Source organism: Hippopotamus amphibius, chromosome 4, assembly GCF_030028045.1.
Source record: "Hippopotamus amphibius kiboko isolate mHipAmp2 chromosome 4, mHipAmp2.hap2, whole genome shotgun sequence".
In the NCBI taxonomy this organism is placed as follows: domain Eukaryota; kingdom Metazoa; phylum Chordata; class Mammalia; order Artiodactyla; family Hippopotamidae; genus Hippopotamus; species Hippopotamus amphibius.
Genome location: NC_080189.1, coordinates 128,885,867 through 129,105,638, shown reverse-complemented (window position 1 = coordinate 129,105,638; position 219,772 = coordinate 128,885,867). Strand labels below are relative to the sequence as shown.

Here is a 219,772-nt window from a genome sequence, read left to right as displayed (position 1 = left end):
AAGAAGGAAACATCTATCTAGGTACAGGAAATACAGAGAGTCCCAAACAAGATGAACCCAAATAAACCCACACCAAGACATATGATAATTAAAACAGCAAAAGGTAAAGAATTCTAAAGGTAGCAAGAGAAAAAGAGTCATATACAAGGTAATCCCTATGAGGCTATCAGCTGATTTCTCTGTAGAAACTTTGCAGAAGGAAGCAGCATGATATATCAAGTGCTGAAAGGGAAAACTCTGCAACCTAGGATACTCTACCTAGCAAGATTATCATTTAGAATAAAAGGAGAGATAAATAACTTCTCAGACAAGCAAAAACTGAAAGAATTCATCAATACTAAACCTATCCTAAAAGAAATGTTGAAGGGTCTTCTCTAAATGCAAAAGAAGTAAGAATCTATAGGAAATGCAGCTATATATAGTAAAGACTGAAGATTACCTATATAAGCCAGTATGAAGATTAAAGGACAAAAATTGTAAAAACAACTATAACTACAATAAACAGTTAAGGAATAAGCATGAAGATGTAAAATATAACATCAAAAACACAAAGGGGAGGGAAGAAAAAATGTAGAACTTTCAGAATGTGTTAGAACTTAAATGACTACCAGTTTAAAATGAGTAGACATAATTATGGATCAACATATATGAACCCCACGGTAACCACAAATCAAAACCTAAAATAGACATACAACCCCTCGCCAAAAGGAACCCAAGAATACTTCTAAAGAAAATCATCAAACCACATGGTAGAAACAAACAAAATGAACAGAGAACAACTACAAAAACAACTGAAAATAAGTGATAAAGTGGCAATAAGTACATACCTATCAAGAATTATTTTAAATGTCAATGGACTAAAAGCTCCAATCAAAAGACACAGGGTAGCTGTTTGGATAAAAATCAAGACCCTTCAATATGCTGCCTATTAGAGATTCACTTCCAGGATAAAGGCATACAGACTAAAAGTGAGGGGGTGGAAAAAGATATTTCATGCAAACTAAACAAGAGAGCAGGGGTAACAAGATGCATATCAGACAAAATAGATTTTAAAACAAAATCTATAACAACAATAACAAAAAGGCATTATCTAATGGTAAAGGAATCAATACAAGAAGAGGATATTACACTCATTTACATATACACACCTAATACAGGAGCACCTAAAAATATAAAGCAAATACTAACAGACATAAAAGGAGAAATTAACAGTAATAAAATAGTAGTAGGGGACACATTTCCTACCTGCAAAGTTTACCTTTAGATTAAAAATATATATACATAACTTTTAAAAAAGGCAACTTATTACTGAGGCTTTTCTTTATTTCTGGTTAAGTAATCAAAATATTTTCTGCTGTTTTTGGCAGGAATCACAAAGATAATTAAAGAGTTGGTAAAAAAAAAAAAAGATGTATGATGAGAAGTTAAAAGGAACTGGAATTATTCAGGTGGAGAAGAGAAGACCAAGGGGCAACAATTGCTGGATTTCAAGTATATGAGGGGTTGGTACTGAGAGGATGGTGACCAGCTCTTCTCCATATACACTAAGAATAGAACAAGAGGAAACATGCTTAGACTGGAATGTGAGGGAGCATTTCCTGGCAGGGGCAGTTGTTAAATAAGAATCCTTTCCTGGCAGGGGCAATTGTTAAATTAGAATACTAAAAAAAAGGTGTGAAATTTTGAGGCTTTTAAAAAATTGAATAACATTTTTTCTATTCAAGATGGTTAAAGATGTCCTTACCTCAAGTTAGAGTGACAGATTACAGAACCTCCGCAAAGATGTTTTGATCCTATTACTATGTAATGAAAATTTCCAGAACTAAGTAACTCGGAGTAGGCTAAAGTCTAATTTAGACCTTATATTTCCCTCTTGGTCTCCTAATAGAAAGGAATCAAAAGGGGGGAAGCTACCAAATGTTGAGCTCATGAAAAGTCTCTCCCTTTATGACAAACCCAGCAGTATTAAAACAAGCAAATAAAAACAAAAACAAAAAAAGAAAAAAATTTAAAAACCTGTTTATTCCAAAAGAGTATGATGGGCAGGTATTTTAGTATCTCAATAATGTCCTAATGTGGTGATGTGGGTTTTTTTTTTTTTTTTTTTGGTAAAGCTATAACCCTTTTACTTGCTTAATGGATGATATTTCAGATTTTTAAAGAGAGCATAGCAAAGAACGAAGTTAAGAGAGATTTTAATCTGGTGCCTTCTCTCTGCAATGTATGTGATAACTTAACTTGGCTACAAGAGAAGAGTGCCATGCCAGGACCTTTCCTTCACCTAATGGTGTAAGATTCTCTTACCAATTGGAATCTCCCAAGTCCCACAAAATGGTATTGTTTTTGGAACAATAGATACAATAGAACATCTTTCATCATTTAACTTGGTGGAGGCAGAGCTGGAGGGGGAATATAAATCAGTAAGCCTTTGAGTAGAGGCCAGAAAATATCACTTTAGATCCATTTTTAATGATTCATTTCCTTTTTAGTTATATAACTGCACAACTGGAAATGAAAGGGGAAATAATAGAGAATTTCACTTTTAGATGCCAATAAGACATTGCACTACACTGATAGAAGAAGTTATCCAAAGTACTGTATAACATCTTGTTTATTATTTAATGCTTTCTAAAGTGAAAAATGTTAGTGGTTTTCCAAACAGCTAAATAAAAATAATTCTTTGTAAAAAAAAAAAATCACTGTTAATAATGAAAAAAATAATAATAGTAGGGGACCTTAATACCCTCTGACATCAATGGACAGATCATCCAGACAGAAAATCAGGCAACAGTAGTCTTAAATGACACAATAGACCAGTTGGGCTTACTGGACATTGCATTCAAAATCAGCAGAAAACATTCTTTTCAAGTGCACATGCCACAGTCTTTAGGATAGATCACATACTAGGCCACAAAACAAGCCTTAACAAATTTAAGAGGATAGAAATTATAGCAATCATTTTTTCCAACTACATGGTATTAAACTAGAAATCAACTACAAAAGAAAAAATGGGAAAAGAAAAAACATGTAGAGACTAAACAACATGCTACTAAAAAACCAATAAGTCAGTAATGAAATCAAAGAGGAAATCAGAAAATACCTCAAGACAAGTGAAAATGAAAACAACTTTTCAAACTCTATGGCATGCAGGAAAAGCAGTTCTAAGAGGGAAGTTTATAGTGATACAGGCCTTCCTCAAGAAACAAGAAAATTTCAAATAAACAACCTACCACCTAAAAGAATTAGAAGAACAAAGCCCAGAATCAGCAAAAGGAATGAAATAATAAAGATCATAGAGGAAATAAATAAAATGGAGATCAAAAAATAGAAAAGATCAATGAAACCAAAAGCTGGTTTTTTGAAAAGATAAAATTGATAAACCTTTAGCCAGGCTCACCAAGAAGAAGAGAGAGGACCTAAATGAAGAAAATAAGAAATGAAAGAGGATAAATAGCAACCAATACCACAGAAATACAAAAAATTATAAGAGAATACTATGAACAGTTATATGCCAACAAATTGGATAACCAAGAAGAAATGGACAAATTTCTAGAAACATACAGTATGCCAAGACCGAGTCAAGAAGAAACAGATGATTTGAACAGACTGATAACTAGAGGTGAAAATGAACTTTTAATTTAAAAAACTACCAGGAAACAAAAGTCCAGGACCAGACAGCTTCACAAGGGAATTTGACCAAACCTATAAAGAATAAGCAATACCAATCCTTCTCAAACTATTCCAAAAAGTTGAAGAGAAGGGAATATCCCCAAATTTATTTGAGGAGGCCATTATTACCCCGATACCAAAACCAGACAAAGACACTACAAAAAAGAAAATTATAGGCTGATATTTTTGATGAGTATAGATGCAAAAATCCTCAACAAAATGTTAGCAAACCAAATCCAACAATATGTTAAAAAGATCATACACCATGATCAAGTTGGATTTATTCCAGGGTAACCAAGTATTGTTCAACATTCCCAAACCAATCAATGTGATACACCACATTAGCAAAAGGAAGGATAAAAATCACATAATCATCTCAATAGATGCAGAAAAAGCAACTGACAAAATTCAACATCTATTTATGATAAAACTCTCACCAAAGTGGGTATAGAAGCAGCATATCCCATTTACAACAAACCCACAGCCAATATCATACTTGATGGTAAAAAGCTCAGTATTCCCCACTAAATTCAGGAATAAGACGAGGATGCCCACTCTTGCCACTTCTATTTAACATAGTATTATTAGGGCGTCGTAGTCATAGCAATCAGACAAGAAAAAGAGGTAAAATATATCCAAATTGGGAGGGAAGAGGTAAAACTGTCACTATCTGCGGATAACATGATACTTTATATAGAAAACCCTAAAGTCTCTACCCCAAAACTATTAGAACTAATAAATGAATTCAGCAGGGTTGCAGGATACAAGATTAACTTCCAGCTTTCCAGGCAACAGATGGGGCGTGTGGTGATGTCATCATTTCTTGAGGTAGGAAACAGGAGAAGCAGATTCAGGGGAAAGGTGGTGTGTTTAGTTTTGGATTGTTAAGGTTAAGGTATCTGTGAGGCATCCGTCCGGGGATTTGCAGAGAGTATTTGGCCGTAGGGATCTGGATCTCAGGGGAGCATCTGGGAGTAGGTTTGGAGATTGTCTGCATCAAGGGAGGGCATGAGAAGGCCTGGGAGAGAACAGAGAACAGTGGTCTCAACGGGGAGTGGGGAGGGGGAGGGGCCAGAGACTCCACCCCATATCAGACGTATACTGTGGACCCTCTTTCTAGAAGAAATGCCCATGCCTGTTTCTTGTATTGGTGCCTGGTGCCACTGGAGTGGGGATGAGGGTTGTGAGCCCCTCTCTTAAACCCACCCATAGATTCTTTTAAGGGTCAGCGGGTTTCAGGTTAAGAGTGACCAAAAAATGGATGAGGAGAGCGCCCTGGGATTCACTAGTATTGAAGTGGCAGGCAGACAAAGAGAAGCTTGGATAAGGCAGCCAGGAAAGGAGGAGGAAAAGTGAGCAAGAAGGCCCCTCAGAAAGAGGCCCCTTTGCAGCAGCCTGGGCCCCACACTCTGGATAGGGTGTGGATACAATCTCAGCAGGACAGTGTAAGCTGAGGGTCTCAAAAAACCACCTACGAGTGCAATTTTTAGGGAGATTTTTAAGACTCCAGCTTTTTTTTTTTTTTAATGAGCTGACCGTTTTTGCCAGGGTGCTGGGTGGTCATGCTACAGACACAAGAGATGGGCAAATTATCTGAGAACCTGCCCTTCAAAGCTACTACCACATGCCCTCTTAGTGACTTTTAGTACGTCCAGTGTTTTCTCTTGAAATCTCTCCAATATGAGTCAAGTTTCCAGAGGCTCCTACACCTGCTCTTTGCCCCAAGGGTTGGGGTGCACCTTTCCTGATCCACGCAAACCACAGGCCTGGCCTTTGGCTCTCTGCCTTGGCCACACAGAGGACAGCTCGGAGAAATCTTGTTCTCGGGCAAAGTTGCTGTCAAACTGAGTAAAGACCAGCACTTACAATGAACAGGCCGCTTCAATTCAGTGCCTCTCAAATGTAGAGACTTCAGGCCCAGGAGCTGTGGGCAGGCAGGATTCCTGGACCATTCCTTTGCCCCACTCAAACACTCCACTGGCCGCAGATAGCGGAGGAGAAATGGATTGTGTGTTTGCTGAAGAGGCCATGAGGGTATGAGGTCTGCCCGTGTAGACCCCCTGCCCAAACAATCACAATGATAGCTTGTAATGTGTCACTCTTTCTAATCATAATTCTTAGGAGATTTTACATCTCAGCTGTAACCATAATTCAATAGAAAGACAAGGATGTGACTTAAAGATACAGTTAATCAAAAGACACATGGAGTCGGAGGCCGTGGCGACTGCAGCCTTGGGCCTGGCAGAGCACCCTGCTGCAGCCTCAGGCCAGGGCTCCTGCGAGATTCCTCTGGGTCATCCCTGTGGAGTCCACCCTCCCGTGAGATCCCCCATAAACTCGTGGGGCCCGGGAAGAAGCTGCTTTGCAGATGCCGCAGCAGAGAAACCAGGAACCCCGTTCCTTGTAAGGAGCCTGTGAGTCACCCTCACCCGGAGCCCACCCTGCCTCAGGGCGTGTTTCAAGTGTGCATTCCAAACGGGGGACATCACCACGGGGGGGGGGGGGGGGGGGCGGTTCGGGACCCACTGAGAGCACTCTGAAATGGATTTCTATCAAAACGTACTCACCTGCCCTCCGTAAGCCCCCATTCTGCCTAGTAAGTGGAGCACAGTGGCGTTTTGGCTCCAGAAATTTGTTTCAGTTTAGAGCCAGTGTTCTGTAATCCCGGAAAAGTCTGATTATTTACCTTTCCTCAATACACAGTCACTCTGGTCAATGGCCACAGGGCCTTTTAGAGGAAGATTTACAGTATAAACGTTTGCTAGGTAGCACGATCCTTCCTCTGGGGGGCTTGGCCTCCCCTTCAGGCAAGGACCTCTATTGGTTGGGGCCAGGGGGAGGCAAGACAGGGGCTCCTGCAAAGTATTAGAGGAGGGGATGGCTCTCAGGTCCTGTGGGGCTGACCCTGCATTTGCATCACCTGGGAGGGAGCGCCTCCTCTGATTTTACACCCTAGGGGTCTTTCTTGTCTCCCTCGAGGCCCAGCCCTGGGCTGAACTTGAACGACTCAAGTCTGGGAACTAGATGAGAGGCTGTAACAGTCTATCATGGTGACTCAGCTCACACTTCTGTTCAGATGTAGAGCTTTTCCACTTACACGAATTAAGACTTTAGGAAGTTCCCAACTCTTTCACTTCTGGGGCACCATGACCAACACCAAAGACACTGCAGGTCAGACTATCCTAATTAGTGAATGGTCTGTGTTAAAACAAAAACCACAGGCCTCAAATAGAGCCACTTATGCCAGGCCGCACCTCCGAACCAGGGCTTAATACCGAACCTAATTGAAGCTTCAACCTCCCCCAGAAACATAGTCTCAACCAGACAGTCAGGAATTTTCTGGTCAGTACCAATGAGGTCATCTGTCACATGGGCCCTTTTTATCCCCCAGAGGAAGATGAGATAAGCCACCTAAAAGACCCTTTTGTCCCCATAGGGAAATGACTCAATCTGAAATAATCCTTTTTTTCTGGTTTGGACTTCCTTGCCCTGCCTTTAAAAACCTTTCCTTTTCTGTGGCCCCTGGAGCTCCCCTCTGCTTCCTAGATGCCATGCTGTCTCATTCATCAATCATTCAATAAAGCCAATTAGATCTTTGAAAAAAAAAAAAAAGATACAGTTAATCAGCCTGGTTTTAACTGTCCTTTTTTTTTGGCAGTACCTTGCAGCTTGTGGGATCTTAGTTCCCTGATAAGGGATCGCACCCACACCCTTGGCAGTAAAAACATGAAGTCCTAACCACTGAACCACTGGGGAATTCCTCTTGAGAGGTCCATCTGCAGCATTGCCTTGGTGGCCTCCTCTGCCACCCAGGCTGACACCACTGTGGTGAGCAGGAGGAGTCTGGGCTCTTCTACCATCTCTGCCACCCTGAGGCCGTGGGCAAAACCACACACCTCTGTGGGCCTGGATTTCCTCCACTGCCTTGCAGGGTGGGTGTGAGATCTGAGGACAGTGTGAACAAGGAAAGGATGGGGTGCTGGGCCACATGGTCTCTGAAGCTTGTTGAATTCTCGTGTTCTTTGATTTCATGACTTTCCAGGTTGGAAAATGGTATGTGCTGTGCCTGTGCTCCTTCCGCCCCATGGGGCCAGTTCTACCTCGGTACTTCCTCCTGGGGTCCCAATGCAGACCAACAAAAGAAAGAATGAGATGCTTTTGACGGGGAAGAAAAACAGAAGATGCTGTAGTTGGTGTCCTTCCCAGGATTTGGAATGTCATTACTTTAAAGGCCATGGTTTCTCTGGTCTGTGGCTTCCTTTGCTCTCCTGTCACCTCTCCACATTCCTAGAAGGCCTGGTGCCTTCCCCTGCTGCATTCTCTCCCAGCTCTTACTGAACTCCTACTTCCAACAAGTTCAGTGAAGGAGCCCAGCTTTTCAAGTCTCAGGGCTTCCCATTGGAAAACTGACTCTATAGTCTTAGACACCCTGTGATTTCAGCCACAGCCACAGCGGTACCCAGGGATGACTCCCCAGATGACAGCTCATCAGTCAATTGTCGAGAGTACACTTGGTACTCAAGATATCAGGGTTCTTGGCCCTCCCCAATCAATAAAGAATGACTAGAGACCAGACAAGAAATTCAGGAAGGGCTTTACTGGGGCCCCTGTGCTGGTTGCAGAAGGGAGCAAAAACAAGTAACAAGTTCCCTTGCTCATTGGCTGGTGGGGGGACTCGTCCCTCACATGGGGTGAGGGTAGAGGTGTGCCCAGGGCTCGGGGTTAGGTGGTTTGCTCACCCCTCTGTGGTGCTGAGTGCAAGGGACGTGTGCAGTACCCGGCTTTTGCTCCTGACACCCAGTTTTTGGTCCCAGCTCTTCAGAAATGTCAGTTGGGTTGGTTTGTTTGTTTTTGTCTCTTTGTATCTTTTGGGCCCAGAATTTGCCTCAACTGCACATGCACACAGTTATTTTTAGTCCCATATGGTTTCTTTGTATCTTGAAGCTCAGAGCTCAAGAAGAGGTGTGTCCAGGTGCAAGCATTGCAGCACTTGCAGCCAAGGGCCCCAGGTCCCAGGCCTGTCACCCACAAGACCAAGAGGGCAGGCCCGCAGGTTGCTTCCAGCCTCAGCACACTCCGCCATGGGCTAGTTTTGCTTCACCACCATTAGACCTCAGAATGGTCTTGACCTTCTCCCATCACTGCATCTTCTTTTGGAGTCCTTTGCCCATCAAAGGAGTTCTAACAATGTTGAACTTCAAAAAGGGTGGAGTCCGCCCTCTCCTAAAAGATTCCTTGGCTCCTACAAAAATTTCTTCACCTCTTTCTCTACTAGCAGTTCCGCATACTAAGAATTATTGGGAGAGGCAGCCTTCCTTGAGTTAGAAAAAGTATATACACTCCTTAGGGTCACAGGTGACTATCTGTCCCCAGCTGATTTAACTAATAGGAAGGGCCATTGATGGGCTTTGTCAAACAGCCAGCAGGCTCCCACCTCTGGCAGATTTCCCTAAATTTTCATGTCACCAGTCCCTATCTGTCTGTCTGTCTTTTTCCTTTACTATCTCCACACCTCTCTCCTCCCCCTCCCTTTTCTTCCTCCCTCTCTTCTTTCCTTCCTGATTCATTACCTCTTTATTTCTATGCATATCTTAATGATAAAGAAAGGAGTCAGTCATGCTTATATGCCTAGATTTTAACTCATGAAAGGATTTGACCTTTTTGGTTAACCATTATCTTGATTAAGTACGTCTAGAAATCTGAATTTATGACCCTAAAAAATTTAGGAACCACTGATTTCTAGACATTATTCTTGCTAATACAAACTCCAAAGTCAGTAAAATTGCTAAATGAGATCAATACTTTGCTTCCTTCTTAGGTATTAGAATGAAGAAAGCTTTTTTCACATGAGATAGAAAGGCAGAGTGGGATTTAGTTTCCACTAAATGAATTGAAGAACATGTTGACCTCCATGTCTTCTGAGAGCCATTTCAGAAATCCCTTCTTATGCCAGAAATGGCAGTAGTGAGAAGCCTAATGCATGTGGCACTTTGATCCTCAAGTCACAAAATTCTCTGTTGGGATAGTTTTCACTTGTAGGATTTATCTCTGTTCTTGTCAAGAAGAATCAGGCTAAGATTTCTGCAAAATGCCTATTACCTTCTGGGCAATAAGGCAATACAGTAAAGACGCTGGACAGTAAAGACGCTGGGCAGGGAGGACGCTGGGCAGGGAAGACGCTGGACAGTGAAGACGCTGGGCACTGAAGACGCTGGGCACAGAAGACGCTGGACAGTGAAGACGCTGGGCAGGGAAGACGCTGGGCAGGGAAGATGCTGGGCAGCACTGGATGGTGCTAGGGCAGTTTTCATTAAACAGTTTTAGTCCTTGTTTTATACATTATGTGCAATAACAAAAGGAACTTTGTAAACGACTGAAAATCATTCTGTAAAACACATAAGATAAATTAAGCAAAAGTAAAATACATTTTCCTCGATGCACAAAGTCTAGGTAGCTATAGTTTAGAATGAACAGAAACGTCTAGTGAGGGCCTTGAAGCCCATATGCCTGGTTCATCTCCTGACTCTACCATTTAACCAGTTCTGTGACCTGGGGCCAGTTACTGAATCTCTCTGTGCCATATGGGGTTACGGTGAGAATTTGTGAGTCTCAATGTTATCTGTAGTCCTTCTGGTTAGAAAGAAATACACCAACATTGTAATATATTTTGTATTTGAGCATGAAACTGTAGGTGACTTAATGTTTCCTACTCAGGATAATTTCCTAAATGTTCTTTAATGAACATGGTATCACTTTCAAATGAAAAAAAGAAAAAGGAATATATCCAAAGTTTCCATTTCGGAATCCACTTGGATTCCATTTTCCAATGGATCCAGTTTATTGCGGTAATAAATTATTCCTATCTTTATATCATAGAGCTCTGTGTGAGTTGTAACGATAGAATTCTATTTTGTGAGTTATTAGTCCTGAGTATCATACTTACTAGTTTGTTTAGTGTTAGTATCATTCGTTCATTCGTCTACCCGCCCATCCATACTAGAACTGAGTGCTAAGAGATACAAAGACAGATAAACACGGGCAGTTCTGCCTCCTTGACTTCACAGTCCTGTAGGGAGACAAGGGGCGTGAGAAAACAGACTTTTGCAACAGAGTGTGACAAGCACTGACATAGAAGGGCTCTGTCAGGGGAAGGAGCCCTAACCTGGACTGGAGGGGTGGAGATGGTGAGGAAAGGCTTCCTCTGAAAGCGGCCCAGTTGAGCAGAGAAGGACGAGTGGAAGCCAGCCAAATAAGCACGAGGCTTGCTTGTGGGGAGAGCTGCAGGCAGCCAGTGAGACTCCTTCACAGCCTGCCAAAAGGTCAATTAGGTGTGAAGTTGGAAGCTTTCAGAGAAGATGCCCCAGGAATAAATAATAACAGGGCCATGCAGAACATTGGGTGGCATCTACCCTTCATTTTTAGAATGATGGGGAACTTCCAAGAGTTTTACCAGTGCGGCAGCTTTCAGATTCGCAGTTTAGAAAGCTCACTCTGGCTGCGGTGAAGGTAATGGGTTGGAAGGGATGAAAGTGGAGGCTGGGAAGCCAGCGTGGACATTGGGCGAGGTCTGGGGAGGTTCCATGGTCAGGCACTTCTGTCCCTGTGGAGTGAGGCCTGACACCCAGTCCGTATGCATGTGTGCGCCCTGCACAGCTCTATGAACCCTCTGCTAGTGGGATTTTGTGGAGGCTTCCTCTCGAGGCCTGGTGGATCATTAGCTCCATTTCTAGTCCCTCTCCCTTCTCTGGAGGTTGTGATGGAGGGGCTGAAAATTCCTAGCTTGAGCTCCATCCAGGAGCGCACCCAGAGTCACCTCAGTAGAACAAAAGATGCTCCCAGTCCTCTTATAACTTAAAAATTTACAAGGATTTTCAGAGCCGTTTGTCAGAGACGGGGTCAGAGATGAGAACAAGAGATGCTTCTGGCGGGGGGGCCTCACACTTAGGGAGCTATAAAACTGTGCAACCCGGATTGGGACTTGAACCCATGTTCTTCTGAGATTATACACCTGGTCTCAGTACTTAATGAAGCTCAGGTTCTTGATGACTCATCGCAGAAAGAATTCAGTGAGAGACAAAGTGATAGGTAAGAAGTGGATTTATTTAGAGAGAAACACACTCCACAGAGTGTGGGCCATTTCAGAAGGTGAGAGGCACCAGGGTAGGGGGTTGTCAGTTTTTACAGGGGTGGGAAATTTCATGGGCTAAGTAGTGGAAGCGTTATTCCTGCTACTTTGGCGAAGACATAGGGATTTCTAGGAATTTGGCCACTGCCCACTTTTTGACCTGTATAGTAGGCCTTGGAACTGTCATGACGCCTGCAGGTGTGTCATTTAGTTTGCCTACGAGTTACAATGAGCGTATACTGAGGTTCAAGGTCTAGTGGAAGTTGACTTATCCACCATCTTGGACCTATTTGGTACTAATCAATTTATGTTGTGTCCTCAGGCTATGTCATTCTTGTAAAGGTTGGGCCCTACCCACTTCTCTCCTGTTTCAGTTACAAGGATTTCAGGAACTCTGTGCCAGCAACTGAGGATGTGTGTGTGTGTATACACACATACACACACACACACACACATATATATAAAATATATATATATACACTTTTTTCTATGATCTGACACCCAGAGATTATGGTTTAACTGGAATGGGTGAGGTCCAGGCATCAGTATTGCTTAAAGAATTCCTTGTGATATTCCAGTGTGCAAATAGGCTTGAGAAACACTGAATGTGGAAGAGTGCATGGTTCCTGAGTAATCAGCTGCTCTTGACAAGCATCACCAAGCACAATTTAATGGTAGAAACTAAGCAGGTTTCTGATCTCCTGGAGAGAGGGGTCCTCCCGCAGAGCTCGTTCATAATGGGGATGCCAGACCAAAGCTGCATAGCCTGGCCCTCTTGCTGCTTCGGTCTGAAACTGGCAACTGTGTGTTAGAACAGCTATCCTCCAGTGTCTGGTGTGGAACAGGACTGGGGTCCTCTTGCCATCATGGACCAAGACCTGTGGGCCGAATCCCAACACAGAAACAGACACCTCACTGTAAGTAACTGCTGACGCTGCTCTCCGCAGCACCATGCTGGTCAGCTGGCACAAGCAGTTATGAAAAGTGGCCAAAAAGGAGCTGAGAAGAAAGTGGCTTACCCCTTTTCTAAGAAAGATTGGTACCAGCTATGCTCACCATAAGGTACATTGGGAAAGCACTGGTCACACAGACTCAGTGAACAAAAACTGTATCCCGTGGTCCCCAGGGCCATGCTTCTGAAGTGAGTCTTGCTGCAGAGAGATACCGGGACATTTAGAACATTTGAGCTAATTACTGAGAACGTTCCAGACAAAAACTGCCTGACCAACTTCCTTGGATTGAATCTGAACCTGTAACAAAATGTCAAAAGTCGGGACTTCCCTGGTGGTGTGGTGGTTAAGAATCCACCTGCCAATGCAGGGAACATGGGTTCGATCCCTGGTTCGGGAAGATCCCACATGCCAAGGAGCAACTAAGCCAGTGTGCCACAACTACTGAGCCTGAGCTCTAGAGCCTGTGAGCCACAACTACTGGAGCCCACATGCCTAGAGCCTGAGCTGCTCAACAAGAGAATCCACTGCAATGAGAAGCCCACACACTGCAACGAAGAGTAGACCCCACTCAACACAAATAGAGAAAGCAACAAAGACCCAACACAGCAAAAAAAAAAAGTGACAGGCCATGTCTGACACTCATGCTGACTTTGAGACTATGGATGTTACTGGCTTCATCTATTCTGTTTCCGTGTCCGTTTCCTACTGCTGCTGTAACAAACCACCACAAACGGAGGAATGTAAAACAACGAGTTTATTCTCTTACAGTTCTGGAAGCCAGGAATCTGAAATGGGTTTTATTTGGTGAAACCAAGGGGCTGGCAGGGCCCTGTTCCTTTGGAGACTCTCGGGGCTTTATGCCTTCTTTGACTTTTGGCTCCTTCCTTGCATCTCTCAGGCTTCCGCTTCCTTCATCACATCTTCTCCGACTCTGACTTGCCTGCTCCTCTCTTTAAGGACCCGGGTGATTACATGGGGTCCACCTAGCTTTTCCAGGATAATGGCCACATATCAAGTTGTTAATCACATCTGTAGTGTTTCTTTAGCCATATAAGGTACCATATCCACAGGTTCCAGGGATAAGGATGTGACTGTCTTTGGGAACAATTATTCTACCATGGTAAATTTTTTAAAAAGTATTATCAGGTTCAACGACCTCCTATGCTCAGCACTGAGTGGTCTGCCAAACCTGGAAGACAATGACAGAAACCCTGACCAGAGAGATACAGATAAATGACTTGAAACAAGTAAATAAGATGACACCAGGCAGCACAGCATGGGAAAGGCATAAAGGAGGCTAGCCAATCTGTTTGTCCTTTCCACGATGTGTTTGTTCTGAAAAGGCACAATTTTGAATTGCGGAAAACTAGTGGAGATTCGTAGCGCAGGTAGTTCTGGAAAACAGGATCTGAAGTTGAATGAATCGAGAGATGTGAGCTCCTAACCCAAAATCTATTTAAAGATCAGAACTTATCAAAGGGAACAGATAAAGTCTTATCAGTGACAGAAAAGTTATAATGAAATGATACCTTTCATCTATTTAAATTTCAAAGCCCTCAAGACTCACTGATTTGGGGGGACTTCTTAAGTCTCCCAGGTTAATTGACTTCCTTGGATTTGGGCTGTTTCTGCAGTGATTCCAGGCAGCACTGGAACATGTTTTCTGAGTTGGTGGGGGTGGGGGGGTTACCCAGAAGCTGACCCCAGGACAAGGCTTCAAGTCCAAGGAGGTGATTCAGGAGGGAAAAGAACCCCTGGCAGGGGAGTAGGGGAAGGGGCAAGGAAGGGAGATAACCAATCGCCTATGTCATCCAGTGAGACACTGGTGCACATGACTGAAGTCTAACTTCAGGTTGATTCCTCCCCGGGGAAGCAGGTGGCTGGGCCTTTGATACCTCTACACCCCAGGTGCCATGGTTTCCTGGCATTTCCAGTCAACTCAGTGAGAGGCAAAGGCCTCCAGAGGCAAGAGAAAGCCCCTTGGGCCACAAAATGCAGATCTGGCAGTTCAAAGTGATGGTCTAGTAAAGTGGTAAAGGCTTGGTTGGGGAGGGGGTGGTGCTAACCTCTACATAACCTCTACACAACCGCTGGGATGATTTCAAGTAGGGCTCTTTCTTCCCCTGCATAGTACAGTGAGTCTCCTACATATGCACCTTCAAGTTGCGAACTTTCAATGATGCGAACGTGTGTTCCATCAGCGTTGGGCGTGAGTGAAATTGCAGCTTGTCCTCCATCTCCTAGTGCTGACAATCCTTCAGCTCTACCATCTCCCACCTCCCCTCCCTCCTCCAGTCAGTAACTCTTCTTGCCTGTTCACTCAGTGACAGCCCCTGTATGCCAGTGGTTGTACTGTAAGATTAAAAATGTTTATTTTTTGTTTTTTATATATTATTTGTGTGAAAAGTATTATATATCTATGACACTACAGTACTATACAGCCAATTGTGTTAGTTGGGCACCTAGGCTAACTTTGTTGGACTTACAAACAAATTGGACTTATGAATGCGCTCTCAGAACGGAACTCATTTGTACGCAGGGAACTTACTGTAGTTATGCTACCACGGTTAAAACAGGAAGAAGCAGACCAAGGTGGGCACCAACGGAATGCTACTGAAGTTATATTTTAGAACACAATGGGATGATTACCAGAGACCAAGTTTCATGGTCTGCATTTTGGAGTATTTTGTAAAATGACACTTACATGATGAAGAATGAAACAGTGGGTTTTTAAAAAGATAATGACAGGGTAATACCAAGAAGAAAGCTTAGTAAGCATAAATTTTCACTTTGTGGACTTCTTTGTCATCACATTCCCTCTGTTTGTTGTAGTAATAGAATGTATTGTCCCGTCTCTGAAGTTTCTTCACATATCCTGTCTCTGGCCAACGATCTACCTGTATATTGAAAACCAGAATACAAATGTTGTCGTGCTGGTGTTCTTTTTATATAATATTTCACTATTGGACAGTTAAAAGCACAAGTCACATCAAACAAAGCACAAAATTCGATTTAAAAATACTTGAGCTCTTAGTGATATCTTACACACACACACACCCACACCCCGCACTTAAGTTGCAACCTTACACTGTAAAACAACTAATGCAATGCTTCTCCCTAGATCTCAATTTCTAGTTTAAATTTCTACTCTGAAGCCAAGATTAAACATTCAAAATAATCTAAACTTTATCCTTCTTTTGTTTACAAACTATTTTAGGTATTATTACTTACTAACTTCTAAAAATAATACCCAAGGAGGAAATTAGGGTTATGCCTAGGCCACAGGGGTGACTAAAGGAAGCAGTTAGACTAGAGATACCTAAAGGTGCATGTGTATTTCCTGATGTCCATGTTTCAAGTTCACACCCTGAAACTCAATTTTTCATGGAAATTTGAGGTCATGAACGTAGTCCTCAGCAATCTTGTCTTACCTTCTCCCCACTAGTCTTTTTTGTCTGCCACATTGGTTTGGCTTGATCTAGTTTGGACATTTTTCTTTTTCTCCCCTTCCTTTCTGAATTCACGTTACACCTGCTTGCTCAGGTCATTGCATTTTTTGCTGTTGTTAGAGATGTTGCTTCTGGGTTGTGTGACATGTACTCCTTCACTGTCAGACCCTATTATTTGGATTTTCTGTTCGTGGCATAAAAACCAAGTCCTGTTCTTCAACATCATCTCTACAGGCAGCTACTCATTCTCCAATCCCCCACTTATAAATCACAGCTTCCGAACTGGAATACAAAAATGCCACAAATACAAAAGTACACACATCCTTTGTTTTCTAATAACATCTTTTCGCTTTCTTCTGTCATCTTGTTTATTTAGGAGTTAGTACAAATGGGTAGCAGCCTATCTGGTAAACCTTGGCAGGCTCTCTGACATGCACATCACAGAGAAAAGCAATGCTTAGGTCAAGCCTGCTTTTTGTTGCTTCCATTACCCTCAGCAGAGAAAGGAAGAAGTTCTCAAGACACCATTACTGCTCTTTTCCTCTTGAGGCCAAGAGCAGGCTCTCTTATTTACTAGGGTCCCCCAACCACTTCATTCAGTGAAGAAACAGTACACTGCTGCTTCTTCAGAACACCCACAGCACTTCATGTAGGAGTGAGGAAGGAGATATAGGCCCAGGCTGAGCAGCTACAACCAGTCTCCTGCTGACACCTTGAGATAAGAGACCAGCAGGAACAGAGTCCCGATTGGGTGGGAGACACTGCAACTACATTTTTCTCATTCTTGTGGCCAAGGGGATTTCCCAGCTGGACACATGCACAGAGAAGGGGTCCTCAGTCTCAGGAGGGGCCAAAGGAGGGAGGAGCCACCAGCCCATAATATGTCCCGCCAACCTCCCAGAAACCTTCGCGCTGGAATCCATCTTGGCTGAGAGATGTGTGCACACCCACTAGGAAGGACCCTGTCTGGCCAAATATGGGCACAAACAAGATGACTGGCCAGAGATAATGTGGAAGACTGCCCCCCACATAAGCAACCTAAGCCACCCCTGTTGGGCACAACTTACTCTGAGTCCACCCATGTGTTCTTCTACATGTACTTTGCTTCCAGTAACACTTTAGCTGCTTCACAATCTGTCTCTTTGCTGAACTCTTTCTTCAAAGAAGACAAGAACTGAGGTCCTGCTTCCAGCCACCTCACCCCAGGAAATCAGGAGGGGCCTCCAAACAGCTATATTGGTTCCATCTTATCAGCCTCTAGGATTCTTTCTTTCTATACCCCTTTGCTGCTTCATAATTTTTTCTTGGCTTTCTACCCATCACTCCCATTCAACCTAAGTAAACTTCATTCCTTAGAGAATGGTTGCAGGGGGTGATATGGTCCTTCAGCTCTCCTTGGGCAGGAGATTAGTAAGCATTAATAGTGTCCATAAGGACGTGTGCTTCTTCAGGTAAGGACAAGAACATCATGCAACCCCTTCAGACCACTGCCAATCAAGGCAAGCCTTCAGTTACCATCCTATCCATCCTTTAAGACCCACTGCAAATGCCTCGTGGCATGAAGCCATTTGGGAAGATTGTCCCTAAAGGAAGAAATTTTTATCTTCCTTTAATTTTAGGGGGCGTATATTTTAACTTGCATAAGTTTTTATTGTTTGTCATTCTTAATCTTCCACTCCAAGATATAAGAATAATAGAAGCTGTCATTCACTGAACACCATTCACTCAACAAATTACTGCTGAACACTACAATGTGAGGCACTTCCAACACATGATTTCATTTAATTCCTGAGATAATTTTCTAAAGCAGGCACTGGCATTGCCATTTACACCTGAGCTCAGTAAGGGTTATGAACCTTGTTCAGGGATACCTAGCCAAGGAGGGGAGCCAGGAGGCAAAGCATGGACAGGCTGTTTCCAAATCCTCTTCCCACTCTTCTCACTGGCCCAATAAATTTCTTGAAGTCAGGTACTTGCTTTTACATTTATCTTTTTAAAACACCTGACACAGAAATTTGCACATAGCAGACACCTGATAGATACACACTGAAATGAAATGTAAAACCTCTCTGTAATTGTCAAGTCCTACAGTGGATCGGGTTGTTCTTCCCTTCATCCCACACACACACCCCTCAGGTGTTTTGTGGGACTTCCCCTTTAAGGGTGTTCTTTGTGTTCCCTTAAATCTGCATTTATCTTAATCTCTTATCTCTAATCTCAATCACAGCAGTTTCTGAGATGGTGGTATAGGTGTATCAGTGCCTGTATGATCACCTTGCCTGTATGATCCTTGGTCTTATGCACCTTTGGGGGCACCCCAATCTTAAGGCAAGGTGTATGAAGCTTATTTTTGAACTGTACTAAAATGCTAATGCTTGTGCTTTATCTATTTAAAAGCCACAGATGCTAGCATAATGAAAACTCCCTGTTGGTAATGGGGACCAAAGAGTAAAATGCTAGTAGATATGAAAAAGTGGATATGTGAAAGTCATAGTCCTCAATCCAATACTCATTTGATCAGTATCATTAATTTCATCCCTCCCCACCCCTGATAATCGCTATTAAATTAACATCTGTTAAATGAAAGAGTCTATTGTTTTAACTCTATATTGCCTCCATCCTTTTTTCCATCTACTTTTTTAGGAAGTGTTAAGTAGAGATCAAAGAGCAGAAAGAAGGAAGAAAAAGAATATGGGGATCTGAAAAACCCACCTATAAATTAGTCTCTGAAAAACGGTGAGTTAATAATAAAAAATACAATTAAAAATAAACAAGTTAATAATAAACACTTTGTTGTAACCTCAACTCTAAAAATTAAAATATATTTATGAATACTGTCACATTCTATAATATTCTTTAAAACCCAGTCCCTAGTATTCAGTAGAATAAATGAATTTAAAAAATCACATTATAAACTGGGGCCTTATCTAGATTTTGGTCTCGTCTTTGAAAAACAAAACCATGTCTTTAATCTCTCAAGAAAGCCTGGAATACACAACCAAAGTCAGGAGATTTGTCACCTAAAGCAGAATTTAACCCCTTTATAATTTATGGTTAAAAGAAAAAAGAAACAGGAAAGAAACAGTAGTTCCACAGCAAACTAACTATCTGATAACAGAGTTGCTTTAGCGAGAGAAAAAGACTCTGCTTTGATGGTCTACCATAAAAGATTCATTTAGCACAGCACAGCTGCTCAGTAAAAGCTAGACAATTCTTAATGTTTCTGTGCTGAGGAAACACCTCTTGCCTCAGTCTCCCTGAAAATCATTCTCCTGGGCCTTAGTTCCCTATCAATAAAATGAGAGGGTTGCAAAGGCAAAAGTAATACTTGTCTAGCGAGCCTGTGGTCCAGTGCCCACTCCCAGCTGGCATCTGCTGGCCCCAGGAGAGCCACCGGGGACCCAGACAGGCTGCGTTCTGTTGGAGACCTTCACTGCATTTTCCACAACAGCATCAGAATTTTCCTAAGGCACTTTCACATCTGGAATTTTAAAGAAAGTTTGCCCTTCAATAAAATGGTAGTAAATCTTTAAAAAAACAAATTTAAAAAAATAAATAAAATGAGAGACTTGGAGTAGAATTCCCTTTTAGTATTCTCTGATTCTTTGTTGGTGGTGGGTTTTGTTTGTTTGTTTTTGTTTTTGTTTTTTTTAGAACTTTTCACCACCTAACACACCCATTTTGAGTTCAGGTTTGTAGAGGCATAAATCTTACCATAGAAACTTGCTTCACATGTTTATATTCAATTTCATCTCGATATCCTGCTTGTTGAAATCGGTACAGATTTTCTATCTCTTCTGACCATTTTTTGGCACGACTTATTGATTTTGGTTTCACGTCAGAACTAGCTATGGCTACAGAGGTCTTATTACCAATTTTTTCTGAAAGATGTTAAAACAACATTAATAGATAACATAAGAGTGACAGTTTGGGAAATCCCTTTAAGAATGAACAAAAGTAGCATTTTAAAAAATTTAGACAGTTAAGAATCCCATTAAATATATTAGATTTTTAAACATTCAATTCCAAGACTGAGAAGGATTCATGTTCTATTTTGGAAATAAAATAAAATCAACCCTGAAAGACACATAAAATTGCATTTGGAGTCATGGAGTGATATCCTAAATGCTGCAGGCTAATTCTGGTATTTCAGACAATAGTTTACACATTTTGGAAATAACACTCTTGTTTGTAACTGCTCTGGAGACTGTCAAAATATCCCACCACCATTTCATTTAATCATATTCAAAATTTTATCTCCTTTTTTTTTTGCCCTAAAAAGGAGAACGTAAGATCAGTCTTCTCACTCTGCTCCATTTCTTCTTACTGGGAAGCAATGATTTCCTCCTTTTTCCTTTCTTGACTGTTTGGAAACATGCCAGTCACTGAAGTCCATTAACTCAGGCCACTGTGTCCTGATGTGAGAAGGCAGACTATCAACGCAGTCAGTGAAAGCTGTACGGCTGTCCTGACACTGAGATCACTGATTTTAAAACATGTATTCTTTAAAATTAAATTTTCAGCTCTAGTTCATGTAACTGTCTAGTCACCAGACTTGCATAGACAGTTTTTCAAAGACATAATCTTGCACTTATTTTTTTGGCTACTTCTTATTTTATGACCAAAATATATGTCATTTAACATTTATTATTATATAATACCTATTACATACAATATATGTATATTATATTTTACTATTATATAATTATTATATATTAATATATATTACAGTCATTTATTATAATAAAGTATCCAGAATTTTCACCATGACTCCTTGAATTCATTCTTCTATTTAAGTATGTTTCTATTGGCTGATATACATTAAAATCAGACCTAATAAAGTAGGTTTCATCCTGTAAATGAATTCACACTTTTTGAATTTTTTCAGTTATAAAGACAAATGCTTATTATATTAAAGGAGTCAAGCAAAACATTAAAGTACAAAAATAAAAGCAAAATAACCATCACATCAGTTAGAAATATCCATCCTTAACATTAGGTGAATATCCTCCCAACCAAATGATGAGTTAGAAGGATGGACTTAAAAGGTTTTATGAAAAGAAATCTTGTAATAAATGTTTTCACAAGTGTAATAAATTTAGCTTTACCTGGATTTACCAGGAGGGAAAATAGGAAATGGACATAAAATTGACAGGAATTCCTGAATTTCAGATAAATATTTCTTCAATATTAAAGATGTGTAAAAGTTCTTTAAATGGTTAATAACAAAAGATAATGGAGACTGTTAGGAGACTGAGTTATTTGTTTGAAGTCCATGTATAAATCATATGCAAGTACTGACTGATTCATTTCTAGGAAAAATAAGGAAATTGGTCTTATACTTCTTCCTATCTCCTCTAGAATTTTGTTACATAAGTAACATTCTGAAAGTTATGGCATTGACATTCTATTCTTTCTTTTTTTTTTGATTAATTAATTAATTAATTGGCTGTGTTGGGTCTTCATTGCTGCACACAGGCTTTCTCTAGTTGTGGCAAGTGGGGGTTACCCTTCATTGTGGTATGCAGGCTCCTCATTGCAGTGGCTTCTCTTGCTGCTGAGCTTGGGCTCTAGGTGAACGGGCTTCAGTAATTGCAGCTCACGGGCTCAACAGTTGCACTCATGGGCTCTTAGAGTGCAGGCTCAATACTTGTGGCACACGGGCTTAGTTGCTCCACGGCATGTGGGATCTTCCCAGACCAAGGATGGAACCCATGTCCCCTGTGTTGGCAGGCAGATTCTTAACCACTGCACCACCTAGGAAGTCCCGGACATTCTATTCTGAAACCATAATTCCCACAGTTGTTTGGTCTTAGCTCCATAATTAAATGAAGTCATTTGAGTCACCCAGTTCTCACTCTGATGACAGTAGCAACCACTTTAGTGGCTATATCACTGGAATTATTGTTTGCATTTTTTCCCATGTGCACGCCAACACTTATATTGACGGGATTGAAGAAAATTAAGGTATTGTTACTATTTGACTTTTTAAAAACATTTGATGCTTATTTATTAATTTAGGTTCAGGTTCATGTTGCATTTTAAGGCAATACATTGTTATGTTATTGTATAAATTTATGTAAAATTTGGAAAACCTGACAAAACAAGACATAAGCCATATTTCAGTCAAACTTTGTCCTCCAAATGCATTCATTTTAATGGGAGGTTCGCTGCTTCGTTGCTGCACACTATGCTAATTATCACCATAAGTGAGTTGGACATATGTGGTAGAGTCTGATGATCAAACATATAATTATACATTTTATATATATATATATATATATATATATATATTCCACATGAAAATGACACAAAGAAACACGGAAGGAAAAAAAGGTGCAAATTCAGGATATTAAAATATACTTTAAAAATGAGTCATGTTTTTATATGAATTTAGTGGCTGTAGTACTTAACATTGGTTTCACAATTTTCTCAGAGCAGTGATACTATGGTAATCTTTGTTTTACCCAAGCCATTTCTGCTTGAGGCTTGGCTTTTTGATACATAATAAAATACTTTTATTTACTCACAGTCATTCAAAAAAGTATTTTCCTAAATGTTATCGATATAACTGTTTGTCACTTTCAAACATTTAATAGAGCAGAAAAATATTCTGCATTCAGTTGAACTAGTGGGAAAATCTCCATTTTTCTCAGTAGAAATATGCATCCCCTGAACATAGCAGACATTTGGGAGTTCCCTGGTGGTCCAGTGGTCAGGGCTCTGCTCTTCCATTGCAGGAGGCATGGGCTCAATCCCTGGTCAGGGGAACTAAGATCCTGCATGCCACTCGGCCAAATAAATAAACAACAAAACAAACATATCAGGCATTTCAATACTCTGCTTTCCCAAAATATCTAAAGGGAATATGAGTGCATATTCACTATAAGAGGAACCCTGATATGGTGGTGGTGCAAATTCTTTTTTTTTTTGGGGGGGGGGGTCCTCTCTTACAACTTACTACTTATTAAAAACAGAATTCAACTAAAAATAGGAAAGATCAACTTAAAATTCCTTAAAGATGTCAGTGATTCCCCGAAATTCTGTGGCAGCACTAATTCTGCTGATAACCTTCAGCACTTTTAAAGTTAGTGGTTTCTTTAATGACAGTTGTGGCAAAAAATAATTGATATAAAATACATTTGACCTCTGTAATACTTAGTTGTAGCTGGAGAAACAAGAAATGGCAATGCCTGACTGTCTAGTTTACAAAAAAATCTAATGTTATTAAACAGTATTAGAGTTTATATGGGTATTTAAAAATCCCACCAATATTAAGTCCATGACAATCTGAGGTTTTAATCTAACAGAAGCCTTTGATGTAATCTCAAACTCCCTTCTATGCAAAAATCCATCACTTTCTTCTCGCTCTGAAAAGTGCTTTTACTTTTATAGTCATATTAAAACCCAAGAGCTATCAGTAAGGCTACTCTTTCACTTCTTCCCCCATTTTTTTTTTTCTATCCCCAGACACAGCAGAATACGGCGGAGGGACCCTTTAACTAGTACGTAATCTGGACCAAGTAAATTCACTCCCCCAGCCTCTGCTTCATGGATTGAGAAAAGGACTCACTAGATCATCTCTAAAATTCTTACACTTCCCTTCCCAAAGTTTTTGGGTGTCCAGATGAACAACAAAAGTGGTTTCCGTAACAGTGGTGGTCCACGGTCCAGGTGTGCTGGTGTGCATCTGTGCTGCATAAAGCCCCTCTTTTCAGGGACCCCGCAAACTGACTAATGTGACTTCTCTGGTCGCTCAAACTTTTTTTTCTTCCAGAAATCAACAATCACATCTGTAAGGTAAAATCTGCCTAGAGAAGGCTGAGTTGGAGAAAGTATCCTAAACCCTGGGGATCAAATGATTGACCTGCAGGAGGAACTCAGAAAGGAGCCCCCAGAATCGCGACCCCTAAAGACAAAGGGAGCGCGGGGCCACCCGGAAACTAGAGAGACTCGAAATTAAAGACCCTTCCTAAAAAGAGGAAAACGAGAAAAAAGAGGAGCGAGGCGGACAGATCTCAGGTACCCTGAAGAAGCTATGAAGCCGAAGGGGCGGAGCCTGGGCTTCGGGGCGGGGCCTGGCAGGGGCGGGGCGGGCAGGGCCCGGCCCCTTGGCGAGGCGCCCACTCACCCGCAGGTCTCGCTCGCTGGGGTAACCCTCGCTCGGCCATCCTTGAGGGGCCGGAGCGCCCCGCTCGGGAGCTCGCAAGCGAGCCCGGCGGTGCTCGTGTTCTCCACTCCGGATCCGTGGGCTGGGCTGGGCCAGCCAGAGGCCAACTGTCGCGGCCTCGGCCACACTTGCTTCCCCAGGCAACGCCCAGCAGAGCTCGAGCCCGCCTCATTAAGGCCCCTTTGTGCTCGCTCAGGCCCCGCCCCCTGAGAACGGGTCTTTGTGCGCAAGCGCGTGAGGGGGCCCAGTTTGCAGAGTGAAAGTTGATCCCAGGCCGGATCCCTTCAGTATCTCCACCCCACTTAGAGGTGGAGGGAGAAATGTGTTACTTGCAGCTGCATCGTCACAGACAGAATTTCCTAAAAAAGCCAATTAGAGAACAGAGAGCATTGGCGCTTCTGGTCCCTGATGGTAGATACCTTCCATCTGTCCCACCTCTTCTTTTGTTGGAATTAAATGAACTAATCCATAGGGTGGAGCACGGGGCCTAACGATTAGTAAACCTATGATAAATGACATCTATAGCTTTGTCTTTTCCAACAGTACCTTCATTATTATATTTAAAAGACTGCTTGCTTATTTACAACTACCAAATTTATTTCCTTAGCCCAGATCTCTCTCTAAACTCTAAACTTGTATAACCAACGTGTATTCAACATCCATCTGGTTGTCCAAAACCACCACCCTCCACATACCCACCCTCAAACCTCCTCTTTCCACAGATTCCGCCTTTCCGTAGGTGGTCGCTAGAGTCCACTTTCTCTTGCCATCCATCAGCAAAATATCCATCCACCTGCAAAACCTGTTGGCTTTACTGCTCCCATTCAGCCCAAGCCACCATCACTTTTCCCCCTCTGGTTATTGCAATAGTTCTCAAAGGGCTTCTCTTGTTCCCTGTAGTCTATTCTCAAGAAAACAATAGGTTCCATCTTATTAAATCCTAAACAAGATGATGTCAGTTCTCTTCTCCCAATCCTGCTATGGCTTCCGGTTTTACAGACTAGAAACCGACAAAGCCCTACAAGATTTGCAGGCAATCCCCCCTCCCTTGCTCTGTAGCCCCGGGGTCACTCTGCTCCAGCCACACTGACCAGGCTGTTCTTCATCCTGCTCCCACATTAAGGATTTAGTTGTAGCTGCTTCCTCTGCCTAGAATGGTCTTCCTCCATTTACCTTCTTGGCTAACTTTCTTGTCTTCAAGTCTTTGTTGATATCTCAACTTGTCCATTCCAATCCCTCTAGTTCCCTTCTCCCATCATGTTCTCTATCCGTCTTACTATGTTCTAGTGTTTCCTCTTTCCATAAGACTTATCACCTTCTGATATACTATTTATATTGCTTGTTTTTTTCCTTTTCTTAGCATAATTTTTTATTGCTTTTCTTATTTTTTTTAATAAGTTCATTTATTTGTTTATTTATTGGCTGCCTTGGGTCTTCATTGCTACACACAGGCTTTCTCTAGTTGTGGCTAGCAGGGGCTACTCTTTGTTGCAGTGCATGGGCTTCTCATTGCGGTGGCTTCTCTTGTTGCGGAACACAGGCTCTAGACACGTGGTCTTCAGTAGTTGTGGCACACAGGCTCAGTAGTTGTGGCTTGCAGGATTAGTTGCTCTGTGGCATGTGGGAACGTCCTGGACCAGGGCTTGAACCCGTGTCCCCTGCATTGGCAGGCAGATTCTTAACCACTGCACCACCAGGGAAGTCCCCTCTTAATTTTATTATTTATTTTTCACTAGAATGTAGTTTCCATTGACGGAGATCTTAACTAAATTCCTAGAACAGTGCTTAGCACTCAGTAGATACTAAAACAATATATCTTCTTTATCCATTCATCTGTGGATGGACACTTAGGTTGATTCCTTATCTTGGCAATTGTAAATAATGCTTCTATGAACATTGGCGTGCATGTATGTTTTCAAATTAGTCTTTATTTTTTTGTTTTTGTTTTTTCCCAGATATATACCCAGGAGTAGAATTGCTGGATCATATGGTAGTTCTATTTTTAGTTTTTTGAGAAATTTCCATACTGTTCTCCACAGTTGCTGCACCAATTTACATCCCCACCAATGGTGTACAAGGGATCTTTTTTCTCCGCATCGTCACCAGTATTTGTTATTTGTGTTCTTTTGATGATAGTCATTCTGACAGGTGTAAGGTGATATCTCATTGTGGTATTAATTTGCATTTCTTTGTTGATTAATGATGATAAGCATCTTTTCATGTGCCTGTTGTCCATCTGTATGTTTTCTTTGGAAAAATGTCTATTCACCTCTTCTGCCAGATTTTAAATTGGATTGTTTGGTTTACAATATATTTTGGATATTAACCCCTAATAGGTTATATTGTTTGCACATATTTTCTCCCATTTAGTAGACTGTCTTTGGGTCTTGTCAATAGTTTCCTTTGCTGTGAAAAGGCTTTTAAGTTTAATTAAGTCTCATCTGTTTATTTTGTTTGCTCCAAAAAAATTGCAACAATTTATGTCAAAGTATTATGCCTGTGTTTTCTTCCAGGAGTTTTATGGTTTCTGATCTTACATTTAGTCTTTAATCTTTTTTTGAGTTATTCTTGTATATGATGTTAGAAAATGTTCTAATTTTATTCTTTTACATGTAGCTGTCCAGTCTCCCAAAACCACCATTTTGAAGAGACTGTCTTTTCTCCATTGTATATCCTTGCCTCCTTTGTTGTATCAATAGATTAAGTGACCATAAATGTGTGCTTTACTTCTGGGCTCTCTCTTCTGTTCCACTGATCTATGTCTGTTTTTGTGCCAGTATCATACTCCTTTGATTACTGTAGCTTTGTAGTCCAGTCTGAAGGCAGGGAATATGATTCCTCCAGCCTTGTTCTTCTTTCTCAAGATTGTTTTGGCTACCAGGGTCTTTGCGTTACCATACAAATTTTAAAATTATTTGTTATAGTTCTGTGGAAAATGCCCTTGGTATTTTGATAGGGATTACTTTGAATCTGTAGATTGCCTTGGGTAGTATGGTCATTTAAACAATATTAATTCTTCCAATCCATGAACACAGTGTATCTTTCCATCTATTTGTGTTGTCTTCAATTTCTTTCATCACTGTCTTGCAATTTTCCAAGTACAGTTTTTTTTTTTACTTTGTTCAATAGGTTTATTCCTAGGTATTCTATTCTTTTTGATGTGACTGCAAATGGGATTGATCCTTAATTTCTCTGTCCAATAGCTCATTGTTAGTGTATAGAAGTGCAACCCTGATTTCTGTATATTAATTTTATGTCCTGAAACTTTACCAAATTCATGATGAGCTCTAGTAGTTTTCTGGTGGCATCTTTAGAATTTTCTGTGTATAGGATCATGTCATATAAAAGCAGTGACAGTTTTACTTCTTCCTTTCCAATTTGGATTCCTTTTATTTCTTTTCCTTGTCTGATTTCTATAGCTAGGGCTCCCAATACCATGTTGAATAAAAGTGGTGAGACTGGGCATCCTCGTCTTGTTCCTGATCTTAGAGGAAATGCTTTCACCTTTTCACCACTGAGTATGATGTTAGCTGTGGGATCATCATACATGGCCTTTATTATGTTGAGGCATATTACCTTTATGCCCATTTTCTGAAACCTTTTTATCATAAATGGATGTTGAATTTTGTCAAAAGCTTTTTATTGAGACAATTGTATGATTTTTATTCTACAGTTTGTTACTGTGGTATATCACATTGATTTGTAGATATTGAAAAATATGTGCATCTCTGGGATAAATCCCACTTGATCATGCTATATGATGCTTTTAATGTAATGTTGGATTCAGTTTGCTAATTTTTTTTTTGTTCTCTGAAATATTTAATTATTTTTGTTTCTTTTTTGTTGGAATATAATTGCTTTACACTCTTGTACCAGTTTTTGAGGTACACCAAGGTCAATCATCTGTATTTATACACATATCCCTGTATTCCCTCCCTCCCTTGACTCACCCCCCCCACCCTCCCTGTCCCAGTCCTCTAAGGCATCATCCATCATCTAGTTGAACTCCCTTTGTTATACAGCAACGTCCCACTGGCTATCTATTTTACAGTTGGTAGTATATATATGTCTATGCTACTCTCTCACTTCGTCTCAGCTTCCCTTTTACCCCCCGTGCCCCCGAACCTCAAGTTCTCCAGTCCATTCTCTGCATCTGCGTCCTTATTCTTGTCTTCTCACTGAGTTCATCAGTACCATTTTTAGATTCCGTATATACGAGTTAGCATACAATATTTGTCTTTCTCTTTCTGGCTTACTTCACTTTGTATGACAGACTCTAGGTCTATCCACCTCATGACATATAGCTCCATCTCATTCCTTTTTATGGCTGAGTAATATTCCATTGTATATATATGCCACATCTTCTTTATCCATTCATTTGTTGATGGGCATTTAGGTTGCTTCCATGACCTGGCTATTGTAAATAGTGCTGCAATAAACATTATGGTACATGTTTCTTTTGGGATTATGGTTTTCTCTGGGTATATGCCCAGTAGTGGGATTACTGGATCATATGATAGTTCTACTTTTAGTTTTTTAAGGAACCTCCAAACTGTTTTCCATAGTGGCTGTACCAACTTACATTCCCACCAACAGTGCAGGAGAGTTCCCTTTTCTCCACACCCTCTCCAACATTTGTTGTTTCCAGATTTTGTGATGATGGCCATAATTATAAGTTTCAATAGCTACAAAGGATGCAATCTGTTATCTTGTATTTACATTTTAAAATAAACCATAACATTGTTGATTTAAATTCAATCAGTCAAATATAAAAACTATAGTGATTTTTTAAAGCTCTTTATTGGAATATAATTGCTTTACACTCTGGTACCAGTTTTTGAGGTACACCAAAGTGAATCAGCTGTATTTATACATATATCCCCAATTCACCTCCCTCCTGTGGCTCCCTCCCACCTTCCCTGTCCTGGCCCTCTAAGGCATCACCCATCATCGAGTTGATCTCCCTTTGTTATACAGCAACTTCCCACCAGCTACATATTTTATAGTTGGTAGCATATATATGTCTATGCTAGTCTCTCACTTCATCCCAGCTTCCCCTTCACCCCAACCCTGTGTCCTCCAGTCCATTCTCTGCATCTGCATCCTTATTCTTGCCCTGTCACTGGGTTCATCAGTACCATTTTCTTAGATTCCATACATACGCGTTAGCATACGGTATTTGTTTTTCTCTTTCTGGCTTACTTTGCTCTGTAAGACAGTCTCTGGGTCTATCCACCTCATTACATATAGCTCCATTTCATTCCTTTTTATGGCTGAATAATATTCCATTGTATATATGTACCACGTCTTCTTTATCCATTCATTTGTTGATGGGCATTTAGGTTGCTTCCATGTCCTGGCTATTGTAAATAGTGCTGCAATGAATATTATGGTACATGTTTCTTTTTGGATTATGGTTTTCTCTGGGTATATGCCTAGGAGTGGGATTACTGGGTCATAAGATAGTTCCACTTTTAGTTTTTTAAGGAACCTCCAAACTCTTTTCCATAGTGGCTGTACCAGCTTACTTTCCCACCAACAGTGCAGGAGCGTTCCCTTTTCTCCACACCCTCTCCAGCATTTATTGTTTCTAGATGTTTTGATGATGGCCATTCTGACTAGAGTGAGATGATACCTCATTGTGACTTTGACTTGCATTTCTCTACTGATTAGTGATGTTGAGCAGCTTTCATGTGTTTGTTAGCCATCTGTATGTCTTCTTTGGAGAAATGTCTATTTAGGTCTTCCACCCACTTGTGGACTGGGTTGTTTGCTTTCTTGGTATTAAGCTGCATGAGCTGCTTATATATCTGCTTATATATTTTGGAGATTAATCCTTTGTCCGTTGCTTCATTGGCAAGTATTTTCTCCCATTCTGAGGGTTGTCTTCTTGTCTTGTTTACAGTTTCTTTTGCTGTGCAAAAGCTTTTATTTGTTTATTCTTGATTTTATTTCCATTATTCTAGGAGATGGGTCAAAAAGGATCTTGCTTTGATTTACATCATAAAGTGTTCTGCCTATGTTTTCCTCGAGGAGTTTTATAATGTCTGGCCTTACATTTAGGTCTTTAATCCATTTTGAGTTTACTTTTGTGTGTGGTGTTAGGGAGTGTTCTAATTTCATGTTGCTGTCCAGTTTTCCCAGCACACTTATTGAAGAGGCTGTCTTTTTTCCATTGTATATTCTTGCCTCCTTTGTCAAAGATAAGCTGCCCATATGTGCTTGGGTTTACCTGTGGGTTCTCTAATCTGTTCCATTGATCTACCTTTCTAGTTTTGTGCCAGTACCATACTGTCTTGATCACTGTGGCCTTGTAGTATAGTTTGAAGTCAGGAAGCCTAATTCCACCAACTCCGTCTTTCCTTTTCAAGATTGCTTTGGCTATGTGGGGTCTTTTGCGTTTCCATACAAATCGTAAGATTTCTTGCTCTAGTTCTTTGGAAAATGCTGTTGGTAATTTGATTTGAATTTGTAAATTGCTTTGGGTAAGATAGTCATTTTCACAATGTTGATTCTTCCAATTCAAGAACATGATATATCTCTCCATCTGTTTGTATCATCTTTGATCTTGTTCATCAGTGTCTTATAGTTTTCTGCATTCATGTCTTTTGCCTCCTTAGGCAGGTTTATTCCTAGGTATTTTATTCTTTTTGTTGCCATGGTAAGTGGGAGAGTTTCCTTAATTTCTATTTCTGCTCTTTTGTTGTTAGTGTATAAGAATGCAAGAGATTTCTGTGCATTAATTTTGTATCCTGCTACTTTACTAAATTCATCAATTAGTGCTAGCAGTTTTCTGGTAGAGTCTTTAGGGTTTTCTATGTATAATATCATGTCATTTGCAAAGAGTGACAATTTTACTTCTTCTTTTCCAATTTGGATTCCTTTTATTTCTTTTTCTTCTCTGATTGCTGTGGCTAAAACTTCCAAAACTATGTTGAATAATAATGGTAAGAGTGGGCACCCTTGTCTTGTTCCTGTTCTTAGAGGGAATGCTTTCAGTTTTTCACCATTTAGAACGATGTTGGCAGTTGGTTTGTCATATATGGCTTTTATTATGTTGAGGTAATTTCCTTCTATGCTCATTTTCTGAAGAGTTTTTTTTTAAATCATAAATGGATGTTGAATTTTGTCAAACACCTTTTATTCATCTATTGAGATGGTCATATGTTTTTTATCCTTCAGTTTGTTAATATGATGTATCATATTGATTGATTTGCATATATTGAAGAATCCTTGCATTCCAGGGATAAACCCCACTTGATCGTGGTGTATGATCTTTTTAATGTGCTGTTGCAGTCTGTTAGCTAGTATTTTGTTGAGGATTTTTGTATCTATATTCATCAGTGATATTGGCCTGTAATTTTCTTTTCTTGTGACATCTTTGCCTGGTTTTGGTATCAGGGTGATGGTGGCCTCATAGAATGGGTTTGGGAGTGTTCCTCCTTATGCGATATTTTAGAAGAGTTTGAGAAGGATGGGTGTTAGCTCTTATATAAATGTTTGAGAGAATTCACCTGTGAAGCCATCTGGCCCTGGGCTTTTGTTTGTTGGGAGATTTTTAACCACAGTCTCAATTTCTGTACTTGTGATTGATCTGTTCATATTTTCTATTTCTTCCTGGTTCAGTCTTGGAAGATTGTACTTTTCTAAGAATTTATCCATTTCTTCCAGGTTATCCAATTTATTGGCATATACTTGCTTGTAGTAGTCTCTCATGATCTTTTGTATTTCTGCGGTATCTGTTGTGACTTCTCATTTTTCATTTCTAATTCTGTGGATTTGCGTCTTCTCCCTTTTCTTCCTGATGAGTCTGGCTAATGGTTTATCAATTTTGTTTATCTTCTCAAAGAACCAGGTTTTATTTTTATTGATCTTTGCTATTTTTTTCTTTCATTTAGTTTTCACCTATTTCTGATCTGATCTTTATGATTTCTTTCCTTCTGCTCACTTAGGGGTTTTTTTTGTTCTTCTTTCTCTAATTGTTTTAGGTGTAAGGTTAGGTTGTTTATTTGATATTTTTCTTGTTTCTTGCGGTAGGACTGTATTGCTGTAAACTTCCCTCTTAGAACTGCTTTTGCTGCGTCCCATAGGTTTTGGGTTGTTGTATTTTCATTGTCATTTGTTTCTAGATATTTTTTGATTTCCTCTTTGATTTCTTCAGTGATTTCTTGGTTAAATGCATATTGTTTAGTCTCCATGTGTTTGTATTTTTTAGTTTTTTTCCTGTAATTGATATCTAGTCTCATGGCATTGTGGTCAGAGAAGATGTGTGATACGATTTCAATTTTCTTGAATTTACTGAGGCTTGATTTGTGACCCAAGTTGTGATCTATCCTGGAGAATGTTCCATGTGCACTTGAAAAGAAAATGTATTCTGTAGTTTTTGGATGGACTGTCCTATTAATATCAATTAACTCTAGATGGTCTAATGTGTCATTTAAAGCTTGTGTGTGCTTATTTATTTTCTGTTTGGATGATCTGCCCATTGATGTAAGTGGGGTGTTCAAGTCTCCCACTATTATTGTGTTACTGTCGCTGTCCCCTTTTATAGCTGTTCGCATTTGCCTTATGTATTGAGGTGCTCCTATGTTGGGCGCATAGATATTTACCATAGTGATATGTTCTTCTTGAATGGATCCCTTGATCATTATGTAGTGTCCTTCCTTGTCTCTTTTAATAGTCTTTACTTTAAGGTCTAATTTGTCTGATATGAGTATTGCTACTCCAGCTTTCTTTTGACTTCCATTTGCATGGAATATCTTTTTCCATCCCTTTACTTTCAGTCTATACGTATCCCTTGGTCTGAAGTGGGTTTCTTGTAGACAGCTTATATAAGGGTCTTGTTTTTGTATCCATTCTGCCAATCTGTCTGTGTCTTTTGGTTGGAGCATTTAATCTATTTACATTTAAGGTGATTATTGACATGTATGTTCCTATTACCATTTTCTTAATTGTTTTGGGTTTGTTTTTGCAGGTCTTTTCCTTCTCTTGTGTTTCCTACTTAGAGAAGTTCCTTTAGCACTTGTTGTAAGGCTGGTTTGGTGGTGCTGAATTCTCTTCACTTTTGCTTGTCTGTAAAGCTTTTGATTTCTCCCTCAAATCTGAATGAGATTCTTGCTGGGTAGAGTATTCTTGGCTGTAGGTTTTTCTCTTTCAGGACTTTCAGTATATCCTGCCACTCCCTCTGGCCTGCAGAGTTTCTGCAGAAAGATCAGCTGTTTTCCTTATGGGTTTTCCCTTACATGTTATTTGTTGCTTTTCTCTTGCTGCTTTTAATATTTTTTCTTTGTGTTTAATTGTCGTTAGTTTGATTAATATGTGTCTCGGTGTATTTCTCCTTGGGTTTATTCTGTATGGGACTCTCTGTGCTTCTTGGACTTGACTAATTATTTCCTCTTCCATGTTGGGAAAGTTTTCCACTCTAACCTCTTCAAATATTTTCTCAGACCCTTTCTTGTTTTCTTCTTCTTCTGGGATGCGTATAATTCGAATGTTGGTGCGCTTAATGTTGTCACCAAGGTCTCTGAGACTGTCTTCCATTCTTTTTATTCTTTTTTCTCTTTCCTGCTCTGTGGCAGTTATTTCCCCCTTCTATTTTCCAACTCACTTATTCATTCTTCTGTCTCAGTTATTCTGCTGTTTATACCATCTAGAGTATTTTTAATTTCAGTTATTTTGTTGTCCATTACTGTTTGTTTCCCCTTACTTCTTCTGAGTCATTAACTGTTTCTTGTATTTTCTCTATTTTGTTATCGAGATTTTGGATCATCTTTACTATCATTACTCTGAATTCTTTTTCAGGCAACTTTCCTATTTCCTCTTCATTTATTTGGTCTTGTGGGTTTTTTTCCTGCTCCTTTGCCTGCATGGTGTTTCTTTGTTTTCTCATAGTAGTCCAAACTTCAGAGGTTGCTTGTCCTGGCAAAAAAGGGATTTAAAGAAGACTGTCCAAGCCCCAGACTAATGGCAGAGTGTTTAGTCAAACAAATACTAAGTCAAGGAAACACATATATGTATAAGACACACAAATACTGAATCCAATAGAACATAAGGCAGTAGAAAGACCTGACAGAAGAACCCCAGTATGGTATCAGACAATCAAAGAGAAAAGCAACAGAAATTCAATACCAAAACAGAACAGAACAAAAAAACAAAACAAAGAACGAAAACAAAGCAAAACAAAACAAAAAAACACCACACACACACAACCACAAATCCAGGGAGATTCTGAAAGCTAGGATCAAATATAATAAAGAGCAAGAGTATCACCAGACAGACTGAAGAGTCTCAGAATGAAATCAGACAATTCTATTTAGAACTAAGATAAAGACAAACCTAATAATAAATACCAAAGCAGTGTGTCATGTGGAGAATAAAGCAAGGAAATAGAAAAGACTGATAATATTGCTTGTAAGTATCTTAAAATAAAATAAACTAAAAAAGGATAGAAGACAGGACAACAGAAGAGCTTAGTGTGACTGGAAATATGAAAAGAGAAAGAAAAAGATAGAAATGTATAAAAGATAGAGAAGAAAAGAAGATAGGAGAGATAAAGTCAGCACTACAAAAAACTTAGCTAGAAATAGGAATATGTAAAAAGGCTAAAAATAAAAATAGAAGAAAAAATAGAAGAAAAAATGTTGTAAAACCTGTAGATCCCTTAGGACTAAGATTGTAATTAAAAAAAAAAAAAAAAAAGCTAGATCTGACCCCAGAATGGACCAGATCCATGGAATTAATAATAATATTTGTGTTGCCTTGGGTGTCTCAGCTCTTAGTGTCCTTTTACCTGCCGTGGGCTTTTTGTGTTACTCTGCGACCAGCAGAGCTTCCTTTATTGTTCGTGTATAAGCACCAGTGTGTGGGGCGAGCGAGGGTATAATAGTTGCTCCTTCCTTTGGGAGTGAATGAGCAGTAGAACCCTGCCTGGGTCACAGGAACCTGAGTGGTGGTGGCAGTGCCTATTGCAGAGGGAAGCCAGTGGCTCAGGTGTAAACAGAATGTCCCCAGAGCTGGGCCACTCTGTGAACTTCTGTCTGTCAGCTGCAGGCACTCCAGGCCAGCCCTGCCTGGGGGCCTTTGTTATCCCTTGTTGACTGTGATAGCCAGGCCCAGAGGGGGTCTCCCTTTGTTTGTTGCAGGCACAGAGAGAGAGAGAGAGAGAAAGACTACACCCGTGGCTCCTCCCCCCTGCTTGTGAGTGAGCAGTATCGAGCTGCTACCATGGTTGCCCAGCTTTCCACGGTAGGCATTCTCTGCTGTGGATTTCTTCCTTCCTGTCCCCTCAGTCAGTCTCCCCACTGCCAACAATGTTTTCTCACCCTGAACCATTTCTCCGGTTCCCACGTTCCAGTTTCCAGACCCCCTGTTGAACTGTGAACCCACATCTCAGTCTGGACATGCTGAGCTGTGGTGTGGACCTTCTGTGTGTTTCTCACTCTTTCCTGTCTGCCACATATCAGCTGCTTCACCATCTTTGAGCAGTCCCAAATGCCTCCCTTCTGACCCAATGAAATTCCCCATTGGAGAATGGGTTTCCCTGTCAGATGAGGGACGTTTCCCTGAATTCAGCAATCTCCCCTCTGTTTCAGCTCCTCCTGCTCCAGGGTGTGGGACCAGTCCCTTTCCTTTCTTCTCCTCCTCTTTCTCCTTTTTTCTCCCCCTCTGTCCTACCCAGTTTTTCAGGATCTTTGCAGTCCTTTCTGGTGTCCAAGGTCTTCTGCTAGTGTTCAGCTGGTTCTCTGTGGGAATTATTGCATCTTTTGATGTATTCCTGATGCATCTGTGGAAAGGGATGCATTCCACATCCTTCTACTTCACTGCCATCTTTCTCCTCTTGGTTTGCTAATATTTTATTGAGTATTTTTGTGTCTGTGTTCCTCTGTGATACTGGTCTGTAATTTTCTTTTCTGTGATTTCTTTGGTTTTGGCATCAGGGTGATGCTGGCCTTGTAGAATGAGTTTGGAAGCATTCCTTCCTCTGCAAGTTTCTGGAATAGGTTGAGAAGGTTAGGTGTTACCTCTTCTGTAAATGTTTGGTAGAATTCATCTGTGAAGCCATCTGGCCCTGGACTTTGGGGGAGTTTCCTTTTTATTATTACTGATTCAATTTCATTACTGGCAATTGGTCTGTTCATATTTGCTATTTCTTCCTGGTTCAGTCTTGGGAGATTGTGCATTTTTAGGAATTTTTCCCTTTCTTCTAGGTTGTTGTTTTGCTGAAAGCCTTACTTTCAGTTGCAAGGTTCATAGGACCTGCTGGCAAAATAACCACCCTACCCTCAGTTAAACAAGAATTTAGAGAGAATTTATTAAATTAACAAAGATCACAGTATACTAATTAAGAGAATAATTAACTAAGAAAAAATAGTAAAGAGAAAGGTTCACACATCACTGAATTGGGAAAGCACCTACATCCAGATCCAAGTAGCAGCAATCTGGAGTCCCAATGTTACAGCATAAGGACAAGCAACATGGAAAGAAGTAAAAGTAGATACATCACCAAATTGCGGAAACACCTACATCCAGATCCAAGCAGCGCTAGGAAGTCCCTGGAACAGCAATCTGGAGTCCCAATTGGGAAGGGTCCCAGGCAATGCATCTACTCCATGGGGGAGACATCAGATTGGAATTCTGGGTGCTCCTGCTTATAGCTCCAGGCTGCAAACTGATATCATCAGTTTGCATGTAAAAATGCAGCTTTGGATTTACTTTAACAATGTTGTTGGTTTCATCATGTGAGTCACAAGATTCTCCAGACCCTGGGGGACTGGCCAGGTCCCCAGGGCTCAAGAAATTCCAAGATCCACTCCCTTTCTTATTATAAGTGTGGTTTGACTTGCTAGCAGCAATTGTTAGGTGTGTAAGCAAGCGTGCAGTCCAGGCAAGGACACAGATTGGTCACAGGCCTGTTTCTGTCTCTGAGGGCTGAACAAGACTATATTACTAACTTCCCCAACAGTTGTCCCTCTTATTGGCATATAGTTGTTCATAGTAGTCTCTTATGATCATTGGTACTTCTGTGGTGTCAGTTGTAACTTCCTTTTCATTTCTGAGTTTATAGATTTGAGCCCTCTCTCTTTTCTTTTCTTGATGAGTCTGGCTAAAGATTTACCAATTTTGTTTATCTTTTCAAAGACTCAGATCACTGATCTTTTCTATTTTTCTTTCATATATCTCTATTTCATTTATTCCTCCTCTGATCTTTATAATTTCTTTCCTTCTGCTAACTTTGGGTTTTGTTTGTTCTTCTTTTTCTTAGTTCTTTTAGGTGTAAGGATAGGTGGTTTATTTGAGATTTATTCTGTGTTCTCATTGCCAAGGGCCCAGGTTTGATCCCTGGTCAGGTAACTAAAATCCCACGAGCTGTGCAACATGGCCAAAAAAAAAAAAAAAATACAGCTTCTGCCCTGGGTCCTGGTGTACATGAGATTTTTGTGTGTGCCTTTTAAGATCGAAGTCTCTATTTCCCCCAGTCCTCTGGCACTCCCAAAAATAAGCCCAGCTGGCCTTCAATGCCAAATGCTCTGGGAGCCTGACATGGGGCTGGGACCTCTCACTCCTTTGGGAGAATATCTGCAGTTTTAATTATTCTCTTGTTTATGGGTTTCCCACCCAGGGGGAGGGAACTTGACTATATCACAACCTGCCCCTCCTACTTGTCTTGTTGTGGTTCCCTCTTTATGTCTTTAGTTGTAAAAGATCTTTTCTGGTAGCTTCCAGTCTTTTTCACTGATGGTTGTTCTGCAAATAGTTGTGATTTTGCTGTGCCTGTGAGAGAAGGTGAGCTCAGAGTGTTTCTACTCTGCCATCTTGGCCACTCTCCTCAGTCTGGTCCTTTCTTAGCTGGTTTAGCCTTGACTTCCCCTGTTAAGCCCCTATTATTTCATCTCTTTTGAGTCCACTACTTTGATTAAGAGGAACTATTGATATTCACAGTGCCCAGACTGAATGAAAGCTCATTCCAGGAGCTTCAGCTGTTCTTGGCCCTGGAAGCTGAGCTCAAATTCACCTTCTCTGCTAAATTTTTCTGATGGCCTTTTTCTCCTTGCAGAAACAAGCTCTCTCCTTGGCCTCAACACTATACCCTGAGCACACATCCATTAACACACTGTAAAACCTCTTGTGTTTGTTTCCACGAGTTTCTACTCCTGCCAGACTGTAAGCTCTTGGTAGTCCATGGCTGATTCCTTTTTGCACATTCAGGTTCAAGCACAGTGCCTGGCACTTAATAAACACCCAGTAAATAGTAATAGCTAACAGTTATTGAGCACATACTATTTTCTGGGGCCTTGGGTAGCCTTTAAAAATTTTTTTTCCTAGTTGAATAAAAACACTTTTTAATCAATCAGAGGATTGTGGGTAGGAAGTGAGAAGAGGTAAAAGTGCTGGAGAGAAGCATGTAACTAATGCAAAATAACATACATTGTGACTTTAAAAAAAAAACAACCAAACACATATTATGTGAATTAGCTGGGTAGTGGGCTTTTTGTTGTTGTTTGGTTGGTTTTTGTTTGCTTGTTTTGCTTTTTTTTTTGGCCATGCCACACGGCACGTGGGACCCCAGTTCCCTGACCAGGGATCGAACCTGTGTCCCCCGCATTGGAAGCATGGAGTCTTAACCACTGGACCACCAGAGAAGTCCCATAGCTGGGTAGTGTCTTCTTAAGCAGTCAACTCTTACAGAGAAGGAATATCCTTGCCAATCTTGTTTACTTTGTTCACATGCTCCTATACACTCTCTAAGTTTTTTCAAATCTATTGAGCTGTAATTGAAATGTAATGAATAGTGCATATTTAACAGCATATGATTTGATAGGTTTTGGTATACGTATATACCTGTGAAACCATGAGCACAATCAAGTTAATGAACTTGTTTCCTTGTGTACCCAGTAGACTGCTGGTTTGCTTTCTGTCACTTTAGATCAGTGTACATTTCCTATAATTTTATATAAATGGCATCATGCATTATGTACTCTTGTCATAGCATGGCTTCTTTTGCTCAGCATAATTATTCTGAGGCTCATTCATGTTGTTTTGTTGTATTAACAGCTCATTCCCTTTTCCTTCAAATTTTATTGTGATATAATTGACACATAACCTTGCATAAGCTTAAGGTGTATAACATAATGTCTTGAAACATGTACACATTGCACCAGCATGATCACCACAAAAAGTATAGCTAACATCCATCACTTCATAGAGTTACAGTTCTTTTTCTTGTGATGAGAACTTTTAATATCCACTTCCTCAGCAACTTTCAAGTATACAATACAATATTGTCAGCTATAGTCACTAAGCTGTACATTACATTCGCATGACTTTTTCATCTTATAACTGGAAGTCTGTACCTTTTAACCACCTTCACTCATCTCTCCCACCCCCCGCCCCTACTTCTGGCAACCACCAATCTGTTGTTTCTGAATTCAATTTCTTTAGATTCCACATATCAGAGAGATTACATACTACTAGATGCCCCAATAAATAATGATAGCTGATATTCATTGAGCTATTACCATTTTCCAGGGCAATGTGTGGACTTTATTGTTAACTTTAGGATGGAAAAGCTGAGTTATAGACAGGTTACTTTAACCAAGATCACATAAGTAGTAGTTGCTCAGATGAAGCGCTAACCAGGGCCTGTATTTTTTCTAAAAGAGTAGCGTAGAATACAGGACATTTATTACGCAAGTTATTTATATTGTCAACTGAAAAAAAAGCACAACCAAACAGTTGAGACCTATGTTTTAGTTGGCAGACTGAGGACTTAATCCTGGGATATAGGCTCTCAGATAGCTCTGAGGGTCTGTTCCAAAGAGGTAAGGGAGGAGCCAGGATATATAGGAGTTTTTGTAAAAAACAAAAATAAAACAAAACAACAACAACAAAAAACTGGGTAGTCAAACATCAAAAGATCACTGCTAATTAAAGAAAAAACAGACATCTCAGGCTAATGAATTGACCACTTTTCTGTGCATGGAAAGATGCAAAAGTCTGGGCTCAGTGAAGTTATACCTTTGTTATACACCTTAACTACCTGGGGCTGGTATCCTATTTTTCTCCATCCTGAGTCCCCTCAGGGTACATTGCTGTGGGGGAGGGGGTGATGGCTGAAACCTCCCATGCTGACTGATATGGCAGGTGACATTCCTTGTCCACAATATTGACAACAATTTATAAGCACATAAAATTAAGAAAAAGATATTCTGCAGTGATTTCCTAACAAAACCTTATATCTACCTCAATAAGTAATTTTTAGGTATTTAACATAAACTTAATAGCAATTTTCTGTCCTTCTGAAACAGAATAAATTGTGGACTTGGAAGTCCAAAGAGCTTTGAGATCACAGAAGGATAGAAATTCTCAGCTGGGGAATGAGAACATACCAATGACTGATCACGTTTCACTCTTTTCTTTATGAACAAAGTCCTGAGGCATTTCTCCTGGGACTTAGTATCCAGGTAATTGGACTTCTTCTGAAAATCCATTTCATCTGTATCGTGAGGATGCCAAAGTCTAGTAAGTGACTGAATCTTCCTCTACAAGAGCCAGTATTACATGTCTCTGGGCTATGCTTACCCATCTTTACTATTTTATACCCTATCTTCTTATCCCAACTCTCTACTTGCCTTTATTCTCTTGAACTGTGTCCATTGTTTAAAGAGGAGGGAATAAATGTAGGGAAAAAAATAAGAATATGAGTCTTATCGTGACCTGCGTGGGCAGGTGCTTCCTTGTCAGAGGTAGACACACTGGACTCTGCAGATACCAGGCTCAGTGCAAGATTTGGTTTTAGGTATAGACAGTCAAGCCATATTAATACCCCTCTTTTATCCTATGACAAACCATCTTATACCAAATCAAAGGTGTTGGCAATGTAGAGTAGCAGGGTATTTTACTCAGATTAGTGACAGCGGTGTCTACACCTCTCCCTCCCCTCCACTTCCTCCTTTTCCTCTCCTCCTCCTCCTTCTTAACATTTCTGTATTTGAATAGAGCTAAGTGCCATGGCCGTATTCTCGGAGGGTGGCATTCTGATTCTTGATTTCCCTGGTTATAACTCATCGTTACTGGATTTATTCCTATACTACCTTGCGTCTCTGTGGAAGCATTTATTTACCATGTTCTGCAAAGATCTTGTCTCCAAATAGATTGAAAACGACTTGTAGGTGCATCGTAGTTATCTCTGTGATCAGGGCAGGGCTTGTTCGGTGCTATGCACAAAGTAGGACCTCACAAGCATTGGAGTCGTGATGAATAATACTGTGGTTTCTAAGGAGACTTGCTACAAAGGGGTGCCAGTAATGCCACTGTGAATATTTGGTGAATGTTAATAGTTTTGCAAACCTTTTCACAAAGTTGTTTCCGGGGTTAAAAAATTCCAGACATTTCGCCCATCACCCTACCATTTAAAAATTTTATTTTAAACATCTTTCTAACTTTCAAAAAAAAAAGAAAAGAAAAGAAGAAGAAGAAAAGAAAGAAAGAAAGAAAAAGGTCAAAAAGGGTTGGGGGTGGGGGGGTGGCAAGGCTAGCAGCTAAGCTCTCCTTGGGATCTTTATTTATCTTCCCCAAGATCACGCATCTGAGCAGTGATCATCAAGGATTGTGTATTTACTCAGTTCGTAGATTACGTGTAAATGGAAGCACGGGCTAATAATTTTCGAATCTACCACAGCCTGATACAGTTTTCTCACACAATGCTCACGATTATCCCATAAGATAGATACTGGGAAGGGACGAGAAAAGAAGAGAAGCAAAAGAAGGCTTTCAGGATCGCAGTGGACAAGCAGGAAATGGAATGGAGTCCGATTTCAAAGCCAAGCTCCCGCTTCGCATCCTAGGGTGCAGCTCTGGGGGTTGCCTCCCTTGACTTCCCTGTTCCCGCACAGACACGGGCAACTCTTCACCAGAGCGACACCGTGTTGTGCCGGGGTATCCGGGAGGAGCCTCACTCCTCGCGCTACACCCTAGATTCCTCCACCTGGCCTCCCAGCTCTGAGTGCAGCGCAGTCCAGAAGTCAGCTGCTTTCAAACCGCATGTCGCGGGCTGCCGCAACGAACCGGAAGCTCCGTGGCGCCACCCACCCCGGGCCGCGGGGCTGCTCTGATTGGACGTGGCTGCCCCCAGCCGGCCAGTGGGGAGCCGGCGCAGGTTCCCGGAAGTGGCGGCGCGGCTGGCGGCGGCCCGGGCTGCAGCAGCTGGCTTGGCAGGCGGCCAGTCCGCCGGGGTTGGCCGACGCTATGAGTTCCTTCGAGGGGCAGATGGCGGAGTATCCAACCATCTCCATAGACCGCTTCGATAGGGAGAACCTGAGGGCCCGCGCCTACTTCCTGTCCCACTGCCACAAAGGTGAGAGAGCGCAGCGCGCCGCCCCCTCCCGGGACCGGGCTGCGCGGGTGGGGGCCCCGCGGCGAGGTCGCCCAGGGGCTGGAGGAGGGAAGGCGGGGGTCGGGGTCCTGCAGGGGGGAGTTCAGGCTGTGGGAGGTCAGGGTAGAGGCTAGCGACTCACCTTGTCCCGGCGGGCTCTTCAGCTGTCTGAGGCTTTATTTCCTCATCGGTACCGCGGGACAGAACAGCGACCCCCAGTTGTCACTGACCCAGGCCACTTTGATCAGTCACAACTATTCGATTTTTTTTTGGATGCTCTCCCAAGGCCCAATAGTCAGAGGCTGGCAAGGATTACTTATCTCTTCCCGCATATCCTCGCGATAATCTCATAAAGACAAATTTAGATGAAATTCTGCCATAGCCCCAAACATTGATTAGCCAGCATGAACGCACTCAAAGTAAACATCCAGTCTGTGAGCTCGATGAAGTGCAAGCTCCTCCTCCTTATAGATGTTCTGTCCACATCCCATGTGAGAGGTTCGTTTTGGTCTAGAGGCAGGGTGCGGTTTACCTTACAGATGGCCAGGTCAGGCAACCAGAATGCTGAGGTTGCACAGGTGGGGGCAGTTAGGAATTAAGCCTGGAGCATCACCCCCTAACGATACGGTCCCGAGGCCTCTAAAACATTTTAGCCAGTTTCCAGAGTTGGAGTACCACTAATTTCACAACTACTGTCCATTTTTAACATCTGGTATTCAGACTGATACGTGGCTAACTTTACCTACGAAAACAGGCTTAGTATTCATTGTGCTAATTAGCACAGCCTTGGGCATTGACCAGAGATGAAACTTAACTGAAGCGTTCTAGAAGATGCCTCTTGAGTGTAGACTTCCAGAGTAGCTTAAGCAGGATGCCCCCCAGCCCCTCTTTTGAGGAGTGACTCAGATACATATTCACGTACATATCACCAGTGTGATTTTAAAGTGAATTACAGATATCAAGACATGCCCTTTGTCACACAGTTGCTGTGAAGACCAGCTGTTGTCTTGTGTGTGGAATCACTCACTTTAACCTGGTGTAAATCGTTGAAATGTCTGCTTTTGGGAAATCCCTCTGTGTTTGGGCTCTAAGCCCCTAATTAACTCTTTGATGAGGAAAACCTGGACCTCTGCTCTTGATTTGCTAAAAAGCACATGAGGCTCTGTGAGGGTCTTTCTGCTTCTTCTTTTTTTTTTTTTTCTGCTTCTTTTTGAGGATAATGTTTTTGTTTTCGTCTTGGTTTTCATTGAGAAGCCAGTGCTGGGTGAGGATATTTTCACCTTGTGTGTTACGTCTCCCGGCATTTCTGAACTCACATGTGGTGGCCTCAGTTAAAGAATGGATTTGAGGGTTGGCCTTCATGTTTTGGAGTAGTGAGTTTGGAGGAAGAGTTCATCTAGAGGAATTTGTTTGTTTGTTTTTGTATTTGTGTATTTATATTATTTATTGATTTTATTTTGTATATTGAAGTGTAGTTGTGAAATCATCATTAGTTTGTACATTAAACAAGATTCTGTCCTGTCCAGCAGTTCATAGTTACTTTTCCTGTTCTCTGATCCCATGTGGGTCTGTTTTCCCAATGAGGATGTAAACTGATCAAGGACAAGAACTCAACTTCTGCTTTCTGAGGTTTGCCACGTTACCTGTTGGTAGTTTTTAACCTTTTTGAGAACAAGTCTTCTTTGGATGTACTATGGACTGAAGAAATTGTGTCTCCCCCATTTCATATATTGAATCCCTAACCCCCAGTGTGCCTATATTTGGAGAGAGGCTTTTAGGAGGTGATTAAAGTTAAATGAGGTCTTAAGGGTGGGGTCCTAATTTGATAGGATTGTTGGCCTTAGAAGAAAAGGAAGAGAACTCTCTCTCCCACCATATACACAGTGAGGAAAGGCTATGTGAGCACACAGCAAAGAAGGTGGCTGCTTTTAAGGCAGGAGGAGAGGCCTTACCAGAAACCAGCCTTGGCACCTTGATCTTGGACTTTAGCTTTCAGAACTGTTAGAAATACATTTCTGTTTAAGCCACCCAGTCTGTGATATTTTGTTACTGCAGCCTGAGCTGACTCATACAGAATATCTGACGAGATCTATGGACGCTTGTTTAAAAAACAATGCACATGAACGTTGTTAACATCGCCTTTTGGTAAAAGTTGAGGTGGGCCATGGACCCGCTTGATGTCTGTTTCTGGCCCATCTGGAGTCCAGTGCTGTGCTCAGGGCAGACTTGACTAAGCACCAGTGAGGCCTGGAGGACAAGAGGGGACCCGTGGCCTGAGGTGGTGGCCCAGGGTGGGGGAGGACACCTTCTGGAGACAACTTGAGATGATTTATTCCGGTCAAGGAAAGAGAAAAAGGCCTTGGAAAGGAGATGCTGGGTGCAGTCCTAGCATCACAGAGTGAACTCACCCAGGTTCCTTTGACTGCCCATCAGGAACGGGCCTGAGGTGGTGGGCTGGGGTGTCTTGATGGGATGGGGGCTGCCCACTGAGTTAGCTTGGGAGCCTGGAGTAGAGTCCTGAGTGGGCCTTCTGTTTGCTGAGACTCAAACTCTCTGGAAACCTCCATAAGGGAGAGTCCTGCCCTCGGATGCACTCATTGGCCCTAAAAGCCTGGGCCAGGAGTGACCTAGGAGATACATCCTGTGAGGAGGCAGGTGGACTGTCCTGTGGAGGCACATGTTCCATCAGCGTTGGCCATGTGAGGTGCGGTGATGGCCTTGTCTTCCAGAGTTAAGGAGCCTCACGTATAAATTGAGGGCATGTGTGTTGGTGATAATTAGGATCATTCGATTCTTTTCTTGTGGGTTGTTAGGCTATTTCACATTGTCTCCCCAACAACCCAGCTTGACTACCTTTGCTGTTTGCCTTCATCAGGGGTGGTAATGGTCAGTGTTTACATAGATGAATCAAAATGCAATTGGAAGTCATTTTTGGTAAATGATTTGAGGAGCAAAGACTTTCAAAATAACCTACTTGGTTATAGCTTCCTTTTTTTTTTTTTAAAGTAAAATTAACTTTCCAGCAGCATTTATGTATTCTTTTTTATTTATTTATTTTTATTTAGTGGCTGTGTTGGGTCTTTGTTGCTGTTCACGGGCTTTTTTAGTTGAGAGTGGGGGCTACTCTTGGTTGCAGTGAGCAGGCTTCTCATTGCGATAGCTTCTCTTGTTGTGGAGCACAGGCTCTACGTGCGCGGGCTTCAGTAGTTGTGGCATATTGGATCAATAGTTGTGGCTCATGGGCTCTAGAGTGCAGGCTCAGTAGTTGTGGCGCATGGGCTTTGTTGCTCTTTGGCATGTGGGATCTTCCTGCACCAGGGCTTGAACCCACGTCCCCTGCATTTGGCAGGTGGATTCTCAACCACTGTGCTACCAGGGAAGCCCTCTGTATTAATCTTAAAAGAGCTGGAAAAAAGTTATATAGAGAGAATAATTTTGTTTTAATTAGCTTTATACTTAGTTTTTAGAAAACTTAAAATGAAGATAGTTAATTTGTGGTTAGACAGCAGTTTTTTATGGCTAAATAATATTCCATTGTGCATATATACCATGTTTTCTTTATCCATTCACTCATTGATGGACACTTAGGCTGTTTCCATGTCTTGGCTATTGTAAATGATGCTGCAGTGAACTTGGGGGTGCAGATATCTTTTTGAGTTAGTGTTTTTGTTTTCTTCAGATAAATACCAAGATGTGGAATTGCTAGATCATAGGATAGTTCTGTTTTTAATTTTTTGAGGAAGCTCCACACTGTTTTCCATAGTGGCTGTGCCAATTTACATTCCCACCAACAGTGCACAAGGGTTCCCATTTCTCCATATCCTTTTCAACATTTGCTATTTTTCTTTTTGATAATAGCCATTCTAATGGGTGTGAGGTGATTATCTCTTTGGTTTTAATTTGCATTTCCCTGATGATTATTGATGTGGAACATCTTTTCATTTGCCCATTGGCCATCTGTATGTCTTGGGAAAAATGTCTATTCGGATCTGCCCATTAAAAAAAATCACATTGTTTTTTCCCTGTTGAGTTGTATGAGTTCTTTATATATTGATATTTTGGATATTAGTCACTTACCAGATACATGATTTGCAAGTATTTTCTCCTATTTGGTAGGTTTTTTCATTTTGTTGATGCTTTGCTGTGCGAACACTTTTTAGTTTGATGTTAGTTTGTTTATTTTTGCTTTTGGTGTCAGATTAAAAACATTGCCACCATTACCTGTGTCAAGGAGTTTAGTGCCTATGTTTTCTTCTAGAAATTTTATGATTTCAGATCTTACACTGAAGTCTCTAATCTACTTTGAGTTAATTTTTGTGTATGGTGTAAATAGTGGCTAGGTTTCATTCTTTTGCATGTGGCTGTCCAGTTTTCCTGACACCACTTATTTAAGAGACTGTCCTTTCCCCATTGTATATTCTTGGTTTCTTTATCATAAATTATCAATAGTTAACACTATATGCATGGGTTTATTTCTGGGCTTGCTATTCTGTTCTGTTGATCTATGTTTTTTTATGCTGGTACCATACTGTTTTAGTTACTATAGCTTTGAAACAATACATTTGTCATTAGGGAACATGTCTCTAGTTTTGGTTTTTTTCAAGATTGCTTTGGCTTTTTGGGGTCTTTTGTGAGTATTGGTTCTATTTCTATGAAAAATGCCACTGGAATTTTGATATGGGTTGCACTGAACCTGTTGATTGCTTTGGGTAGTGTGGATAATTTAACGATATTGATTCTTTCAGACCATGAGCGTGGCATAGCTTTCCATTTATTTGTGTCATCTTCCATTGCTTTTATTAATGTTTTGTAGTTTATAATATACAAGTCTTTCACTTCCTTGGTGAAATATATTCCTAGGTATTTTATTCTTTTTGATGTAGGTGTGAATGGGATTTTCTTAATTTCTCTTTCTGATGGTTTGTTATTAGTGTGTAGAAATGCAACAGACTTTTGTGTGTTGATATCCTGCAACTTTACTGAATTCCTTTATTAGTTCTAACAGTTTTTTGATGGAGTCTTTAGGGTTTTCTATGTATGTATCATGTTATCTGTAAAGAGCATCAGTTTTACTTCTTCCTTTCCACTTTGGATGCCTTTTACTTCTTTTTCTTGCCTAAATTCTCTGGCTAGGATTTATAATACTGTGTCATTTAAAGGGCAAAAGTGGGCATTCTTGTTTTGTTCCTGATCTTAGAGAAATAGCTTTCAGCTTTCACCACTGATCATATGATGTTTGCCGAGAGCTTGTCACATATGGCCTTTATTATATTAAGGTGTGTTCCCCCTATACCTGATTTATTGAGAATTTTTAGCATAAATGGATGTTGAGTTTTGTCCAGTGCTTTTTATGCAGCTATTGAGATGATCATGTGATTTTTTCTTATCCTTCATTTTGTTAATGTGATTATCACATTGACTTGTGGATGTTGAACCAAGTTTGTGTCCCTGGAATAAATCCCACTTAATCCTGGTGTATGATCCTTTTAATGTATTGTTGAATTCTGTTTGCTAATATTTTGTTGAGGACTTTTTCGTCTATGTTCATCAGGGATATTGCCTATAATTTTCTTTTTTGTGTGTGGTGCCCTTGTCTGGTTTTGGTATCAGGGTAATGCTAGCCTCATGAGTTCCCTGAATGTTTGTAGAATTCACCAGCAAAGCCATCTGGTCCAGGACTTTTGTTTGTTGGATTTTTAAAAATTACTGGTATTAGTAAGGATACTTAATATCCTTCCTAGTAATCAGTCTGTTCAGATTTTCTGTTTCATCGTGATTCAGTCTTGGTTGGGTGTATATTTCTAAGAATTTATCCATTTCTTCTAGGTTGTCCAGTTTGTTGGTGTATAATTATTCATAGTAGTCTTTTACCCTTTCTTTTCTGTGGTAACAGTTGTAATAGCTCCTCTTTCATTTCTGATTTTTCTTTGGGTTCTCTCTCTCTCTCATTGGTGAGTCTAGCAAATGACTATTGATTACCTTTTCAGAGAATCAGCTCTTAGTTTCATCGATCTTCTGTGTTGTCTTTTTAGTCTGTATTTCGTTTACTTTTACTCTAATCTTTGTTATTTCCTTTCTACTAATTTGGGCTTTGTTTGTTCTTTTTCTAGTTTCTTGAGGTGTAAAATTAGGTCGGTTATTTGAGATTTTTCTTATTTCTTGAGGTAGGCATTTATCACTTTAACTTCCCCCTTAGAACTGCTTTTGCTGCATCCCACAAATTTTTGTATGTTTTATTTCCATTTTCATTTGTCTCAAGGTATTTTAAAATTTCTCTTTTGATTTCTTCTTTGACTCATTGATTGTTCAGTAGCATGTTGTTCAATCTCCACATATTTTTGAATTTTCCAGTTTTCTTCTTGTAATTAATTTCTAGTTTCATATCATTGTAGTTGGAAAAGATGCTTGATAGGATTTTAATCTTCTTAAATTCATTGAGACTCATTTTGTGGGCTAATATGTGGTCTGTCTTGGAAAGCGTTCCATGTGTACTGTGTGTTCTGTTGCTTTTGCATGGCGTGTTCTGCATATGTTTGTGAAGTTCATCTGATTTAATGTGTCATTTAGGTCCAATGTTTCGTTACTAATTTTCTGACTGAATGATCCATCTGTTGATGTAAGTAGGGTATTAAAGTTCCCTGCTCTTACTGTATTGCTGTCTATTTCTCCTTTTAAATCTGTTAGTATTTGCTTTTATATTTAGATGTTCCTCTGTTGGATGCAAAAATATTTACAAATGTTATGTCCTCTTGTTGGATGGACCCATTAGAGCCTTTGTTTTAAAGTCTATTTTGTCGAAGTATAGTTACTCAAGCTTTCTTTTGGTTTCCATTTGGAATTAGGATAATTAGAATTGGTTTGATTTAACTAAGCAATTTCAAAATGTTTGGTTTTGTTATTTGGGCTTTTGCATGCTAAAGATTCAAAATGTATTAATATTATGAGGTACTATATATTTAATGTACCATTTGGTTTAAATGTTATCTTTCTTTAAAAGTCACCTTTCTGTGTTTGTTAACTTGGAAAGCTGTAGAGCAAGCCTCTGTGGGTAGTAATAACCCACCTTTCAACCCAGGAGTCACAGTAGGCAGAGAAGTTAATGAAACTCTTCTTATTCTGGCCTAAGTGGATTCCATGGAAACAAACTTGAATTTTCAGGTGGACTAACTTTAGTGACTGGAATAGAAGGGGTCACAGAGAGCATGGTCTTAAGGGTGGTTGGATTGAAAAGAAAGAAGAGAGTAAAGGAAAGTGACGGAAGTAATTCTGAATGAGACCCTGGTCATGCATTCTTCTGTGGCTACTCTGAGTGATTTAGACTCTGCCCTACCCAGAGGATCATTCTTCTTCTAAGTGGCTTCTGTTGGCTCAGAGATGGTCAGCTTTTAGTGGTTCTTGTCCTATTTTCAGTGGATTCTTCACCTGCAGAAGCAAGAGCCAGTAGCTCATACAAATCAATGCTCCCATAAAAGTGAACCTCTCATTTATTTTCTCTTAAAAGGAAGCCTAAAAAGAATAGACAACTCAGTTTCCTTGGGCCAAGGAATCGTCTGAAAAAATAGTGTATTTATGATTTCTGATTCGTTTCTTTTCAGATCACATGAAAGGATTAAGAGCCCCTACCTTGAAAAGAAGGTTGGAGTGCAGGTAATTTCTTTCTTTTTTTAAAATTTATTTACTTATTTATTTATTTATTTATTTGGCTGCTCTGGGTCGTAGTTGTAGCACAGGGGATCTCCCTTGCCACGTGCAGGATCTTTGTTGTGGCATGCAGGATCTTTAGTGCAGCATGTGGGATCTTTAGTTTTGTGGCAAGCAAACTCTTAGTTGCGGCATGTGGGATCTAGTTTCCTGACCAGGGATTGAACCCAGGTCCCCTGCATTGGGAATGTGGAGCCTTAGCCACTGGACTACCAGGGAAGTCCCCAGGTAATTTCTTTTGCTATTTATTTTTGTGGGTTTTTTTTAAGTAAAAATTTTAATTGAGCTGTAACATCGACATAGAAATGTATTTACATCCATAAAGGAACAGTCTGATGAACTTTTACAAGTGAACACATGTGTAGCTTCTGCCTAGCCCGAGAAATAGAACAGCACCAATATCCTGGGACAGAACCCTGTCCCTCTGCTAGTCAGTCTTTCCCACCCACAGGTAACCTCTCTTCTGACTTTCATCATCATTGTTCAGCTTTGGTTGTTTTTGAACTTTATTTAAATAGAATCATACTGAATAGACTCTTCTACTTGTTTTCTTTTACTTACCATTATATATGAATGGTTCATCCATGCTGCTGGGTACAGTAATAGTTTGTTCATTTTTATTGCTGTATGAGTGTGTGTGTGTGTAAATGATTGTTCCTTTATAAAGAGTCATATAATATTGTTGGATTTTTTCTTAAAGGTGAGCCATAGCATTCTTTTCCTGCAGCCATTGCCTAAGTTGAATTCCAGATTCTCAAGATATATAGGTTGACCCTTGAACAACACAGGGGTTAGGGGCACAGACCTTCTATGAGGTTAAAAATACACATATAACTTTACAGTTGGCCCTCCCTATCCTGGTTCCGCAGCTGTGGGTTCAAACCAACCATGGGCTGTGTGGTACTATAGTTCTTAATTAGTGAAAAAAAAAAATCCGTGTGTAAGTAGACCCTTGCAGTTGAAACCCATGTTGTTCAAGGGTCGGCTGTGTATAGAAAGGACACTATTGTCTTTTTGATCTTTAACTTAGCAGGCCTCTTTGCTAAGTGATATCAGTAGTCTGTGTTTGTGATAATGGTAGCTAATACTTATTAAAAATATATATTTATACTAGATGTTAAAGTTATAATAGTGAGCAAAATAGACAAATATCCCTCTCTTCTTGGAGCTGACATTCTCATGAGAGCCTCTTGATAATCTTTTGAATAGATGCTACTATTATTTCTATTTTACAGATGAGGAAACTGAGGAACCAGAAGGGTTAAATTAGTTGCCCAAGGTCACACAGCCAGTAATTCACAGGACCAGGTTTCCCACCAGGCCTGTCTGATTTTAGAGCCTATGTATTAGTTATATATTGCTGTGTAACAAACTACCCCCAAACTCAGTGACTTAAAACTACACTAATCATGTATTCTCTCTGTCTGTTTCTGTGGGTCAGGAGTTCTGACAGGGAATAGTGAGAATGGCTGGTTTCTTCCTGACAGGGTATCATATGGGTCCTGACATTACCTGGAGGCTCATTCATTCAATGTCTGACACCTGGGCTGAGGAGACTCAAACAGTTGGGGCACTTTGGGCACGTCTGTCTTTAAAAAAACCTCTCTTCAGCATAGTGGTTTCAGAATAGCCAGACTTCTTAGGAAACTCAAAAAAAGAAAAAAGAAGTGTATGTCCCGAGAGAGCCAGCGGCAGCCCAGAGATCTAGCCTCGAAAGCTCTGCTATGTTATGTTATGTCTATCACATTCTGTTGGCTAAGGCAGTTACAAAGTTCTGTCCAGGTTCAAGGCAAGGTTAACACAGACCTGTCCTGTCAGTGGAGGAATTTCCATGTCCATTGTGTAAGAAGACCGTGTGTGGTTGGGGTGTATTATACATTAGTGTGGGCATCTCTGGAAAGTATGATCCCCCCTAGACTGTATCCCTAATCTCTAAACCAGAGTGTTGAATTTTTATAGTTTGTCATGAAATTGACTTCTGACCACTAAAAACATAAGCAGAATAGATTTATATGAAGTAAAATGCAGATGTCTTCTGTCCCCCTTTCCTTTCTGCAGAGGTAGTTTACCATTTGGTGGTATCTTTCCAGACATACCTGATGGTGTAGAACACGTGTCTTTAAGATGATAATGGTACGGAGCCTTTGAAGAGCTCAGAGGACACAGTATTTCCCCTCATCTGCTTCTTCCCCATCCCTTTACACTCTTTTTTTTCTTTAATTTTTTAATTTTTTTTGGGGGGGTACACCAGGTTCAATCATCTGTTTCCATACACACATCCCCGTACTCCCTCCCTTCCCCGACCCCCCCCCCAAGTCCCCCCCACCCTCCCTGCCCCAGTCCTCCAAGGCATCTTCCATCCTCGAGCTGGACTCCCTTTGTTATACAACAACTTCCCACTGACTATTTTACAGTTGGTAGTATATATATGTCTGTGCTACTCTCTCGCTTTGTCTCAGTTTCCCCTTCACCCCCCGCCCCCTCCCATACCTCGAGTTCTTCAGTCCATTCTCTGTATCTGCATCCTTATTCTTGTCACTGAGTTCATCAGTACCATTTTTAGATTCCGTATATGTGAGTTAGCATACAATATTTGTCCTTCTCTTTCTGACTTACTTCACTCTGTATGACAGATTGTAGTTCTATCCACCTCATTACATATAGCTCCATCTCATCCCTTTTTATAGCTGAGTAATATTCCATTGTATATATATGCCACATCTTCTGTATCCATTCATTTGTTGATGGGCATTTAGGTTGCTTCCATGTCCTGGCTATTGTAAAGAGTGCTGCAATAAACATTATGGTACACGTTTCTTTTGGGATTATGGTTTTCTTTGGGTATATGCCCAGGAGTGGGATGACTGGATCATATGGTAGTTCTATTTGTAGTTTTTTAAGGAACCTCCAAATTGTTTTCCATAGTGGCTGTACCAACTTACAGTCCCACCAACAGTGCAGGAGAGTTCCCTTTTCTCCACACCCTCTCCAACATTTGTGGTTTCCAGACTTTGTGATGATGGCCATTCTGATTGGTGTGAGGTGATACCTCATTGTGGCTTTGGCTTGCATTTCTCTGATGATTAGTGATGTTGAGCATCTTTTCATGTGTTTGTTGGCCATCTGTATGTCTTCTTTGGAGAAATGTCTATTTAGGTCTTCTGCCCATTTGTGGATTGGGTTATTTGCTTTTTTGGTATGAAGCTTCATGAGCTGCTTGTATATTTTGGAGGTTAATCCTTTGTCCGTTGTTTCATAGGCAATTATTTTTTCCCATTCTGAGGGTTGCCTTTAGTCTTGTTTATGGTTTCTTTTGCTGTGCAAAAGCTTTTAAGTTTCATGAGGTCCCATTCATTTATTCTTGGTTTTATTTCCCTGATTCTAGGAGGTGGGTCAAAAAGGATCTTGCTTTGATGTATGTCATAGAGTGTTCTGCCTAGGTTTTCCTCTAGGAGTTTTATAGTGTCTGGCCTTACATGTAGGTCTTTAATCCATTTGGAGTTTATTTTTGTGTATGGTGTTAGGAAGTGTTCTAATTTCATTCTTTGACATGTTGCTGTCCAATTTTCCCAGCACCACTTATTGAAGAGGCTGTCTTTTTTCCATTGTATACTCGTGCCTCCTTTGTCGAAGATAAGGTGCCCATATGTGTTTGGGCTTACTTCTGAGTTCTCTATTCTATTCCATTGATCGTCCTTTCTATTTTTGTGCCAGTACCATACTGTCTTGATCACTATGGCCTTGTAGTATAGTTTGAAGTCAGGAAGCCTGATTCCACCAACTCCATTTTTCCTTCTCAAGATGGCTTTGGCTATTCGGGGTCTTTTGCGTTTCCATACAAATCGTAAGATTTCTTGCTCTAGTTCTGTGAAAAATGCCATTGGTAATTTGATCGGGATTGCATTGAATCTGTAAATTGCTTTGGGTAGTACAGTCATTTTCACGATGTTGATTCTTCCAATCCAGGAACATGGTATGTCCCTCCTTCTGTTTGTGTCGTCTTTGATTTCTTTCAACAATGTCTTAAAGTTTTCTGCATACAGATCTTTTGCCTCCTTAGGCAGGTTTCTTCCTAGGTATTTTATTCTTTTGGTTGCAATGGTGAATGGGAGAGTTTCCTTAATTTCTCTTTCTGCTCTTCTGTTGTTAGTGTATAGGAATGCAAGAGATTTCTGTGCATTAATTTTGTATCCTGCTACTTTACTAAACTCATCAATTAGTGCTAGCAGTTTTCTGGTAGAGTCTTTAGGGTTTTCTATATATAATATCATGTCATCTGCAAAGAGTGACAATTTGACTTCTTCTTTTCCAATTTGGATTCCTTTGATTTCTTTTTCTTCTCTGATTGCTGTGGCTAAAACTTCCAAAACTATGTTGAATAATAGTGGTGAGAGTGGACACCCTTGTCTTGTTCCTGTTCTTAGAGGGAATTCTTCCAGTTTTTCCCCATTGAGAACGATGTTGGCTTTTGGTTTTTCATATATGGCTTTTATTATGTTGAGGTAATTTCCTTCTATGCCCATTTTCTGAAGAGTTTTTATCATAAATGGATGTTGAACTTTGTCAAAAGCTTTTTCTGCATCTATTGAAATGATCATATGGTTTTTATCCTTCAATTTGTTGATATGATGTATCACATGGATTGATTTGCGTATATTGAAGAATCCTTGCATCCCAGGGATAAACCCCACTTGATCATGGTGTATGATTTTTTTAATGTGCTGTTGCAGTCTATTAGCTAGTATTTTGTTGAGGATTTTTGCATCTATATTCAACAGTGATATTGGTCTGTAGCTTTCTTTTTTTGTGACATCTTTGCCTGGTTTTGGTATCAGGGTGATGGTGGCCTCGTAGAATGAGTTTGGGAGTGCTTCGCCTCCTGCAATATTTTGGAAGAGTTTGAGAAGGATAGGTGTTAACTCTTCTCGAAATGTTTGATAGAATTCGCCTGTGAACCCATCTGGTCCTGGGCTTTTGTGTGTTGGGAGATTTTTAATCACTGCCTCAATTTCCGTACTTGTGATTGGTCTGTTCATGGTTTCTATTTCTTCCTGGTTCAGTCTTGGAAGATTGTGTTTTTCTAAGAATGTATCCATTTCTTCCAGGTTATCCAATTGATTGGCATATAGTTGCTTGTAGTAGTCTCTCATGATCTTTTGTATTTCTGAGGTGTCCGTTGTGACTTCTCCTTTTTCATTTCTAATTCTGTTGATTTGCATCTTCTCCCTTTTTTTCTTGATGAGTCTGGCTAATGGTTTATCAATTTTGTTAATCTTCTCAAAGAACCAGCTTTTAGTTTCATTAATTTTTGCTATTGCTTCCTTCCTTTCTTTTTCATTTATTTCTGCTCTGATCTTTATGATTTCTTTCCTTCTGCTCACTTTGGGGTTTCTTTGTTCTTCTTTCTCTAGTTGTTTGAGGTGTAAGGTTAGGTTGTTTATTCGATCATTTTCTTGTTTCTTAAGGTAGGACTGTATTGCTATAAACTTCCCTCTTAGAACTGCTTTAGCTGCATCCCATAGGTTTTGGGTTGTTGTGTTTTCGTTGTCATTTGTTTCTAGATATTTTTTGATTTCCTCTTTGATTTCTTTAGTGATTCCTTGGTTGTTTAAGAGTGAATTGTTTAGCCTCCATGTGTTTGTATTTTTTGCAGTTTTTTTCCTGTACTTGATATCTAGTCTCATGGCGTTGTGGTCTGAGAAGATGCTTGATATGATTTCAATTTTCTTGAATTTGCTGAGGTTTGATTTGTGACCCAAGATGTGATCTATCCTGGAAAATGTTCCGTGTGCACTTGAGAAGAACGTGTAGTCTGTCGTTTTTGGATGGAATGTCCTATAAATATCAATTAAGTCGAGATGGTCTAATGTGTCATTTAAAGCTTGTGTGTCCTTATTTATTTTCTGTTTGGATGATCTGTCCATTGATGTAAGTGGGGTGTTCAAGTCTCCCACTATTATTGTGTTACTGTCCCTTTACACTCTTGATGGGACTGAGGTGGTCACTGGACTGTTGGCCTGCTGGGGACCATTCTAGCATGTCTTGTGCCAGCTCAGTTTCTGAATTATTCGAGACAGCTGACACGTGTTGAAACATATTTCCCAGGCAGCCAGATGGCTCATTATGGATTGTACTAAAACAGCTGTTTCTTCTTTTTTTGTGTGTCTTTTTTTTTCAGCTTGAAGGTTTGCTTATACTGTTCGCCTGTTACCAAAGAGTTATTGTTAACGAGCCCAAGGTACAGATTTTGGGAGAAACGAATTGTAAGTTTTATTTTTTGCATGACACTAATTCTTTTTTTCAAGAGGGGAGTATTTTTTGAGGTGTATTGAACAAAGCATTGGTATTATTCGAAGCCCAATTCCTCACACGCTATATTTATCCACAGTAACGACAGTGTTGCTGTAATTCATTAGTTTGGAAGAGGCTGACATTTTATCATTGTTGATTTTTCTCTCCTGTCCATCAACACATTGACCTAGGTTCTTGTTTTTGTCTAATCTCACAGAATCTCTTGCTGAGTTGCATTTTGTTACTTTAAAGTTTAAAACATTCATTAACTTAATTGCTAAATCCTTTTATTTAGATCATGGGATAGATTAGGAAAAATAAACATAATTTACAGATTATAATAAGAAAGGGATAACAACAAGAATAAAAATAGAATGGATAATTTTGAATCTGTCAGAATAAAATGGATCTATCCAATGGAAGGTAGATAGCAAAGGGGAGAAAATAAAAGCATGACACATTGAAAATGCAAAGATGGCAGAAAAATTTCTATTATAACAGTAATTGCTATAAATATGAATGGATTTGCTTCAACCCTTGATCAAAAGACAAATTCTTGGTTTAGGTTAAAAAAAAATGATCCACCAGTCTTGGTCTACAAGAGACATAAATTACTCTAAAGGAAAAATGCAGGTTGAAGTGGAAAAAGTAAAAAGGAAAAGATACAGAACAATTAGAAGCTGAAAATGCCAAAGTGGCAACTTTTATATCATACAAAAATTGAAGGCAAAAAAATATTATAAGTTTCAAAGAAGGTGTTATTTACTATTAAAAGGAGCAACCTTTTAATAGTATCAAGAAGATATGAATATAAACATAGCCTCAAACTGGATACAGTGGTACCTGATCACCCAGTGCTTGATCAGAGAAAAAACCACGCGTGGATAGAATTAGGGTTTGTTATATGGATTAATCCGTCAGCAACTGCGGGGCGCTGGCCGAGAAGTCTGAACAAATATCACCAGGAGCCTGTTTGGTGTCTGACTGCTGGCACTTTTCAGCTCCCACCTCCACTTGCCCCACATCTGGGCAAACTGATAAAAAAAAAAAAAAAAAGCCTACCCTTTCCTTGGCACGTACATGGAGTTGAAATGTGCACGCCCAGGCCCACCCCTTAACCACAATAAAAACCAGAGCCACCTGCTCCCATTTTCTCAGGCCACACAAGCCACTTCCTCCCAGCCTGGTTTCCACCCTTCTCTCCTCAGAAAGTCCCACGATGTGCATACCACAGTGTTTGCACACTCTTGGTTCATGTGTGGCATTTTCAGTCTTAGCCTCTGATCTGTCACTTGGGGTGGGATCTGTCCCCCCTCTGCAGAGGGATGCAACATCAAGGCTGTAACCTTGGCCTTGGTATTAGGCTTGAAGTTACTGTGGGTCAGTCTGGCCATCAGTTGGGAAGGAAAGCTGAAAAAGAAGGAGAGAAGAGCAGAGACAGGCAGGAATCCATAGGGACAAATGGGGACCCATGTCTGCCTCTCACTCCCCCCAACCTTGGTAACACTGCTGTCCCCTTGGCCATGGAGGCCCAGGCCTTCACACGTGTGGCCCAGGGCTCCAAGAAGCTTGGGAGGGTACCCAGCAGAAGATGGAGCTGCCGCCATCCTGCCCATGTCTGTGAGTTGAGCCAGCAGATAAGCAGCGTACCCGAGCTGTTATAATTTCTGGTGCCTTTCAGTGTATTGAGAAATGGCTGCTGGTTCTCTTCTGCCTCCCAGATCTCACATGGGGGTGTCTTGTGGCCACTGCTAACCTGGAAGGGGCTTGTAGGATAATTCCAGCTCAGCTGAGTCGATGTAGTTCGAGGCCACCTCACAATCTAAGGGAGAAGGGGGCAACTCAGCAGTGGTAGCTGGAGAGCTTACCAGACCACTCTCAGAAACTGAAAGATGAAGCAGGCAGGAGGTAGGTGAATATACAGAAGATTTAAATGACGTAAGTAATACACGTGAACTAATCGAAACACAGAGCTTTAAACCGAACAGAGGAAAGTTCTGGTAAACATGGAACGTTTGCCAAAATTGAGCGTGTACTATGTCACCAAAGAAGTTTCAAGAAATCCTAGTGATCAGTTCTTTGACCATAATGCATTGATGTTAGAAATCAGAAATAGAAGGAGAGCTAAAATCATCCTGTATGTATGGGGACTAAATGCATACCAGACAACTCTAGGTTAAAGACAAAATTGTAAAGGAAAACATACAATATTTAGCACTAATAGACAATGAAAATGTGACATGTCAAAGTGTGTGGAGCACAGCTAAATTAGTACTTGAAGGGAAATTGAGAGCATTAAAGGTATTTCTTAGAAAACAGACTGGAACTAAATGGAATAAGTCTTTGACTCAAGAAGAAGGAGAAGGAGCAGCAAAGGAAACCTAAGGATATGTGAAAGAAGGAAATAATAAAGAGAGAAGGACAGGTTAGTGATATAGAGACTAACTACCATAGAAAATAAAAGGGAAGATTAACAAAAGTAAAAGCTGGTTTCTAGAGAAATAGAGATAAATCTAGGGACTTCCCTGGCAGTCCAGCAGTTAAGACTCCATGCTTCCAATGCAGGGGACGTGGGTTTGATCCCTGGTTGGGGAACTAAGATCCTACCTGCTACATGGTGTGGCCAAAACAAACAAACAAACAAAAACAAAACAAAAGAAATAGGGATAATTTTTTTGCCAAGATCGATTAAAAAAAGCAGATGCATATAAAAATACAGAATGATAAAAAGAATAATTTAATAATAGCAATGCCTTGTTTTGAAAATTAATATGATAGTATATTCAATAATTTAGACACAGTGTATAAATACCTGGAAAAGTAGGAAAATGCCAAACTGAGGCAAGAAAAATAGAAAACTTGGATAAAAAAGTAGCCATCAAGGACATTGAAACAGTTTTCAAAGATCTCTTCTTCAAAAAAGCCCCATGCGGAGAAAGCGGGACGTTTGGCTTGCCAGCGGCCCCCACTTAGGCGTGCACCGGGAAAGAACGATTTGAAAATGGGTGGTGTTGAGAAGGGCAAGAAGATTTTTGTTCAGAAGTGTGCCCAGTGCCATATTGTGGAAAAGGGAGGCAAGCACAAGACTGGGCCAAATCTCCATGGTCTTTTTGGGCGAAAGACGGGTCAGTCTCCTGGATTCTCTTACACAGATGACAGCAAGAACAAAGGCATCACCTGGGGAGAGGAAACGCTGATGGAGTATTTGGAGAATCCCAAGAAGTACATCCCTGGAACAAAAATGATCTTCGCTGGCATTAAGAAGAAGGGAGAGAGGGCAGACTTGATAGCCTATCTCAAACAAGCTACTAATGAGTAATAGTTGGCCACTGCCTTATTTATTATGAAACAGATGTCTCATGACTTTTTATGTGTACCATATTTAAATTGATCTCATACATTAGACTTCAGATCATGAACGGCTGATGTAATATTTCTGTCCTGATTTAAATAAGATTGGCTTGTGGCTAAATGAATATGGTCAGCTTTTTGAATTTTGGTAGCAATTCCAATTCAATAAGTGCTATCACTGTTTTCCCCTTCTAAAGAGATGATTAAACTTGAATAAGAAATGTTAAACTTTTCAGGGAGATGGTGAATGCCTTCTCAAACCCTATAGGAGATTGGTTTTATATTTAGATTTCTATAACTGGTTATATTAATATATTTAAATATTGAGAAGATCCCTTCAGTGTCTTATAGAACAGAGCAAGATTCACCTGTGTTTCAAGTTGTATTCATTTGCCTTTTAAGGCAAGGGCTGAAGATACACTGACAATGTCCACTTTATCTTTTTGGTCTTAAGTATGCCAATTTAATTAAAATCCTCTAAAGTATTTCTTTAGAAATGCTTTAGTATATCTTCACTAAGTAAAAAAAAAAAAAAAAGCCCCATGCCCAGATGGTTTTACAGGTGCATTTTGTCACATGTTCAAAGGACAAATAATCCCTATTGTAGGAGAGAGTAAAAAGATAAGCTGCTCAACCTCACTATCAGAGTGGATAATGATAGTACATGGGGAAAAAAAAAGCCATTTCACACATGAATGTCCTAATTAAGGTAATAGCTAACTGAATCTAACAGTATTAACAAATAGTGCATCATGAATACAGTGTGTTTATTCCAGAAATGCAGATGATATTTTCACACCTGAACCTCAGTCACTGTAAATTATGACATCAGTGGACAAAAAAGGTGAAAAATCATGGTTGTTCATCAGCTACTTACTGAATTCTTCTCTGTGCCAGTTGCTCTTCTAGTAGATTATGCATGGACACTCGGACCTTTTTGTAGCAGCTTGAATCTGTGAATTAGGCCAACGTGCCATGGACTGAGGGCAGAGTGTTCTGCTGCAGAAAACCTAAACACATAGGACACGTGACTACATGTTGCACAAAGACTCAAGTTCAATGGGAGTGGGAGGGATGGGGAGGTGAAGGGGGGAGAATTGAATTCATAGAAGTAGAACTGGTGTGTCTGAGGACGTAACAGTTTATAAGGCAGCCAATCCATATCGCCACATCAACCTCAGGAAAGGTATTATTTTAGCTTTATCATGCTTTCGGGCTGTTAAATTGTTATTATAGTGAAATCAGAAATTGTTCCACAGAGAGTCTGTAACGTCTCTCAGTTCCCTTTCGGTGGTTAAGATGGCAAAGTCATATAAAGCCATGAAGAACCATGAAAATGTGTAATATGATGTATACATTACCTCTTATTTTATTTTAATAGGTATCAATTGAAATTGAAACTCCTACCCAGATATCTTTAGTCGACGAAGCATCAGGCGAGGTAATTAAATATTAGATACTGTGTTTTTAAAAATTATTATTATACTCAGCATTAAATGATTGTTTATCATTTCTCTTGATTTTGAATGCTCATTTAACCAGAAATAAAATTTATAGGAAATGAGTGAGTTTGTAGGGAAAAAACGTTTGTGATGTATTTATTTTCTACATCCGAAGGACTGGACCATGTCAGAAGTGCTTCTGTTTAGTATCATATGCTAATTATGGGAACTCCATAGTAATGATATTACTATGCCATGTGATCGTCACATTTATTAAGTTTATTACAATGTTTAGGATATAAAACAGTGCTTCATACTTTTGCAGCAAATTTATGTATATTGTGATTTTCTTTTTTTCTGAACCATTTCCTTATTCAAGAAAAAGGCATTGTCCAAGGGGATCCAGTTTATTTTTTTGTCCTTAAATTTAGAGGCAGGTACTTTTGTGTTGCGCATCTATCTTTTTTAATAGTAAGTAGGAGTACCAACCCACCTTTTCTGTATTTGTTTGTTTTTATCTCAAATTATACCTAGAGCTAGGAGGTATTTTCCTATTTTATGGCAAATCTAGTTAATATTTGTTCCGAAGCCCTATCTGTGGACACGTTTAACTCTGAAGTGTGTCCTTGGTGGTGTGACTGTGATGGGACGGGCTGACTTTTCACATGTCCTCCTGGAGGAGATCAGGCATTGAAGTACTTCTAGAGTTATTGTCCTGAGGGAGGGGGAAGGGATGGCCTGAACCTTCCTAAATGCCATCCTGAGCTTGGTTAGCTGACACTTTTGGGGAGATGCTCTCAGCACCTGGTGGCCTGTGACGTGTTGGGGAAAGGCTTTCTCAGAATTGGGCAGCAGGCGGCTCTTGGTGAGCAGAGTCCAGCTGCCCCACGCTGGTCCTTTCGGTTTCTTCTCTAACACTGAGGCTCCTGTGTGTGTCTCCAGCTCCAACCAGCGGGAAAGCCCATTTTAAAGGGGCCTTTAGAATGAACTATGTCAGACTACGTGAGGAGTTACCATGATGGAGTGGAGAGCTCTGCTCCAGCACGTACTGAGCCCTGAGAGGCCATAGTGCCTCTCAGGCTCCGCCTAGCAGGATAGTACAGCATGCTGTGTGGTGACTTGGGACCAGGCTGCATTAGATTTTTTTTGTTTTTTAAATAACAGCTTTATTGAGACATAATTCATATACCATATCATGCTCCCCATTTAAAGTACACAGTTCCATGGCTTTTAACGTATTCACAGAGTTGTGTATCCATCACCACAGTCAATTTCAGAATAGTTTCATCACCCGGAAAGAAACCCAGGACTCTGTTTCTCCCTCCCCCCAGCTCCTGGCCACTACTAGTCTAGTGGAAGTCTCTATGGATTTGCCCATTCTGGACATTTCATATAAATGGACTCATACAATATGTGGTCTTTTGTGACTGACTCCTTTCACTTTGCATAATGCTTTCAATATTTATCTGTTGTGTAGGATATATCAGTTCTTCATTTCTTTTTATGGCCAAAGAATATTCCACTATATGAATAGACCACATTTTGCTGATTCAATCTTGAGCTGATAGACATTTGAACTGCTTCTACTCTGACTAGTACGAATAATGCTGCAGTGAACATACATGGACAGGTTTTTGTGTGGACCTCAGTTTTCACATCTCTCACGTGTGTACCCAAGAGTGGAGTTCCTGGATCACATTGTAACTCTGTGTTTAAGCATTTGTTTTGTGGGTGAGGATTCCGCTTATTTCCAGGGTTTGGAGAGTGGGAAAATGAGAAAAGGCATACCACATGCTTGGGAAGTACTTGCATATGTTCTGTTCAGGAGGATTTTGTTTAGCTAGGTCCTAATGATAACTTCTATTATTATTTTCTTCTTTTATTTTCTTTTTAGAAGGAAGAGATTGTTGTGACTCTCTTACCAGCTGGTCATTGCCCAGGATCAGTTATGTAAGGGGGCTCATCTATTTTGCCCATTTATTTTGTGTAGATACGTATTATATCTGTAGAAATAAACTTGTAGGGTCTAGAAAATAATGTGTTCAGGGGGATTTGATTCTTATGATGGCAATTCCTTTAATCTTTGTTTTCCAAACTGAACTTGGGGGACTGAGGTGCAGGTCAAGTTCGATACATGGCTTTCTTACAATGGAAGTCTTCACCAGCCATCTTTCCACTGGCTTTGCATTTTCCCATCAGGTGGATTTTTCTCTCTGTGAGCAGGGATGATCTCAGTAAACAGTGGAAGGTGCTGTTGTGTTTCAGGGGACATCTCTTGCAAACTCAGCAATATCTCCATCATGTTATTTTTCCTTCCCTTGGGAAGAGGTGCAGCCAAGTGCCTGGTGTGGTTTAGCACTATGGAAATTTCATTATCACCATATCATAGCGGCTGTGTTTGGCAGGCAACATGGGCTATGGATTTAGTATATATTTGCTTTATTAGGATTTTGTATGAGACTTAGAAGTCACTGAGATCTATTTCGTTTTCAGGTTTTTATTTCAGGGCAACAATGGAACTGTCTTGTACACGGGAGACTTCAGATTGGCAAAAGGAGAAGCTGCCAGAATGGAGCTTCTGCACTCTGGGGGCAGGTACTGGGCTTTATGTAGTTCTGGAATGTTAAGACTGCATTGTTTTAAAGGTTTTATTGCTCTTTTCTACCCCCAAATATGAGTCTTTGTTTCTATTAGAAATCTAATTTGATTATAATAATGTTTGTAACAATAAGGTACATTTTTCCTCTTGAAATGAGGTGATGGTCACATTCTGTGTGTTAATTGGGGTAGTAATTACATGAATTGGTCAAAATTCACTAAACTACATCTGCAAAATCTGTGTTATTTTATCATACAGCAATCGTTTCCAGACAAAGTTGATGTAAGAAAAAATTCTAAATGAAACATCCTGTAAAATAACGGAGAGTTTAGACTTTATCCATATTTTATTTCCCATGAGATGAGTCACACCCCTTGTTTCATTTTTGTTTTCAGAGTGAGAGACATCCAGAGTGTGTACTTAGACACGACGTTCTGCGATCCGAAATATTATCAAATTCCTAGTCGGGTACGTCTCCTGGGAGCATGGCCCGTATTTCTTAGAGGGAAGTTTGTGGAATAACACATCAGACGGTAATTGTCCCAGTTGGTGTGAACATCTGGGAATGGAACAGAGTTAATTAACTGCCTTTGAACGTTCCCGCCCAGGAGGAGTGTCTGCGGGGCATCCTGGAGCTGGTTCGCAGCTGGATCTCTCGGAGTCCATACCACGTGGTGTGGCTGAACTGCAAGGCCGCCTACGGGTATGAGTATCTCTTCACCAACCTCAGCGAGGAGTTCGGAGTCCAGGTACCTGACTGCTCTTTCTTTCTTTTCTTTTCTTTTTAATTTTTATTTATTTATTATTTTTTATTTATTGGTTGTGTTGGGTCTTCGTGCTGCGTGTGGGCTTTCTGTAGTTGTGGAGAGTGGGGGCTACTCTTCACTGTGGTGTGCAGGTTTCTCATTGCAACGGCTTCTCTTGTTGCAGAGCACGGTCTCTAGGCACGCAGGCTTCAGTAGTTGTGGCTCACGGGCTCAGCAGTCATGGCTCGTGGGCTCTAGAGCACATGCTCAGTAGTTGTGGTCCACGGGCTTAGTTGCTCCGTGGCATGTGCAGTCTTCCCTGACCAGGGCTCAAACCGTGTCCTCTGCATTGGCAGGCGGATTCTTAATCACTGTGCCACCAGGGAAGCCTGTGACAGCTCTTTCTTTTCTCTTGCTCCTTTCCATCCTCCCAAGTCTACCTCTCCTCCCCTTTCCTGTACCCCCGAAAGTCCCCTGAAACTGGTAACTGTAACAGATGGACGCAGCCTTCCTCATCTTCACTTCCTCTTGGGAGAAATTGACAGTGGGAAGAGCCTTTGGTGAAAAGTCCCCTAAAGGAAGTATTTTTTCAAAACTGTGGGTCATGAAATACATTAAGCATTTGTGAGCAGCAATGAGAGTAAACCTGAACTAGGAAATATCTGAGTGTACTGCTTACAGTCACAGTAATCCTTGTCTGGTGAAAATTTACATGGGGAATCCGACATGGACATATCTAGGTTTTCCTCAACTTAACCACAGGGTTATGGCCCAAGTCCATCGTAAGCTGAAAATATCGTTCAGTCAAAAATGCTTTTCATACCCCTGACCTGAACATCAAGCTTAGCCTCCGCTACCTTAAACATGCTCAGAACACTTAGATTAGCTCACAGATGGGCAAAATCATGTAACGCAAAGACTATCTTACAATAGAGTGTTGAATATCTTGTGTCATTTATTGAATGCTGTCCTGAAAGTGAAAACCAGAATGGTCGTCTGTATCCAGGACGGTGGTTGGTGTGTGGGTTGTTCACCCTCCTGATGGTGTGGCTGACCAGGGGCTACAGCTCTGCCTCTGCCCAGCATCACAAGAGAGGACCATACCACCGCCAGCTCGGGAAAAGATCGTAATGCAAAATCCGAAGCCCGATTGCTATTGGATGCACATTGGTTTTGCATCATTGTAAAGGTGAATAATCCTAGGTCGAGCATCCTAAGTTGGGACCACGTGGCGTGGCTGTACATACACGCTGTGTCTGTGTCTTCAGTTGCCGTGGAAACACATTTCTTACCGGGGGTCACGGTCATCGTGTGTGAAGAACACTATCCGAGGACAGTGAGCCCCCTCCCTGTGGAGGATTCCTATCAGGTCAGGCTGGGAGCCAGTTTCACCCGTCCTTTCCAGGGGGTGCCGTGCTGGGCTCTCGGGACCCCCGGCAGCAGGGCGAGTGTGTGGAGTGCTTTTGGCAGCACCCATGTCCCCTGAGGGAAGGTGGATTTTTGGTGGCGACTTTGAACAAAATGAAGTGCTGAAACAAGTCGGACTTTTAAATTCTGCTTAATTTGGCACCGTTTGTTATTGATCCCCCAGTTAACAGACTTGTACCAAGAACTTAACACTTACGTACAACGTAATTTAGTATGCAGCATGTTGTGTGTGTCTTCACCAGCAAGTGATAACTTTTTTTTAATGTTTTACTTATTTATTTTTTGGCCGTGCCTTGGGGCTTGTTGGATCTTAGTTCCCCGACCAGGGATCAAACCCGGCGCTGGCACCAAAAACTGTGAGTCCTAACCACTGGACCACCAGGGAATTCCATGAGCAAGTCATTCTTGATTGTTTTTGTCTGCTGTGTTCACTGCCATACACCCAATATTTAGAATAAAGCTTGACATAGAGTAGGTGCACAATAAATATGAATCAAGTGACTCTTGATGGACTGAGCCCATGAAATCCACCAGCCGAGTCGCTGGACTTTTCATTGCCACCCACAATGGGCAGTAACGCTGGCTGCTGGGAATGGGATCTCAACATCCTGCCTTGAAAGAGCTGAAAACTAGGCTACGAGGAAGAAAGACTTAGTTCTAACTGGATGATTTGCCCTTGCCTAATTACCCTTGAACACTTTATTTACAGGAAATATAATTCCAATAATGTGCTTATTTGTGTTGTTTTCATCAGGTTCATGTGGATAAACTAGACATGTTTCGAAATATGCCTGACATTATTCACCATCTCACAACAGACCGTGACACTCAGATCCACGCGTGTCGGCATCCAAAGGTATGCGGTGAATTGTTTCTCTTATTGTTTGTGTGATCCACGAAAAACAGAATTTTATGTCCAGAAGGAACCTCAGAAATTCCATTTTGTAGGCTCTTCAATTTACAAATGTAAAAAACAAGGCTGAGATCCTGTTATTAGATCAAGGTCATGCAACTACACATCACTGTATTTCATTACTGTAAACTTCCTAACAGACACAGATACTTATAATTTTTGATGAAATGTATTTACACAATTGATACGTGTTTATTTATAATGAATTATGTAACGAACAATTTGTAAGGAAATTAGTAATATGTTAGAGCTTATTTTAAGACAGTGTAATCACAATCCATTGTGATTTACTTTTGAGAATTATGACACGTGCACATTTATAAACTTTCTTTTTCTTCTACTTATTTGAGATAAATATCTAGCTATTACTTTGCTTTGAATTTTGAAATAGTTACATGTATTGGTGGTCCAGTTTGAAATGAATGTTTTTAGTGTCTTTGAAACTTACCAGTAATTGGTTTTCTGATGCCACCGTAAAACTCCCTTCTCTTATTAACTGCCAGGTGTTAAACTTTGAATTTGCCTTTAACATTTCCATTTTAATGTATATAGTCATTCAATGTCACTGCTGCTAATTAGTGATCTTCAAATGCAGGGGTATGTGTGATTGTAATTTTTCTCTAAATTTTTAATCTTAGCATTCTAATGCTTAGTAACCTTTATTTTAGTAAACAGTGCATTTATACATTTAGATAATCATTGTAACAGTAATATTAGTTCCGTCAGCCAAAATACCAAAGTAAAGTTGCTCAGCCCTAAAGTAAAGCAGAATTCAAAAAAAAAAAAAAAGGATTCTTATCCACAGAATGGAATATTCTATTTCGGACCACTGCAGGAGAGCTACTGGGTAAGAGATTACTTTTGATGATTGGTAGGCTGCATATTGTAACTTATATCATGAATTTATTTTACTATTTTGTTAATGTACACACCACACACACACACACACACACACACACAGACACACAGTGAATTAATGGATGGGTAAAAATAATGTAGATACAGAGTGGAGTTTTGTCCTTTTCTGTCGGACTTGTAGTCTTTGTCCCCACCATGCCCCATAAGTATTTTAATTGGCAGATTTCTTTTTGCTCTGAATTTTCTCACAAACCACAAAATAGCTTAACTCTACCCCTGTTGTTTCCCACATGGCTACTCTCCTTGAAACACTACTTCTAGCAGCTTAAGGCACATCTCAGGTCACAGAGGCTTAAAAATCCTCAACAGGACAGCTGCACAGCCCTAGAGCGCTCTCATCCACAGCCACGTAAGAAGCAGTACCAAAGGCGCTCTGATTATACCTGACTTGGATGGAGTGGTAACGATTTTGAAGGATTACTGTCTAAACGTAATGTCTTTGGGAAAATAGTCCCATTGGTTTTCAACCTTTTAAAAACACTTGTTACTTTTCTCTCCAACTTTATTTTGATAAATTTTAAAGCAGTAAATTTGTTAGACTAGTACAAAGAACACCATGTACTCTTTTATTTCAAATTGAAGTGTAGTTGACTTACAATATTATATGTTATAGGTGTACAATATAGTGATTCAGAATTTTTAAAGGTGTATTCCATTTATAGTTAATATAAAATATTGGCTCTATTCCCTGTGTTGTACAATACATCCTTGTAGCTCATTTTAAACCTAATAGTTTGTACCTCTTATTCCCCTACCACTATATCACCCCTCCCCCTTTACCTCTTTCCGCTGGTAACCACTAGTTCTTTATATCTGTGAGTTTGCTTCTTTTTGGTTATGTTCACTAGTTAGCTGTATTTTTTTAGATTCTACATGACATCATACAGTATTTGTCTTTCTCTGACTTATTTCACTTAGCATGATATCCCACAAGTCCAGCCATGTTGTTGCAAATGGCAAAATTTCATTCCTTTTTATGACTGACTAGTATAGTCCATTGTATGTATGTACCACATCTTCTTTAGTCATTCATCTGCTGATGGACACTTAAGTTGATTCTATACCTTGGCAATTGTAAATAATGCTGTTATGAACATTGGGGTGCATGTGTCTTTTCGAATTAGTGTTTTTGGTTTTTTTCCGGATATATCTGGGAGTGGAATCGCTGGGTCACATGAATGCCACGTCCTCTTCATCTGGCTTCCCCACTGTGTTAACACCGCCACGTCTGCTCCCTGGTGCCCCCTGTGTCTGTCTGTCTCTCTGTGTGTAACCAGCACCCCACACCCCCAGTCTGCTTCAGAATTAGTTGCAGACGTCATGACACTCCACCCTAAACAAGGACGTTTTCCTGTATGACTACAGTACAATTCCCAACTCAGGAAGTTTAGCATTGATATGATACTACTGGATGTGATGGAGTCCATATGCAGATTTCTCCCATTGGCCCCATCGTGTCCTTTATAGCTTATGGAGGGAGGAGCAGGGCCATCCAGGATTTTATTATGAATCATGCATTGTGTTCACTCAGGCCTCTTTACTTTCTTTTGATGACGTCTCCAGCCTTTTGCTTTTCTTTCATCACATTGATATTTTTGAAGATTTCAGGCCAGTTGTTTTGTGGAATGTTCCTCAATTTGGATTTACCTGTTTCCTCATGTCTGTATATGTATATTTTCTTCATGTCTGAAAACTCATCTACATTTGTTTTTGAGACCCTGCCTACAAACAGATTTGTTGAAAATGTTAAACTGTTTTCCTGCATTTTTAAAATCTTTTTTAGGCAGAGGAATATTTTCAGTGGAATAAGTTACCCTGTGGCATTACCTCCAAAAATAGAATTCCACTCCATACAATCAGCATTAAGCCATCCACCATGTGGTTTGGAGAACGAACCAGAAAAAGCAATGTCATTGTGAGGTAAGCAAGCAGTCTCTTTCAAGAGAAACCTTGCTTTGACGTAAATCAATAGTTTCAACGCGATCTAACCTAAGCCCAAGAAGAGGGTATATTATAATTGTGGAAAATTACTTCTGAAATTTAAACTCTATTTAAACTAAAGAGATGTGGCTTCCAAAGCTATTTATTGGCTAATACCATTTGCAAGTATTTCCTGGGGTCTACTTAAGTTAGGTAAGAGGGTTAGAGACAGGGTGTCTTGCTTGGCAGGGAGTTAGGAATTGATGTCATAGGAAGTAGAAGCCTTTGGTGGGGTAGAGGAGTCCCATACTGATCATCACGTTTTAGCAAATTTCCTTAATGTCGGCCATTCAGAATGTCTACAGAAATCTATCTTTCTGGAAAGAGTTCCCTCCTGTCCCAGGAAGAAATTCTTGATGGCAGGGTAATTTCACACTGCAGTAGCCTAAATGAGAAGACTTGAAATTTAGAACTTAGTTTTGATAAGTGACCTTTAATTTTGTGTTTTCATCTCCCCCCCCCCCAGGACTGGAGAGAGTTCGTACAGAGCCTGCTTTTCTTTTCACTCCTCTTACAGTGAGGTAAGAGGATCCCATATACTTCGTGGCTTCTGGGGCATCTCTTTTTCCTACCGCTTAAGATTGGTTGTGGCTTTTCTTAAAGAAGTGCAGGGAAGACATCTCAGTGGAAGAGTTGTGTTACTAAGTCTAAAGGAAATTGCTATCATCACTTGTTTTCAGCCTAAATATTGAAGAAAACATATGCTTAAGGTTTTCTTTCCAACTTGCTTTCTAAATATATTTTAAATTCCCCACTTCAGTTCTGTTCATGTGTCATAAAAGAATCGTAAATCTGACTGTGTGGCACTTGGAACTGTATTCAGTGTCTTGTGAGGAACTATAATGGAAAAGAATCTGAAGCTGTACACCTGAAACTAACACGATATTGTAAATCAACTATAGTTTAATAAATAAAATTAAAAAGCAAACAAAACAAAAAAAGCTTTCCCAAGGAATAGTTAAGAAGATAAAGAAGATACTCCGATGTTATACAACACAGGGAATATGGCCAGTATTCTCTAATAACTTTAAGTGGAGTGTAACCTTTCAAAGTTGTGAGTCACTGCATTGTATACCTGTCACTTATATATAATATTGTACATCAGCTATACTTCAATTAAAAAAAAGAATATTGAAAAAAAGAATCCTAAATCTTATTTGAAGGAGTACTGCAGATAAAATCTCATTATAGGTACCCTTAGGGAACCAGATTATTGGCCTCTTCCAGAATTTGATTGTAGTGAAAAGCTGTTTAAAAAATAGTCCTGAAGATTCAGCAGTGTCGAAGAACAAAGGTGACTGAGGTGTAGACCCTGTCCTTAGGATTTAGTAGAGTAGAATTACTCAGTTGAAGAGGGCTTAAAATGGTTTTGTTGTGGTACTTTTTTTTTGGCTGCAGCACACGAAACTTGGGATCTTAGTTCCCCGACCAGGGATCGAATCTGTGCCCCCTACAGTGGAAGCCCGGTGTCCTAACCACTGGACAGCAAGGGAATTTCCCGTTATGGTACTTTTTATATAGGAAATTGACCTACTAGAAGGGGAACCTATGTAATTTATTTACAAAATCCTCATGCATTTCCAAAGTAAATGCTAGCATCTTACAAGTGCAAGGATTCAGTAATTTCATGTATTGGAGACAAAGCAAGGTAAAAGCTGGCTTTTTATGACACTTTAAGTCATATATAACTTTAGTTTTGCCCTTTCTGCACTTAATGCATTTCCCCAATAATGTTTATTTTTGTATTGGGGGTACAGGGATACAGCTCTGTGGCAGTAAGCGTGGGCATGGTAATGATTTGAACAGGTGGATGCTTCCAGAGCTCCAAGTAGCAGCATTCTTTTTTTAAAAAATTTTTTATTGAAGTATAGCTGGTTTACAGTATTGTTAGTTTCTAGTGTACAGTAAAGTGATTCAGTTATATATATATATATTCTTTTTCAGATTCTTTTCCCTTATACATTATTATAAAATAATATAGTTCCCTGTGCCATACAGTAGGTAATTGTTTATGTTGTATTTATTGTAGTGTGTATCTGTTAATCCCAAACTCCTAATTTATCTCTCCCCCACCCCCTTTCCCCTTTGGTAACCATAAGTTTGTTTTCTATGTCTGAGTAAGTTCATTTGTTATCATTTTTTAGATTTCACATATAAATGATATCATAATATTTGACTTTCTCTTCACATAGTATGATAATCTCTAGATCCATCCATGTTGCTGCAAATGGCTTTATTTCATTCCTTTTTATGGCTGAGTAGTATTCCATTGTATACATGTACCACATCTTCTTTATCCATTCATCTGTCGATGGACACTTAGGTTGCTTCCATGTCTCGGTTGTTGTAAATAGTGCTGCTATGATGTTGGGGTCAGGTAGCAGTATTCTTATCAAGGCAGCCAGAAAACTGTAAGTGATTATTATCAAAGTATCACAATGACATGTGTGCAATAACTGGCCTTAGCTTCCAGGTAAAAATGGGTTGAGAGTAGCTTGGAAGTAATTCATCTGGATGGTGTAATATAGTTAATGTTTTCTTCATCTGTTTGTCCTGAGTTTTAGGTTGTTGTCAAAGCCCCTTCCTAGTGATTTGTCCTTGGTTTGGCATCTGGCCCACCATCGCTGTTGGTCAGCCCTCCTCTTATACCTCAGCATCCTTTCTGTCTCAGCCACAGGGAGGGCTTCTAATCGGGGAAAAGTTTTTCAATCAAAACTACTCATTTCTCTTCTTCAATGTAGTTAGCAGCCAAGTTGGGAAGCATAAGCCTTCCTGCGATTCTACAAAGTTACCTCCTAATGAGGAGGCATCTCCCTGCTACCTGGGTAGAGAGGTGGAGCGGCTGACCTGCTTCCTCTCTTCCATCTCTCCTCAGATGAGGGCAGTTATCCTGCTTGTGGCGGGGTTACCCTGAGCTCTGCTTACTCATCTTCTCTCACTGTGTCTGGTGAGAAAGAGAGACGCTTTCCAGAAAATTGTTTTAATTAATACGCCTACATCCTGTATATATAGAACATGTTGAACTGTGTTTAAAGATGTAAATAGTAGGGGGAATTCCCTGGCGGTCCAGTGGTTAGAACTCTGCACTTCCACTGCAGGGGGCACAGGCTCTATCCCTGGAGGGGGAACGAAGATCCTGCCTGCTGTGTAGGGCAGCCAAAAAAAAAAAAAAAAAAAGGAAAAAAATGTGAATAGATTTAAATATCATTTCCTTTATTTTTTTTCCAAGTATGGTTGATCCTCATTATTTGCAGATTCCTTATTTACAAACTTGCCTGCTCACTGACATCTGTTTGAAACCCCACATCAGTGCAAGTGGCACACGGTGGCCTCCTGCCATCCTGCTTCACTCACAGACTGTAAAGTGTGTTTTTCGCTATTTACTGCTGCGTTTTTCATGTTCTTGTGCTTCTGGGGGTGATTTTGTTGTTTGAAACAGCCCCCAAGGTGTAGTGCTGGAGTGCTGTCTATTGTTCCTAAGCTCAAAGAGGCCAAGATGTGCCTTATCAAGGAGGCACCCGTGTTTGCTAAGTTTTGTTCAGGCGTGAGTTTAGTGCTGTTGGTCCTGAGTTCAGTGTTCATGGATCAACAGTATATATTTTGTAAAGTCTCTTTAAACAGAAACACACATAAAACAAGGTTGAGGAAGCCTGTGACTGGGGGTTCACGGCAACACTGTATTTATTTTTCCCAGGAGCAGTGGTCTACTGTTTGCAGTGACTTTATGGAGCAGAACGACGGCACATAACAAGAACAGTGTTAATGGGTAGTTTTAAGGCATCTGAAGAAAGGGCCTCAGCGTGGACAACTGGGAGAGGGTGCCCTCTACTGGGTGTCTCTGGTCTCCTTGTGGCCACTTCATCTGGGTAGACTGGTACCATTTCTGGTGTGGGTCTGACTTTACTCTCTTCATTCTTATTCCCTTCAAAAGCCTCAGCCTTCTACCAGCCTGGACTCTGGATTGATTATGCAAATCATATAGGTTGTGGGCAGGTAAATAATGGTTTCTCTTTGCATGCCTGCTCTGAAAGTGCAAAGGAAATTGTTTATGAAAAGTATCCAAAGAATGAATCTTCCTATCTTTCCCCTTTGTCTTAAGGTTTCTGTTTTATTTTAGTACAGAATTATTAATAATTCCTGGGTTCCCTACCTCTTTTGACTTGGTGCTTTATTTGAAAAAGTTGGGTACTCATAGTTACTTTGTGCCTCAGTCTCCCCATTTGCAGAAGGGAATAAAAATCTTTGTGTTGTCATTACCAACTCTGTAATAGAGGATTTTATTGCGTGTTTAACCGTGTGCTAGGTACTGGGCTAAGCACTTTACACGCATTATCTCATTTATACTTTTAGATGAAGAATCTAAGACTTAGAGACATTAGGTAACTTGACCAAGATCACAAGCTCACCAGCTCACCAAAATCTAGTAAGTGACAAAGCAGAAGCTCATCTGGGTTGTTAGAGACGTTTTGAGGAAGTGACAGAGTTCCTGTGTGTAGCATTCTGAGCTTTGCAGAAAAATCAAGGTATTCGTGACATTCTGGCATGTAACTGTCTTTGTTTAGATTAAATCCTGAGAACAAATCAAGCAACCGCAAAGATGTAGTTGCCCTTGGTATTGCTAACAGTTATATGTTGGAGGAAAGAAATGCAATTCTAAGACCTTCTTTCCTTGTGCATATTAAATACTCAGCTAAATTCTAACTTCCTTGAAGGGAACTGGTTAACTGTGGGTGTGACCACAGATAAAGAAACTAATGTCATATGAAGAAATACAGTCTCTGCATCCCATTCATCAATGATTCTCACTCCTGACTGGGGAACAGAATCACCTGAAAAACTTCTAAACTGCTGATCGCCAGGCCCCGTGGCAACTCCACAGGGGATCTTTGGGGCTGGAGCCTGTGCGTGGGTCTCTCTTCCCCTGGGAGGTGCCCAGGTGCTCCCCACGTGCAGCTGGCATTGGAACCACAGTCTTGAGAGACTTCTGCTTCTCTTTCCCCGGACTCCCTTTACCCGCTTCTCTAACAGGCAGGTTTTTCACTGTAGAGATAACTGATACATTTTGTTTTCCTCCTTCCAGATTAAAGATTTCTTGAGCTACATCTGTCCTGTGAATGTATATCCTAATGTCATTCCATTAGGCGCAACTATGGATAAAGTTAAAGAAATGTGAGTAGTTACTACTTGTGGGACTTGTGTTGTTGAACGGGATGGCTCCAGAGAATAGTTGTGGGCCTGAAATCAGGGGCAAGGATGTACAAAGGGCATGGTTGTAAATATGGCTCTGGTTGGAAGCATATGGGCTTTCTTCAAGGGACTGTTACATATAATCCTAAATGCTTCTGGGAATCTGGCGTTAGGAAGCCCTTGTGATACTGAATTCCCTGAATGCCAGAAGGTGTTTCTCTATTACTTAACAGGTTATTAGAATAGGTTATTAGGATAGGGACCTGGTTTTCTGCAGTGCAAGAGCAAAAATAAAAGTTTTGCTTTCCCCCAATCCTACAATTAGATGAATATCTACCAGGTTGTTTCAAGTGCTTATATTTACCACTTTATTATATTGAAGTAATTTTTAATTATTAAACATTGCTTTTCACTTTTGAAAAGTAGTGGTATGATTTCCCCATAGTCAAGTTTTTATAATGATGCTTACGTTCCAGCAATTTTCCCAACAGGAAAGATAAAATATCCGTATTCATTTCAGCTTAAAGCCTTTATGCCGATCTTCCCAAAGTACTGAGCCGAAGTATAAGCCACTTGGAAAACTGAAGAGAGCTAGAACAATCCACCTAGACTCAGGTAAGAAGAATGACCCTGGAGTCACAGGTGGGGGTTTCCCTGCAAGACCGCTTTTCAGGGCGCTCTGGTCTGTGAAAGCTCTTTTTGCTTTCTTCAGGATGTCTTTTGAAGTGTAAAGTTGTAAAGTTTGATGAAGTCCAATTTAATTTCTTTTATAGCTTGTGCTTTTGGTGTTATACCTAAGAAACTATTGCTTACTCCAAGATCGTGAGGATTTACTCTCATATTTTATCATTTCTGGGTCAGTTTTGACTTTTTTCTTATTATAGGTTGTATTTTCCCACCTTTCTACACGTCTGGTAATTTTTTATTGAATGCCATGACTATATTTAATGGTATATTTAATCTGTCATATATTTAGGTTATTTTGAACTTCTCAGTTTTATAAATATCGTAACAGACAACATTATGTGTCTGTTTCACAGCTTTCATTGTTACTGGGTTAAATTGTAGAAATCATGGTCCTTGATACACACTTATTGCCAAATGGTTTTCCAGTATGATTATACCAGTTTATACAGACATCAGCAGTACACAATGGTGGAAAGCACCTATGAATTATGACAGCTGTCCTTTTTTATTGGGTTTGTGTAAATGTTATTAAGGATTTCAGCACTTTTATAATTATTGTGATGTTTTCTGTGTTAGATGCCTTCCCATTTTCACAGAGAGAAATTTCAAATTTTTATATTGTCATAACACAGAAAGAATACATGTCAGAATAAACTTCTAATAGTACAGAAACTTTACTTTTTTTTTTCAGATACATGCAGGTGAGTTACTGTGAAAGTGTTTTGACAGATTAAAGTATTTTTACAGTTGACACATACCATGATACTGGTATAGTCTCTGATCCAGAAGAACATGAAACTGTCCAACTTAGAGGCGACACAAACATTCCATAGAAAGGTAACTTTGGCACATCAGTGGAGGAGCTATAACAAGTGTATTAATCTATGGCTTAAAATGAAGCCATAACTTGGAGGCTAAGATGACTCCAAATATAGTAACTAGACATCTTAGTCACCTTATATCTTTTAGAAAAGAAGCATAAGATAGTTGCTCATTTAAACAACTGTAAGTTGTGACACAGAACGCTGGACTTTGGTTTCCTGACCTGTGCACTGTCACACACCTCCTCCAGGCCTGTCTCCTCATTGGTAAATGGGAGCTGGATGATGCTTTCTATTCCCTCCCCTCCCCAAAGCAGTTTTTAAAAATGTAGTTTTAAGCTACTTCCTTTATCACTGGGAAAAGTTAACTTATAATACCTACTTCTTAACCAGTTCAGCACTAGCACGTAAGTTGCCCTATACAGTAAGTAAGTAGCCTCATGAGCATCTGAGTTCCTTCTTCGAGCTTAGGTGCCATTTAGAGCGCAGGAAAATATTTGTTTCCCCCCAATTCTGTGCCCTGTCATTTTAATTTACGTAGATTTCATCCTCCTCCTCAGGTTTCCTGTGTTCAGAATGTAAGTGGACGGCGCTCACTCCAGGCTAGCACAGCATGCTTAACGCACTCAGGTGCCACTAGATGTGGTTTATTCAGTATTGTGGTTAAAGTTGATCCCATCTATATGCTCCCCCCAGTGTCTCATGGCTTTGTGCACTTCGCATAGGCTGCATAACAGTGCCCAGAGACTGGGTGACTATTTCTCACAGGGCTGGAGGCTGCTGGGATGTCCAAGACCAGGGTGCTGGAAGATTTGGTTTTTGGTGGGGGCCCACTTCCTGGCTTTCAGCCACCTTCTTGCGGTGCCCTCAGGTGGCTTTTCCTTTGTGCATGGGCATGGAGAAAGTGAGAAGTTTGCTTCCTCTTCTTACAAGGACACTAATCCCATCACATGGGTACCTACCCCTGCCCCCCATGGGCTAATTATCTTCAAAAGGTCCCACCTCCAAATACCATCACATTGCAGTTAGAGCTTCAAATGATGAATTTTGGGAGGACACAGGCATTCAGCCTACACTGTGATAAAGTAGGTATCAAAACATGTTCATAGAAGGAAAACTTTAGAAAAAAATTGTCTTTCTGTTAAATCAGCCAACTCCTTGAGCATCTACTGTCTGCAGAGCACGTTCTCTCCTAGTCTGGGTGGTTCAGAAACCTAGCTGACATACAGAATTGGCTGTAGAACTTAAAAAATAAATTATTCAGTCCTACTTTCAGGGACTCCATAGATCTGAAATGAAATGTAAAAAGCTGTTTTATTTAAAAAGTTCTCCAGATGAGAACCACTGATTAAGGCTCTGTGACCTTATTTGGGGAGCACACATCTCTAGTCTCAACGCACAGCCTGGCTTTATGACAAGTTGAAGGCTGGTAGTTAAATTAAATTGTTCAGAATATCCCAAGAATAAGGGGCCTTTTAATTTCTCTTGGAAGAAGAGTGAACTCCCATTATTTGCAATTCCATGAATTAAAAAATATAGCTAAGAACTACAAATTGGATTTTTAGTTAAAAACACACATTGTATCCTGTGTCACCTGCACACCTGTTCTGTTTGTCCCACAGAGGACGATGATGATGATGGTCTCTTTGATGATCCTCTGCCAGTACCTCTAAGGCACAAGGTTCCAAACCAGCAAACTCTTCACCCTGAGGTAGTCCCCACGGCTGTGATATCACAAAACCGGCTTGAAAAACTGAGAGAAAGCACAGGATGCTTCAAAGCAGAGAGTATGCCAAAGTTTCTTTGGGCAAACTTTATAGACTGTGAGGAATCCAACAGTGAAAGTGAAGAATCAGAAATCCCAGCTTCCACTCAGGGAGACGTGGGTCCTGTCCCAGAGCTCCAGCAGAGGGCTGATGGGGAAGTACCACAGTGGGAAGTGTTCTTTAAAAGAAATGCTGAAATCACAGACGACTGTTTGGAAAACCTCCCGTCCTCCACAGAGGCAGGGGGCTCTCAGTCCCCGAAGCTTTTCAGTGACTCAGATGGGGAATCAACTCACATCTCTTCCCAGACTTCTTCTCAGTCAACACACATATCAGAACAAGGAAGTCAAGGCTGGGACAGCCAGTCAGACACTGTTTTGTTATCTTCTCAAGAGAGAAACAGTGGGGATATTACCTCCTTGAGCAAAGGTGTCTACAGGCCAGGAACCAAAGAGAATATTCCTGCCCCTCAGATGGAACAAAATGTACTTTGCCCAAAGGATGCTTACTCTGATTTGAAAAGCAGAGATCAAGATCTAAATACAGTTCCTAGTGTTGGAGAAACAACTACTCTAAGCAGTGGGAAACACATGCCTCAGGAGAAAAGGTCGCTAAATCTTAGCAGCAGTGCAGATTCACAAAGCTCCTCTGATTTTGAAATTCCCTCCACTCCAGAAGCTGAGCTACCTAAACGAGAGCATTTACAATACTTATATGAGAAGCTGGCAACAGGGGAGAGGATAGTAGTTGAAAAAAGAAAAGGCTCACTTCATTCTAGAGCAACCACTAAAAAACCTATACCAATAGATAATAGTCAAAATCCTAATAGATAAAATGGAATACTTAAAAATGTTCATATAATAACTGAAACAGTGGCAGTAAAGGGGAAATGGAGGACCAAAAATAGGGGGAAAACATAGAAAACAAGATATGGGAGAATTAAATCCAAACATATCGATAATTTTATGAAAATAGGGAAAAAAACAAAAACTATATACTGTCTATAGGAAACTGACTTCAAAAGACTTGGGTAGGTTTACCAGTGAAAGGATGGAAACCTTTACCATGTAAACATTACTTAAAGGAAAGACAGAGTGGCTATGTTACTGACGATAAAAGGTCCAGTTCACTGAGACAGAATCCTAAATAAGTGTGTACCTAACAACTTTGAAGTATACAAAGCAAAAACAACTGAAAGGAGAAAGACAAATCAACGCACAATTATAGCTGTAACAGAATTAGTCTACAGAAAATCAGCAAGGATAAGGAAGAACTGAACAGTGCCATCAGCTAACTGGATTTAACTTGCACTAAGAACACTTCATCCAACAGCAGAATACACGCTTTTCAAGTTCACACAGGACAATGTTCACCAAGACAAACCATATCCTGAGTTGTAAAAACACTTCAAATTTACAGAATAAACTTGGATCTACTGGTATAAACTGAAGGCTATAGAAGAAAGTCAGCCCCTTACCTATCTCAGGTGTTCTATCACTTAAGAGTGTTGGTGTGAATACAACGGTAAAATCAAAACCTAAAAGAAAATACTTATTTAAAAGGCATTCACTTCTTCAAAGTCCATCGTAGGCTATGTTTTTGCATAGTTATGTATGTGGACTTAATAAACATTAATATTTGTAAACATTTCAGTTTGCTGATATTTCATAGATTAAGAAAGCAAAAGCAGAGATTTCACTTACTTAGAACAAGTTTAAGTGGAGTCTCTAAAAAACAATTTGCAGATCAATTAAACTAACAAATGCATTAGCACCATGCTGCATTGTAATTAAATCAAAAATAAGTACTGGATCCACAAAACTAGTTAACGTTACAAGACTCAGGGTCAGTAGAAGACGAAAATAAACTGGGTGTTCAGGGGAACCAAGGCCAAGTGGATCCAGGAAACCAGCCCGCTCACTTGTCCAGAAGGAAATATTCCATTCCCAAATGTCGGGAGAAGGATAAATCCCTGGTCCATTTACATGGGAGAAAAACTGGACAGTGACACCTCCACTTCAAATTTCATTGAAGATACTGGCACCAGAGAGGGATGAGGGGAAGTAAGCGACATGATTATTAAGGGTCAGGGCTGAGAGTAAGGGGCCTCATGCAACTCCCTTCTGACTGCTCTTTGAGGAATATGTTGAATGACAATTTATAGCAAGTGCCTCTGCCCTAAATTACTCAGCAGTATGTTTTATTAATATGTACACCAACAGAGACTGGTCTGAGTGTAGTAAGGTGGCTGAGGGCAGAGGAGTATGAGGAAGAAGTGAAGTTTAAAGGGAACACTGACCCCTTTTTTCCTAGCTCCGATGCTACCCTGATGAAGTTTCTGATGAAATACACTCTACAGACTCAGTACGATTGGGGCAGGATTATGCATTATTCCGTTTTGCCCAGCTCCCCTATGAGTACCATCGCTTAAATTCAAGGTGAATATGAAGTCACTGGAGAGAACCAGTGGGGACTGCGAAAACGTTCAGTACTCATAACCACAGCAAGCCCGCTGCAGGGACCCAGAGACTTCGTGTTTCATTTTAGGCTCTAAAAGTTAGTTACACATCATTATTGTAACTACTATATACAGCAGTACACATTCACTGACATTTAAGACTTCATTTTAATAGTCTAGCGTATGATCCAAGCTGGGTATTTAAAACATACCTGTAAAACATTCTTCTGAATATATTCTTAGCATTAATTTAGTGTTCCACACTGCCACGTTTTCATTGTTTCATATGTGAGTCTGGCATAATAATTGCTGGCTGAATGAATCTAAGGGCTAAGAGCACTAGAACAGACTTTGATCAAAAAACTTGTAGTGATCACCAAATATTTTAGAGTATAAGTTTATAGTACAGAAGAGAATAATTACAGCCAATACTTACATACGGTGCTTACTCTGTGAAAAACAATGCTTAATTCTCTTACACACTCCTTACTCCTCACAGCCACCATCTGAGGTAGATACAGTACTGTCCCCATTCACAGATGGGGAGGCTAAGGCACAGAGAGGTTAGCTCGTGTAGTTAGTAAGGGGTGAAGCCTGGACTCAAGGCACTTCAGACCCCCAAGTCCATGCTCTTAACCACTATGTCACTAATGCCTGTCAAAAAGAGCACAAAAGTGGGCAGGGTTAATTACAGTGGCCACTTGATTTTTACTCCAAGAACTGTGACGTATAAAAGAAGTGAAGAGAAAAGTTTCAAAAGGCCAAGATACATCACCAAAGAAACCCAGTGGCTAGCCAAACAGAGGAATCCAGGACTTAGAAGTCTGTTTAACAGTAGAAACTGATTTTTTAAAAAATCTGCCTGAAGTTGGTCAAATATGTTAAAGGAGTCAAGTTTAGTTTATGATCTTGGGGATGTTAATGTTACCTAGCTGTCTACGCCTGTTTCATCAGTGTCCTATAGGGAAGACAGCAACAACCTCACAGACTCGTGAGAAGTACAGGAGTACAAATAAAGGGCCTAAGACGTGCTCAAAGGTTTCTAGCTCTAATTCTAAATTTCCTCTACTTTCCAGGCAATACTTAGCACAATATGTTTAAGTACCTAGCGACTAATAATAGTGCTGAAAATTTTAAAAAATGTATCCACCTATCGTACCGTAAGTGTAAAATTCTACTCTGGTATTCAGATGCATGAATCGTGACAATAATAAACTTTCTTAAAAGTAACATTTAAAGGAATGGTATATAAACCTTTGGTTAGTCTCAATAACAGGTAGTCAAGAATACATCAATATTTTTCTGCCCCTTTTGTACCTTACTGGACATGACAGTAAAATACTCAGAAATAAAGCTAAGCCATGATAAATAGAAAATCAAATGCAAAGTAAATTTATTTTGCTGAAGAGAAACTGCTGAATTATAAGAAAAATAAGTGCAGTCTAGATTTTGTGCATATATGAGAAAAAACCCTGAGATTACCAATTGTTTTCAGTATCTACAGAAGAGGATTGTGATACACAAACAATGGTATTACTACAACGTGAACGGTGGATTGACAGTTTAAACTTGATCTAAATATCAGCCTTGAATATTTGCTTTATATTGAGAGAACAAATTCTGACAACTTAGGAAACTAAAGAAGCTAAATGTTGACTTAAAATAGTTAAAGCTCCTAACAGCTTTGTTTAAATAGTTTCTATTATTTTACTGCTTAAGTTCAGCTTAACAACTTAAGGATAACACAGGTATTTAAAATTTCAAAGGCTCATTAAGTTTCTATTAATAAGGACAAGACAAAATGAGTTTACCAAAAATAGTCATTTTCCCTTTGTCCTCCAGCTTTACATTTCTTCAACAGAGAGTAGACAAGAGCAAATAACCAGACAGTAAAACACTGATTTTTTAAAAAGAACGTTACAATTACACCTTTGAACCTGTGAGAATTATAGTTCAAAGTAAGTTTGGTCACCGGGAGCAACCTGTAAATCTGTGACGCTTTTTTAACCACTGACACCATGTGACTATTTTTTCATAAAGAAAAACAAGAAATGGCACTAAAAAATATACTTTTCCTTGACACCTTTGGCAAATTTTGGTGAGCAGATATACTCAGAGGCTCCAAAAATGTAAACAATTTACCCTATATTATGAAAGAGCAAAATCCTGTGATAGCACTATAACAAAGTGTAGCTTCTCCCAAAACAGAGGTTAAGGATTAAGATGTGAAGTGCTGCATTCCTGAAGTCAGTTCAATTTTACCCAAGCTTACTGTAGGTCATTAAAGCCTTGGGCAGTGAGGTCTGGCAGAACATAATTAAGAATACCAAAAGTTAGACTTATCTGCTGCTCGCCTTCATGTTGGACACCATGATTAGAAGTCCCAGGATCAGAAAGAGATGAAAATATAGTTTTTCTCGACTGAGGTTTCACTATGTAGGAAAAAACAAAAAACAAACATCCCCCAAACAATGAATATAATCCATTTCAGTCTCTGTAGTTCAAGTAATAAATGGTCTCATAATTCAGACACACACATTGGCCAAGCCAAGTTTAGCTTTATCACATTAAAAAAATTCATGTATAAAATAAGTATCAGTTCAAAATATAGATCACTTCTTAAGAAGGGCCTGCAGACCCTTTATTTATTATAAAAATAATTAAATTTGGTGGAAAGTAAATGTTAAAACTACCTGAAATTCAGAAGATGTAATGTTAACTACTGTGTGGAACATTATCGTTACATATAGCTGCTGCCAGGGTGTATCTTGTTTTACTGTGGAGACCGGAGGTACTTAGCATGGATTGCCTAGTTCATGTTATCAAGAGGGGCCCTTAAAGTGCTCCATCTCCCCTGCTTAGCACTCCAAAAAACCCCCCTGGTCCCACCACCCCGTCCTCTCAAAGCATAACAGCCACCCATTCTAGAATTTTAGGGAGAACTTTTTGGATATTTTTCTTCTACAGGATTAAAAAATCTTTTAGAATTACTGGTTCAGACATCTGCCCGTCCTAGTGGTCTAGACTGCTTCAAAATATTAAATCAAGCTGTAATTAAATTTTTTTTACATTTAATTTTAGACCTTAAATTTCTATATCAAGATCCCAATGTTTTAATGAGTAGAAAATAGAGTATAATTCAGTATCACCTATTTGTCTCAAATACAAATACAATGAGTAGTAAGTAGGTAAACAGGAATGACAATAACAAAAATAGAACTTGCATATTTGTCCAATATGAATTAACTCTATTTCTCTAAATTTGAGGTGTATGGCAAGTTGAATGTTTGATCTTAGCGATTGTTACATCATCAGTTTAACACTTAAACACTGAAGGAGGCATTTCTCTATTCACACCGACTTCATAAGGTTACATATGTTGATCTGTAAGTAGTTTTCCTTTCATGTTTGGTATCTAACCACTGAATATGTATATTTCAAATTAGTCTGTGTGACCCTGTGTTCCTGTCTTCAGAAGCATCAGTAATGCATTTGGCCAGCAGTTTGAAACATGAATTGTAAATTGTAATTGTAAATTAACATAGTATATAATCTTGATAATATGAAAAGAGTCCCAAATACTTATTTTTTTTAAATGTTAACATTAGAAAAAAACTATAATCATCATCAGTTTTATTTCCTGAAAATTCAGTTGAGGTAACCTCTGCAAGTCACAGCTCCACATTTGCATACAGTTCTGGCCCTCTTTTTGGCTGGGCTGTGGTCAACAGAATCTGAAGATATATCTCCAGAACCTGAACACATAGAAAAAGAAATACAGGAGAAAGAGTTTAGACAATTCATAATGAGTTTCAAATTTTCTATCAGTTGTAAATAAGTGTGAATATTCAGAGACAAATCAATACGACTGTCTTGAAAGGATGGTGTGGGTCAGGAGAGGTAAAGTGTATGTTATTAGCCCATATTTATGAGAATGGATTTGTGAAATAATGAAACTTACTAGTAAAATCCAATATATAAGCATTCATGTCATGAATTTCTTAAGAGCCATAAAGCAAGGTCAAGTAGTAACAATATGTAAAAGGCATCATACTTAGAAAAACAAAAGAAAGAAAATAGAATTAAATGTTCTTTTTAAAAGCCAGATTCAAGTAGGAATGGAATAAGCTCATATATGATTTAAATCATATTTTCAATATTTTGATATATACATCTTTTAGTAAATATTCAGAAATGTAGGCTTAAAATTGTTTTAAATACAAGTAATACTGAGAAAAGGTGTTATAATAAATAAGTTTCTATATGGAAGTTCTGAAAAAAGCAGGCAGAAACATGATGTAGAAGAAAGAGCACTACTCAGCCCCAGGTCAGGAAGATGTGGATTCCAGTATTAGCTCTGTCAGATTAGCTTTATGCCCTTGAGCAAAAAGATAAACTCTTATAGCCTTGTTTTTTTAAAGCTTAATATTAGTTTGGTTCAGATGCTCTAAGCTCTTCTATTCTGATTAGATTCTTCACACTGAAACTCCACCAAAGAAACTATATTTGAAAACCATACCTTTCATTTGATAATCAAAAGTGAGCTCTTCTCCAGCGTTTATAGTTCTTGTGGAAAATAACGCTATTCGGGGAAGACGGGTATCGAGGTTATCAATGAAAACATTGAACACCTGAAGATTTGGGTCACACTAAAAAGGAACATGAGAACCCATTTAAGTAAAGGATGACATGAACGAGCTATTCTAATGTGCTATATAAAATCTTTAATTTCCTGGAGTATTAGTTTAAATTCTACTAGAAATTAAGTTGCTTCTGTTTAGAGGTCTTTGAGGCATGTACATTTAAAAATACTGTGTTCCCTTAATAGAAAATTTCAGACATACATAAAACTAGAGATAATAATATAGTAAGTCCACATATATCCAGTATGCAGCTTCAAAGATTATTAACATTTTTGTCAAACTTGTTTCATCTAGTTCCAACTTCTTAATTGTTTTTGGAGAATTTTAATGCAAATATTAGATAACATTATCATTTCACCTATAAATATTTTAGAAAGGCATATATATATTTTTTGCTTGAAATTTTTTATTTAATACTTTTGGAACATGTTTGACAGCTGGTACCTAAAACCACAGAAAGTGAAACTGCAGATAAGGAGGGACTACTGTATCAAAAGTTATTGAAAAACCTAGGAAAATTCAAAAAAGGCCCAAGTAGAACATCTAGAAACAGAATCATTGAAGTTAAAAGTAAAACATGGTCTAGTAAGGCATATTTAAAGAACTTGAGTAACTTTTTAAAAAAATCAAATCAACACCACAGAACTCAAATTTCATACTGCATGGGGTTTCATTTCTTAAACTTTTGTTTGGAATTATTCAGCATTTTGAGAACTCGACGCTAAATTCTAGCATACGCAAGAAAGATCCATGAATCATACTAAGAAATCAAAATAACTGTTTAATTGTCCTTGAACAGAATATATCTATTTTAAGAGTATCTCAATTTTATCAAGAAAAAATTAAACAGTTAAGTAAACCAGAAAACAAAGAAGTCAGAAGGTCTCTGATATTTCATTACTAATCATAAACTAGTTTCTTGGTATAAAATCCATCAAAAGATGAACATGGTCTACCTCCTTATATGGTCAGCTATAGAACTTAGTCTCCAAGACACATTTTCCTTTTAATCTATAAAATGGAGATAGTATCAATCTCACAAGCCTAATACTATGTTATCCATCTAGCATTTAGTAGGTGTCCAGTAACTCCTAACCCTCCTTTACTTCTGGAAATAGTTTTTATAAAGTATAAGATGTTGGAGTTAAGGTTCCAACTGTATTCTAAGTTCTTTTCAAACAAGCAGCCTTAAATACTACAATACTCTAGAAATTCTTAAATTTTATAAAAACGTTAACATGTTTACATTTTAAGAGAACACAGCAATCTACTTTTCTTTAGTTGTATATCCTAAATTTAACTGTGTTAACTTCTGTAACCCATATAGTTATGTGTTGATTCTTAAACTTTTTATCTCTCAACTCCTCTGCTCATTAACTTCCTCCTTTATATGAGGACAGGATAATACCTATCTTATAAAGTTGTTGAAAAGTTTAAAAGAAGTAAGATATGTAAAGATTCTTGCAAAATGGATGGTATTTGGTAGCTACCTTGATGAATTTTCCTAAAACAGCAATAATACCAGGAATTAACAGAAGAGGGCCTTGTTATTAAAATACTTTGGAAATGAAATGAAAGAGTATATAACTTAAAGATAATTATTCCTCAAGTATAGAAAATCTTTTAAAACAGTACTAATTAGTCCTCTCTATACTTTAATAAATATCTCTTACACTGTGATTGACAAAATGAGACACATTTCCATATCGAGCTGCATCCACTGTGAATTCATCAGATTCATAGTCCAGATCAAAGAGATATGTGATTCCTTTGTTGTCATATAACTGCCCCCGTCTCTCAGCTTCTTCACTTGTGATTACCTAAAAAAGAAAAAACTACAGTATATTATATAGCTATTGCTGAACTGAAGAAACATTCATCCATAAATTAATTATTAATGCCTTCAAGTGCATAAAAAGAAATTAAAGTGCTATCAAAATAAACATTCACATAAACTCTAGAAGAGCTAGATGAAAAGAGGTGGGAAATCAAAGAGGAGAAATGATGGTGCAAAAGAAGTACCATTGTTTAAATGAGAATTAGGACAACCCACCAATTAACAAGCTGAAACATACTACTTTGATTCTAATTTATTTATATGTTCAAAAAGCTACACAACTACAGCTCTCTGTAGGACATAATGAAATGTAAAGGACTAAATTTACAAGTATATGTGCTCTAAAAGCATATTTTTCCTATAACTAATCTATGTGCAGTTACAAATGGTAATTTGTTACAAATATGGAGAGAAGGTATGTTAAATTTGCAGTCACCTGTATGGAAAGTTTAGTTTTGTAGAATAGGTGGTTTTCATGAAATTCTATAGCTCACAACCGTCACCTATACAGTTCTGCTCTGAAGAACAGCCTGACCACATGCTCAGCTTAAGAAACCAAAAATGTCTCAAGTGATTCATGGTGTCAGCCAAATTTAGCTGCCACATTCATTAAACCAAAAAAGAGAACAGTTTGATTACATAAGATCTAGTATCCTAAGTAGTGATTTATAATAATCTGCCATTGTCTAAAAACATAAGGATCAAAATAGGAATGCTGTTTAACCTCAGAATTCTGGATGAATACAGATAATTAAAGGTGATCCAATTCCAAACAACTTTTAAAATATCTGATTTGACCACCCCAGATACACAGTCACACTCATATTTTTCTAGCCACAGCTTAACCCACCATTCAGTATGAGGAAGTGTGTGGTGCGGGGGTGAAGTGCATTGATTTTGGAGCCTTGGTTTTGAATCTTGGTTCTTTCTTTACTACTAAGTGACCTTGGACAAGTTGCTTAATTTCTCTGTTTCTTTTCTCAGTTTCCTCCTGTATAATAATGGAGAGAATACTACCACCTCATAGAGTTGAGAGAATTCATAAGTTATAACATCAAGTGCTTAGAATAGTATATGGTAAATACTATTTTTTGTATATGTACATTACATGTATAAAAATAAATTTGCTTAGTATTTGGTAATTTAGAGAATGTCTTTGTAGCTGAGTTACAAAGAGTCTGGATTTTTCTTATTGGTGGATGCAAAAAATGTTTTTATATATATTTTACAATACTTGCTACTCTACAATATCTTTCATGCTGATACAAAATTGAGTTTTGCCAACTACACTTAATCATATTTGGTCAAATGGATGAAGTAAATTACCATTTAAAAGTTTCCAAGTCAGGATGTATTTAGATCTGATTTTCTTCTTAGGACTTCTGTGTAAAAATAGTTGTCATATTTTCAGATTTACAAATACCAGTTTCAATGACGAGTGGGTGTTTGTTGAAAGATGACTACTTCATTTGTCATTATATGTAATTTTTTTGTTCATATTCAAGTTTATATTTCTAATGATGCCAGTGAATCCTTCTCTCAAATCTGAAATTTGTACATACTTGCAAATGATAATATCAAAACGTACCAAATGTTTATGTTACTGAGGTTAAAAGGTACCTTTTCAAAAGCATAAACCTTCCTTGAACATTATCTGCTATGAGATAAGGTGAACGTACCTCTCCAACATATTCCATGACAAAACTCATTCTTTTAATCTTCACAAGGGTTTTTACACCCCAGCCACAGCCATTGCTAGTTCGAAAGATGCAAAGTGAATACTGTGTGCCTTTTTGTACAATCCTGTTGGGACAATCGGGTCCACACTGACACCTTGAGTTGCATTCGTAAATGGGGGTACCAGGTGGGATTTTAATTTGTTGATTTTTATTATAAGCCAAAAGAACTCCAGCTTCAGCAGGACAACATTTCTCAAAGAAGCAATCTGTGCATGAACAACCAAAGGTAGCTTCGTTCACTAAGCTGATTCCAGGAGCTGGTTTGTATTCATTAATGTAGTAGAAGTCTGAAGGGGGGCCCTCTAAGTCCACTGTATTTTCAACAAAAATCTTTCCTTTGTGATTCTTCCTTCTGTTGAGTTCGTCCTGCCATCTCTGCAGAGCTATCCTTTGTTTAGCCTTTTTTACAATGTATTCAGCAATGGCAGGTTTCAAAGCTCTGTGATTTTCTTTTAGAGTTATTGCTTTGCCTTTCTTTACCTGAGATAAATAATTATGCTTGTCATTAGAGAACTGCTGAAGTAGTAATGGGCACTTGAGATTTTGCAAAGGTTCCCAAGTATTTGTAGAATCTGGCCATCCTTTCCATTTTACAAGATAATATTCCATATCCTTAAAATACAAAAGAAAATGCAAATCAGATTATGACAGACCCAATTACTGAAAATAGTATCTTAAAGGGTAAGGGATTCACTATCATTTTTCTTTATAAAGTTCAGAATACACAGTCACAGGTTACTAGCAGATGAAGTACAAATCATAAAAGTAAAACTGTTTTTCTTTATATTACATAAAATATGTGTATATAATTTAAATGTGGCATAATATTTGACCACAGGCAAAAGAGTTGCACTTGGAGAAAGATAAAAGTACTGAAATTCATAAATATGTTACCAAACAGTGATCAAGTTAAATAAAAAAGTATCTTGATCATGGAAATAGGTTGTGCCAAAGTGAATAATTTATGACCCAGGTCAGTGGCTTGCTTGGCCAGCACAGATGCAGGCATCCTCTAAGGTCTGTGATTTAATATTTTACATTGGATATGAGGGAAGTTCTTTTTCTCAGTGTCCTGGGCACACATCTCCTAGATTTTCTAGAGCATACTGTCCCATACAGTCGTGGCTGGCTGCATGCAGCTACTGAGCAACTGAAATGTGGCCAGTCGGAATTGAGATGTGCTCTGAGTGTAATACTGCACTTTTTCAAAGACTCAGCACAAAGAAGTAACTTAAAATATTTCTTAATTTTTAAAAAATATTGATTACATATTGAAATAATATTTGGGGTTAAATTACATGTATTATTGAGAGCAATTTCACCTGTTTCTTTCCATTTTGTTTGACATGGTTACAAGAAAATTTAAAATTATAGTTGTCCTTCAGTATCCACCAGAGGATTGGTTCCAGGATCCCTCTCAGATACCAAAATCCATGGATGTTCAAGTCCCATATGTGAAATGACATAGTATTTGCATATAACCTACTGGTATACTTTAAATCATCTCTACATTACTTATACTGTCTAATGTAATGTGAATGCTACATAAATAGTTGCCAGTACATGGCAAATTCAAGTTCTGCTTTGGAACTTTCTGGAATTTTTTTTTCTTTTTCAAATATTTCCTACCTGGGGTTAGCTGAATCCTGAGGTACAGAACCCAGGGGTACAGAGGGGCGACTGTATGAGATGTAGCTTGTATTATATTCCTATTGGACAGCACAATTCCAGAGAGTTCTTACCTTAGACCTGCCCAAGGTTGGATTAGGTGGCAGGCCCTCAAAGCACCAAATATCAAATACTTTGACTTAGCCCTCAGACTGCTGCTGGCCACCACGGTACCTGAAATCTTGCCTTCCACCCCAGTAATTGGCTGTTTTCTTCCCTTAAAGCCAGGCAATGCTATGTTAAGTTTCTCTTAAAAAAAGGTAGTCTAGTGTATATAATAAAAAAAATTTTTCAAGTAAAGACTTTCAATTTTGTCTTTGTTCTTTGGAATAGCAAACATATATCCATGAGAGCTAGGGTAAAATGCCTTCTGAGATATGAAAGTGGTTAAACTGCATTTTATGGTTTGTAGTTATTTTAGTTCATAGATATTGATAAAAACTTAACTGGGATACATGTGCTTTTTTCACTGAAATTTTTAATAAAGGTTTTTATTGTAAAGTAAGGATATTTTACTAGTCATAGTTTTTTAATGCCAAATTACCTGGAAGGTCTAGGAAAAGTGGTATAAGCCACACTGTGGAGGTACGACTGGGTAAGCAGCACTGAGGCAGCTTTGCAGGAGGTCACCTGGCTAGGGAGAGAGCTTATCTTCATCTCGATGTCTTATTATATTCTACTCAACACACAGTAATGCTTGTTAATTGAAAGACCTTTGCTTCTTTGTGAAAATGGTCAGAATATGTTTTGTTAAAAAAAAGTGTTTAAATTATGGTGTGAGCATATGCACAAAAACTCTACTTCTATGAACTACGTACTATGATTCCACAGGGGATAAAGAACCTCGACATACATTGAAGTGTTAGTCAGACGGGCTCACTAAAACATCACGTGGTTCCTCCCTCCTGTCAGGTGACTACTACAGTTTGGGACTGTTGTTAGCAGACACATGCTCAGTAATAACGAGATCCACCTGGCAGTATCTAACATTACCTAGTCCCCTTAATTTAAAAAGTTAAAAAATTTTCTGATTCCAAAATAAGGTAATTCAACCTTGGTCCTCTTTTTTTTTTTCCTGCTACAGTTTTTCCTACCATAGCCCTGGTTTTACCAGAAGTTACCAGCAAACAATGAAAGAAACAGAAATAGTGGCTTCAAGTCAAATGATTAAGCTAAATTATCATTCAGCGAAACTAAAAACACTATGCCACTGCAGTCTGCTTCCAAAATAATATATTGTTTAAGGATGAGTCACTTGCATTTTTAGTGATTAAGTTCTGTGTGTTAATCACATTGTACCTACTTAATTTATGGATGCTTCTAAAATATGAGTACTATATAAATATTAGTAACATTTTATTTCTACTTTCTAGACTTCTGCCTTTTATTTTATAAACCTTATTTTACTTTTAAAATCCAAAAAAGATATTTCCATTTTGAAAAATAAGATAATTTTATATAGAAAAATCAGTTTGACTTCAATTACCTCCATACCCTAAAATTTCAAATAAAAGCCAAAAATTTCTAAAGTCTTATAGGATATCATTACCTTATGCAGACATGCAATCAACTCTTGATTACCTATAGAAATGGAGTGCAATTGTAAAAATCATCCATTAATCACTCGCAATTGTAAAAATCCTCCATTAATCACTCCTGTATAATTTGCAATGCATCATATGAATTTTTCCTTCAAAACATTTTCCCCCACTATGTTTGGCTTAGGTTAAATTTATTCAAATATTTTATATCCATAATGAGCATATGAAAGTTCGGTCACTACGGGGTGTGATGAGATGTAAAGTAAAGGAGCAAAATCTCATTGGGAAAGGAAGGCAACAGTATGTAAAATAAGTAGCAGTGCAAGGGGGTGCAATTTTAAATGCCAAAACAAATAAGGCAATAAATACCACTAAAATATAAAGAGGGAAATCAATATAGGTCAATGAGAAAGGCACAGAGGAAGCAGAACAAACTACAATGTGAAAGATTGATAGCATTTGTTGGGTAGGGCACAGGGCAGGCAGGATGAAAAACGCAAGCAGAAGCCTGGAGCAAAGATTTGCATGAAGTATCCAGAAAACAGTGAAGAGATGGATTTAGCTAGCTTTAAAGTCTAGAACACTGAAGCAAGAGAGAAAACTGTAACAGCAAGGCAAGAGCAAATTTTGGACAGCCTTCAACACCTGACTTTACTGTAGGCCAATGTTTTTTTTTACAATTCTCAGAAACCATGCTGTTTCTGTGGGGCGCTTCACTCAATATCAATACATTTCATTCCACCTTGTCTACTAGGAACATTCTACCAATCTTCTAATTGCCAAGCCAACTCAGTCCTCATCTGACCATTCCTTAGGCTTTGATATCACAATTCTCTCTTCACTTTTGTTCTTTTTCTGCCTTCTTTGCTGAGACCTCTGCCCGTCACTTATACAATGCAGACACTCAGGGCTCTGTCCTTGGCCCCTTTTCACACTAAACAAGTGTCTCTCTCTTTTGAGAATCTGAAGAAAGTTATAGACCTTCCCCTATCAAAAGTCACATGTACGATACAATGGGTAATTTCAGGATATTTGGATTCCAGGCTAAGATTTCTTGCTCTAAATGTTCTCTCTGGGCAACCACATCTCCAATGGTTTTAACTGTATGCTGATACACCCAAAATTTTAGCTGCCACCCCATGTAGTCAGTAACCTACTGGATGTCCTACAGGTTCTTAATCAATCTATCCATATGGAACTCACCACTGTTGTTCCTAAATGGTTTCTCTCTGTATTCCCCATCAATGGCAGCCTCACCCCCATCTACCTGGTCACACAAGTCGCAAACCAGGAGGTCAGTCTCACATCTTTCTTCTTCTCAATCCAACCCATCACCAAGTTTCCTTAGATACCTCTTCCGGTCCATCTCTATTATCATAATGCTAGTTACTTCAAGCCTTCAATCTTGCCTGGATTATTACATTCATCTCCTACTGCCTCCAGACTGACAACACTCTACTCTGTCTCTACTAAAGTGTAGTTTTCTTATAAAAGCAAAAAAAATTCCACAGTACCAGCCATTCTGTTATTTTCTTGCTTAAAAATTTTAATGGCTCCCCCACTGCCTAAAGACTTAAACTCAAACTTCCTATTATAACAAAGATCATTCTTGACTGATGCCTCCCTGACTCAATGTTCCAAAATGGCTCCATTCACACACCACCCTCCAGCCACAATGAACTGCTGTTAGTAACTGAACATGCCTTTTCACACTTTTCTGCTGCTTTGTTCACACAGTTATTTCTATAGTTAGAATGTCTTCTTCCCTTTGTCTACTGAACACTTCTTTCAGTCTCATCTCTTATGTGTAGAAAAACCCACTGATCTTTGAAACTCAGCTCAACCGTCATCTCTCCTGTGAAGTCTTTCCTGCCTCTCTTGCCCAAGGACGACTGGTTATTGCCAACTAGTGTTCCCATTTCTAATCTGAACTATAAGCCATTTGTGGGAAGGAATCTTATTCTTTATAGCCCCAGAACCAAGCACAATTCCCTACTATATCCTAAGCTTTGACTAAATGTTTCTGAATATATAACAAAAAATATGACCACCAATATGTATGCAATATAAAAACCACACTAGTAACTATATGAATCCTTAAAAGAAATACAAGCTGTTCAGCTTAACCTGGAGATAGCAATTCATGGTTTTTCAATATTTGTTCTGTCATCTGTAGCCAGTAAGTGGTTGCAAGCACAATCACTTTAAAATACATATACATGGGAGCACAAAGAAGAACAACAAAAATCTACCTTCCCATTAGCTATTTTTCCCCTGCAAGTTTTGAAATAATCATCACATTCAGTATTAGTTGGGAGACTAGTCTGAATCTGACTATGAAAATCCCAGTGTTCCATGGGAACAGTTGGAGAACTGTTATGGTCAATGGAAAGTCACTGGATTTTCATACCAGTAACTGACAGAGTAGGGATTGTGAGGCCTGGATTAGAGGCCCAAACCTGACACAGATGAACAACATGACCTTGGAAAAGCCCTTTTTGGAGCTCTGCTTTGCTGATCTCTAAAATTCAGCTTTTAGTCTAATGATCTCTGTTATTCCAGTTCTTAACAAATCACTCTGAAGCGCAATCAGTCTTTTAGGAATATGACTCTTGTTAAATGTGGATATTTTGTTAGTACGTGCCATGCAGTATAGTGGTAGTCCTAGAGACACCAAATGACCTGGATACTTTAAGAAATCAAAGCTTTGGGTAATAGTTCTTTAGTGTTTGATTCCTGAGGGAGAAGCCCCGCCGATGTGCTGGGGGTTCTTCACTGGTGAGCTAAGGATGTTAATCAGGAGCACCCCCAGTTTTGTCAGAAATCCTTCTGTCTGAAGGGGTGACGTGGCAAGAACATGGCACAGGAAAAAACCACACAGCACCGAGATTACAGTTTACATCCTTGGGGTTCCACTGGACCCCGACATGAGCTCATCATGGTAACTGCCCTGTTGTTCCCCCAGCAAGCATTCTTTCCACTTCCTGAGTGGGCTATTTCAGACCTCTTCCACTTTCCTCGGGGTCTCTATCCCACCACCTCTCCCATTATTTTCAGGAGCACGTAACCCTGATTTCCACCCCTTCATGGAAGTGGAACTAGAGAAGAACGGGACCGCAGATAAAACAGGAGAGATGTCCTTCCACCATCAATTACTTCCCTCTCCTGTCTCTTCAGTTTCTTGCTCTCTCCTGATCCTCACTGGTATCTGAATCTCCCTTATTTTTTAAAAGCAAAATTAAACTAAACCTCCTTTGAAATATAAATGCTTGAATACGTAAGGGATCTCTAAAAGATCTGATAAGTTACTAAAAGTTCAGAGATCGGAGACTAAGGTCACAGGGTGGAAGAATTCTTTTCAGTATAAGACGCTTTATAACATTCAATTTTTAAAATCATGTGCATGTTATCTACTGGATTTTTTAAAAATAAAAAAATTAAAATTATAAACACCTTTAGACCCTACATAGCCTTTACTTCAAAGCCAGAGTTCTTAAAAGAGCTGCCCATACTACTTGACCCTACTGTCTCACCTCCAACTTATTAATTCACTCTGTTTTGGCTTCTTCTATTCATACCACAGAAATGCTCTAAGGGTGTCAGTGACCTCCATTGCTCAATGCAGAGGAAGCTTTACACTTCTTTGACCCAGTGGTCGCAACTCCATTTTGCTGACATTATCTCCTCCTCAGGCTGCCATGATTTACTCTCCTGATTTTCTTCCTACCTTTCCTGCCAATTTTTCTCAGTTGCTTTGACAGTTCTTCCTGTGAGTACCCCTTACTGTTCCTCAGTCCTGGCTCTTGGCCTGTTTTCTTTGCTTGGATTACTGCAGTGGCCTCTTTTCCTTTCAATCCACTCATGGCACAACAGCCAGAGTAACATTTTCAACACATCCCCTCCCCATGCCACGCCCGTGCTTAAAACTATAGAACATTTCCCTATTGCCCTTAAGATAAAGTCCCGAATTCCTCTCTTGGCATACAAGGAGCTGCACTTTCTGGGGCCTGACCCATCCTTTCAGCCTCATTTCAATCCCTCTGGCTGACTATGTTCCACTCATATTTCAAATTCCTTGAAGGAGCCAGGCTCTCTTCTGACTCAGGACTCTCCCCCATTATCTTTTTACCCTTTAGTACTAAGTTTAAACATCGGTTCCTCATGGACACCTGCCTACTCTCTCCAGGATGAGCTAGGGGCTTTTGTGATGTTAGCCTTACCTCAACTGTAATTAAGTCCTTTGCACAATGACATTTAAGGTTCTTCAACTCTCGATGAAAGATAAACCCCATGATATCAGGGACCTTAGCTTGGTGCATTCACTGCTGAGACTGCTAGTGCCCAGTGCGTAACACGGTAGATGGTAGAAGACTGGAGAAACAGCTGCAGAATTATTGAAGGGGTACTGTACCCAGTCCTGGGGCTTCAATTCCCATCTTTTTGACAATCACTTCAAGAGTGATGTTTCCAGTTAGTTCTCACTCTTGATTTAGAGCCACATTTCCAACTGCCTACTGGTCATCTCACATTTAAATGTTCTCAACCTTCTGCAACCTCCACCTAGTCCTCCCATCCTAATCCTCCTAATATTCCTGGGTCTCGGTGAATAGTACTACTCTCCACACACCACACGCTTTCCACTGCTGATCCTCAGCCAAGCCCCTGACCACTAAAGCACAGACTTGAATTTTATATCCTTGATAATGAAAAAATCACCTACTTCTTTTCATCTTTATTACTGCTACTTTAGTTCAAGCACCATCCCTTCTTGCCTAGATTACTCCAACAGCCTTTCAGAAAGTGTAAGTTGTACACGTGTCATTCCCCTTCCTGCCAATCCACGTTCCCCTCTGCAGAGAGAACACTCTCTGAACTATACATCTGATGGTGTCACTCTTTTTAGAGCCATTCAGATGCCTCCCCACTGCCGCAGAATGGCTGGAGTTCCTTCACACGTCTCTGTCTCCCACTCCCAGATCCTACCACCCCTTTCTCTATGTTAAAGCCTTAAGGAAAGACTCTACTTGTCTCATCAGGCCCCAGCTGGATGTTATCTTTTCTGGGAAGCCTTCTCTGACCCAGCCTAGGCATACCTCCCACAGATTGTGTCCTGATGTCTGTCTTAGTGCTTATTATGCTATACTGCATTGTGACTTACTTGTCAGTCTTTTTCACTGGGCTGTGAGTTCCTTAAGTTTAGGGACAGTTTCTCATTAATCTTTATTTTTCCACTGCCTAATGTAGTACCTAACACACAGAAAAAACTCAAATGTTTACTGAGTGAGACTACAGAAAGATGAAACAGGACATATCAACCAACAGATTGCTGCTACAGCTTAAGCATGAAGCTATGAAGGTCTAGTCTAATAGTGACTGTGAGGACTGGAGAAATCACTGACACAACCAATTCAATGCATCAACCATGAACTAAATACCCATTACGTACCAGAGGCTATAGTAAGACACAGTCCTGGCCCTCAAATGGTTGACAGTTCAGCAGGGAAGCAAAAAAAAGCTACAAAATGTGAACAGTTCTAGAATAATGACAAGAACAGTGCTTTATAAGTCCTGAATGTAAAGCAATTAATTTTGCTAGAGGTGGGGAAGGGAAGAAGGCTCTATGGTTGGTGGTAACCTTTCAGTTGAATTTTGTAGGCCATGCAGGATTTTGCCAAGGAGAGAAGGGAAACAATATTTCAAAGAGGGAACTGGATGAGAACAGCAAAAGGGCACAAAGGTGCCTGATATGTTCAAGAACTAGAATATAAGCTATGTCTGTTTTTAAGCTAAATTTTCAATGCTTGAAGAATGCTCAACTCATAGGAGATACTCAGCAAACCGTAGCTACATGGAAGAATTTATCAGTGTGGTTAGTAAGTAGGATATGTTACAAGAGATGGAGCTGGAAAGGGGGCTGGTGGCCAGATGATAAAGAACCTCAGTCCAAAGGGTTTCAGCTTGGACTGGCAGACACCAGGGAGCCATTAAAAGGGCTAAAGGAAGGTCCTAATGCCATCACAGCAGTGTTTCAGAAACAACTGCAATGGCTCTGAAGAATATGGTAGTGAGACAGTGTCTTTTTACCACCTAAATGGAGGGGAACATGCAAGAAAAGGACAGGGTCATAAGATCTTTCACCTGCCCTGAATATAAGAGACACAGACAGACGGACAGAAAAGGCAGAGGTATGTTGAAGTACTACTGGCTTACAGATTCAATAATCTGTATTAGGCAGGAGAAGAAATGGGGAATATAAGTGGGTCACTGAGGACCTAAGTGCGCTAAGGGTGCTTATTCCAAGGCAAGAAATCAGAAAGAGGATGAAGGAGAAACTAACTGGAAAAGTTACCCAAACTGAACTATAATGCTCAGAATTCTGTATAAGAAAGAAAAGCGGCAACAACAATGTAAGCACAGACTCCTTGGTAACTAACTCTGTCAAAGTATAACAGGAAAAGACAAATAGGTAGAGATCAGAAAGTCCAATGACCTATTAGATTTAGAGGGTAGGGAGGAAGAATTAAAAAAGTATGAACTTTTAATTTAGGTAACTGACAGTATTATGATTCTGTCAAGCTAGATAGGGAACACTAGATCAAGACGCAGATTTGAGGGAGGAAAACAGGCACAGTTCTGAATATGCTGAATGTGGGTACCTGTGGGATGTCCAGTTTGAAATGAAGCTCAGAAAGAAGTCAATGCCTCACAAAGATCTGAGGGTCATGAGCCTAACAGATGTAAGTAGAAACCACTGGGAAGCGGTCATCTACAGAGCAGCTTCCAGGTGAGAAGGGGGCCAAAGACAGAGCCTTGGAGATTACGTATCAACAGAGGAAGGACAGGTAAGAGACTGTAAAAGACATTCTGAAAGAACAGTAAGAACAACTGGTGGCAAGAAGGAGTGGAGAGAGAGGTGAGTAACAATGACGACAGCACACACTTCTGTGGAGTGACCACCGCAGGTCAGGGTGGCTAATAGTAACCCTATGAGATGGTAGTGTCACGATCCTCGTCACACAGGGGAAGAAACTGAAGGAAAGAGAACCTACATAATGTGCCAAAGGTCACACGACTAGTACATGGTAGAGCCAGAATCTGAACCCAGGCACTCTCTCCAAGACAAGAGCTTCAAAGAAGAAAGAGTAGCCAACAGTGTTAGATGTTGCAAAGTAGTAAGTAGAGTAGGAGTTAAGGTCCTCAAATTTGGCAATTAGGAGGTCACTGAGAGAGGCATAAATCAGAATAGAGTGGGTTAAAAAGTGAATAAGCGAAAAGGCAAGCTACAGGAGAAATTTTTTGGGGAACAGTTCATCTGATAAGGGACTATCTAGAATATACAAAGAACTATTATAACTCAATAATAAAAAGACAACCCAATTTAAGAAACTAGGTAAAGGATCTGAACATACAGTTCTCCAAAGAAACAGAGACGGCTACAAGCACTTGAGAATGTGCTCAGCATCATCCGCCATCAGAGAAATGCAAATCAGAACCATGAGATGCTCCACACCCATGAGAAACAGCAGGTAATAACAAGCACTGGGGAAGATGGAGAGAAATCAAAACCCTCATACACTGCTGGTGGGAATGTAAAATGGTGCTGTCGCTTTGGAAAACAGTTTGGCAGTTCCTCAGATGGTTAAACACAGAGGTACCCTATGACTCAGGAATTCAACTCCTAGGTATATATTCAAGAGAAATGAAAACAGGCCCACACGAAGACTTGCACATGAATGTTCGTAACAGCATTATTTATAATAGTCCCCAAACAGAAACAACCCAAATGTCCACCAAGTGACGAATGGATAAATTAAATGTGATATATCCATACAATGGAGTATCTGGCAATAAAAAAAGAAGTACTGATACATGCTACAGCATGAATGAACCTTGAAAATACTATGCTAAGGGCAAGCAGCCAATCATAAAGGATCACATATTGTACGAATCCATTTAATATGAAATGTCCAAATAGGCAAATCTACTGAGACAGAAAGCAGATTAGTGGTTGCCTGCGGTTAACAGGGAAAAAGAGACTGGGGAGGTTTGGGGGTGATGGCTAAGCAGCATGGGGTTTCTTTTTAGGGTAATGAAAATATGCAGCCATGTCCACAGCCAATTCTAGAATAATTCTGAGAGTGTACAAAAAGCTTTCAATTGTACAGTTTAAAATGGCGAATTGTAGGGTATGGGAATTTATATCAATAAAGCTGTTTTTAAAAAGTTAATGGGAAATGAAGTAGAAGGAAAAGACAGAAAATGCTTGAGTGGGGAGGCAAGATCAAAGAAAGATTTCTGAAGGTCAGGGATGATTTGAACAGGTTTATCAATTAAGATAATCCATGGAAAAACAGCACTCGATACAAAAAAAAAAAGACATCATAGATTAAGCAAAGTTCTAAAGGGGATGGGTAGGAAAAAAACAGAAAAGTGGTGACACCTCTGAAAGAATGAACAAAGATACAGATAGATAACTGGTGTGACAGTTGAGAGTTCATCCTTGAAGGATCCAATGAGGTAGAAGTCTGCAGCTGAACATGAGAGGATTAGGGAGAAAGAAGTCCAGAAGAGTAATAAAATTGGGGAAAGTGATGACAAGAATGGAAGAAGCAAGCAAAAGATAAAAAGCTTGTCAAGCAAAACTGAGCAGTGTGAGAAGAGAACTAATATGTAATGGAGCCAAGAAGTGTGATTATGTGACACCTGCCATTAGATTGGTCAGGCCAGAGTTTATAAACTGAGATAGCAGATGACTGGGCTGTTTGGGGATTGAAAGCTGCTGAGAGTGTAGGTGAAATTCTTTATCATAAAATCCCACCAAGTGAGGAAGTCAGTGATACCAAAAGAAGATGGATGTTTCAAAGGAAGAACTGGATTTAATGACTGAATCCACATGGAAGATGAGAGAGAAGGAAAACAATTAAACAGGATTCCTGATTCATTCATCTGGAAAAACTGACAAATAAATTAATTAAAACAGAGTTCTTGTAGAAGAGGTAGGCTACGGAGAGACGAATTACTCAAAAAACATATCGTAAGGTTTAGATTGAAAGAGCTTTTTGAAGAACAACCCTGTCATTTTTAAGAGGAACAGCAATAAGGTGAGGCCCAGAGAAGTTACATGACTTTGCTGAAGTCACGAGGTACTAAATGAAGGCCAGAGATGACTGAACTCCAGGCCACTCTACTGCACAACAGAACCTCACTACTATCTGGAGTTTGACAGGATGACAGCAAATACAAATGGGCGTGGTTCTTGAGGAGATTCAGTAACACTAAAATTGACTCAAATTTCTAGGTTCATCTCAGGTGATAGTGGGGAAATATGATTCAGAAACAAAATGATGACAGGAGAAGCCAATCTGAGATGATGCATTTGCTCTGGTAATCCACCTGGAGATAATCAAGAGTTGGATGTAGAATGATATTGATATAAGCACCTTGAAATATTCTAATGTAAGAACATTTTATGTTTCAAAAATCCTTTCAATGTTATTTGGCAAAACAGATGATAGGACATATAAATTTATTATGGCCAAGAATTTTAATCATTAAGAAGAGCTTTTAAGGTTCTTTTTATGTTACAGAAATATGAAATACTGAATTGAAGTCTGATTAGGTCTCTTTTAAGGGTCTAGATATTTGCCTTACCTTTACTACCTTGTAGTCACACAAGTATTCCACCTCATAATTGTTTAGATTCCTTTTGGTGATTCCAATCGATTTACATGTGAGCTTTTCTTTTCTACATAATTCCTGAAGAGTATCAAGTGAAACTAGGCAAGGCACACACCAAGCTACAATAAGAAAATAGAATTCTTTACTAATGAAATAGCTACTCAATTAAAACAAAAAAAAACAAACCAAAAAAAGGAAAAACTTAAGACCTCTATATCCCCACCCTTCAACTGGCAATTTATAAGACTAAAAATTCATATGACAAGAAACCATTTACATGTCTTTACAAGTTAACCATTAAAGAACTATTTTGGTAAATTGGTCTTCCTGGATTTCCTCATGGGTCTTCTACTCTACCTGTTTAACTGATGTCAATTTCTACTAGGCCACCTGAACAAAATGTTTCATGTCTATAAGCTTGCATAAGATTACATACAGATTAAAAGGTCAAGATAATATTTTTGACTTTTTCACTGTATTCTACACAGAATTGATGTTTTAATAAAATGTTGATGACATACTTATTGTTGGAAATACATCTTAAATATATTTTAAAATAATCTTATATTGTTAAAAAGTAACTTTTCCCCTTTCTTAGTTGAACAATAAGAACTGAAATTTAATTGAAATCTAATTGTATAGTTACATACTCATACATCATATGGCCTACTTTTCACGTTTTGGAAGCTTGCATAAAATTTTAACTCCAATTTTGCCCATGCTGCAATGTATTATTACCAAGGTAAATAAACCTGAGAGTTAAAATAATGGAGAGTATGCTGAGTTTTGTGATACTCATTTCCTGTATCGTTTTCAAAGCCAAGAATGACAATACAGAGAGAGTATTCAATTTACATAATCCATACACCAAGCTTGAAGAAAATCAGACATACTCATAACCAACCTTATAGTAGCCAGTAACTAACCCTGCTGAAGATTTTACCCTCAAATTCCTGTAAACAGTATGCTACCATACTGCATTAAAAATATGTTAACACAAACTGATGTTTAGAAATAGATAATAAACGTGGCTTTATGGCTAGTGCTATGAGAAGCACCAGAGACGATCAAGGGTCTTCTGCCCCAGCCTCCAAGAGGCCACCTAGCCACATGACGTTGGGGAGGTTTCCAACTTTCTGGGTTTCAGCTTCACTGAAAAAAAATGTGAGAGTTGGAGTAAACTGGGATTAGCAAACAAAATCTATCAGTGAACTCAAGCTTTACTTGGTAGCTCTCCAAGGTAGTTGTGATAATCTTTTGTGTTTGGAGGTAATTTCCAGGGAAGAGAGCACAGCTGTTCCTACTATACAGCCTTTCCTCGCCTTCCCCAACTCACACACGATTTCATCGTCAGAAACCGTGAAGTACGATTTCCACCCCCTCACCTCCTTCCTACAACGGACTCATAATTCTAGACCAAGAAAGTGAAAAGTATTTTCCCTCCAAAATCTGGGGGGAGAGTTTGCTTGTTTCGGAATGGTGGTTGGGTTTAGGGGAGTGGCCGAATAGAAGCGACCCCTTAAATCCCTTCCATTTAGAAAACTTCAGGATGTTTTGCGTAAAAGTTAAGCTCAGTATGCTGATCCCATGCAAAAGGAGGTTCCTCTGGACTATCTACCCAAGGTGGATTTGTCTGCCGTTCCTACCATTTTCACCTAGTCCAAGTAACATGAGGATCCAAGACGCAGCCCTCCATGGAAATGCTATTTTGGAGAATAAGAAAACTTGGAACATAAAAAACTGCAATCCCCTGGAAACAATTCCGATTGCCTCTAATAAGGCAGAAAAAGAATCCATTGGTGAGATTAAACATTTCACGACCACCACAAAAACTTTACGCTAGTTCACACTAACCCCTAGCGGAAGAAAAGTTGGGGGATAATGAATCCATAATCCATGCAGAGAGGCGCAGTGCTGGAAAACACCTTTCAATTCTAGAACGCAGTGAAAGTTCCAGTCTTTCAGCGCGCGCACAAACCCACGTTCAGCCCCGAATTCTTTGGTGTCCACATAAACACTACGCAAGTTCCCGGTGGGGATAACGATTCCCGTAAACCAGGGGCTGCCGCCTCCAGGACCAACGTGCTGGGATTTCCTCCCACCGGGAACCGAGCCTCCCAGTGCGGCCGAATCGGCGTGCACCCTCACCCATTTCCCTGCTTAGCCTTCACACCTCAGCCCCGACCCCTCTCGCTCCTCTGACACGGGTCTCACACGCACACCACCTGGGTCCTCCCGCTCCCCAGTTCTAGAGCCAGCGCGACCGCAGGCGTCCCGCTCAAACCACCACAAAGGAGTCGCGCCCCCCGCGTGCCCACGGACCTCGAGCCGCGCAGGGATTCGCGGGAGCCGCCCGGACGCCCCCACACGGCGGCCCGGCGGGGAGGGGCCTCGGGCCCGACAGGCGGCGGGGGCCGGGCGGCCGGGTCCGCGGGACCGCAGCGGGGCGCGCGGGCCGGGCCTCGCGGGGGCCGGGCGCGGGAAGAGACTGCGGGCAGCGCGCGGGCCGAGCCTCGAGGAGGGTCAGCGGCCGGGGGCAGGGAGGGGCCCGCGGCGCGCGTCTGGGGGCCGCTGTGTCAGCAGCGCGGGAGGCGGCGTCTCGCCGCGTCGCGCTCCGGCCGGCCCGCGCGTCCCGGTCCCGCTGCCCGGGCCTCGGGAGTTTACCCGGCGGACGGGGGACAGTGCGGGGTGCCGCTCTCCAGCCCTCACCTCCTCGCGCCTCGGGCCCGGCCGCCGCCATCTTGAGGAGCTTTCATTCAAACTGGCGCGGTCTGACGGGATAGCTCAGCTGGCCCGACGCCCCGCCCCCGCCCGGCCCGCTCGGAACTCGGGGGCCGGGGCGGGGGGACCGGCACCCGCGAGGCGTGCTGACGTCAGCGGAGGCCGACCCAGACGCGGCGGCGAGTGCGCCTGCGCCCCAAGTCGCCTCCCGGCGCGTGGAGGGGTGGGGCGCGGGCGGACCCCGGGAGCGCTCGCCTAGGTGAGCGGCCCGCTGCCCTGGCCTGGCCGGCTTAGCGCCTGGTTCAGGGTGCGGACATCAGGCCTTCCTACTCTTGTTAGTTCTTCTACATGGGCGCTCTGTGTACACTGCGCAAAATTCCAAACGCAGAGCGGAGCGATGCGGTGCGCAGCGCGTTTCCCTCTCATACCTGTTCCTCAGCCACCTGAGCCCAACAAGCCATTGTTAGGTTTCCTTCCAGGCTATGCCCCAGATCACAGGTTCTCAGAATTGGCTGCACGTTGGCAGGTTTTGTTTCTTTTTGTTTCACTCGCGGAGATTTAATAGGAATCGGGTGTAACCGGGATGTTGGAACTTGTAAAGCTCCCCAGGTGATTCTAAGTGTGCTACTTGAAACCACTGGTCTAGACCAGTGCTTTTCACACTTGAATGGGCAGAGGAATCGTCTGGGCATCTTGCTAACATGCAGATTCGAATTAGGTAGGTCTGGCCTGGGACCTGAGGTTCTGCGTTTCTGACGAGCTCCCAGGCTACGCCCCACGCCTGTGGGTCCGGAGTCACACCCCGGTACCGGGCCGCCCAGGTCCTCTCACCAGGACCACACCGGTCTCCACCCCCACCCAGCCCCTATCCGTGCGTCACACCGCATCCATGCTGATTGTTCTAAACAATCTGAAACGGAAATCTGCTAAGAGTACATTGCGAAAGTTTGGTAGACAGCCGTTTGACGTCTACCAAAGATTTTTAAAAGAAATTTATGTGAAATTCAAAAATATTTCAGCGCATCCTGTGTAAGTCTGACGTGTTGGTAATAAACACAGGACATTAAAGGAATTAATCTGTTTTGATTACGTTATGAAATACTGTCTAACCATTAAAGATGATGTTTATGAAGACTTTGGTGTCACGGAGAAATGTTTAACAAAACATATAAAACAAAAAAGGTGTAAAATATAGAGTTGCAGCTATGTAAGGGAATGTATAGAAAGATAGATAAATCTCTGGGAAGTGGTTTCCTTTTTGACTTCTTGTTTTTACATATTTTCTATAATAAGCATCTTATTACCTTGATAGTAAGGAGTAAAAGGTCCCACCCACCCCTATTGCATGGAGGGCCCTTTGTGATATGGTGGTTCCTGCCCATTTCTCAAGCCTCATTTCTCATCATTTCCTCCTGTTATAATTCGTAACTTCCTCGAATATTCATTCCCCTGCTCTCTGATTGCAGGACTTTGGTCAAACCTGTTCTGCCTAGAAAATGCCTGCTTTCCCCCTATCTGTGCTAGGATTACTCCTACAGACCGTTGAAAACTTGGATCTAGGGCCTCACCTCCTTCCTCTGGCTTCTCTTTCCACCCCCTCCCTGAGTGTACTCTGCCCCTCCTGTGTTCTTACAGTACCCCCAAGGGCATCCACCCTCACTCAACTGCCCTCTTGTCCCCCTGCCCTCATTGGGCACTCTTGACTCCCTTTTGGCTCCCTTTTCCTCTATCCAACCTAAATGCTGGGGTTCATCAAGGCTTGGCCTTGAGACCTTTTGCTTAGGCACTTTCCCTAAGTGCCTCAATTCCCATGGATTTAAATATCTTTACGGTTAAGAGTCCAAACTTTCTGTCTCCAGCGCTAACCTCTGCCCTGAATTCCAGACTTGAATATCCACAGGGCCTAGCTGACATATCCACCTAGGTGTTAAACATCTCAAATCGAACATATCCCCTTATTCATATTCTGTTATTCACCTGGGGTATGTTTCAAGACCCCCAGTGGATGCCTGAAACAGAGTACTGAAACCTATAAACACCATGGTTTTTCCTATACATACATAACTATGATAAATAATTTTAATTTACAAATTAGGCATAGTATTAACAACAATAATAATAGTAGAACAGTTATACTGTAATTAAAGTTATGAGAATGTGATCTCTCTCAAAACATCTTCTATGACCACTCACTGTGGTCGTAACTTTTTTTTTTTTTTTACCGGGACTACTCTTTGTTGTGGTGCGTGGGCTTTTCACTGCAGTGGCTTCTCCTGTTGCGAGCACCGGCTCTAGGTGCGCCCGCGGGCTCAGTAGTTGTGGCTCAGGGGCTCTAGAGCGCAGGCTCAGTAGTCGTGAAGCACGGACTCAGTTGCTACACGGCATCTGGGATCCTCCCCTACCAGGGCTCGAACCCGCGTCCCCTGTGCTGGCAGGCGGACTCCCAACCACTGCACCACCAGGGAAGCCCCTATGGTTGTAACTTTCGCAGTTTGAGGTGCAACAGCAAAACCAGCATACATTTTGTTTCCTTCTTCGCAACTTCACGTAACATTTATTTTTGCTGAAGATGGCGGCAACCTCAGCATGACTTTCCCCGTTTCCCAAGTCGAGAACTTTCACCCTTTTCACCCTTTCACTTAAAGGAAGTACTTTATGGCTTCCCTTTGGCATATCTGAATTGGCAGCATCGCTCCTCGTGTGCTTTGGGGTCATTGTTAAGTAAGATAAGGGTGACCTGAACATGAGCACTGTGATACCCCGATGGTTCATCAGATAACCCAGACGGCGACTAAGTGACTAAGGGGCGAGATACATTGGACAAAGGGCTGATTCATGTCCCAGGTCGGCCAAGATGTCACCATGCTACTCAGAACAGTGTGCAATTTAAAACATTGTCTATTTCTCGAATTTCCCAATTAGTATTTACAGACCAAGGTTGACGGTAGATGACTGAAACCTTGGAAAGCGAAACCCTTGGGTAAGAGGGGACTAACTACTTACAAAAGTACCCTCGCTTTTTGCCTCCTGACCTGATCTTCCCCACTGCAGGCCCTGTGAACTGTCCATCTCCATACACTGGCACCGCCTGCTCAGGTGTTCAAGAAGTAAATCTAGTCATCATTTCCTATCCTCATTCTCCAAATTACTTTCACTAGCAAGTCCTGTCAATGCTAGGCCCAAAATACACCTTGATTCTGCCCCCTTCTCCCTCACTACTGCTATTAGTACAGGCCATCATTTCTCAACTAGAGTCCTGCAAAACCTTACTTGGTGTCACTCCACTACTGCTCCCCTCCAGTCCATCTTCCATACAGCTGAAAAAATGGCCTTAAACCTAAGTGGAACATGTCCTCCTTCGGCTTTCAATACTTCCCAATGTGCCTCGAATACAATCCCAACTTTCTGATGGCCTACCTGGCCTTGTGGGACTGGAACCCTGCCTTCTGAATCTTACTTTGTGCCATTCTCCCTTTGCTTACTGTTCTCTAGGACTTGTTTCACTCATTCAGAAATCTGTCATTGTGCATCTCCTACGTGCCAGGTACTGTACCAGATCCTACGAATATAATAACAGACAAGAAAGAAAAAGACCCTGTCCTCATAGAGCTTATATCCTTGTGGGAGAAATATATAATAAACAAGGAAATAAATAACTTAAGGTAGCTCTAAATTACTTCCTAGTTCAGAGGACATGCTCATCCCTCTCTTCACATGGCTGGGTCTCAGCTTAAATGTCACTTCTTCAGAGGCCTCTCCTGGTCACTCTGTCTAAAGTAGGTGTCTTGGGTCTTCTATTCTCTCTCCTTTGAACTCTTAAGTGCACTTATCAAAACTTGCAGTTATATTCTTTGTTTTATGGGTCCTGATCAGTTTCAGTAAAAATTTACAGAATGAATGTATTAGACTCTTTTGTAAATCAACTGTTTCTTTTGTTTTTCTAGTCTTGGATCCCATTAATTCCAGGGGATAGATTAGGCCTGGTGTCTTCAACATGCACCACCATGTCTACTGTCTAGAGCAGCAACTCTCAAAGTATGGTACAGGGACCCCAAGACCCTTCCGGGGCTCAGAAGTTCAAAATTACTTCATAATAACACCAAGATGTTATCTGCCTTCTTCACTCTCCTCTCACGAGTATACAGTGAAGTTTTCCAGAGGTTACACGACTTGGATATTGCAACAGATTGAATGAAGAAGCAGATACCAGAACAGAGCTATCTTCTTAAGCCAGACATTAAAGAGATTTGAAGAATATAAAACAATACCACTCTTATGACTAAATTTTTTAAAAAATTATTTTCCATAAAAATGTTACTTATGTTAACATTAACTTTTTAATTTACAAATGAATGATTATCTTAAAAATATCTTGGCTTTAATTTCCATATGGTAAATAACAATATATATAACAAATATAAACAAAAGCTCTTTAGGTTCTCAATAATTTCTAAGTGTGTAAAGGAGTCGTGAGACTAAAGTTTGAGGATCTTGGTAAATCCTGGCTATAGATGAAGAGTGAAATAAAAAGGCACTAAGAAACATACACCAGTGTCCTCAAAAAAAAAAAAAACAGAATTATGCCTCCACCACCCAATTTTTTTTCCATAAAGGCCACTGAAAACATTTCTGAAGGTCCATGAAATGTCCCCTTTTCCATTTAAATAAATTTTCTTCAAGAGGCAGAGAATAGTAGAATGGACACCAGAAAATGTGAATTTAAATGGAAAAACAAAAAACAAAAAACAACGCACAAAATGTGCTTAGGATAGTACTCAATCAAGAAAAGTTAAGTTTACCAAAAAAACATGTGAATGTTAGTTCAAAACCCATTTATTTTCTGTGAGACTTTGGCAAATTATTTAACTTCTCTGAATCTATTTTCACATCTAGAACACAAAAATAATACATGCCACATTACTCTATATATATTGCAACTACTCGTGGTGAGATCACAATTTAAAAAGGAAATAATGAATTAAAGCAAATAAACAGTATTATTATAAATGTTATGTGGTCACTGTTATTTTAGAAATCCTGGCATTTTACTATAGGACTTGTTTTGTGCTCTGACACTTGTTTCTCAATCTTTAAAAACTGTTTGTGATGAAATATTTTGTGGCCTCCTAAGATATCATATAATATACAGGCATTTCTTTCTATAGTTATATTCAGCTCTGTCCTTTAGACCATGTCAGATATGTAAACAGGCAAAATTACTTGACATAACCTTCTGCTGGTAAAAGTGCTCAAGTGTTTTAACACATGAGATACTGCAAAGATAATTGGCAAGTGAATGAAAACATTATCAAGATGTTCACCAAAAATATCTTAACAGTTGTTACTCTGAATGGTAGAATAGAGGATGTTTTATATTTTCTTCTTTTTTAATTTCAATTTTATAATGCACATGTCATTTTATAGTCAGAAAAATGTTAAAGGTATTTTCACCTTAAAAAATTAAAAAAAATAAAACAAAACACTAAAAAATTTAATTGGCAAATCTTCCACAAATTCAGAAGAAAAAAAAAACAACTTGTCATTTGTGGATACAAGAAAATTTGGGAGTACAGTTGACTCTTGAGCAACACAGGTTGGAACTGTGCAAGTCCATGAACAGGCAGCTTGTTTGAATAAATAGGTACTACAAGACCCATGGTTGGTTAAATCTGTGGATGTGGAACCACAGATATGGAGGGCTGGCTATAAAGTTATGTGCATATTTCCAACTGCGTGGAGGGTCGGCACCCCAACCCCCAAGGTATTCAAGGATCAACTTTATATTTCATTGAGCAACAGAGCACTTTTGATGACAATTTCAAATTTGGTATGTTTAGCGGGGAAAAAAAAGCATGCAAAGCTGACCAATAAAGAAGGAGTGGTATTCCTTTACTGTATTTCTAAACAAACCATGAAATATGCAAAAGTTGTACTTACTGGCCATTGTCCTGTAGGATACAAAGATGACATTGTTATTTTTTCTTCCATGGAATTCACTTATTCAATAGACATTTACTGAACACCTATATTCAGGGACTATTCTAGGGACTGGGACATAATGGTGCCTAAGACTAAGAGTCTCTTGCTCCCACAATGCTTAATAATCCAGTGGAGAAAGCAGTCAAATAAGTAAATTATTACATGGCTATGGAAGCAAAGAGAACTCAAATACATCCTTATGATATTTTATTCTATAAGTTTCAATAACCTATTTCAGGGGTTGACAAACTTCTTCTGTAAAGGGCAAGACAGTAAATATTTAAAGCTTTGTGGGTCACACAGTCTCTGTTGCAACTACTCATCGCTGCCATTATAGTGGGAAACAACCACAAGCAATACATACATGATTGAGTGTGGCTATGTTCTAATAAAACTTTATTTACAAAAATAGGTATGGAGCAGGACAGACACACTGCCAATAGTTTGCCAACCCCTGGTCTAAAGAGCTAACAATAACTACAAAATAAATCCTACAGCACTTGTCGAAAGCATAAATGAAAGCATTTAGATGTAGCAGTTCAAATAGTTCAGCTGGTATTGTCCTATTTCCTGAAAACACTCAATGGCTTACATATAATTATTTTATTTCAAAGTTTTTATAACTTGGGAAAAGATCATAAAAGATAACTAAGTACTCAGCCTTAACCAAAGGATATTCCTTTGAGGCTGCCTCTTTGTGGACTTAGACTCATACCTGAATTTTCCTTGTGTATCTGACAATAATTTGATGCAGAACAATAACAGAATATTTAAGTTTGGTTTCTGCATCTTTAGAAATAGAAGATCACTGCCATTTATCTCCATAAAAAGCCACTATAATAATAAAGCACAACCCAAAGTTTGAACAGGTGAAAAATAGCAGTTTTTAAATTTTACTGAATAAAGATATTTCCTCTCCTCAAGTCTGCAGGGAACCAAGGAGAGAAATGAATGGAAAATTCTCTCTTGGTAATAAAACCTAGAGTCTGATATGCACAGCTCACTTTCAAGCTCTTCCCTCAATACAGGCAGATTAGTTGTCTTGTTTTACTAAGAGAACAAGCTTTTTCCTTAGTAATCCACTGAGTATTCGCAATGCACTAGTCAATGCACTGTTTTCTGGAGAACAGAATGTGGCTAGTCCTCTCTTCAAAATAAAAAAATCTTTCAATTTTAAATGAAAAACATGTTTGTTAGAGGGAAAAATCAAACAACATAACTGTAAAAAGAAAAAGTGCCTCCTCCTTATTTCCTTCCACAAAGAAAGCCACTGCTAAGAGCGTGGCGTTTAGTCTTCTATACTTTTCTCTACATGTGGCACATGCATATTTATAAACAACTGTTGAGTTTATGGGTTTTCTTTTTTTCTTTTAAGCAAAAATGGTATCTTACTCTGCACAAGGCTCTGAAATTTTTTTCACTTAATATCAAAGACTTTTAACTTAGTTGATTAGTAAGAATGAATAAACAATTTCTTAAAATTTGAAGTTATAAAAAGAGAAAAAATTTTAAATGCAACATTAAAGTTCCAATAAAGTTTCCTTCAATCCACTCAAACAATTTCATTCTAAATAGCTTCAAGACAGAAAAAGTTCCTTATACTTCCCACTAATAATGGAAATCTTAAGTGGAAAACAAAAAAAAGGTTGCAACACTTACTGATATACTGTAGTTTAAAAGAAACATAGATCAGTTCATTCAAAAAGTGTTTTAATATAAACATCATTTATAAACAAAACCAAATAATGTTGATAGTTTACTTCTAAAAAATTCATCGTTTCTCTAAAACACTAAGATGCCACCTCAATAGTGATTGCCTCACATTTTCCAGTCTCTTGATCCGTGCAGGTCACGTGTAAAGATCCATCCCTAAGCAAGCAAAAGATAAACAACCCTTCATAAGCTCAATTTATAAAAACAGAAAGTCCTTAAGAAATTACTTGAGGACTTTGAATAAACAAGAGATCATTTTACTTTTTGAAAGAAGAGAAACACAACTTCATGTCTTTACATTTAGAACCATATGCCATAATTGGGTAGTTTGTTCTTAAAAACTTCCTCCTAGATCACTGTGATGAAAGTTGTATTCCTTGAGAACCCATGATGATAAAGATCTTAGGTTGAAAACTTTATGCAAGCTCAAAAGGTATCAAGCTGTTTTCAAGACCAGGCCACGGTAGACCTACGCTAATGAATTCTACATTCTGGCTAAGTGTGGTTTGTGGAATGAATTGTCCTTAATGTTAATTTGGAAATGATTTACTTGTAAGACATAGTATTATGGATGGACTGTTGTTAAGGAAATGATAATAGCTGGATTTAATTAGTAATTTATTTCCTACATATTTCCTGTTGCAATATTGAAATAAACTTACCATTTTATACGACAAAATATCAATTATGTAAACCTTAAAAATTATATTTAAAGTTGATGAAAATTATATCTCAAACTTGCATGGATCAGTTTTTTAGGCTGACTATACCTATAATTATGAGAGTTCATAAAAAATTCAGACTGCAAATGACTTGAGATATACTTTTCTTTGTAAATACAGTAATTTTACAGAGCAAAAATTTAAGTCACTGATAAGATCTTTGTAAGTTTTCTTTTTTTTAATATTTATTTATTTATTTGGCTGCACTGGGTTTTAGTTGTGGCACGCAGAATCTTTAGTTGCAGCATGGGAACTCTTAGTTGTGGCATGTGGGATCTAGTTACCTGACCAGGGATCAAACTTGGGGCCCCTACATTGGGAGCATGGAGTCTTAGCCACTGGACCACCAGGGAAGTCCCTATAAGTTGTTTTTTTTAAAAAATTAGTTAATTAATTTTATTTATTGGCTATGTTGGGTCTCTGTTGTTGCACACAGGCTTTCTCTAGTTGCTGTGAGCAGGGGCTACTCTTCATTGTGGTGTGCAGGCTCCTCATCAGGGTGGCTTTTCTTGCTGCAGAGCACAGGCTCTAGGTGCATGGGCTTCAATAGTTGCGGCACACGGGCTCAATAGTTGTGGCTCACAGGCTCTAGAGCATAGGCTCAATAGTTGTGGCACACAGGCTTAGCTGCTTCATGGCATGTGGGATCTTACCGGAGCAGGGCTCGAACCTGTGTCCCCTGCATTGGCAGGTGGATTCTTAATCACAGCACCACCTAGGAAGTCCCCTATAAGTTTTTAATAAATGATTTTCCCAGACTGACAACAGGTAAAGAATCAATAATCTAATAAAAAAAAGGTCAAGTCTCAAAGTGAATTTTCTTAATATCAGGAGTAATTTAATTTTTTACCTTTTCATAGTAAGAACAGCTAATATATCACGTGACCCATTTTCTTTTTTATCTAAATCCTGGAGCACAACCTGTTTAGGCAAAAACAATGCAAAGATGATTCAGTAGTTTGACATATTAATAAACTGATGCATCAATTATGCCAGTGGACTCAGTCTTACTCATTACTGGAACAAACCTTGTAAAACAGAGCTGCTTTCATTTCTCCTACCATTTATAGTAATTCAGAAAACAGATTAAGCTTTCGTAACTGACATGTCTCCTCTAAAAGGAGGGCATGTAAGATAATATATTTGTCCCGCTTAAATATCATATCCTAGATTAAAATGATTGATTTCTAGAAAGTACTGTTTGTCTCAGAAAGTAAAGATTGCTTTCCCTTTTTGGTAATTACGCCATTACAGTAATATGTAAAGTACATTTTGAATATTTTAAAAGCACTTGGAAAACATTTTTAAAAGAAACACGTGTCAAATTCTTTGATACAAGTAAGATTACATTTGTAAGAGTTACTAATGAATTTACTATAAAACTCCTTGGTTTCCTAAAGGAAGGTATACCAACAGACCAAGTTTGAAGGTGACTTTTCGGATTTTGCCAATATCAAGTTTTATGACCTCAGGTAGCACTAAGGTTACTCATTTGTAAAATGAGGTTAGAACAGATGGAATCTCTAGAAGATTCTCTCCCAAATTCAGTATTATGTGACTTTTCTCTTTCTGGCATCTGTAAATTAGGATATAGTGACAGTAGCTGTAGAGTCTCAGAGTAGTATGTGGAGAGAAAAGGTAAGAAATGTACAAGAGAGGAATACAAAGACTTCCACCTGAGTTTAGAAATCTGGTGCATAGGAAAGTGCTTCTATAGTGATACACCACAGAAACACCTGGAGGAGCTTTGAAACCTTTACTAGTTGAAGGAACCCTTCTCTCCCTTCTCCAGCAGATCCTAAGATATTGTCTGAGGTGGAGCCTAGACATGTTCTGTGTGTGTGTTTTCATTATTCATTTGTTGAAGTTAGAAAACAGATATAAAACTAAAGATACTATACACTCTCTTTTGTTACCTCCATTTGTTTGATTTTCACTATAAAAGTAATTAATACTCATGTTCTATGATGAAAAATTCAGTATAAAGTGGTAAAAAGTAAAAATACCCTCTTGGTACCTTCAAATCTACCCACTGTTCAAGTTCTCCAATACACTTCAAATACCTGTAGTTATATTCTGTATCCATGCATGGATATCTAAATACACACACCTACCCAAACACCACCTCCTTCACACATAACCATGCTCTCAACCTTTTTACTTAAACACAATGATATCACTCTATAAATATAATTCCGCAGTCCTTGTGTGTGTGTTTCAATGTAACTATATTTCTTGGGCATATTTCTAAGCAAATAACATGGCTCCATCTCATTCTTTTTAAAGGATGTAGATGACCATATCGTATGATATATGAATGTGGTATTTGAAAAAGCAAACTTATCTTATGTCAGAGACAGCATGGTATAAAGGCAAGAGCATGGGCCCAGGAGTAAAACCAACCTGAGGATAAATCTCAGTTCAATCAAGAAAATAACAAGGTGTTTACTACCATGAGCCTGTTTCTTTCTTTTTATTTTTAAAGATTTATTTATTTATTTATTTTTGGCTACGTTGGGTTTTCGTTGCTGTATGTGGCAAGCAGGGGCTACTCTATGTTGTGGCAAGCAGGGGCTACTCTATGTTGTGGTGTGTAGACTTCTCAGTGCAGTGGCTTCTCTTGTGGAGCACAGGCTCTAGGTGCACGAGCTTCATTAGTTGCGGCACGTGGGCTCAGGAGTTGTGGTGCACGGGCTTAGTTGTTCTGCGGCACGTGGGATCTTCCCGGACCAGGGATCGAACCCGTGTCCCCTGCACTGGCAGGCGGATTCTTAACCACTGCGCCACCAGGGAAGTCCCAATGAGCCTGTTTCTTAATCGTCTATAAAATGCACACAATAATGTCTATCTCACAGCATTTTGAAATTGTTTGTAAACTGCCTAGTACAGCACACCTGGCATTTAGCAAACAAAGGAATGTCATCTCCCCTGCCACTGACCTCATTACCAAGGAGGGGCAAGAGCACAAAGAGAAGCAGTAGAAATACAACTGTACTTTGTTTTTTTTTCCCTATAACTTTTTCAAATTGAAATTGCCTATTTCTTCTTTCCAAAATGAATAAGTACAATATAACACATAAAAATGTGTTAAATGTCTTACATGCATATTATATTAATTGATATTAAACTGAGTCTAATCCAGAAGGAAAAGCTAAACAGTTTCCCATGATTAACTCATAGTCTAATCTGATGTATTCACCTGTGCAAACTTGTTTTCCTCTTTTGCAGAGTTTTTCCCCTCAGACTCATAGAGTTCAAGACACACTGAGGATATACTTCCAGGGGCTTGTAATGTGTGCTGTCTTCGAGCTGGCAAAGGAGTCCCTGATGGAAACAGTACTTTGAAACTGCTGGCTCCTGATTCATCAACTCCCTAATAAGCAAGAAAATCATATGAACATCCTTTGATATTGTTACAATTATAAAAATCACTCCTATTATAAATTAATATGTATTCCTTGCTGATAATCTAGAAACTAGACAGCAGCAAAGAGAAGATAACAGAAACGACCCTTAATCCGAACCCTCTTTATTTAAAAATAAACTGAAACATAAAAATAAACTGAAACATACACCTCTCTACCTATATTAGACTTTCATGATTAAAAATAGTTAATTAAGAAATTAACATGTTAGATTAATACTAATTAAAAGAATGTCAGAAACTCATTATAATCTAAATTTAAACTTTTTACCAGTACACAAAGTTTTATTTTAGAAACAGTATATGTACATAAACTTGTGGCAATAAATTTATATCACTTATGGAAAAGTAAAGAAAAGCTAAACATACCTTAACTAAAATATCTTTGGCTGAACACTCTATCTTAAGAGCATCTTCCACTAAAAGGTTTTCTTTTCCAATAAGGATTCCTGCTTCTATAGCTGCACCAATGGGGATAACTTCATCAGGAGGGATAGAATTGAGAAGCTCAACAGCTGGGAAGAGATCTTTAATCATTTGCTGTAGCCTTGGGATTCGAGAAGACCCTCCACAAAGGACAACCTAGAAAATAAAAATAATTTTCAGTTTTTTACTTTTAGAACAATGATTGTTTCTCAGAATTAAGTGTAACAGGTCGAGCCATCTTCATCACATGAAATGGTAAAATATAAGAAGCCCTATTTTAACATATTATTTTATATTATACTTACCATATAAGTATATACATATAAATATGTATTTAATACATTGTAAATATTTAACATATTCTTTACTCATACAACAAAGTTTACAATGAGCAGATCTCACTATGTATTAGAAAACAGAATACAATAACATATACGTGGCTCATGGTGAATACTGCGCATACGAGGCTTAACCATAAATATTCAGTTGAATAGGAAATACAGTAATTAATATTCCATATTGTTCCAGCATTACCTAAAAGAAATGTTTACATACATCACAGCATTTCTGTGACAAAATAAACACTGGCAATCTCTCTATGTGAAAATGGTGCTATAGATTTTGTCTTCACTGTGGAAGAATAATTTTCTTGAGGAAAAAGATGTTTTATAAAACTACATTTTAAGCTTTAGGTACCACTTGATTAAATATGTTGTCTCTGAAAAACATCATTTAAATTGTCCTTTTATGAGCCTGCCCACACATCTAGCACCCCAACTTTTATAGCTGCCACCCAAGGGATGGGCCCCCAGATCTCTAGCTCTGACAGCCAACAGGGCTTGCATTCATGAGTCCCATAGGATGACAGCAAACAAAGAAGCAGCTTTTAAATGTGCAAAGGAGAACTCCTGCCCTGTGGCTATACACCAGGGCTCAGCACAGAGGGAGAAGGCAAACATGCCCATCTCCCAGCTTCTGCCTGCAAGGGTCTGACTGCACACTTTCCTGGCTGCTTGCCGGAGGGCCCAGCTTCTAATCAGCCTATACCTATGTGCTGACTTTGATCTTCCTCTTTGGGACACTGATGATGGTCTTGGCACGCCCCCAACTACTGAGAGCCACTAAGAACACAGATGGCAGCTTAGACAGGCACAAAGTTCTGAGAGGCCACCAGGAGCTCAGGTAGGGCTGACTGACAAGCTTCATCTCCTACACAAGACCAGTCTGTCAAAACTGGAAGAGTTTTATGTAAAGCCCAGAAACCAACACAGAGAGTCAAGGAAAAAGAAGATACAGAAAAATATGTTCCAAACAAAATAACAAGATAAATTTCCAGAAACTGATCTTAATGAAACAAACATGAGTGATTTACCTGACAGAGTTAAAAATAACAGTAATAAAGATGTTCAATGAAGTGAGGACAGAACTGTATGAACAAAGTGTGAATTTCAACAGATATAGAAAATATAAAAAAGTACCAAAGAGAAATCACAGAGCTGAAGTATACAATAACTGAACTTAAAAATTCAATAAAGAGTTTCAACAGCACACTAAATAAAGTGAAAGAAAGCGTCAGTGAACTTGAAGACAGGGCAGAGGAATGTATTCAGTCAGAGGAGCAAAAAGGAAAAAGAATGAAGATACATTCAGGGACTTACAGAACACCAGTATGTGACCAATATAAGCAATATAAGCGTCTTAGAAGGAAAAGTGGGGGAGGGCAGAAAACGTATTCAAAGAAATTATGGCTGAAAACTTCCTGAATCTGGGGAAAGAAACAGCCAGATCCAGTGAACCCAAAAAGTACCAGATAAGATGAGTCTAAAGGGATCCACACTAAGACACATTATAATTAAATTGCCAAAAGTTAAAGACAGAAAGTCTTAAAAGCTGCAAGAGAAAAACAACTTGTTAGATTCAAGAGAATCAACCCCCTTAAGTGGAAACTGCAACAGAAAACTTGCAAGCCAGAAGGGAAATATTCAAAGTGCAGAAAGAAAAAAACTGTCAGCCAAGAGTACTCAACTCAGCTGAAGGAGTTCACCCCTACCAGAGTGGCCTTACAAAAGATGTTAAAGGGAGTTAAGTTTAAACAAAATGCTAATAACATGAAAACATATAAAAGTATAAAACTCACTGGTAAAGATAAACATAGTTAGATTCAGAATACTCTAATATTGTAATGGTAGTGGGTAACCATATAACCCCAGTACAAAGGTTAAAAGACAAAGGCATTAAAAATTACTGTAATTACAATACTTTGTTAATGGATACACAATATAAAAAGATGTAAATCACGACATCAAAAACATAAAATGTGGGAAGAAGGAGTGTAAAAATGTAGAGCTTTTATATGAGTTTGAAGTTAAGCTGCTGTCAGCTTAAAATAGGATATCTGAACTATATAAAGTGTTTTATATAAGCCTCATGGTAACCACAAAACAAAAATCTATAGTAGATACACAAAAGGTAAAGAGAAAAGAAATCAAAGCAAATGACTACAGAAAGTCATCAAATCATGAAAGAAGACAGGAAAGAAAGAAACAAATGAACTACAAAACAGACAGAAAACGATTAACAAAATGGCAATAGTAAGGTCATACCTATCAAAAATTATTTCAAATTACTTTCTATACACTACAAACAAATTATTGGATGAAGAAATTAAGAAGACCATCCCATTTACAGGAGTATCAAAAAGAATAAAATACTTAGGAATAAATTTAACAGAGATGGTGAAATATCTGTACACTGAAAACCGCAAGACTTTGATGAAGGAAACTAAAGACAAAAATGAATGGAAAGATATCCCATGTTCACGGACTGGAAGAATTAGTATTGTTAAAATGTCCTTACTACCCAAATATTCAACGTAATCCCGATCAAAATCCCAATGGCATTTTTTATAGAAATAGAAAAAAACAATCCTAAAACCATAAAACTCCTGGAAGAAAACAGTAAGCTCCTTGACAATGGTCTTGGCAACGATTTTTGGATCTGGCACCCAAAGCAAAGGCAATAAAAGCAAAAATAAACAAGTCAGACTTTCCAAACTAAGAAGCATGCACACCAAAGGAAACCATCAACAAAATGAAATGGCAACCTGTTGAATGAGAGAAAATATTTGTAAATCATATATCTAAAAAGGTGTAAATTTCCAAAATACACAAGAATCTCATTAACTCAACAGCAAAAAACCAAATAACACAATTTAAAAATGGGCAAAGGACCTGAATAGACATTTTTCCAAAAGAAGACATACAAGTAGCCAAAGGTACATGAAAGGGTGCTCAACATCGCTAATCGAAGAAACAGAAAGTAGAAAAATGGTTGGGGTTGGGGGGTGGGGAATAGGGAGGGGACGGTAAAAGTGTACAAACTTTTAGTTATTAGATGAATAAGGTCCGAGGATCTAATGTATAACATGGTGATTACAGTTGATAATACTGTGTAGTATAACTGAATTTGCTAAGAGGGTAGAACTTGGTTTTGGGTATTCTCATTCAAAGGGTAAAAAGTACTAATAGTATGTCATTATTAATGCTGACAGTAACCAGAAAATTTTAATTTAAATAAATTCTTTAAACATTTACTCTGTTGTGTGAGATTTCTTCTGCAAACTTAAAGAGGAAAATTAAAAATATTATAGATTATTCTGAAAATAAAGAAAATAAAATCTATCAAACCTTGTGGAATAAAACCAAGCTATTAATGAGTAAAACTGCAGTTAAATTTTTGTTTAGGGAAAAAATGAAATGAATTAATATTCAATATAAAAATTTATAAAAGTAAGGAAAGTATCCTGGAACGACTGGAAGAAATAAAGTGGAAACCAGAAATAAAATAATTAGAAAAGAGAAATATATGACCTGAAAAAAAAAAAAATCTAAGGAAGTCTTTTTGGGGTTGTAGTGGCAGGAGTTGGAGCAAAAAATAAAACAAACATCTACAAAACCTAAAGAAGGAAAAAAACAGATGAACTCAAACAGAAAAAAATTAATAAAAAGAGAGATCAGCCAGTTTAAATTTAAATAACTTCTTTATACTTTAAAATTTCAATATCAGAAGATGTATAAAATTAAAAATTATAAGAACATTATGCAAAGTTGTATGGTAAGAGTTTAAGATCATTATGAAATAGGGCTATAAAACTTTAATACGAAATTGAAGCAATAAAAAGAAATTATGAAAGTTACAAATACACTTCAAAAATTAGTTCCAGACAAAATGTGTTTATAGGCAAATTCTTTACAATTCTTGAAGAACAGAGAATATTTATGCATCATGCACTAATCTGGAGTACTTAAGAAGATGAAAACAGGGACTTCCCTGGCAGTCCAGTGGTTAGGACTCTGCACTTCCATTGCAGTGGGTACAGGTTTGATCCCTGGTTGGGGAACTAAGAACCCGAATGCCATGCCATAAGGCCAGAAATAAAAACCAAAAAACAAACAAAAAGATGAAAATGTATTAAATTCCATTTTATAAGCACCTGATAGTCCAAGAACAAAACAATAAAAACAAACACCAATAAAACAACACCTGGACCAGAGGTTGCAAAGTAGCAACTTGCAAATTCTATCATGCAAGATATGTTTTCTCTATTCACATAGTGCTTTTAAAAGTTCTGCATTAGTAACTAACATTTAAACATTAAAAAGTTTGAATGAAAGTCCCTATTTTGAGAGTCTCTTAAGAAGTCAAAGGCTCCAACAGCACCGGCCTGCATCCCTAGATGGCAGTGATCGGTGGGTAGGCTGCAGCTACCCCTTTGGGACTAGAACAGCTCCTGGCGTATGTGGCCGGCTCACCACCACCTCCTGTGGCCCTCATACCAGCTACTGGGGTCATTTGCCAATTATAATCATGTTTGTGCTCTTACTTTTCTTACAGCGAAGAGTGAGATGTGAAATCCTTTACTCAACCCAGCTCTCACACTAGCAGGAGAATGAAAGACCAACAGGACTGTGTGTCTCAAGAAAAATGGTAGGGGACCTATTTCTTTTTGGAAGAATGGTATGGTACAGTGAGTCTACTGTACTCCATGGCATCCAGACAGCTTAACTGCGGTGCAGTGCCTAAGATACACATATTATATTTTTACGTGCGGAAAGAAATGGATTCTCTTTCATATTACCTTTGGGAAACATCCCAGCATCAGTGCATTAGATACGATGGAGCCAATGATGTGTTTATGACTGACATGGAATTCCATACAAACACTACTGATACTTCTGTCCCCGTAAAGGATCTGATTTGCTTCTTCCTAGAGAAATGAGTATTTTGGAAAACTCACATGGCGAGGGATCTGGCACTTTCTCATGTGGAACTTAATTTACAGATATGAAAGGGATAACCTAAAACCATACTCCCACCCTGTGGAACTGAACACTGACTTCAGAATTCTACATGTTTCTTTGAAGTAGTTATGCAAAATATTTTAAAACCACTCTGCAAAGGTTCCATCCTTGTTTAGAAGACCTTATTTTGTGAGTAGATATTTTTCATGACAAAAATGGAAAAAGTGAAATATTACTCCTAGTTAAAGAATTTAAGGCTGAATTCTATGCCAAACACAACAACTCGAAATATAAGATTTGACTCTGACATCACGGAGCAGAAGAAAAGATGTTTCAGGTTTCAAATCTGAAGGAGAAATTAGTTGTGAAAGAAATATTAGTTATTAAATATTTCTATTTGTCAATGTGCTATTTTTTTCAAGTTGGAATTTAAAATATAACCTCTGCTATCAGATATTTGTATTTTTATTCCCAGTCAGTTTACTTTCTGGCAGTTGTTTTTTCCTGTACCTGACAGCACTCCTGATGTTCCTGCGTGGCCCCTACAGCTACTTGAGCGTGGACCTGCTCTCACACTCTGCCTCGGGTTATGAAAAAATGGAAGGTACTAGCAGCCTGTTTCCTGCAGAACACCGTGCATGATTATGTTACCTTAGAATAAAGAGAAGTTAAGGCACTGGATGTTTTCTTTTAGAAGGTACTGTTCTGAGTAAATGAATTAGATATACTGTGATATTTTGTTATGCTAGGTAAGTTCAAGCACTTGAGCTAAAAAGGATTAAATCCCCTATTTCTCTGAGTGTGTCTCAGGTACTTTTTTTTAAATTTAAATTGGCTGTGTTGGGTCTTTGTTGCTGTGCACAGGCTTTCTCTAGCTGCGGCGAGCGGGGGCTACTCTTCACTGTGGTGCGTGGGCTCCTCATTGCCGTGGCTTCTCTTGTTGCAGAGCATGGGCTCTAGGTGCGTGGGCTTCAGTAGTTATGGCACATGGGCTCAATAGTGGTGGCTCATGGGCTATAGTGTGCAGGCTCAATAGTTGTGGCACACGGGCTTAGTTGCTCTGCAGCATGTGGTATCTTCCTGGGGTAGGGATCAAACCCATGCCCCCTGCATTGGCAGGTAGATTCTTAACCACTGAGCCATCTAGGAAGTCCCTCAGGTACTTTTTAAAGAGAAAAGTAGCCTCTGCTTACAAAGTTATACAACCTTAGAAGAGGCCAGCCATCAAGGAGCAAGTCATGCTATGTGGACAGACAGAAAAGGGTGGTAGGGAGAGGAAGGACTAGCAAAGGCCTGAGCCTTGGCTCCACCTTCTCACTTGCTCAGTGCTTGGGACTCAGCCATGTGCCTCTGACCCTCCCTACACAGAAGCCTTGGGGACCTACCGATAAGCCATGGTCCAACTCACCATCTGGGATGGAACCAGAGAATGAGCTGGAGGTAGGAAGCTAAGGTACTTCTTTAGACCAATGCAACCAAAACACAGGACCATTCCCCTTTTCAGTGTCTGATGTTAAAAGGGGTTACTTTGCTCAGACAATTTGGGTAAGGCAGGAAAGTGTGAAATAGCCCATCTAACCTCTCCTGCTAATTTAGGATAAACAGTGTGTAAATGATACATGAATCATCACAGAAAATTAAGTAATATATCAAAAGAATAACTTCTCATAACCAAATAAGATCTATCCCAGGAATACAGTGATAGTTCCATATGAGGAAATTATCAATAATTCATCAAATAACTTAAAGAGAAATATAGAGAAAACCATAAGATTATCTTGCAGGTGTCCAAAAGCAATTGTAATAACTCAACATCTATTTCATATTAAAACAAAAATAGAGAAATGCTCAATATAATAAAGAGAATCTATTTCAAACCAGTTACCAGTAATTAAATTTGTTGGTAAAATATTAACACTATTCCTCTAATAAAGAGAACAAAAGAAAGAGGTCCAGTATCAATTAAAATATTCAAGGCCTGACCAAGGCAATCAAACACAAACAAGAAGTGAGAACAGGGAACTCTACTCGATACTCTGTAATGGCCTATATAGGAAAAGAATCTAAAGAAGAGTAGATACATGTATGTGTATAACTGATCCACTTTGCTGTGTAGCATTAACTAACACAACACTGAAATCAACTATACTCCAATAAAAATTTAAAAAAAAAGAAGCGAGGGGTACAGATGTGCAAGATGGAAGTATCACCACACAGATAAAACCCTATCCCAACGCCCACAGCCCACTCCACCTACCACCCCATTTTCCTTCTGCCCTTTTAGCTGAACTTCTCAGGAGTTATTTATTATACTCATCGTGTCCATGGCCTCAGCTTCTTCTCTATAATAAGCTCACTTCAGTAAGGTGTTTCTCTCTGTAACTCCACTGCAACTGCTTTTCCCAGTGATCTGGTCCCTCGCTGCCTTCTCCCACCGCCCCCACCCCGGCTCACGCAGTCCCACCCCCCACTGCTGCCCCTTAAACATACCAAGCTTGCTCTCCCCCACCCTGGCTGTTCCCTCTGCCTCTGGAAAACCTCCACACATTCACCTGGTCTGTTCCTTCATTTCACTTCCTTCAGGGCTCATCAAAAGCCATCTCCTTAGATGGGAACCTTATCTGAAAATTTACCCTTTGTCATTAGCTATGTCCTTATCCTGCTTTATTTTTCTTCATAACAGTTATCACACCTAGACATTATTTTAAGTGTTTCTTGAAGGCAGAGACTTTGTTATGTTTACTGCTGTGTCCCAAGTACCTAGAACCCGCCTAGCATGGAGTAGGTGTGCTCAATAATTAGTTGTGTTAACCAGAAAATTCAGAAGACTACATGAAAAATTATTAATACCAAGAGTTCATGAAGTGGCAGAGTATCAGATAAAGGGGCAAAACACCAGTAAGTATTCTATTTATCAGCAAAACCAGATTAGTACTGATAAATAAAAGCATAAAAAACATCTCATTCACAACAGCCAGAAATCCCACGATTAAGAAAACACATACCTCAAGAAAGTATTAAAGATTTGAAAAGAGAGAGATACCAACTTTGTGGTTAGGAAAACTAAACACCATAAAGTTACTACATCACCCCCAATAATTTTATAGGCTTAATGCAACTGCATCAAAATTGCAATGGGATTTTTATCTAAGAAGTTGAAAAAATAATTCTAAAGCTCTCTGAAAAAAACCTGACAATATGAATAAAAAGAATTTTTAAAAATTGTGGTGTTAATAATGAGGGTTTACACCTACTTAGAAAATAAACTGCTTCTGGTAAGCAATCTGATAACAAATATTAAAAGTCTTAAAATTTGGGATTTTATTCACAAATCTTATTCCAAGGAAATTAAGGATGTTAACAAAGCCACAAAGACTGCTGTTTATAAAACCAAAGTAACCTACACACTCAACACAAATAATTGGCTTTGTAAATTACGACACATTAATACAACAAAATATACTACACAGCTATTAAAATTGCAGCTAAAGAGTCTGGGAGCTGGGATAAAATGGCGAGATTAACCACAGCGGTATATCTATGTACACTTCTATAAGTCCACTTATAAACAATAAGGAAATTTAAGAAGATATAAAGGGCAGAATAAATGCAAGAGAGACCTTGCATTTGAGATTTCAATAAATTTTGGAAGGGAAAGAAGTAATTGTCTTAAAGCTGAAGTGGCCTGAGACAACTAAAGAGGAAGCAAGGTGACCTGACCCACAGAACCAGAGCAGCTCGGGACTGGGAAGCACCAAAGGCCACAGAAAGCGAGGGCCAAGCAGAGGAGTGAAAGCGGGACACCTGGTAGACAGCGTCCCTGCCAGCACACACATGGACCCCCAGACCTCCCCGCTGACCCAACAGGTGGCCACCAGCACCTCCTCCTGCACTCACACAGGGCTTTCGCCCAGTTTGGGGACTTGGGTGCAAAGGACAGCAGGAGGAAGGAGGGGGGCATGGTACTGAAAACAAGGGGAATAAGGGAAAGCCTAACATAATAAAGAGTAGGAACCCTGAGGCTCCCTGTTCTCAGATATCAGACGTGTCCTTCTCAAGCAAGAGGTGAGAGGATTCCTTCTGGAAAAACTAAATACTCCTAAGGCTAGACTGCCAGAGACTACAATGAGAAAGGTGACTGGCACGAGAGTAAAGAAAGAGCATGGGTTATGGAGGCAGGCGGACTGAGTTCCCATTCTAGCTCCAGCACTTATGTGCCAGCATTGCTTTAAGCAAAGCACTTAATCTCTTTGGAAACTTTAGTTTCCTCATCTGAAAATGGAGATAACAGTGCCCATCTCTTGATGCCTTTGTGAGGATCAAACTTTTGTGAAGATTAAAGGTTTCAATAAATGTAAAGCCCATCGTCCCCTCCCTCCACCCTTGTAACAGGATTATGCTTCGCAATCCCTCTGTGCAGAGACAGTAGATTGCCTCATACTCAGGCCCGGCCAAGTGTCTAGCTTTGGCCAAATGACTGTGGATACACTGAAGTACAACACATCTAAGCAGAAGCTTTAAAAGCCCTGCATGTTCCACAAGCTCTCTTCCTTTTTCCCCTCTGCCATGAAAACTGCATATCCCAGAGAGCTGCAGGTCGTAGAATGAGAAGCACACAAAAGAACTATAGCAGTAGATCTACAGCCACCTTCAGCTGCCCACGTGAACTGTAAGTGAGAAAAAACTGTTCACAGAAAACCCATGAGACTTGGGGGTTGTTTGTTACTGCAACAAGGTCAACAAACTACAGAGACAACTCTGTAGTGTCTGGAGAGTGAATATTTAACAATATTCTTAACCCTGAGCATGTATAAGAGTGAGTCAAAAATGATCCGCACTCTGGCTGCAGAATTTATTTTGATTAACTTTTAGAAAAGACAAATACATCATTTTTTGACACAATCTCCTTGCTTTTCAATACACTCTGTCCATCTGTCAACAAGTGTATTCCCTCATTAAAAAACGTTTTAGGCTGAGCTGTAAGTCACGAATGCACCGCTGTCTTCACCTCTTCATCAGAAGCGAATCTTCGTCCTTGTAGGGTTGCTTTCAGGGGACCAAAAAGGTGAAAGTCCGATGGAGCAAGATCAGGACTATAGGGAGGATGCTTTAACATCTCAAAATGAAGTTTTCACAGAGTGTCGACAGTGTGGGCAGAAGTGTGCGGACGTGCACAGCCTCAGACCACAAAAAACAAATCACTCACACTGTGCAAGTCACAAGTGAGGCATCCATTTTTGCTCCCACCACAGTTACAAATGAACTGATGTAACATGTTCACACCTGCACAGCAGTGACTGGGGAGACAGTAGCCTTGAATGGAAAGCACTGATAAGACAGTGTGGCCAACAGAAGTTTTAATGTAACCGGAGTGCGGATAATTTTTGACTCGCCCTCTTACTTGACCTCTAGTCAAGCAACTGAGGATTGTACTGTTTGTGATATCTAATGTCAGGGCTATACGACCAGTAATTGAAGGAAGAGAACTCACATTAACTGATCATCTACAATACGCCACACCCTGTGCCATACAGGATGTTTCATTCAATCCTCATAACAACCCTACAGAATAAGTTATACTTATATACTTGTAACTTAAGTATTATCACCCTCCTAGTAAGAAGAGGCAAGTAAGGCTCAGGAAATTAAGTGAGAAAGTCGATGAATATTCTGGAACTATTAGCACTGTGAGCCTTCCAATTCAGGTGGATCTGTCTCCAAGCTCACTCCCTTCCCACCACTGCCTTGCACCATTATACCATGTGCCTTAATCTTTATAATCCACACCCCTACACACACACCCCAGCACCTAGTGCAATGCATGGCATATAATAGGTGTTAAAACAAAACAAAAACTTATTGAACCAAACTGCAAGGAAAACTGCCCCAAACAAAAAAATCTCAATTTCCATCATACAGAATACATGAAAGTAGTGAAAATAGAAAAACTTTCCAACTACAGACAAATTAAGTGAAAATAGTATTAAATATTTGTCACAGACCTGAACAAAGATGGAATTTACAAACTTAGAAGCAGCTGAAGAAATCAGAGTAACAGACCAACAGATTTAAATACATAAATAAATGAAACCTCAGCGTGTGTAAACCAGTAAACTGCATGCCTTGAAAGAAGACTGCAGTAAATGGCAGTTAATTTTCTGATTATACAAAAAGTAAAAACATACCTTTTTTCAACTACTTAATGGAAAATTTATCTTTAAATGATAAAACCCAGTGTCAGCAAGGTTATAGTAAAATGTCTGTTTCATATATTGCTGATGAAAGTATGAGTTAATTCAACTCTTTTGGAAAGTAACTGAAGGTAAAAATAGGCTTAAGTGATTTATACTCTTTGATCTGATAATTTTACTACGGGAATCTATCCCAAGGAATAATCTTAAATATGGGAGAAGATGGGCATCACTGTTCTGGGGAGGGGGAGACCCGATCTAGGTGTCCACACAGAACAATGAAATAATCTATGGTGCTTTTCCTTTTCTAGGATATTAAGAATCTATTTAAAATTGTGTTGATAAAGATGATACAGTAATATGGGCAAAGGAATTGGTTATAATATTATATAAGGAACATAAAATTCAAAATTTAGCATACAAATTAGACTATTTTATTCCAAAATGAAATACTGGTTACCTTTAGTTATTTTTTGAGTTTTCTTATATGAATACTACTTCATTAACAAAAATGAAAAAAAAAATTATATGTACTTTAAATGAGTAGAAATAATCTTGGGGGGAAAAGGTAACATTAAACAGTTGGAATGTTTTTGAAAGTCTCAAAATATTTTCTCATGCAAGCAAATATGCAATATTTCTCAGCAAGCAGAGAGAAGCAGTATGGTGTAGTGGTTAAGAACAGACCTGGGAACCACACTAAGTTAAATCCTAGGTCTACCACTAACCATGCAATCACCATGAAGCTACTTATATCTTTGTACCTCTCTCTGTGCCTCCAGTTATAACATGGGGGTAAATAACAGCACTTACTTCATTGAGCTGTCGTGAAGACTCAAAGTTAACACATGGAGAACACTTAAAAACAGCGCTTGACACATAGTGAATGTTCTAATCTGTCAATTTTTGCTTACGTCTAAAAAAATATACTGAAAAGGAATTAATCTTTTTTGCTAGGAAAATGAACATACAGAACTATCAGTTCAGTAGAGTCATTAATCAAAATTTAATCGATTTTCCTTTCTTACTAATAGAAGCTAAGAAAATATATAAATGTATAAAAATATTCTTTCAGTACCAAGGGGCTGTGTCCTAAATTCCAAATCGAAAATTATTCCTAAGATAAATAAGAAAAATATAAATGTATTACCTTGTTGATATCATCTGCTGTAAATCCACTTTGTTCTAAGAGTTCTCTGATTGCTTCTATACATTTATTAAAAAGTGGAGAACAGAGAAGTTCAAATCTTGCTCTGTACACACAGAGAAGAGAAGACACAGAAAAAAGGCTTAGTACAGTCAAATAAGACATCTTTTTCTTGTGAAGGGTAATGCCAAAATCTGCCCTGATGGGTCTCTTAAGGATAGGTTTATCATCAGAATAGGATACTAAACACCTAGCATGGCAATATCATGGGGTGGGGAAAGTCTAGGTTATCCATCTACAAATGTATGAAATTGCTTCATATTAAATTCAGGTGGAAGACTGTCGTACCTAAAGCCTACGTAGAAGCTTTCAAAAAACTTAAAAATACTCATTGTATGGCATTTCCAACAATAAATCTACTAATAATCCAAATCAAACCATCATTTGGAAGTTTTTGCTATTTTTATACGTTAAAGTTTTAAAAATTGTTTCTATTTTCCTCTATAGTCTGTGCCTATGCTACATGTAAGTTTAGTTTTTCTGCACCGAGAAGCTTGAATCCTAGCAAATAATTTTAAGAACAAACTATGTTCATGAAAAATGTACTCTCTAATGTCATACTAAACCTCTTAAATGCAGATGACTGATTTTTAAATATATTTATGCTATCTCCAGATAGTGAAATATACTTTATGGTTGACATCTCTGTGATAAAGGCAATATTTCCTTATTGAAAAATTATAAAAATTTATTTCTTAATAACTGATATTAATAAGGAAACATATTCTGAGTACTTGGACAAACTTGGCACTAAGTTAGAAATTCTGAAAATAGGAAAAAAATAAAGACTCTCTTGCCCACAAAAGAGATTTAAATTCAATTTAACACCTTTCTATCTTTTTAGGTTGTAGCTTGAAATCTCTCTTAAAAGATACAGAGAACTTTTTGGAGCCACTGGCCACCTGACACTACTGAGCACTTGAACTGTGGCTAATGCTACTGAGGAACGAAATTTTTAATGTTATTCATCTCTAATTAATTTAAATTTAAGTAGCCACAGGTGGCTGTTGGCTACGGTAGGGGCAGTGCTGATCTAGTCTTTGGGAAAGCAAGGAAGCGAAACCACCAGGGCCAAAGAGAATTTAACCAAATAGAGGCCACAGAAGCCTAAAAATAATATAAGACTGTAATTCTGGAAATTTTCACTTTGTTTCCAAGTCACCTGTTAGCTTGCTGGGAGGTTTAAATTGTGCTAACGGTAACTATTATATAGTATTGTGAGTTATATGCAAAAAATGACAGGGCGACAGCCTCCCTTTGGACTTTCTGGGTGAAGGTGCTATCGCTTGTAATCAATGGTTTAGATTATGTAAAAGATATGAGCATTAAAAACAATTTTATGCACATTAAACCTGTGTTTACGAAATGTCATAAAAAAGCTATTAAAATTTAAAATGCTGACGATGGATGACAGCAAATAAAACCAGGACAGAGATCAATCCTCAGGGTAGTGTGACAGGTAACGAGTATGAATTCTGGAGTCAAACTAGCTGGGTTTGAAGCCCAGAACAGTCACTTGCTAGCTGGGTAACCTTGGACAAGAAATGAAACCAAAGCTCTCTGTGTTTCAGCTTCCTTATGTGTAAAGTAAGGAAAATAACAGTACTTACCTCATTGGGTTGTTAGGAGAATTTGCTAGTTAATACCTAGAAAGTACTTAGAAAAAGCCTGCCACCCAGGAGTAATAATCAAGGTATAGTAAACAACCACCGACACGTGTGCAAGCCCCATATCAAATTCAAGCGACAAAGAACTAGGAGTTATACAGGTGGGACTGCAATTCTGTAAGAGAAATTCGCAAACCTCCAACTTCAAGTCTCTGTTCATCTTTCAAAGATCTAGGATGCCTTTTCCACTCACTGTTCTTTGTAGCTGCAAAATAACAGGGCAATCACGACTGATGTGATTACTTTGGGAACAGTTATTTACTCTCATAAAAGCTGGACCCCAGAAGACAGAAAAGCTCTCCTTTTAGAGAGTGCTAATAAATCTCAAATGAGCAAATGAAAAACCCAAAGTGAGAAAATCACACCTAAATATGAATATGCTTGGAATTTTTTTGTTTCAGTTTTTTGAACTGCAGTTTTACCTGGACACATTGCAGTCAAAATCTTGACCTTCATACAACGAGTCAAGGAAACAATTGGCACTTCCCAAGGTTGACAGAGAATGCTTGGCGGTGTCAGCGCTGTTCATCAGTTTCATCATCGCACGGGCATTTCCTCTCACATCATGTTTGAAGGATCTACATTAAAAACAGTCTTTGAAGTTTAAAAAAGAATGTACTGTAACTAACATCGGATAATCCCTATAAGGATAACTGTAAGCTCATGAATCAATATTAATACCAGGTTTTAGTATCTCCAAAATATCCAAAGAAAATTCTCTGCAATTTCAAGGAGGGTCTCAAGAAAAATGAATAACCAATATACTTAAGACTTTGAATTGCTGGATTCTGTAACCATAATAATGCACTGTGCTTTGAAGAAGTACAGGAGCCTCCACCTTTTTGGAAATGAGACAAAAGGAGGTTGAAGGAGATTCATGCACTGGGTCAAGTCTCACAGCTCACCCATTACAACCACAGCGCAATTATCATTTGATGGCATAAAATGATCTGTCCAGCATTAGTAAAAGAACTTCTTCAAAGAAACTTGAAACATACAAAATATGTAAAATTATAGTTCCTCTACCTCCAAGGTGAGTTAACTGCTAAAACTGCTTGCTAAGTGGTGATTGATGGCTCTGTCCTTAAACATATTTAATAACTGAAATTGCAGTAAAATTAACAATGCCCTTCCTTGCGTTGGAACACCTTTACAACAAAAAGCAGGACAGGTCTTTATTAAACAAGTGAGAAATTATCATTTTTTCAAGACTTTTTTTACCCAGTTCGGTCAAACTTATGAAAATGTTGTTTCAGCTTTTTTTTAGAGCAGTAATGTCCCAAATATAACCTCTATATATATTTGACTCACGATGTGCCAAATGGGATTAGAATTTTGAGTGGAATAAAATTACATCCAGTAACAAAGTTAAAATATTCCTTGTGGTAGTAAATGAGTAATTAAACAAACACTCTGTAAGACATTAACTCACTGGAATCTAACCATACATACATTTCTACACTTGTAAAAATTGTTCAGAAGGTAATGAGGTCTCAGTGCCTTTACCCTCCTTATCCAGACATAAAAGCAGCCACTGAAGAATTGAGAGAAAAATCCAAGTACACTGCACCAGGCAGCTTGGCCTCTGCTCCCCGTTTGCTGGAATAGACCTTAGAACTTTAGACACAACAACATCCAGGTCACTGGAAAACACATGTTCTCTTTTGAAGGGCAATTTCAAATAAATTAGGAAAAAATATTAAACCTGAAGTTAAACTTCAATCGAAATATATCAAGTCCATTTATACTCACCTTTGAAACTCAGAAGCTAGGTACTGTGCTAAGGTTTCTGTGAAATGTGTACCTCCGATGTTATTATCAGTGTTTGTTGAAAGAACACGATATATTCCACTGTTTACTTCCATGACACTGATAGATAAGGATGTTCCTCCAAGTTTGAATACCAAAATGTTGCTTAAAAAAAAAGATAACATGAGTAAGCTATAAGAGAATCACAATATTGTAAAGCCAGGTTGGACTTCTTAAACTAAGAAGTCACTTAGTTTAATCCCTTTAAATTGTAAATGAGGAGACAGATCTCATGTGAGTAACTAAGCTGTCCATGGTTATCACTTAGCGATGAATCGCGCCTAGAAACCAGATTTTCTGATTCTAACTCAAAGCTCTTTTTCACTTAGTTGTGCTGGTAAAATTGTATTCTTCTGACTACCTGGAGTTCAAAAGACTAACTTTTCAGAGTAAATAAAGAAGAGATTTTTAATAAAAGTGAATTGTAAGAGAATTAAACATCGAAATTTTATGTTAATGTCATGTTAGTTACAACTGCAATAACATGTTCTATAAAAATAAAACATATGCAAAACTAGGAGCTAATTTCCTATGTATTAAAATCCAAAATTTCTGATATTCTACATTTATATTCCACATTTTAATTTACCTAAAAACTTTTTCCTAGTGATTTATACATATTAGTTTCTTTAACTGTAAGATAGGAATGAAGTGACACAATTAGGGAAAATTAACACATTTGAATTGATTTCCTTAAAGCTGCATGATGTGTCAGATCTGTTAAGACGTTTTACAATTAATTTAGCAGTATGTCTTACTAATTCATTATCAAATGAAGTCTTAAATCCCCATGCTGGCTTAAATCCCCCATCTCCTGCCAAGACAAATGTACATAAAAGTCCTCACTGTTTTTAAGCATGTTCAGTAAATGCAATTGGTAGTAAAATTAACAGCGCCCTAGAGCTTCAGCTGGAACTTGGCTGGGCTTAATAAATTTCAAATCTTCCTCCCCAACAGGACAAAGTGTAGGTGATAAGAGAAGGGAAGAAAAGCTCAACCTTCCCTCCTGTTAGATCCTTTCTCTGGTTTCCGAGGACATCTTTCTCATCTATTTGAAAAACTTCAGGTGAGAGTTTCGATGTCTTTCCATCCATAAAGGCTTGGAACCACTGCATTATATAACAATCTCTACTGAAAAAAACTGCTATAATCTAAAGTGTTTTCTGCATTGAAAATCTTAAAGCTGTAAATATGGTTTTTACCTTTTTCCAGTGGGGGAGTCCTGTCCAATTCCATAAGCCAAAAGAGCTGCAGATGGTTCGTGGATTAACCGCAAAACATTAAACCCAGCAGCTCTGGCTGCTTCCCTGTGGACAATGTGCTTTGAATACATTTCGTATCACAACATGTTCAAGTCTACATTTTTAGAAATGCTTTGCTAAAGATTTTACGTAATAGCAAATAAGATTTCACAAGTCAAACATGAAGGGTAATGATCTTTAGCAGCAAAATAACAGAACATGAGAAACAGACCTAAGTCTTTAAGCGTAGATCATTTGCTGTTTAAAATAATAATGTTCACAGTCTACTTTCTTGACAAAAAAAATAGCATGTGCTCATACTGAGTAAGGAAAAGAAAGCTCTCCAAATGCTCAAGCTTACACACTTCAGCTCTTTCAGATTAGGGCGTATTTATAATACATGCTAGAATTTTTCGGTTTCTTTACTTTAGGGTCACAGTTTTAACATCCCACAAGTGCAAGTAAATAAAGCATTTCTCTGCCCCAGAAGCGACTCAAGTATTCAGCAAAGCCCCACAGGGAACTCTATTCACAGAGCAAAAGACTGGGTACTTGCCTATTATATTTGCACAACAACCTATAAAAACTAAATACAACTTGTGTTTAGATGTTAATCTAAGGTGAAAAAATAATCACAACTATGTTCTAAAATTGCTTATTTATATATAATTCCCACATTAGCCCTAACTACATGAAACTAAGGCAAAGTGATTCATAAACAAACTTAACCTGGTAATTAAAAATGTTTCCAATCAAAATAGCTAAGAAGGTACATCTAATTTTACGTTCTTTTGACATTTCATAAAATATATGAAATATTGATGACTACTACCATACTCTTTGCCACACGATTTACCTGGGTAAATATATACATGTATTTACAAATACAACTTGATTGTGTAAAGTATTTTCAAATACAGTTTTACCTTTTACTATATAGCAATGTTGTGAAATCTGTATTTCCTTTAACTAAGCGAGTAAGAGAAACCCCATATCATACTTACCCAAGAGCATTTTTTTGCTTTTCTCCAAAATCAAATGGAACAGTAATAACTACATCGTTTGCATCTGAGCCCAAGACAGAATGTGCCGTTTCTGTACATGAAAAAGATATTTTAAAAGTTCATGAAACTTATTGTAGAAATCATGTCACGATATATGTAAGTCAAATCATTATGCTGCACACCTTAAACTCAAACAGTGCCGTACATCAATGATATCTCAATAAAACTGGAAGAAAAAAACATACATAAAAATAAATTCTGATGCTATGCGAAAATGTCAAGTGATACACTGAGGTTTATTAATTTGAACCAAAGATCTTCTCACTAAAAGGATTTTCCAATTCGCCTGACTGCCCCATCCCACTGTCATCTTCTCTTCCTCTCTTAAACTGTGCACTACTTTTTGTGGTTTTGGTATATGTGGACATGGAACTAAGTATTGATACTTTCAAAGTGCCTGGCTCTTAGGCTTCCAGGTTTCAACCATCTCCCAAATTAGACTGGTTCTTGCAGATAAGCTTCTAATGCACCAACGTGCAGAGCAACTACCATAGTGAATGGCTGCCTTCCATCCTACAAGTTCATCACACATTCCAGAGCTGAAGTGAGCCTTGTCAGTAATCTACTCCAGAATCCCTCAAGTTGTCCTACAGAAGGCTGCTCACCTCCGAGCCTTCACCTGAGGTGGAGATAAAACCAGACCTACTTAATCTGCCTAAATTACTGTGGAGAGTGCACTATCAATCTTGAAGGAGATTTGATATTCACTATTCACCGAGCTTATTGGCCACATCATCTTTTTTTTTTTTTTTTTTTAATATTTACTTGGCTGTGCCTGGTCTTAGTTGCAGAATGTGGGATCTTTGTTGCCGTGTGCAGGATCTTTAGCTGCGTCAGGCAAATTCTTAGCTGCAGCATGTGGGATCTAGCTCCCCAGCCAGGGACTGAACCCAGCCCCCTGCATTGTGAGTGCAGAGTCTTGGCCACTGAACCGCCAGGGAAGTCCCTGGCCACTTCATCCTAAGAAGTTTTGAAAATGCTAATTTGGCCCCATCCGTATACATTACTTCTAGGGAAACCAAAGTCTGGGAAAATAAGTCATTTAACCAACTCACATGGCCAGTTAGTGGCCCAGGCAGGCATAGCGTAACCTAGGTCTCCTTACTGCTCAGCCATTCAATCACTCTGCTTCGTCCCAGATCAAAAACCACTTCTAGCTTTTTTAAAAGGTCAACTTATAAAAACATCTTTTCGTTTGCTCAATACCTTTCATTTTACTAAATATCAATCTGGCAACATCTGCAGGGCTGACAAATTTCTTTTCTTCTCCAGTATCTATTTCAAATCGTAACTTCTCATTTTTTTCAATGACCTACGAAAGAAATTTTAAGTGTGTTAAATAAGGAATAATTTTAACAAAAATATGTTTCCAATCAATATAACTGGTCATGACCTTGGCAATTACTCTGTGTAACAGGGAAGTAATAATAGAAGCATACTCACTAAACATTTACTTTCCGTGATGTATTTCTGAGCCTGAGGGTCATCAGAGCTGTCCACAGAGATAAACATAGTTAAATATTTATATCACTACTGTTGATATATAAGTTTTAAAGAAGACTATACACTTCAATACCACTGAACAAATATAAAAATAAAGTTGCTTAATATTAAAAAATCATACAATATTATGGTAGGATTGAATGGATGCAGTATTTTCAATGGTCAGAGTAATTCTATTAAAGTGTTAATCTTCACAATTGAAAGTAAACGGCTCTTACTTGTTCTGATTTTACTATGAACAGATGTTATACATTGGGGGATGGTTTTCATAATATTAATGATTTTATGCCATATATTCTCATATCTTTGATCCTGAAGACCCAACCACTGAGATAAAAAGGAACAAAAGGAGATAAGACCACAAACCAGAACACCTAACACCATCTTTGTTGCCTGATTTCTGAACATGAATCAATACCTGAAATGTGAAAGGACTGAGCAAAAGTATGCATGTTATATATGTAAAAGTGCAGAGTACTACTTATGTTGCTCAAAATAGTAACAGGAATTAATGTAGACTACAAAATGCTTTCACATATACTACCTCACTTGATCTTCCCAAACACTTACGTGGGGTTAGTTTGGCAGGTATTATTCAGCAATAACAGATTTAGACAACAACTTATAAGCTAATAAGGGGCAGAGTCAGAGACCTGATCCCAGGTCTTCTCTGCCAGGCTAGGGTGGTTTAGACTGCCTCGCAGGGAGATGGTAAATGGTTAAGGTACTTTTGCCTTGAGCAGGGATAGGAGTCTGATCCTTGGCTTAATTTCATCTAGAAATGAAGATGAGGGAGACCCTTTCACTAAACCCTTCTTGCAAGGGGGCTGTGGCTACTCCATCCAGAGGCCAGTCTTAAACCACTTAATAAGAGGTGAAAATTAATAGTGGCTAATTGCTGAAGGGTTACTGAACATCTGAGGACCCTAATCTGTGTAAACAGAAGGAAGATGAAAGGGGTTTAAAATGGACTAATTCAGCTTAGAACTCTGTTGGGAATACTTGCAGATCCCTCATACCTCCTTCTCTATCACCTAAAATTTGAGAGAGCAAACAGGTAAGAAGCTTCCTGACGTCACATGGCTGATTAACAGCACAACTGGTTGGAATCCAGATCTTTAACACAAAGTTTGGTACTCTTTCCACTAACCAACAACTGCCCCCCCCCCCGCCCCCCCAACTTCTTTCTAAACCCAGTATTCATACTATATCCTGGACAAATATTTTAAGGATAAGAAAAAAAAGACTGTGTGCTTACAGTAATTTTTTTCCCACCAATACTGTAATTTTGGCATGACACTTAGTGGTTCTGTTTCCTTTAGAGCAGAATTTAAGTCAACCAGGATAATTTCTATTATGTTATCTATCACTCAGACGAGATAATTTTCCAGAAAAGGATTACTTTAATGGAATTTATAGAACTCTTAGAAATGGAAAATTCTTTCTCAACTGCCATGCAAAGAGGGCCTCACTCAGGTGAGGAAAGAAGCACAGGCAGCTGTGAGGGCCACAGAGAGGCCAGACCCTAGAGGTTAGCCAGCAGAGAAGCAGAAAGCAGAGACCAGAGGTGACAACAAATGATCACGGTAGCGCCAGAAAGTAGTGGACTGACCCAAGGCTATGTACAGATAACAACTTTATTTGTCCACACTAGGATTAAATTGCTTAACAGAGAGACACAGGGTGGTGGGAGGTTGGCATACACAGCACCATTTACGTCGAGGGCTTCAGGAGGCAGAGCATCACTCCTACCGTGGTACCATGGCCTTCATCCTCCTCCTCCTCCCTCCTGAGGCGCCCCTTGCAGTTGGCTGGCCCTTGCCCCACACTCACCAGCACTCACGTGCTACTGGGCTTCTTCCCACCCCCGTCCCAGTACAGAGCCCGCCATGTCTGGAAGCCTCTTTACATTCATCTGTCCACTGGGCCCTCACACGGCTCCTGTGAGGTAGCTGGGATAGCCTCCCACTGCACAGGTGAGGGGCCTGAGGTACAGAACAGCGAAGTGACCTGCCTGCAGACCAACAGGGAGTCACGGCTGGGCCTACAGCTCAGGCAGGATTTCTGAGCCTGTTTTCCTATAGCCTCCCCTTATTACAACTTCCCTCCTCTTCACAAGATTTGGCCTCTTTTTTTTAATTTTCCTGTTTACCTCTTTAAGATTTTTCCATTTCGTTTTATTTCCAACCTTAAAGTTACTCCACTCTTTAGATCTGCACACTACTACCTCCAAACTTCACCTCGACTTCTGTTCTTTAACACTTATCTCAAATAAATCCCTGCCTGTGTACTTTGCTACCATTAATAGATTAATATAGTATAGGCCTAACTCTTTCAAGTACTTCCCTGTTTTTTCAGAAAGTCTACCTATCTATAGTAGTGTTATCCAGTCATAACTGACACAGATCCCTCTGTGTAAGGGCCTAAAACAACTGAGGAAAAAAAATTATATCTCCATTTCCGTGCCTTAAATATATGCTCCTTTAAAGCAAGAAATCTGTGCCTGGGTGTGGTGCTTATAGAAGTTCACAAGTATGTTTATAAATATTAATACCACAGAATGCTTCCTTAAAACACAATTGTTACCAGTATTTCACATACATTAATATGCTGCTGTGACTGAAAATATTGCAATCAGAATTTCATTTTGCCTTTGTTGTGTTATGCATCTATTTTTTAGAGCTGGAAGGTACAAGAAGAGTCATCTAATACAAACTTCTCATTTTAGAGATAAGAAACTGAGGCACAAAAAGGGCAAGTGATTTGCTCAATACAACGGAGTGCGGCAGTGTTAGAATCTAGGGGTTCTAACTAGATTCCAGTGTGTTCTGCTTCATGCTGCCCCCTGTACAACCATCGATTCACCAGAGCAGCTTTGCCTGCTTGCCATCTACTCCTGGTTACACGTATGTGGTTTGGACCATTTCTCCACCTATTGGTATTTCCAGCATTTAGATAAGAAACCAAGCTGGCGAAATATAAGACAAAACCTCTCCCAACAGACCTGCACTTTTTTTTCAGCCTCTAGATTAGTCGAAAGCTTTTTAAATTCCAAGTCTCCTTTTTGCACTTTCTGAAAGTACAAACGTACAACCACTAAGAGCTGTAAGTTAGGTTAATGATGGCCAGTAATGGCTTCTCTTCTAGAGTAAATTGGAAGTATGGCTCAGCACCACCATATCTCCTCTAGGAAGTGTGTGTGTTTTGGAGGGAAAAGGGGATGCATTTGTGGAGGGCTGGCGCTTAAACAGAGTTATCTATTGCAGGTTGTCCTTATCCACACCACCCAACTGTTCCCAAAGCTGTTCTATTCCACCATATGCCATTAAAGAGGTGAACTTTTGTCTATATTTTATGAGAAAAAGTGGCCATGGAAAGTTCCCTAGAAGAAAAGTTTTCTAGGGCTTGCCTTCTGTAACATACTAGACAGAAAAAAGGCTAATAGAGAAGAACAAAATTAGGTAAAAGCATCTGGGAAACTGATTTAATCCAAATTGTTTCTACGATGCCCAAATGGCAAACCAAACCTAAAGATATATAATTATGCACATAAAGGAACCTAAAAAATGTGGAATGCAAAGAATTTACTTACATGTAATATTTTATAAGACAGCCAATTTCTCATATCAAAGATTATCAATATGAACCCATGATTGTGGCTCCTGGTCAGTTCTGAACTGTATCCATAGTGATAAGAGACTAAGGACTAGTAAAATGGAGGGAAAGATGGTTTGCCTATTGAGTGTTTGCTAGTGGCTATGTCACAGACACAGCAATGAAACTAGAAGAGATAAAGGTACCAATACGTGTTGTGTTCATATTAGCCTAATAAGCTATAGAGGAATTTAAAGAAGTGAGGACTGTAAACTCCAGGAAACGGTCAAGTTAAACTAGTAAAGATTCAAGCAATGAGGTCATGGTATACAACCCTAATTCTAGGCTGTGCCTCACCCCAGCCTGACCTCAGCCAAGGTCATATGCTTTAATAACTTACATGTGTATAGTGCTTTCAAACTTTTAAACCCTTTCACATCTATTTAAGTCTTCTGATCCTCACAACAACCCTGTGAGGTAGGCAGGTTGCCCCCTTGTAACAGCTGAGGAAACTGGCGTAGAGGGGTAAACTAAACTGTCTCACTTCAGTGATGAAGCCAGGGCTAATAACTAGCTCTCTGGACTTGGCTGCATCTGTTGTCTACTAGGCCACCTCTCATGTTTCTGAAAGGTCTTTCAACTAGCGGAGACGTGTGGGAAAGGAGCCAGGGTACCAGAAGGCAGCTGTTGGACCTGGGCCTCTGACAGAGTAGGAAATACACCCTTGTGTGATCAGTTCCTAACTTTTGGTGTTTGTAATTAACCTCTGAAGCAACTTTTCCAGCCCTAGCTGAAAAGCACCAGTTGCCTCTTCCACCGCTGTGGCCAAGCGTCTGACTGCGGCCACGGCATCCCTGCGTAGCTCGTTGGCAGTGTCCTGCTGAGCACTGGCCTCCTCACCAATGGCAATCAGCCGATCCAATTTTTCCTCCTCCCGCTTTGAAAGTTCTCGTGCCAACCTCCTGTTTTCTGCCAACTCAGCTGCGATAGTCCTGGCCACTGACCGCCTTCTTCGCCTCGCCCACCGGGGAGGAGGTTCACTGGTCAAAGGCCCATCCCCACCAGAAACAAAAGGAACTCTGGAGGAAGAGACTGGAGGCCGCTGTGCCGAGGCCACCCCGGGAGAGTTTCGCCTGGAGCTGGTGCAGGGGCTGGGCTCACCGGACACACCCAGTCTGGTCAGGGGGCTGCTCTGACAGGGAGCAGCTGCACCTCTGAAAAGGTGGTGGGAGCTGCTGTAGCTGGGGGTCCCTTGAGAGCACCCTGAAAAACAAAGCAACAATGTTGCAGAGAGGACATTCCTGCTACCGGAATGCTTGGAGCCAGCAGCAAAGTTAAGGGACAGTGACAAAACTATGGTATTCCCAGCAAGGCCTCTTTCCACTTCTTATCTGGACATTTTGGTCTGCTGTAACCATACGTCCAAAATCTCCCCCCCGCCTTCCTGAGCCCCTCTCCACGCAGCTATCCAACCCACTCTACAGCCACAGATTCCTAAGTCCCCATTAATAATAATGCCAAAATTAGTTTGGTTCTAAAGAGTACTCCTAAGTTTAAGGGAGTTCTAATACCTTACACACCTAGGGTCATAGCTTTTTAAAAATCTGGAGCCCTTTATCTTTCCATTACGTTTAAAAAAAAGAGACAGGGACTATACTGAAGAGGTGACCATCCAAACATATACTGATTGGATAGAACCAAGTGACTCTGGGACCCCATCCTTCACATGCTTGGGAGTTACCTGCACCCGAGGATTCATCCCAGGAGTCCTCGAGGTCACTGGTTTCTCGCATCTGGTCACTGATCCTCAGTTGACAATCCTCATCTGATTCCTTAACTGTTTTCAAGACAGGCTGATGATCTGCTGCCTGAGTCCTTTTGGCTCCCAGAATCCTGCTTCCCTCTTCCCCTGGGGTGTCAGGGGCTGCTAAGTTCTGATCACAGTGCTTGGCCCAAGCAGCATCCTCCATTAAGTTGTCTGTGTCAGTCACTATCTGATTTCGGAGAAGCTGATCCAACGTATCATAAAAGGGACAGTGTGGTGGATCAGCCATACTTGTGGCATGGGCCACATAGGCCTTTAAATACAACGCCTTCAGGACTTTGAACTTGGAGCGGCACTGACGCTCGGTGCGGCGGAAGCCTTCCTGCTGCATCCGCTTAGACACGGCCTGGTAGACGTCTGCATTGTGATGCACGGTCTGGAGGCGCTGAATATATTCTGCCTCGCCTAGTATGGAGAGAAGCGTCCGTGTCTCCTGTCTGGACCACCGGATGCCCGCACTGCTATTGGAAGCGGCCATAGCGGACCGGGAAGGAAGGCTAGCTGGAGGAGGCTCCTGGCCAGCAAGGTGCCGATCTGAAGGTGTGGGGAAGTTCTGTGTGCTCTGGTCTACCTCCAGGAGCCAGCCGATTCTTCCCTCTCAGGGCTAATTGCTGAGAAGCCAGGTCCAAGGACCGCATTTCTGGCTGGAAGGCCACAGGGGAATGAAAGTTACAGGGAGGGTGTAAGGATAATTGTGGCAGCAAGTTAAGTGGTGTTACCTGTAAGAAGGTTGCAAAGAGGCAGGATGCCAGCACTGAGAAAGCCCTACTTTGGGAGTTTGCTCAGGATGGGTCCTGTATCAAGAGCTAAAAAAGAGCCTTACTGGCTTGGTAACAAGGGGACTGGCTCCTCCACGAAGGGCAGAGTGCTTCCAAGGCTGAGACCTGGTGTAACTGTGTATCTGTAAAAATCACCACTGTCTTGTAAGTAGACAGACCAAGGAGGGGATATGCCTGGACCACGAGGCAGCTCATTGTGGAGAAGTCCCAGCAGGACCATGGTGTAGCAACACGTCTGAAGGGGCTGGTTTCTTACTAACCTTGGCCTAAGTGGCATGCTGCGGCTACGTATTGCCCAGCTGACTGTCACCACTGCAATCCTTTGTTAAGAGGTAACTTCCAGGGCCAGAAAAGCGAGCTGAGGTTGTTCTTGCTAAACAAAGCTTTCTGCATAAGTTGGCAGAAGATACCTACATCTTTACTTCGACTGCCTGCCCCAAAATAGCAGCAAAAAACGGAACAGGGCTACCAAAGGGATGGATCTGTGGACCTGTTCTGTATCTTGATTCTATCAATGCTAGTATCTTGGTTGTGATACTGCAGTATAGTTCTGCAAGATGTTACCATTGGGAGAAATGGTAAATCCAGACTACAATCACTCTCTCTGTATTATTTCTTGCAACAGTATGTAAATCTACCATTATCTCAAAAAAAAAGTTTAATTAGAAAAACATATTGTTGGCTGCTTACAGTGAGTGAATCTAGCTTTTATAATTTCCTGCCTTTTTTTTTTCAGTTTATAATTTGAAAAATTTTGGTACCAACTCAAATTATTTCCAATATGCTCAGTACTAAATTTTGTCAACAGATAAATGGATATGGAGATATAAGTATCATTATAGAAAACTGAATTCTCTATAAAATACTATAGTTTTTGACTTAATACATAGAGATTAAATGAGTAGGAAAAAAATTAAATGCATAGGGAAAAAAATGAGTATCAAGTTCAGTTCAACTAAACACAGGTAAGGGATAGCAGAAAAAAATATCTGTATGTATAAAAGAAATAAATTTTAAATTTAATCCATGATGCCCAAATCCTAAAATCAACATGAGGAAATTTTTACTTAAATTCTCAACTGACAAAGTAGAAAGGAAAGAACCTGGGGCTAAGGGTTAGGCATCCTGGACTGCAGTCCTTTCTAGTTCACCCCCTAACTAATTCAGGGATACCTAACTTCTGTGTGCCTTGGTTTTCTCATCTAGAAATAGGGAGGGATAAAACCTGCCCTACCAATCTGACAGGGATTTGAGAAGATTAAATGAAATAATAGATGTGAAAGCACTTTGAAAATTTAAAATCACTATATCAAGCACTACAACTCCAGTGAAAATGAAAACCCCTAATTATCATGGTAATCTATAATTTGAGGAGACAGACGTCTGGGGAAGCAAGCCTCTTTAATCTTTTTAATTAAAGTTACAACAGATGATTAACCTGATTCTTAAGACATTAATTAAGCTGTTTCCCTAAATGATTAAATTTGTAAGCCAACTGGAAAAGTTAGTTCCCAGAAAGTGTCACAAAAAGATCTGAGGAAGAAAATCAATTGCTTCTATGTAAATATTCACGGATTATAATAGATTTCACAAAATTCAACTACAGTGCAAAGAAATGTTCAAATTCACACACAATCTTTCAAGTTCCCTCAGTTAAAAAAAGTACTATAAAAATGTGATAAGTCCAAATTACCACCTCTGAATGACACAAATTATCAAAACTGAATGCATGTTGGCATCTATCAATACTAACAGACCTGAAAGCAAGAAACAAATGTCTGAGTGAATCCCATCCTTGAGAAGACTCAGCACTAATATAAGAAGATAAAAGCCTCCTGGGGTATTCTGTGAAATGACTCAGTCATAAAAAACAACAAAAAAAACACACTGGTGTTTCTACTTTCATTTCACATTACCTTTAGAATATATAAACACATCTTTATTACCATAGGTATAATTATTATTTTATTCCATACCTTCTGCCAAGGATCTGCTTCACTTTCATTACTGTATTTGAAATATTCCTTATTCTACTTTGTTTTGCTGCCAATCCAACAACCTGAAAAAGAACAACACATTACAGCACACGTAATTTTTTACTTAGTTCAAAGTACGAAAATGAGGGGAACAGTACCTCTTCATTTTCTGAGTAAGCAACAACAGCTGGAGTAACTCTGTCACCTGCATCATTTGCAACCACATCAGCCCGGCCATCCTGGAGAAAAACACACAACTACATTAGTTCTTTTGAAATGAAATACACAGTCTCTTTAGATATATTCAGACACGTGTGGGCCAGGGTTACTGTGACATATATGTGGAGAGAAAAACTGCTTTATCGATATTTTAGGTATGTAGATGTAATTATCCTTATTTTTCCTAGATTTTAATAAGACCAGAATTCCATGAAGAACCACCTCATTTTTTCAATCTGTTCTGCACAGGTGATAACACAACAGACATAATAACAACCTATCTATATACAGTAACAAGTTAACCTTTTTACTTCTCTTCCTTTCCCTATAAAGGCGTTTTTCTCCCCTTTCTCGATATATGATGAAGTAGCATTAATTCCTTTGGCTTTTCCTTACAAATCATTCCAGGATTAAACGTGAGACTAGTATCAGGGCTGTCCCTTATGACTGTGCCTTCCACCTCTCCATGCATGAGAGTAAGTCCCAAACCCATAATGAGGCTCTCTCATTTCCAGCAAGGACAACTGAATAGAGCACACACCATCAACTGGCTTCACACGCTTCGCGGGATCAACAGCTCCACTTCCAGATCGCGGCCACTCCGCCCTTTCTTGGCAAATGTCCAGAATCTTCGGGTACCAGATGTTCAGGTCCCCCTCCGGGCCTCGTGTGCCCACGACGTCCGCGGGCCCGCCTCCCCTCGGGGCCTCCCGCGTCCACGAGGTGCCGGGTCCGCAGCGGCCTTCCCTGAGGAACCGCGGGGGACACGGCCGGGTCTGCCCAGTCCTTAGCCGTGAAACTTCCCCGCAGAACCGCCTCTCCGCGCGAATTCCCTAGGCCGGCGACACACCGTTCCCAGCCCCGCAGGAGACCAAAGGACTTGGCCTCACACCCAGAGCCCGGGGTACCCGCAGCCCAGCTCCCCGAGTCGCTCACCTTATACACGGCCACACAGGCTGATGTGCAGCCCAGGTGAACCCCAATGGCCGCCATGAGGCGGCAGAGACGGCGGCAGCAGCAACGAGCGGACGCCCAGCCGCTGTAGCGCCCGGCCGCGGAACAGCCCCATCAGGCACCGCGGGGACTTCACGTTCCCGCCCGCCCATTGCGTCCGGTCCCTCCGCCGCGGCCTCCTGAGTCGCCGCCAATCAGCGTGAAGGTCCCGCCTTTCCCCTTGAGCAGTCGGCGAATAGCTTTAGTGCGTCTTTCCCCGCCCCGCTGGGACGGCACGGCGTTGAGCGATAGTGCGCACGCGCGGGTCGGAAGGGACGGAAAGCCGCTCCTTCGTTCCGCCCCCTTCCATGCCCTTTCCTTGAGAGCCAATGGAAACTCACGGTTGTGTTGCGTCATTTGTCGTAGCAACTCCCGGCAGATTCTTTCCAATCCCGGCTCTAGCCTCCTGCATCCTGGGGGAGCCCCGGGGTATAGCAGTGCGGCTGTTCATTTCGCAGGTGGCAAGGCGTTGGGAGCTGCTGGCTCGGCATGTGGTGTGGGGGCCCAGCCGCAATGGTGGCCTTTTGCGCCGGGCTTTGGGTCTCTAACCCGGAGCGGGCGCACGGCCAGGAGGCCGGGGGGCGGCCGAGCGCCGACTGTGAAGGTGAGCGGTGTGAAACCTGCTTGCATGGCGGTGACACCGCGTCGCAGCGCAGCTGTTTGTCGGCTTTGGCTTCTCCGGGCCCTGGCTATAAATAGCATTTCACTCAGGAAGTACGGGCCCGGGCCCTGGCCCTGGTTTCCGATCGCCTTCGCCCAAGCCTGGGCAGAAGTCCGAGCCGGGCCCACGCCGCGTTCTTGGTGTTGCTCTATTAAACTGCCGCAAAGCTGGTGGGTTTGGATTTGGATTCGATTTTGTGCAAACGCATCTAGATGCAGACGACCCTAGCGCCAAAATGATTCAGCTGCCCTAACCGGGGAGACTTGCCTTTCCTTGAACAGAAGTCTTTCAAGTTCAAATCACTTTGTAACTCCCAAAAGGACAAAACATGACAAATTGTCTGTAATTGAGTTGAAATGGCTTAAATCGAAGGACATAACTAACACTTGTTAGGGCTTTACAAGGAAAAGTTGCTTTACAAAGGAGTGCCTTAACTCCTTAGAAACAGGAAGAATACAAAAGAATGATTCCTTTTCTGTTTACGGAATCTCAGCTGTGGACTTGGAGTGAGAACATGTGGGTCTACATCCCACCCGGCCTTCTGGCTCTGAGGCCACCGTACAGGTTCTTGCAAAATCAACATGATAATACCTACCTCAGAGGGCTGTTAACGAGATCAAAGGGATAATTAGCTGTGCTAGTTCCTTCCTCCTGGACTTACCTCCGTGTTTCATTCATTGAAATAATCAGTTTAGATGTATATCCGCCTCACCCTTCCCTGAGCTTGTGAATCTATTCTTACATAACAGGAAGTGGGAGGTTCACAATATATGTTGAATGAATGGGTGAGTATAGACGGTACTATAACAGAATAAAGTCTTCACAATTGGAGTCCAGTTTTCTGTCAGCCCTACAGTAATTAAACTTTTCTCCAGAAATTTAAAATATCTACATGATGTTATTGTCAAACTTTAGATATATATATATATTTGCTCAGCTAAGTTGTAATTTCTAGTTAAAGATCCCTTGTAACTGGGTACCACACGTTTAAAGCAGCAGTTTGTGAGGCATAAACAATTGACTGGCTTAGTCATCAGTAATTTAATTTCTAGAGCTTCTACTTAGAAACATTTCAGAAGAGCCAGAGCATCTGGATTAATTAAATGTGACGCTTCTAACATCTTTCTTGAATTTGTTACAGCATTTTGTGATTATTAACTTGCATGTCTGACTAACCTGGGTGTGTATTTCCTTTTGTTCACGCTGTAGAATCACAGCAAATGAGATACTGGTTTTACAACAAAAAGAAAAAGTCTAGATCTGGCTCTGTTTCTGCTTATGAGTCTATCGTTAGCCAATTAATTTCCCCTCAATGTATATATAAGATTAAAATGCTACACTACACATACTGTAGGGCAAATTTCCATTTTCTCTTGACTACTCTGTGGCATGGGACACCACTGACTTTTATCAGTAAAAACCTGATAGTCCACGAACCACCTGAGACCTATTGATGTATTTTACTAAGTTCACAAAGTATTTTAAAAAAACATCTAAATTCATTGGCTACATTTTGAAATCGGGAGACGTCATATTAAAAAATTCAGATTCCTGGCTTATCTTGAAAACCAGGTGACCAGTCAAGTCTAGCCCACATGTCCACATAGTGGGAATTGGCCATGGCTGCTCTATTTAGAAAGGACACGTGTTCTCTAGGTTTTGTTTTTGTTTTTCCTAGACTTGGTTTGCTTTACCCATTCATTTTACTTGCCTGGGCCCTGTGAATATTCAAGTTTCTGACTGCTTTAGGTCATGTGAAGCTTACTGTAAAAAAAAAAAATGTAAACATTTCTGAATCTCTTTAAAAGGACTGTATTATGGGACTATTAAAAAATTTTTTTTTTACTTTGAAGTAATTATATATTCACTTATGGGACTAATTTTAATAAACAAAACCCTACAACATAAATAAAAGGAATATGGTTATCTGGTGATAGCAAAAAATACATGCCAGGATCCTTAAATTACTAATTTGTTAGGTGATTTATAGTGAGAGTAGTCTCTTCATGTAAGCCCAAGGAATAAATTTCCATTCTTACTGTGACTTCTCTGTGGCACAGGACACCACTGACTTCTTTGTTTTTCAGAAAATTTCTTCTCCTGATGGCTATGATACTGCTTTTCCCCTGCCTTTGATTCCTGTCTCTGTGCCCACTGGTTCATATTATCTTTGTAGGCTTCTAATTCTCTAGCCATGGCTTCATTATTAGAATTTTCCAGAATCTGCCCTCTGCCCTCCCCTCTTCTCAGTCTGAACTCTTCCATGCAATCAGAATTGACCTATCTGTAGTCTGATTAATCCCAGATGTTTATACACACCCCACCTCCTTTCTGAAGTCCCAGACTTTGCATCCAATTCATGACCAAACATCCCTACTTAGATATCTTATACCTCAAACTCAATAGAGTCACAAACCAAAGTCATCGTCTCCTCCCCTTCTCAGTCCCCAAAACCTGTTATACTTATGGCATCAGTACATAACTGGTCTGCTAAACTAGACTTCTCTCTACCTGATCCCCTAAACCCATCAAGCACTGGGTCCATTGTTTCTACCTTCTGCTTGACTCTGTTCCTTTTTCCTTCCCTGGCTCCAGTGCCTTGTTACAGACCTTCACCATTTTCACAGACTTTCACCATTTTCACCTGCCTTACTGCCACAACAGCGATCTCCCAGTTTCCTCCAGGGAGATGCCTCCCCTTTGTTCTTTCACGGTATCTACTACATGTCTTAGTGTTGACAACTTGTCCTGGTCTCCTCCAGGTGTGTATTCCTTGACAGTCAAGACTGTTTCTCTCACCACATCATCTCCAGTGGCTACCATGGTGCAGGGCATAAGGCAGGCATGCAGTTCTGTTGAATATATGTACGCACATATGCTGCAATAAAATATTATATAGCTTTTAGTGAGTCAAAAGTATATCTTTCAAAATACAAGTTAGAATTCCAAGCACCCATCAGGTAGGTAATACATTGACAGAGCAACAGTTGTGGTGTAGGAATCATCTGAAGGTGTATTGTGGGAGTAGAGAAAGAGCTTTGAGGCATCGGGTCACAGGGTTTCTTTTGCAGGAAGAGGAGAATTACAGGTCACTAGGAGACTTTAAAAGATGGTTTCTGCATGCATCATTACAGCAGGTGTCTCCCTTGCTTACCTGGTCTATTTGCTAATTAAACAGCAAAATACATGTTGGCAAATGTCTCGTTTTCCACATTCTATCAGTAGCATTTAACACAGCTGATCAGTCAGTCCCTCTTTGTAACACTTTCTTCGCTTGTCTTCTGGGACACACTCACCCTTTATTCTCATCCTCCCTTACTGGCTGCTCCTTTCACTCTTTTTCTGGTTCATTTCATCTTCCCAATTTCTAAACAATGGAGTTTCACAAGACTGAGACCCAAGATCTCTTCCTATCCTATGGTCTCATCCCACAAATACCATTTGAATGTTGATGACTTACAAATTTAGTATTTGTCCGAGAACTTACCCCTGAACTCGAGATTTATAAACCCAGCAGCTCCTTATTGTTCGCATTGTTGTACATTATATCAGGATTCTCTAGAGAAACAGACTAATAGGATGGATAGACAGATAGATAAACAGATACATACATCCATCCAGATTGATTTATTATAAGGAATTGGCTCTCCTGATTACAGAGGCTGAGATGTCTAAAATCTGCACTGTGGGCCAACAGGCTAGAGGCCCAGGAGAGCCAATGGTGCAAAAGGCAGTCTGCTGGAGAGTTCCCTCATGCTTTTTTTGTTCTATTCAGGCTAATCTTTTGGTTCTGTTCATGCCAATCTTTTTTGTTCTATTCAGACCTTCAACTGATTGGATGAGGCTTATACATATTATGGAGGGCAATCTGTTTTACCCAGAGTTCACTGATTTAAATGTTAATCTCATTCAAAAACATCCTCCAAGTGGACACATAAAATTAATTGGCACAGTTGTCTAGAAGCATCTCAAACATCACACGTCAAGACTGAATTCCTGCTGGTCTCCGCAAACTAGTTTCTCCTGCAGTCTTCCCAGTTCAGCAAGTGGAAATTCCACTCCTGCAGTTTCTCAGACCCAAATCCTTGGAGTCATTCTTGACTTCCATCTCTGCCCACCCCCACCCCCACCCCCCCAACATGCCACATCCAATCCATCAACAAATTCTTTTGGCTCTGCCTTCAAAATACATCCAGAATCCAACCATTCTCATCACCTCCAATGCTCCCATCTGGTCCAAGATATGCAGCTATTTTAAGAACCTCCAAATGGTTATGCCTGCTTTCATTCTTGCTCCTCTTCAGTCTATTCTCCGAAGAACCTCTAGAGGCATAATTTGAAAGTAATGTCAGACCACCGCACTCCTCTACTCAAAACCTTTAATGGCTTCCCATCTCAGAGCAGGACCCAGGGTCCTTACCATGGCCTCAAAGCCCTAGATGACCTGGCACGCTGCTGCTCATTTGGCCTCATTTTCTACCACCCTCCCTCTTGGTCATTCTACTTCCCCCATGCTGGTTCCCTTATGGTTCTTGGACCTGCCCAAGAACACGCCTGCGTTCTTCTTCCCTCTGCCTGGAGAGTCCTTCCCAAGCACTCCACTTAAGCTGTTCTCCCACTTCCTTAAAGTTTCTGCTCAAACCCGACTTTATCTGAGAGATCTTCCCTGACCACCCCATTCTGAATAATACTATTACCCTGTCACCCTCTGTCCTCCTTACCAAGTTTATGTTTCTTCACAGCCATAAGATACTTTTATTTATTCACTAGAATGTAATCCCAGAGAGTAAAAACTTTGTTTTTGCAACAGCCTATAGAATACTGTCTGGCACTTAGTAATTGCTCAACAAATATTTGTTAAAACCACGACATGGCTATTATATTTAGTGTTCTATTCCTATTAAATAGTGTTAGGAATAAATATGACTTTATGTTCTAAAAACTGACATTTCTGGCCCTCCAGCTGAAAACAACTAAAAACACTGGATAAAATAAGAATGTGAAAATGTGAAGTGTAAGTTAGTAAGGCACAGGCAGAGGCCAAAAACAATGTGAAAATGGAAACCAAAAGTGGTAAAGGGACCTCGAACCTGGGATTTTTCTTGGGGGTGTTTGCCACCTGGGCGATCTGAACTTAGATTTTCATGGCTGTAAAATAAAGAGAATGAGTAAAATAAATAAAGAGAAAAAAGACATGGTCCAGAACCTTCCCAAGTTAGGAGTGTAAGTCTGGATCCTCCCCCAATTAGTTTGGAACCCCAGAGAGCTAGACCTTCATTATAAAAGGTGATATGGAAATAACCACAACTCTACCACCATTCTTTAGAGAGTAAAAGAAATTGTAGTACTTGAACTTTTTACTGAATAAAAGGGAAAACAAAAAATGTCTCCTGATCACTCATACTCACAAGCTACCACACACATGCATTGAAGCCCAACTTTACACAGCCAACCTGTGTGGTCCAAAACATCTCAAACTGAGAATTTAGTTTAAAGGGATTTCAAGCAGGCATCAGCAAATGTTAATCTCACCTATAGGAATCCACCTTTGACCCGGTCCCACAAAATTCTAATAATTCCCACAAAGTTCTAAGAAAGAAGGCTCACGTTCAGAAAAATCACAAACCCATGGGAAGAAGGGCATCATAAGTGACAGCCAGTTGAGACAAGAGACAGAAGAAGCACACCTGGAAAGGCTTCAGGTATTAGAATTATCAGGTGCAGAATATAAAATATGTTCATTATGTTTAAAGAAATAAAGGAAGGGACTGAAAATATGAATAAAGGGCAGGAGGCTATTAAAAATGTCCAACCACATTTGGAAAAGAATGAAATAAACATGTACAAATAGAAATTAGTGGGATTAACAGCAGATTAGACACAGATGAGAAAAGAATTAGTGAGTTAGAAGATTGAAGAAATTTTCAAGAAGGAGTCACCGAGAGATTAAGAGAATAAAAATATGAAACAGAGATAAAGGTACAATGTGGATCAAGAGAAAAATTCCCACATATGTTAACTGGACTACCAGAAGGAGAAGAGAGAGGGTATGGATGGAGCAAAAAAGATGACAGCTCATTCTTCCAAACTGATGAAAATCATCAACCCACAGATTTGGAAGTCCAGTATATTCCAAACAGTATAAATAAAAATAATTCGGCATCTAACCACATCAGAAGGAAACTGCAAAATACAAAATGAAAAAAGAGAAAATCTTAATCACAGAGAATGAAGACTGATGAATTTCAAAGGAACGGCAATTAGACTGTCAGCTGATTCAACATTGAAAGGCCCAAAGTCACAGCTAGTAAATATTAAATAGTAAAGCCAGGATTTGGACCCAGAGAGTCTGGCTTTAGAGCCCAAGCACTCAATCACTAACTATACTGCTTTCTGAGTGTAGAGTTGGGAACTAGTTTATTTAAGGCAATATTAAAAATAAAATTGGAACAATGAAGTAGTATACAAATTATTCAAGAACTTCTGGTTATTCTTAAAGTCTTAATTCATTACAAGATGCATTTTATTCCTAGGTAGCAATTCCCCCCTGCTCCTGGTACCAGTAAGACTAATCTGGGGTCTTTTTTTCCCTCCAAAATCAAGCTAGACCACATAATGTGGGACCAACTTCAGTTCTAGAAGGTGTGGATGGAATTGCTGAAAATAATGTTCCTAGCACACTGATGGTTTAATAATTCCACTAACCTGATTTTAAACTTTATCATTATCTTTTCGAAGGAGTTGTAGCTCTTTTCCTGCAGGTGGCATTATTATATTTTTCAAGCACTAAGTTAATTAGTAAATACTCAAGTTAAAAGACAGATTATAAGGCTACATAAAAACATCCAACCGAATGCTTTTTACAAGAGGTGGGTTTGGGCAAAAGAGTTAAATCTTTCTCTTCCACAGGAAAAACCTATAATAAACATCTAATATAAAAAATAAAACTCAGGAATTAGCCACACAAACATGTAATTTAAAACTTGTAACTTCCAAAGGAATCAGCTAAAAGAGTTGAAGGTGAAAGCTTTGAGTTTGGGGGAAATGGGGAAGAGGCAGCAAGGGACATTATTTTTCTCATTTTATTTTTTATAAATTTATGTATTTATTTATTTATTGGCTTTTGTTGGGTCTTCGTTGCTGTGCATGGGCTTTCTCTAGTTGCAGCGAGCGGGGGCTACTCTTCATTGTGGTGTGCGGACTCCTCATTGCGGTGGTTTCTCTTGTTGCGGAGCACGGGTTCTAGGTGTGTGGGCTTCAGTAGTTGTGGCACACGGGCTCAGTAGTTGTGGTTCACGGGCTTAGTTTCTCTGCCGCATGTGGGATCTTCCCGGAGCAAGGATCAAAACCATGTCCCCTGCACTGGCAGGCGGATTCTTTTTTTTTTTCTTCAAGAACTTTTGTTGAGATACAATTGACATACATAAACTGCATATATTTAAAGTGTACAATCTGATATTTTTTCTTATTAGTAATGTATATATGGCAATCCCAATCTCCCAATTCATCCTCCCTGCCACCTTCCCACTTGGGCAGGCATGGAGGGAGGGACAGAGAGGGAGAGAGAAGAGACTTGGAAACACAAGTATAAAATTTTCAGTGTTTTTCTTAAAGAGGGGTGGAGAAACGGGATGGTGTTTGGTATTGGGAGGGGATGTGATGTTGAGAGGGGCTTTGCTGCTTTTAAGATGTGAGAATTAACAGCACGTTAATGGGAACAAGACAGGAGAGAGAGAGGGCAGAAGTGCAGCAGCAGGGAGTTGCTAGAATCTACTTTAGCAGGTGGAAGGGTTGTCACAATTTGTTCACAGAATTAAGGTAGACTGCTGGTACAAGTGTGGTGGATGTGGTGGTAGAAGGAAGTGAGAGTTCTTTCCTGTTGCTTTTTTTTTTGCCCCTGAGAGAAACAGGAAGCACGATCATCACTGAGGATGGGGTGGAGGTGGTAGACAAGGTTTGAGAAAAAGCAGCTGTGTGGTCATCATTTTGGGAGTGGGACAGTAGTGGGACTGTTGGGAGCACTGGTGGCTCATTGAAATCAGTGGTCGTGAATTGACAGTGAGACCAGAGAGCATGGCTGTGCTGTTTCCTCCAGCCATGTTCGGTGAGTAGAGGTGCAAAGTGGGTGGAGAGTTGGTTTTAACCAGGGTTAGGGTTTTGCTGGGTGAGTTCAACAAGGGAGAGAGATGTGAGGGAGTTGAACTTGTATGCAAAGGAGTGATTATAATGTTGACCCATGGAATCTAAGCTGGGTGAGGAAGCAGGGGAAGAGGAATCAATGGCGGGGTCAGGGAGCTGTTGGTGTTAGGATGTTAGAGGATGTGAGCTGGGAAGATGGGAGACGATGATTGGACAATGAGATGTTTCCACCGAGATTATAGAGAGGTTACAGTCATTGACAATGACTGGACCGAAGCATATGACCATGGCGACTTTTCATGTATTTTGGATATTAATCCTTTGTGGGTTATACGAGTTGTAAATATCTTCCTTTGGTTTGTGGCTTGTTTTATCATTTGCTTTTGGTTTCTTTTGCATTAAAAAACTGGTTAATTTTGATGTAATTAAATGTATGATCTATGTTTCGGTATCCTCTTTAAGAAATCCTCCTCTATCCTGACTCCGTGAAGATGTTTTCCTATGGTTTCTTCTGAAACTTTTGTAGTGTTGCTCTTCCCAGATGTCTTTATTCACCTGGGATTCACGTTTGTGTGTTATTTTGGATAAGGATTTAAGTTTATCTTTTTCCATAGTAAGTAAGTGGTGCTAGTACTGTTTATTGACTAGTCCAATCCACCCCCCCCCCCCCGCCAACTGATTTTTAGCATCGCTTGTCTAGATTTGTGCATTTACTTCTAGACTCACTATTTTGTTCCATGGGTCTACAGTGTTTTAAATGCTGTGGCTTTAGAATCAGGTCTTGATATCTGATAAGATCTACTCCCCAAACTCCTTCTTCTTCAAACGTTTCTTGGCTTTCATTTGCTCCTGTTTTTCCTTTCATAGGTATTTTTGGATCAGCTTGTCAAACGTATAAAAAATCCTACTGGGATTTTCATTAGAACAGCATTGAGTTTATAGATCTACTTAAAAATAATTATCACCCATAATATTGAATCTTCCCATCCCTGAACGCAGCTTATCTTCCCATTTCTTAGGTCTTTTGATAAAGTTTTGTAATTTTTTTCCTTCAAAGTCTGGCTATATTGTTAAATCTACTCCTGCTTATCCTAGAATTTTTGCGACTCTTCCTTAACGATATTTCGCTAGAATTCTCTTTCTAATATTAGGGCTGCTGTTTTCCAGCATAAGCTCTGGCCTCCCTTTGCTTGTCTGCTTGCTTGGCTAAGACGCTTGCCCCTTTGGGAAAACAACGTGGGAAAGCTGCCTCCTCCTATTGCAGAGTTAACCTAGTGGGCAAGCGTGTGGGCCGAGAGTCAGACCACCTGCAATCGAATTCCCTCTCTACCACTCACTGGGCAAGTTCACTGGCCTCTCTCTGACTCAGTTTCTTCATCGGTAAAATGAGGAGGAGAGTAATGTATCTGCATCAGAGCTTTGTTCTGACACCTGAATGAGTTCACCCGCATAAAGTACCCAGAACGGTGCCAACGACTGGTAACTATGGTTGTTCTTACTGCCTCTGCCTCTTCTGTGCATCCTCTCTTCACTGACTCTGGACCCTGTGATTGAATATGATTGTTCAGACTGGAGTTCAAACTGGAACGTAGAGGCAGATGCAGATTACCAAGGGGCTTCATTCAAGTCACACATTCTGGTTTTTCTCTGTGCTTTAAACAAAGTGGTCCCAAGCATCGTATCCCAGACGCGGCAATATTTTCTTTTAGGGTTAGACATTTTGTGGGAAAGTTCTCATATTAGGTGGAACATGGTTCTACAGATTGATGGACTGATTCAATAAACATGTTATTCAAGGCCCAATACTAAGCTAAAAGCTACAGGCCTGAAACCATTCTTACTTAAAATTTGAATTCATTTGTCACAATGCATTGACTCAAAGTTTTTTATTTGGTGAGAGAAACATATACATGGGCTTGGTGGTGGTGATATTGCGCATAAATACATAATTTCTTTGTTCCTTCTAGTATGTCAAGAATTCTTGAACCGTTTCTACAACTCCTTGATAACCAGAGGAGTCAACTTTTCTCTGGACACCATAGAAAAAGAATTGATCAGTTTTTGCTTGGATGTCAAAGGAAAAGAAAACCGCCTGGTATGGTAGATGTTCACCTTTCATTTTCCCCCTGTGCTTGGAGAAAACTGCTAATCATTTCATTTCTCATCTTGAATTTAATGTTCTCCTTCTTGGATGGTTGCCGCAAGCAGGCTCACTGTAGAAAGCAAGCAGAAATTGATCTTTCAGGGAAATGGAGTCAATGTATTTCCATCTAGAATATGTCTGGTTTCATCTGGCTTTTTGAAAAAACCACAGGCAACCAATTCTACGATTTCTTCAATGAAATTATGCAATTGAATTCCTAATGAGAACTTACGAGTGGGTAGACTTTCCATTTCTTATCAAGACAATTAGTGAAACCAAAATATTTTTGCACCCTTATTTATGCATAATTAATGAAGTACTTTTATTATCTTGTAATGGTGCTTCCTGGGTATACACAAATGGCTTGTTTCAATATACTGTGTTTACAGCACTAAAGACAATCTTGGGCCAATTCATGTCTAAAATTGTCATGTTGAATTTGTCAGTTACATTTGCCTTGTTGACTGCTCACCACTGACACACTGCAAAATCTCAGCATTTGTCTGTGCCAGTGAGTTCTATATTTTTAAATGTAAAATGCTTGTCAGAGAGCTTGAAAGACACTAGAACGTGATGGAACTGGGCATGGACTCCACAGCCAAAAGGATAGATTTTTTAATTAACTCAATCTCTTCTAATTGCTAGTTGAGTGACCTCCAGTTGGCTTGGGTGTAAAATGGGGATAATACTTCACAGGATTGTTATGAGAATTAAACACATCAATACCTTTAAAGCCCTCAGAGCAGCATCTGGCAGACAAAACATTTAGCAAGTGTTAGCTCTTATTATTAGTCTTTAAGCGTCACGTGAATTGCAGGGCACTTCTAATTAGGCTGATCATGAGAATGGAGTCATTTGTTTTCTGGTGTCTTAGCAGGGGTTAAATTTAAAAGCTGGGCCACGAAAACTAGGTTAACCTCTTTCTCACCTCTTGAAACTATACTACTTGCCTTTTTCAGTGTCTGGGCCCCTAAATTTTCTTTGTTCCCCTTCAGTGCTACTATCTAGGAGCAACGAAAGATGCAGCCACAAAGATCCTAAGTGAGGTCACTCGCCCAATGAGTGTGCACATGCCTGCGGTGAAGATCTGTGAGAAGCTGAAGAAGATGGACAGTCAGATCTGTGAGCTGAAATATGGTATAACGGAGTCAAATTTTTTCCCCCCAAATGTCCAATGTATTGCCAACTCTCTAAACACAGGGCCAGGTTTCTAAAAAGTCAGTGTTAGAAGGAAAGAAATTCTACACTTGCTAATAGGGTGCTGGGCTGCTGAATGGTGCCTAGTGCCATCGGAACTTCTTTGGGGGAAGAGAAATGAATTCTAGCACAATCAGCCTTAGGTAAAACTGCCTACCCGAATGGCCAAGTTTAAACTCTTCAATCCCCACGGCACTGTCAACTGCGTATATCAAAGAAGAGTTCAAAATATCAAGGGAGCAGCTACTTGTGGTGAATTAGCTCTTGGTAACCTGTTAAGACAAAAGTTGCATCTATTCAAAGGTGATGTAAGGACTCTATAGTTTTAAATGGGATTCTAACTTTCTTCCTAGAGCTATCATTCTGCCAGCTTTAACTTTTAGGAAATAGGTTATTCACATCAAATCAGGTTTTGCCTGATGAAACAGGCTTATCAAGGGTGCCTAAAATAAATAGCTAGGAAAGGAAGATGTCCTATTTAAAACATTATCCTTGGCCTTATAAATTTTACATACATAGATCTATTCTTATACAGATGATTTGTATCTGGGCCAGTATTTTGGGTAGATTGACTAGGTATTATAAAAGGCTGAGGGGGGACTTCTCTGGTGGTCCAGTGGTTAAGACTCTGTGCTCCCAATGCAGGGGGCCCGTGTTTGATACCTGGTCAGGGAACTAGATCCCGCATGCATGCTGCAACTAAAGATCCCGCGTGCCACAACTAAGACCTGGCATAGCCAAATAAATAAATAAATAAATATTTTAAAAGATAAAAGGCTGGGGGATTCCCCCTCAGCTTATCCTAACACCTGTAATTCCACCAGTAGAACCCCATTTCTTTTGCTTATGTCATTGTTTTCTGTTACATACCTGGCATAATATTGTAAACTACCTAATTAGCACCCAATTCTGAATTACTTTAGTCATTTTCCAGCAGAGCTGTGTAATAAGCCCATGTACCATAACTACACAGCTGGCTTTAAATAGGTTTAAGGTCAGAAGAAACAAAAGACAACCTGTTTCTCAATTGGCCAAGAGCAGGCCCTAACTTCCAGGGTGGTGATGATGGGGCAGGGGTTTCTTTTTATTGGCTTCCAAGCAATGAAGCAGAGGCAGGAATCAGTGAGGCCATATAAATGATAGTCCCCAAAGGGACAAACCTGTGCTGATTCTTCCATACAATAAATTTCTTTTGAATAACTTTTACTATGAGCAAGGGATCTTACTGGGCTCCTTGGATAATTGAAAAATTAATCAGATAGTATTGAGAAGAAATGAATACTTATTCATGTTTTGGCAGTGCTGGCCACTAGAGGCCCTTGGGGAGCTATGGTCTAGAGGCCTTTTCAGTATTGACCTTTTCCCTGTTGCTTTAGGGTATTGTACAGCATTTCTCCCTTTTAAAATTAATGTCAAATGCCAAGTTCTCTAGAATAAACTGAAGACACTACCAATACTTGCAAAAAAGTATTTTTCTCCTTCAACCATTTATCTTGAATAGACTGCTAGTTCCAAATTCTTCCCAGCTTATTTTTGGCAGGAAAGCTGAGATTGAACAGGGGCCTTTGAGCTGTGGAATACTAATAATTTGGGCTATAAAAGCTTCTACTCTTAAAGGTATTCTGTCACATCAGTCATGAAATTAACAAACAAGAGGAGCATAGACTTGGATTATGTTTTCAATTAGGAAGGTGTTATTTGGGTTTTGACCTGAAAGAATGTTTTTCCTTGCTCTGTTTTTTACAAGAATGAGAATCACTATTAAAAAATGTAAATATTCTCTGGAGCACAGAGTGTAGCTGACCCTTCAAATAAAAAAGGCTTTAAAATCCAACTTTTATTTATTTTCAGCTTTGTTGAGGTATAATTGGCATATAATAGTGTGTACGTTTAAGGTGTACAGTGTGTTGATTTGATATACCTATATATTGCAAAATGATTACCACGTTAGCTAACAGCTCCATCATATCACATGATTACCATTTCTTTTTTTGTGATGAGAATATTTAAGATCTTACCCTCTTAGGAACTTTCAAATATATAGCACAGTATTCTTCACTATAATCAGCATTTTGCTGTTCTTTGTCAGGATTGCTTTGGCTATTCAGGGTCCTTTGTGATTCCACACAAATTTGAGGATTTTTTTTTTTCTATGTCTGTGTAAAGTGCCACTGGAGTTCTGGTAGGGATTGCATTGGTTGTAGATTGCCTTGGCTAGTATGGACATTTTAACAACATGAATTCTTCCAAACCGTAAACATGGAATCTCTTTCCATATGTTTGTGTCTTTTTCAATTTCTTTCATCAAACTCTTGTAGTTTTCTGCGTAGAGATCATTTACCTCCTCGATTACATTTATTCCTAAGTCCAAAATCCAACTTTTAAATTAGGTGCACTTACTGGAAATTTTTGATAAATCACTTGACAGCTATGTTAGGTTATTAAAAGGCTTTTAAATGCCACGTTCTATTAGGTAGGGAAGAAAAGAAATGCTTCAAGAGATGTTAAGCTGAAAAAGTCCTGGGCTGCCACTGTTTGTTTAATAAGTCAACTTAAACGCTGTATCTATGTTCAAGCACACACCTGGTGGTGGGCGAGGGTGAAGGAAACTTTCCTTGGAAAGAGAAAAGCTGCCCCTTTTTCATGGGGAAATCATAGTCATGAGTATATTATAGAGGAGCATAATTTTTTTTTCTATTTTTGGGCTTGGCCATAAGAGCTAAGTTCTTGACATCCTCTTCAGATAATCTCTAAACAGGGGAAACAATAGTCTTGCTAGAGGAGTTAGATGTTGGTGACAGGTATTATTGGCAAGATTGTTAGGAGCCAGACTGGCTGGTACCGAGGCACCAGCACTAGAGAGGTAGCTATACCCCCACAGGACTGTATATAAACCCTGTGATGATTTGGTAATCCCGGGGCGGGGAGGGGGGGGGGGAGTCAGGTGAGTTTAAGCAGAGATCCAAAACAATTAAGAATCCGTGAGAATGCTCCTAATTTTGTTCATGTGTTTGGATTTCTTTAAATTTATATTTAAAAACTAATTTAAATTCTTTACTTGTATTTAAATTCTTTAAATTTGTATTTAAAACACAGTTTGTATTAGTGCTTTGTATCATGTATGCTCATCTGTTTTACCGCAGACACATCTTTGTATAAAAAGTGAACCATAACTTTCCAGTTAATTACAATCTATGGCTTTCAGTTGGCCGCACACCCAAGGCCATCCCAAGGCACCTTTTATTGATTTCCTGATTTTCACCTCAGGAGCGGTAATTAGGATGCAGTGCTATTCGTTTTATGAACGTTGATCTTGAGAAGCCACAGAGCGGTAGCAAATACTGCAGAGCTACACAGGCTCTATTTTGAAGCAAGTATAATTCCATGGAAAGGAAGTCTGATAGCTCATGAGTTATCCCAATAACTTTACATACGATACATTTTTCTTATGTGTGTCTTGATTTCCATAGACATTGGAACTGTTCCCCTCTTTGGATCATAGGGTAGTCAGCACTAAGATAAGTAACACTATTTGCCTAAATGTTTCATAGTTGGTTTTGTTTTTTAAAAATTGTGCGTTTCCTCTTTGTCATGAAGAAAAGAAATTGGACTTGGCATCCGTGGACCTGTCCAAGATGAGAGTAGCAGAGCTGAAACAGATACTGTACAGCTGGGGAGAAGAGTGCAGGGCCTGTGCTGAAAAAACCGACTACGTGAATCTCATCAAAGAACTGGCACCCAAGTATGCAGCGACGCACCCCAAAACAGAACTCTGACTCCCGGAAGCCGGCGCACCATTGATTATAGTCAGAGACTAAATGCCTCTCCAGGCTATGGATGTGTTGGCTGAGAGGAACCAGGAATTACAATGTGGGTGATCTCAGAATTGTGTACCTGGGTTTATAAGTAGAACTGCTAGTATTAGCGATTTCTTAAATCTGCAGTGTACCAAAACCTACAAGTGCCTTTCTCATGATTGTCTTGTATGTGAATTATCATCGCCTATCTCCTAAAACTGGAAAAAGTGAACCACTGAAAAATCAGTGGGGTAAACTGATTCTAAGCAGGGAGAGAGTGCTCAGAGGCTCCTATTTGTACACAGATAGACAAATATATGATATCGTTATATGTGGAATCTAAAGAAAGAGTACAAATGAACTTATCTACAAAACAGAAAGAGAGTCACAGACATAGAAAATAAACTTATGGTTACCAGGGGGTCAGGAGGGGGAGGGATAAATTGGGAGATTGGGATTGACATACACACTCTACTATATATAAAACAAGGACCCACTATATAGTGCAGGGAACTCTACTCAATACTCTGTAATGACCTATATGGGAAAAGAATCTAAAAAAGAGTGAATACATGTATATGTATAACAGGCTCACTTGGCTGTGCAGCTGGAACTAACACAACATTATAAACCAACTATACTCCAATAAAAAAAGTTGGATTATGACAAAACAAATGATATTTAGTTTATTTCACTCCCAGCTTCAACCCAAAAGATAATCTGGCATAATCAAAAGTCTTTCAAAAAGGAAACCTTGTATTTTTTACCCGTAAATCACTCTACCGGCTATTGGTATCAGAAATGGGAGGGCTGGAAGCACTACTTGAAATTAGTGTTTCCCAGATGAAGAAAATCTTTTAAAAGCCTATTTAAACCTGCTTAGAATAGATCAAGAATCCACACAAGTACAGCCAACATTTTAGCGAATTGTATCCATGCTCACACTGTTAATTGAACCACGCTCAAGGTTTTCTGCCCTTCTTCCTACCACCTATTAGACAAGCTTTTGATAGAGGATTAAAGCATATTACCAGCGCGTGCAGGCAACATGGAGCTTTATGGTTCTTAATGTTATTCTGCCAGCTTTAAATTGTAAAATCGTTTTTGGTTCCATTTTCTGGCCACATAAGAATAAGAAACTCACAGTAGTAAGAGGCTGCCTCTGTGTGGCAGGTTGAGGTGGGGAAGGACTGCAGGGCAGCTGGGCGGAATGTTCTGGGTTAATGGGAATGTCCTATATCTTGATTGAGGTGATGGTTACATGGCTGAACTTGACTGTCCAGTTCATCCAGGAGCACAATTACGATCTGGGCATTTTATTGTATGTAAATTATAGCTTAAATACTGCTGTAGAAAAATTATTTGAAAATTAACTAAAGTCAATCGATTCGAAACATCTTGTTTGTTTAAGCATTTGCTTAGAGTTGCCATATGATCCAGCAACCCCACTCCTGGGTATATCTCTCTCCTGGTCATATACCCAGACAAAACTATAATTTGAAAAAATACATGCACCCCTACATTCATAGCAGCACTATTCACAATAGCCAAGACATGGAAACAACCTAAATGTCCATCAACATCATCAACAGATGAATGGATAAAGAAATACACACACACACACACACACACACACACACACACACACAATGGAATGCTATTCAGCCATAAAAAAGGACATTTTTGCCATTAGCAACCACATGGATGGAACTAGAGGGTGTTATGTTCAGTGAAATAACTCAAAGACAAATACTGTATACTGTCACTTATATGTGGAATCTAAGAAATAAAACAAACTAGTGAATATAACAAAAAAGAAACAGACTCACAGATACAAAGAACAAACTAGTGGTTATTATCAGCCATAAAAAAGAATGAAGTAATGCCATCTGCAGCAACATGAATGGACCTAGAGAGTATCATACTAAGTAAAGTAAGTCAGCCAGAGAAAGACAAATACTAGATGGTATCACTTATATATGGAATCTAAAATATGCACAAATGAACTTATCTACAAAACAGAAACAGACTCACAGACATAGAGAACAGATTTGTGGTTGCCGAGGGGGAGTGGGGAGGCATGGATTGGGAGTTTGGGATTAGCAGAGGCAAAATAGTATACATAGAATGGATAAACAACAAGGTCCTACTGTAGAGCACAGGGAACTATATCCAATGTCCTGTGATAAACCATAATGGAAAAGAATATGAAAAAGAATATATATATATATATAACTAAGTCACTTTGCTATACAGAAGAAATTAACATTATAAATCAACTATACTTCAATAAAATTAAAAAAAATTGCATTTACTTACTAGGAGTTCTTTTAGGGAGTGGAGGAGAAAATTTCCAGACTGAAAGTATACATCAAAAATATAAATTTCACTTTTAAACGCCACACATTTTCAGCTGGACAGTTGGGATACAACTGCACTTGTCAAAGAATTAGTGGTAAGTAACTTAAATATGAGACTAAAAAAACTGTGATGTAATAAATAGCCTAGAGGATTACTGTTTCTGGATTTTGGCAGCTTGGTCATTATGTGTAAAACATCCTACTTTAGTATGAATTATATATATATATATATATATATATATATATATTTTTTTTTTTTTTTAATAGTTGTGGTGCACAGGCTTAGTTGCTCCGTGGCATGTGGAATCTTCCCAGGGCAGGGCTCGAACCCGTGTCCCCTGCATTGGCAGGTGGATTCTTTACCACTGTGCCACCTAGGAAGTCCCTGAATTATATTTTTAAAAAGCCCAAATTTAGGCTTTTTACAACCTTTATGTTTGTTTTTCTTTCGTCCATTTTGAACCTACTGAGAAACTTGTCATTTGAAAATAATATGTGTGATGTCTGATCTCAAAATCAGATCATATTTCTGTGTCTTTTTTTTTTCAGGATATAAATCTAGGTAATGAGAACACTGCCCAGCAGGTCATTCAAATCCATGACGTTTAGTCTCATTTTTCAAAGGGAATTTACTCTCAGGCAGTGCTACTTAAAATTCTCTGCGTGTGTATACAGATTACCCGGGGATCTTGTTAAAATGTAGCTTCTGACTCAGTAGGGCTGGGTGCGGCCTGATACCCCACATTTAAAAAAATTATTTATTTAGGCTTGGTGGGGTCTTAATTGCAGCACAGGGAATCTCCATTATGCCATGTGGGATCTTTTTAGCTGCGGCATGGATAATTTAGTTCCCTGACCAGGGATCGAACCAAGACCCCCTGAACTGGGGGCGTGGAGCCTTACCCACTGGGCCACCAGGGAAGTCCTGAGACTGCATTTCTATCAAGTCCCCAAATGATGCCCAGGCTGTTCTTCCAGGGACCACACTTTGAGTAGCAAGGGCCTAAGTCACGGGTTCTGAGTTTGGTCTGTTTCCTTCTGCCTGACTCAATAGGTTAGGTTTTCAATAGAGAGAGCTGAATATAAGAACAACAAAACAACAAACAACGAAGGCAGAAGAATTAATTCTCTCACATAAATGAAGTCCAGAAGTAGCCAGTCCAGAGTAAATATGGCAATTCCACAAACTCATTATAAGGACTCAGCTCTTAACTTTTTGCCTCATTTCTTAGTGGTGGGTCCCATTCTTAACCCATGGTCCAAGCTGGCTGCTGGAACTCCTGGTTCCAGAAGGGAGATGGCATAAAAGACCTGTTTCTAAGCTGAGCCAACTTAGAGCTTTTCCCTTCCCCTTCTCATTTCCCCATCCTTCCCCCTCCCCCACAACCCCCAAGTACCACGTCCCATTCAACACTCTGCTTATATGGCATTGACCAGAACTCGATCACATGCCGAACCTTGCTGCAAGGGAGTCTGGGAAACAACGTCTTTCAGTTGAGTTCATTGCTGCCCAAATAAAATCAGGATTTTTTTTTTTTTAATTAAGTAGGAAGACAGAAAGAGTTTGTGGCCACAAGCCATCTCTGCCACACAGCATACATTTTCCTTCCCATGAATCTTAGTTATAATTCCTGGTTATCAGACCCTAAATACCTCTTCTCCCTCCTTGCGATTTGCTTCCATTGTAAATGTAGGCAGTTATGTCTTCCCTTCTTTTTTGTTTGATGAGAAGTAGCTACTGTTTTTTCTATTTTATTTGCATTTTACATGGCTTCCTCTCTCTCGTGTGTGCATGTGAGTGCGTGCATGTATTTTTGGGACGTGTTTTTAACCCCAAATCCATAAGCACACAAGCTAGAAGTCAGACATTCCAACTTCAAAGAGTGACAGAACTCTGGGCTAAAGACTCTCATCTAAACAGTGGTTGTCTAGGGCAGACATTATTCCTGATCTACTCTAGATTTCAAAAATTTCAAGCAGATGATCCTTTAATGTGGTTCCTAAATACAGATGAGAGGCTAGATAGAGCACAACTTAAAAGTTGTGGTTATTTGAGTATAGATGTTTATAGTAATCTACATTCTACTAAAGAGTGTTAACTTTAGAACAAGTTACCTTGCCATATAGGACAAGAAAAATTTGATTATCAGATCCCCCCAAAAAATAGCAGAGCATTTGGTGATCCAGAGGCCCTATTTGTGGGTCTGAGCCGCTCTTCTTAAGAGTCTTTCCTAAGCTGATATCTGAGTTTTTATCCTCTGAGTCTCACCCAGAAGAAATGATTGTCAGGTGCCCATTTGCTCACAGTGTGTTTGAAAGAAAAACAGTTCCCCCAAAAGAGAAGTAGAAAAGGGAACGAGCAGTACGTAGGATGAAGTTTGTTTGTTTGTGTTTGGTGTGCTTTCCACTGACAAAAACTTTTGAGAATCTGGGATTGCGTGAGCACATCTGGTGCTGAATTCCTAAGGCTCACCAGGATTTAAATTAAATTTTTAACGTGTGAGACTGATAAATTAAAAATTTAAGGGTGATTGTTGAGAGAGGGAGGTTGTTAACTGTCAGTGAAGCGGATCAGTTTTAAGGCAGTATTTTTTTAAGCTTAGGTGATTTCCCCGTGAGGCTGCCGTAAGTTCTCTGCACATCATTCTGACACCTGCCTCCCTGCGGTGGTAGTTCCTCAGTGTGGGAAGCTCAGCCTGTGCATTCGGCTCTTCCAAAGTTTGCTGGTGGACCCTGCAAGCCAACATACACAGTCTGGCAAGTGGTGCATTTTCTGTGAAGGTATCCCTGCTTCTGAAGACACCTAGTCGATTATACTGTGTAACCCATGGATTAACCCACATTTAGAACAAAAGAAGAAAGCAAAAAGAACTCATAAAGATATATAATACAGGCCCATGATCCATCACCAAAATATTTGGAGCTAGGTATTCTTGGAATTCATAACTTTTCAGATGCTGGAAAGACAGTATGATGTGTATATTAAATATTTCATAATCTTCTCCGGGCTTGTGGCCGTGCCCTCCCATACATCCAGGTCAGGTTTTGTCATCAGAAGAAATCAGGCCAGGTTTTGCTTGTCAAACGCGTTACAAAAAAAGAACTTGGTATTTTCAGAGCTTTTTTGGATTTCTGAGTCTTAGATGAGAGATTGCAGCACTGCTGTTCTGTGGTGACTCTAATCTAGGGTTTATTGATCCTGAATTAAGACTCGGGCCTTCTTTGATGAACCTCTACCGTCCATAGACTAGTCTCCCACAGACAGAACTTCTTTCTTTTAGAAAGGTGTCGGAAAGCACCTGGGCGCCTCAGAAAATTAGGACTCATGCTGCCTTGTTTCTTTCTTTTTTGGCTGCATGCCTTCAGGAGCAAGCGCCTGGTAAGCATTAAACACCCACTCAGGAAACCAGTGCTCACCGGGCTGTCTTCCTTCCAAACAGGTGGGTCAGTGGTGGTTCCTCCTCTTCAGGTCATGGGAGCCAAGAAGCCGAAAGAAGGAGCAGCTGTTCCTCCTTTCTGCAGCCCCCCACCCCCCTCCACAGCCCCTCGAGCCCTTCTCTCTCATCAGACTGAAAGTCTGTTCAGACTTTGCAGCCCACTGCCCTGTCTTACAATCAGCTGCAGAGGATGTTGTTTACAGGGCTCTTGCCTTTTTCCTTTTGAATTTTTTAAAACCTATTTTGGAAAGAACAGATCAAATGTTGGCGCCTTCGTGATGGAGCAGCTATAAATACATTCTGAGGGATCCTGGGACGTACAATTTCTAGCAGGTGGTAAACTTGCTCCCCTGCTTGATATTATCTAAGAATGTGTGCGTCTGGCCCAGGAATTCATTTCTCCTCATTTCTGAGTCTTCCACTGACAGCCAGGCATTTACTTCTCCTGTAACTCTATTCTTCCTGAATCCTAAATGAATAAGTTTCTTGTTTCTTTCAAAAAAGAAATCCAGAGTTTTCTCCTTTTCAGATTATATTTATATGTTTTTGCCTCCCTGGAAAGTTCGGCGTCACAGCACCTTGACCTTGGGCTGTAGGTGCTCAAAAGCTTGGTTCAGACTCAGACTTTGCAAATGACCTTTGCAGTTTCCTTTACTTTCTCTAACACAGTTTATTGGTGGTTCTCCCAAATTTCATTCTATTGGAGAATCTTATTACTGTAACAGCATCTTGACTATACAGAGATAGAAATAATAAGATGGAAAGAGCACTGAACTGGAATTTGAATTCTAGCTTTGCCTTTGCCTGGCTGTACTACCTGAGAAAAGTCCTTCAACTTTTCTGGCCTTCTGTCTTTTAACTTAGAATGCACTAATGTCTACTTAATTGCATCGTTGTGAGGATTAAATGGAAAAATACAGGTAAAATATGTAACAGAGTGCCTAGCTCAGGGTGGACACCTCAGTAGATATTAGCTGAATCTGAATTGCACTCAACGATTTCATTTACTGTCACAGCACTGCACATGAAGACATTTTAGAGATGAGGAAGTGAGGAGACATTTAGCAACTTGTTTACCAAGGCCAGAAAATGTATTCAGGTCACCTGACTTCTGGACTTTCAGGCTGAGAAATTCAGGGGTGAGAGAGTTTGATGATTTGGAAACTTGGACTTTAATCTTAGGGAAGTAGAATTATTCACACGCCTTTGAGTTCTTAAAGGGATGGCAAAAAATCGTCAAATAAAAGTGACCTAAAGTGGTTGGAATTTGACAAAAAAAATGAATGTAACGTATTCCAGAATGTGCCTATGATCAGTAGTGGGCTCTTTCATTTGGGGTGACCCATTTCTGGAGCATCCTTAATTCTACACCCCCCCATGATGCTGCTGCATCTTGTAGGATGCAGGTGAATATAGGTCAACTGCCTTGTCCTCCAAAAAAGTATGAGTGTGTTCATGGATCTTTTTATTGCAGCCACATCTACCAGTTCTCTGGAAACGCCTAGAAAATGTACTCATCAGCATGTCTCTAGAAAGCCTATAAAAACTTTTGAAACTCAGCAATCTCGAATGAAACACTTTGAGTTGTGCTTGATTTGAACAAGTTTGACTATTAGTAAATTTCCCATCTGTCTTCCTTTTTCAATTAGGCAAAAAAGACACTATACCATAATGTGATAACCTATTGTTCTGTTTTGAAGAGTTGCTTTTCATTTGTTTAAATTGTTAGAATTGTTAAGGGTTGACATTCTTTTCCTATTTGCATAGTAGCACCAACTAAACTATACCTATTGGAACAAACTGTAAATTATATCTCTCTCTTCTGGAGGGAGGGGAAAATATGTGATAACAGTGCTTGAGAAAATAAATGATTATCTATGAATATGCTTTGGTTAAAAGCCTACTTACACCTTAATTTTAAACCTAGGCCTTTGCCGAGACCAGCTCGGCAACTCGAGGTGAGTGACGGGTGCCGCAAGCTTGAAGAAGACACAGACACAGACTGAAGAGAAAAGTGGGACCGGGGGGCTCAAGACCTCTCGGATCAAGAGCCCCGCTGACTCATCCCAGGCTGCTTTTATTGAGTTCGTGGGCTAACATTCTCAGGTTACACTCATAAACAATCAAAGGCCTCACATGACTGAGGCAATTATCTTTGTTTACTTCCTGGGTCTGAGTTGAGCAGGTGTGGATTTGAGCTGGGGGTGGAGAGCAAAACAGCCCTGGGGGTAGGAGACCTCTCTCAGATATTGGGGGTCTGTGCCCCACCCGGGTTGGCCCCTCTGCGACTGTGCCTGTCTTAGGTTGTTCCTCCCTTGAGGAATCTTACCCGTCTCTGGCTAACCAGTCATCCTCCAGGGCCAAACACGGTGATATAAGGAAGGTTCTATGCACCACCCCTGGTGGCCCCTCTGCGGCTGTGCCTGTCTTAGGTTGTTCCTCCTCTGAGGAATCTTACCCATCTTTGGCTAACCAGCCATCCTTCAGGACCAAACAGGGTGATATTAGTCTCCACGCCCCGCACCCTCAGCTCCTCCACTGCTCAAGCAGGACATTCTGAATCCCATCGCTCGGCCCACATACTTCAACACTTTCAATGCTTCAGAAAGGTTCCAGAATGTCTTCCCACAGGCCTTCTATGAGTAAATAGTATTTTTTAAATGGCCACTTAAATGCTTTCATTAATCACTGCAATTAACTCAGATGGAATTTCCCCCAGCTGTAAGAATGATGAATTGAGGATTTAATATTTTCACAGGGACTTAGTATCATAATATACTTTTGGGGGTAGGTCTTACTTTGAAATAATTTTAAACAGAAAAATTTCAGTTTCACGAGTAGTACACGGACTTCCCTGGTGGCGCAGTGGTTAAGACTCCGAGCTCCCAATGCAGGCGCCAGGGTTTGACTCCTGGTCAGGGAACTACATCCCACATGCATGCTGCAACTAAGAATTCGCATGCCACAACTAAGGATCCCTCAAGCCACAACTAAGGATCCTTCAAGCCACAACTAAGGAGTCCACGTGCTGCAACTAATGAGCCAGTGAGCTGCAACTAAGGAGCCTGCCTGCTGCAACTAAGACCCAGTGCAACCAAATAAATAAATGAATGTATGACAAAGTTTCATTACAAAAAATAGTACACAGAAGTCCTATATAAAGGGTAACTCCACCATATTTTCCACCTCTCTCTCTACAGATACACATACTATTTTTTTCCTCAACCCTTTGGAATTAAGTTGCAAAAGGTACGATGCTCCATTAGCACGAAATACTTCAGTGTATATGTCTTTAAAACAAGAACAGTCCCTACACAGCCATAGGACACCCAGCCAAATCAGGAATTGACACTGATATTGTACAATCTTCTGTTCGAAGGTCCCCACTCAAATTTCACTGATTGGCCCAATGATTTCCTTTATACATCCAGAATCACGCATTGTTTGAAGTTGGCGTGTCTCTTTAGTTGCCGTCAATCTGGAACCAGTTATATAGTCTCCTCTTATCTTCTGTGATCTTGACATTTCTGAAGAGTTCAAGCCAGTTACTTTGAAGACTGTCCCTCAATTTGGGGTTGTCTGATGCTTTGTCATGATTACATTCAGATATATTACACGAATATCACAGAAATGACTCTGTGTTCTCAGTACCTATTATCAGCAGGTACGTGATATTGACTTAACCTATTATTGGCGATGTTGATTTTTATCATTTGGTTAAGATGGTTGGTGTCTGTCGGGTTTCTCCACAGTAAAGTTTTTTATTTTTTTATTTTTTTGGCGTATAGTTGATTTAAAATGTTGTGTTAGTTTCCACAGTAAAGTTAATATGTACTTTGTGATAGGATATTAATAGGTATTGATAAGCATTCATTACAATGTTCATAAGTATTTTGTGGTGAGATGGTTTGACTGTAAACATCTAATCCCTCATTAAACCTGTATCCATTAATTCTGGTATCCACAGATGCTTCTTACCTGACCCAATTTTTATGAAGATGGTGGATAAGTAATTATAAATGCTACCATCCCTTCTGCACATATTCACTGGCATCCTACTACATAAGGTAGAGCTTTCCCTTCTTATTTGTCTATGTCAGTATGGATTCATGGACTCCTGTTTTACTGAGTGAGTTATCATCCATTACTGGTATTATTTACCATGATTCTTAAGCTGGCCCAGACTTGGCCAGTGAGAGCCTTTTCAAGCTCCTGTGACTTTTGACAGTCTCCATCATTCCTGGAGAACTTCCTTATTCCTCACACAAGAAATCCAAGCATGTCTAATACTTTTGATGCCCCAGCCTCAGAGTCATCCATTTCTGCAACAAGCCCTAGTTATTTTTAGCTGAGAATGGTACTTAGAAATCAAGATTTAGGCATTAAAAGAGCTTGATGTGGGACTTCCTAGGTGGCACAGTGGTTAAGAATCCGCCTGCCAATGCAGGGGACACGGGTTTGATCCCTGCTCCAGAAAGATCCCACATGCCTCAGAGTAACTAAGCCGTTGAGCCACAACTATTGAGCCCATGTGCCACAACTACTGAAGCCCATGTGCCTAGAGCCCATGCTCCGTAACAAGAGAAGCCACGGCAATGAGGAGCCCGCGCACCACAAAGAAGAATAGCCCCCACTCACTGCAACTAGACAAAGCCCATGTGCAGCAATGAAGACCCAACACAGCCAATACATAAATGAATGAATAAATTTATTAAAAAAAGGTGCTTGATGCTACCAGGGCGTCATCAATTCCATGTCCTCTTTGTGGATAGAGCTATATATACACATACATACATTATATCTATGTATTTTGGAAAGCCTGTGTTCATGCCAATGCCTGCAATTACAATCCAACATCACGTGAGTTATTCTAGTCTTCCTTTTGCAGGTCTGTACGTCCTCTCCAACAGTGGGAAGCCTGGCTCCCACTATCCTCAATGTACTTGATTAATCCTTTCAGATGTAACCCATCTCTCATTCATCCTGGCTGTCTTCTCATCTCCAGTGCTTCTGACTCACATCGGCCAGCGCAGGGCGAGAGCCAAGAGGTCCCCCCAGCTCTGGTGGTAGGCCAGCTGAGAGTTCCTCACCCATACTGTTTTGAATGAAACTTGACTATGTTACGGAGGGGCTATCATTGAGCAGTCAAGTGCGAGAGCTCTATAATCAGAATGTTAGGTTTACATAACACCTGTGCCACTTGCGAGCTGTGTGATCCTGGGCAAACTAGTTAACCGCTTTTAGTCTCTAAGATTCCTCCCTTCAAAGAGAGGCCATAGCAGGAAGGAGCAGGCCACCCCGCTGCTTCTTGCTGACTTGGGTACAGATTCTGAATCTCAGAATAAAGGCGTCTGCCTTCTCTGGTCCAGTAGCCATTGAATGAACGATGAGCAGCATTCTTCAGCAGGACACGGGGGTGGAGTGTGTGAGAGGGCTTCAGGGGAGTGGGTGGCCACACCAGCCAGGGCCAAGTATCACAAAGGGGGCTTGCCTATGGTATCAATCCACTTGGGATAACTATAACCCAACGCAAAATGATGTAGTTCAGGCCTCAGTTTCTCCATCTGCAAAATGAGGGTGGTGCTGTGGGCCTCTGTATCTTAGGAAATTGTTGTGTGAGGATCAGCTGAGCTAATAATGTTCCCTAATGCATGCAGTGGGAGACATTTAAAGAACATTTCCCACCTGTACCCCCTTTTAAAACCAATACATATTCACTGTAGAAAACTTAGAAAATCAATATAAGCAAAAATAAGGTATTAGCTATCACTGGTAATATCACTGGTAACCCCATCAGGCAAAGATAACTGTTTATATTTGGGACTAGGTCCTTTCAGTCTTATTTATGGGCACAATGAGTAAGGCACTAAGATTATGGAGTTCCCGCTCCCTGTACCAGGTGAGGACCAGATCCCTCCTGGGGACCATTCCCCGAGTCCTCTGAGCCTTTCGCTGGATGGACCCAGCAGCACAATATCTCCACAAAGCAGGCAGCACGCAGGCCAGGCAGGGTCTACGTGTGCAGCCAGCGGACCTCGCACCATGTACTCCTCTGGTGGGGGGCGAGGGGACAGGGTCGGGGGGGAGTGCTTCCTCCTTCCCAGATGCAGGAGGCCAGGAAACAGGTTTCCTCACTCTTTGATCATAATGAGTTGTCTGCTGCGGAAGTTGGCTGCAGCCCAGATTCCAGGGGAAACAGTGCAAGGCCTTTCTATTTGAGTGCTACCCCGTGGCAGCTTTTCTGGGCTGAGCTGTTTGGGAAAGCCATTGTGGCTCTAAAACAGATTCAGAGGCTGTGGGGGGACCATCGCTCTGAGAGATGGACACACATTGATTCACGGGCTTCCCATCCCTCTGCCCTTCCTCTGATGTTGGTGTCAGCTTGTCTGGCTGGTCCACTGACCATAGGCTCCGTCATTTTGTAAATATTTTCTCAAAGATTACCTAACACTATATTGGTGCCTGGGGCAAAAAGGGGGAGAAGAATATGTAAAAAAAGCTTTATTCCCCCAGAATTTTTATCATATAACCAATGAAGAGATACTAGTCCAAGTTCAAGACGGCTTTGCAGAAACTTCAAGCAGCACCTCTAAGGACCCACTGACCTTCCCAGCACTTATGTCCAGCAAGACTCACCAGTCTGGACCCTGTTCCGGCACTGGCATCTTTATATATTTTGATTCATTTAATAAACATATTAATTTGTGCTAGGTATTCTGCCCCAAATTTGTTCCTCACTACTAGTGGTTTCAAGTTTCACCCTTAGAGATCTGAGACCTTTGTGTCTAGAAGGTTTTATTGGCTAAAAAAGCAAGTGTCTGACTAAACCGTAAATAGCCCTTGACTTTTTTCAGCAAATGCATTGCTGTGTGTTAGTTGATACAAGCTCTGTGTAGGGCCTACACGGAGAGAAGGAGGAGAGGAACACACGAAGGGAGGTGGGGATGGGGACCCAGGAGGAACTAAAGGCAAGCATCACGTGGTTTCATCATTTAGCAGGCATCTGGATGTAGCTCATTACTTGATTTAAATCCATCACCTCTGCCCCGTGTCTTTACTTCCCTTCTCCCCAAGCTTAGCAAGGTTATAATCGATGCTTTGCCCAGTGTGCTTCTGGAAGACCCTGATGAAATCTCTCTCTGGCGGGCTCTGCCCCTGCACCTGAGCAACTGAATGTGGCTGCAGAGAAGTTCCCAACTGTGGGGACTGTTTCAGGTCAACCGCATGACTGTCAACCGCAGGGAGTCCTCGGCACACCTGGTAGCCCTGACGCATTCCACCAGTCAGTGCACTCTTCTCTCTTCGGAGAAGACTGCTTCACATCTTCTGTCCTTTCCTGAAATTCCAGCACCTCCTCACTGGTCCTCCCTCTCAGTGGACGACCTTGATTCCAGTTGATAAAATGATCTCAAGAGAACAGCGTGGATTTTCCTCATCAACTCTACCAATCTTCTTGCCTTTGAACCCAGACACTTTACTTCCTCTTTTGTTACAAAACAAAACCAAAATCAACACATGCTCATCCCTGTGTATGTTTTTAAAATGCAGTTTGGATTTTCTAACTGAACACCTGTATTACTTTTATTAAAATATGTCAACAAGAGTAATCTGAGCAGGTCAACTGTGGTCTAGTTTTGCTAGCCTGTTTAAAAAAAACACCTAATATCAGTCTCCCAAGGCAATAGAAATTAAAAAAAAATAAACAAATGGGACCTAATCAAACTTACAAGCTTTAGCACAGCAAAGGAAACCATGAACAAAACAAAAAGACAACCTACAGACTGGGAGAAAATATTTGCAACCAACGCAACCGACAGGGGCTTAATTCCAAGATATACAAACAGCTCATACAACTCAACAACAACAAAAAGCAGACAATCCAATTGAAAAGTGGGCAGAAGACCTAAATAGACATTTCTCCAAAGAAGACATACAGATGGCCAATAGGGACATGAATATATGCTCAACATGGCTAATTATTAGAGAAATACAAATCAAAATCACCATGAGGCACCACCTCACACCAATCAGAATGGCCATCATTAAAAAGTCAACAAATAACAAATGCTGGAGACGATGTGGAGAAAAGGGAAACCTCCTACACTGTTAGTGGGAATGTAACCTGCTGGAGCCACTGTGGAAAACAGTATGGAGGTTCCTCAGAAAACTAAAAACAGAACTACCATATGATCCAGCAATCCCACTCCTGGGCATTTATCCAGACAAAACTATAATTCAAAAAGATACATGCACCCCTATGTTCAGAGCAGCACTATTCACAATAGCCAAGACATGAAAACAACCTAAATGTCCTCTGACAGAGGAATGGATAAAGAAGATGTGGTATACACACACACACACACACACACACACACACACACACACACTCACAATGGTATACTACCCGGCCCTAAAAAAGAAAAAAATCATTCCATTAACAACATGGATGGACCTAGAGATTATCAAACTAAGTGAAGTAAGTCAGAAAGATGAAGACAAATACCATATGATATCACTTATATGCAGAGTCTAAAAATATGACACAAATGAACCTATCTACGAAACAAATAGGAACACGGACACAGAGAATAGACTGGTGGTTGCCGGGGGGAGGGGATTGGGGAAGGATGGAATGGGAGTTTGGTGTTAGCAGATGCAAGCTTTTATATATAGAATGGATAAACAACAAGGTCCTACTGTATAGCACAAAGAACTATATTCAACACCCATGACAGGGACTTCCCTGGTGGTGCAGTGGTTGGGAGTCCGCCTGCCAGTGCAGGGGACATGGGTTTGATCCCTGGTCCAGGAAGATCCCACATGCTGTGGCACAACTAAACTTGTGTGCCACAACTACTGAGCCTGTGCTCTAGAGCCTGTGAGCCACAACTATTGAGCCCATGTGCCACAACTACTGAAGCCCGCACGCCTAGAGCCCATGTTCCACAACGAGAGAAGCCATCCCAATCAGAAGCCTGCGCACCACAACGAAGAGTAGCCCCCACTCACTGCAACTAGAGAAAGCCCGCATGCAGCAACAAAGACCCAATGCAGCCAGTAAATAAATAAATATTTGAAAAAAAGAAAACATCCTATGATAAACCATAACGGAAAAGAGTAAAAAAAAAGAATGTATATGTATATAACTGAATCACTTTGCTGTACAGCAATAATTAACACAATATTGTAAATCAACTATACTTCAATAAAAAATAAATTAAAAACACATAATACATCTTATTATATTTAATAAAATGAAAATATTTTCAAAACCTAGAATTTGAGTCACATTAAGAAAAAAGCATTATTGGGTGACAGAATCTTGTTCTGCCATCCTCCCTTTAGTGCCTCTGTCTTATCCAATGAGTCCACTGACTACTGTTAAAAAGAAATAAAATTCACTTTCTGGAGATCTGACAGCTTCAAGAACCATGAAAATATTTACACTCTTTGTACTAACATCTTGACGGAGTAATCTAAAATATAGAGAAAAGGTGGTATTCATGAAAATTCTCCTCCCATTATATTTAGTATAGCAAAAAGCAGAAAATAGCTATATAACATGTAACCAGTAGTCACTGAAAACAATGATGTCAAGACTTTGTAGCAGTATGAAATATGTGCTGTAATAAGCGAAAAAATAGGATTACAATATTGTATATTCTCTATGATATGGGAGAAATTATTCAAATAAAACAACAAGAAATTATATTAGTTGTAGGGTGGTAAAATTATAGATGTTTTGAATATCTGTTTTCCTAGATTATGTAACATTAAATATGTTATAAATAATTTTAAAAATTACTAGAAATATCTAATATTTAAGGAAGTGGACAGCTCTAAGAAGCAAAAGTGCTTTTATAAATTACACAGCAACATCACAGAAATAATTAAGTTGCTACTGTATTAGGGTGGGAAGTATCTATAGCATTATTTTGAGTGATCCTGTTAACATCTTAAGCAACATAACATCCAAAGGAATGGGAACAGTTTAAGAGAACTCTGGTGACTTATTCTATGTCTGACATGTTCTGGTTCTACATATTCCATAATTTTCTCTATGACTGCACGTAAAAATGTAGAGATATGTGTATATACACACATGCGTATGTACACATATATTTAAAACTTAAAATACTTATTTAAAATTATTTTGGGGATATTTTGGGGTCAGGGAGCAAAATGAATAGCTATTGCCTCATTCACATTCTCTGCTATGGAGTCTATTCAGCTTTTTGGGGGTATCTTTAGTACAATTTCTTAGCATGGATGAGAATAAAGCTGGGAGTTGCTAGCCTTGCTTTGATTATATTGTTCTTTCCCCTCTTAATAACATTAGTTTCAGGTATACAGAATTCTTTATAGCCTTGGTCACACGGGTAACATGTGAAGCTAAGTCTGTTAATGTGTGAGCAAAGATAAATTACCCTAACAGGAGTAAGATGCCGGCCAAGATCTAAACCAACGAAGTGCTCCATGAGAAATTTTCAGACGCAAGGTATATTTAGATCCTGAATTCATGAGACAAGTTTAGAAAAGGGCACATTACTACTAAGTACCTAAAAGGGTAAGATTTTGAGTTCTTTCTTTATGGAAATGACTTGAGAGCTTTCAAGTGGTGGTTGCAAATGGCCGGAGAGAGGAGTGTGTCTGTGTATTCCCTGTGTGTGACCTTGTCCAAAGCCAGTTCTGCACTATCCTATGTGAGCCAACAAATTTCTTCTTTTGCTGCAACTGTTCTGTCTTGAGTTGTCTTTCTCTTGCTGCCCAAAACATTATAACTGATGGTTTTGAAAACTGACACAATGACCTTCCAATGTGCAGGGGAGACAGCTTTACAAAGGCAGTAGAGGAGTGGGCTTTGAAATTCAGTAATGTGAGAGGAAATCTAATAGATGCTGGTTGCATCCACTTACAGTCTCTGTGAGCAAACTTCAGGCTGCTTGAGGGGCCTGAAGACCCCCCTAATATGCTTCTGGTTACAGAATGAATTCTGGTACAGTTAATTCAGGTAAAAGAAGAGAAAGCCAAGGATATCAAGACTGGAAAAAAGCAAGAGGGCTTCTGTTATTGTGTTGTGAGCTCGACTCTTAAAGGTGATATGAAAGTGGTCTTAGAAAAGCAGGCTAACCAGCCTGTTCCCAAAGGCAGGGGAACTGGGAACCCCCAAGGTAAAGGAGGGGGAGAACCTGGACAAACTCACAGCTGTCCCCGACAAGGCGACCTCAGTGAACTTACACTCAGAGCACAGTCAGTCTGAACCATTTCTTAAGCATCTGAAAATCCACATGCATCATGACTCCTCGATTTTCCTATGTATCACAACAATTGAAGGATGGTGTATTTACAGATGAGAGATTTAGATATAATCTTATTCATTAAGATTATTTAACAACGGACCTTAACTCATTGATCTGTGACAGAGAACCCCTCCCGGAATGGTCCCTGAACAGAAGTAGCCCTAAACCTATATTTTCCACCTGTAAAAATGAATGCCAAGAGAGACTTGTTTTATTGTTCATCCGCATAAGACAAAGGAGTTCATACAGAGATGTGGTCTTCCAACCAGCAGGTGGCGATCTACTGAGAAATCTCAAAAGCAGATTTGGTTCTGCTCTAGATCTATAGTGTGTTACTCCCTGATTACTTCCGGTAGGTAGCAGATGCAGCCAGTGGTTGGCTTCCTCTGCCCAGTCCTCTCTCCAGCTATGCTACCAGATATCATAAGATAAGATGCTTGGGATAGTGAAAGTAACATCTCATCAAATAAAGAGTGAGGATAACTGTGACATAGTAATAGTTACTTTGTGAGAAATTGTTTTAAAATTTAAATTTTTCTAGTTATTGTGAGTAAACATAAAAAGGCGTTCTATCCTGATCTTAGTTGTTGATGTTTTAGATGTGTTTTTCAGTCTATTTCCTGCACGAGTAAATGAAGAATGTGAAGTATAATTTGCTCTCTGAAGCAAAGGATTCTCTAACAGAGATTAATGTGAATGTTAATTCTCACTGATGATGTACACGCAAAACCTAGATGAAAATATGCTTTCAAAATACATCCTTGAAGTCTTTGAAATTGTTTATTTTTTCAAATGCTGCTGTCCCAAGGCTGAAATATAAAGACTATCAGGAAAATTGTGGGTTTCACTAGATAAAAAGTTTTCTATGTGACAGAAATTAAAAATCATGATTTCCTTCCTGATTCATGTAAACACACTCTGTGTTTCCTAGGGCTGCTGTCACAAAGTCCTACCAACTGGGTGCCTTAAATACAACAGAAATGTACTGGCTCACAGTTCTGGAGGCTAGAAGTCCAAAATCAAGGCATTGGCAGGGACATGGTTCCTCTGAAGCTTTTTGGGGAGAACGCTTCCTTGGCTATTCTAGCTTCTGGTGTTTACCATCAATATTTGTTGTTCCTCGACTTGTGGATACATCACTCCCATCTCTGCTTCCATGGTCACGTGACATTCTCCCTGTGCGTCTGTCTCTGTGTCTCTTCTCCTTTTTCTTTTAGAGATACCAGTCGTATTGGATTAAGGGACCACCTTACTTCACTATGACCACATCTTAACCAATTACATCTGCAATGACCCTATTTCCCAAGGTTACATTCTGAGGTACTGGGGTGGGGTGGGACTTCAACCTATCTTTTTTGGGGGACACAGCTCAACCCATACACATCTTAATGAAATTAAAATCCATGCTTTTTTTTCCTTATCTATGTAAACATTCTCCATCTGTCCTCCCAGAACCATTCTCTGTGCTTCTTGACCTGTCGTGTATCCCAAAAAGCTGGCCTCTGTGGTCTGCCTGCCTTTGGGCTTCTTGTTGGCCTTGGGTTTGGCCAATGGGAGGCACTAGCAGGAGATCAGAGGGTAGGAGAGTGAGAGGTTGGTATTTATCTTCCCTGTCCCCTGCCTGCATCACTACAGCATTGGCTGAGGGTTCATTTGTCTACAAGCACAGCTGCTGTCAGGCAATCCTGCTTCCAGGGCTCCAGCTGTCTCTGGCCCGGGGCATCCTCCCATTAACCTTTCAGATCCATGGGTCAGGATGCTTTGCCTTCCCCTTGTTAAACCTGCCCCCATCTCTGTACATGGTCCCTCACTCAGTCCCTTTATTATCACATTTTGAGTGCATCATCTGTTGCCTGTTTAGACCCTGACTGATACAGTAAACAAAATATACTGCCTTGGCAAAATGTAAATGTTGTGGTGGATAATTCTGTCCTTTGGGAAATTATAATCCTTTATTCAGTAGTAATTCTCCTTAATCCATGTGGTATTCTAATAGCAAATTTCTTTTTTTAATAAGTTTATTTAATTAATTAATTAATTTATTTATTTATTTATATTTATTGGCTGTGTTGGGTCTTCGTTGCTGTGCGCAAGCTTTCTGTAGTTGTGGCAAGCAGGGGCTTCTCTTGTTGCAGAGCATGGGCTCTAGGAGCCCAGGCTTCAGTAGTTGTGAAGCATGGGTTCATCAGTTGTAGCTCGAAGGCTCTAGAGCGCAGGCTCAGTAGTTGTGGCACATGGGCTTAGTTGCTCCATGGCATGTGGGATCGTCCCAGACCAGGGATCGAACCTGTGTTCCCTGCACTGGCAGGCAGATTCTTACCCACTGTGCCACCAGGGAAGCCCCAATAGCAAGTTTCTATTTTCCTCATTTCTATCTTTATTAATTTGTATTCTTCTATAAGAAAGAGTTCCCCCTCTTCTATTTATTTATTCAGTTATTTATATTAGCATGATCTTAATTTTAATTTTTAGATAATAATCCAACATCATCATCATTTTATTGGTTAATTTATTCCAGCTTTAGCCATTGAGAGCTCTTCCAAGTTGACTTTTGTGTTCTTTTTAACACACCACCATCCTTTTCAGTACTTCCTTACTTTCTGGCACCTTAAGGTGCTCTGGGCTCATCTGGTATTTTCTTGGCCTCAATCACTCCTCTAAAGATCCCTGTTTCCTTTTATTGGAGAATACTACTTAGAAACCAGGTGCTGGAACCAGGTGTGCTCATTGCCACAGGGGTGTCACTATTTCTAGATCTTCTCAGTGGCAGAGCTAAGAAATATTTGTATTTATACTAACTCATGTATACATATGGGTTATTATAAACATATACATATATACACACATACAGGTACATGTATATACATTTATTTCTGTATCTATTTGTGGTTTGTATGTGTATATATGTATGTATGTATGAGTTTCAATTGGAAGGAAGAGGAGTAAAGAAACAGATACTACCTCAGATTTGTTCTAGCGAAGGTAGCCAAACTTTTAACATAGGAGACAGTTTTAATATTCAACAAAATAGTATTAAAAGCAAGAAAACATATTAAGGAAAAAAGAGGGATGTCGTATTCTGACAAAAGGAATAAATAGAGCAAGAAGATATAATCATAATGAATAGATGTGTGCTTAACAAAATACCCTCAAAGTATAAAAAGCAACTGATAGTATGGGGGGAGAAATATATAAATCAACACATAGAGTTAGAGGTTTTAATATTATTACCTTAGAAACTGATTAGAAAAAAACAAGCAGACTAAAAGTAAGAAAGATATAGATCAGAATAATGCAAGTAAGAAACGAACTATTAGATGCTGTAAAATTATTACAAACCTAGTGGTATAAAACAACACAAATGAATCCTGTTACAGTTCTGGAGTTCAGAAATCCAAAATGAGTCTTAGGAGGGACTTCCTAGGTGGTGCAGCAGTTAAGAAGCTGCCTGCTAATGCAGGGGACGTGGGTTCGATCCCTGCTCCAGGAAGATCCCACATGCCACGGAGCAACTAAGCCCACGCACCACAACTATTGAGCCTGTGTTCTAGAGCCTGTGAGCCACAACTATTGAGCCCATGCACCACAGCTACTAAAGCCTGCATGCCTAGAGCCCGTGCTCTCCAACAAGAGAAGCCACCACAATGAGGAGTCCACACACCACAATGAAGAGTAGCCCCCACTCGCCGCAACTAGAGAAAGCCTGTGTGCAGCAACAAAGACCCAATGCAGCCAGTAAATAAATAAATTGAAAAACAAACAAACAAACAAACAAGCATATACAAAATGCATCTTAGGAGGCTGAAGTCAAGATGTGTTTAACCCGTTCCTTCTGGAAACTCCAGGGGAGATTCAGTTTCCTCTCTCCTCCAGCTTCTTTCTGGGGCTGCTGGCATTCCTTGGCTTGTGGCAGCATCACTACAATCTCTGCTTTCATCATCACTGCTTTCTCCTATTCTGTACTCAGACCTCCCTCTAATAAGGACACTTGTGATTGCATCCAGGGCCCACCTGGATAATCCAGGATAAACTCCCCATTTCCAGGTCCTTAACTTAATCACATCTGCAAAGTCCCTTTTTTTTTTCATGTAAAATAATATTTCACAGGTTCTGAGGATTAGGACATGGATATCTTTAGGAGCCATTATTCAGCCTAATTTAGACACATACTAAGAAGTTGTTACCCAGCAGAGAGTACACACTTTCCCCAAGCACACACAGAATATATACAAACTGAATACGTATTAGGTCATAAGAGAAACCTCAATAGGTTCCAAGGAACAAATATCATATAAAACTTGTGCTCTGACTACTATGGAAAAATGGTTAGAAATTAGTAAGAACAGGGTATCTAAAACAAACCTATGCCTAGAAAATAAACAACATATACCAATAACATGGTAAGAAGAAAAATAGAAAAATTCTGAGATACCTAGAACTGAAAAACAATGGCAACACTATATGTGAAAAAAGTTTAGGTACACATCTAAAGCAACAGTTGGAACAGTGCTGTCTGATAAAACTTTCTGTGATGATGGGGTGTGTGCAATGCTTTAGGCATTTTTAAAACGGGGGATTAGTAAATATAAGGAATATAGAAATACGTAGCTATTGCTGGAGAAAACCAATGATTTGGAGAAAGATGATGAAAGTATTTCCCCAGAAGTATTCGTGGAAGCTGTAATGATGGAAATGTAATCCTGAGGCTTGGAGATCTGCTGTGCATCAGAGAAGGTTGGCTTTTTTTCAGCCTTCCTGACACATCAGCCCCTTGAATTTCAGCTGTGCTCTTGGGTGAAAAGCAGAGAAGCTTTTTCTTTTGCTCCCCAAGGAAGATCACGTTGTAGTCAGCTGGGATTTCTGTGTGAGGATTAGAAACAGGGGTAAAGAGAATTCTGGAAATGTGAGGGTGGGACAGTCTTCATTTTTTTAAAATTAATTAATTAATTGGCTGCATTGGATCTTTGTTGCTGCTCGCAGGCTTTCTCTAGTTGTGGCGAGCGGGGGCTACTCTTCACTGTGATGCATGGGCTCCTCATTGTGGTGGCTTCTCTTGTTGTGGAGCACAGCCTCTAGGAGAGTGGGCTTCAGTAGTTGTGGCACGTGGGCTCGGTAGCTGTGGTTCATGGGCTTAGTTGCTCTGGGGCACTTAGGATCTTCCCGGACCAGGGATCGAACCCTTGTCCTCTGCATTGACAGGCAGATTCTTTTTTTTTTTTTTTTTTCAGTCCTTATCCTGCGGTTTTCTTTTTTTTGACAGGCAGATTCTTAACCACTGCACCACCAGGGAAGCCTTTTTGAGGCACATAGTCAAATCTCGTTTTGCAACAATTTAGAACATTTTCAGTGGTTTCAGAAGTGTTTGAGAAATTTTTACAAAAAAAAAGGAAGCATATTTTTATTTATTTATTTTTGAACTTATTTTTAATTCACTTTGATTTTAAAATAAATATGAGGATGGGGAGAGGATGTGAAATCACACAATGGCACTGTTATTGGCCCGGACTAGAAAAGAAGCACAGCTGTGTTTCTGAGTCTGACACCTGAGGGACCTGTTTCCTGCCCCTTCCCCTGCCATTCCTCTCTTGGTTAGGTGACCTTCCTTCCTCCACACTTAGGAGGAAACTGACCCCCTCTGGCTACTTTCAGGGACCCGGTGTTGGACCCCTGAATTCTGGTGTGATTGTTTGTCTTGCTGGAAAGTGGGCTAAGGCCTGGGGGCAAGGAAAGTCTTCTGTTAGGATAGGGGATGTTGCCAGGGTCAGTCACACTTGGGCAGGAAATACCTAGCAAGGCGGTTCTTGGGAGGGAGAGGGAGCCCCTTCCTCTCTTGGGGTCTTGTCTCTTGAGCTTAGTCTCTCAGGAGTCTAGAGATGGTAAGATGGTCATTGCTGCTTGGAGCCTGGACAGGAAGGAGGAAGGGAGGAAGCCCTGGAGGACCTTGCAGGGCTCTCCTGGGGCTTCGGGGCTCCAACAGTGATGTTACCTAGCAGTTAGTGGAAAAAAAAAAAAAAAAAGAAAACAGGGTTTTGAGAGCTGTAATTCCCTACTGTAATCAGTAAAGTCTGCTTCTATACCAATAAGTATACTACTCAGGACTCTTCAGAGGAACAGAACCAATGGATAGGTAGATGTTTAGATAGATAGATAGGTAGATATAAGAGGAGATTTATTATAGGAACTGGCTTACATGATTACAGAGGCCAAGAGGTCTCACTGCCTGCCATCTGTGAGCTGGAGCATCAGGCAAGCTGCTGTGATTCAATCCTAGTCCAAAGGCCTGAGAACTGGGGAGCTGATGCTGTGAATCCCTGTCTGAACTCCACAGTCAGAGAACCAGGAGCACTGATGCCCGAGGGCAGGTGAAGATGGACATCTTACCACAAGCAGAGAGAGAATGAATTCACTCTTCCTCCACTTTTTGTGCTCTTGGGGATCTCAGTGGCCTGGCTGGCGCCCACCCACACTGGGAAGGGGGGTCTACCCACTCAAATGCTCATCTATCCTGGAGACACCCTCATGGACACACCCAGAAATCATGTTTTACCAGTGATCCGGGCATCCTTAGCCCGGTCATGTTGACACCTAAAATCAACCAACACAACCACAGACTGGTATCGGCTGAGCCATGGAGGAGAAGGGACAGGTGTGGTTTCCTTGGGCTGGATTTGCCAAGGGAAGGGCAGTGCCCCACCCCCACCACCCCCAGGCTGTGTGGCAGGGCAGTGATGAGCGGATCCCCAAGGAGAAAGTGAACGTCCTCAGACCTGGGCTGTGAGGTCAGCCATCCTGCCCCATATACCTCATGTTCCAATTTCTGGGAGCCAGTGGGTCTCCCTCACCACATTTGGCATACTCACTCTCATGCCCCACTGGCTTTGGAGCTCCAGGAAAGCAAGGATCCTGTCTTGTTTGACTCATATGCCTGTGGCAACACGGAACTCAGAATCTGACATACAGTGGCTTCTCAATAAACACCATTTAAATCAATGTGCCGCAGTGTTAGTGTTTCACCTGGGAGTTCCGTATGGAAAATGACCCATGTCCTTTAGGCATTCTGATGACGGCACCCAATGACTCCATTCACTCTCAGGTGACCAAGATCAGCCATGTTAGTCTTCTCTTTGGAGAGATCATTCCAGGTAAGTCCTTGACTTTTATCTGAATCTCCGCCTAGAAATGATTATGTTGGTTACCTTGGAATGTCTCTATGCTAGATTTTTTTAATTTTTAATTTTTAATTTATTTTTTGGCCATGACTTGTGGCTTGTGGGATCTTAGTTCCCTGACCAGGTACTGAACCCAGGCCCCGGCAGTGAAAGTGCTGAGCCCTAACCACTGGACTGCCAGAGAATTGCTATGCTAGATTTTTTTTAATTGAAGAATTAATATTTGCATATGGTTAAAAAAAGTAAAACAACAGGGGGTATACCATGAAAAGTGTCTTCTTCCCAGGCTAGACATTTAATGCCCTCTCTCCAGAGGCAGATACTAACTTCTTGGGCACACATCTGTGAATTTTCTATATAAATGTAAACATACACGTACATATTTATATGGGCATAATTATAGATATGCACATGTATTTAAGGTAATTGGGTGCATATTACATAACTTGTTTCCACTTTGCTTTTGTTACTCAAAACATATCTTGAAGATTTTCCATATTGAACATGTAAATTGACTCCATTCCTTTTTTTAAAAAAATGTATTAAAATAATACTTGCACATGATTTAAGTATGAACCATTTAAGTATGGTTCATACTTAAATACGGGTTTATAACAGAATATAAGGGTGTATAACGGAAGGGAATCGTGTGTCTCATCTTCTCACCTCTAGCCCTGCTGCCTTCAAAGCAACCTCTTATAGTAGTTCATCTTTAGTTTCTCTGGTAAATAGTATGTATTATAAACAACAGGTTTATAGTCCCTAATTTGTTGACTTAAAATATTATCTATTGGCACTCTGCGATGATGGATGATGACCTATCCCACTAACTAATATGCTTATGTCTCTATCAATTCTAGACATTATCTATTAAATTTCTGATAAGATCGGTGAGCATTTAGCACTTACTCTACCCATCTCTTCCCAATTTTGTTCCATCTCTATTTACAATCCCCTCTCTGGTCACCTCTGCAGCCTCAGTACAAACAGTACACTTAACTCTATTTCTTAACTCAAACATCATACTAACTCTCTTTGCATCAGACATAGGAAGCACCTTCTGACTTTGAAATATAAGAACATGAGCAAACCTATCCTTCTCTCTACTTATATCATCTCCTCCACAACAACTTTTCCCCTTTTCAAAGTCTCTCAGCTCTCCCTTTATTTTGCCATTGTCAAGGGGGATTACATTCTCATTCGATTCTGTAACCATAATGAATTCTTCTGTGATTTGCTGGTACATTCGGGTCACATACTGATTCAAACTCTTTCAACAGCGAGAGACAGAATGCTCAACCCAAAGCATATGAAACAGGAAAGGAAATTTGTTCACATAACAGCAAAGTCTAGGGGGAAACGCAGCCTTATACAAAGCTTAATTTAAAAGTGTTATCAGGGTCTCCTTGGTGAGCCACAGCTGCCCCGCACCTCTGCAGGCAACCCTCCAACACCAGCAGTTCTCGGTTCAAGATGACTCTGAAGGATACACTGCTCTTTCGACAACAGTGACTGAATTACTGCTACAGATAAGGCACTGAGGAAAAGTTTTGTGAATTATGCAGTTTTGCCAAAGTTCAGATAATAGGCAGAACAAATAATTACCGTCTACACAGTCCTTGCATAAAGATATGCATCTTAGAGGAAGAAAGATGGCAGCGAAGTAGAAGGACATGGAATGCATCCCTCTCCACAGATGCATTAGGAATACATCAAAAGACACAATAATTCCCACAGAGAACCAGCTGAACACCAGCAGACGACCTCGGACACCAGAAAGGACTGTAAAGATCCAGACATAACTGGTATTTGTTTGACTCAACACTCTGCCATTAGTCTGGGGCTTGGACAGTCTTCTTTAAACCCCTTTATTGCCGGGACAAGCAATCTCTGAAGTCTGGACTACTCCATCAGAAGTCAAGTGGAAGGCTCTGGAGAGGGAGCACTGAATCCAGGATGCTAGACTACTAGGGAGTCCTCAGACACAGGGAAGATTAACTGCAGAGAACTCTCACAGGGCCCTGTATCAGAGTCTAAGACCTGGCTTCATCTGACTGTCTGCAACTGCCAGTGCTGGACACCTCACACCAAATTACAAACAAGACAGGAACACAAAACCACCCATCAGCACACAGACTACCTAAAGCCATACTAACCTCACAGATACCCTAAAACACACTACCTGACATGGCCCTGCTCATCAGAGAGAAAAGACACAGAGCCACACACTGGAAAGCAGACACCAGACCCCCTCCCCCCAGGAAGCCTACTGAAGACACTGGACAAACCCCACCACAGGGGGCAGAGGGCAGAAACAAGAGGAATTACTACTAGGTAGCATAGGGAAAGGAGACAGCAAATCCTATAAATTAGACAAAATGAGAAAACAAAGAAACAATATGCAGGCAAAGGAGCAGGAAAAAACCCCACAAGCCCAAATAAATGAAGAGGAAATAGGAAAATTGCCTGAAAAAGAATTCAGAGTAATGATAGTAAAGATGATCCAAAATTGTGACAACAAAATAGAGAAAACACAAGAAACAGTTAATAAGGACTCAGAAGAACTAAAGAGCAAACAAACAGTAATGGACAACAAAATAACCGGAATTAAAAATACTCTAGATGGTATAAACAGCAGAATAACTGAGGCAGAAGAACGAATAAGTGAGTTGGAAGATAGAAGGGGGGAAATAACTCCCACAGAGCAGGAAAAAGAAAAAAGAATAAAAAGAATGGAAGACAGTCTCAGAGACCTTGGTGACAACACTAAGCACACCAACATTCGAATCATAGGCATCCCAGAAGAAGAAGAAAAAAAGAAAGGGTCTGAGAAAATATTTGAAGAGGTTAGAGTGGAAAACTTCCCCAACATGGGAAAGGAAATAATTAACCAAGTCCAAGAAGCACAGAGAGTCCCATACAGAATAAACCCAAGGAGAAATACACCAAGACACATATTAATCAAACTAATGACAATTAAACACAAAGAAAAAATATTAAAAGCAGCAAGAGAAAAGCAAGAAATAACATATAAGGGAAAACCCATAAGAATAACAGCTGATCTTTCTGCAGAAACTCTGCAGGCCAGGAGGGAGTGGCAGGATATACTGAAAGTCCTGAAAGAGAAAAACCTACAGCCAAGAATACTCTACCCAGCAAGAATCTCATTCAGATTTGAGGGAGAAATCAAAAGCTTTCCAAACAAGCAAAAGTGAAGAGAATTCAGCACCACCAAACCAGCCTTACAACAATTGCTGAAGGAAATTTTCTAAGCAGGAAACACAAGAAAAGGAAAAGACCTACAAAAACAAACCCAAAATAATTAAGAAAATGGTAGTAGGAACACACATGTCAATAATCATCTTAAATGTAAATGGATTAAATGCTTCAACCAAAAGACACAGACTGGCTGAATGGATACAAAAACAAGATCCTTCTATATGCTGCCTACAAGAAACCCACTTCAGACCAAGGGACACATATAGACTGAAAGTAAAGGGATGGAAAAAGATATTCCATGCAAATGGAAGTCAAAAGAAAGCTGGAGTAGCAATACTCATATCAGACAAACTAGACTTTAAAGTAAAGACTATTACAAGAGACAAGGAAGGACACTACATAATGATCAAAGGATCAATCCAAGAAGAACATATAACAATTGTGAATATCTATGCCCCCAACATAGGAGCACCTCAATACATAAGACAAATGCTAACAGCCATAAAAGGGGAAATCCACAGTAACACAATAATAGTAGGAGACTTTAACACCCCACTTACATCAATGGACAGATCATCCAAACAAAATAAATAAGCACACACAAGCTTTAAATGACACATTAGACCATCTTGACTTAATTGATATTAATAGGACAGTCCATCCAAAAATAACAGAATACACTTTCTTCTTAAGTGCACATGGAATATTCTCCAGGATAGATCACATCTTGGGTCACAAATGAAGCCTTGGTAAATTCAAGAAAATTGAAATTATATCAAGCATCTTCTCTGACCACCATGCCATGAGACTAGATATGAATTATAGGAAAAAAAAACTGTAAAAAATACAACATGGAGGCTAAACAATACGCTATTAAACAACCAAGAAATCACTAAAGAAATCAAAGAGGAAATCAAAAAATATCTAGAAACAAATGACAATGAAAATACAACAACCGAAAACCTATGGGACGCAGCAAAAGCAGTTCTAAGAGGGAAGTTTATAGCAATACAGTCCTACCTCAAGAAATAAGAAAAATATCGAATAAACAACCTAACCTTATACCTAAAACAATTAGAGAAAGAAGAACAAAAAAACCCCAAAGTGAGCAGAAGGAAAGAAATCATAAAGATCATATCAGAAATAAATGAAAAAGAAAGGAAGGAAACAATAGCAAAGATCAATGAAACTAAAAGCTGGTTCTTTGAGAAGATAAACAAAATTGATAAACCATTAGCCAGACTCATCAGGAAAAAAAGGGAGAAGATGCAAATCCATAGAATTAGAAATGAAAAAGGATAAGTAACAATGGACAGTGCAGATATACAAAAGATCATGAGAGACTACTACAAGCAACTATATGCCAATAAATTGGATAACCTGGAAGAAATGGATAAATTCTTAGAAAAGTAGATAAATCCTCCAAGACTGACCCAGGAAGAAATAGAAAATATGAACAGACCAATCACAAGTAAGGAAACTGAGACTGTGATTAAAAATCTCCCAACAAACAAAAGCCCAGGGTCAGATGGCTTCACAGGCGAATTCTATCAAACATTTTGAGAAGAGCTAACACCCATCCTTCTCAAACTCTTCTAAAATATAGCAGAAGGAGGAATACTCCCAAACTCATTCTACGAGGCCACCATCACCCTGATACCAAAATCAGGCAAAGATGTCACAAAAAAAGGAAATTACAGGGCAATATCACTGATGAATATAGATCCAAAAATCCTCAACAAAATACTAGCTAACAGAATCCAATAGCACATTAAAAAGATCATACACCATGATCAAGTGGGGTTTATCCCTGGGATGCAAGGATTCTTCAATATACACAAAGCAATCAATGTGATACATCATATCAACAGACTGAAGGATAAAAACCATATGATCATCTCAATAGATGCAGAAAAAGTTTTTGACAAAATTCAATATCGATTTATGATAAAAATTCTCCAGAAAATGGGCTTAGAAGGAAATTACCTCAACATAATAAAAGCCATACATGACAGACCAACAGCCAACATCATTCTAAATGGGGAAAAACTGAAAGAATTCACTCTTAGAACAGGAACAAGACAAGGGCGCCCACTCTTACCATTATTATTCAACATAGTTTTGGAAGTTTTGGCCACGGCAATCAGAGAAGAAAATGAAATAAAAGGAATCCAAATTAGAAAAGAAGAAGTAAAACTGTCCCTCTTTGCAGATGACATGCTATTATACATAGAAAACCCTAAAGACTCTACCAGAAAACTGCTAGCACTAATCGATGAATTTAGTAAAGTAGCAGGATACAAAATTAATGCACAGAAGTCTCTTGCATTCCTATACACTAACAACGAAAAAGCAGAAAGTTAAGGAAACTCTCCCATTTACCATTGCAACCAAAAGAATAAAACACCTAGTTATAAACCTGCTTAAGGAGGCAAAAGACCTGTATGCAGAAAACTATAAGACACTGATGAAAGAAATCAAAGACGATACAAACAGATGGAGAGACATACTATGTTCTTGGATTGGAAGAATCAATATAGTGAAAATGACTATTCTACCAAAACAATTTATAGATTGAACGCAATTCCTATGAAATCACCAACAGCATTTTTCACAGAACTAGAACAAGAAATCTTACAATTTGTATGGAAATGCAAAAGACCCCGAATAGCCAAAGCAATCTTGAGAAGGAAAGACAGAGTTGGTGGAATTAGGCTTCCTGACTTCAAACTATACTACAAGGCCACAGTGATCAAGACAGTATGGTACTGGCACAAAAACAGAAAGGTAAATCAGTGGAACAGAATAGAGAACCCAGAGGTAAAGCCAAGCACATATGGGCAGCTTATCTTTGACAAAGGAGGCAAGAATATACAATGGAAAAAAGACAGCCTCTTCAATAAGTGTGCTGGGAAAACTGGACAGCAACATGAAATTAGAACACTCCCTAACACCACACACAAAAGTAAACTCAAAATGGATTAAAGACCTACATGTAAGGCCAGACACTATAAAACTCCTAGAGGAAAACACAGGCAGAACACTTTATGACGTACATCAACGCAAGATCCTTTTTGACCCACTTCCTAGAATCATGGAAATAAAATCAAGCATAAGCAAATGGGACCTAATGAAACTTAAAAGCTTTTGCACAGCGAAAGAAACCATAAACAAGACTAGAAGACAAACCTCGGAATGGGAGAAAATACTTGCCAATGAAGCAATGGACAAAGGATTAATCTCCAAAATATACAAGCAGCTCATGCAGCTTAATACCAAAAAAGCAAATAACCCAATCCACAAATGGGCAGAAGACCTAAATAGACATTTCTCCAAAGAAGACATACAGATGGCCAACAAACACATGAAAAGATGCTCAACATCACTCATCATTAGAGAAATGCAAGTCACAGCCACAATGAGGTATCACCTCACACTGGTCAGAATGGCCATCACCAAAAAATCTAGAAACAATAAATGTTGGAGAGGGTGTGGAGAAAAGGGAACGCTCCTGCACTGTTGGTGGGAATGTAAGTTGGTACAGCCACTATGGAAAAGAGTTTGGAGGTTCCTTAAAAAACTAAAAATAGAACTACCACTACTGGGCATATGCCCAGAGAAAACCATAATCCAAAAAGAAACATGTACCATAATGTTCATTGCAGCACTATTTACAATAGCCAACCCATTGAAGCAACCTAAATGTCCATCGACAGATGAATGGATAAAGAAGATGTGGCACATATATACAATGGGATATTAGCCATAAAAAGGAATGAAATGGAGCTATATGTAATGAATAAACCTAGAGCCTGTCATACAGAGTGAAGTAAGCCAGAAAGAGAAAAACAAATACTGTATGCTAACTCATATATACGGAACCTAAAAAAAAAAATGGTACTGATGAACCCAGTGACAGGGCAAGAATAAGGATGCAGATGCAGAGAATGGACTGGAGGACACGGGTTTGGTCGGGCAGGGGGTGAAGGTGAAGCTGGGATGAAGTGAGAGAGTAGCATAGACATATATACACTACCAAGTGTAAAATAGATAGCTAGTGGGAAGTTGCTGTATAACAAAGGGAGATCAACTCGATGATGGGTGATGCCTTAGAGGGCCAGGACAGGGAGGGTGGGAGGGAGCCGTAGGAGGGAGGGGATATGGGCATATATGTATAAATACAGCTGATTCACTTTGGTGTACCTCAAAAGCTGGTACAAGAGTGTAAAGCAATTATATTCCAATAAAGAGCTTAAAAAAAAGTGTTATCAGGACCCAGTTTCTCTTTCTTCAGCTTTTATTATTATTTATTTATTTATTTTTGGCTGCATTGAGTCTTCGTTGCTGCACACAGGCTTTTCTAGTTGTCGCGAGCAGGGGCTATTCCTCGTTGTGGTGCATGGGCTTCTCAGTGCAGTGGCCTCTTTTGTTGCGGGGCATGGGCTCTAGTTGCTCTAGCTTCAGTAGTTGTAGCATACAGGCTCAGTAGTTGTGATGCATGGGCTTAGTTGCTCTGCGGCATGTGGGATCTTCCCGGACCAGGGATCGAACCAGTGTCCCCTGCATTAGCAGGCGGATTCTTAACCACTGCACCACCAGGGAAGTCCCTCTCTTCAGCTTTTTAAATTCTTTCTCTTCAAGGCGGCAAGATGTTGGCAGCTGCTGTAGGCTTTTGCTTTCTCAAGTTCAAATCCAGTAAATTCAGTGGAAAGAAGAGAAACTTTCTTCCCAGTCAAACTTTAGGATTCATTCTGATTGGAACACTGTGTTCTCGTGCTCATCCCTGAAGCCGTTGCTGGGATCGGGGGCTTTGGGTGTGCCGATTACCTAACCCCCACCTCTGCAACAAGGCCTGGAGCTCCACCCAAGGCACAGAAGGGGTTCCCCCAAAGGAACTCAGGGTACTGTTACCAAAAGAAAAGGGGAAAGGATGACTGACACCAATAATAACAAATACCCACCCTAGACCACAAACTCTTCAGGGTTCTGTTTACATAAACTTGTGAACTCACTGAGTGAAGGATACAGAGAATGGTGGTTTCCGTGATCCAACAGTGGTGCAATAAATTTTTTAAAATGTCATCAGCCAAACAAAACACATCTGGAGGCCCAATTTTGCTTGAGAGCCCCCAGTTTGCCACTGTGGGTCTGTATGTTAATTCTGAGAGTTGAATAAATGTGCATAGTGTTTACATTATTATAGCTACATAAACAGCTTTTATGGCAGAGCGAATTCATGTTTTCAGATTCTCCAGTATTCCTGTCGTGACTCCCGCAGCACTCAAAGAGGTCGTTCTTCTTGGTGTACCCCCCAAAAAATAATAAATAAATAAAATTAAAAAAAAAAGAGGTCGTTCTTAGTATCAAGTTGCAAAGATTCTCCCTCTTCTCTTCCCCCCACCCCCATAGCACTCAGAATCCAGCTGCATTGCAGTTTGCTGCATATGCCAGACTTTGAATGGCAGATATGGTTGCCTACACCCCTGAGCCCCTGACATTCCCTCGTCCTTGCCTGCTTGGATCTTTTGTTTTTCTTGGTTGCTGTCACTGATGTTGCAGTTCTTCTTAAATGTCTTGTGATGTCTTGTGATTTGTATTTTTACCTGAGAGAGGAGTTTGAAGTTGACGGGAGCTCTGTGAATCTTGGTGGGATTCATCAACAGACCCGTTCATTTTAAGAGACCTTTCTGCTATGATGTGGAGTCTAAATGAAGAAGAAGAGGTTTTATTCTTGGATATTGACATGCACGCTAGCTATCCTGACTAGTTCATTAGACAGTTCATTGAATAGTTCAGATAAGAACTGATTACACAGCTCATTAAATAGTTTGGATGTTTCAATAAGACCCTGACCCCTTAATTTTTATTTTATTTATGTATTCATTTATTCATTCATTTTATTTATTTATTTACTCATTTCATAGTCTGTGTGCAGGTAGGGGAGGGTACAGGAAACTTTTGACTTCCATATTCAGACTTTCAATTTTATCTCATATTTTCAGACCTACTCTTCAGTTCCATTGTACCTGCTGACCAGGCTAAGAGTTTCCATGAGGTGCCATTCAGTATGCTGGCATTCTGGGTTTTTTTCTTTTCCTTTTTTCTTTATTTGTTTTTTTTAATAAATTTATTTATTTATTTACTTATTTATTTTATTGGCTGTGTTGGGTCTTTTTTGCTGTGCACAGGCTTTCTTTAGTTGTGGTGAGTGGGGGCTACTCTTCGTTTCGGTGCACGGGCTCCTCATTGCCGTGGCTTCTCTTGTTGCGGAGCATGGGCTCTAGGCACGTGGGCTTCAGTAGTTGCAGCACATGCACTCAATAGTTGTGACTCACAGGCTCTAAAGCGCAGGCTCAATAGTTGTGGCGCACGGGTTTAGTTGCTCCGCGGCATGTGGGATCTTCCTGGAGCAGGGATCGAACTCATGTCCCCTGCATTGGCAGGCGGATTCTTAACCACTGCGCCACCTAGGAAGCCCTTTCTTTTTATTAATTAATAATAGTTCATCTGCTTTCTGTTCTACAGAAATTTGTTGAGTTTGCTTGTGTATTAGTGGCTTCCTTCCTATTCTGTTTAGTGTTGTGAATTTAAGCCTTTGAAAGGATTCCACTACTATTATCCTAATGGTTTTTTACAAAGGCAATGATATAAATACACGTGCTCTATTAGTACACCATATTAAAATGGACGGCGATATAAATACACGTGCTCCATTAGTACACCATATTAAACCAGAAGGTGATATAAATACATGCGCTCCATTAGCACACCATATTAAACCAGAAGGCGATATAAATACATGTGCTCCATTAGCACACCATATTAAACCAGAAGGCGATATAAATACATGCGCTCCATTAGCACACCATATTAAACCAGAAGGCGATATAAATACATGCGCTCCATTAGCACACCATATTAAAGCAGAAGGCGATATAAATACACGTGCTCCATTAGCACACCATATTAAACCAGAAGGCGATATAAATACATGCGCTTCATTAGTACACCATATTAAACCAGAAGGCGATATAAATGCACGTGCTCCATTAGTACACCATATTAAACCAGAAGGCTCTACGCCCTTTTTTTTCCCAAGTAATTTTTTATTTTGCACACATTAAAGTTCACTCTTTGTGTTGTACAGTTTTAAGGATTTTGACAAACACATAGTGTCATGTATTCAAAATTACAGTACTATACAGAATAGTTTCACCACCCTAAAATCCCTTAGACTTCAACTGATTCATTACCCTCCAACCCCACCCCCCATAGAACCCCTGGCAAATATTGATCTTTGGATTATCTCAGTAGTTCTTTTTTCCAGAATATAACACAATTGGGATCATACAGTATTTAGTCCTTTCAGACTGGCTTTTATCGCTTAGCGATATGCATTTACGGTTCCTCCCTGTCTTTTTGTGGCTTGACAGCTCATTTTTTTTGTCGCTGAATGACATTCCATAGTATGGGTGTACTACAGTCTGTTTATCCTTCACGTATTAAAGCACATACTGTGCTTCCAGTTTTTCGTGACTATGAGGAAAGCTGCTATAAGCATTTGTGTAAGGTTTTGGGGTAGACATAAGTTTTGAACTCAATTGGTAAGTTTTTAGGAGCACAACTGCCCAGTTGTGTGATAAGACTATGCTGAGCTCTGTAAGAAACTGCCAAACTGTCTCCCAAAGTGGCTGACCCATTCTGCATTCCTATTAGTAATGAACGAGAGTGTCTGTTGTTCTGCATTCTTGTCAGTATTTAGTTTTGTCAGCTTTTTTAGATTTTAGCCATTTGAAGAGGTGTGTAATGGTATCTCATTGTTGCTTAATTTGCAATTCTCTAATGAGAAATTATGTTGAACATCTTGTCATATGATTACCTGTTACCTGTATATCTTCTTAGATGAGGTGTCTGTCCAGATCTTTTGCCCATGTTTTTTTGCCATCTAATAATTAAAAACAACACAACCTTTTTTTAATAGCTGCATAGTATTCATCTGTATGGCTATTTTCTTATATATTAACTTCTCTTCTACTGACTAACTGATTTTGTGATGACAAACACTGCTGCCATGAACATTCTTGGACATACCTCTCTGCACATGCATATCTATAGAATAAATTCCCGGAGGTAGAGTGCTGGATTGAAGGTTGTTGGGAAGTTCCTCTTTGGAGTGTGTGTGTGTGTGTGTGTGTGTGTGTGTGTGTGTGTGCGCGTGCTTGGAAAGTGATACTGTATAGTAATTAAAAGCATGAACTCTGGGGCCAGGCTGCCCGGGCTCATAATCCTGGTTCTCTTCCTTAGCAATGCTGTGACCGTGGGCAAGTTACTTAAGTTTCTGTGTCTTGTTTTTCTAACGGGTAAAAATGAGAATTAATAATATCACCTTTCTCCTAGGGTTGTGAGGATTAAATGAGTTAATCTGCTAAGGTTCATGTCTGATAATAAGCACTCAATAACCATTATCTGTTAATGTTGTTATTCTAGGTAGGACCTAGCGACCACACTAATAGTAAAGAAGCCACCGTTCTCGGTGGGCTGGAGCTGCCCTCTGGCTAGCGCTCCTGGACGAGCTCCTTGGGGGAGGTACGGTGGTCCCTACAGAGGGGCTGCAAGTTCGGGGCCAAGAAGAGAGAGACAGTTGACCCTAGGGAGGGGCTTGGAGCTTTCTTACCCAGTAGTCTACCAAACATAGCCACTTGAAAGCTGCCTTGCTAGCTGCTGTCCCTCTAGTTAGGGAAGGTGCTTGGCACACAGCTGAATGAATGGGTGAACGAAACAAGGTTTAAGCATTATTTTTTCTTCTCTTTAATTCCTTCCCGTCCTCCTCGAGTCTTCAGTGAAGTCTTGCTAACCACTACAGTCTCGCTTTGCTGCGAGGTGCTTGCGGGGGAGGGTAAGGAGGAGGAGACGCGTGTGAGGGAGTGCCAGGGAGTCATCCTGTCGGCAGCCACTGCAGAAGAGACACAAAATGCAGGTCCCAGGGCTCCCCAGGAATACCTGGTCAGGGAGCCTGCTAAAAGCCTGGACCTCCTGCTTCCATGGAAAGGAATCTGCACTGCTTATGCTTGGGTATTAAAAGGAGAATGATTTCTCCAGACTGGGAAGTCCGATATATCTGTGTTAGTACAGGGACTGTTACATGGTAATCCTGAAGTAAATGACAGCTATTTATATCTTACTTCTAAAGTCTGGTAAAGACTAAAACCAAAGTCCTCATTTGATGCTATAACCACTCTTCCTCACGCCATATCTGACCTTGTGTATTATGGCTACGGCTGCACACTCAGGACAATATTCCTAGTATAGCTGTTATTTTGCTAAGATGATTGTCATGTCGAATGGGACTCAGAGACCAGATAGGATAGCAGGAAACTTTGGGCTTTCAACCAGCCCTTCTCAACAGCATAATCTTGCGTTAGAATCCTGAAATTTCAAAGAATTGGTTTCTGTCTCCGTAAAATGGGGATTTGTGCTGTAATATCTACCAGCTGTCTGAGTTTAAGAGCACATCTTGACATTATATTAAAAGAGAGAGCAAACAAATAAATTAGAAAGGGCAATATACCCTGAAATCTTGACCTGAAAGTCACTATTGATGGGAAAACCATAACAGTATTATATTTCTCTAACATCCCTAGCAGATGCTTGGCTAAGGAAAAATCTCAATTTTGAGCAGTCTTGGAATGTGGTTATAATTTATTATTATTATTATATTTCACCATTCACATATTAATGTGTTGAAAAATAGATCTATACTCAAAAGAGAGTTACTTTCCAAAATTAAGTGACATACACAGTAGATGGACAGAACACACATTCACACATACATAACTTTTGTGTTAATTGCTCACGTTGGCTCTTTTTTTTTTTGGTGTTGTTGAAAATTAATCAAGGACTTAGCATGGATAGTAAAAAAGCAAATTAACAAACACTTATTTGCATGATAGTTGCCAGAGCAACAATATGGATCCTGAAGCAGGGAAGTTTGCTTGGGGAAGATTCAGGAAAAGACCGAGAAAAGTCCTTGCAACATCAGATCCCAATATGGATCTCTCCAGACAAAATATTCAAGTCAGCCTCCTATTTTAATAATGAAACAGCTGCCAGGGTCGAGGACCCTCTTGGGGGTCTTCATTTGTGATGGATAACTCGGTGGTTTTTGTTTTGTTGGCGGGAATAAATATTTGAAGGGGGTAACCAAAGGAGGTTACGCGGCTGCTGTGATGTTATTGATACATGGGCTGACGTTATGATGGCGGATGCTATCAGCTACATTATCTTTATGCCTCCAAGGTAATCTGAAGCAGCTGTCCATTGACTTGGCACTACCTTACACTGAAGCGTCTGCCCAGCCTGCGGACTGTAACCCAAGCCAACCACATGCCTCACAGACAGCTTTCTTTAGCCACTGACAGCATCAAGGAAGGAAGAGCATGAAATTGCCCGGGATGGACGCTTGTGAAGGGGGGTTGGCTGCTGAGTGATTCTCAGGGAGGGTGGCCTGGCCATCTCCTAATCTTCTATTTGGGGGCAACCACAAGAAAGTCTTTCTCTTCAGGCAAGGAAACAGTTACTATGAGGAAACTGGAGGTGATCAGAATCCCTGGAAAATTTTCTTTTCCCCTTTGAACTCTGCAATGTTTGGCTGCAGGTCACGTCCACATGGAAGGCGAGGCTGGCTGAAAGACTGAAATCTCCTTCTACAAGGATGCATCCATTCCCGTGCTCAGCTCTGCTTGCTTGTTTTGGGAACACAAGGGAGGCTGCTCCCTTCGATCAGCCCGGCGCAGCTGATACCCCTTCCACAGTGTATGTTCAGCCCAAGGGCAAAGCGGGCCGACACCCAAGTCACCCACAGGGGGAAGAAGGAACTCCAGAGAAAAGGCGAGATTCTGGCACCCATTCAGAGCGAAATGGCAGTGCGAACCGGAACTCAAGCAACCACACTGCCGTCCAGCCCACGGACACACCTGAGTATTTGCCTGGGTCTCTAGATGGTGGATCGGACTGTGAAGCAGTTACTTTTCAGACTTCTATTCCCAGACCATCAATTATTGAAATGCCATTGGTGAGTGTTCCCAGTGCTACTGTAGAAGGAATGGAGTTGGGGGAGAGTTCTGTGTTTGGTGAAGGCTTTCAGGCAACAAGCTTGTTTAGCGTTATTAGTGAGTAAGACATTGGGGGAGCTCTTACTAGTGAGAGGAAGCGTATGAAGGCTTTTACATTCAAATAAGGTTCTTGAAGGGTGTGGAGGCCATGACATAAGCAGTGGCCTTGGCAGTGGCTGACATTGACCTTTACCTGCCTATGGTGCTCCAGAGTGTCTCCACACAAGATGAGGAGAAACAGAGTCTGGAAAAGCATTTAAAATTTTTTACTGGTTTGTGAACTTATTTCTATGAAAATCCACAATATGAAAGGTTTGATTACAGAATTTAAGGAATTGCATCTACTTAAAATGAATCACATCATATCAAAGCGGTCTGGGAAAATTTGGAAATGAGGATTACTGTACGTGTAGCAGTAAAGAAAGGGACTGGCCTATAAACCTATTCGTAATGGGGATGCTTCTATGATGGTTTTCTGAGACTTAAAGGCAGGTGAGGGAGTTATTTGAAAAAAATGGTGCTGCTGCTCTTAAAAGGCAGCATCTTGAATTACTTATATATCTTTCCTGTTTCTGGCATTACTGAATTTTAACTATTGAATATTCTGATTGGATTGAGCTACTAAATCATTTCAAAGTTCATGGTAATCTTTAAAATTGGGGAGGCAGTATAGAGGCAGGGCTTCTTGAATGATGTTTTCCAAAGATACCCCTTGAGCATTTGGAGGTTGTATTCCTGGCCATGTAGCTTAGGACCAGATCGAAAAAAAGACATCTTTGGGGATCCATTATTGAGACATTCTGATTTTTTAAGATTATTTTTTTCTATCTCGTTTAACAAATCACTTTTTGTCTCACTTGCTGATTTGAACCCAAGAAGTTTCATTAAACAATGAAAACTGCCAAACAGGAAAGATAGGGTTAAAACGGGATTTTAAAAATAGTTTCACTTGACATTCTACAGCTTACATTAAATGACTGAAGCTCAACTCTACTGTCCACATCCTTCTGTTCTGAGATCGGACCCATGATTTCACCAAGCCTTCTGTTATAGCAAGGATTGTAATTTTTTTCTAAACCAAAATCCAAAACAAACAGAACCTCGAATATTTTTTGTTCAATTTTCAGTTTATACCCATTTCCAGAATAAGATACTTTTAGTAGTACCATAGTTAGCTTAGTGGGTGGCATGGTTAAGATTATATCTGCTGCATTAGTCAAAGGAACTAATGTACTATTTTAATGGGCTGGAAGAGTTTCTTTCGGGGTAGAGATTCCAGCAACCCAGGACCCACTCTATGCCGCTAAACAAAGCAGCAAGTACAAGGGTTGATTTGATTTTATCTTTCTGTTTTAGTGGCATACGTGACACAGGGGTTCAAGGTAAATAAGTGTATTCAAATATAACCAATTAAACGGAGCAGGGAAACATCCACATTTATTGTCCACTTGGTATAAGCAAAGCCAAGGATAGACCTCAGAGGTGAGGCAGGCCTTATGATGGAACCAGCCCTAATCAAGGTTGAATATGTGTCCCACAGAGAGACACACATAAGACGGTTCAAAGGAGGTTGCAGGGTCTGGAAGGGTCCATCGCAGGTGATGTGAAATTTGAGATTGGTGTAGAAGGAGGGATAGGATTTTGAAAGGCAGAGATGAAGGGGGGCACCTTACAATAAAAGGAAACTGTATGAACGAAAGCTTGAGTGTAGGGGAATGTAACATAGGAACAGGAAGGTACATCAGATTAGCTGAGTTGGAGAGACATCTGGAAAGGCAAACTGAGGCCAAAAGTGGCTTGAAAGCTGTGATGAGAAGGCAGTGGGGAAGCTTGGAGAATTTTTAACAGAGGAGCGTCACACTTGGGATTTCATTCTGGGAAGATAAATAGGGGGAACCAAGTAGGAGGGGTTCGAGTTGGGAAGACTGAAGCTGAGAGGCCATTGTAATCATCCCGCCCTGAGGATGGTCACAGAAGGAACAGCAGGAAGGTGGGGGTAGAAGGGGCAAAGAAGAAAGGACCCCATGGGGTAGCCAACGCAGCAGTGGACTCTGGGATCCAGACTGAGTAGGGAGAAGAGCAGTACCAAACTGGGAGTGATGAAATGGAAACACTGCAAAATTAAGTGCCAGGGTGTGCGGTCCCGTGGGCATGGTAAATGGGCATCTATTCTGGTTCAGGTTTGAGGAGCTAATATTTATGGAGCACTTGCTACATGCAGCCATTCTCCTAAGTGCTTTACACAGAGTATCCTCTCGTTACATGGTTACAGTGAGGTGCATATTCTTACGATTCCCATTTTACAGATGAGGACACTAACACTCAGAAAGGGTAAGACACTTGCCCAAGGTCACAGAGGGAAGAAGTAGTAGACCCAGTTCTGTTTGATGCCAGAGTCTACCCTCTGAGTTATAACATGCTTCTACTGCTAATTATTATTATTCATGTGGTGTTTAAGGATTTACAATCAAGCATTCATACATGATCTCACGTGATTTGCAATTAATTAAAATTTTGTGTAGGTATGCACGTGTGTATATTTATATGTAAATGTGTCTTGTGTATAATAATAATTATTTTATTTTTTATTAATTTGCTTAACATCGTTGTATCTTAGTTTCATGGTGTATAACACTCTGGAAAGAGACACTTTCTACTTTGCATCCTGCTGATGACAAGGCTTCGTGGATGACAGTGTGGGATTGCTGTGAGATCTTCCGATTAAACTTGCCATACGACTGCCCAGATTTTTCCTTACCTAGTAATTTTGTCGTGCCATGTGTCCCCTCAGCAGATGATGAATGAGTTTCTTTTATTACAATCTTTCCTGGAGGCAAAAATACTTCCCTTTTGGATGCACTCATCCTCATCATTTAAGCTGTCTTGGTGGAGGCAATAAACAATACTTTTTTTTTTTTTTAAGAGCTCAACCTCAGAACATAACCATGGCTGAGAAGTGAGTCCCTCTATCTCTCTTTAGTTTCCTGGGGTTCAGACCGGAGGGGAAGTCTTTTAAATCTGAAACAACATCTGGTCTGAGCAGGAAAGCTCAAGATAGGGAGGCCAAGTGAACGAATTAAAAAGGGAAGATTTTCGTTTGTGTAAATAGACGTGCGCATATCTGTATTGATGAAGTGATACCAGTTAGTCATCAACCTTTTTGTGGTCATCTCTTCCCTCATTCAGGACTGAAATCAAGGTGAAAATAACCTTAAAATTGGAATGAGCCTTATAATTGCTGCTGTCTTCTGATGATAATTTTTTCCTTTCTTAGTGGTCTTGCAATGGAAAAGTCTTGTAATTGATGGGATCGTAGAGTCAATGAAATACAGCAGTAGGCTGTTTACTTTTTCAGCCAAGAAGTACTGGGTTCTTACTCTGTGCCAGGACAGCACTAGTCCTGGAGAAACAAAGATAGTTTAAGACACAGTCTGTGAAGTTGCTTACATTCTGGTGGGAGACACAGTTGGGTAAACATGCAGTGTTGGCACAGTATGAGACGGCTTATAGGTCAACAACACTGGACACCATAGGAGCACATGGAAGAGACTCCCATCTTAGCCTTGGGAAAACAAGGGGGGCTGGAATATATGGAGGAGGGTTTCTACTTTTTATTCTTTTATCATTGCACATCGGACCCAACACTGCCCTCTTCCTAGTTCACTGGTGCTGTTTTTCGCTTCTCTCCCTCTCCCTAAAGCTGGCGGTATAAGAAAGGCACCACTCCATGCAAAGCAACTAAGGGTATCAGAGTAGTCTGGCAGTTTCAGAAAGTCTTTCCATAGCAGTGGTAAGTTTTCATCTAGTTCTTTCTCCAACAAAGTAGCCAGTCTGACACAGGAAGAGAAAGTAATTGTGGTTCAGGAAATTAATCGTGTATTTTAACTAACAGTTGGTTTTACAAAAAGGAAGGGAGACAGAGCCCATGTTGGAGTTGCTAACTGCGCTGCTTTCTGTAACAGGCTGGCTTTGCTACCAGAGAAGTGGTAACCAAGACATCCCCAGAAGCCAAATGCTGGTCTGGATGAAGCCTCACAGGCTCAGGTGGTCACTGCTTTCACATTGTTGTGCAACCATCACTACCATCCATCTCCATATGGTCTTTTTCATCTTCTCCAGCTCAAACTCTTTAGCCATAAAACATTTCCTATTGGCCCCTCTTCCTACTCCCTGGCAACTACCATTCTGCTTTCTGTCTCTATGAATTTAACTACTCTAAGTACCTCATATATAAGTGGAATCACATAGTATTGTCCTTCTGCATCTAGTTTATTTCACTTAGCATAATGTCCTCGAGGTTCATCCATGTTGAAATGTGTCAGAATGTCCTTCCTTTCTAAGGCAAAATAATACTCCTTTGTATTCATATACCACATTTTGTTTACATATTCATCCACCAATAGACATTTGGGTCATTTCCACATTCTGGCAATTGAGATTATTGCTTTTACGGATATGGGTATACAAATAACTCTTTGAAATATTGTTTTCAATTCCTTTGAGTATATACCCAGAGGGAGAATTGCTGAATCATATGGTAATTCTATCTTTGCTTTTATGAGGAACTGACATACTGTTTTCTACAGTGGTTGTACCACTTTATATTCCCACCAACAATGCACAACTGTTCCAGTTTCTCCATGTCCATGCCACCACTTGTTGCTTTTTGAAGTTCTGTTTGTTTTGGTAATACTTATCCTACCATATATGAAGTTGCATCTCACTGTGGTTTTGATTTGCATTTCCCTAATGATTAGTGATGTTGAGCATCTTTTCACGTGCATATTGGCATGTTATGATCTTCTCTGGAGAAATGTCTATTCAAGGCCTTTGCCCATTTTTAAATTGAGTTGTTTTTTTTGTTGTTGTTGAATTATAGAAGTTCTTTATAAATGCTGGATAGTAATACCTTGTTATATATATGACTTGCAAATGTTTTCTCCAATTCTGTGGGTTGCCTTTTTTCTCTGTTGATAGTGTCCTTTGACATACAAAAATTTTAATTTTGATGAAGTTAAAGTTATCTATCTTTTGTTGCTGCTGTTTTTTGTGTCATATTTAAGAAATAGTTGCCAAACCTAAAATCGTGAAGTTTTTCTCTATGTATTCTTCTAAGAGTTGTATAGTCTTAGCTCTTATATTTAGGTCTTTGATCCATTTTAAGTTAATTTTTATGTATGGTGTAAGTTAAGGATCCAAATACATTCTTTTGCACTTGGATATCCAATTTTCCCAACACCGTATGTTGAAAAAATGATCCATTCCCCAGTGAATAGTCATGGCATCCTTGTGAAAAATCATTTGACCATATATATGAGAGTTTATTTCTAGGCTATTTCATTCCATTAGTCTATTATATCTGTCTTTATGCTAGAACCACACTTTATGCTAGAGTTTTGAAATCAGGACGTGTAAGACCTCCAACTTTATTCTTTTTCAAGACTTTTGGCTATTTGGGGTCCCTTGAGATTCCATATGAATTTTAGGATGGATTTTTCCACTTCTTCAAGAAAATTATTGGGATTTTAATAGGGATTGCATTCAATCTGTAGATTGCTTTGGATAGTATTGACATCTTGAAAATATTAGGTCTTCTAATCAATGAATATAGTTTGTCTCTCCATTTATTTGTGCCTTCTTTAATTTCTTTCAGCACTGTTTTTTAGTTTTCAGTATACAAGTCTTTTGCCTCCTAGGTTATATTTATCCCTAAGTATTTTATTCTTTTTGATGCTATTGTAAATGAAATTGTTTTCTTAATTTCCTTTTCTGATTGTTTGTTGTTGGTGTATAGAAATGCAATTGGTTTTTGTACATAGGTTTTTTTATCCTGTGATTTTGCTGAATACATTTATTAATTTGAATAGTTTGTGTCTGTGTGTGTGTGTGTGTGTGGAATCTTTATGATTTTATACATATGAGATCATTATAATCTGTGAAAAGAGATAATTTTACTTCTTCCTTTCCTGTTTGGATGCCTTTTATTTCTTTTTCTTGTCTAACTGATCTGACTGGAACTTTCAATACTACTCAACAATACTGTGTTCAATAGACATGGCAAAAGTGAACATCCTTGTCTTGTTGCTGATCTGAGAGGATAAGATTTCAGTCTTTCACCATTGAGTACAATGTGGGTTTTTCATATATGGCCCTTATTGTATGAAGTAATTTCCTTCTATTCCTAGTTTATTGAGTATTTTTATCACGAAAGGGTGTTAAATTTTCTCAACACTTTTTCTGCATCAATTGATATGATCATATTTTCCCCCTTCATTCTGTTAATATGTTGTTATATTAATTGATTTTTATTTGCATGTTGAACCATCTTTGCATTCCAGGAATAAGTGGTATAATCCCACTTGATTGTGGTATAATCCTTTTAATATGTTGTGGAATTCTGTTTGCTAGTATTTTGTTGAGGATTTTTGCATCAATAGTTATCAGGAACATTGGTCTCTAGTTTTCTTGTAGTGTCTTTGACTTGGACATCAGGGTAATTCTTGCCACATAGAATGAGTTAGGAAGTGTTCCTCTGTCTTCAATTTTTTGGAAGTTTTTGAGAAGGATTGGTATTAATTCTTTACATGTTTGGTAAAATTCACCAGTGAATCTGGCCCAAGGCTTTTCTCTGTTAGGAGATTTTTGGTTTCTGATTCAACCTCCTTACTAGTAATAGGTCTATTCAGATTTTCTATTTCTTCATGATTCAGTCTGGGTGAAGAGGAGCCACTTTGATAGCATCACTTAAGTATGGTAATTACAATCATAATTACCACTTGTCTAGCACTATTAATAGTTTAGGCATGGTGCTAAGTGCTTTACATGGATTAGCTCATTTGATCCTTCTAATCCTTCTACAATGTTAGTTCCTGATAATCCCAATCAATCCTCTGATCAAAACCCTTCAATGGCTCCCTCGTTTCCTTAGAATAAAAATCAAGTCTTCACAGTGGCCCATAGGTCCTTTACAAAGTACATACCATTACCTCTCTGAACTGACCTACTGTTCTTACTGATGGGGAAACTAGGACTCAGTGGAGTTAGGCATCTGATCCATTTCCGCTCTAAAGGTAACCTTTCCAGCAGGTTGGGAAGCTCGATTCAACCAGTCAAAGCATGGCTTTCTTGGGCCATGCAGAACTCATGCTGCCAATAACTGAATAGCTGTTAATTCTGTTCTTCTTGTCTAAGATCCATGCCCATCCTTCCTCTTTTCTTGGCGCAGTCTTTTTTTTTTTTTTTTTGGCACAGTCTTTGTTAAGACCTGGGATAGTTTAATTAATTGGGTTTCAGCTTCCTTGGTTAGAATCAGATTCCAGCCACGCTCTCTTGAAGCTACATCAAGGCCATGTTAATTGGAATTTGGTGTTGGAAAGACTCCTGGATACCTATTAACAGAAAACTCTTGGAGGTCTTCACCTCCATAGGCAACTGATCTCATTCAACAAATTGACTTTTATTTTCAATGTCTTAAAGTTACCTTGAAGTTAAACCTTGGGAATACCATCTGTAGAGGGCAGCGCTACTTAGAAGCATATTGTAAAATTGTATGTAAACATCTATCACCCCCTCATTCCACCCTAACTCAGCATCCCCTTTATTTAAGTATTACTGGGGCAACTCTGCTAGGCTGCATTTCTACTTTCTAGTACAAACCAGTGTTCCTGCATTTCTTCAGAATGAAATCTCTGCTTCTTTTTCCTATGGATCCTAACAGAAGAGAACAGAATTCTAGGCTACTTATTAAAAAAAATACCCTATTAAGGAAGCTCTCTGCTAGATAGTGATTTAACATAAAAACAATTCTAACAGAAAGGATCTTATAGACCTATGCAATCAAATGTTAGTTTTCTAGTTATTTTTCATACTCTTAAGCAAAATCACAAACTGCACCCCCCACACCAACACCAACAAGGAGGATATCTTAATAAGCTGGTGGGAATACCATCCCATTCATTTTAAGCCTTGATAATTTCTAACACTAGGTTTCTTCTTTCAAAAGATGTTAAACATAGTGGCATGACAGTGCATGATATACCCAGTGTACTCAGACAGGAATTTTCCAATCCAGATATTCAGTTTCATCCCAACTGGAAAAGAGAGAGACAGCTTCTTGGATTCTCTTAGAATGAAATGAAATAAATAGTTCTCATAAAACCATGCAAATTTACATTGAACAGCTTTGACTATTGGAGACCACCCATAAAAGACGACAGGAGATGGCAAAAATGCAACATTTTCAGACAGTTTAGAGCTCAGGGGCATATATATTTCAAGTTGAGACATAAAAGTTGAATGTATAATTTCATCAAATTTTAAAGCATCGTTTTCAAGTGAGGTTACTCCTGTGCTTACAATTCAGATAAGAATGATACATATTTTCTAAGTAGGTGTCAATATGTTGGAGGCAGAGGTACAAAAGGAAGAGGTCAGCCCATTTTTGAGCCGCACCTATTTCTAGCTTGTCAGAGAGAAACTGGCAATCTGCTTGTGACCTACTTGATCATTTGCCCTCCTTTTCACAAGTGGTTAATAAAAGAGCAGGGTTTACTTTGTTCATAGGCAGTGGCCTGGGAGTGTCTAACCAAAGAGTCACTGAGGAGATTCCAGTTCTTTGACAGACCCTTTCCCCCCAAATAACCTGCTTATGTAGAGTTGGGATTTCCATCTTCTTGATTATATAACATGCAGTTGTACTTTAATCAAAAAAATCTGCTATTTCACTTGCTGAGTATATTGGAACCTTTAAAATGTCTTATGGTCCAGGAACCACAGGGACTAGTTGAATAAACGTGCTGTATCAATCATGAGAAGTTAGAGGCTTTTTTTCCAGCCAAGGATATGTGTTAACCTGATCTGAACGGCTTTTAGTTTTGCACTCACATTTCCTCCTTTCCAAAGAAAACGGATCTCATCACGCTAGCACTTTTTCCAGTATGAGGTTGACACACTTGCTTTTGTAATTCCGCCCCAGGGTTGGTGACAGTTTGGAAATCTGAGGCAATTAGAGGAAGAGGGTGTTTCCACAAAGGGCATAGGACCTGCTGTGGGAAGTGTTTATGATTTTGCTGTGGGAAGCTGGTTTGTGGGACTCCCACATTCAGCTAAGTGGAAAATGACAGCCCAGACAACTGTTAGAACCTGAACACATAGGCATGATTTGGTTGTCCACAGAAAAAGAGAAGCTTCCCCTCAAATGGACCACCTGCATGAGGAGAGTCAGTTGCTATAACTTAAAACATCGAATTTCAAAAAGACGTGCCTTACATTATTGATTACGCATAGTGATTACTATACTGCAATCTGCAAATAATAAACTGACTTTTAAAACCCAAATCCTTTATTTTTATCTAAAACAACACAGTCTTATAAAAAGTTCAGATGTGATATATGTATACCTGTAATTAGGGCCAATTTAAAGTTATCTCTTTTTTAAAAATCACTTATATATGGTCAAGTAATCTTCACCAAAGCCACCAAGGATACACAATGGGGAAAAGATAGTCTCTTCAATAAATAGTGCTGGGAAAACTGCACATCTACATGCCAAAGAATGAAACTGGACCCTTATCTTACACCAAACACAAAAATCAACCCCAAATGAATTAAAGACTTAAATGTAAGACCTGAAACCTTAAATCTAAAAGAAAATAGGGGAAAAAACCCTTGACATGGGCCTTGGCAATGAGTTTTTGGATGTGACACCAAAAGCACAGGCAAGAAAAGCAAAAATAAACAATTGGGACTATACCAAACCAAAAAGCTTACGCACAGGATTGCCATATATACATTACTAATAAGAAAAAAAATATCAAATTGTACACTTTAAGTATATGCAGTTTATTTTATGTCCATTATATCTCAATAAAAGTTCTTAAAAATAATAAATAAGTAAATAATAAAATAAAGACACACACACACACAAAGCTCATACGCAGCATAGGAAACAACCAATGAAATTAAAAGGCAGCCTACAGATTGGGAGAAAATATTTGCAAATCATATATATGATAAAGAGCTAATATCTAAAATATATAAGGAAATCATACAATTCAACAGCAAAAACCGAAATAACCCAATTAAAAGATGGATAAAGGCCCTGTATAGACATTTCACCAGAGAACACACACAAATGTCTAATGGGTACATGAAAAGATGTTTAATATCACTAATTATCAAGGAAATGCAAACCACAATGAGATATCACTTTACACCTGTTAGGATGGCTGTTATCAAGAAGCCAAAAGATACGTATTGGCAAGGATGTGGAGAAAAGAGAACTCTCATACACTGTTGATGGGAGTGGAAATTGGTAAGCCATTATGGAAAACAGTATGGTGGTTCCTCAAAAATTTAAAAATAGAATTACTATATGATCCAGCAACTCCACACCTGGGTATATACCCAAAGGAAATAAAATCACTACCTTGAAGAGATATCTGCACCCCCATGACCTCAGTGGGGTTATTCACAGTAGCCAAGACATGGAAACAACCCAAGTATCTGTCAATGAATGAATGGGTAAAGATAATGTGATACACACACACACACACACACACACACACACACACACACACACACACACAGGAAAAAGCCTTAAAAAAGAAGGAAATCCTGCCGTTTGAGACCACGTGGATAAATCTAAAGAACATTATGCTAAGTGAAATAAGCCAGACACAGAAAGACAAATACTTCATGATCTCACTTATGTGTGGAATCTAAAAAAACTTAACTCATAGCAACAGAGTGATCGTTGCCAGGGGCTGTGGGTACTGGGAGAAAAGGGGAGATGTTGATCAAAGAGTACAAACTTTCAGTTATAAGATGAATGCGTTCTGGAGACCTAATGGACAGCATGGTGATCACAGTTAATAACAACATACTATATCCTTGAAATTCACTAGGAGCGTAGATCTCAAGTGTTCTTACCCCCCCACCCCCACCCCACACACACACACAGAGTTACCTATGTGAGATGATGGATACGTTAGCTAACTGTGCTAATCATTTCACAGTGTATACAGTTATTGACACATCACGTTGTATAGCTGAAATATATACAATTTTTATTTGTCAGTCACTCCTTGGTAAAGCTGGAAAAAATCACTCTTCCTCACCTGCTTTCTGATATACATACTAACTCAAGGGAGAAGAAAGGAGGCACTAGAGCTGGGGAGTTGCTGGCCGTCAGGAAGTGCTGGCCACCCCCTGCTTGTGATTGGTGGGTATGAGAAAAATCATGTACATAGAGGCTGAATAAACGGTGTGAGGAAGCTCTTGAACGGGAACATCAATGCACATGCCCTTAACCAGTGACACCTGCTTTCTTATCTGGGAATGGTTTTCCTCTTTGACTGAGCTGGATGTTTCAGGAGAGACACACACAGGAAGCAGTAAAGAAGGGAGAAGAGCAAGTGAATAGACTCTGGTACGTAGTGGGGTGATGGCTCTCCCAGCTGGCTCTCCAACCCAGGCCTTTCCCCGGGATTCCAGGAGGTCTGTCCCTGGACTGAGTCTCTGCCAGGACCCATCTAACCTGGATGTATAACACTTGAGTCTCTGTAGGGAGAAGCAAAACTTGGTGTGGTGGCATTGCACGTTGACCTGAGTTATTTTAAGCATTCAAAATGATCCAGTAAACATGGATAGCCTCCAACAAGCAGGGGCTTCTGGGGACTCCATGTCTGCCCACTCACAACTTGCTCCCTGGTGACATGTTTCAATAAGGAAAGTCTCACATGAATTCTGCAACAGGTACCAATATCTGTTGGCGAGCGGGCACAAAAAGAGGCATTGTCCCTGATCCTGAAAGCTGGAAGAGGTTTCCTAGCTCCTGTCTTTTTACACAGTAGCCCTTGGCATAAATAAAACGATATCTAGGAAGGCGACAATATTCTAATGGCAAAACCAGCAAGCCACGCAAGTCAAACAGGGTGAAGAGCCCTCTGTTAGATGTGGGTCCAGGACCAACTGGAGTTTAAGATCCAGGATGCGATAAAGGAGTTGGCTTCTGAACTGGCCACATTCTCGCACTTCATTTTACAAGGGCAAAAATGCTGGTCAGTCAAAGACCTTGAATACCATTCATTTCACAAGGGAAAAATAATTTCCAGAATCTCTTAGGCTGATGAACAAACCCTCTAGTTGAGACTGAGCTAGCCTCATCTGGAACATTTGCTGAGGACAACATCTCTGGACACAGACTCCTGAAGAGGGTCCTTCAAATACTAACAAGCATTGCAGCGTGTAACCTCCAAAACTTTCTTTGCTCTCAAGAAGCAACACAAGTAAAAATGTGCCAGAATTTGGCGTTTGGATATTGTTGGGTGAGGATGGGCTGCTTGGCGCTGCTGTAGCCATCCTGTAAGTGGGAGAGGACACTCTTGTAGATAAAAGCAAATAACCTTGAGATGGTGGAGCAGGACGAAAGAAGCTGGGTTTCCGAAGATGCCATGGAAGCACTTCAAGTGCAGCTCATGCAACTCACTGTCCATGGGGTATCGATAAAGTGTTTACGCTGAAGAATTAAAAAATAATGACAGTTGTTTTAACAAGGGTGATCCGCACTCACCTATCCCGGGGAAACTTCCAGGTGGCCTCACAGTCATCTCAAATTCAATGTGTGCAGAAATGAACTATCTTTCCCCCAAACCTCCTCTTCCATGTGTCACTTAGGATGCTTTTAGCTGTAAGAAACAGAAAAACATAAATGTAGACACTATGTAAATGTTACCTCACTTAAAAACAAGCTCCGAGGTCTGGTGGCTTTGGAATGGGCTGATTCAGCAGTTCAGTGAAGCCATGGAGCATCTTCCATCCTTCTGCTTAGCCATCCATGACCCTGGCTTCACCTCTGCGTGTTTCCCTTGGTGGTGATGAAATGGCTCCCAGTAGCAGCTGGGGTACCTGCCTCCTCCTTCCCCCTCTGACCCCCACACACTTTGGACAATTCCTCCTCATACTGTTATTGTTCAGTCCCCTTCTCTGTCCCCCTTTCCTGACACCATCTCCAATACCCAATCCCGGGTTGGTGCCTTCTCCCGGGCTCACCTGGCGCTTGGTGTTTACCTCAATTAAAGCACCTATTAATCTGCACCGTATTTGTTCATATGTCTGGCTGTCCCACTAGACCGCGAGGAGCATGAGGAGGGGATTGTATCTTTTTTCCTTTTTATTTATTATGGGTAGTGCCTTGAACAATGCAGGACGTGTAGAAGATAGTTAACAAATGTTTATTGAATAAATTAAAGGATGAATCCGTAAAATCAAAATCAGGGGAGAAGTTTATCGTACATGAGCCTTCATAGAGCCTTATTGTTTCACCTTTGTTTAGTGTTGCCAATATCTTTCTGATCTACCCCTTGTTTTAGAAATGGATGGAAATAATTTAAGACCACACCAGAGAGTAAGGGCCAAGATATTTTTTCCCTTTAAAGAATGAACTGTTTGTTACTCAGGTTCAAGACAAAAGAGCCAGGAAAACTTATTTTGAAGAGAACTCAGCCGGAGGAAGCAGTTTTCTTTCAATGGTCCTTCTAGAACATTTTCTAGAGCCCTCAATGAATTTCCTGCACAGCAAAGAACTAATGCCTTTGTGCTTCTGTTTTCCTGCTTGCAAAATGAGGATAATGAGAGCTTTTATGGCTCTAGTGACATATTGGAAAAAAATGACGATTTATACAGAACCTTAAGAAATTCAGGTGAAAATAGAGAATATTAATAACACAAATAATGATACCATTAAAATCGGAGCCAAAGAAAACAAAGAGATGCAGTCACCTCATTACTCTCTGTGACTTTAATAGCATGTGGAGAAGTATATAGATAATATTGTTCATATTATTAAGACCCTGAGCTGTATTAAAGACACTGCCAATAATGGCTTAATTTTTTTTTTCATAATTCTGACTTTACAACGTTTTTGGCTGAAGGGAATGTTTTTTTTTTCCTTTTTGCAAATAACTCAGTGTCTGAAAGATATTTTTAGTTACTCTGATTAAAGCATAAAGCATATGATTTTGCACTTAACGGGTTACTTTCTAAGTCTGAGGTAAAAGCCAATGATGTACATATTATTGTCAAGTTAGAGGGCGTTAATGGAGGGGAAAAAAGTGATTTAAAAAGGAACAGATCATTTCAAATGAAATGTCCAGCAGGGTATTTCTTCTCTGCTTTCAGTAGTTGGTGTGAAGTCTAACTTGGAGCTTTAAAGTTTTCATTCATTCCTCGGTTCGACAAACGCAAAGAACCAAGCCCTCGCCTTGGAGTTGCCTGCGTTTAGTTAGGACAGGAGTCAGGCAAAAGACCCCCAAAGCAAAAAAGCAGCTGCAAAATGAGGTCATCAATGCCAAAATGGCATTAACATTGATCTCATTTCTACGGCTTACTATTCAAAGCACTTATACAATTATACACATTCTTTTCTTTCCCATCCATTGAAATTGCCATAAACCTGAAAGATCATATATGAGTTTCTCATAATCACAAACCCAAACTTTTCCTGTCTGCCGTTTCCTGTACCCCCATTTCCATGCTGTCCTTTATCGTTCTTGTCTCCTTCTCTCCTGACACTTAGGCTTTGGCGTTTCTGCTGTCACAGGGGGTCACTATCTCTAAGGTCACTGATTCATTGAGTCATTGATTCATTTGTTCTTTGATTTAGTCATTCATTCACTGTTCAATTGTGCCAGGGACTCAGTCAGTTCTGGAAAAACAGAAGGAATAAGACATACTGAGGAGCTTGCCATCTGGCCAACAGAGACAGAAACTTCTGTAAGAGTGCGGGTGCCATGGTACACGTATGTGTATGAAGCAGGTGGGCAGTGTTTCAATGCTACACAAGAGCAGGGTCTCAAAGCTAGAAGGTGTTCACCATGTAAGCAAAGCAGAGAAAGGCAGCAGCTGGCCAAGAACCTGACTCCAATTGGCTTAAATAGGAAGGACATTTCTTATGTCACACAACTAGACGTCTAGAGGTTGGCTGCCTTCAGAGTTGCTGAAAGAAGCAAAGGGACAGAATTGTGAAAAGGCAGTGTCCTCTGGTGGCACTTGCAGACTCTGGGGCAGACCCTCTCATTGTCACAAGCCCAGTTAGCCGCCCCCCCTCCCCCCACCGGGGCATATTCGTCTATCTCAAAGTGGATGACTAGATTTTTTTCAATGAAACTTTTATTAAGAAGTTAAGGAAAGTGAAACAAATCTAGAGAGGGTTGAAATGAATGTTTACGGGGCACAGATTCTTTTTTCAAAATACATTTTCAGGCCGTGTGCGTTCTGCTTTTCTTTCAACTAACGTGGGAATGCATGTCAGCAGCCCAGCCCAGACTTTGAACTTCAGGTGACAGTTTTGCATTCCTCCATTCCCCAGGCACGAGCCTGCTGGTACCTCCTGCAGATGGGGACCCCAGGCCAGGCAACTGTGGCATCCCTCCCCTCCTGCCCTCTGCAGACATGCTCTGTTCTCTTGGAACAAGACACGTTCTCAGCTGGCACATAAGGTATCTACCTGGGCATGGAAGCACGAGCTCAAGCCTGTCCCCTAAATACCTCGTTGACGTCAGGCCTTTAAATTTTTTTTTAATTAATTAATTACTTAATTGGCTGTGTTGGGTCTTCATTGCTGCACATGGGCTTTGTCTAGTTGCAGTGAGCAGGGGCTACTCTTTGTTGTGGTGCGCGGGCTCCTCATTGCCGTGGCTTCTCTTGTTGCGGAGCACGGGCTCTAGGCGCGTGGGCTTCAGTAGTTGCAGCACATGGGCTCAATAGTTGTGGCACACGGGCTCTAAAGTGCAAGCTCAATAGTTGTGGCACACGGGCTTAGTTGCTCCACGGCATGTGGGATCTTCCTGGAGCAGGGATCAAACCTGTGTCCCCTGCCCTGGCAGGCAGATTCTTAACCACTGCACCACCTAGGAAGCCCCAACTTCAGGCCTTTGAAATGATATTTTTACCCCAGGCTAGTTTTAAAATCCATGTGTGCTTCAGGTATTCACTAGGTCAACTCTTCCCTTCAGAGTTTCTGTACTTCCCATGCTTGTGTGCGGCGCTATCTTCCTGCATGACCATCTGGATTATAATTCATTGCTCCCAGAGGCCAGAAGCGAAACCCCTCTTCTGAGTTCCAAGGGCTCCCCATTGAGTGACCTACTGGATTGTTTATTCCTGTCTGAGGGAGCTTCCAATGCATGGCTCATTTGCAGGACACAAATGATTGACAAGTCCCCAGCCAAGGTTGACCAGCTCTCCCATCATCTTTTTGGATCATGGAGGAGCCATCTGAGGAGTGATCCTTCAGAAATTAACTGCTAAGTTTTACTGCAGCAGAATTGCTTTACAAGGACAGTACCCAAACTAGACCCAGTTCCCATGGATTCATTCCTTTATCCAACAAATATTTAGCAAGAACATGAAATACGACCAGGCACTGTTCTAGGAACTGGATAGCCAACCGGATGTGAAGAAAACAGCCCTTGTGGAGCCTCCAGCCTACCAAGGGAGGCAGACAATAAATAAGATAAATTAGTAACATATAATATGTTATAGATAGTAATAACTGCAGGAGAAAAAAAATTAAAGCAACGGAAAGGATATAAAATGTTGGGGGTGAGTGGGTGCAGAAATTCTAGAGAGGGTGGCCAGAAAGGATCTCACTCTTATTTTGGGTTGCTGCCTGTCTTAGTCCACTGTGGCTGCTATAACAAAAGACTGCAGACTACATGGTTTATAAACAACAGAAATTTATTTCTCACAGTTCCAGAGACCGGAGTTCTGAGATCAGGGTGCCAGTATGGTCAGGTGAGGGCCCTCTTCCTGGTTAAGACGTCTTGGTGTGTCCTCACATGGCCGAAGGGGCAAGGGAACTCTCTGGGGTCTCTTTTCTAAGGGCACTAATCCCTTTCATGAGGGCTCCACCTTCATGACCTAACCACCTCCCAAAGGCACCACGTCTTAATACCATCAGCCTGGGCATTAGGTTTTCAAATATGAATCTGGGGGTGGGGACACAAACATTCAGTCCACAGCAATACCCATTTAGTGGTAGTCGCTATTCTCATTGCTCACGCTGTTATTTAACTGATGAACAGTTTCATCCCATTCTCGATCCCAGCTGTTCTCAACTCTGGCTGCATCTAGAATCATTTGCGGGCAGGGAGGGGGGTTTAACTACTAACACAAATACTGACACAAGCACTCTCAGAATTTGTATTTAATGGATCAGAGCTGGGACTATTGCATCAGTATTTTATTTATTTTTTTTAAAGACTTTTTTATTATTTATTTTTGGCTGCGTTGGGTTTTCGTTGCTGCTCACAGGGTTTCTCTCACAGGAGAGTGGGGGCTACTCTTTGTTGTGGTGCACAGGCTTCTCATTGCGGTGGCTTCTCTTGTTGTGGAGCATGGGCTCTAGACACATGGGCTTCAGTAGTTGCAGCACATGGGCTCAGTAGTTGTGGCTCACGGGCTCTAGAACGCAGGTTCAGTAGTTGTGGCGCACTCACGTATTGCTCCGCAGCATGTGGGATCTTCCTGGACCAGGGATCAAATCCGTGACCCCTGCACTGGCAGGCGGATTCTTAACCATCCTTAACGTCCCTGCATCAATATTTTAAAAGCTTTCCCCAGAGAGATGCAATGTGCAACAGCTTCTTTAATGTTCTTTTACCCTCACGTTTTCTGAGATCCTTAAGGAAAACAATGCCTGGTACCAGATGTGAAGTATTCTTGATAATTCTTTGTAAAGAGAATGGTGGAGTATGGCAAGAAGGGAAAAGGAAGTTTCTTTGATTTAGTTTGTGTTTTATAAATGACTATTTTACACTCAATAAGTCATGTCTTTTCAAAGTCATACCTTTTTAAAGAGAATAAGGAAGAAAATGGTTTTATCCTTTCTTCTTCAGAACTAGTTCCGACCAAATTATTTCCACCATAACTGACAGCTTGTTGTTTTTCCTTTACTATGAAATTATCAGGAGAAGACTCTGCTTGCTATAAGAAATCCTCAATGGTATCACCCTTTCTTTGGCTGCTGGAGATTTTTCCCCACAGTTTCCACTATGTGATATAGCAGTTTTTAGGTCTTAGTCACACATCACCATCTCTCTGCAGAAATTATTAAGCCGTGGTTTCTTACATCCTGAGGATTCCCCTCTTAATCTCTTTTGATCTTCAGGGGAATTTTGGATTTGCCTTATCTGGTTCACTGAATAGTGTATCTGTCAGAGTTCTCAAGAAAAACAGAACCAATACAGTATGTGTGTATCAATATCTATCTGATCTATCTACCTACCTACCCATCTATTATCTATCTATCTATCTATCTATCTATCTATCTATCTATCCATCCATCCATCCATCCATCCATCTATTGAGAGAGATTTTAAGGGATTGGCTCATGAAATTAAAGGGACCTGCAAGCCTTAAATCCACAGGACAGGACAGTAGGCTGGACACTCTGGCAGGACTTGCTGCTGCAGTCTTGAGGTAGAACTCCTTTCTCTTCAGGAAACCTCAGTCTTTGCTCTTAACGCCTTTAACTGGTTGGATGAGGCCCGCCCACGTTATTGAGGGTCATCTCGTTTCCTTAAAGTCATCTGTAGCTGTTAACCACATCTACAAAATACCTTCCAGCAACACCTGCATTAGTGTTTGATTAAATTCCTTGGTACCGTAGCCTTGTCAAGTTGACACATAAAACTATCATAAAGAATTTGACAGAGAGAAAAGCATCTTGGAATAGCAGAAAATCTGGGATCTAGT

The 219,772-nt window shown here is 40.0% G+C and overlaps 7 protein-coding genes across 15 annotated transcripts; 3 read left to right on the top strand and 4 right to left on the bottom strand.

The window, feature by feature from the left end:
• Positions 1–15,351: 15,351 nt before the first annotated feature.
• Positions 15,352–24,510, bottom strand: MEIG1 (meiosis/spermiogenesis associated 1). The gene is made up of 3 exons (XM_057730639.1): positions 24,328–24,510; positions 19,911–20,077; positions 15,352–15,644 (listed from the first exon to the last, which is right to left on the bottom strand). The coding sequence occupies exons 1-3, from the start codon at positions 24,365–24,367 to the stop codon at positions 15,516–15,518; spliced, it is 336 nt and encodes a 111-aa protein (XP_057586622.1). The 5' UTR covers positions 24,368–24,510; the 3' UTR covers positions 15,352–15,515.
• Positions 24,511–42,534: 18,024 nt separating this feature from the next.
• DCLRE1C (DNA cross-link repair 1C) lies at positions 42,535–79,465 on the top strand. Of its 2 annotated transcripts, XM_057730631.1 has the most exons (14): positions 42,535–42,718; positions 50,332–50,383; positions 56,616–56,700; positions 61,461–61,520; positions 63,416–63,471; positions 64,015–64,116; positions 64,516–64,588; positions 64,729–64,869; positions 67,049–67,150; positions 69,909–70,045; positions 70,572–70,626; positions 75,186–75,274; positions 75,813–75,907; positions 78,423–79,465. In XM_057730631.1, exons 1-14 carry the CDS (start codon positions 42,610–42,612, stop codon positions 79,397–79,399), a joined length of 2,133 nt encoding a protein of 710 aa, XP_057586614.1. In that variant the 5' UTR covers positions 42,535–42,609; the 3' UTR covers positions 79,400–79,465. The 2 variants fall into 2 exon arrangements, with proteins under 2 accessions (XP_057586614.1, XP_057586613.1); XM_057730630.1 differs by lacking the exon at positions 42,535–42,718 and having other exon boundaries at positions 50,336–50,383; positions 56,616–56,675.
• Positions 59,665–60,363, top strand: LOC130850996 (cytochrome c-like). The gene has a single exon (XM_057730640.1). The coding sequence runs from the start codon at positions 59,730–59,732 to the stop codon at positions 60,045–60,047; it is 318 nt and encodes a 105-aa protein (XP_057586623.1). The 5' UTR covers positions 59,665–59,729; the 3' UTR covers positions 60,048–60,363.
• Positions 79,466–82,388: 2,923 nt separating the features above from the next.
• SUV39H2 (SUV39H2 histone lysine methyltransferase) lies at positions 82,389–104,984 on the bottom strand. 6 transcript variants are annotated; one of them, XM_057730638.1, is made up of 7 exons: positions 104,840–104,853; positions 92,461–92,492; positions 91,456–91,545; positions 89,184–89,855; positions 87,341–87,487; positions 85,544–85,673; positions 82,389–84,779 (listed from the first exon to the last, which is right to left on the bottom strand). In XM_057730638.1, the coding sequence occupies exons 4-7, from the start codon at positions 89,850–89,852 to the stop codon at positions 84,673–84,675; spliced, it is 1,053 nt and encodes a 350-aa protein (XP_057586621.1). In that variant the 5' UTR covers positions 89,853–89,855; positions 91,456–91,545; positions 92,461–92,492; positions 104,840–104,853; the 3' UTR covers positions 82,389–84,672. The 6 variants fall into 6 exon arrangements, with proteins under 6 accessions (XP_057586621.1, XP_057586615.1, XP_057586617.1 ...); XM_057730632.1 differs by lacking the exons at positions 91,456–91,545; positions 92,461–92,492 and adding an exon at positions 102,104–102,249 and having other exon boundaries at positions 104,840–104,984; XM_057730634.1 differs by lacking the exon at positions 91,456–91,545 and having other exon boundaries at positions 104,840–104,976.
• Positions 104,985–112,523: 7,539 nt separating this feature from the next.
• HSPA14 (heat shock protein family A (Hsp70) member 14) lies at positions 112,524–146,579 on the bottom strand. 2 transcript variants are annotated; one of them, XM_057731635.1, is made up of 15 exons: positions 146,427–146,546; positions 146,032–146,237; positions 145,430–145,510; positions 145,272–145,354; positions 137,038–137,086; positions 136,801–136,906; positions 135,535–135,625; positions 134,492–134,596; positions 133,233–133,394; positions 131,903–132,058; positions 129,757–129,859; positions 117,059–117,271; positions 116,465–116,638; positions 114,116–114,186; positions 112,524–112,699 (listed from the first exon to the last, which is right to left on the bottom strand). In XM_057731635.1, the coding sequence occupies exons 2-15, from the start codon at positions 146,032–146,034 to the stop codon at positions 112,621–112,623; spliced, it is 1,476 nt and encodes a 491-aa protein (XP_057587618.1). In that variant the 5' UTR covers positions 146,035–146,237; positions 146,427–146,546; the 3' UTR covers positions 112,524–112,620. The 2 variants fall into 2 exon arrangements, with proteins under 2 accessions (XP_057587618.1, XP_057587617.1); XM_057731634.1 differs by lacking the exon at positions 146,032–146,237 and having other exon boundaries at positions 146,427–146,579.
• Positions 138,376–143,133, bottom strand: MSANTD7 (Myb/SANT DNA binding domain containing 7). The gene is made up of 2 exons (XM_057731636.1): positions 142,433–143,133; positions 138,376–141,954 (listed from the first exon to the last, which is right to left on the bottom strand). The coding sequence occupies exons 1-2, from the start codon at positions 142,992–142,994 to the stop codon at positions 141,431–141,433; spliced, it is 1,086 nt and encodes a 361-aa protein (XP_057587619.1). The 5' UTR covers positions 142,995–143,133; the 3' UTR covers positions 138,376–141,430.
• A 273-nt stretch (positions 146,580–146,852) lies between the features above and the next one.
• On the top strand, positions 146,853–162,500 carry CDNF (cerebral dopamine neurotrophic factor). 2 transcript variants are annotated; one of them, XM_057732424.1, is made up of 4 exons: positions 146,853–147,087; positions 157,251–157,378; positions 158,422–158,563; positions 162,221–162,500. In XM_057732424.1, the coding sequence occupies exons 1-4, from the start codon at positions 146,973–146,975 to the stop codon at positions 162,397–162,399; spliced, it is 564 nt and encodes a 187-aa protein (XP_057588407.1). In that variant the 5' UTR covers positions 146,853–146,972; the 3' UTR covers positions 162,400–162,500. The 2 variants fall into 2 exon arrangements, with proteins under 2 accessions (XP_057588407.1, XP_057588408.1); XM_057732425.1 differs by lacking the exon at positions 146,853–147,087 and adding an exon at positions 155,199–155,248.
• The last annotated feature ends 57,272 nt before the right edge of the window (positions 162,501–219,772 follow it).

What these genes read in the sequence shown, in the direction of transcription:
- CDNF (XM_057732424.1), top strand. Translation starts at nt 146,973, where the DNA reads ATGTGGTGTGGGGGCCCAGCCGCAATGGTGGCCTTTTGCGCCGGGCTT. An exon ending in GCCGAGCGCCGACTGTGAAG is followed by an intron (nt 147,088 to 157,250) that starts GTGAGCGGTGTG and finishes TGTTCCTTCTAG; the next exon opens with TATGTCAAGAATTCTTGAAC. An exon ending in GATCTGTGAGCTGAAATATG is followed by an intron (nt 158,564 to 162,220) that starts GTATAACGGAGT and finishes TTTGTCATGAAG; the next exon opens with AAAAGAAATTGGACTTGGCA.
- SUV39H2 (XM_057730632.1), bottom strand. Translation starts at nt 104,870, where the DNA reads ATGGCGGCGGCCGGGCCCGAGGCGCGAGGAG. An exon ending in GTGACTACAAGGTAGTAAAG is followed by an intron (nt 89,856 to 102,103) that starts GTAAGGCAAATA and finishes TTGTATTTTAAG; the next exon opens with GATATGGAATATTATCTTGT. An exon ending in CTCATTTTGTCAATCACAGT is followed by an intron (nt 85,674 to 87,340) that starts GTAAGAGATATT and finishes GTTCCTTTTTAG; the next exon opens with TGTGACCCAAATCTTCAGGT.
- MSANTD7 (XM_057731636.1), bottom strand. Translation starts at nt 142,994, where the DNA reads ATGGCCGCTTCCAATAGCAGTGCGGGCATCCGGTGGTCCAGACAGGAG. An exon ending in GGATGAATCCTCGGGTGCAG is followed by an intron (nt 141,955 to 142,432) that starts GTAACTCCCAAG and finishes TTTGTTTTTCAG; the next exon opens with GGTGCTCTCAAGGGACCCCC.
- MEIG1 (XM_057730639.1), bottom strand. Translation starts at nt 24,367, where the DNA reads ATGGCCGAGCGAGGGTTACCCCAGCGAGCGAGACCTGCGG. An exon ending in CCAGCGAGCGAGACCTGCGG is followed by an intron (nt 20,078 to 24,327) that starts GTGAGTGGGCGC and finishes AACATCTTTCAG; the next exon opens with AAAAAATTGGTAATAAGACC. An exon ending in ATGTGAAGCAAGTTTCTATG is followed by an intron (nt 15,645 to 19,910) that starts GTAAGATTTATG and finishes TTCAATATACAG; the next exon opens with GTAGATCGTTGGCCAGAGAC.
- HSPA14 (XM_057731634.1), bottom strand. Translation starts at nt 146,483, where the DNA reads ATGGCGGCCATTGGGGTTCACCTGGGCTGCACATCAGCCTGTGTGGCC. An exon ending in CTAGCTTCTGAGTTTCAAAG is followed by an intron (nt 132,059 to 133,232) that starts GTGAGTATAAAT and finishes TTTTTAATGTAG; the next exon opens with ATCCTTCAAACATGATGTGA. An exon ending in CCAAAGATATTTTAGTTAAG is followed by an intron (nt 116,639 to 117,058) that starts GTATGTTTAGCT and finishes CTTGCTTATTAG; the next exon opens with GGAGTTGATGAATCAGGAGC.
- LOC130850996 (XM_057730640.1), top strand. Translation starts at nt 59,730, where the DNA reads ATGGGTGGTGTTGAGAAGGGCAAGAAGATTTTTGTTCAGAAGTGTGCC.
- DCLRE1C (XM_057730631.1), top strand. Translation starts at nt 42,610, where the DNA reads ATGAGTTCCTTCGAGGGGCAGATGGCGGAGTATCCAACCATCTCCATA. An exon ending in ATTATCAAATTCCTAGTCGG is followed by an intron (nt 64,589 to 64,728) that starts GTACGTCTCCTG and finishes GTTCCCGCCCAG; the next exon opens with GAGGAGTGTCTGCGGGGCAT. An exon ending in AAAAGCAATGTCATTGTGAG is followed by an intron (nt 70,046 to 70,571) that starts GTAAGCAAGCAG and finishes CCCCCCCCCCAG; the next exon opens with GACTGGAGAGAGTTCGTACA.